A 212,393-nucleotide genomic window follows, 5' to 3' on the forward strand; every position below is an offset into this window, starting at 1 on the left:
CACCATTTCGTCTAATTGGACTATTAAGCTCAAAATAGCTGTACATTTACAATGTAGGTGTTAATTGTGAAAAATGAATGAAAATAAAATGGATATTAGACCAACTGGTAATCAGACAAAATGTTCATAGACGAAATGGTGATGGACAGAATGGCATTAGATTAAATGAAAGTAGACCATGTGGTGAGTGGACGAATTGGCAGTAGACGAATTGGCAATTTACCCATGTAGCATGGTGATACATGTATAGAGGGTTATCAGACGAAATGTTCATAGACGAAATGGTGATGGACGGAATGGCATTAGATTAAATAAAAGTAGACCATGTGGTGAGTGGACGAATTGGCAGTAGACGAATTGGCAATTTACCCATGTAGCATCCCAGAAGGAAAAACCAGTTCCACTGGACCAGTTAGACCAGTAGAATTTTAACTGGTAACTCTGGAAATTGGAACATCGGTTTACTGGTCTAACTGGTCATACTGGTCCAGTTAAAATTTTACTGGTCCAGTTAAAAATTAAACTGGTCTTGAATTACTGGAATTTTATACTGGTCTTGTTTCTGGTGGTTGTTATACTGGTATCACTGGTCTTCGTACTGGTCTTCAAGCTGGTTGTTATACTGGTATCACTGGTCTTCGTACTGGTCTTCAAGCTGGTCTGTTTACTGGTATTTTCTACTGGTCTTACTGGTCCTCGAACTGGTCAAACTGGTCCTCGTACTGGTCTTACTGGATCAATTTATTACATGCATTTGGTTTGTTATATACCATGGTCTGTGAAATGTGATGGAAAAGATGGTTAGTAAATTAATATTTCTGCTGTTATTTTAAATGTGATATATGAAATTACACATTTTCATTGTGAATTAGTTCACACATTTATTTGGAAAGTTTTTAAACAACAATGAGTGCCATTGTAAGGATAATTCCATTCTAAATCCTGATTTTTCTTTTTTAAATAGGAAATATGCAAATGAGGTAAACCACGTGATCAGCATCATCAGAATTACTGGTATTACTGGTCTTGACCAGTTCAATTTCAAACAATGAATTACTTTAGACCAGTTGACTATATCAGAGGAATGTATCTTGCTTTGATCTTAATCATAATTAAAGGAAATAATATTTTAATGATGTTAATACTTGATAATTATGATATTGATAATAATAATTACAATATCGATAAAAATGATAACAGTAATAAGAATGATAACAACAATGATCATAATAATAATAATAATTATGATAATTATAAGAAGAATGATGATAACGATAATAACTTTCTCTGAATTGCAATATTCATTTTCCATAATTTGTCAAATGATCTGACTTGAAATAAAATCATTATTTATTGGGCCAGTAACACCAGTTTGATGAAAAACAATTTAACTGATATTACTACTTTGCTTCAACTGGAATGCAATTGTTTGAACTGGTCTCCAGTTGATTTATACTGGTCCAGTTAAAAATCAACTGGTCCAGTAAACATATACTGGAAACCAGTAAAAATCTACTGGAAACCATTTATTGGACCAGAAACACCAGTTTGATGAAAAACAATTTAACTGGTATTACTAATTGCATCAACTGGAATGCAATTGTTGGAACTGGTCTCCAGTTGATTTTTACTGGTCCAGTTAAAAATCAACTGGCCCAGTAAAAATATACTGGAAACCAGTAAAATTCTACTGGAAATCAGTAAAAAATTCTTACTGGTCTTACTAGTTTTTCCTTCTGGGATGGTGATACATGTATAGACGGTTATCAGACGAACTGTTCATAGACGAAATGGTGATGGACAGAATGGCATTAGATTGAATGAAAGTAGACCATGTGGTGAGTGGACGAATTGGCAGTAGACGAATTGGCAATTCACCCATGTCATGCATGTAGCATGGTGATACATGTATAGAGGGTGGAACGGAAAGACAGGAGCAAGAATACTAGTAGTATAAAAAGAAGCTGCCTTCAATGTAAGGCGTTAGGCGTGTAACTCTTTTTATGTATATTCAGCCAATAAAAAACGTTACGTCATAGTCTCATGTACATGTATTTAGGTCGTCTTCACCCCCCCCCCCTCATATAAAAAATCTCGCGCCGCCCTCGTGTTTCTGAAATTCTGACCTTCGTAAATGCTCATTTGTAAATGTAATTTGACTCCATCGGAACTCGGAAATACGTTAAATACAAATAAGGTTTCTGGGCCGGGTGTATAAGAATGGGTGGACTTTGGTTAATGACATAATCATGTGCAGTACTGTACATGCATAACTATACCCTCCTCCAACATTGATAATAATATGTGATGATGTTTATAATGAAAATGATGAATGATGAAATTTATCATAATTTCATGTGTTCCCAGTGGTAATTATACTATACATGTACATGTAAATATATTACAAGCGTGTAATAAGAAAGTCAAAAGGGGCCTAAGCTTTCGATCCTAGCAGAATCTTCGTCGTAATAAATCATTTAATGTTCTGAGCATTAAATGAATGATGCAATGTTTACAATAAATTGATTTATGGAGGACTTAATATTTATATATTTTAAACAAAAGGAAAACAAAGTAGGCATACACTGCATTTTCATCATGTTCATCAAGAGACAATCATGGTTTAAGAAACCTTTTGCTATGTTTATCAATCCAATCACAGCCACAAGTGGATATTTACAAAGAGTTACTTCTCAAATGCTGTCTTGAAGATTGTGATTTATGATTACATGTCCATGTACTTTTTTTTATAAGTAAGTATTAAGAATATAACATAATCAACTCAAAATTACAAATAAATCAAGAAAATGACGACCGTACAAACTAATGTTTACTCCTATGAAACACAGACTTTGGGTCTTTTTTTTTGTTGAAAAATGAATGTTCGAATATTGTAGTATTGTAATGGCCAATTCATTATGATGTAAAAGGATTAATTAGTTATTCGGTTTTAAAATGAGCTGGTAGGAGCTGAAATAGTTTGCAGGCAAAACATGGCTGAAATTGTTTGAAAAGTAAAAATATAACCAAACAAAACGTTTGAAGGTTGTAGATTGTAGGCCTACATGTTTCTGGGCTACTACTCCCCAGGGAGTTGGGAATGTGTCATATCCAGTACACTTGGTCATTGGTTCAGATGATGTGGTATTGCTGCTAGCATGCAATAGGAAAATAAAAGTTTCAGGATTCGCTGGTGACCGTGATATAGACACAGTTCAGGAAACGTGGCGGATGGATATTTCAGCATTGATTTTCTTCGTGGTAAAAATGTCATGACAAAAGAAAATGATTTAATGCAACATAAACATCAAACTACGTTATTTTTAATAATACATGTACGACCTTAAAAGCACATAAAAATCTGATGTAAAATAAGGAAGTTATTTTAAATGTCCGCTTGCGCTTGCATTTAATTTCACGAAATAATAGGTCTTTAAATTATGATGTCATGCAAGGACGAGGTCACTTTTCAATAAAACTTATATGGGATATGATCATATGACTATTATCATCCCATTAAACTCAATCGCACCACTTTTATATGTAGAAGTTCATATGGGGGGATACATGTACATGCATATATTGTCCCTATTAAATATTCAATGGCAAATGATCTGACCTATATTCACTAACCATTCATACCTCTAATGTACATGTCGTTAATAAGATATACGATGCGATTATCATTAACTAAGTAACGACAAAATACATAGTACCTCAACTCCGTGACCATTATTCATGGGGAAATAATAGATATCCAGTATCTCACTGGCACAGTTTATATCGTGGGGTGCTACTGTATCCTCATTATGGATGATTTCAGAGCTTGACTAGTGTGATAGTTGTAAGGTTTAAATAATTACTTTTGAGCGGATTATATTTCTCATTTCGATACATTTCAGAATCAGAATCGAGTGATTCTTCACCGTGCGTGACGCGGGCGTCAACATTCAACATATGGGGGGGGGGGGCTAGTCGGGCAATTCGCGTAGTGCATATTGCAGAGTCTGAAATAGTGAGACTAGATTCACTATGCACTGTGACTGGCTCTGTTTGACACAGACAGAGAGTTTGGTGTCTAGTCTTCACTCTAGACATGGTATTGGTTAAAGTGTCCAATAGTAGTCTGTGCTTGCAGACCAGGGGAGGGACAGACATCTTTGAATTTGCCCCCCCCCTCCATTATTTACCAGATGTATTCTAGAAAGTACGTTTCCCCCTCTCATTTCCGAAAAATTTATTTCAAGCTAAAAGGACATTTGCGAGCTCGGTCACTTCGTTTCCTCGTTAATGATCACCCCCCCCCCCCCCCACTTGAAGTGGGGCAATCATGTGAGACCCTTTTTTGTCCTTATGGGGGAGGGGTCGAGGCGATCCTCTCCCATGGGGTGCTACACAAAATTCGAAAATATTCTCCTGGGGTCGTCTCCGCACCCTACGACATGATATTAAATCATATAGATTGCAGGGGCCGCGGAACGGTTTTGAAAAAAAAGCGGGGGGGGGGGGGGCTGAGCCAAAGGTGGGGAGGGCGGGGGGCTGACCATGCAAAAAATCACAATCATATGGTCATTTTTACGTTTTTGTACACGGTTTTGAAAAAAAGCCCCCCGCTTCCGCGGCCCCTGCATTGTAGATGTACTCGGATTATATGTACATACTGGATATGTAGTATCTCGAGTAGTTCAATCACCTGTATTACATATTAATCCATTAATGCTTAATGTATTCATGAAGTACAGTAACAGTATGGGGCTGCAGCAGTGGCGTACTAAATGAGCCCAAAAATTTGAGGGGGCCAGATATGGTGTATCGTGCAAAATCTATAAAAAGTTGCGAGCGAGCGAAGCAAAGAATTTGACATGATATTCATTAGTAATATTGTATTTTACCTCTTTCTCTTTCCCTTTGTTTCTTTTTATATAATTTTTTCTTTTTATAATGTTTTCTTGGTCGTCAGTGAATCTGTACCCCACTGGCCGGCCCACTGGGCTGCAGAGATCATGTTCAGGGTAGCAATATCTGTGATGTGAGCTATGTATAATTTATTAATACATGTTATTCCTATTCAATTTCCATGAAATTATTCGCATTGAGATCATGGTCCAGTATTTAGGAGATATTTAATAAAAACTAAAAATGAATACAACTTCTTGTATGATAATTTGGAATAAGACAAACGAACAAACAAAACAAACCAATAAATATATAAATACATGTACCATAGCGGAATCATGATTGCATGTAAATATGGCCTACAATATGGCCTACATGATGCGTGTAAATTTGGCCTACAATATGTATGTAGTAATGTACATCCATCCACACACATTTACATTTCACGCCTACATGTTCATGTCTTCATTGTCATTGGCGTGTAACGTACATAAACAAGCGTGAATGCTTACGTAATGCCTCGCTCTATTATCAAGTACTTGTCACCCATTGTCATGGTAGACCGTTATTGATTCAAGGTCCTTTGGTCGCCGGATAAACCTTTATTTAGACAACACACTTTAGCGCATTGTATACAGTCGCAGACAAAATACAAACACATGAGGCTGATGCAAAAGTACTGGTAGGACAGGTAGGTGCTTCATAAAGCTGGACGTACATGTAAGTACAGTACGACAATACGCCAGACGGTGGCCTGTACTTATAGAGAAGAAGAAGAAGAAGAAGTTTATACGAATGACTTGTCGTACGACTGGTGATCCATTCTTTTGTTATATGATACATAATGTGTATCTGACTTTAGCACCAAAGAATATGTTCCAGTCATGCGTAACTTTACGGACAGCTTTATGAAACACCAAGGAGCTGATAGAAGTTACCATTATATGGTAGCTTTGCCATTCAATTGTAACTTGCTTGGAATCCTTAATTCGGATTTGCGGTTCACCAGCGTTACCATGGTAGTTACCATTGGATGGTAAAGTTACCATGTTATAATAACTTTTATGCAACGGGGTCCAGGTACCATTTTGAAACTGCTCTATTCATTAGTCAGTCTTATAAAGCGTGATTACTTCTTAGAGCAATCTTATCGTGAAGATCAGGTATCATTCTATCGAAAACATACACGTAAATAAATCATTTATTTAATGTATGTAACAAACGATTATCTAAATCGATAGAAAAGCAAATAAAGAAAATGGAAAAATCAAAATACATGGGCCTACATCACATGTATATAATCACTACAGATAATAAACATTCCTTGGCGATTATGCGTCTGTTTAATACTTTCCAGACGGACCAGACCTCGCCGCGGCGCCATGTGCACGAGCCTTTGCGGATACTGCACGCAGTTGGCGCCACTTGCGATACCAAGTTCGCCTACATTTTGGGACCGTGTGATTTCATACTAACTTAGTATAATCTTAAAACGTCAAAGAAAATAAGATAATCAAAATCAACTAAGTGTCCAGTGACTCCAGTCAGTGTCTTGTGATGAGAGGTACATGTTTATTTCAAAAGCTTTTACAAATCGTAATAGGCTCCACTATATATAGTGTCCATGATCAAAATGAATTGAGTGAAATTAAATTTTACCTGCGTAACTACACTGTATACTCATATTGATGTGCGGCTTAAACTTTTAAAAAAAATGTATAGAAACTGGTTATAATGTATTAAGCTTGGTATCTGGTCAACTTCTTTATTGGTCAAATCGGGGGAAAAAAGGATTTTCCCTTACAAATTTGCTGGTCAATTACAAGGACTTGGTTGTATGTAATACATGTACTAGTATATGTATTCAACCATGGCTGACAGGAGCCAAGGTTTATCACTTCCCTTATTTAGTTCTCTTTTCTCCGAAATTATTACGCGATTGTGATGTCGATAGCTACATGTAGTTCTATACAGGACCCGTAAAAAACAAACTGATATCAGAACTTTTATTTTTACGATCTTGTAGTCCGTTGGGCAAAGGTGAAGGAAAGTAGTTGTGGTTGCAAACGATGATTTCATTAGAAAGTCTTTTAAAATCAAGGTTTTTATACATAAGTATGAAATTAAGAAAATAGTCATTTTAAGGGGGGTGGGGGTAGAGTGTATACATATTCTTAATTTCTTATATTCATCTAGTCTCCATCGGTCTCCATGTATAAGCTGTCACATTTTAAAACCATTTCCAGCTTATAATTCAATTTCCCGAGCCTACTTTCACAGACGAATTATGTACCCCATTATTGTTCAGTCGATATGCAACCGAAATCCTCTTCCGGTTTTGAAGACTCATCTTGTCCTAGACAAGTCCCATGTCCCAGCAATGCAATCTCTCAAATATCTATCTCTTTCGCATTTAGGTCTAGGGAACGTGGTATACTCATACTGATTTGTACCCAATTGATCAATAAACCCAAATCAAGAGTAATTTGTGTCTCCGGTACGGATATGGCATTTCCATTTATGTCGGCATTTTGATCTAAATGGCTCGCAATATTATGATGCCCTGAAATTCAAATGGCAGCAAGAAGTAACCTACTGTGTATATCAAAGTACTCGTGTACCTGTATATTGTATAGAATTGATGTACATGTATATGGTACAGCCACAAACCTTCATTAGTCTTCAGGCACAGACCCTGATTGAAAATTTGATCAGCAAGTGTGTCTCCACGCAAAGACTAGCACATACAAAACTTGCTGAGCGAGAGGGCCTTCAGTACACAAGGCATGAGTAGGCTGCACATTCAGACCCCTTAACTCGAGTGAAGGGTTTGCACAGCAGCCTATACCTTCATTATGGCATGATGTTTGTGCACAGTGTGTTTGTGTGCTTGTAATTGTGTGGTCTACACACTGTGGACTTGAGATGCGACAATTCTTGGTTCAACTCCCTGGCGGTGATTCCTCCGGAAACGGCCGGGGCCCAAAACTCCGTGTTGAACTCGAAGAGTTTTGTATAGGGATGCAAATCTTTGATTCTTGTTTCTTTAATATCTCCCCTCAATTTATACACAAGAAAAAATATAGCTGCAAATAAACTTTACGTGTTTGATCATAGTGAGTTTCGAACCCTCAGCAGCACGGGGACAAGGTGACGAGGTGTTCGATATTTCCAAATGACTTTCCTGTTCATGGTGCGAAGTCTTTTGCGGATTTGACACCACCATAGTCATGATAGTACGTTATAAAATATAGACCATGAAGCTGTACACGGACATGAAGGTCAATTTATCAATTTTCTCTTCTTTTATTTACAATTATATTTATACTTTATCGGTTATTTGGTAGGGATAAGTTTAGATCCGAAGGTGTAGTTGTCGTTTATCACACAATCATATTATCAGGTGGCCATCATTAATATCATCAACACCACCACCACCGCGACCATTATCATCACTATCTGTCGTCGTCATCATCATCATCATCATCATCATCATCACCATCATTTTCATTCATCACCATCATCATTGTCAGTATCACTATCACGTCATCACCACCATCTCCACAAGTCACAATCACCAGCACCATTAACTATATTGTACCTACTTCACAATCACCCCTATACCATCATCACCATGATCGCCATCACCACCATCTTCATCATTGCCGCCACCGTCAGCATCACCGTCATCAAAATCGCTTTCATTTATCAAATTTTCATGTATGTTATGATAAAGTGCCCACCAGGCTAGCCTCTTGTCGAGGCTCTGTCGGCTGCTTTCCGAGCGAACATGGCTAAGCAAGGGAGAGAGCGAAGCAGAGCGCCGCGAGACCAGGCCTTATTCGCTTCGCGAATTAGGAAATCCCTCACTTCGCTCGGGAAGCAGCCGCCAGGGCCTCGACAAGAGGCTACCACCAGGCCTGCATTTACATGTATTCCGTATCTTCGGTTTCAAATACGAAGCTTATTAGGACCCACTCCGCAAACCCATTTCGTTCAATCCCCGGATTTCCGTTCGGTTCCCTTGGTATTCGAGTTAAATCAAAGAAAACATGTAGATGACACACACGCGCACAAAAGTTTATTATCCTCCTTGTATCATGTTACAGAATATCCGATATTCCCGCGTCAAGTCTTATTTTTCTTGATCGATGAGCCCATGGATTGACCTAGTAGGTCCATGATGAGACACACGAACGCATGTGCACATACATGGGCGGCTCCACAGGGGGGGGGGGGGGGGGTGCAGGGGGTGACCGCCACATAGGATTTTTCAAGTAGTGAAAAAAGTAGACCAAAAAAAAATTGATAAGGGAAGAGAGAAGAAATTAGAGCATATAAAGAGAGGCATGCATACATGTAGGTCGTTTAACTCCATAACATTGTCACAGAGTTGAGAATATTGGGTCGTCTTGGTCCCCCTATATCACAATGCATTCTGGCACAGCCCCCTACATGTACATGCATAGACGATCAAAATGTGCAGGGCATTGACATGCACGATCATGATCACAACTGTGTAATTGTATCTGATAATACTAAATGCTCAATTGTTCAAACACAGGGTCGGCGCTACAGGGGGCAGGGGCGGCCGTCCATATGTATGTTTTTGTTTGAAGTAGTAAAAAGTAAGGAAAAAAAAGAGAAAACAAAACGAGGGAGGAAAAATGAAGAAAGAATGAAAATACAAAGAGGAGGGGTTTCTCTCGTATACATGTAGCTCTATGATGCACCTGTACAGTGCATGGGGGGGGGGGGGGGCACACACCAGGGCCGTGCCCCACCCCCGTTTGAGAGCTGTAGTCCATATTTTTTTTAATGTAAATATGCCGTTAATGCACATGTGTGCCCCCTTCTGAAAGTCACAGCAAATATGTCGTTCATACAGAAGTGAGGCTCTTATTCTTTGCTTGTCAAATATTGCATGGACAAAATGACCTTTTTTGCTTGTCAAGTTTTCGTAGAGAAAATACCCCCCCCCCTTTGGAAAATCTTGGATCCGCCCCTGCCCCTGTACAATCTTATGAAAAAATATCATGACGTTACATCTTAGACTGTAGGTCGACTTGCCCCCACCCCCTCCTTCCCTTATCAAAATCTCCCGGTGCCGCTCCTGTGCAATTGTGCAATTATGTTGTTTAGCTGACCGTATACTTTTCACCAATTCTATATCAACGAGCATGATTATTCAACAGTAACTACAATACTACATGTACATATATTCAAATTCATTCTAGGTTTCTTTAAGAGGCTCTTAGAAAACCAAACATTATTCTCGTATTCATATATAAAAAGAGGTATTCTGTTGTACAAATAGTTACGATTGATCCGATCAATCGTAACTCTATGGAAATCCATCAGTGTCATAATTTTTTCTACAGGAAATTTGCAAACTGTCCTTTGTAATCAAAGGAGAACACCCCAAATTGTCAAGAAATCAATGAATTTATGGATATGCATTCATATCTAGAATTTTTTTTGAACAAACATGCATTTCGTATGTTGACTTTGCTGGCTTGCCATAGTTACGATTGATCGGATCAATCGTAACTCTTTTTACAACAGGGCCCACTGATATTATATTTCTCCTTGTTATAAATGCAAAATGTCGCTACAACGTGTACTCAGAAAGTAACACAATGTATGTACTTGCTCAGATGAGTTCATGTGGACTAACTGGATATTAATAGGTTTATAATGATGAATGATTAACATTTGTTTCGCCCTGCGTAAAATTTCTCTTTCCATACCCCTTCACACAGAGAAGCCATCTTTGGTTCTCGTTAAAAGTAATTACTCCATTATTCTTAGTGTTACGTAACCCCTGACGTAAAACATAACGAACGACGCCAATTACCAGCAATCGACATCCAAAATGCTAGTAAACTAGAGAGACATGCTGCTGCCTATATTTGGATTGGATTGGATGATATGAATTAATGGCATATTGAAAAAAAATTAATATGAATAGGAACTAAGGAAGGAAGTAGTGTAATCTTCGTCCATGTTCAGACGTAAGTTTTTTTCACTTCCGGTAAATTTTGTAGGCTTTAGGCCTGTATTTTGAATGATGACATTAACATGTACGCCCTATTCCTTTTCTAGATTTGTACAATGTATTACATGTATGACGATGTTAATACACACACAGTATTACATTGGTGGTATCAGGGTATTTTGACAGGGGGGAGACGCTATCAAGGTAATGTCAGCCCCGTCAACTTGAATAAAATGGATATTGTAGCGTTGCACGAATTTAATGGCCTCCGAGTTCTGATCTTCTTTCTTTCTTCCCTTCTCCTTCTCCGCACAATCTCATTTTCACGTACTCCTTGAATGGCCTAGGGGCGGTAGCCCCCTGCCCTCGTACATGTTTGGCCCTTCGTGCTCTTTATCCATAACTGGTACATGTATATATCTGAGAAATTATAGAGGGAATCGATTTAAGAGATTATCAAGAATTTATTGATAATCAATACATTATTATTGATTATTGCAACCTAACGGTAACGTGTACAAGTTCGCTGATGAAGTAGATCGATACCTAATGAAATATATTGCAAGACTGGGGAAGTAATAATATATATATATACATATATATTAATTATATATATATATATATATATATATATATATATATTATCATTAACAAATGAGTATTTCATCATTCATAATGGTGATGACCGTGGAGTGTGGGTGTATAATTATTTCTTAAATCTCAATAAATGGGAGCGTGGGAGTTCAACACCTTTCGTTTCCCAGGTGCATCGGATTCTTTCATAAAAATCGTATTACCTTGATTTATTGAGACACAAAGAGTTTTTATTTTTAGATATGATTACCACACACTCTCGTCGAAACAGAAATCGGGGGTATTCTGGTAATTATTGTACAGTTAATAAGAGATCAGTTGAATGAAACAAACGAAGTGGGTTGGATGGAGTAGAGGTTATATAAACAAATTAAATTACTCTATTGTCAAACTGGTCAAATGGGACACACGTACAAAATAATAGGACATAAACATATTACAGGAGCAAAATACTGTTACCAAAAGTTATGCGTTTCATAAACGTTTACATGTAAATGGAGAAATTTTAAAGGAAAACAAATACATGAAAGTGAGCTTAGTGTATGAATGGGTTTATAAATATTCAATAGTGATTGTGAAACTTTCTCATTAATAATAATAATAGTACCAATGATACATTGTAGGGTTGACTCTCGAATCTGTGTTCTACCTCGGTCACATTTGCTCTACGGCGGCCGTACTGCGAGTCGAAAACAGCCGTTTGATACATTTTTATTCAAACCACCTATATATTATATAGCTGGTACAAAAAAAAATGTTAAAACGGCTGTTTTCGACTAGCAGTACGGCCGCCGTAGAGTAAATGTGGCCGAGGTATTAGCTCCATGCTCCAATAAACCAACGTTTATTTGTTACATTGTACTTTTTGTACTTAATGATTTTTTGTAAATTGACCCTTTCAGCATGTGCTGCTGGTTAAATTTGATGTGTATAAATATGAATATGAATGAATAACTAAAAATAACAACCCTTATCATTTTATAAGCATGAAATATGAACAATCGATGGAATTCTGCTTGTAAAATTCTTCAAATTTCTGATAAATTATCTGTCTGGACACTCAACGTCTGGGTAGATAATCTACCAAAAGGTTGTCATGTTCCCCATGACTTGACGGTGACAATGATGTACATGTAGCCAGATGAGAAATGAGGTAGATACCACACATTGTTTTGATGTGAATAACAGCGAACTAGGTTGTTTTCACACCGCGCGCGATTCTTAACGAATTCAAGATCACAGTAAATGTATTGAAAATTCAAGTCAAATCGCATTGAACAACTGGGAGGTCTTTGTCGAAAATTGGTGAACCGGACCAGCAGTTTCTTCAGAGGAAAAATGCAAATATGTCGTTTTTCCAGAGTCCAGGACGAAGCTGCTGTTTTGATTCACCAATTTTTTGACAAAGGCTTCTCAAGTGGTTGCTCTTTGTCATGATGGGCATTTGACAATACAATAAATTTTCCTTGCTCTTGAAAACGTTCTGCGTCGCAGTACGAACTGCGAAAACTTTCTAAGATATTTCTGAGTAAAAACCTCACAAGTAATGTCCCGTTTTCATTCGGTATACGACATCGTAGGGTGATCATATAAAATGATCGTATTCCTCATGTTGACGATAGTAATCGCTATGTATGTTGATAGTACGATTATCGTACGGATTTGCGATCTCCGTAGCCTTAAAGATTTTGTTTAGCGTAAAGCGTGTACAAATTTTTCACAAATCGTAAGATCGTATACATTCTAAAAACACAGTAAAATTTTACCCAATAATATTATATTGGGTAGAAAGGGGACATGTATGTTCGCTGGGTATTTTTTAACCCCATATTTTTACCCAACCAACATGCATGTTTCCATTTTACAATATTGGGTATACCGTTTTTTTTATAAGAATGTACCCTTTAAACAGATGGGAAGACCAGCGCATATGACCATCGTGAGATGTAGGGGCATCATACGATCTCTGTAAAAATTCTTACTTACTGTATAGAGCAGAAACTGGACAATCTCCTTCCGACTATTTGCGATCTTATTATACAGCATTCTGTAAAATAAGACAGTTTTGATTTTCATTCAGAATTTTGATTTTTTGACGTCATTGTGATTAATGCGCGTAGCTAATGTAGCGGCACAGCTTTGCAAGACGGCCGGTGGCCGCCCACCGTCTTGCGCTGCCCACGTACAAACATGACAAAGAAAGACTGAGTCAAGAAATGACAAGTTCGAACGAAGAGATGAAGTAAAGTTGTACATGATGTGTTTATTTCAAATCAATGGCAAATCAACAAGCTGGTATAGTATCATAAATCGCATCTCTTGCTCTCAAGAATAGAATTCTTGATATCAAGAAATGAATACTCGATATCAAGAAATGATTTTTTGATATCAAGAAATGAATTCTTGATATCAAGAAATCTAATTCTTGATATCAGAAAATGTGAATAAAATTAATGTTAAAACGGCTTGCCATGCGTACGATTAATCGCTTACTTTTGTGTTATGTGACTCTTGAATTAGGTCCGATATGAGACGGAAAGTGCCATATAATGTATCCCAGAAAATGTATAGCTCCATGGTTACACCATGGAGCTTAGAGCTCCATGGTAGCTCCATGGTTACACATACACGTAGGAACTCACTCCGGCTTATCCCCCCCCCCCCCCCGGAACGGAGTGTGGGCCAATTACGAGACCGATTTCCGGATCAACTCTTTAGCGTGCGGATCATGTACGATTAAGTTGGTTGGCTGATTGGTGACTTTCATTTTGATCGATGGTGGATCGGTTTAATTTAAAGTACATGTAATTTGATTGCTTGTATGATTGAATGTACATGTAGGGCCTAACCGTTTTTTATGTTTGCGTTTGAATTTGAAGAAGTAATTCTTGTTGTTATTCTACATGTAGCTTAAGAAATTCAATCAAACGTGTAAGTTCACAAACTGCGAAGATGAGTCTTGACTTAATAATTAGAGGAAACAAGATATCACATTATTCTTAGGGGCACAAATAAATTGATGCGGCAGAGATGGAGACAGCGCGCCTACCACTCATAAAGAAATCACCCCCTCAGTTTCATATTCAGAGAAATTCATTATTATTACTCACACTATGACATTGCTATAGAGTTTTCCCCATCCGTATCTGGGAACAAGCTTCATATATATTTTGATTATAATATGCTCTGTTTCCGTTGATATACGAACATCTTATATGCTTTCAAAATCGTCTTGCGATGACCAACAAGTCAGTTTGACGTCATTGGCAAAGAAAACCCTATTATGAGTCATCCGTTACGTAATCAATCCATGGAATTCCCTCACCTTCACTGTTATACAACGAAGTTGCCCCAACCCCGATTAGGTATACTTTTCCTCTCAACACGAGAAAAAAAGATCGAAATCGGGTCACATCGCCGAGGAAGGCTATCGCCTAGTCAGTAGCCGAAAGCTCCAGCAAACTTTCCAAGATCTTTTCTCTTGTATTGTTAGCAAAAGTTTAGTAACTGATTACAACACTAGTGGTTCATCCTCCTGCCAACGGTCCAACCCCTTCTCCCTCATCACCATCATTACTTCCAGCTCATCCTCCTCTTCCCTCCCCTCCCCTCTGGTCCACTCCTCCCTCCTCTTCCCTCTCCTTCATCTCATTTTCTCCCTTCTCCATCTTCTACCTCTCTGGACCCCTCCATCCTTCCTCCTCATTCTCCACCACATTTTCATGTTCATAACCGCAATATCTCCAACCCTACCTCCACCCCACCTTCATGCTCTCCTACCACTCCTCATCTACCATGGAGCTATATAGCATATACATTGTAGCTCCATGCTCCTTCATTTTCCTCTTTCTTCCTTTGGCCCCCTCTCTCCCTCTGTTCTGCCCCCCTGTCATTCACTATCTATCTTCAATCATTTATACATGTTCATAATCATTAATTCGCTTATGTAAACCAATTGTCAGTAGATCCTTGCATGCGGTTTCTCAATCACGTCACTTTTAGTCATTCAGATACTCATCGAAATTTCCCAGTGCAGTCCGCATTGTCATTTAATTGCTCATCCCAGGAGAGTATATAGACGTCACAATATATGATGATGGTCATTAACATCATCATTAAATCACATGACATGTGTGCATGATGTGTCAGCTGTCTCATATTACCACTACAAAGTCCGTTTATCATGATTGCTTGCTGTGATTCATTTCTCTCTCTCTATATATATACGCTTGGAATGTAAGGTAGATGTCAAGAAACAAACATGAAAGTAAAAAAAACTACTCCGCTTTTTAATGAGAAATTGATATTGGTAGGGGAAGCGAGATACATGATGGTAGTTAGATTCTCAATCGAAATTATATTTTGTTCAAAAGTTTTGAAGTCGCATTATTTTGTTTGCAACTTTTTTTGCAGCGGACATTCAATAGCAATGTGTTTGCATTGACAATTTTGCTCGTCAGGTATGATGGTGAGGTCCTATGCAAGGCTACATATGAATAGAACCAATACATGATTACATGATTATGATATAGGCATACAGGTAAATGGATCAACAATGTTGTGTGTACAAGCATGTATAATCGATATTCAAGGAATTTCATTGATATTAGGCCTATATTCATTTTTATATGATATCAAATACAATGTACATGTGAGCCCAGCGAATGATATCAATGGAATACATGTACATGCGTGTCAACCTGTGCTATCAATCTATTACATTATTTTTCTGTTAAAACGCCCGAATGTCAAAAGTATGGTAAGGAAATCCGACAATATATCGACCTGTTTTTCCGGGCTGTTTTTCCTCCTTTGAGAACGAGACGAGGTATATTCCCAATCCCAGAGAGTACATGGTGGGGGTATTCTAGTAAATCTCTGCATTAATTCAGGTTTACTGTTTTCTCCTCATGCCCAGTTACACCGGCGGGGAACGATCCGATCCGACCAAATCTATTACGGTATTCCCAATGACATATCGTCGGTCGGTTTGGAGTTGATTTCGTCGTTGTGGCTGTAACATCGACCGTCTTTGAAAACATCCATCTCAGAGGAGAGTAATACGTGATTATAGGTCGACCATCATTATTCATTTCTGTCCTCCTACACGTAAGAAACAAGCAAAACTCATCGGTTCCGTGTTGTCGAAGTCTACATTCATATTTTTGGCTTTAATAGACCACGTTCGTACATGTATTTCACTCATTTCATTTATAGATAATAGTGATGAATATACGACAGGAAAATTAGGCCTTTGGCATCTGTTCTTTGCCAACATCGTCCCACACAGGTCAAATTCCGGCTGTAAAATTGCGAATTCACACATAACTCATCCAATGATTTATTCAAATCATCCTGCAGTAAACAAGGAAGTTTAAAAAAATTGAAATTGGTGGTTACATGTAGGCTTACTGTAATCATGGCGATGAACTGACCAACTTTTGGTTTTGAAATATCTTCATGCAATCTTGTTTTTAATCAACAGTTAGTTATTGTGGTTAATGTTTTCATAAATTTTGGTCATGTTGGTCAAGCTCATGGGAATTCTGTGGCTACTCATATCAGTTATGGTATTTTTGTAGGTCAGAAATGACTGTCATATCATATTTGCATTTATTTCCAAATATAAAGCCTACAATGGTATTGAATAAAAATACCATATAGCACGCAATTCGATGCATAAAGCGTTTATGATGTAATCACAAAGAAGAACAGTTTGGCGAACGATAGTTTGATCACCACAATTCAAAGTGAAAACAATTCGTGGAAAGTTCATTTTACGCCCTTGCATGCATTACAGCAACACTCCAATTGCTTTTGACTCTTTTGAGTCAGTGATGACGTCATCATAATCAGTCGGGGAAACAGGCCACCATGACCATTTAGGCGTCGACCTGTCGGATTATATTCATCGGCGGATCCAAATGAGGTCGCCAATAAGGGGGCAGAAAATGTCTCTAATTTCCCCCCGAATATCCCACAAGCAAGAAAAACAGGGCATCACTCTTTGAAAAGGTGTAGTTGGGGGGGGGGGGGGTTCTTTCTCTTGTAAAGTACATGTAAATACATTGACGGGTCTTCAAGACGACGTGGGGGGGGGGGGGTGGCGCCCCTGGATCCGACACTGGATATTATCATAAGAGTATCACTTAAAGGTCAAGTCCACCTCAGAAAAATGTTGTTTTGAATCAATAGAGAAAATCAGACAAGCATTATGCTGAAAAGTTCGTCAAAATCGGATGTAAATTAAGAAAGTTATGACATTTTAAATTTTCGCTTATTTTTCACAAAATAGTTATTCGCACAATTTAGTCACATGCAAATGAGAGAATCCATGATGTCCCTCATTCACTATTTCTTTCGTTTTTTATTGTTTGAATTATACAATATTTCAATTTTTTACAGATTTGACAATTATGGACCAACTTGACTGAACCATAAAATGTTAAACAATGGTAATTCCACATGTTCAGGGAGAAATAAAACTTTGTTTCACAGAACAAGTGGGAGAAAATTTGAATATTTCATATTTCATATAATAAAATACAAAAGTAATAGTGAGTGAGTGATGTCATCATTTCCCTCATTTGCATACCGACCGGGATGTGCATATAACTATTTTGTGAAATTAAGCTAAACTTAAAAATATCATAACTTTCTTATTTTACATCCAATTTTGATGAAATTTTCATTGTTATGCTTGTTGGATTTTTCTCTTTTTATTCAAATCAACTTTTTGTTGGGGGAAGGCTTGTCCTTTTCAAGTTCTCTCCTCCCTTTGACGTACAATATGGTGGTATTTCTGATTGTGCGTTGTATTATGAACACGATGGATATGTGTTTGTTTTTGTCTGCTTGCGTCAGATAAATTGAAACAAATGGTACTTTGACACTGTTTAGTCGTAAATCCTGCGTTTTATTTTTAGAGGTCATGACCCGGATCGGAGGTCAGAGAATCAGCCGCCATTTCAATAACAACGTTTTCACTAACTCGACATACATGTTCATGTGATTTCAAATAGACATGATAGCGTGTTTCTATACTATAGGTACATATACGTCAGGCCTACACTACATGTCACGCATGACAAATGATAAGCCCCACTACATTCCAGTTCACGAGTTATCCTTTGAAGGTTTCCACCATTACCCATCCGCCCCCGTCATGCCAAATGCATCTGCAGAAATCAATACAACGTGTTTAAAAAGTTCTAGGAATCGTACAAGTAGCTTTTGTCGTTTGTCATCTCGTAATTGAGTTTATAAAATGGAAAATAATTATAGTAGTAGTTGTATATTTATTTTGATTTGTTTATTTATTTTATTTTGATTTATTATTAGTATTATGTATTTATTATTATTATTATTATTATTATTTTTTTTTTTTTTGGGGGGGGGGGGCGCTCTGCTCACCCCCTTTAACACCGCCCTTTACACGCATATAATTTTGGCCATGTAGAAACGTCATTCATGTAAGAATCAAATGGGACTGAATCCGCATTTTGTGGCAAATATTATCGGAAATGAAGTGATGTTACCGAGGGCAAAGGAGCAGGAAAAGAGCGGTATGACGTCATCATGTCGCACTAAAGGACAAGTCGACCACATGCAAATAAAATTTAGCTCGAACAAATGAATTACAGGTAGATCTATGTCAACTTGAACTTTTACGGAAATGTATTGTGTTAACAAACTATAATTCAATTCTGGATGGCTTACTTGAAATCTATCTAGGATCCATAAAAGTGTGTATAAAATCGAGTAGGCCTACATAATAAAATCCAATCCATCATTTTACTAGTCATCTTGACATTGTCATTAACAAATTATAGATATTGCTAAGCCATATACGTGCAATGTCAGTCGTGCTGGTAGGCTATTAAAGTTAATGAGATTGTCTATAGCGTGGTTATGAATAGGCTTTCTCAGTATAGGTTTTACGCATGCACTTGAAATTTAAAAATCATCTTCTTGTTTTTTGTTTAAATAACACGACACACAATGCTGCTCATAAGTAGGCATTTTTTTCCTTTTTCTGTGTTTTAGATGCTGTATACATTGACCTATTCATTGCATTGCTTTGAAGAACAAGTATGACAACTGATACTTCTTCCTTCAAGAGGAAAAAAAAAGATTTCTCAGCATAATGAGAATGTGGTCAGTAATTTTCAATGGCGATTAAAGGTCAAGTCCACCCCAGGAAAATACTGACTTGAATAAATAGAGAAAAATCAAACTAGCATAGTGCTGAAAATTTCATCAAAATCGGACGGAAAATAAGAAAGTTATGACATTTTAAAGTTTCGCTTATTTTTCACAAAACAGTGATATGCACAACTAGGTGACTCAGTCGATGATGTCCATCACTCACTATTTCTTTTGTTTTTTATTGTTTGGATTATACAATATTTCATTTTTTATAGATTTGACAATAAGGACCAACTTGACTGAACCATATAGTATTAAACAATGCTAATTCCACATGTTCAGTGGGAATTAATCGTTGTATCACTTGACAATCAAGAGAAAATTCGAATATTTAATATTTCATATAATAAAATACAAAAGAAATAGTGAGTGGATGACGTCATAGTCTCCCCATTTGCATACCAGCCAGGATGTGCATATAACTGTTTTGTGAAATTAAGCGAAATTTTAAAATGTCATAACTTTCTTATTTTACATCCGATTTTGATGAAATTTTCAGTGTTATGCTTGTTGGATTTTTCTCTTTTTATTCAAATCAACTTTTTGTTGGGGTGGACTTGTCCTTTAAGGAGTTTAAAATCTGTATTTTTAAGCTCTTCATAGTCATGATACGTGTAGTTATTCGTGTAATGTTTGCACTGGTATGACAATTATACTTACGTGTCTTCTCCGATTCATTCTCTTGCACATTTCTATTTTGCAGAACTGAACAATTGCATGTAATATCTAGAGCTCAAAATCAAACATATTTGCATAATGAGCATTTGGGGAGTCAAAAATCAAGTCCACTCAAGAATAAATGATGATTTGAATAAATAGAGAGAAGTTAAACAGGCATAATGTTGAAAATGTCATCAAAATTGGATGTAAAATAAAGAAGTTATGATGAGAGTTTAAAGTTTCGCTTCTTTTTCCACAAAACATTTATATGCACAACTCAGTGATATGCAAATGAGAGAGTCGATGATGTCCCTCACTCACAATTTAAGAAAAAAATATAATATATCATTTTTACAGATTTGAAAATAAGGACCAACTTGACTGTACCATAAATTTGTAAAACAATGGTAATTCCACATGTTCAGTGAGGAGAAAACTCTGTTTCACAGGACAATGAGGAGCAAATTAGAATATTTCATACAATAAAATACAAAAGAAAAAGTGAGTGGGTGACGTCATTACTCATTAGTCCTCGCATCATGCTCATTTGCATACCGACCACAATGTGCAAATAACTTTATTTTGAAATTAAACGAAACTTAAAAATGTCATAACTTTCTTATTTTACGTCCGATTTTGATGAAATTTTCAGTGCTATGCTTGTTGGATATTCCTCTAATTTATTTAAAACAACTTTTTGTTGGGGTGGACTTGTCTTTTAAGGTTTACTTCGTAATTCGGAATGGTAACCTCTTCAAAATTTGTACGATTTGTTCCTCTTCTGATTGAATAAATTTATATACATGTTCCATTTTGCCGAACAGAACCGTATACATGACATATTTTCTTTGATTGATTACGTGATATTTGCCAACCAAGATTGAAACTTCGACATGCCCCAGGCGATCATTGATTCATGATTGGTCATTATTTCTATAGAAGGGTCGTATAATAAAATTTATAGTCTGATATTCTCTCAGTAAACACACGTTACTGTTAAGAATCAAAGTGCCTGAGCGTGTAGGCCATATAGCTCCATGATAAAATATAACTATTGCAATATTTAAACTTTACTGATCCAAATGCATTTTTACAAATGTATCTTTAAAAATCCTGATGTAATCACTCTCATTTATATAGTAGTTTTAAATATGAAATTTTTTATTGAAAAACTACAAATATTTGCGAAACTTTGCAACAGTGAGTTGTTATTTCCAGTTTTTGAATTAAAAATGCCATAGGGGAAAGCGGGGCGAGTCCGCCCCTTTTTTCACGCCCTTCTAGAATCGTCATTTTATTTGCAGGAAGGTCGTACTTTAGGACATGTAGGATGTATAAACGTCTAGGTAATATCTACCTAATACCTTATTTTCGGCGAGGACATACGGTTTTCATGGTTTTGGAAAAATGGGCCGAAAAGAAAATTTTCGCTTCAGGGCGAACCTGCCCCATCCTGGGCAAGTACGCCGGTTAGGCAGGGCGAGTTCGCCCATACGGAAAAACAGTGATACATGTATATGAAACAAAATGATGTGTTCAAAGACACCAAACATTTTTTTTTCATATTGGAACAACAACGATTTCTAGCTCGATAATCTATGAAAATGTATTATGATTTAGCACATATACCGACATACTTGCATGTCATGTCATGTTTATAAGGATATTTTTGTAGGCCTATGGGCTTTTTATGTAATTTTCTGGAATTCCGAGCAGATGATGACCTCTCGCCAAGGTATGTAGCCTTGTCGAGGCCCTGTCGGCTGCTTGTCGAGCGAACATGGCGAAGCAAGGGAGAGAGCGAAGCAGAGCTCGCACCAGGCCTAATTCGCTTCTAGGAAATCCCTCGCTTCGCTCGGGAAGCAGCCGCCAGGGCCTCGACAAGAGGCTACTAGGTATGTTGCTACCTTTGGGCAGGTTAACATTACATCATCAACAAATCCTACATCCAGTCACAGCAAAGTAGAAAAAACACGTGGTGGGCGGACTTGCCCCGGGGGCGGATTAGCCCCGCTCTCCCCTATCTTTGACAAATTTTGTTAAAATTTTGAAGTTAAATATTGTTCTCGTTTTTCACATTATAATGAATTCATTGTATGATTGATTTACGTGTCATGTGTCAAAGTAAAAACTAAACATGGGGTTACGGTCAATCTATGAATACGTGCTCCGCAGTTGTTTTCAGCTCTGCTGTTGCCAAATGGGTAATTTGCCCTTTAATAATAGAAACGATGGAATGTAAAATTTGTCACGTTTTTCGGCCTGGTCATTGATCACCATGGTAACTCGATTCCTCGATCACTGTGATGACTGTTTTTCTCTTGGTGCTTATTAAATTCTCCTACGAAAATCCAAAGGTGTTACATCCATAACCTTCTTCATCTATCTTAGTAGGTGTACCCTTTCGCTCATCACCGTGTTTTAGTGTTCAGTTGAATTGAATCTTCAGAAAAATGATAGAAAGACGATACACGAAGAAGGTACAGGAGGTCGCGTAGTACTGAGTATGACTAATAATGAGTTCTATCGGTGAAATAACCCCCCCTTTTTTTTGGGGGGGGGGGGGGCAGACATACATGTAGCATATTAGGAAAAATTCTTACAAAGCTGCAGCGAGCGAGAGAATTGAGCGAACAACTGTTTTGGCCGTTTAAATACAACAATAAGATTTTGTAATAGATTTGACTTAACTGCTTAATATCCAGAAAAGAATGTAATATATTGGCGCCGCTTTTCCGACGGCGGCGGCGGCGTCAACACCAAATCTTAACCGAAGGTCAAGTTTTTATGGACCTAGTTCGTGAAACTTGGACATAAGGTTAATCAAGTTTTACTGAACATCCTGCCTGAGTTTCGAGTCACATGACGAAGGTCAAAGGTAATTTAGGGTCAATGAACTTTGGCCAAATTAAGGGTATCTGTTGAATTACCATTATAACTTTGAAAGTTTATGGATCTGATTAATGAAACTTGGACATAAGAGTCATCAAGTATCACTGAACATCCTGTGCTAGTTTCAGGTCACATGATCAAGGTCAAAGGTCATTTAAGGTCAATGAACTGTGGCCAAGTTAGGGGTATTTGTTGAATTACCATCATAACTTTGAAAGTTTATTGGTCTAGTTCATACAACTTGGACATAAGAGTAATCAAGTATCACTGAACATCCTGTGCGAATTTTAGTGTAAAAGTTGTTCTATAACTGTATTATGTACCTACAACCCATGTTCTGCGCATAGCCCTTTTCACTATTAGGTGGAACATTTATATTTCATCTAAAACTGAATAAATTTTCAGTGTTGTGCTTTTTAGAATTATTATGTAGGCCCTAATACTCGATTTTGCTGTGTCTGCTGTTTACTTTTAGTTCCGGCTCTTAATTCTATTACTTCTCTTTTATTCCATATGTCCAGTGCCAGTGACATGCCAGAGCATAATGGTGACGGTCTACCCAGACACTGTCCAGGTAACTGAGGGATCCAGTGCAACTCTCTATTGTAATTATACCATGCCCTCCATTGTCTCAAGCCTAGACCAGGCTCTAAACCAGGACCTAGACCAGGACCTAGAACCAGAACAGTCTAACCAGGAACAAACGGTCACATGGTTAAAAGATGGCGTCATCCTTAGGTCTTATACCGGTAACCTTGCCATAGTTTCCCAGAGTGGTGGTAGGGTAAGCTTAGTGGCCCCAGCATCGCTGAGGATATCGAGAGTTGTTGATGAGGACAGTGGATCGTACACCTGCAAGATTGAGCAACGAGGTCTGGTGGGGTCGGCATCAGCTACTCTTAATGTTCAAGGTAAATACTTCTAAATTCATGCGGTGTTGGATAGTACACTGTGTCACAAAGTGTATTCACAGTGTAGTGGAGTATGTGAAGATGTGATTCACACGGTTAGAATGTTCAAATTTAATAGTGTGAAGCTAATTCATGCTGTGTTCCGCATGGTGAACACACTGTGGGAGATCTTTTTCCACACTGTGAACACACTCTGGGTCAGTGGGTGTCACAGTGGGATTACACTGGGCGACTGTGTTCCACATTGTGACCACACTGGGGGAGACTGTTTCAAACTTGACAACTGTGTTCCACACTGAATACACTGTGGATCAGTGGGTTTCACAGTGAGATTACACTGGGTGACTGGGTTTCACACTGTGGGTCAGTGGATGTCACAGTGGGATTACACTGGGTGACTGTGTTCCACATTGTGAACACACTGTTGGAGACTGTTCCAAACTGGATGATTGTGTTCCACACTGTGAACACACTATGGGAGACTGTTCCAAACTGGACGACTGTGTTCTACACTGTGAACACACTGTGGGAGACTGTTCCAAACTGGACGACTGTGTTCTACACTGTGAGCACACTGTGGGAGACTGTTCCAAACTGGATGACTGTGTTCTACACTGTGAACACACTGTGGGAGACTGTTCCAAACTGGACGACTGTGTTCTACACTGTGAGCACACTGTGGGAGACTGTTCCAAACTGGACGACTGTGTTCCACACTGTGAACACCTTGTGCATAACAGTGCATCACTGCTCTTTCCAGCAAGGGTAGGGGATGCTAAGCTAAAAGTCCTATTTCATGGGAACTACCAGGAGCCTGTGGTATAAACCCACTGTATTTACTGTGGTAAATTTTGATGGCTGTGTTGTTACAAAGACACCACAAATGTAGTCTTTTGTAATAGGTCCCAGAATATCATCCACAACCCCATTGCATGAAACATTTTTTTTTCTTTTTACATCCAAGAAGGCCTGCAGTATAGGCCTACAAATTTCCTAAGGCTCTTTAGTTCATTTCCCATAGTGTATATGCCATATATGACATGTAGAATTTCTTGTAATTGGTCCATACATAAGACCGGCTTATCTCCCTGACATAGCACCAAGGCCTGCTTCATTCTATACATTCAATATGAGACATAGAAACCTTGCTCATCCATAATTGACCATCACCAGTCTTGACTGCCTTACATGGTATCCCTTGTAAGCTGTGTATGTTTGTACTTTGATGTAAAATGAATTTACATGAAATGAATAGGGACTGGGGCACAAACATAACCAATATAACACAAAAGTGCTATGGTGGTCTTGACATTTAAAAGTTGTAATATTTTGAAATAGGGGAGTTATTTTTGTTGTGCTTATTTATGAGCTGAACTGTCATGTATACCTGCTTTTCATCTGTATTGTTATTATTTAAATACTCTCTTTGTGTATTCATATCCATTATATTCCTTTGCCCTTTAGTAAGTGCATTTCATTATCAATAGTATCAATACTAATCTTTACGTAGTATTCTGTATGTATGTCTCTCTCTCTTTCATCCGTCATGCAGGGGCGGTGCCACCAGGGTGCCAGGGTCTTCGTACTTCATATAGGGGGGGGGGGGTGAGATGACCGGAAATTTATGTTATATTTATTTCTCCGTTGAATAATTTAAGGGTATTGTAGACTTACACTCTCACACCCCTCTCTGTCATATACTTCTTCCTTCCTTCTTTTTCTTTCTTTGTTTTTCCTACTTTTCATGTTTCTTCAAGTTCATTAGTTGAACAATCATAGGGAAATGTGAGGTCACCTCCTGGCCCCTTTTCTGGTACTAGTACCAGTACTGCCCCTGTACACGTGATAATTCTCAAGGGCGTAGGCTAGGGGGTTCACTGGGTGCACGTGCACCCTCCCGCTGAGGCAGAGGAGTTCCGACACTGGCAAGCGAAATGAAATTTGTACCCCTTCTTCTGCTTTCAACAGCTGATTTTCCAAACTTTGGTTCCACCTCCCCAAGATGTGCATCCCCATACCACTTTAATAGTTCCACCTCCCCAGGATGTGCACCTCCTCATGTTCAAACCAGCCTATGCCCTTGATTATGTGCATGTAACTCCATGACTATATGGCTATGATATATGAAATGGTGAAAGGGAAGTCATGCAACATGTATTTAAATGCTTCTTAGTAATTCATATATCATGTGGCTATAATATATATATAAAAAGAGAGAGAGAGAGGAAAGTCTTCCAACGTGTATGTAAATGCTTCTTATTCATTCATATCCCACACACTTTATGGAACAGGGACAGGTAAGATCATCATTGTCTGTATTTTCATTTTCCTTATTAGTGTCTGTTATATATAATTTGCAGGAATAAAAATAACCCCATGCTTTCTAGAAAAAGTTTCTTATCATTTTTGACTGACTTTCACAACATAGTTCTGAAGAAAAAAAACATGTTCTGATTGGCTATGTCTCCATGCATTATCTGTACATTGCATGTAACAACACTGTGAACTTAGCGGAAAAAACACCCAAAACTAGCCTGGCTGTCATAGAATCTAATTAATTTTATATCATAGGAGAAAAGATTAGCCTTTGATTTCACCCAGTTGCAAATCAGTCATGCACAAATGATTATGACTCATTAAATGCGATAATGCATATTTTCAGACCTTTCTGCGATCATTAAAACATAACTCGAAAAGTTGTAACACTTCAGTGATCATGATTTCTTATTTTTATTTTCCGAGAGATGAGATGATATCTCCTTATTTGATACTTCTTCTTTATTTTGACAGGAAATGGGAGATGAGTAGAAATCTGAACCCTGTCAAAAAGTCAATTAAACTCAATGCAGCAATTAGTCAGGCATTCATTCATCCAAAACATTTGCAGAATAAGTAATACCAATTGTAATTCTAAGAATTATATTAAAGGTCAAGTCCACCCCAGAAAAATGTTGATTTGAATAAATAGAGAAAAATCAAACTAGCAAAACGCTGAAAATTTCATCAAAATCGGATGTAAAATAAGAAAGTTTTGACATTTTAAAATTTTGCTTATTTTTCACAAAAGAATGATATGCACAACTCAAATGAGACAATCGATGATGTCCCTCACTCACTTACTTTTTCTTTTGTTTTTTATTGTTTGAATTGTACAATATTTCATTTTTTTTAGATTTGACAATAAGGACCAACTTGACTGAATCACATACTATTAAACAATACTCATTCCTCATGTTCAGGGAGGAATTAATTGTTGTTTCACTCAACAATGAGGAGAAAAATAGAATATTTCTTATTTCATATAATAAAATACAAAATAAATAGTGAGTGGATGACGTCATCAGTCTCCTCATTTGTATATCCACCAGGATGTGCATATAACTATTTTGTGAAATTAAGCAAAACTTTAAAATGTCATAACTTTCTTATTTTACATCCAATTTTGATGAAATTTTCAGTGTTATGCTTGTTGGATTTTTCTCTTTTCATTCAAATCAACTTTTTGTTGGGGTGGACTTGTCCTTTAAATGACAAGATGTATCTTTTCTCCAAAAATAACCCCACTGAAGCATACAGACTCAATTCACTGGCACATGCATTTATATGATAATATCATAGAGCTACGTGTACATGTATGTTGTAAGGTTTTGGAAAGTTTCAGTTGTAATTTTTTTTTCTAGGTTGAGTCCTAGGACTCTTGAATTTAAATCCTTAAAGCATTATAGGTCGTATACTTTCAGTCTAGACACATTTCTAACTGACTAAGGTGTATTCATGTATATTTAAAATGATACAGCAATATTTCATTTTATGCTTTGCCATTTGATTATCTTTTTTTATTTCAATCTATGCTATAATTTTGCCAAAGATTATGTTTGACATTTCTATTTCTTTCTCTCCCTCTCCCATCCTGCATCTTTCTCTCTCATTCTCTCTCCCTCTTTCCCCTTTGTCTATTTTATTCTTTTTCTTTCCCTCTCTCTCTGTCTCTCTCTTTATATCCATCTATCTCTTCCCCTGTTCTCTCTACCTCCTTGTCTCTCTTTTTTCCTGTCTACTGGCCTCTCTCTCTCTCTCTCTCTCTCTCCATCTCTCCCTCCATCTCTCTCTTCGTGATTCTTGTTATTTTCGTTTACTCATTAACTAAACTGGTGATTTTTTTAACACAAATCATCTTCAGTACATGTATATCTATTTTGTGTTTGTGTTGCATTTGAAAGTTTTGAAATATTGTTTTTGTTTGTTTTTTAACAATGTTATTTTTTTAATATCTTTTCTCTGTTGCTTGCATACAGGCAAAAACATCAGAATTTGCACGTCTTTAAATTTTGTTTCGGTACAATTTTTAGGACAAGCTGGGTGTACAGACTTTAATCTGAAGACCCTGTAGATCAATTCTTCTCCAGTTACAATTTGATTTTAATAAATAGAGGAGAATCAAAGAAGTCTGACACTGAAAATGCCATCAAGAAGGGTGGATCATTGCTTGATATTTAAATGTTTTTCACTGAATAATAGGATGATCTCAAAAACTTTACTATTTAGATTTGATTTGAGTGGCCTCATATAATTTGAAAAGAAATGATCCATATCATTACATATGAAATGGTATACTAATATTATTCATGATCACAAACTACTGTGGGACTCTGACAGATATACTTGCACATGTGGGATCTACAAAGTATGCATACTATCTTTTTATGATTAGACATTCCTTGTATTTGAATAGAAGCCCTATTGAAGAAGATTAGAATTATGATTTTATATGAAAGGTGTTATTCTACTTGTGTTGTTTGTCATTGTTTTTAATTTTATGTGTATGTACTTTCAATGAAATGTTGTCCTTTATTTTGTATGGCTGTTGTCGTTGCGTTAATGGTATTTAGTGAACAAAGTTGGTAGCAACAACAAACACTTCACAGAAAATATGTTCCATTTGATATATATTGTGTATATGTATTGGGTGTGTTGTATACAGTATGTTTTACTTACATATCAGATCTTATTTTCTCATACAATTACGTGATTCTGATTTTGACAGGCGAAATTCAATATACATGTTAAATACTTTTTTTTTGGGGGGGGGGGGAGGGTATGTAAATTTCTGACATACCAATTTATGTATTCATATCGTGATATTCTGCCATTGATACATTTTTTTTAATTATTTAACTTTGATTGATTTTAGATTTAGAGAAACTGGAAATGATTGTTGTATCTTATGGATGACATGGACAAATTCAATGGAGAAAATATTTTCTTGAATTTTGTTTGTCAAAACACATTCCAAATTGGGCATGCTGATTAAAATACTTTTGATGTCATATATCATGTCGTCAATCAAAGACCTAAATGAACAAGCCAGGTTCTTCAAAGCCTTGAAATTATGGTCCATTAACCTCAGAGAGGTACATATATGGCAATGGTATTAATTTCCTTGATTGACCATATCTGTCCATGCAAGAAGGAATACAATTTCTAATATTGATGACATGACCGGCCGATATCTTGAATTTGATATATAATTTGGTTGATGTACTCATACCATTGGAGTGAAAGCATTCTGCATGTAACCATATCCTTACAACACCAACTCTGGCGACTTTGAACACAATACAGATTAATTTTAATAAAAGTATGCAATTTTGGCCGGGCAACCCAATTATAACTGGATTTCTACTTCTATTATTCATTGATAATAAGAACAGGTAAATTCCTGTACGTTTTTAGTTTGTATCTTCTTTTCTATGGACTGACATGTACATTTTGATTTCAGGAAATAATTGAAAGAATTGTCTTATCTTTCCCCTGTAGGGAGACTTCCTGTTCTCTTGGGTCACGAAGGCCATTCTGAGGCAAGTTTCCTGGCAGGAGAAACACTACGGTTACAGTGTAAAGGGTCATATCCACTTTACTGGACCTATCATACAGGAATTGATCACAGTAAAATCTCCATCAGGTCTACGCTTACCCCAATACCAGGTACGCCTACTCCTACACCAGGAAAATGTATTCCTGTACTCAGTAAACTTACTTTATATCGAGTAATCTCACTGTTATCACGAGTCTCCTTACACCCACATCAGCTACCTTAAATCCTTTACCATGTGAGCTTATGTGTAATCTTATACCAGGTAAAAGCCCGCTTACCTCGCTCCTTTGCCAGCTAACCTGACACTCCTACTGTATACAAGGTAACAACATACCCATACAAGATAACCTAACCCCCATACTGGGAAATTTGACTCCTATACCAGGTAATCCTACCTCTATACCAAGTAACCCTACTCCTATACCAGGTAATCCTACCCCTATACCAGGCAACCCTACCCCTATACCAGGTAAACCTACCCCTATACCAAGTAATCCTTCCCATATATCCAGTATCCTGCCATATACCACATAACCCTATCTCTATACCAGGTAACCCTACTATTATACCAGGTAATCTTGCCCCTATACCAGGTACTCTTACCCCTATACCAAGTAATATTGACCATATATTAGGTAATCCTACCCCTATACCAGGTAACCCTACCCCTATACCAGGTAATCCTACCCCTTTATCAGGTATACTTACCCCTATACCAGGTAACCATACCCCTATACCAAGTAATCCTTCCCATATATCAGGTAATCCTACCCCTATACCAGGAAACCCTACCCCTATACCAGGTAATCCTATCCATATCCCAGGTAATTGTACCCCTATATCAGTTAATCCTTCCCCTATACCAGGTAATCTTACCCCTATACCACAAAACCCTACACCTACACCAGGTAATCCTACCCCTATCCCAGGTAATTCTAAACCTTGACCAGATAATCCTTCCCCTATGCCACATAACCCTAACCCTATTCCGGAAACCGTACACTATTATCAGGTAACCATACTCCTCTCAGGAAACGTTACTCCTGTATCAGGTAATCCTACCCTTATACCAGGTAGCCCTGCCCCTATATCAGGTAATCCTACCCTTATACCAGGTAACACTGCCCCTATATCAGGTAATCCTACCCTTATATCAGGTAACCCTGCCCCTATATCAGGTAATCCTACCCCTTTATCAGGTATACTTACCCCTATACCAGGTAACCATACCCCTATACCAAGTAATCCTTCCCATATATCAGGTAATCCTACTCCTATACCAGGAAACCCTACCCCTATACCAGGTAATCCTATCCCTATCCCAGGTAATTGTATCCCTATATCAGTTAATCCTTCCCCTATACCAGGTAATCTTACCCCTATACCACAAAACCCTACACCTACACCAGGTAATCCCACCCCTATACCAGGTAATGCTTCCAGGTAATCCTACCCCTATACCAGGTAATTCTACCCTATAGCAGGTTATCATTCCCCCATATCAGGTAATCCTACCCCTATCCCAGGTAATTCTAAACCTTGACCAGATAATCCTTCCCCTATGCCACATAACCCTAACCCTATTCAGGAAACCGTACACTATTATCAGGTAACCATACTCCTCTTAGGAAACATTACTCCTATATCAGGTAATCCTACCCTTATACCAGGTAACCATGCCCCTATATCAGGTAATCCTACCCTTATACCAGGTAACCCTGCCCCTATATCAGGTAATCCTACCCTTATATCAGGTAACCCTGCCCCTATATCAGGTAATCCTACCCCTATACCAAGCATTCCTACCCCTATACCAGGAATCCATACTCCTATACCACGTACCCTACCCCTATACCAGGAATCCCTACTCCTTTATCAGGTAATCTTGTTACTATTCCAGGTACATATAAGCTTGTTCTTACATCTTGCAATACATATGTTAATTATTACAAGCATCAACATGTTTAAATCAGCCTTAATAAATCTCATTAATTGGTCTTAATCAAATTTTCTTCTTGATGGCACAGATACCATTGTTAATGTTAGCATTTGTGTCAATTTTATTCGAAATTTAGATGAAGGTTTGGGAAACAATATTCAAGATACAATCAGTCCAATGCATGGACAGCAGACAGATGGAGACATCTCCTAGACAGTATTCCAAACAGGCCTCCACCTACTAAGTTCCAAATAACCTGTGAATACTTGCTGTTATTACGTGACTTTGGGAGGTAGAATGATATTGCTGGCTCCATTTCATTTGGAAAGTGAGCGTCCTTGGGGAATGACAGCTATTCCCAAATGGCCATCTTAATAATCATAAACAGCAAGAGAGGTTGGATTTATAGCTAGTTATTGCAACTCGTTTCTCTGTAACCTGACCCCCTGCCAACCCTTATTGGGCTTGACACAGCGCTCAACAGCTGACGGTAGCACACAGCATGCTGTTAATGAAAGCGATATGTTGGAGCATTTAATGGATGTGACGGCTGTCCCTTCTGTTAAAAGTTCTGATCTTCCCAACTGCCATTTGTACATGTCTTTCTGAGAAATATGACCGAGTGGGAGCTAGCTAGGTCAAATAGATAAAAACAAGCTTATCCTGTAATGAATTTGTGGAGCGGGGAGGGGTAGCGACACAGAAGGGACAGGGGCTCCCGGGGTGGGGTAACCATACCCTGCAATTTTTCAACTAGTGAAATAAATGGAGACAAAAGGGAAAAAGGAGGGAGGAAAGGAAGAAAGAAGGGATAGGTTTATAAACAGGAGATGTCAGTCTTGACAATTAATGTACATGCAACTCTACAATACACCTATTCAATTCAATTGAGAGATATATGACGTCACCATCGGGCCATCTTCCCCCACCCCATTAAAATATCCTGGCGCCGCCCCTGACTAGTGGACTGATATTAATGTTGTGCATCATTGGTTACAGAATTGGACCTTTGGGATTAGGGGACCTCTTAGATGTGTCATATTTCAATTTCCTCTTTATAATACTCCCTTTTCTCCATGGTTACTTACTCAACGAATTGAGTGAATACTATAAAATAAAATAAAAGGACAGGTTCAGGTGCACATAGCTCTGTTTTCATTAGATGTATGATTTCCGGAATATTCCTTTGGTATCTTTCTTCTTCATTTATAGATCTATATGAAATCACTTTACTCCTGATATGTCTATAGGATATATTTTTATTTTTTCGTTTCACTGTTTCAGCTTTTGATGAGAATGAAAACCTCTGAAACTAGTTGAATTGTGTATTGAAAAGAGAAACATGAAAAACCCCAGATCAATGAAACTTTGAGAAAAAAAAAACAAGTAAGAAATGTATGAGCACTTGAGTAATTAGATCACTAAGGCTATGGAGATCATATCATTGGCAATGTGACCAAGATGTACAATGCCACCCAAAAATGAATCCACATCAGTACTTTTGTACATATTTCACTTCAATTTTTAATTGTAAATCTTTTGCAATATTGTTAATTTTTTATGAGAGGACCTGATTAATAACAGATCACCTCTTCACCAAATCACAATGATGTCAATAATAATGACTACACATGTTTAATGAGGACTCAAACTGTGTCTTTCATCAATTGAATAAAAAAAAATGTAAGCCTAATAAGCAGTATTTCAGATCATCAACATTCTCGTACACTTGTCTTATGCAAATGTTTATGTTATGTGACTTTATAGTTTCTAACCATAAACCCACTGGAAAGAATATAGTGTCATTCAGTGTGTTCACAGTGTAGACTTTGTGAAGATTGTGGTTGACACTAGTTTAAAATGCTCAACAGTATGACATCAATTTTACACTGTCACTGAGTACACTGCTACAGTGTGCTTGTTTATAGTGTAAAGTTGACTATATGAGCATATGATTCACATCATTTAAATTGCTCAAAATTTAAATGTAAAACAAAATAGTTGCATAAAACATTAATTATTTCATGAGAATTTTTTTTAAATCAAGGTTAATTGTCACCATATTATTACATCTTCCAGAGCCATTTGGCACATATGTTTTATTCATAAATACAAACACTTGGGTGGTGATTTTATTGGAATCTGTTTGAACTCATTTTGAGATCGTTGCCACTTTCTGGTATTTATCTTTAACAATAGAAATACATTTTTACACTGTGTACAATGCTACAGTGTGAGTGTTCATAGTATGTGCAATGTGTGGACTATGTGAAGCTGTGATTCACACAGTGAAAACGCTTAAATTCAACAGTTTAAAGTTGATCTCACACTATGGACACCTCCACGTTATGAGTTTTACACTGTGGACTCCTCCACAGTATGAGTTTTCACACTGTGAACTCCTCTACAGTATGAGTTTTCACACTGTGGCCTCCTCTACAGTATGAGTTTTCAAACTGTGGAATCATCTACAGTATGAGTTTTCAAACTGTGGTATCCTCTACAGTATGAGTTTTCACACTGGACATCTCCACAGTAGGAGTTTTCACACTGTTGACACCTCCATAGTATGATTTTTCACACTGTTGACACCTCCACATTATGAATTGAATTTATGAGAACTTCACTGGCAATTGCCAATATTTTGTTCATAACAAGAAGTACAAAATGATACAAGTCAAATATATAATGCAAGGAATATAAGCAAATAAACAAAAACAAAATAGTATTTCGTCAAAAAGAAAAAAAAGATAAAAAAAGAAACAACTTATAAATTATATACAAATATACACAATAAACATAGGAATCATTCGGATAGATATTTTGACAATGAATATGGAGACTGATATCCAAGAAAAGATAAAGAAAAGATAAAGAAAGTGAGAGAGGAAAGGGAAATAAAGAGGAAAGAAGTTCGAAAATGGAGAGAGCAGGAAAGAGAGGAAGAATGAGAAGAATGGCATTACATGTAAACTCATTGTGTAAAAATATTGCGAATATATTACTTCAAAGTGTTTACCGGTTGATATTTTTAGTACTCAGAAATCACCCCTAACAGCAATTATGTTTTGGACAAAAGAACAAAACAATTTAATCAAGGCTTCAGTTTCCAATTTCATGATGTACATAAATTTTTCCTGGCACTCCATTTCAGTAAACCTAATATTGAAGGTAATTATCTTTTCAAAAAAATCTTTACGCATATCTTTATATTTGTTACATTTTATTATAATGTGGAACTCATCCCCGACAAAATTCAAATTACAATCTTCACAAAATCTCAGGTTAGGTGGTATCTTCTCCGGTCTTTTGTACCTCCCTGTTTCTATTGGTAGATTATGAGCGCTCAGTCGGAGCTTGGTTATATTTTTTCTCAAATTGACATTGTGTATTGAATATAAATAATTTTCTTGTCTTATATTGAATTTGAATTGCCTAAAAGTTCTTAGTTTATTTTCTTCCCTAGTGTCCCTGTCGTTAAATAAATCCAATTCAAATCGTTCGTCAAATCTTCTTTCCAAGGATGTTTTGCATATTGTAATAAATTCTTTTTTGGGAAATTGGTATATTTTCTGGATCAAGTATGGGGGTGTCATTTTTCCGACAAATACCTAGTATGTTAAAAATATCCTGAATTGTCTTAAGCCAGCAATTGTTTCCGTTATTCAATAGATTTACATTTTCTACAAAAGCTTTGTAAACCAAACTATCTTCGTCCATATTACGTATTCGAATCCAATATTTAAGTATATTTATGGCAATTTGGATGACTTTTGGATATCTACCGATTTCAGCTGTCGCTGCTAAATTACTGCATTTGCGGTTTACCCCAAGAATGTATTTACAAAATTGAATGTGCACCTTTTCAGATTCGTGTTTAAGATATAGCCCTGTTTTCCCATCCATTAATTGTAGATTTTTTTCCATGTCTATAACATTAGTACCCCAAATTTCAGATCCATAAAGTAATATCGGTTGTATCGTTGCATCGAAAAGATGCAACAAGGTTTTAGTGCTAGGAGTATAGGAACCAAAAGATTTGTACAATTTGAACAATGCTCTTCTCGCTTTATCAGCTAAATCCCTTGCGGCCACTTTAAGCGATTATTATGAGTTTTCACACTGTTGACACCTCTTAAATGTAAATGTTTACACTGTGGACACCTACTGTGTGAGGTTTTACAGTGTATTCACATCACACTGGACTATATGTGAAGAGGAGATGAAATTATCATTTGTTAAATACTGAAATTCAACAGTGTGAAGACAATGTTACACTTCCGACATGCACCTCTACGGTGTAAGTTTCACACTGTGGACACATCTTAAGTGTAAATGTTTACACTGTGGACACCTACAGTGTGAGATTTCACAGTGTATTCACATCACACTGGACTATATGTGAAGAGAGGATGTATTTCTCATTTGTTAAATGCTCAAATTCAACAGTGTGAAGACAATTATGCCCTTGGGACATGCACCTCTACAGTGTGAGCTTTCACACTGTGGACACCTCAAGTGTGCATTTTCACACTGTGGACACCTCTTTCCATCAGGGAACGCTCACTTGAAGATTATATCTTGGGGCAAATTTTTCTCTATCTAATCTGGTCGTTCAAATCTTTCATCCCTCATTTAGAATCATCCTCCTGGAATGAGAGTAGTGTGCTGGTTATCAACAATGCAACAGCCTCGGACTCTGGATATTTCACCTGCTCACATACCCATGACAGTCACGACTTTTCCAGGGAAATATATGTATATATTAATGCCACCGGTAAGTTTGAACTTTAAGCTCTGTCACGCATGGACACATTTTAGCCAGCGCATTTAATGTGTGTCAATCCGTTTTATCAATTATTATTTTATCGTTTACATCAAGCATTCACTTCTATCAAGAATTGCATTTTTTTATCAACACAAAATATCAAGAATTCAACTTCGTTATATGGAGAATATGTTATAACAAAACGCAGTTCTTGATGTCATCAGTGATTTTACGAACCGGCACAAACCTCGGCTGGTCTCCAAAACACAAGATAATCTAGTTCAAAGTTAGGATGTTTTTCAGATGCTCATAATTTTGTGCTTTGAAAGAAACCAGGACAGTAACGGTCGGTATATTTACCCAGGGTAGCCACTTCAGTTCCGAAAACTGTTCTCCCAGCGGGCCCTGCTATTATCATTACCTGGCAAAGCTAGGCTATGGAACAATGTGACAGACCATATTTCCTTGCTTAAACAGAGATGCAACATTTTTAGTTTGCCATATTTTTTTTTCTATCACAGCCAGACCTTTTGCCTATAAGTTAACGCCTTACTTCTGAATATGGGCCTACATGTATGTCACTAAATAATAAATTCAAAGATTTATCTTGAACTCAGACCAGAAGATCCTCTCTCTGGGATCAAGTCCCCATGTAATCAATTTCTAACAAAAACCTACTCTTTGTCGACAGATGCCAATAGTTTATTCTTGCCGAGTGACATCACCAATATTACCCTGTACGCCCTGGACCCGTTTGTTCTGCCATGTCGCGTCTCAATATCCTCATTTGACGTGAATATTATCCTGGCGAATGGTGATGCAGTACCACAGAATGAATTACCTTCTTACAATGATAGGGTAGGGTTTAGCGTGAGTGGTGAGGACGCGGACAAGTATGAAGGCAGCGTGGCCTGCGTAGCCGTATTCGATGGATCGCAAGTGGAGCAGACATACCTCGTGCAGATAATAAGTAAGTTGAAAAACAAGACTCTTCAATGATAGTGGCGTTTCTAGGGAGAGGTAGAGGGGCAAAGTCCCACAGGTGAGAAAAAGGCAAAACTTGAAAAAAAGTATTAGAATGTAATTTAAAAATGTTTAACAAAAGACAAGATAAGAAAGAAAAAGAGGATTTTTAAGAATTTTGATTTGATAAACAACTAAAGAACCAACTAGGCCTAAGTCGAATCTTGGAAGAAAGTGCTCAACTGAGCAAATCTTTTCTCATTTTCAATTTTTTCAAAGGTTTTATGAGAGCTGTGTTGCGTTACATAAAACAATCTGTGACTAATGCAGGAAATTCGTACCAATTTCGTTATTAATGTTTACATTTATATTTTGGGCAATATATTCTCCATAGTTACATTTATGTTGATTAGGCAAGCTTGCATTAGGGGCTCTACTCAATAATTATTGATCACCAATAAAATTTTTCCTTTAATCTGTTTCAATAATAGTTTTTATGCTGTGGAATAATCTACCCCATGAATTTAAACAGTGCAAATCACTTAATATCTTTAAATACAAACTTAAATTCCAACTCCCAAAGAACTATCTGAATTCAATTTAATCACCTATTGGCTTGTTCTAGTTTCTTTTTCTTTTTCTATATTATTTTACTTATTCACATCTTATAGGTTACTGTATATTCTACCACTTCAATTTGCTAAGAATAGGGTCAATCTTTTAACTTCTTTTGACCCACCACATTTTTATATTGTATTTTGTATTCTCTATATTTGTCCTTTGTCTATCCTTTGTACATATATATATATATACTTTATATTTGTTATGATTACATATTTTTGCTTATATTGTAAATTGTTTTTATGTTTTTATGGCAATTTGGAAATAAACTTTGAACTATTTCTTTTAAGCTTTTCCTAGGCAAATCACAACTTGATGGGATTTACATGTTTCATTTGGTGCTAATTAGTGATAGTGGCATGAAAGACTTAATGGACTCAATTGCACTTTAGCAGTATATTCCTGAGTGAATACCATGCGATATGTATTTGCACATGTAATGTGATTATGTTCTTCCTGCCTTCCTCTCCGTAGGAAAACCCATCATTGTGAATTCAACTCAAGATGTCACAATCCCAGAATACACTACACTCACCCTGGTGTGTGAGGGCGCCCTGCCACTTATATGGGTCCACGAGCTCCCTGACATGGAAATTGATATCCTCATCTCCACATTAAGGCGACCAAATGGAGACTTGTATTACAGAAGTATATTGAATATAGAGAGTGCGACTTATGGTAACACAGGGTATTTTTCCTGCTTCTACCTGCGATACATCAATGCAAATGATGTTTCTCTAAGAACATCTGTCTACGTCTTTGTTAGCAGTTATGGTTAGTACTTTTTTATCATCCTTTTCTCTGGGAAGTTAACTCTTACCATGGGCGGAAATCCCAGGGGGGACGTGTTCCCTCCTTAACTACCCAAAATAGTAGGGGGGACACAATATCAAATGTCCCCCCTACTATTTTTACCCTACTTTTTGGGTGATTAACTTTTTTTTTGCTTGTCAAATATATGTTGGTCAAAAAGACCTTATGGTTGGGGAGATCATTTTTGATTGACTCTTACCATGCAAAGGGTGTCTCTTTTCAAGTTTGCTATAAATCGTGAGAAATGCTTGCTTTTTGTAGAATGTTTTGTAAGTGGCTTACTCAGGACCATTATGTAATTATTTGGTCAAGGAATTGCAAAACCTCATCCTTTGTGAAAAGAGCCTTGGTGAATTCTGAGTCTGCCTTGTGGGAATTTACCCCTTTCAATTACCGATGTTCAGGTCAATTTACCAGGCATTTCATAAGAAAGGTCCTTAACATTGGGTTATTTCGTTGGGTTGGGGTGTAGTGAAAGCAGATTTTTTTTCCATGAAAAAGCCCCCCTAAATTTTTGAGAAGGTCAGATGATAAAATCAGACTTGTTAAAATGGTCACGGTGGTCTTTTTCATTAAAAACTAGTTACTTTACGTGAACCTGTGTGAAGAATTTATCTGAAAATGGCAAATGAGCAGGTAACATTTCAAACAAGTTTGATCGATACCATCCAATTCACCTGACCTATTTCAAGAAACAGTCAGTTCATGACCAATAGGGATTTGCCTGATTGTTTAGTCAGGCTTTAAAACATTGTTATAAACAAAATTTGTAGGAAGTCTAATCCCTATCCATCTTTGAGGTCAAAATAGACCTCGTCCACAAAAGTTCCAATCAACCCGAACCAGAATTTTGCTCAGACCATGGAACACGTGTTTAAGTATGGCATTTTATAGTATGGGTTTCTCAAAATTATTACATTATTTGAATATATATTTATTTTTTCACTATTTTAATTCAGTTGTTTTGATGACCTTAGGTTGATCTTTGGGTGGGTAAAAAAAGCCTCAGGTACCATAGCTTGAAATGGGAATTCGCCATCAGTTAAGACTTTTGAAGAATACCCACTGTGACAATCTCTGTCAAAACTATAACTTGTGTTGTCGGAAGTGATCATAGTGTTAATGCCATGTGTCTTGCAATGAAGAGGAATCCGTCGCAAAGTGGAAAGTCATTCAAACACAGAAAGACAAAAATCACCAGTCAAAGTTTGAACAAAGTTGGACAAACATATGGAAAGAGATAAATTTTTAAACGGTGTAATCAATGTTGTGGAAATATCAAATATTCCAGTGGGTCATGCCATTCCAGGTGTATAAGGCAGTGGCAAATCCTAAATTTGACAAAAATAGGTGCATGTAGGACCAAACATCCACTCAATGATCAACATTACCTAAGATTTTCTGATCAGGAACTGCATTGTGCCTCGATCTACCTATATTAGAAGAAAGCAAATCATGTACATCCTCAAAAAAATATACTTGGTAATTAGTAAATACTTTTAAATATGACGAGAATTTTCAGCCAGGATTTGACCAAGATTATGGGTATTCTTTAAAAAAACAAAGTTATCACTTTGCAAAACACTGATGGAGCACATTATAAAAGAGGGGAACTAGGGGCTAAATGAGTGTAGGTATCACCTCCCAACTTAGTGTACTTCTTTTCATTTGTCGCCAATATACATGTATTCTTGAAATGAGGCCTTGAAACATATGGCTTTTCCCCAAATATTTGGAATCCCTCTCTGCTTCCAGATGACCATCTAAAGGGTTTGGGCATAGCTTTATTGCCACAACTTCATATCGATCCTTTATTGTTCTATTCTCTTCCTGTATTTTCATCTTCTGTGAACAGATGCAGATCGCATCTTCCTTCCAAAGTATGCTTTACAGTCTATTGATTACAACAAGGCAACTCCGATGACCGTGCCCTGTCGGATATCCAACCCAAATCTGGATGTAACATTTGAAGTATACTTCAAGGACACCGGCACGGAATTCACAAACTTCTACTGGACGCATACTTACGATAAAAAGGTTGGATTCACACTCACACCGACCATTCAAACCATAGATGGCATAGCTCTCATCTTCACCTGCTATTCAACTGTTGTCAATGGCAATCAATCTGATACCAACAGTGGCATTAACGTGGCATCAATTTCCATGTTCTTGGGCGATAGTAAGTCTTGATGAAAGGGGTCAGGGTCCTGTTTCATAAAGACTTGTTACAACAACAAATAATGCACAGTTTCAGTGACAAGTTGACTATCAGCCAATCAGATTGGAGGATTTCAGTAGCTTGTAACTGTTATTCTAAATTTGGTTTAGGAACAAGTCATTATGAAACAGGTCCCAGGGTGGGTGTTTCATAAAGGTATTTCATAAGTTATGACTGATGATTTTTTTAAAGTTAAATTATGCGCGCCAAATTTTTAATTGTGTGGATTCAGCATATCCAAAAAGTCAGATGAAAGTTATTAACTATTACTTTATTGTCTCTCCCACCAGAGGTGAAGGCGAGACTTAGGGATCCAAATGTCGTCCGTCCGTCACAAACCTTATGACACATAACTCCACAACTGTGAGTCACTTTTCAACCAAATTTGGATGGTAGATGGACTTGGGGGATTTACATGTTAGGCTGCAGTCAGAGGTCACATGGTAAGGTCAAAGGTCATTTTCAGGTCAATGTTTAAGTTTACATGCAAGACTCTCTTATGACACCTAACTCCGCAACCATATGTCACTTTTCAACCAAACTTGGTTGGTAGATGGACTTGGGGGACCTGCATGTTATGCTGCAGTCGGAGGTCACACTGTAAGGTCAAAGGTCATTTTCAGGTCAACGTTAAAGTTTACATGCAAGACTCTCTTATGACACCTAACTCTGCAACCGTAAGTGACTTTTCATTAAAACTTGGATGGTAGATGGACTGGGGGGGGGGGGACCTGCATGTTACGCTGCAGTCAGAGGTCACATGGTAAGGTCGAAGGTCATTTTCAGGTCAATGTAAAAGTTTACATGCAAGACTCTTACGACACCTAACTCCGCAATCGTAAGTCACTTTTCAACCAAACTTGGATGGTATATGGACTTGGGGGACCTTCATGTTAGGCTGCAGTCAGAGGTCACATGGTAAGGTCAAAGCTTATTTTCAGGTCAACGTTAAAATTTACATGCAAGACTCTCTTATGACACCTAACTCCGCAACCGTAAGTAAAGTTTCAACCAAACTTGGATGGTACATGTAGATGTACTTAGGCGACCTGCATGTTAGATATAGATTTATTTATTCCGTTCAAAAAATGATATAATCGAAGTAACAGTGTAAATACATGTTCAAAATAATACATACTCAAAATAATATGTTATGCTGCAGTCTGAGGTCACATGGTAAGGTCGAAGGTCATTTTCAGGTCAATGTAAAAGTTTACATGCAAGACTCTCTTACGACACCTAACTCCGCAATCGTAAGTCACTTTTCAACCAAACTTGGATGGTATATGGACTAGGGAGACCTGCATTTTATGCTGCATTCGGAGGTCACATGGTAAGGTCAATGGTCATTTTCAGGTCAACGGTAATGTTTACATTCAAGACTCTCTTATGACACCTAATTCCGCAACCGTAAGTTACTTTTCAACCAAACTTGGATGGTAGATGGACTTGGGGGACCTTCATGTTAGGCTGCAGTCAGAGGTCACATGGTAAGGTCAAAGCTTATTTTCAGGTCAACGTTAAAATTTACATGCAAGACTCTCTTATGACACCTAACTCCGCAACCGTAAGTCAAGTTTCAACCAAACTTGGATGGTACATGTAGATGTACTTAGGCGACCTGCATGTTAGATATAGATTTATTTATTCCGTTCAAAAAAATGATATAATCGAAGTAACAGTGTAAATACATGTTCAAAATAATACATACTCAAAATAATATGTTATGCTGCAGTCTGAGGTCACATGGTAAGGTCATAGGTCATTTTCAGGTCAACATTAAATTTTACGTGCAAGACTCTAATGACAAGTGTTATTCCATCCTAGTCATTTCACAATGAAGTTTCAATACAATTCTGTTGCATGCCCTCGCAAATCACAATATTTCTGGTTATTTTCATAAGTGTGCGAGATAAATATCGCTTTTGCCTTGTTTTTTCTTATGTGATTTGATGAGGAATGCTACAGATGTAAGGGATATAAAACAAATATATATTTAGAACAAGCTAAAACCATTCACAGTGAAGAATATCAATAGTACCCTTAAAGTGAACAGTATTGGGTCTGTGGATAAATCATTGGAAACTTATTTACTGACCATTTGATCACAGTCATAAGCAGGCAATAATGTATTAAAGTTGCCCTACTCAGATGTCTGATACGGTTGATTATCATTAACTTCATCATCATATATCTTTGTCCTCATAATCATCATGATCATCATCCTCCAAATCATCATTATCTTCATTTTTTTCAATAGTCATTGTTATTATTGTGGTTTTGGTTATTGTTATATATCTGCTTCATTGTTTGATAATATAATCAGTAAAATGCAACTTTTTTGTTTATCATTTATGATATTATCTTCCTTTCCACAGCTGAAAAACCAATATTAAACCTGGAACTGAGACAAGATAAAGAAGAGGTAATTGCCAACAAGGAGGGTTTTGAACTGTCGTGTCGTGCGTTTATACCATTCTCTCTGCTCTTCCTTTCCAACGCTCAGGATTACATACCCAGATTTGCATGGGTGGGACCAGGGGGAACGAGACCAGAGAATGTACTAGAGGTAAAATCTTAAATTTTGCTTTTACTTTTATGACTTATAATTATGCCGAGAGACAAACGTGCTAAGAAGCACACATAAGTAAGAAATTTAATGATAAAATGCCAGTTGTGGTAACAATATCAATTTCTGCACAATCCATTAAAATAACATCATAATTAAGTGTCAATTTATGTATAAATGAAATATATAAATGAGAAAATATGTGCCAAATGATTCTGGAAACAATTGTGTAAAATAATGAAAGACTTATGCCTGAGTGAGAAAGAATGTTATTTGCAACGTACTCTCGAATGCACCCACAGGTCCGGATAATCGGGATAAGGGATTTATCCGGATCTGGGAGACCCAATATCAAATACATGCAGCTGCCTGAGCGAGACGTGTGATGTTATTTTTTCCCCCGATATATAAAAAAAGAGAATGTGATAAAATGGTTGCACTGTGCCCTGATTTACTGGAAAATTATCCTGCCTATAAAGTTCTTTCTGTGATTCGGGTAAGATATCTTCATAAAATATAATGTGGTTGTAGGTAGACTATATTGGAAAATGTATGTACCTGGTAATCAAAGTGAGTTTGCATAGGAATTTTGATTTTAGATTGAGATCTCATTTCCCCACGTATTAGATTTAAAAATAAAATCTCGGCAAGTGTGCGTCCGAATAATAGAAAGATCCGGATAAGGGGAGGCCAGATAAGAGAGATTGGACTGTACTCGTGTTGAATGCTCTGACCAAAATTATATGAGTTTCACATTTATTCGAACGAGAGGACAAGATTATCTTCTATATCCAGTGCTTTACGCTTGATACTACCATTGCTGCCCCTGCCTGGTCGGTAGTTCGGGTACGACGACCATGAGTGATGTCACCAATGGAGACCTCAAATGTCAGAAGAGTCGATTCGACAACTAACTTCATCTAAAAGGACATGATGAAATTTGTATCCAATAGGGACATGGCTTACATTTTTGTGAAATGTACATTCCGTTCTTTTATAAATCTTTCTCCCCATATCTCATTCTTGAGAAAGGGGGAAACAAATACAACTTGTCTCAAAATTTGTGTGAAGAAAGGTGTATTTTCAATAGAACTTCTGCCAAAAAGCAAAATGGAAGGGAGATATTAGGCCTAAAACGCGCCTGGATGAGTTCATTAGATGGGGGTGAATCATGGAAATCAGTGAAAATAAATGTTCTCCTTTCTTCATTCTGAACTCCCTGACTTAATTTTGATCCGTCTCCATCAACTTTTTAAGAAAAAGGGTGCATATTTTCATAGAAATACCATGTGTTATATCAACAGACACCCATGCGTACAAGCAGGAGGAAGCCAAATGTCTCATATTTTTCATAGTATGCTGAGAAATAAGGAAAACAAGCATGACACTTCCTTTTTCCATGCAATAATATTACATTTTCCCACATCTGCCTATCTGTGTTTGCGATTGATTTTGAGTGTGATCTTTTTTTTAGCTTAGATATCCTGATCTCACAAACTGTACCAAATCTAAATCTAACATGATATATGGTGACAATTGACCTTGTTTGTACAGATGTTCTTATGAGATCAGTGTCTACTGCAACTACTATCAGTTATCTTTGAACAGGCAGATTACATTTAAGGATAATACCAGAAAGAAAAAAAAAATTGCACAAAGGAAATGAAATCATTAGCGTTACAGAGTACACAACTTTTATTCACTGTTTAGACCCCATTCTCATTACCACACTAAAACTAGTTTTACATGTAATGAGAATGATCGAAGCGGTCTTGGAAGTGATCTTCCAATTCAGTTCAGAGATATCAAGATGTAGTTTTCAAGATGGATCGCTTTGCCTCGTTAAACCGGTTTTAGCTAAGTGAGGACACAACTGTTAGTGAGGACGCAATCGGGAAGCGATCTTTGCACATTTCAAGTGTTTTACTCCACACACTGTGTGTAGAATGTCTATGCTGTGGTTTGGAATTCCAAGCCAAACACGTCACCTCCACTAAGAGCGTTCCCATAGCAACAAGGCCACTTTACATGAAGTTGTTTTGAAAACCACTTTCTGCTGATCAAATGGGAATGCTAGCAAAGCGGTCTTTCACACTGGTTTCCTGAACTAATTTCCAGTAAACTAGTTTTAGACAGTATATTGAGAACGGTGTCATTGTGTCCTATTGTATTTGATATTTCATGTCAGTAATATTTTTATATTATTTTGATTCCCCACTTCTATCAACAGCTTGAACCTGACCCAAACAGCAATGAAATAGATTATGAAGCTGGATTTACGTATTACAAAACAAAACTTGTTGGGAATGCCTCTGTGGATGACAATGGGATCTACACATGTTATGCAGCAAATATTGGGGCTGAGGCAGAGGAAACCATATCCGTTCAAGTGCATGGTAAGAAGAGATTTAACCCTATCTAGGCCGGGGGAGGGGGGCTTCGAAATTTGTGCGTAAAGCTTACGCCGCAATGTCTCAGGATTTTTTTCCTTCAAGTCTCCTGCATCTCTTAATTTTCGACGCCCTGGTAAGCAGTTTCGAAATCATGCAACATTTTGTAAGTGCATGTCAGGCCAAATATTGCTCAAAAATGTGATTTTGTGTAATAACTCATATTATCATGCCATATATGATGGGCCGGGACATAAAGCTGCGCAATTTGTTTGCAAACGATACAAACTATGCCAATTTTGATATTTTAACAAATATCTTTCACTAACTTGTGATAAATATTCTTGACCAAGAAGAAAATATCACAAGACTCTAATACGAAAACCCTGCCATGTTTTCCGACCACCTCTTGATTTATCCGCCCGATGTAGAAGGGATCCCTAAGCTATGCACTCAAGTTATGATGCAAAGAAAAAGAATTTTGTGTGCCTCGATTTCTAAAATATATTCATATTACAATAGGAAAATATGCAATTAAAGTGAATATAACTCCAAAATTCCAAAGAGTTGCTAGTTTTCTCTGCATTTAGTGATTTATTGCAGCCTCTGTAGAAAAATTTGAATAGGAATCGTTCGTCACACTGCAGTCACAGCTCCACACACAGAGTGCGCACTTTGTTTTAATGGAATGAGACTATGAAAGCTTTCATGTTCTCATTCCATTAAAACAAAGTTCACCTATTCTTATTTGTGTTATGTACTGTTCTTCCAGCGAGAGGATACGCCGACATCAGTCACCGATTTAACGTCTCCGACCCGACCACGAACCTGACGGCCATCGTTAATCACGACAAGTGCATCTCGTTCGATGTTCCCGCTTACCCTCCACCCAAATTCAGGGTTTCTCCTCCGAGGAATTGGGTCCTGACAATGAATGAAAGCTCCAAGGTCCTCACCATGTGCAGTTCAAATGTTTCGGAAGCTCACGAAGGAGACTATACCATGTATGTGTGGAATGATTACCAGAATGCCAGTATTACCTTCTTCTTTACAGTGCAAGGTATGACCAAAACCAAGGACTGATTCATGACGATTGATGATGATGATGCTGATGATGATGATGTTGGTGATGATGATGATGGTGGTGATGGTGGTAGTGGAGTTGGTGATGATAATGATGATAGTGGTGGTGATGATGGTGGTGGTGATGATGATGACGATGATGATGATTATGATGACGATGATAGTGATTGTGATGATGATAATGATGTTGATGATCATGATGATCATTATAGTAATAATGATGGCAATGATGATAATGTAGATAATTTTTGTGATGATTATGATGAATATGATGACGATAATGATAATGGTGATTATTGATACATTGGATTTTAACACATTTCCATCATGCCTTGTCATATATGTAGTACCGCCGAGATCTTCCATAACGATTAATCCTGCACCGGTCACACTGTTCAATTCATCAATAAAAGGCTTTGTCATGGGCATGACATATACCTTGGAGTGCAAATCTACAGGAAAGCCGAAACCAATGTAAGTTGAAGGATATCAAAGTACAACCTAGCATGAAGTTGTTCTAAATAAATAGATAGATAGAGAGAGAAATCAAATAAGCATAATCCTAAACATTTCGTCAAATTTGGATGTGAAAATAGAAAAGCTACAACAATTAAAAATGAATTTTTCACTATGCAATATAAAAAGCACCATAACGTGGAAAGGAGAGAGTTGTTAATGTTAGTCACTCACATAGGTATTTGGCTTCATTTAGTGGCAGGTCAGATCAAAGAAGGGTTCATAAAGCAGAATACTCTAATTATTCCTGTCCCTATGGGCACGTTGGCTGTTGCAGAGATGTCTGACTGACACGACCATAGATCTAGAATGTGTAGCCATATTTCGTTATTATTTTACTTCATATAGTGGCTTTTCAGGGCCCCATCTTACAAATAGTTAGGCTTGATCCAATCAATCGTAACTCTATCAAAATCCATCAGTGTCGTAATTTTTTTCTACAGGAAATTTGCAGAATGTCCATTGTAAACAAAGGCGTACACACCAATTTGTCAAGAAAACAATTAATTTGTGAATATGCATCGTCCTATTTAGAAACCATTTTGAACTATCATACATTTTAGATCTTGATGTTGCTGGCCGTCCATAGTTGTGGTTGATAGGATCGGTCGCAACTCTTTGTAAAATGGAGCCCCAGGTGAATGAAAAAGAGATTATAAAAGCAGAATATTCTTATTACTTTTGTTCCTAGGGTGTATTGGTTGTTTCAAAGATGTCCAACGGACCCAAGTGTAGATCCAGATTGTGTAGCCAGTGATCGCTGGGAGAAAGTACAGGTAGCTACAATGTCAAGTGTGGAGTATTCCAGTGATGACAGCATTGCTACTCTGATCGTTGAGGCTCAGGAGTGGACCTTGTACCGCTGCACAGTGTGGTCTGCGTCGGAGTTCTTTCAAGACGTCCATCAAGACGTCGATTTCAAAATCCTTGGTAGGTCTTAGAATCCATGACCAGGGGGCCGTTTCGTAAAGCTCTTCGTAAGATAAGAGCGACTTTAAGAACGCCTGGTGAACCTTTCTTACGCGCTAAACCATCGCCAATGAATAAACCATTTACCACAAGAAAGGATCACCAGTCGTTCTTAAAGTCGCTCTTAACTTACGAACAGCTTTATGAAACACCCACTTGTATTGTTAACTTTAATTGCAACCCTGGTTTAAATCAACTATAGAGAGCCACTCGTGACAGAAATCTCTAACAGTATAGATCAGCAAATATGGTACTCAATTCATTCATACATGTAGCTCTCTGGGAATAAAAGCTTGATAGCATGAGAAAAGCATTTGGAAATTACAGAGTAAACATACATGTAAGAAACATACAGCAAGCAACATTGTTACATTTTGTGCTTCCCATGATTTTAGTCCAGAGTTTGACAATGACCTAGATTAAATTGGGCCACAGAATATGGGCCAATGACATTAGATCTGCAAGTGGGTCGTAAACAAATCTTAATTGATTGTGAGGTTGATTTTTATGATTTATTACCTTGATCAATTTGTGCAATCAATTTGTAAATCATCAAGTGAGCAATCAATCACTATGTTCTGTGGTTGTGAGACCATGATTTCAATTTACCCCAGTGGAAAATCCGCACATTTTTACCTGAGAGACATGTTTTTCAAAAATGCGTAGTTGTAAAAAGGTTGTCTTGAATCATTAACAAAAAGCATCTACATATTTTTATTAGCAAGCATTATATCCATCATAATGATAATCTGGACAGTTCATTGGTTTAAACCCTTTCATGTGACCAAAGATAGGTCCAACCAATGTGAAGAAATTGAGATAAAAATGGTTATGATATTGGGTATTTAAATTGCACACAGTTTCCACCTTGTTAGGTGCTCACGATGCTCGTAGATCAACTTGGCAGAGCTAGGCTGCTGATTCAGGCGCTCACAGCTTTATTGAGGAATTCCTTCCTTGTGGTGTCCATTTATCACACCTTGGTCAACTGCAGCATTTTGCGGATGAATTTCTCCCTGAAGGAAATAAATGTTGTAGCGGAGATTTGAACCCACAGCACTCTTATTAGCACGTGTCATATATCCTCATTTTTGTAGATTCTGAGACAGGTGTGCGCATATCAACAGACTCCGACCTGGCCTTCATTGGTGACGATCTCACTCTGGAATGCCATGCGACTGCATTCTTCTTCACCGAGATCAAATGGTTCTTCGTCAACCCCAATGGCACTGATCGTTGGTTAAACAGCTCCACGCCAAAGTACAGCTCCTATTCTCTTGTTTCAACTCTGCGTGTAAGCAACATCACGGGTAACGACGCGGGATCGTACGTGTGTGTTGCAATCAGTGGTGATAATCCAGATTGGGAGAAAAACACGACACAGGTCATCGATGTCAGAGGTAGGGTCATGGGTTTTCCTCTAGTTTTTTAAATTAATATTTGGGTTATCAGTACAATTTAACATTTTAGTAATGTTTATTTCTTCATCCTGAGGTAAAATATATTATAATTATTACAATAATTATTATTATTATCGTTGTTTTTATAATTTGTCTTATTATAATTATTATCATATTTTGGAAATAATTTTTTTGGTCATTATGGTTGTAATTACATGCAATATCACTGTTTTGATGATTATTATTATCATTAATATTACTTGATTATCATTATAATTAATATTAATATCATTACTATCGTTATTGTTATCATTATTATTAGTGGTAGTTAGAAATAGTAGTAGTAGTAGTAGTAGCATTGTTATTACTATCATAATCATTATCATTGCCATTATTATTGACACTACTTGTAATGCATTTCTTGGTTTCCCCTGTAGAGGTGAGCGAGCCAGAGATTATCAGATCATCTGATGATCCCATAGCTATCAGCCTGGATCGCATGAAAGAGAACCTCCGCATTCAATGCCTTGCCAGAGGGCTCCCTCGTCCAAGCCTGAGCTTATACTTCACCCAAGCAGACCCCATTCTGCTTGAGGATGCTGTCGTCGGGGGCAACGCATCGGTGGTGTGGCTGAACTATGATGTGGTACGGCCGTCCTTAGCCATGAGTGGGAGTTATGAATGCGTCGCAGTGAGCAGAGGTGGAGAGGTTCGACAGACATATCAGGTGTCTATAACAGGTTAGACTGGCATCAGAGGGGTGGTGGAGGATGCTGTTCGGGAAGGGGGGATGTAATTCAATTAATTTCCATCATGTTATTGTTATTTGAAAAAGATGTGCAAAAATGTGTGGTATATGTGAATGTGTTCAATGTGTTGTGCCCACAATGCTGTGTATGTCCACAGCACTTGTGCGGAGACATTCCTGTGCGTACTCTTATCATATAACAGTACAATTACAATTTTGGTAGAGACATTTGGATCTTTGATCAATTGTAAAGTCATTGCAACTGTTCCCACTGTTTTATATTCACTTAGTTTAAAAGGAGATGGCCTACTTCTCAAAATACCACATGGGCTATACTAATTTGGTCTACTTGCCATTTGGTGTTCATCTTCACTTGGTCAAATGCCCTCTTAGTATAAACCTCATGAAGTCTGATGGACAGTTAGTCTCATCCTCTCTGCCTACATCATACTTTTACTTTGTCCAATGAAACTTTGGTTCATAGACAGCTATCTATTCTTATAGACAAAGTGAGGTTAACCAACTGGATATTAGACGAATTGCATATAGCCTAACTGGAATTAAGACAAAATTGCGAATAGACTCGATGGCAATGAGGCCTAATGGTTAAAAGACAAACTGTTGTACCTATACTAGGAATAGACCATTTTGGATGAGACAGAACGGAAAGTAGACAAAACGGGTGCAGCCCTATGGGCAATTTTCCTTACCTTCCCGACTGACTAAAGAATTTATGGTTCATAATTTCAGAATTTCCTGAATTAAAGATTGGAATACTGAGCTCTGCAGTCAAAGTAGGAGACAATGTCACTATCAGTTGTTTGGTAGTGAGAGGATTCCCTATTCCAATGGTTCAGTTGAAGAAAGAGAATGTTCCAGTATCCCTCTCGCAAGGCATCGGTAATATCTCCTACACGCTCACAGCTCAAGTCAGTGATGGAGGAAAATACTATTGTGAAGCACTTGATGCTAACTCTACATCTGAGTTCATTGAGCTAGTAATCGGTAAGTATACTCATAATAATGATAATAATAAAGGGTAGATATATGACTGTACTGTGCACATTCCTTCCTTGTTAGGTGCTCAAGACACTCGTAATCACTGGCTAATTTTCTCTCCTCTTCATTTTCTTCAATTTCCTTTTCTTCCTCTTCTTTGTGGCTTCTTCTTTCTCCTGTCCTTCCTTTGGTTTCATCTTCCTTAGCATCTTAAACATAAATGGAACGTGGAACTTTACAATTCAAAAATTGTCTAAATTCATTTTTATGCCGATGTTCTGGAAGCCTGTGAGTCACTCTTTTGATTTGCCAAATTTCAGATGAAAATTTGTATTATTTAAAGAATAAGAGCATATCTTAATTTCTTACAAACCGACTCAACCCCCTCCTTGATTTTACAAACTGGCTCTAACCATTCTTTGTGCACTATAAGATCTCTGGAATGGCGCGCACAGGTCAAAGACCTGACCTAGATGCTGCGTATGCAGCACGCATGTGGTTCATGCCTTTAAAAAAACATGTGCATGGTATGAATGATTTTACAAACTGGCTCAAACCGCGGTTTGTGCCGCTAAAAAACAGTGCGCATGGTATCCATGATGATTTTATGAAGTGACTCAAACCCCCTGTTTTTGGAAAAAGTTAGCAGCTTCTAAAATGCATACATGCGCTTCAGTTCAAATATTGAAAGAATGAATACGATTGTGGACAAAATTTTGTATATTATAAAACAATAGAATGTATGCTTTAAATTGGTACAAATAATTGATCTGGTTTCTTCGAAAAGTGCAAAGTTGTGAGTGTCTGAAAAACATCGAAAATTTTGATGCAATTATCTAAAAATCATGTTTTGGAGACCAGTCGAGGATTAAGCCGGTTCATAAAATCATTGACGAAATGTTATTATTATCTAAATACTGCTTATCATTATGATAATATTTAGGCCTATTGTTATTGTGGGCAGGGTCATTGTTGCCATGATAATTGTATTCATTTGTCAAATTTCTGTGTGAGCTCTATATATCGCAATGATGGATGATGCGTTGGGTTCGGGGGATACATGTGCTCGGTCACGCGGGCCGCCGAGCATTTCTAGTTATTATTATCATTATTGTTTTTGTTGTTGTTTTTGTTTTTATTATCATTTTATGTTCATCATAGTAATGATTTTTTTGGTTAAGATCATTTTCCTTTTTGATATTTGTTGCTGTTACAGATAAAGCACCACCAGGCAATTTGCAGAAGATCATGCCTTACCTCCTCTCCTCTTTATGTTTGATAATCCTCATCATACTACTTTACTTCGTATGGAAGGTAAGCAAAACAAAGAATGATATCAGGTTTGACAAACCTTACCTTAGACCTTACTTCATTCCATCCACATGTGAACATTGATCCAGCCGGATAAGACACAATAGTTTTGAGGTGTCAACTATTGAGGAAAAACAATATGGCCTCGAAAATGTAATGTGTCTAATCTGGCTGGACACATGCCTGCATTGATCTGTATAGAGTTCGCCCTTGATGTCGATCCTGGGAGATGAGGACTGCTTCGTTTCATGCGATGCCACGACCTATCAATTCTTCTCCACCATGTTAGAAGTGGGCTCATTCCATTCCTTTGGTCCCAAATTGGGTCTATCTTGACAATGCTGTTTTCTGGCATCCTTACCAAGTAGCCCAGCCATGTCAGCCTTTGTTTTGTAATTATTTGATTGAGCAACTTTTGGTTTATTTCATTCTGTCAATAAAGTAATTTTCAGTTTGATAAACAAAAGGACTTACATGTTAAACTCACTTTATCACCAGGGAGGATGGGATTGAAAGCAGACAGATGATAATGTGGGAGTAAATAATGCTACTACCAATTTCATACTATTCCATTTTCCCAAAATCTGTTATTTTTCAACCAGTTTGCTGTTTTTCTCCAACATATGTTTTATCATTTGTTATATCTATTCGGTTCATTTAATTTTTCACATGTACAATGATGACCTTGTAAGATTGATGCTCTGTTTTACTGTAATACAGTGTCGGCGGAGACCTAAAGTTCGTCGAGCATCGCGCCTACCTCCCATGGAGATGCCACGCCTTGGTAGTAACAGGCGATCGATTTATTCAGTGAGCGATGATCCATATGAGAACATGGCATACAATCAACGATGGGAGTTTCCCAGGGAGAGATTAAAACTTGGTAAGTGTGGGCGAGATGAAGTCACCATTTCCTCCAAATTTTCCCTCAGGGTTGAATGTAGGTGCTTTGTAATGACTTAAGTTAAGGGACTCCTAGTAATTTGCCTTTCAATGTGCAGTCATATGAACTATTTAGAGAAAATAAGTAAAACGATTTCGTATAGAATTTTTAATCAGTATATTTCATAGACAAAAAAATTCTATTTTCTGCTGGTATGGCATTTGTCTAAACAATGACACAGAAGAAATATGGTAGTTGTGATTTTGATGCAGTTTTTGTTGTATCTCTAAGGGTTGGAGGGTATTAAGTAGTATTTTATTAGTGATAATGTAGTGGTAATCAATGCAAGTAGTAGTAGAAGTTGTAGTTGAAGTAATAGTCGTCATTGTAGTAGTAGTCAGGCGCGGTTCCACCTGGATTAGATACAATGATTTTGAGAGGTTGACTATTGTACAAAAACAATATGGCCCCTTAAATGGTATTGTGTTAAACCTGACTAGATCAATTAGTAGTAGAAGAAGTAGTAGAAGTGATAGAGGTAGTAGTGGTAATAGTGGTTGTAGAAGGTGGTAATTACAGTGAAGTAGTAGGCCTTAAGTAGGCCTTCATACTATCCAAAATTTAAGTCATTATCATCACAAACAACCATTATCATCATCACAGTAGTATTATTATTATTTTTCTGTTGATATTGATTTTGTTTTGTCATATTTTTTCACAGGAGGTATTATTGGAAAAGGAGCTTTTGGTCTGGTCATCAAAGCTGTTGCCGTAGGCATCGATGGTACTGAGAAGAACATAACAGTTGCAGTCAAGAGACTCAAAAGTATGTTGAGGCGAAATGTAAATTATCAGTATCAATCCCCTGGTTTGGTCAAAGAAGTTCAGCTGTTCTATAATGATGAAATTATGCTTTAGATTAGATTAAGAAAAAATGAAATTTTATACAATGAAATACAAACAAAATAATGACAGTAAAACGTTGGCATACTGTCAATCACTATTTTTGTAGACTGTTGCTCATAGTTTTGCTAAAAGAAACTGCATCTTTAAGTAAGCTGATTGATAACCAACTGTTTCGGATAATACTTCTTTGATCCTTCTTGGATTATCTTTAAACTCTTGATTTCTTTTATTTTCAGGTGGAGCCTCATCCCAGGAGAAGAAAGCTTTATGGGCAGAACTCAAGATGCTCGGTCACATCGGGAAGCATCTCAACGTGGTTAACTTTCTTGGTGCTTGTACTCAAAATGGTGAGAAATAATAGATTTTACAAATTCTTGACTCTGCTTTCATCTTTACAATGAAATTGAAGCTGAGCACTGGTCTTTCCATAAAATGGCACATTTCATATGCATTTGAAGTTATTATTATGTGGATGAATTTTAGTCACCTTTCTTCTTGCATTTACTGCTCCAAATTCATGTTGATCATGTATCTTTATGAAAGGAGGTGATTCATGATGATTTTCCATGATCGTTTTTCTTACAGGTCCTGTCTTGGCAATTGTAGAATTCTGTTGTCGTGGAAACCTATTGGACTTTGTTCGTTCCAAGAGGAAATACTTCACCGAGACCCCTGAAGGCACAGGTAGTCAGAGTCACACGGGCCATTCTAGCAGTACCGGGACTAGCAGTAACTTCCAGACCTCATCAGGGAGTGAGAGGCGGATGAAAGCTGTCTATGATCAGGTGAGGTACCTTACCGCAGTCATAGCCTCATCTTTCGCCGCAGGAATCATGCGAACATCTTCTTATGGCTAATGCTCATATTTAGTCATAGACAAAAGAATGGGCCTGCACTGCAAGGAAAGGCGTGGCGGAAACTTTTTGCAGGAATCCATTGCAGGAAGCGCCGTTGTCTATACTAAACAGTGTTGAAAGATGCTTACAGGACTCCTGTGGGAAAGATTGTACGCCACTATTTTAAGTCTACTTGATTGTGTTATGTGGACTTTAATTGTAAGCTCATGCTGTTCATCTCCTGATTTCTTGTCGAGTATTTAAATAAAATTGTACAACACCTACTTAGCTTGTTGTACGCCAGCAAATGGGAGGCTGAATGTCAAACAACTGTACTGTTGCACATGCACCGTCCAAAATATACCGTCCGTAATGTGCCATTGGATGGTCAGGAACAAGGTGACGTTACAATAAAAATTAGCATTCAATACATTGCGCTTAGTAAATGCAAGTGCAATATGTGTTGGGCTTACTGGCTAAGTGTGCATTGCTGCTGCAGATGAGGTGTGTATTTGAGGGATTTTGCTTTTCACTTTCAATAATTTCTTATTTTCATAGATTCAAAAGGGTTGTTTTTGTATCCACACTCATTAACATTATTATATAATTGTTGATTGAATTGTTTGTTTTTGTATTGCAGGTGATTCCAGAGGAGCTTGCATCTGCTCTTCAAGATGACCCTATTGATGGCCAAGATCTTCTTTGTTACAGCTTCCAAGTAGCAAGGGGCATGGAGTTCCTAGCTTCGAAAAAAGTAAGATGATTTGGCTGTTGAAAATAGATTTAATAATAATAATATTAATGATAATAATAGGCATTTGTATTAAAAGAAAAAGTTCTTTTCTGAGACACAAGAAAAAGGAAGGAATATTAGAGTTTGGATGAAGTGTCTTAGTGCCAAGAACTGATACTGTTAGAAAAGATAAGATTTCAGTTTAGCTTTGAAAGTCTCTAATGATGATATAACTCTTAAATTTAATGGTAAGTTATTCCAAAGAAAAGATGTTGTAGTAGAGAAAGATTGCTCACCATAGGGTACTTGTGCTTCGGGGGGGGGGGGGGTGTGGGGGTCTTTAGAAGAAGCTGGTGTGATGAGCTCAGGCTACAAGCTGGTGTATGAGGCATGGTAAGGTCTTGTAAATATATTTGTGCCATACCATTTAAAATTTTTCAAGTGAGAAGAAGTGGTTTAAAATGTGTATTACCACACAAAGTAATTGTATTACAAGGTCACAGTCTCTAGAAAGGTCCCATTTTATATAACCTGAATTTTACTTTATTAATCAATAACAAATTTGGCATAAGAAAGGACCTTGTAAGGAGGGGGGGGGGCCTATTGTAAGATTGACCAATGCTTCTACAAGTTAAGGCACTATAAAGGTTTTCTCATTTTCTAGTGCATCATAGTGATTAATATATTAATTTCATCTGTTTATGCATTTCACACTTTGAATATTTGTAATTTATGTCTAGTTAAGCCAATGATATTGTTTTTCCCCATCATGATGCATGGGGAAACTTATCATCATTGATATGTTTCCTGGAATTAATGAATCTTCGAGAACAAAGATTGCAACAAAGTTTCTAATTATTGAAATTGTTTTGCAAAGCACTGGCACAATTTTTATTGAAGTTACTCGCCTAGAGATTACGTATCCTTTCATATCAATGTTCTCAATTTTTAACCATCAATCACCCATCATTTCTATGTATGTATCCTGCAAGATATCACACTTTCGGTTTATAGATATTGGAATTGTCAGAAGTGCTTGACCCGCAATTGGTGAGCTGTTTTCTTATAAAGGAGAAATATATTTGAAAATTGCATTGGCTTTAAAATTTCATGGGACTTTCTTCCATTATGCTGATTTTAAAAAAGTACTATTTAATGGCCCAGGACAGGTACGACGGATGGGGTTATCTTATTCTCTTTCATCCTGTACATGGTACAGGGTTTTTGCATTTATAAGTCAAAAAGATTATATTACGTACTCATCTTTCAATAATTTTTTTTTTTTCTGGAAAGGTAATTCATCGTGATCTGGCAGCCAGGAATGTGCTAGTGACAGAAAACTACACGGCCAAGATATGTGACTTTGGACTCGCCAAACACCTGTATGATGACCCAGACTATGTCGCTAGTGGAAAGGTATCCAGTAACATTATATCTTTAACGTAGTAAGGTTTTATACCTTAATTATGCTAATTTCCTATCTATAATTCATTTCTGATGCTAGGAGTTGTTGGCTGGAAGTCAATTTTATGTCAAATACTAATTTGACATAACTTTTTACAATTGAATTTGGGTGTTTCTCTTACAAAAGGTGTATTGACCTATACTGAAATGAAAATATCAAAGATTGATAATTACAAATTGGTAATTGATATTTTCAATTGATCAATAAGCTAATTTAGCTGGGGTACATGCCAGGAATGGACTTTCCAACTAGCAATAGACATTTCTGTGTTTAAATTCCATATCTGAAATATCTAAAAATGGACAAAAAGAGTAGTAGGGAACATAGAGATATATGGACTCATAAATGTATATCAGCATTTTAAATTTAAAGAGGAGGCGATGGTGATTATATCACCTTTGAATAAATGCACTCATAAATGTATATCAGCATTTGAAATTTATAGAGGGGGTGATGGTGATTATAGTACCTTTAAATAATTCCTCTTGAGAATAAGTTATATATCGTTGTTTGGCAAGTAAAGAGGGAATATGACCATCACTTTCACAAAATATACTAGTTTTTAATCAGTAATCAAGGACATGATCATTATTGCTCTTCCTATAGCCAAACTTGGCATGTAAGGCCAATTTGCCTGTTCTTTATTCTGCAAAATAAAGTGATTTGGGTAATTTTGAAGAAATAACCAGAATGGGCTTTCAATACTTTATCAGAAAATGTGAATTAAAAGGAAAAAGGATTTTGATAATATCGCCAAAATTGCCCTTTCAATTCCCAAATGACAATATGAATGGAATGTAATTATAAGTTAAGTTTCCATATCCTTCTCTCCATTGCAGCAAGGTCGTCTACCAATCAAATGGATGGCTCCAGAATCTATTTTTGATAAAGTATTCACAACATACAGTGATGTGTAAGTTTTCAAATGATAATTCAATGCATATGAAATAATAATCTTTCCACTTACTGTTGATGCATGATAGCCCAGTAAATAGGGCAGTAGTTTAGCAAAATAATGACCTGGGTTTTATTTTCACCTTGGTGCATTCCCTTGTGCCCTTTGGTAAGGCATTTTTCATCAAGCCTTCAGTCCTCAAGTTGCTTGCTCACAAACATTTATGGTTGTCTTTGCGATCAGTTTAAAAAATCGCTATCAAATATTTACTACTTCCAGCATTTTTGCTTGAAGGTTATATAAATTATAATGTTTTCTTCTTTGATGTTTTAACTTTTATGTTATCCTACCTGTACTTTAAAAAATAAGATTTTTGAGTTAGCATTGATGTTTTACATGCATACGCAAAAAGCTACAACAATGTACAGTTCACCTCTGTCTGTACATGTAATGATAATAATATTCACTGGCATTAATTTATAGGAGTTACCAAAATCCCTCAATAGACTGACATTGCCCTCATCACCACCTGAGCTGACATGGGACTTTTTTCTGGATAAATATCTGTTATCTCCTCCAAGGCCAGTCAATAGACTTTTTAATGAAAACTGTTATGAAACTAATTGTTTCCTGTCATTTTCTTATCAGATGGGCATATGCTGTCTTCCTTTGGGAAGTATTTTCTCTTGGTGGTTCGCCCTATCCTGGTATTCAGATCGATGAGCAGTTCTACAATAAGATAAAGAATGGATATCGCATGAACGCACCCGATTATGCACCGACAGGAGTGTGAGTTCATGGGACTAATAGTCATTGAAACAGAATATCCAAGTATATATCCTGCACAAAGTAAATCATGTCTTTGAATGGTTCAAATAGTATCATGTGACCAAACATATTCTATTTATAATATGGAAAAAAACACATGTGAAGGGAAGTTGCTGTGCATGATGTCAATAATGTAATAGTGCACTATTTCATCATCAACGTCACAGACATGCAATCTCTCATACCTACATGTAGCTGATGGTAGCTGCTCTTCAGAGAAACCGTCATGATGTGATGGCACATTTAGACACTAATCAGACCCAATGAGCATGCCAACAGAACGAGTCAGTAGATCATTTGGCGTCTGTAACTTCAATAACTCCGCCAGTGCAGCACTAGATCTAGATTTTGGACTAGATTGGGGATAGATGAACTAGGAATGGATTACTGAGATCTACCATGTTTACATGTACTTCCAACGTTGGATATGAAACATATTTACTAGGCATTTCTGTTGAAAATTTACAGGCAATCATTCTTCCTCACTCAGATTAGTGATATTACTATCTTCCCCCTACAGTATTGTTGTTTTTCTTCTTCTTTTATAGAACTTATTGTTCTCCTTTTTTCTTCTTCTTTTTCTCTTCCTTCACCCCCTCCTCCCTCTTGTTGCTCTTCCCTCTTCTTCTCCCGTTCCCCATTACTTGATTTACTACTAAAGGTCCTTGCATAATTTACGGGGGTGTGAGATGCAACCTAAGAATCTTTAGGCATGTACGTGAAATGTATATATTTTCAAAGTATATGTACCACTAATACATTAACAAAATTTATTTTATGCCATCAACAGCGCTTTGTATCCTCTGGAAAAAGCGCTATATAAATCCATTTATTATTATCTACAAATATGATTCAATTTCAGTTATGACACAATGTTGGAATGTTGGACCCCAGATCCCGAAGCGAGACCATCTTTCAGTATCCTGGCTGTAAGATTAGGGGATATGCTAGAAGCAAATGTAAGATCAGTAAGTATCCAGTTATCAATTAACCCTCAGGCTGTAAATGCAATGATGAAAAAAGTCTACAGAGTTTCACCAGCCCCTTTATTTTGAGTTGCATTTTTCACATGTTAATTTTAGCATGTTGCCATTAAAATTAATCATAACTAATTTTTTTGCTTTTCTCTTGCAATGAGGGCTATTTGACATCATTTGAGTTCATATTCTAATAAGTCTGATAATTGAAATTGTTTTATTTAGAACAATGTATTGATGTTTCAATTTTTTCTCTCTCATTCATTGTCTTTCTAGGAATATATAGAGCTGAATATGCCATATGAAGATGTTAACCACACAGTATCCAATGAGCTTCCGTCTCCACATGAGGACACGCCCCTTTTGGGACCCAATCCGCCTCCCGCTTTCAAACCCACGCCAGTGAACAGCGCCCCCAATACTCCCCCTTCTCCAACCCGCATGGTACGGAGTGACGCAAGTGATTCCTCGCAAGACGTTTCACGTGTCCCCGACCTTTCACCTCCTGTCAGAGGACCCGAGGCTCGGCCATTTTTGCCAAAGGACGATGCTCAGAAGAAAACGACTGTTCAGGAGGTTAATGAACTAGAAGAGGGGAGGAATACCCCGGAAGATGATGTCTTTCTCACCACAGAAGTTACAACTAATGGATTAAAAGGTACAAGTACTGAAGCACATCTACCAGTATGATATTGATATTGGATGCTGCTTATCTGTTTTAGTGCATAATGATATGCAGAGGATATTTAGTTGGCATGTCACATGATTTTGGTAAGGCATTCATGATGATTCTGAATTAAATTCAGATTATAATGCTGCATCTCTGATTTATGATTACAGTATGTTTTAAAGTGCCTAATTATATTTATGTATATTTAGCTGGAAACAAACTTATTTTGATCTTAGTATCATACTATACTAAACCTTTTCTGAAAGTTTTAAAGTTGTCACATGATGTTATGTGAATTTATTCTTTTAAAGTAATAGCATTTGTCATCGATAATCAATCTCGATGGAGCAAACATAGTTTTTAACTAGTATTGTACTTAAGCTCTGATCACGAGTAAATACGTTTTTATCATTGTAAAATTATACTGCATTTATTGATCATCAAGTAATGTAAGTTTGTGATATTTAACTGTTTTCTGTGAGTTTTTATAATTTATTCACTTTTATCATGATTCATTGCAGCCATTCTTGTGTTTTATTTTTTAGGTATGCAAGTTTTGACTTTAAAAAAAATCTGGAGCTCATGAAAATAATTTTTCTCTTTCTTTTATGATTCTGTTTTCTTCCAAAGTGCCTTGTTTACAATGTTTTTAGTTTCATTGATTTCTCTATCGAACCCAAGTTCTTTCCTTTAGAATCTTTATATAAATGCAGTGTACTGTTTCTGGCACAGATGTATACCAGGCATAAGAGTACAGACCATTTGTGTTTCATTATTGAATGAACAATTCTAGGGTTTGTTTGATTTTTTTTTGTTCATTGAAATTGTTGTATAAGTTAATTTGCCTGAAGAAAAAAAAAGATGCAGGGTACAAAACTATTCCAGCTATTCTTATTCTTCCAGGTTCTTGTTAATTTTTAATTTAAGTTTGTGATCATTATTTGTCGGCACAAATGCCAGGGGGGAGTGGTATACAAAGCAAATATCAATGGTTTTCACTGGCTTGTCTGTTCTAAGTCAATCGGATGCAAGAATTTCAGTAGCTTATAACAGTTGTCAGTAAAAACCACTATTTGTTTCATGAAAGGCTCCCCTGTTTTTAATTTTTCTATTCTCTCACTCTAATATTTCTAATATTGTTCTCCTTAAAATACAGGTTTCACTGTAAATGCACAAAACACATGGTTATGACGTATGACCTATCCCCGCTTCGCTTGCACCTCTGTTCTTTTGTTTGCCCTCATCACCACGACCTCACATCCTCTCTATCGCTTTCAACGTTCTCTTCAAAACGTGTCATCTTGTTTTGCTTGTGTGGTGCTTCAAAACCCATCTGGCATTCTTTTGTTTCCGAAAAGCTGTTTTGCATGTGATATTAGCGTTTTGCATCTCATTGTGTTCTTTTGTGCCACTTTTGTAGCTTGTGCTTGCATGTTGAATTCTGTTGTCGATCCCTGAAGATAAATTTCCTTTTGATTTTACACTTTGTTTTACAAAAGAAACTGCTCCCTTTCTGTTACTTCAATCAATGTTAGTATATTTCTACTTTTGTATTGTTATTTATTTCTATGTGCAGTCTGTACCCACTTTCTTCATCTTATTCTAGTATTCATTTAATTTTATTTATTTATATTTTTCTTTAGATCAGACTTAAATCATGAGGGAACAGTATCTCAGAAAAAGTAATACTTTTATTCTTTTCATTCAGATTTAATAGAATACATCCCTGATCTTTTTTCTTCCTGGATTTAAGAAGCTTATCTTGTTTCTTGTTTTATTCTTTTTAGCTAGTCCTTAATTTTTTATTACGGAAATGTTTCTTTTAATAAGGCACAATCATTTGTTATGTTTTTAGATTTTCTTACTGAAATTTTACTTTGTTCTTTTAATGTAGCACAATCATTTGTTACATTGTAAGTTCATCATATCCCCAAATTATTTATTATGTCTTCTTAATGTCGCAATATTCCATGTTTCATTTTTCCGTTTTTATATCATATTTTCTTTTCACCTTGTGATATTTCTTTAGAGAAGGAAGAAATCAATGAATGATAATGTTCTGCTCATCGTACTTACACTAAATTGAGTCAAATTTAGTAAGACTTAAACCTGAAAAATGTCAGGTTTGGTATTTTTAACATGAATAAACTTTTAGAAGTTTGTTTCACTTTAGCTATGTAAGAAAAATGTGCAATAGCTTAGGGGTAAATATAGTATACAAATAATATTTTGTAGGATTTTTACCAGTACATCTTAGTCACTAGTACGATAGTAGCGTAATATTTCTTTTTGATATTTATGTATACATGTAATATACAATGTACATGTGATGATTCAGGGAATTTATATATGTTTTTACCATTTGCCAAAGGGCCATGAAAATATATTCATGTTCAATGCAAACTTGAAGGATAAGTTTGGTCAAGATACTTTCATCTTAAGACATTAATCATTCCTGGAAGAAATGGAGTAAGTATGGGTGCATTTAAGTGTGTGATACACTGGAAAATCATTGGTGTCAAAACTTTGCCACTAGTGCTTAGAGGTCGAAATCCTGCATTTACACTAGGTGTTTAATTAATAGTGTTACATGTTGTTCAACACCCATTTGTGTAAACACATTCTGATTGTTCTATTAACCAGGGGTGTGAGAGTTCTTCTTTTTTTTTAAGCTGATTTCACTTTTTGTTGTTGTTAATTTTCAGCTTTTTGTGTATTTTGTCTGTACAAAAGTATGTGAGCTTTTGCAATTTCAGCTATTTTCAATTTGTGGTTACTTACACCCCTGATTAAAACTATTTGGTGTTATGTTCAAACTATTTGGTACAGTTTTAATGAATGCTCGAGGGTGGAATCATCCCAGAACACTGACTAATGTCCTTCATACCAAAGTTTTTGCAGTGTATGTGTGTATAGGTGTGAATGCAGAGTTGTTTGATTGGTGGATTTTGTATCATTTATGAAAACTATAAGTACTTAGAGGCTGTTGACATTTGTACTGCAACAAGAACAAAGGTTTGGATAAAAAAAAACAGTAATACATGTACCTGCTTGAAGACACTAGGCTGCATACAAAATTTTAGTATGCATCATTAAGAGAATATCAACAGGGCCCCGTCTTACAAAGAGTTACAATTAATCCAATCAATCGTAACTCCATGGAAATCCATCAGTGTCATAATTTTTTCTACAGGAAATTTGCAAAATGTCCTTTGTTAACAAAGAACACACCAATTTGTCAAGAAATCAATGAATTTATGGATATACATTCATATCCAGACTCTTTTTTTAACAAACATGCATTTTATATGTTGACTTTGCAGGCTTTCCATAGTTGCGATTGATCAGATCAATCACAAGCCTTTGTAAGACGGGGCCCTGATCTTTTGACTGTAACCCCAAATAAGCTTAGAAATGTTACCAGTACATGTACATCTCTGAGAAAAATCCTGAAGTATATGCATCTGTTTGTAACATACATATATATTTGATTACAACTGATTATTTTCAAATCAATGTATATTCAAAGATGTTTTTATTTCACATGGAAATCTTTATGAGTACTACATGTAGTATTCCAATAGTATTTTATTGATGAATGATGTGTAAGATTTGGAAACCAGTTTTCATTTGTTGCTATGTGTGGCAAAACTCTGACAAGTCAATGATGACGTAGGATAACTTCCATACTTGCCAGATAGAATTGCCTTAAATGTTCGTGTTTTCAGCAGATTTATTCATCAAGATGGAACTTGGCATTCATTCTTCTTGAACAGTTAAAATATTTGAAGACTGCTCGATCCATTTTTGGGAGTACATTTTTTTTTCCAATTTCTTTATCCTGAAAGCTAGCAATTTATACATGAAATATGATTTGAAAGAGAAGAGAAATATACTTAATAGTAACTAGTAAGGCACATCTTTTGAATGTATAGGTTGCGTGTACAGGTAGTTTAAGAGAAAAATATATGTATATCTTTGAATTTTGAAGTAGTTCATAATTTATTAATCAGTATGTATTGTGTAAATAGTATTATATTTCAAATTAGTATAATGCATTCTTGCCTTGACAAAGACTCACTTGCAGATTTACATGTATTGTATAAATGAGAATAAGATGCTTGAAATAAGTTGAATAATATAAAATAGACAAATCAAAGAATGACATTAATGAAAGTTTGAGAATAATTGAATGAATATTACAAAGTTGTGAGCAGTTATGATTAAGATAAGTAATAGTATAATACTCTGTAGATTCTCCAATCGACAATTTTTACAAGACTAGTGATGTCACACTAGAACAACGTCCCCATGTTTTTTTTTTTATACATGTTGTACTTTCAGGGTTCTAAATATTGGTAGATCATATTTTGATGGGAGGACATTAAATACAGGTTTCACAAAATATGTAATGGACGAAGAAATTGTACCATCATTATAATGAGCAAAATATAATGGTTCTTTGTATTTTTCTCTGTCAAAGTAGCGAGTTGTTAATGTTTTATAACACACATCATCACATTGCAACATTCCAACGCTCATAACTTTCTGCAGTTTGTCTAATATTTATCGAACTTTGATTTTATGCTTTGATTTGTCAGATTGCATACAAGCATAACTTTTTACAAGAATTTCATTCTCCTTTAATAAAAATATAAAATTAGCACATTCAGGTAACAATAGTGTACACATACCTGTGTATAATATTTCCTATATATAGTTCCAATTGCATATGTGTAGAAGAATATACTGTAGATAATTTCAAGGATGGTTATATTTCAGAAATATATTAAGATGGATTATTATGTAATGATCTTTTTCATATCCTGAATACAACATGTATGTCCATATTTGACTCACTTTTGAAGAGCGGCTGATACCTGAATTCTTCCATTTTCCCCATCCTACAAAAGAAAATTAATGCTTAACACATACCGCTCTTTTTGCCCATTAATTGTTAACTTAATACATGAATTTCAAAGTCAGATATTAGTAGATGCTCTGTTTACAGGAAATGCACTATGTATTTTTTTCTGATTTTCATTAGCTCATGTTTTTAAACTCTAATATTTACTTTTAACATATATAGGGACTTTTTAATAGAAGTTTCCATTTGTAAGAAGTTATCTAACTTGTTAGATCAATAAGTACATACTAAATGTATGATTACGGGACACTCATTGCATCACGGTGCTTTTAATCTTGAATATCAAATGAAGTGTAAAATGAATATTTTGTATTTATTTTTAATTGAATGAAGCATTCTTGAATTTATATAACCAGATTGGTCTATTTGCAAGAACAATGTGACGGGGGGGGGGGGGGGGGTGTTTCACAAGTTAAAAAGGAGAATGAAACCCTTGAAACCAGCTGAATCCATATCAAAGAAAAAAATCAAAGAAACATATTGTTGAAAGTTTGAGGAAGATTGAATGAATAATAAGAAAGTTATGAGCATTTGAATATTGAGATCACTAATGCCATGTAGATCCTCACATTGGCAATGCGACCAAGATCTGTGATGTCACACACGTACAACTCTCTCATTACTTTAGTACTTATTTCACTTATATTCTCACTTTTATAGAGTCTATCACAAGGTGAGGTGTTCTCTTTATGAGAGGACAAGTACAGAGTTTTCACAACATTATATCATTGATGAATCGTTTGTCATATGATTAGAATGAGCAAAAAGAGATGTTTTGGGATATATTTTCAGTGTCCAAAAGGGGAGAGTTGTTCATCTGTGACATCATAGATCTTGGTCGCATTGCCAATGGGAGGATCTCCATAGCATTAGTGATCTCGACATTCAAATGCTCATAACTCTTCTATTGCTAGTCCTATTTTACTCAAACTTTTGTTGATCTTATTCTTTGATTTTTCTGCTTTCACAAAAGCTAACTTGCTCCAAGAGTTTCATTCTCCTTTAAGTGTGGCATTAAGTGTGACATGCATTTAATGCAAACGTGCACATGATACATGTATGTAATGTGCAATCTCGTTGATTAATATTGATTCGCTTATTTCGCATCCCTTGACCAATGCGGTGATGCATTTCATACTGCACACAATCGGGAGTTTAAGTGCTACTTCTATTCACACCTAATCTTCATGAAGCATCCCCCAATATTTTAAGGGCTCAGACCGCTCTTCCACAAAAGTTAGGTGTTTATTCATACATGCATCTTGCTGCAGCGGCAATGCGTACATGATATCTGACATCCCAACTGCACGCAATTGGGATTATGCATGGAAGTGCAATTTTAAGACACACTTCAAATCTTTGGGAAACGGTGCCCTGGATCCCATTGCATAAAAGTTAATATTATAGTAACTCTGCCATCCAATGGTAATTACCATGGTAACAATGCTAAGCAGCCAATCAGAATCAAGGATTCCATGAAGAATACCATTGGATAGCAAAGTTAATATAATAGTAACTTTTATGCAACGGGGCCCTGGAGTTTATTATGTACTTGTGAAGTAAGAGCATCTCCTATGTTAAAATGCAGTACAATTGAGGAAAAATGATATTGTTTAACCCTGGAAAAAATTATATACACTGTACAATGTACATGTACACCAAATATACCATTTGGTACATATAATAGGACATTTTGAAATACATCTATGTAGATAGAAAGTTTATGAAGCACCCTCACTGCTTCCTTCTTCGAGATCTAGGTCAGTGTAGGTACAATGTAAAATTTATGAATAACCAAAGTATCTGAAAAAAATAATCTAAATTATTAACTTAATAAATGTTGACCGCCACCTCCCATTGTACTTTGTTTGCTATCCAATCCTAACTTAGAAAATTGTAATCAGATATTTCATTTGAAACAACATTATGAAATGCAATGTTGAATCAGTACATTTGTGTGTTATTTTAATGTATCAGTACATCGTGCGCAGTTGATAACTTTCTCTTTAGATAAAGTGTTAATGATTATTTTATGATTATTTTGTACAGAAAACTAAGGACTACATTCCAAAACTATATTGTACATGTATGTTTGTCTATATTTGAAATCAAAAGGCATAGAATAAAATAAAAATTTATGCACTCTACATTTGTTTGTCTGGCTCTTTCGTTGCAGAAGTCACAAGTACTTTTAGTATTTTATATCCATAGTCAATAAACAGATTATAGAGTGAAAACTGTTCAAAATAGGGAAGAATGGGTTCTTTGACTGTACAGTGCTCCACTCTTTCATCAAATTTTGATTTGTTACTCCAAGTCGAAATAGCACACAATTAGTTGAGATGGTATAGGTAAGTATAGCTGGTTAGTAAATAATATGCTCACTACTGAGCATTTCCATAAAATATGTACGTCCGACCCCCTATAAGTAGGACTTTCATGAAATTTTCTGTCTGATTTCTCGCTCTTTTGAAAGTCTGTAATGTTCTAAAAGGACCATGACTTGGTCAGTTTAAGAAGTGAAGACTTGAGAAAAATGGGTGTCGGGATGTACAAAAAGGTTGATCATTTAATGGAATTGCCCTACTGAGCATTCTGAATAACTGGCAGGAACTGGGAATAAGGATTTACATGTATGCCAATTCCCATTCCCGTTTGTCAGGCAAAAGGGCGTTGCCTTTTGTGTGCACTGCATATCTTGCATAGTGCACACCAGGGGCCCGTTTCATAAAGGACTTGCAACTGTTTTAACTTTGCCATTATGACAACTACCATGGTAACAGGGCTCAGCAGCCAATCACTATCAAGGTTTCCATAGAAGTTGCCATGATGGCAGTTACAACAGTTGCAAGTCCTTTATGAAACGGGCATCAGGACTGCCAGCCTTGTGCTTTCCGCACAGAAATTGAAAATCACCATACATGCGCATCCTTTTTTCACAGTGCATGCTCGTACTCCGTTTATGCCAGTCGTGCAGGAATTGAAAGCTCTCCTGTGCTTCCACTCTTCCTGGATTCCAGGAAGTTTTGCTATTTTCCAGGATCATTCCAGGAAGTGAGAAATTCCAGGAAGTTACCATTTTCGAGAATGATATTATTTTATGAATATTATGCCAAAATCTATCACAAAATTTGATCTTTTTAATTAAAATGTCAAAAATTTTGCTCGCTCGCAACTCTTAATTAAATTTTCCCGTTACGTCATGTTTCACCCCCTCAAAAATTTTAGCTGACTCAATTACGGCACTGGGCCCTATATTTCGTTATAACTTATGGAAGACTGGAGAACATTCAACAAATTCCAGGAACTCTCAGATTAAATTCCAGGAAGTTCCGTTTTGAAAAGTGGGAGCACTGATTCTCCATGCACACTCATCCTTCTGCCATCCCGGTGACAAACTTCTGAAATATGTTACTTTTTTTCATTTCTGGAAAATAGTTTTCACATTTTTGCTGGAAATGCATGTCATGCCTGGGATAAAAACCCACAATCCTCAATTGAAAGACGAGAGCCAGAACCACTAGACCATGACATTCCCATAATGGTATTTGATTTTATTTCCAAGTATACAACTTTATGCTCTTAATTTGTATGTTGCAATGAACAAAAAGTTATTGAAATTTTGCTAATTGCATCAAAATTTAAATCTCTCTGCATATTTTTCATTTTTTCTCTCAAAATAAATCCAATTCCAGCAACGAGCTGTCAAAGTTGGTAATTGCAGCCTATGATCATTTGATACTTTTAACTGGTAAAGTTTTCTTTCTTTGACAACCTTCCAAATTGAACTTGTTGCATTTTTTTTGAAGTATTTGACAAATCAGGACCCCTTTTCAGAAATACTTACAACTATGGTAACTTTGTAATTACCATGGTAACAGGGCTCAAAAGCCAATTACAATCAAGGTTTCTATGGTAATACAATAATTGAAAATGATTGTAAATCTTTTTTTAAGTGGGGCCAGGCAAGTGTAAATAATGGGAAACACAAAAAAATTCATTCAGATTTCAATCTATTTTTTATTAATATTGCAATATAAAAGGAACTTCTCAATAATTTCACATATGTATTTTCATAAATCTTGACTTATCAGCATATTCACAATTTTCCATGGAAATTCAATAAAATATTGAATTATCAAATCCTCTTATCTTGACATCATTGTTCAGATGCAATCTCATTGGCTTACATAATAGGCAACAAACAGTTCTTCGAGTTAACAACATCAGTAGCCTCCACTTGGTCCTATTTCCCAGTTCTACTGGATATTCCACTCACTGCCTTACAGTTTGAAACTGAAGCAAGCTCTGGCCACTAGGTTAATGAAAGAATTGTTTGAATTAGTAGCCTTGACTTGCCACTATTCCCAGTTCTGCTGGAGACTCCTCACGTTTCCTCGAATGTTATAGCAAACTTTGGCAACGAGGACAATGGTCAATTATTTTCATTAATAGCCTTGACTTCGCACCAGTCCAAGTTCTGCAGGAGATTCCATGTAATTCCACACCTTAACTTGAAGTCGAGGAAAGTTTAGCAAGTTAGGCAATGAACGATTCTTAGAATCCGCAACATCAGTGGCACGACTTGGCATAACTCTCCAATCTGCTGTACATTCCACACATACGTAAACTTGAACTTCAGTAAGTTTTCGCATATAGGGCCTTGGACAGTTCTTAGAATTAGCAACATCAGAAGCCTTGACTTGTCACTATTTCCTGTTCTGCTGGAGATTGCTCACGTTTTTCACCTCCACTTGAAATCAAAGCAAGCTTTAGCGAGTAAGGCCAAGAAAAATTCTTCAAATTAGTAGCCTTGACTTGGCTCTATTCCAGTCCTGATGTAGATCCTTCCTGTCCTTTCACCAAAACTTAATTCTCTTTACTTTGATGTTCGCCTCCCTCACCTGGTCTGAAATATCTTCGCCAAGGGGCATCCTAGGATTGAAAACATAAGAAATTGGGAAAACTGTATTTATGGGCTATTCTCTGAAATAATCCAAAAAAAATTCTCACCAGGATATGGCAAAATTGTTATTTTAGGGCCATTTCTTTCAACTCAAGGACTACTTTTTGTGCAACAAGTAGTTACAGGTCTGCAGTAAATTCATAATCTACTGTATGCAGAATACTGGTTTTCTAAATTTTCTGAAATTGTTTGTGGCATATCTTAGAGAATCTCTAAAAAAAGTTGGTTACACGACAGCATTCAATTCATATTTTATGTGTAATTTGGGCTGAGATGAAGGTAAAATTGCTTCAATCCCTCATGTATTTTCTACACTGTATCTTTCTAAATACTTCTTTCTTTTTTTTACTTTGTGAACCATAATAGTTTTAAAGCAATATACCCTTTTTATATGAAACTAGACGTTGAAAGCAGACATTGAAAAAGATTACTCATGAAATAGTCAACTTGTGAAAATCAATATCAATTGATCCATATTTTTTCAGTTTATTAACCATGATAGATTGAAAACAATATACCTTATCAAATGAAACTAGAATTCATAGCAGCCATGGCAAATGTGACTGAGGCATTTCTATTGGTTCTTTCACCATTTTATTCTTGAAGCTTGGATTGGGATGTTTTTCTTGTCACTTACTTTGGTTGGAATCTGACGGACTGAGGATCATCAGCAAAGCCCATGCCTAGTCTTAGTCTTTCTACCCCAGCCCAAGCAATCATGACTCCATTGTCTGTGCACAGGTGTGGTGGAGGGCAGATCAGTTTGTACTTGAAGTGACTGGCGGTGAAGTCTAGGGCCTTGCAAATGTACTTGTTGCTGGCGACTCCTCCTGAAACAACCTGTGAAGGAAAGGTTGTGGGTTATTTGGTGTAAGCTCTGCGGAAAATATCTTAAGCATCTAAATTTATTTGAAATGAAAAAGAGTTGTAATGGATCAAAAGTATGCTTGAGTAAGAGAGACTGACTGCCATCAATTCATTTCATAATATTCAGGAAGACTATAATTTACAAATCTTCTACTGCAAAAGAAAATGACTTTTCTATAGCTGTCTTCATATATTAATATGGTGATAAAAAGGAAGAGGCTGGGCTATCCATTTGTGTGTTATCTGCAGGCATGATATTCCCCTCTGAAAAAAAATCTGAAAAATAGCAAAGGGTCACAAAGTCACTGCCGAAGTCCAAGGCGCCCTGGTCGGGGTTACAAGCTCTTGCATAGTAAAGAAATCAAAAGTGATTTTTCAAGGTGAGCCTGCATGAAAGTTTTATCGTTTGACTTAAAAAGGCATTAAAAAAACAGCATGAGAATGTTATTGTGCAAAGGATTTCACGTAAAAAAATAAAAAAAATAAGATAAAAATCTGAAAAAAATGATAAAAAAATTATAAAATCGGAATTCTGTTTTTAATTGGAAGAATATTATGCCTGTATCTGACTTGTCTCATACATTCCTTTCTGTATAATAACACTATAAAATAAAGTACAATTTACAATGAAGTGTCCAAGTGCCTAAATCTGACTGTACAGACATTAAGGCAGGAATTCACACAGGGTTCCCAGCTTTCCAAGAAAACAAAGTTCCCTGATTTTTCCCTAAGAAGTTAAAAAATTCCCTGATAATAATTTAAACTCATTCCCAGTTTCGCATGTTTTTCTAAGTTGTTGCAGTGAATTACATGTATTTTCAGTATAAAAACAATAATGTAAATCTTATTAGTACTACCATAACCAGTCATTCAATGGATATTGTTTTGATATGCAACAAAATATAACAGAGTCTGACTGACTACCATGCTTTTGACTTTTGGGCTGATCAAAATCCCTGATTTTTCCCTGACTGGAAAAAAGTAAAATAATTTTCCCTGATCTCCCTGATGGGGTGGGAGCCCTGTCACACACGAAAAAAGTTTAAACCATGGACTATGCAGATTTCCTGTATAATCCCATTTGCAAGAATGTATGTAGTCGAGGCCCATAGCTCAGGGTCAAGAGGCCGCTGGAGAACGCCTTCTCCAATAGACTTTGTGCCCTTGACTTGGGCCAAGGGCAGCAAAACGTGCCCTCTAGGCCAGCCTTGACAACATTTCTGTCAATTTAATTCATTGCTCTTTGACAAAATATTAATAATAATAATAATAATAAACAGTTCTTGTATAGCGCATATCATAATTATGAATAATGTCTCTATGCGCTTCCAAAGGACTTGGATATTATTACCCCAGCTGTAGCTTGGCTACCGTGATTACTAAGATTACAGCGCACACGCATTTCAAGGAATAAATTCCTGCCAGGTACCCATTCACCTCACCTGGTTTGAGTGCAGCACAATGTGGATAAATTTCTTGCCGAAGGAAATTACGCCATGGCTGGGATTCGAGCCCACGACCCTCTGTTTCAAAGTCCGGAGACTAATCCACTGGGCCACAACGCTCCAGACCATAAGGTCAGGAACAGTGTACATGTATGCCTAAAATCTGCATAGTCTACGGTTTAGCCCCCCCCCCCCCCCTCCCCACACCCTTCTGGATGAATCCTCCTTTGTGAATTCAGAACGATGAGATCTTTTATGAACCTACCAGTGTCTGGTTCTCTTCTGGGATGAGACCGGTCTGCTGGCAGTAGAGCATGGCCCGAGCGATCCGTATGATCAGGTGCTGGGTTAACTTATGCTGGAAGGATGCTGCTACGTCGTTGACGGTGTCAAGATGATCGTCTTCAGAGACGGACAGACCTTGATGCAGGAGAGAAAGGGAGGGATTCAGTATCATCCCTCACCATCTTCATCATCATCCTCCTCATCATTGTCAATATCATCACCATTATCATTATAATCCTCCTCAGTATCACCATCATCATTATTGTCACCATTATCATCATTATCAGTATCACAATCATCTTTATTGTCACCATCATCATCAATCATAAATTTGTGTGTTTTTAAATTCGCACTCGCCGATATTGCCGCGAAAATGCACCACAAATAATTTCAGAATTTACAGTATTTGCCTATTCAATGGTGATTTATATATCACCCTGGTTATAGCAGCAGCTGCTATGTAAGGCAATCGGTGCATTCAAGAAATTCATCCTGCCGGGTACCGAGATTCATACCCACAGCGCTCAATTTCAAAGGCGAGAGTCAGAACCACACAACCACAATGCTCCACAAGTTATGTAAGACTATAAGGGGGTGTTGCACAAATTTTTTTGCAATCAATTGTAAATAAAGAAAAATAGATTTTTCACTGCCTGATGCAAGGAGACCAGCAAATCAAATACGAATTTGCAATTAATTGCAAGAGCTATGATTGATTTGGGGACCTAAATTTGACTTTCAATTTCTTGCAAGTATCTTGCAATGACCCATTTACTTACCTTGTCTAACCTCATGATGCTGTATAAGCCAGTTTGCCATATTCTTGAGACCGGCAAAGGAGAAGTTACAATTTCTATGATGGCTCATAGGGACCCCTCGTTCCATCAATAGCCTGATGTTGCCGTTCTCGGCCATCTTCTCTATCGCTTGTCCTCCGCTCAATCCTAGGCAGTCTGGGTGGTGCTGAAGCTTCAGGCGTCTAGCAACCTGACAGAAATAAACAGTGAGATAAGCAGAGGCACAAGAAGTGCTTGTCAATGTCATACATGTATATGGAAATATGGAGATCTAAACTTTAAGCTTAATCAGTTTGATGGGGAGTTAATAACAATGAACCTCTTGAATATAATGAGAGATTCATATAATGTCTGAATTTAGGGATTTGGAAGATTTAGAAAAGTCTCTAAAACTAAAACTCAATCCTTACCTTATCAAATGCCTCTCCTGGAGCGTCATCCAGTGTCACACCAAGAACCTTGAAGTCTCCTACTCCTCGAGCTACAGCCAGGATGCAGTTACCACCAGAAACAAGTAGAACCAAAAAGGGAAAGTCTACTCTGGAGATATAATAAAACAAGAAATATATCAGTATGTTAGTATGGTAGGGGGTCCTAAAGCTGCGCGGGTCCTAAAGCTACGCACCACTCATTGCGCATGCAGTTTTTATGGCAAATGCGCACTCTGTGTGTGGAACTGTGACTGCAGAGTGACGAACGATTCCTATTCAATTTTTTCAACAGAGGCTGCAGTAAATCAGTAAACTGTTTGGAATTTTGGAGTTATATTCGCTTTAATTTCATTTTATCCTATAATAATTTGAATATATTTTAGAAATTGAGGCACAGGAACTACTATTTTTTGCATGATAAATCGAGTGCGTAGCTTTAGGACCCCTTCTACATCGGGCGGCGAAATCAAGAGGTGTTCGGAAAATACGGCGGGATTTTCGAATTAGTGAGTTTTGCGATATTTTCTTCTTGGTTAACGATCTTTAGAATGTTTGCCACAAATTAGTGAAAGATAATTTGTTGAAATATTAGAATTGGGATACTTTTTATTGTTTGAAAACAAAGTGCGTAGCTTTAGGTCCCCCCATCATATATATCTATCATTGTTATCCTGATGATCAGTGGCATATGCAGGATTTTTGAAAAAGGGGGGGGGGGGGTTGGGGTTTCAAGCTGAATGAAATGTTGACAACCAAGAAAAAAAAAGTCTTCACCACCAATTTTAGGTTGTTTCATATCCCAAAGAAATTGACAAGCGAAAAAAAAAAGGGTGTTCAAAAAAAATTTAGGGGGGGAGGGTTGAACACCTGTTACCATCCCCCTGCGTACGCCACTGCTGATGATTGATAGCAGTGGTCTAGGAGAATTCACAGTGGTCGTTGCTACTTATCTGACATTAGCAAATCATTGAAAATAAACTAATACTTATCGAAAATAATAATGCTTATTGTAATTTATGCAAATATAAGATTACAGTTCAAAATTAATGCAAACTTGTACAATACTTCTTTGCAATCAAAATTAGTAGCTGAGGGGAGCAGTGCTAGTTCTAACCTCTCTATCATTCTCAGTATAAGAACATGAGCCTCCATATGATTGATGGGAATAAGTGTATGATAAGGAAAGATAAGTATTGCTCTTATCTCTCTATCATTGCCACTGTAAGGGGAAAGGCTTCCATATGATGGATGGAAATAAGTGTAATATAAGAGAAATATAAGTTTAGTTCTCATCTCTCTATCATTCTCACTAGGTAAGGGTATGAGCTTCCATATAATGGATTGGAATAAGTGTATGATAAGGAAAGATAAGTATTGCTCTTATCTCTCTATCATTGTCACTGTAAGGGGATAGGCTTCCATATGATGGATGGAAATAAGTGTAAAATAAGAGAAATATAAGTTTAGTTCTCATCTCTCTATCATTCTCACTAGGTAAGAGTATGAGCTTCCATATAATGGATTGGAATAAGTGTATGATAAGGAAAGATAAGTATTGCTCTTATCTCTCTATCATTGTCACTGTAAGGGGATAGGCTTCCATATGATGGATGGAAATAAGTGGAAGATAAGAGAAAGATAAGTTTAGTTCTCATCTCTCTATCATTCTCACTAGGTAAAGGTATGAGCTTCCATATAATGGATTAGAATAAGTGTATAAAGATAAGAGAAAGATAAGTATAGTTCTCAACTCTCTAGTCTCTATCATTCTCACAAGGGAATGAGCCTGTATAGGATGGATGGAAATAAGTATGAGATAAGAGAAAGATAGGTATAGTTCTCACCTTTCTATCATTCTCACTGTAAGAGCAGGGACCTCCAAATGATTAATAGGAATAAGTGTAAGATAAGAGAAAGATATGCATATATTTTGTCTAATCATTCTCACTGTTAAGGGCATGAGCTTCCATTTGATAATTGGAAATAAGTGTAAGATGAGAGAAATATACGTAGAGGTCTCATCTCTCTATCATTCTCACTGTGAGGGCATGGGCCTCCATATTGATTGGAATAAGTGTAAGATAAGATAAAGATAAGTAGAGGGCTCACCTTTCTATCATTCTCACTGTAAGGGCGTGAGCCTCCATATGATTGATTGGGATAAGTGGAAGATGAGGATGACGAAGCAGCATATCCTTAGTGTACTGTAAACCAACCCACAATGAGAGAGGCATGCCAGGCATGGTACTTAAAGCTACTGCTGACAAGTCCTGAATAGAAAGGTAAATGAATTAGTCAGCATGAACGCTTAATAGTAAATACTTTATTAAGATAATATTAACAAAACAGATGACTTTCCATACATCTGACTATGAATCACGGGATTCTATGATCCTGACAGATTGTTCAATGATAGAGTTTACTAAATGAGATATCTGTCATTAGCTATGGTGTTCTCTTTAACAAGACGGTAATATGGAAAGCCATCTGTTTCTTGAATATTTTATTGATAATTCATTAAATATCTGTGTTGAAGCAGAAAATGACCTGTATTGGTATAATTGTGTATTATGTATTCTAAACAGAAACATACTAACTTCTGCTGCACTCAAATGTGCTCTTAATATGAATAATATCTCAATATTTCTTCAGAATTAAATATAAGTTTACTATTCTATTGCAAGCAAAACATCTAACAATTGAAACTGAGTGACCTGAACGATTCTCAAGCATTTCAATTTTAGTTTCTACAATTTTGGAATATATGAAAGTCATGGAAAGCAGCCTGGTTATCCATTCTGTGCCCATTATATGGCAATTCATGGCATAAAAAACATTGAAAATGGTGGTATAATAAATGATCAAGTAATACTTATCATAATACTCAAAAGTAGCAGAACTTAATAAAGAAAAAAATTTTGACCTTTTACCTTAGCCTCTATCCCAGCATCCTTGATAGTACCTTGAACGACAGGGTCAATGAACTGTCGGTGAAGATCTTGAGCTAGAGGGGGGATGATACCCCCATTCCTATAGAAAGAATAACAAATCAAATTTCTGGATAAAAATGACCTCTATGAAAATGAATATAGATATGAAATAGGAAGATCAAGAAGTAGACTGTAATCATAATGATAAATTGAACATCTGAAGAAAACGAGCATGATGGTTATCTCAAGGGAATTATTTCATAAAAGTCAATTGAACTAGAATTTTCATTATCCAAGGGAATTATTTCATGAAAGCCAACTGAACTAGAAGTTTTCATTATCCAATGAGTGGCCGATGACAATGTAAAATCAAGGCATAGATTTTTTCCTTCTCGAAATAAAATAATCTGTGTATTTTAGGAGACCCAATGTGAACACTTTTTTTCTGCAACCAGCACCTTTTTCTTCAACACTCCATAGACTGTAGCACAAAAATTATGGATCATCATAATTATAGAGCCATGTGTCACGATTGATTGCAATATCTGACTAAATATAATCAATAATATCAATCAAACTTATGATTGATTGTAAATCTCACACAGAACCCACAAATCAATCAAGATGCCTTGCAATTCAATTGCAAATTCACAATCGGTTGCCAATCTGCTTCCTGTAAACGGGAGAGTAATCTGATTTTATCAGTTAAAATTGATCTATGAATTGTAAAGTTGCAACAGAAATCAGCAATTGATTGCAAATATTTTCTTGACTCCCCCTCCCGCTAGTGTTACAGGCTTCATAGCTTACTTGGCATGAATTCTCTTCTGAGTGTGAAGTCTTTCTGCAAGTATCTTGCCCGAATCATCCATGACTGCAGCTCCAGTGTCATCACAAGTCGTCTCAATACCGAGCACTAACCTTCCATAGAACCGTCGATGGTATCTACACAGTGGAGCGGTCACGATGGACAATGGAGTATGACTTCGGAGCAGGTGCATGATGGGAGCTCGGGATGCTGATATGGTTGGTGCCATTTTATTCAATCGTCCACTTCTAAAAACAAAATGACATTAACTTGAAAGCATCACTCATAACTAAATTAATAGTCAGGCAGCATATGTCATCTACTTCGACAAATTGGCTAAGTCTGATTTTTCACTTTTATGTGATTGGTGACATCACAAGGAACAACTTCCAACTTGGTGACAAATTTCTTATGGTCATCTTGACCATGTGAGGGGTCAAAATGGGGTCAATTTTTTAAATTGCCCCGATTGTGTTGTGTCATACATCAAATTGTTTGTCTTGTTATACTGAACAAGAAAGTGTACACAACCATATACTCTTGACCTCCCGTTAATAAAGTTATGACCGGAAATGTCAAAAGGTCAACGAACTTTCGTTAAATGGCATGCAAATTACACTGAAGGAGTTAAGAAGGCTACTTTTTTCTCCTTTTTTTTTATATGTGTGTACTTTTTTAATTTCGATTTTGATAAGTTCATCTTCAGAAGTCCTTATCCAGAAGATATAAATGGTCAAGACAAGGTCAGGGAAAGGTCAAAGGGTTAACAAACTTTCATTGGTAGCCAAAATACACTAAAAACGGTTAGAATCTTAGAAGTTGGTTCTTTATTTTAAAAAGTCTATATCTAAGAAGACATTATCCATTAGATAAAAAAAAGGTCAAACGTGCTCACTTAGGAACAAAATAGATAAACAGAGATAGACGTCGAATACATTCAGTGTGGTATCATAGTATTGAAGGAATACCTTGAAACGACTTGACAAAACCTAATGCCCTTAAAATCGTATCATCTTCATGATGTTATAGGTGCAACGCTCTTTACGAGTTTCTTAATTTAGGAATTCAATTCAAGTCCAATTCATTTTCAATTTACTAGTCTTTGATATTTAAAGAAACATTTCATCCATTTGCTTTGTACAGAATATTTTAATCAACAGAAATTATTGTAATGTATTGGGGTATATGTGTAATACTATGTTAACAGAGTAAATACATCGATAGATCAGTGCTCTCAGCTCCTAAGAAAGATGCCTAACATCTTATTTGGATTAAGTTACGAATACGATGAGGTTAGGATTGAGGATGATATGATAAGTTGGGCTCCAATTGCTCCTTCATTAATTCTAATGTGTGACGGTTATATTATTTCTGACAAAGAGGCAACATCGTGCAGGCATGCTCATTGTAGTCAGTCATGGGTGTCCATCATGCTGATGTGATATATTCTTACCATTACTCGATCTCTGGAGCCAAGAAGGACTACACATTTCTGATGTGCTGCCATTAACACGGCTTGAACTATTTTATCAAGTTTTTTTTTTCCAGAGCATACAACGTGAAACTAAACTTAATACCAGTTCTCATGATAGTGATGTGCATAGATGCAGATTTAGTTTTTGTTCTTTTGTCGTACTTGTTTTGTTCCTACTTGCTGAACTAAAAGTAAACCATGGCCATACCGGGGGGGGGGGGGGGGGCAGCTGCCCCCAGAAATTGTGAAGACTTGCATTTTTACTGAAAAATAAATATAATTGACCAAAAGTATCCTTAAATCCTTAAATTTCACTTTACAAAATGCAAAAGGGCACCAATGATAAGCTCAAAACAGCACATGCAATAGAAATGTGTAGTCTTTCTTGTCATTCTGTACAAAGCAAATGGATGAAATGTTTCTTTACATATCAAAGACCAGTAAATTGAAAATGAATTGGACTTGAATTGAATTCCTAAATCAAGAAACTCGGAAAGAGCTGGTTGCACTTATAACATCATGAAGATGATACAATTTTAAGGGCATTAGGTTTTGTCAAGTCGTTTCAAGGTATTCCTGCAATACTATGATACCACATTGAATGTATTCGACGTCTATCTCTGTTTATCTATTTTGTTCCTAAGTGAGCACATATGACCTTTTTTTATCTAATGGATAATGTCTTCTTAGATAGAGACTTCTAAGATTCTAACTGTTTTTAGTGTATATTGGCTACCAATGAAAGTTTGTTGACCTTTTTACCTTTCCCTGACCTTGTCTTGACCATTTATATCTTCTGGATAAGGACTTCTGAAGATGAACTTATCAAAATCGAAATTAAAAAAGTACACACATATACAAAAAAGAAAAAAAGAAAAAAAAACAGCTGCCTTAACACATTCAGTGTAATTTGCCATTTAACGAAAGTTCGTTAACCTTTTGACATTTCCGGTCATAACTTTTTAACGGGAGGTCAAGAGTATATAGGTGTGTACACTTTCTTGTTCATTGTAACAAGACAAACAATTTGATGTGTCACTCGACAGAATTGGGGCAATTTAAAAAAATCACCCCTATTGACCCCTAACATGGTCAAGATGACCATTACAAATTTGTCACCAAGTTGGAAGTTGTTCCTTGTGATGTCACCAATCACATAAAAGTGAAAAATCAGACTTAGCCAATATTTCGAAGTAGCCGGTAAATCATGACATATGCTGCCTGACTAAAAACTATAGGCCCAGTTCACTGAAGTGTTTTAAGGTAGGGTCACACCGGAACCAAATCAGCTGAGAATTCATCCAAATACACGTATTTGGGTGGTTTTGGGAGTATTCTGTTCTCCCTCCATGAACGCGAGAAAATTCAGGAGGGATTCGGTAACATTCAAATCCACCGAATGCGAAACAATCCAAATCAGGCCGTATTTTGGCAGAATTGGTCCAAATTTATTTGGATTTAGTTTTGGTGTAACCCTATAGCTTTACCTAACAAAATCGTTGACTATGCAGGTTTTTGTTTAAACAAAAAAGTACAATCACAAATATTCCCTTTGCAGGGATGCCACCTAGGCTTAATAAAAAGAGTTCAAATTTCATACAGATTGAACCTTTTCCTACAGGAAAATATGTGTTTTTTATGGACGAAAGCATGATTAAAAAGTCTGAATTCAGAGTTTAGTCTGAAAAGTGGCATGATGCATCCCTGGCTTTGTCAAAGGGTGCTAAATTCATCATGCTTGAATGAAGCGAGATATTACCATGTATGAGGAACCTGCATAGTCCAGTTTTGGCACCATGTCCAGGCATGACCATGGTTTGACTGCATGGCTGGTCGCATTATGTATGGCAGTGAGTCCAAACTTTGCGAATGGTCATACATGTATTTCAAAAAGTATTTAATATCTTTAAAATGTGATATCATCAACACGAAAAGTTTCATTAGTTAATTTTTCATGAAAATATTGACAAAAAATTTGCAAATTTGTTAACGTTAGTGCCCGTCGCGTAACGTTGGGGAAGTACAATAAGAAACAAGATGGCGTAAACATCGGGCAAGTCTCTTCCGTCTTTTCACAATATTTTTTCATTTTTTTTAATGAATGCTTGTTTAAAAATAACAACGAGAGCGTAGAAATGTCGGAAATTAAGTTTTATCCCATACAGATATGATTTAGAGCTAGATCTTTTTTAGAAGGAAAGTAGAAATCTCGGGGGCGAAAGTTTCAGGGTTTTTTGCAGTGCACGCAGATGAATAGGGAGGACTCCCTGGCTTCGTTTAGAGTAAGCCTACGTTAGTAAATGATTTTTACTCTCAAGAAGCCGCCTGGCTAGGCCTAGGCGGAGCGTAACTTAAACTCAAACTTAGAGTTAGACGTAGCGGAAGTGAATTTAGGGCCAGTGTTAGTTGGGTGCCAGTCACTCAGACTCAGTCACTGTGCCAGTGGAGTGCCTCGAGTGGGGCCTGCACTACACTCTACAGACAGTATCTCTCACTCAGTCAGACTCTCACTCAGTCTCAGTACCGGTATATATACGCAGTTGTTGTGTGTCCGGACAGGTTGTGTGTCCGGACGATCAATTTTAGAAAGTCATTTGGAAAAAATTACAACTGTATACTAGTTTTTATTACAAGCGAAGTTTCATCAATTTTTAGTACAAAATGTTAGAAAATATTATAGAGAACAAAATAGAAGATGATTACAACTATTGAATTCATATTTTTAGTGTAATCTTAAGACAAAAAAGTGTCGGACACCCGACCCCCCATCCTACACTACAGAGTATAGTGAGTGATTGTATTACCGACCGGCCTTGTAAGTTGTATTACCGAACGCGCGCATCATACATACGCATCAGAAAATAATTTTACGCTCAAAATTTTGCAACATCCTTCCAAAGAGAACTTCAACTTGAATAGAAAGATGATGAAAAATTGTAAAAACCCATTTTCAAAGTCTTAATATTCTTAAAATAATAAAATATGGTCAAAATAGCTCATCAGCGATTTTGTTGTTTTCTCAACTTTTCCCATAGATAACACACGTTCGGTAATACGATACCTTTTTCAAGTGACCCAAATATTTCACATGCGAAGAGGGGTCCGATTTAGTCTTGAGGACGCAATGATGATGATTTTTAAAATAATGAAATATACTTCTTATGATGAAGAAGTATATTTCATTATTTTAAAAATCATCATCATTGCGTCCTCAAGACTAGGTCCGATTGGAAGCTAATATCGTAAAAAGGAAAAACGATTTCGGCAAAATTTTTACATATTGATATTTTGTAGGTAATTGTGTATTTATGGTGAAAGTTTGGTGAATTTCATGAAAATAATGTGTTTGATATGATTGAATTCATGAAAAGTGTTCGGTAATACGATCCACTACCACTGGCACTACTGTGCCACTAGTACCAGTACCATACAGTCCAGAGTACAGTCAGTCAGTGCACTGCCACTGCACTGGCATGACTGGCGCTGGCCTACTACTACTAGCTACTCACACTTGTTGTCTCCTAATATTATGAGAGGTCGTTTTTTGGTTAGTAGTATCATATATCTAAGTCTCTGACCGTGATCAAGAGTTCCAAAGACCAAAGTCATGGAATTATCTGTTTCGTCATTCATGGACTGCGATTCCCGCTGCGATTATATACCCTCGAGTCCCTCCATGGGCGCATCCATTTTGTTTTTAATAGTCTTATCTTTACAGATCAAGGTGGATTAAATTCGAATTAAAAGTTAGATTCACGCCCTCATAATGTAAAAATAAGACGAAATATGTAATGATTACAAAAACTGAAAAGTGGCAATATACACTGACTTCAGAATATTGATTGATGTTTTCATATTATTGGCATAATACCCGCATAATATTTGGAGAAGTCTAGATTGTAATCTAATAATTGATTGCCGAAATCTGACCTTTCGCCTTGACGCCGTATCAACAACCCCCATCCGAGTTTAATCCCCAAACTATCTGGGAGAGAGTTCTAAGATTTATCAGTTGTTTGAGTGATAATTAGGGCGTTTTAAATGATGTTTCTCACTAATATGGCGAGATGACAGGATTATCAGAGATAACCACAAACATTTGAATGCCAGCAGAGAGAAATTACGGTAAGCTAACGTTAGCGCTCGTGACATGACACTGCTCGATCATTAAACTGGAGATCGGAGACAGAGCGCAGGTGCGACATCGCTGCCTGTGTATCGCGGGTAGGTTTGGGCGGCATCCCATGCCATCTAGCCGTTGATAACCCAGTCGCAATTCTCCGGTCTCTATCGAGCCGGCCCGGTGCATTTGTTGCGCGTATGCGCAAAGCATAGCCATACGTGTGTACGATATTGTATGATATGGTATGATTGACCATACCAATAACATCATTTCAAAGGGATATAACACCTTCTTCTCTCTCACTGGAACTAAGCAAGGAACTCTACGCCTGCTGCCACCAATATGTACGCATCTTTGGAAAATGTTCTGCATACCAAGAATGCTATATGGGATTCAGATTATTCAACTTACCAACTACATGCTGTCCCGTTTGAACAAGGCCCAAACATTTCTTTTTAAAAGAGTGCTTGGTTTGCCAAGGAGTGCGGCGGACGAAATTGTTTATTTATTGCTCGATATCCTCCCAATGGATAAGCGAATCGACTATGAAATTCTTCTCTTACTTGGGCAATATGCAAGCCTTTCAGACGAACGCACTGAGAGAAGAATCCTGTTGAATGGTATAGCATACAATACACCTTTGGTAAGACGCTGGATAAAAATCCTCAATAGTTATGAGCTTCCAAGTCTCCCTAACATCCTTAGAGATCGCATTCCATATAAAGTATGGAAGAAGCTAGCACTGGGAAAAATTTATAAACAACACTATGCTGCCCTTGAAATTGCAATTGCTAAAAAATCTTCTCTAAGTCTATGGTCGGGCATGACCCAACGTGATAAAAAGAATTATTACCCAAAGCAAGTCTCCAGCCCTCTCCTGAGGGAAGCTATGTCCATCAGAGCTCAATTATCCTGCAGTACATACCCAACGAATAGAAGGTTATTCTCTCTGAATCAAAGTACCACAAAGTCCTGCAAGTTCTGCCACTCCGAACTGGAAAGTGTTGTACATTTTGTTGGAGAATGCCCAGCGTTTAGCACACACAGGAAAACCCTTCTAAACTTAATAAAAGAAGACGAGGAACTGCAGTATTTTTCTGTGCATTTCAAAGATCAAGAACCTCAACAATTTACTGCTTCCGTCCTGTTTCTTCCTGACGTCGAATTAGCAGATTCCTCCAGAAACGACCTCAACCTACTTGTCTTAAATTTCTTGCATAAGATTCACCTCTCTCGATCTACCTTACTCTCACGTCAAAATATGTAACGCTAATGTTAATGCAGTATTAAACTGCGGATCTCCGATACAGCGGAGGAAGGATACAGAAGAAGAAGAAGAAGAAGATGGTGGGCCCCAAGTCTGCGCACGCGCACCTAACAATTTGAGTTAAGATTTCACATGAATTTCTTCTTATTTCACAAAATCTTTCAGTTAATAAGGTTCCTTATATTATCATGAGTAAGTGTACCAAATTTCTCATTGAAAAATGAAAGAAAATATAGGATTTTCTTGAAAAAACCTCGGGCAGTCATTTTCAGATTGAAAAAAAAAATGGTAGGATGGGGGGTCAGGTGTCCGGACACTTTATATTTTTGAAGCCTTCTTTTTTGTCTTAAGATTACACTAGAAATATGAATTCAATAGTTGTAATCATCCTCTATTTTGTTCTCTATAATATTTTCTAACATTTTGTACTAAAAATTGATGAAACTTTGCTTGTAATTCTTTCCAAATGACTTTCTAAAATTGATCGTCCGGACACACAACCTGTCCGGACACACAACAACTGGGTATACCCCATGTCTGCGCACTCATTCACTTTGCACACGATTCTGGGATTTTGATGAGAAAGGCTGCATTTTGAGGCCGTCACATGAAATGCCCAAATTTCATTATTTTTCCACCATTTTGAGTCAGATTTTTTTATGAATACCTGTCTGTATTGCATGTGTAAAGTCTGTGTTCGTTGCGTATCTTCTTTTACTAGAATCGCGCAAATACGCGTGTGCGCAGACAAGGGAGACCGCGCAGACTTGGGGGAACTTGCCATACCTTGTAGGCATAACTTAGACAGCCGTCGGCGTCTGTTTTGAGGTTTTTTAAAAACATTTTTATTTATTTTTTTATTTCTCCTCGTACACAGACGGCTTGCTATCGACTCGTGGAGCCACCAATATAGGGGTTAACAATGCAAAATCCCCCCGATGGGGCTAATCGATTTTTGTCTTTATTTCATAAAAATATTATAGGCCTAAAAGGAACTGTAAAGTTAGACATGTGACGGCCTCAAAATGCAGCCTTTCTCATCAAAATCCCGGAATAGTGTGCAAAGTGAATGAGTGCACAGACATGGGGTAGGGCCTACCATTTTTTTTTCAATCTGAAAATGACAGCCCGAGGTTTTTCAAGAAAATCCTATATTTTCATTTTTTTAATGAGAAATTTAGTACACTTACCGGATACTAATAATAATAATATAAGCAACATTATTAACTGAAAGATTTTGTGAAATAAGAAGAAATTCATGTTAAATCTTAACTCAAATTGTTAGGTGCGCAGACTTAATTGGGGCCCACCATCATACCAAAATAAAGATTATTATTTCGTTTTGGCCTGAAATGCACCAAAACGGGGAAAAAACAATGAAAAGGATTCCTGTATGTACAAATTCTGTTCAAATTTGATAAACTGACTTACATGTAACTGAGTCATCCTCCCTTAAGCTATTCAATTCGATGGACAATTGTAAGTTATAACAGTGTTAGATCTCGAGTTCTACAAATATTCACTCATTCAATGAACAAGGTTATGATATAACCTTGTTCTCAGTTATATCTCCAAGTGTGGCAAAATAAGGGTGGCAATGTTTGGCTTATTTTCTCTTTTTTCTTTGGGACAAATGCTTGATTTTTTTACACTGACAGTTTCCATTACACCTATTCGTCATACAACTTGGCCCTTAAGTAAATTTGATTCTTTAAATTATTTTTTTCTTAATTAAAAATAGAGATAAAAAATGAAAATTTTCTTGCCGTATTACTTTCCACCAATAGAGGGCGTACACAAAAATATGCCAAAAATTCAAGTTTTTGAGCGCTCTAGTGAATACAAAAATTATTCCCAAGTTACTAATGAAAAATAAATTGCAACTGTATGGAAATTAGTAATTTTGGTCACAAAAGTGATATTTTAATGATTTTTGAAAGATTGTGCTCTGTACAGCATTGGCATGCCATAGTCCTACCTGTAGATTCCCCACAGGCAGGGTGGTTGCAGTGAACAAGTGCAAATATTGAAATATTAAACATTAAGTGAATAATTAACAGTATCTAAATAATCATTTAACAATTAATGACAAAGAAAAATAAATAGCAATTCAACAAACAATGTCAAAAATTATTTAAACGAATATACAAGCAAGACAAACTGTGATGCGAAACCGTGCGCTGAATCCTGGAAAAAAGATTACCACACTTTAATTTGATTGTAATACATGTAACTTGATTCAGTTGACATGAATATTTTGTTTTCCATCAGTAATACATCAATTAATTTTATCGCATAACATTGATTTCCAATTAATTGAAAGAAAATATATACATGTAGATCTACCATACATAAAAAGTATGTATATTTGTACATGCATGTTCAATACCCATTTATTATTAATATTGAGCATGCATTGATCACCTTAATCGAGCCTGACAACTTTTTGATTAAGAAATAGTAAATAGTAAGGATCCCCCTCATCACTGATGTCAGAAATCCCGGCCGATAAATTATCTCTTTGTTTAAAAAAAAATAGTAAGATGGCAAATACTAAGGACCTCCCTCATCATTGCTCTAAAAAAACCAGGACGATCAACTACTTTCCTTTTTTAATTGGCATAAAACGTTTTAATTCATTTTCAAACGTTTCTTTCTACATGTATATGGTAGGGGGTCCTGAAGTAAAGCTACGTGGGTCCTAAAGCTATGCACCACTAATAGCGCATGCAATTTCAATGGCAAAATGTGCTCTCTGTGTGTGGAACTGTGACTGCAGAGTGAAGAACGATTCAATTTTTCTACAGAGGCTGCAATACAGTGTAAGTCACTAAATGCAGAGAAAACCAGCAACGGAATATTGGAGTTATATTCACTTTAGTTTCATATTTTCCTATAATAAAATGAACATATTTTAGAAATTGAGGCACATGAAATGCTATTTCTTTGCATGATAAATCGAGTGCTTAGCTTTAGGACCCCTTCTCCATCGGGCGACAAAATCAATAGGTGTTCGGAAAAAATGGCGGGTTTTTGTATTAGTAAGTTTTGTGATATTTTCTTTTTAGTTAATGGTATTTACATGTAGAATATTTACCACAAATTAGTAAAAGATGTTTTGTTCAAATATTAAAATTGTCATAGTTTTTAGGCTATTGTTTGTAAACAAATTGCGTAGCTTTAGGTCCCCGGCCCCATCATACAGTATAATTTAAGCATTTGATGTTTTCAATACACTTTTGGAGAAAGTAAGAGATTTTTTACTGAATTTCCAACAGAAAAGTTCATATTTCCCCCCAAATTACTAAATCATGGATATTGAATGCCTACAAAAAGAACACTAGTTGACATGTATTCCTCATACATGTACATGTAGTCCCGGGGTGTTTTGAGTCTTGTCAATTGAGGGGAGGGGGGGGGAGAAGAATTTGCAAAATGGAAGAAAATGACTTAATCTATGGGGTTTCAAAGCTTAATTTCATTAAATCAATATACTTCATTTCATTTGAATAAATTATGCTAATTAATAGTCTGGGAAGCAGACTAACTGCATATTGACTATTGTAAACCACTCACCCTATCGCATGTTATGAAACCACTTTATACTGTAGCTCCCAATGTTTGATATTTTTGTCTTTTCTGAATCTCAGCTAACTATTACGATGTCAGGCAAGGGAGCAGACACCAATCTTCATGCTGGGGAAGTCGACCCCACCCTGGTGGCAAATGCTACAGCCAATCGCATGGCAGCTCAGTTCTTTGAAAAGTATGACCGCTTTGAGGTGCAAGAAATGCTGGCTCAGACTTCATATCACTGGTTCTTATCTCAGGTAAATTCTGCAAAAAAAAGTACCTCTGCCATAACCAAACCGACCCAAGTACAGTCCACAGACAGTTCCATTTCTTTATATGATTTTGAAGAAAAATATGATTAGCCCTGACCTACTCTAATTTTCATTTTATTTACAAAAAAGTCAGTAGAACTGGCAACTCTAAGGGTCTAGATACTAACCCTTGATCTCTATTATGTGTACTGTGCGAACACATCCATGATGTACATGAAAGGAGTTCTCCCTGCATGCACAACTATTTAGACAAAATAGCTTTCATAAAGATTCTAAAATATGTGGAGCTTTGCCTCTGGTTGACAGCTGCGCACTTGTAGATGATCTAGTCAACAATAATGGTCAAACCCGTGATTTGTTGAGAGACATGGTTTTTCCGTAATTAGCCCAAATAATTATTTAAGGCTTGAGGCGTAAATGCTATTTTAGTTTGTGTTCCTCAAATGTTTTGTGATAGGGCAGGAAACCAACTTATGATTTTTTTTCCATTATTGTGAACAGGATGAGCACAAGCTACAAGCAGAGCCACCCGATGGTATCATCATGTCAAGTAAACCCTTCCTTAATAACAACTGCTTGATTCTAATGCCCTTTGACCCAACGGTGGAACCTATCGACTTTCGACTCATTCATCAGATCCTTAGAGAACTTGTTATGGGCATTTACGGCCTTAATCAGGTATGGTAGAAAAATAATTCTACAATTTTTTTGTTTACTTCTTAAACAGTTTTTTCCATGTCACTTGCTTTGTCAGGATATTGGCATCTCTTTCACCTTTCTTTTCCCTTTAAAATGACTTTTTCACTTTTTTGTGAAAAGAAAGCAACAAAGAAGGATAAATCTTTTCTATGTTCAAGCTTTCACATGATATATAAATAGTGTACAATCTATTGTACATTATACTGGATTATATGTACGACAAATATGAAATAGACCTGCACGAGTGATAATTTTGTATTTGGAGTTCATATAATCCGGTAATATTGTATGATAGAACATTCACTATTTATTATAGTAAATTGTACGGCGCGAGCAAATGGGAGGCTGAATGTCAAACATTTGTACCGTTGCACATGTACTATCCAAAATGTACCGTCGATAATGTTAAGTTGCACAAGTAATGAAAATGTGACGTCACTATAAAAATCAAGATTCAACGCATTGCATGCGCTTAGTAAATGCAGACGCGCAGTTCTGACTGGCTAAATGGGCATTGCCATTAATCGATATTCTCCCCATTCATCTCACACTGGTTTTACACCAGGGTAAGAATTAATTATTTTATTTTAGGGGCTACTTTATTTTACATTGGGGCTACCACTGAATATCTTGGGGCTATTTTCTAATTCATGGGGCTACTTTTTTTTTTATCGCATATCAGCAATTACCTTTTGACATTCCGAGACTCACTGTGACGCCTAAAAGCTCAGAACATTTTTAACTGTAATTACTGTATACATGAAAGTTTGCATTTTGGTTGAGGATTTGTTCAAATAGACTCAAAGATCACATATATGATATTGAAGAAAGGTGTTCACCATATATGAATGTCCAGGCTTGTTTATTCTTTAGTTTTGTCTCAACTTTGAATAGTGATATCAGCCCTGAGTGATCAGTGATGAGCAGTTGAATGAGTGGCTATTGAGTAACATATCCAGCTGAGCAGATCAATGATGCTGTTAAGGCACACCCAATCAAGCTGCAGTGCTGCACCAAATTCATAATTCCATTATGATGATTTCCATCAATGCTGCCAATGTTTAACCATCACCAGCTGATCGCATACAATTCTGTGCATGCCTAGTACACATAATATACCGTACGATGCATGTGGTCTCGTTACCAGCTGTGCAGTCTAATCGTGCACGCGTACATGTACATAAGCCATGCGGCAAGTGCGTCAACAATTCTAAAAACCTATGCGTACTCCGCATCCCATATTGCATTGCACTTTTATTTACAATCGCGAAGCTTCCGGTGTTACGGAAGGCTCGGATATTGCATCGACCGTTCAACTTAAAGCTGGCAAGGGCAATATAAAAGATGCGCTTGCTCCGCTGCCGGAGAACGTAATTATGTGAAGTATTTTTTACGTTGTCGATGGTATTTTATTGGGGTGATTCTGAAATAAATAGTCGCCCCAAAGCATTGGGTTTTGATAATTTTTAGGGGCGATTGGGGCTGTCATGGGGGCAAAATCGCCCGTCGCCCCCGTGTAATTCCGACCCTGTTTTACACTCCAAAAATCGAAAGTTATATTGTACATATGAACACTATATCTTTTTGAAGGGAGGTCACATGGTACCAATCTAGCCAATCACAGCTCGTATTTTACTACCACTATTTACTATTATCATATACAGTATATGATATGTTTTGAGGAAGTACTGTATATTAATATTATCTTTATTGTGGTTTTAGCAAACAATCAGTCTCAATTGTGCTTTTACATGCAACTCATAACCTACTTGAACCGAGTGGTCCCTGTGCAAAGCCTGTTAGAATCACACGTGTATTCAACTGGTTAACACCAACACTCGTACTACACTGAACTTGAAATTACCCATTGTTACCTTACCTTACCGCTGTTCCTTCTCTTTAAAGAGGTTGGATGTCATGGTTTTCCATCTGTCTCTGTCCAGTGCTATATTGCAGCATTCATTTATCTTTCTGCCTGTTATCTCTTCAATATTTCCAAGCCAGCTTTTCCTTTACGTCCCCTTCCTCTTTTCCCTCCATGATTTTCTTTGACAAAGATTCATGTCTTCTAATATGGCCATAATATGAGAGTCTGTATTCTTTTATTGATATCAATAGTTCTTTCCGTGTGAGATCCATTAGTTTCAGGGCATCATTACAACTGCCATTTATGGTTTAACCTACATTAAATGCAGGTACCTTCAATAACCCTAGAAGCTAACTTTGATCAGAGTACCTCCTGCCAGTTACCGCCGGCCTACAACGATACGTACGTCGGCCAGCTCCTCACCAACGTGGACTACATGATGAAAGCGTTGTGGCACGGGGCCTACTTCCCCAGAGATAAACGCACCAAGTTTTCCGAGCGCTGGCGCTCAAGCCTCGACGTCAATGCAGAAGGGGTACCGGAATCTAAGAAGATCGTCCTTACCGAGTTTACCTTGGCAGGTGAGTTTGTTGGACCAGGGGAGCGTTTCATGAAAGGATTTTATCCGACAAGTCCTGTTTTATCCGACAATTACCGTAGTAACAGTACCTCTCAGCCAATCAGAATCAAGTAAATTTGTCAGATCTGACAACTTGTCGGACAAAAACGTTGATGAAACGCTCCCCAGGGGCATCGTTACATAAATGTTACCATTATAGTAACTTTGCCATCCAATAGTAACTTCCCTGAAATCCTTAATTCTCATTGGCTGTTGAGCAATGTTACCATGGTAGTTACCATTGGATGGCAAAGTTACCATAATAGTATTGTTATGCAACAGGGTCCAGGTCGGTGTTCCTTGAAGCTGTTTGTAAGTTATGAGCGACTTTACAAATGATCGGTGATCCTTTCTTATAGGCGCTAAAATCAACATCAATGAAAATTTGGTGTATGTCATTTATTACAAGAAAGGATTACCAGTCATCTTGAAAGTCCCTCCCAACTTATGAACAGCTTTATGAAACACCTCCCAGGCCCCATTGCATAAAAGTTACTATCATTGTAACTTTGCCATCCAATGGAAACTAATGGTAATTACCATGGTAACAATTCTCAACAACCAATCAGAATCAAGGGTATCAAGGAAGTTAGCATCAGATGGTAAAGTTATCACAAAAGTGAATTTTATGTAATAGACTCTAGAGATGCCACTGCAGGGGTTACTCCTGAAATATTGTTCTACAGTCATTTGCTTCTCTGGCATGAAACTCTGTTACGCAATTTATCAGCTGCTGTAATGTTTATAGAGGTGTAATTTGATTATATTTTATTATATGCTCACATTGTTCCTTTATGTGTTTGAAAACAAAAACATCCTTACAAACATTATTCTTTATGGCTTTCTGCATCTTCCACCATACTGATTCCAGGTAGCCAGACTGCACACTGCAGAGATCAGGTTTTTGTCTCACCTGCATAGCAGAGTGAGACTATAGGCGCCGCTTTTCCGACGGCGGCGGCGGCGGCGTCAACACCAAATCTTAACCTGAAGTTAAGTTTTTGAAATGACAGCATAACTTAGAAAGTATATGGACCTAGTTCATGAAACTTGGCCATAAGGTTAATCAAGTATTACTGAACATCCTGCCTGAGTTTCATGTCACATGACCAAGGTCAAAGGTCATTTAGGGTCAATGAACTTAGACCATGTTGGGGGAATCAACATCAAAATCTTAACCTAAGGTTAAGTTTTTGAAATGTCATCATAACTTAGAAAATATATGGACCTAGTTCATGAAACTTATACATAAGGTTAATCAAGTATCAATGAACATCCTGCTTGAGTTTCACATCACATGACCAAGGTCAAAGGTCATTTAGGGTCAATGAACTTTGGCCGAATTGGGGGGTATCTGTTGAATTACCATCATAACTTTAGTTTATGGATCTGATTCATGAAACTTGGACATAATAGTAATCAAGTATTACTGAACATCCTGTGCAAGTTTCAGGTCACATGATCAAGGTCAAAGGTCATTTAGGGTCAATGAACTTTGGCCAAATAGGGGTATTTGTTGAATTACAGCCATAAATTTGAAAGTGTGTTGGTCTAGTTCATAAAACTTGGACATAATAGTAATCAAGTATCACTGAACATCCTGTGCAAGTTTCAGGTCACATGATCAAGGTCAAAGGTCATGTTAAGGTCAAAGAACTTTGGCCACGTTGGGGGTATTTGTTGAATGGCCATCATATCTCTATAAGTGTATTGGTCTAGTTCATAAAACGTGGAAATAAGAGTAACCAAGTATCACTGAACATCTTGTGCGAGTTATAGTAGTTTTCAAAATCAGCACTGCTGCTATATTGAATCGCGTGATGCAGGTGAGACGGCCAGAGGCATTCCACTTGTTATACATGTTGCCCCAGTTATCAGAACTGCCAACTAGTACTGATTTTCAGTATTTGGTACTGTTAAAAGAGAAGAATAATACTGATTTCTTAAGTTTCAGTTTTATGTGTCATCCAATGGTAATTGTGTGAAAATACTGATTTGCTCACCAAAATACATGTACTGATTTTCAGCTTTTATAATACTGAAATATTCGTGTTCAAGTTGGTAGCTCTGAGTCATGTGGAATAGACTTCCAATCGCTATTGGGAATGTAAAAAGTCTATTAGACTGTGCAATCAAGAATTACCAATTCTTGAAGGCATGCTAGAAAAGTCATATTTTCCAAATATTTGTTATGTTTATGAATATGATTTTTGTTCATTGTAAAGCACATTTAGTAACGATTTCATATGAAAGTGCGCATCTGAAATACTGATTATTATTATTATTATTATCATTATCTCTCTCTTTCTCTTCAGGAATGATTGATGTCACCAAAGATCCTGACTACGCGACCATCTATGACAACATGAGGCTCTTCCCAATGAGCAAGCATGACGCTAACATTGACAAACGTCTCTTCATGCAGTACGTCAACAACATGTCGGTACAGTTGACGTGGAGACAGAAGACTATCCAGCAGCACAATAACTTGTTTGTGATTGACGCAGCTTATGAGGTTTCCGGAGTCTTGAGGCTTCACGAGGACAGGACTGACCGTGATATATACGAGAGACTGCAGACAAGATTACAGGTATCTATCCACTGGGATTTACTTGGATGTAAAGATATTACTTATCATGTTGGATAGTATTTTATCAGGTGAAAACTCAAGTTGTTGTTTTTTCAGCACCTTCAACAGCCGATTTGAACAAGTTAACATTACATGTGTGTAACGTACTCTGATGGTAAAGCATTCCCAATCTGATGCCTATGAATGAAATAAGGAAATTTGCACTCAGGTGGTTTTTTTTATTTTCATACTATTTCCTCTGGTTCAACCACTAACATGGATCCCATATAAGTAGTACAATATCTTTATCCAATCAAATCCCTTGAAATCAAGTATATATATATATATTCAGATTTACATCTATCCTGGGATCAGTTCATATCTTTGTCTTATAAATGAGAGAGCTTTTTAATATTTCAAGATAAAACAGACACCCGATTAGAGCACCCTATTAATATTATCATTATTGTCTCCCTTCATGATCAGGCCCATGTTGATGTAATCGAGAAACATTTGTGCAACAAGGCAGAGGTACGACGTCAGATGTCTCTCTTAAGAGTGATCAGTTTCCTGGTTCCATTCTTGATGGGACTACGAAGAAAGAACAAAGTCCCAGACATGTCCAGACTTCTACCTCAACTTACAGGTGAGTGCTGTACCAACAGAGGGACTTATGAATTATCTTGTCATTTAAAAGTAAGTTGTAGAATTTCAGTTTCAAAGTCCCAGGCCCCAGCAAAGATAAATGATTCCAAAGAAGTTATTTTCAAGATAGTGTTAAAATAATCATGATAACTTATGATAATATTAGTAATATATAATCCTTTGAACCACAAGGTCCAGGATCCGAATCCCATTGCAGCTCTTGCATCCTTCGCAAGGCATTAACCTTCTTTTGCCACTCCCCACCCAGGTGTTGTAAATGGGTATTCAGTAAGAAGGAATTACTTGATTGCTCAAGTACCTGAATCAGGATAGCCATGCTAAATCCAACTCGTAGGTAATGCTATGCACTGCTTAGAAACATTATTATGAGCATATCATATATGTTTCTTATTGATATCATTACTAATGTTAACTTTTTATAGCCCTTTTCCTTTAAAAAAGCGCAGTACAAAGAAAGAACAAGTAGTAATAATGAAAGGAAATTTTTGTAAAAAAAATTTGAAAACTCACAATGTACAACTGGGGATCATTTTGATGAAACAAATAGAGATTTTTAGTGACTCGAATCTGAGCAATATTGTCAATGAAATTCACTGAATATTTGTTTCATGAAATGCTTCCCTGTCCTGCTTTGTAAACCTATGCTAAAAATTGCAGTCTTCTGTGCCCCGTCTTACAAAGAGTTACAATTGATCCGATCAATAGCAACTATGGACGGCCAGCAACATCAACATCTATTATGCATGTTTGTTCAAAATATTTTCTAGCTATGATGTATATTCATGCATTCATTGTTTTCTGGAAAATTCACTGCGCTTCTCTTTGCATACAAAGGTCATTGTGCATATTTTTCGTAGAAAAAGTAATGACACTGATGGATTTCCATAGAGTTACAATTGATCGGATCAATCGTAACTCTTTGTAAGACGGGGGCCCTGTTATAAATTCTATTTTGGAACTTTTTTCTCATAGCTGATGAATGCAAGACAGAAAGGGAACTCCCACCCTTGATGCTGTCCCCGGAGTTCCGCTGCCCAAACTTTGACTTTGGTAACAAGTATTTCCACCTCCACGGAGGCATCCAGATCGACATCGAAGGCGATGACGTGGTTCTCGACCCCCCTGAGGTCATCCTCAACCACTACAACAAGATCCAGTTGGAGGCCACGGAGAGACTGGCGAAGCTCACGGAACCTGACACGTTCCAGGAGTCTTATCCTATGGTTGTCATTGAGCTTGGAGGAAAGAAGTGAGTGGTGTGTTTTATCATCCCATACCACTTGGAACATCCTTTGAGGATGTACATTAAAGCTAAATGAACATAGTTGCAGTAAAACACTGATTTTGTGAGAAAGTCTGTAAAACCAAGGTAAAGTATTGATATATCATCGTGGATCTAGATCTGGTACAGTTACATAAACTGAACTTTGTGAAATCATAATATCTAGCTAAAAAACGATCACACTGAAGATGGCCAACACAGATAGGCACACGTGGGACAGTGTATTATTATTGCTGGAATAAAGACCCGACGGAAGTGACAGAATCCGCGGTTATTTTGCTTATTTTTACAGCAATTACACAATTTCTTCCAGAATCATTTGGCACATATTTTTTATTCATACAAACAGACACTTTGGAGATCATTATATTAAATTCTGTAAAAAGTCATTTTGAGATCGTTTCAACAGCTGGAATTTATCTTTAAGAGGGGGAAAGGGAGGTATGACGGTAGTTTTGGGGGGATGGGGATGTTCATGATGGAGATGACGATTGTGATGATAGTAATGGTGATGACGATGGCTATGGTGATGATAATTATAGTAATGGTGATGATGATGATGGGTGCAGGGGTGTGAGAGTTCAGATTTTTATCTGATTTCAGATATTTTTGTTTTGATTTTCAGCTTAATTTCAGCTTATTTTTGGCCTTCCTCTGTACAAAAAGTATGGGAGCTCTTTCTATTTCAGACTTTTTCAACACTCTTCAGCTTTTTTCAGATCTTTTTATTTGTGACCACTCACACCCCTGGATGGGTGTGATAATTGTAATGATGATGTTGAAGATTATAACATTGAAGACAACAAGTGTGATGATGATGATGATCTTGGTGATAATGATGATAATGGTTGTGATATAAGGCATTTCGTTATGAAGAGATGATTAAATTTTAATTTACCCATCCATTCTCCCTGTAGATACTACGCATTCTCCATGGACCTTGAGACCTACTACCCTGTGTCTCCGCCACGCCCCCTTTGGTGTCATTCATTCTACGAGAAGATCAAGGATTTAAAACCCAAGCGATTACCCTTGACTGATATCCACATGCACGAACAATTCAAGCGGAGATACGGATACCACCAAGCCATCAAGTTTAAGGTCTGTAAAATACTCTTTGCCTGAATTCACAAAATTTGTTTTACAGAGCTGCCAAAATCACCATTGTTACAAATATATGAGAGGAATACAAAAATGTTTGGGGGTGAAAAGTCGAAAAAAATAGAGGTCGCGAAAGACCTTATGTATGTAGAATTGTAGATTTACATGCAGCAACGTAAGGTCCATTTCAATGAGCGAGTAAGAGATGGAATGCTTGAAATGTGCTATCGTAGAGGTTCATAGAAAACCTCCCTGGGAGTTTAAAAAAATAAAGATGCGTTCTTAATGTTGTGCAGAAGCGATTGGAACTACATGTAGTGCCTCATGCTTGTCCCATGACTGTAAATATCCTTGAATGTAGTTTACTACCATTTGAACACATTAACTTGTGCATTATTTGTTTTATATATTTCTTTTTGACTTTGAATAAACACTTTGCACATTATTGCATGCCCACGTAAGGAAAACGAGTCACTCTTTTAGTTATTTATCTATCATAATTTTGTAAATTTCAGTCCTTACAAGCTGGTCTCAGGCAAGCGGCTATCAGAGGCCTAGTCTCTGTATTCCAGACCCTCGCTCGTAAATGTCCCGCATCTCGTCTTGGCAACCAAGACGAGGATGGCTACTCCCTGGTCCACTACGCTGCCCTTCACAACCGCGCTCAGATCCTTCAACTGCTCATGATACAAGGCCAAGATATCAGTGTAAGAAGGCATCATCTCACTACACAAGTCGGTAAGAAAAACCTGTATTTTAGAAGCAAAGGGCAGTACATGGCAATTACTTGATGTTTACTGGCAGTGAGATTATATTCTTCTTATTCAAAAAGGGTTGTCAATTATGCATTTCCATTTCACTTTATATGTGCCATACAACATTGCTCATTATGTGCCATTTCTATTCATCTCTCAAGCAATCATTTAGTCCCTATCGGTTCATAATGCATAGCTGTTATCAATTTAATTTGAAGCATCATCTTCCCTTATCTTATCTGACATGGGGTGTTTCACAAGCATTTAAAATCCGACTTACAACCGGAGCAAACATTATTGATAAAATAAATGTGTGGGAAAAGAAACATTAAGGCAGTCAGAATAGTGCTAGTTTAATGGATATCAGACAAGGAATAAGAAAGTTATGAATGTTTGAAAAATGAGATTGCTAAGACAACACTCAAGTCATTTCCAATAACAGTTACAATAATTGAAAAGCCACCATTGTTGTGAGTCTCTATGAAACAAGGCCCTGGGGCCCGTTGCAGAAAGAGTTGCGATCAAACGCAACTCAAAAAGTCTTGCGCAACTTGATTGTCAGCCAATGAAGCACCCGTATTCGGGACTTACGTTTATTAAACGCAACTCTTTCTGCAACAGGCCCCTGGTGTAGTATTTGCTGGCACAAGCCTGACACGAAACTCTCTCCATTAGTTCAGCCCGTTTTACATATACTGTAGATGCATATTTTCCAATTCAGCATTTTACCTGTTTTGTCATGTTGTTTTGTACCTGTCATTTCTTCTTTCATGCATTGTATAATTCATCATATTTCATTCTTACATCACATCTGTTCATTTACTATTCAACTGATTTATAGCAAGTATTTGTGGAGGTAAGTCAATTGCGTTGAAGATCCCTGTTACTTGCTAGCTGCTAGCCTCTAATATCGAAACCCAATCATGTTTTCTCTCTCCCAATGACCTATGCTTTTGCAACTTAAAATATTTTGTTGTGGATAGCCGCCTGTAGCCCCCTACCCCTTTCCCTTCCCTTTTGAATGATTTAATTTTTCAAATGACCCCTGCCTTAACCAATTATATATTTTGATGTGGACATTTGTTTTAGCTTTTGGTAGCCCCTTTCCATACCCTTTTGAGTGACTTTTTTTTCTCTCCGAATGATGTCTGCTTTAACAATTTATGAGTATTTAGATGTAATTTGTAGCAGATTTGTAGACGTTTTTTTTTTCAAGTTACACTTTTAGCAACTGAAATATGCTGTCATCAAGTCATGAAAAGCTGTGTCTGTATTTATTAAAGTCCCTCCCAACTCCCCAACGATCCAACTGAATACATCTTTCTCTTTTGACTTTTCTTTTAATCTGGATCTTTCCTCATACTGCCCATGAGAGTTGTAGACTTTAGTCAGTTTTCCTAATCCCTCCCTCCCAATTTATTCCTTTTTAGTAACTTTAAAAAAAAGTAATTGTCTTTACAGAGATTTTTAATTCCAGTCAAATTCTAATGTAGCTTTAACCAATAGATGTACACAGGAAATCTGCTTAAATTCATCCTCAAATTGACAACAATTTTTTTTTTTAAATCAATTTATGAAAAAAAAAAATAAAACATGGATTGGGCATAAGTCAAAAATATGATAATATTAATTGGTAGATTTTAACACATCAATTTATTATTTTTTTTTAGGCAGTGCATCTTTTTGCCATTTTTAGTGTGTGAGGATTAGCCTACTTTAAATTTATATTTTTTAAGTCATTGTCTTTACAGAGCTTTATAATGCTGCAGACAAACCAACAAAACTAACTCCTAATTCATAATCAATATTGTTGTAATGGGGTTGGTTTTGCTGGTAATGATAATGATAATGATGTCATATTTTACCCAGGGTAGCCACTTTAGTTCCGAAAAATGTTCTCCACGCGGGCCCTTGCTTTAAGAATATGAAATTGTTATTATTAACCGGCTTTAGCATGGCTTCCTGATGTGACTTTGGCTTAACTCTCTTGTCAAACTGTATAAATGTAGATATGTAACCTGCAAATTACCAAATCAATCCAGTAGAATATGAAAGCTTATGGAGAATGTTTAGCAATTGAGATTCAAAGTTCCCAGCCAGTCAGGGAATAATTAGGGAATTTGATTTTTTTAAATACCTCAAATCGGGGAAAAATGCCTCAAGTGAGGGAAAAAAACAAGGGAATTTTGATTAACCCAAAATTCGAAAGCACGGTAGTCAGTCAGACTCTGTTATATTTTGTTGCATATCAAAACAACATCCATTGAATGACTGGTTACGGTGGTACTAATTAGTTTTACATTATTGTAAAAGTACATGTAATTCACTGCTACAACTTTGAAAACATGTGAAACTGGGATTGGGTTTAAATTATTATCAGGGAATTTTTCAAACTTTATCAGGGAAAAATCAGGGAATTCTTCTTTCTTGAAAAGCTGGGAACCCTGTGCATGCTTCTAAGAATGTGAAATTGCATTTTGTGCAGGCAAGTCAGACTCTGGTGATATCTCGGTTAGAGACGTTTTGATGTCTCAAGGGCTGTGTAAAAGTGGACTGGATTACTATTAATCACCGTAATCTGTACATCTATGGACTGGATTACTATTAATCACCGTAATCTGTACATCTATGTACATGTAGCATTGAGAGATAATTTTCTGCAGTTTGGGGGATTAAAAATTAAGGTAATTCCCTGAATATGTCTATCTATATTTACAGAAGCACATGTCTTTAAATATTTGCTGAAATTGAAGTGAAATTATATACCCTGTACCGTTAGATGTATTGCGAAAGTCTGTTTTTCCAAATGCATTAATGTTGAATATGTGTTTTTTACATTAATCTTGTTGTACTGTACCGATTATAAACTCTTTGTGTTTATAGTTATGTTATTACAGTTATCAATAACTTCTCATCAATAGATTATGATTACAAGACATTTATTTAACTTGTTTCCATTCCTTTAAAAATGCTCATTATGTGACAGGGAGAAGGCGAATCCGTGGGGGTAAATGATTTGCTTCCATTACTTGGTGAAAGGTTTCTTCTTCATTTGGATTTCCTTTTTTTATGTCAAAGTCCAATATTGTTACACATTGTTTGTCCAGATGTCTCAACAGTGAAAGTCTGTTGATCCCACCAACTATATTGTTTATCCTTTGAATTTTATTTGTGTGCATCCTGTGAATTTTTTTTCTTGTTTGGGTTTTTCTCTCTCTTTCATTTGTGAATTTCTTATCAGGCATCTGATATCTAAAAGTGAAACAGACATAAAAAGGGGAAAATATTGATTTCAATTTTCAAAAAACAAATGGAATTAATTACAACGTGAAGAGTTCTGCTTTTCAATAAAAAACAACAACACAGTTTGTTTGTAGACTGTCGATTTGGGGTCTCTTTCTTAGTCTCTCCTTGGCTTCCTGATCTGTAGCTCCATTGCACCTTGTAGCCCAAATTCACAAAGGTGGATTTAAATATGTGGTTTGAAACAATGGTTTATGCAGATTTCTTGTATTGATTATGCTTAAAGTGTCCAATAATGAATGCATATTTTTGTCATAGTATGCAGAATAGCTTGTTACTTAGGGCTACAGCACAAACGAGCCCACTATTTTGAATTGATGATCCCAATGTTTATATGTCCATCATTTACACAAAACATGAGGCTTATTAATGCAATAACCTTAGTAACAAGCATCAATTTGTCACCTTTTGATATTTATCATTGGATTATTTCTCATTATGTGTATAGAAATAGGTAAATGCAATCTGCATGATTATACATGTATAGACCATGGTTTCAAACAACCGATTCAAAACCACCTAAATGTATGTGAATTTCGGCCTTGGAGTCTTGACTCTACTTTTAAGTGCACCTTATATGATGAAAAAAGAATCCACAATTTGGTGAATGAAAGTTGGTATCTCCTTTTTTATTTTCTTTTGTTATGGTTGATTGACTTTTTGAGGAATTTGAAAGTGTTTGGTTTATTAATAGCTTTCTGAAGGAAGTTTTTAATAGTTGCACAAGGATGTTCTTTTAAAGCTAAATGAACGTAGTTGCAGTAAAACACTGATTTCGTGAGAAAATCTGTAAAACCAAGGTAAAGTATTGATATATCATCGTGGATCTAGATCTGGTATAGTTACATAAATTGAACTTTGTGAAATCATAATATCTAGCTAAAAAACGATCACACTGAAGATCGCCAACACAGATAGGCACACGTGGGACAGTGTATTATTATTGCTGGAATAAAGACCTGACGGAAGTGACAGAATCCGCGCTTATTTTGCTTATTTCTCAGCAATTACACAATTTCTTCCAGAATCCTTTGGCACATATTTTTTATTCATACAAACAGACACTTTGGTGATCATTATATTAAATTCTGTAAAAAGTCATTTTGAGATCGTTCCCACAACTGGAATTTATCTTTAAACTATTGAATAATGTTGAGTTTGTTGTAAGAATTATTTCATATTGAATTTAAAAACAAAACATGTATACAGGGAAACTCTGCTAGTCACATATCTCCCTAGACTACATGTATCTTAATATCTACAGAATGTTCCATCAGTAGGCCTATGCACTTTTTTTATCTATTCAAATGTTGAAAATATGAGTATTTATCTAGTAGGGTGGCCCCATCAGTAATTTTCAAACTGTTTTTTTTTCTTTGAATTTTGACATTGTGTATCCTTACTTTTTCAGGTAAAAAAAAAAAAAACCCAGAATATCTCACTTTCTTCAGATAAAACTTGAAACAAATACTTTTTTGAAACACTTTTTTACAATAGTGTTTTATCAATTTTCTTTCAACAAATAGTTTTTTCAAACACTTTTTTACGTACGCTTTTTTCAGATAAAATTTGAAACAAATACTTTTTTTTTAAATGCTTTTTTACAAAAGTATTGTATCAACTTTCTTTCAACAAATACTTTTTTCAAACACTCTTGTACAAAGGTTTTTTATCAATTTTTGTTTTTATAAGTGAACCTCGATTTGGCAAGTTTATTAGCCGTCCAGCACAATATCCAATCTATCCCCATCCCCATAGGCTTATCCCAGTACACCCTGCTATATTTCATTCAGGGATGAGCTGTGTTTCATAAAGCTGTTTGTAAGTTAGAGTGTACGAATGACTTTCTGCATTACTGATGACCTATCCTTCGGTGCTGATTCACAATCTCAACCATTTTGTTTCTCATCAGCTAATTGAAATCTCAATTTTATATGTAGTAATTCTTGTTGTTGACCAGTATCTTAATGGGCAGTTTCCTATCTGGAAAATTTGATTAGAGTTTAAATATAATATGAATTTGACTACTATTAAAATGGGAGATTGTGAAGTATTGCATCTAGTGCAGGAACAGGTCACCTTTTATGAGCAGCTTTACAAAACGTAGCATAAAAGCTGCTGTCATAATATAACTTTGCCTTTAATTGCACTTTTTGTGAAATCCTTGATTTTTAATAGGCTGTTGAGCATTGTTATAATCATGGTTTTGTGGTTACTATTGACTGCAAAGTTTCCATAATAGTAACTTTATACAACATCAGGGCCCCAGAACCTAGCCCTCTATTTTCCTGCTCTCTGTTTCCCCAGGCACCACTCCCCTTCATCTTGCAGCTAAGAGTGGAAGCTTGGATGCTGCCCTTTTGATGGTGAGTAACCATGGCGATATGGTGAGTGCTGACAATGCTGGCTGGGCAGCGATACACCATGCATCCTTCTACAACCACGCTCCCATCGTTCGGATGTTCATCAGGAAGTTTGAAGATCAGATGGAACTGGAAACGTGGGATAAGTAAGTGAAATTTAGCCCCTTCATGCAGCTTCGACCTAAATATTTTCTGTTGACAGGTTGCAGCGGACCAAATACTCCTAGCTGCCTGCAGTGGGGAGTTCAAAGTGAGTCAAGATCCTGAGATAACTGTGCTAAGATCCTGAAATTTAAATAAGTTCTTCAAGAAATAAATTCCTATTCTTAAAGATCAACCTAGTCCAGATCCTGAGATGATGAAACTAAGGGCCTTAATAATAAAAGATTAACCCCAATATTTCCCCTTGACAGATTGCGGCAGACCCCACTGCTCCTATCCACCACCAGTGGGGCCTTAGACTCAGTCAAGATTCTGATCAAACTTGGTGCAAAGGTCCCGAGATTTAAATAAATGCTTAAAGAAATAAGTTCATATTCTCAAAGATCAACCTACATCTTTCCCCTTGACAGGTTGCGGCAGACCCCTCTGCTCCTAGCTGCCAGCAGCGGGGCCTTAGAGTCAGTCAAGATCCTGATCAAACTTGGTGCAAATGTCCTGAGATTGAAATAAATGCTTAAAGAAATTCATATTCTCAAAGATCAACCTATATCTTTCTCCTTGACAGGTTGCGGCAGACCCCACTGCTCCTAGCTGCCACCAGCAGGGCCTTAGACTCGGTCAAGATTCTGATCAAACTTGGCGCAAAGGTCCTGAGATTGAAATTAATTCTTAAAGAAATTAAGTTCATATTCTCAAAGATTAACCTACATCTTTCCTCTTGACAGGTTGCGGCAGACCCCACTGCTCCTAGCTGTCAGCAGCGGGGCCTTAGACTCGGTCAAGATCCTCATCGAACTTGATGCAAAGGTCCTGAGATCTAAATAAATTCTTAAAGAAATAAGATCATATTCTCAAAGATTAACCTACATCTTTCCCCTTGACAGGTTGCGGCAGACCCCACTGCTCCTAGCTGTCAGCAGCGGGGCCTTAGACTCAGTCAAGATCCTGATCAAACTTGATGCAAAGGTCCTGAGATCTAAATAAATTCTTAAAGAAATAAGATCATATTCTCAAAGATTAACCTACATCTTTCCTCTTGACAGGTTGCGGCAGACCCCACTGCTCCTAGCTGTCAGCAGCGGGGCCTTAGACTCGGTCAAGATCCTCATCGAACTTGATGCAAAGGTCCTGAGATCTAAATAAATTCTTAAAGAAATAAGTTCATATTCTCAAAGATCAACCGACATCTTTCCCCTTGACAGGTTGCGACAGACCCCACTGCTCCTAGCTGCCAGCAGCGGGGCCCTAGAATCGGTCAAGATTCTGATAGAGCTAGGTGCGAAGATCCTTAAGACGGATATGGAGAAGAACAACATGGTCCACCTGGCTGCTCTAAGGTTCCACACCTATGTCCTAGAGTTCTTCATTGAATGGAATCACAAGGATGCACCGGTCTGGAAGACTCTCGTTGGTAAGTGGTCCTTCTTGATAATGTGGGCGTGTCCTGGGTCTCGTAACACAAAGGTTAGCAATTAATTGTACACTTGATTTTTACACTTAATTGTAAATTGTTGTAAGTGCAATCAGTTGTTTAAAAAACTGATTGCTAAGCTTTGTGGTATGGGCCCATGGTCTGGTGGTACTGGTTCTTGTCTTTTCATCTGATGGTCAAGGGATCAAATCCTAGCCATGGCATCTATGTTCAGGGTCTCAAAGGAGTCACATTGTCAATTTTCTTGCATAATACATAAATCATCAGATATTGTTACATGAGCATATCTTGTGTGTAATTTATATCCCAGAATTCCTCCAAAATGAATAAAAAATTGACCGAAATCCTCATTCGATATAGGCAAAATCATTCTGTTTCTTGATTTACTCAATATGGGATATCATGGACTTGGGTTGTCCGTATATTCATATATGCGATTCTTTTTTCTTGTCTCCTATAAAACAGAGATGTTGAATTCAACAGACTTCCGGAAGAAAGACAGTGCTGTTCGATCTCTAGAGGTACTTACAACTTCTGGTAAACATCACTGGAAGGCTATATTGGAAGCTAGTAAGTCAGACGTTTTTAAAGTTGCCAAGCTAACATTGTGGGAAAAATATTGGAATATTTTACCTCTTTAACCCTACATATCAATTTCAATTTGTATTCATTCTCAATCTAAAGGAAAACTTCCTACAAAAGAGACATTATTCAGAAGCATGGGTAAAAACGAAAATTGATTTATAGGAACTTTATAAAAAAAGCTAACAGGCTTTGGCAAACACAGTTCTTACAACATTGATTATGTGGTAAATAAAGGGTATCAGCAAAAAATAGTCTCCATTGGCTGATTGGTCCTCCAGTTGCTATTGTCCATGATTTATGTGTTTGATCAGGAGAGCATTTCATGAAGTATGTTTCTTCTCAATGACTTACCCCTCACCCAATCAAATCCAAGGATTTTAGTAGCTTATAACAATTGTTAATCTTAACAAATTTCTTCTTGAAATACTTCCCAGATGGCATCCCAGCCTTGGTGAAGATCCTTCAGATGAAATCCCCCGAGATGCAGTCCCTTGGAGCTGCAGTCCTGTGCAATATGTCCTGCAACGAACCAATCTGCCATGCCATCGCCAAAGCAGGGGGAATCCCCACCCTCATCAAGCTCCTGGCCTCCAACCGAGACGACATCCAGTCCCGGACGGCCATCATCGTAGCCGACATGGGCGCCTACGACGACCACCAGACGGAGTTCAGTCGGGAGGGCGGCATCCCGCCCCTCATCCATCTCCTGGATTCGGAACTCGAGGACGTCCTCAAGCAAGCAGTCAACGCTGTCAGGGTACTCTGTCTCGATCATCACGAGAATCAGACATTGGTGTCCAAGCATGGTGGAATTGCGCCTTTGGTGGAGTTTCTTACAGTCAATTCTGGTAAGAATCATCTTCGGAACAAACTTCTTTTTTCTGCAACAGTCACACCGACAAAACTGAATAAGGGCATGTCATTGGTAAAGACTTAATAGCTTTTCTCTGTCTGGAGTCAGTATTCCTTGTGTGACTGGGGTATCAAAAGTCATTTTGTACCTTCATTAGTCCCACTATTTTTTTCTCATTGAATAATAATAATTTCCAATCTTTATTTAGCACTTAATTCAATGTTTCTAAGCGCTGCACATTTATAGTACCATATTTACTACACCTGGTGGGTGTTTCATAGAGCTGTTTTTAAGTTATGAGTGACTTTCAGAATGACTGGTTATCCTTTCTTAAGGACTAAATTAACACCTATGAATATCTGGTTTAAACCATTTACGACAATAAGGGTCACCGGTTGTTGGTAAAGTCACTTGTAATACGAACAGCTTTATGAAACAGCTACCTGGCCAGAGAATAGCAGACGTAGGTAATTGCCTAGCCAAAGGACAAGGGTGCTGTAATGGGATTTGAACCCCAGGCCTAGCTTTTTAAAGTCTGGGGACTTACCCACTTAGCAAAAAACACCCATGAATCTAACTTGTGCTTTAATACCTGTCATAAACATCCAATATACTTTTACCTTCTGTATATTCTTGAGTTGTTTCATGCCCATTCATGATCATTCTCATTTATATCCAGTGTTTATTTCCTTCAATCTGGTGCCCATTCTCTTGTTAATATTTATCGTAACATATTCTGTCCAGCTTTTCTAATAATGTCTTTACTTTCTTCTGCCTTTTCAGATGAACTGAAGGAGGCTTCGGCTGCTGCCCTCGCTGCCCTCACTTACGGTCACCATGACAACCAGAATGCGGTCATCGCGGAGGGAGCGGTCGAGCCGCTGGTCAAGCTCATCAAGTGTCATAACATCAAGGTGCAGGTCAAAGCCGCTGCGGCCTTAGAGTCTCTCGGTGAGAGCAATCCCGACTCTCAGAGGGCCATACTTGATCTACACGCTCCAGGAGCTCTCATCAAACTTCTAACGGTGAGTCAGTTTATTATATTGCATTGTCCAGGATGCGGTATCAGGAATATTCCATGAGTTCAGGAATATTGCATGAATCGAGATGGGTGCATTATTGGCTGTAGGGATTAGGCTCGTTCTGGTATCCCATGAAGAAAAGCCATGATCAAATAATATTATGATTGTTTTTAGTGATCATTATTTATTAGACTGTGTGATATGGCACAATATTACATAGCAAGTTTGTGCATAAGCCTTTAGGAAATTTGGCAGATTTCTGTACATCTTGCAATGCACACTGATATTGCACAGGCAAATGATGAAGAGCAAAATATCCTATAGGCCCTGTATTGATGATAATACTATATGTTCATGCAGTTCTTTATTAAATGATGATATTGTTGTGTAATAATGATGATATCATCATGTATAAAACACTTAAAACACTGGCAGGAAGTCATTCCTCAAAAAGCTGTGCACACTAAAATTGGTATTCAAGCTTAGCAAGGGTAATATAGGAGCGCATTGAGCACCTAGCAAGGTGGATACGTGCGCTGTACCAATCCTATATTGATATTTATTACATTATTATTTAATCTTAATCAAATTTTTTTTGTTTTTTGTTTATGCAGTTCTGGGCTTTAGATGTGAAGGAGCAGGCTGCTTGCTCCTTGTGGGCTTTGGCAGGAAGCACAAGGAGACAACAGAAGGAGATAGCTCAATACATTGGTATCAGCGGTATCATCGATCTTATCGTCAAGTCAGAAAGATTGCAATATGTGGGTAAGTGAAATTAAATTGATTGCATACGCTGTAGTAAAACAAGCTTATTAATCATCGTATTCCACTTTTATATAGAACTTATTACTTGGTTCACAATTTCTTATATTCATCTCAATTCAATTCACTTATTTTCAGATGTTACAATGTATAATGAATAAAAGGTAACTTTCTAGAAGTGCTAACTATTTTTTTATCCTGTTGAGCAAGGTGCTCCTTTACAGAAAACAAACTTGTGATTTAACATGTTTAATTCTTGCTTCCCTGCATACGTTTTTGACACAATCTTTGCACTCATCAATATATTTGTAGTATACTACTTGAGCTACCCAATTATCTTGAGATGCCAATTACATTAAAATGATTCAGTAAATCTTTTAACCCCTCCCCCCATACATCAAGTATGTTTAATGGAATATTGAACCAACAAACCTTTTCAAAAGTTGCAACATTTTCAGACTTTATTCATATTTCTCTGCGTATGTCTTTTTTTTATTTCAGCCTGCAAGGCAATGATAGCATTGACGAGAGAAAGTTTTGATAATCAGAACGAAATCAAGAAGGAAAATGGAATTCTGCCCCTGGTTCGTATCTTACGCTCCTCTAAAACGATAGAAAGGGTTCTCATGACGGTCATCAAGGCTCTTGGGACACTCTGTATAGGTAAGACCTAGGTGATCTAAGTTAGATGTAATGGGGCCCTCATTTTGTGTAATGTGATTTTCACTTTTTTCATTGGTATTTTTATTTTTTTATGTAATGGAGTTCTCAAGACAGTAATCAATGCCCTTGGGACAGTCTGTATATAGAAGAACTAGCTAATCTCAATTTCATGTAATGGGTATCTCATTTTATGTAATGGGATTTTAATTTTTGTTTTCAATTGACATTGCAATATTTTGTGTAATGGGACTCGCATGACAGTAATCAATGCTATTGGGAGACTGTGTATAGGTAAGATGTAGGGATGGAATGGGATTTTCATTTTATGGAATGGGGTTCTCAAGACAGTAATCAACGCTCTTGGGACAGTTTATAGATATGAACTAGTTAATCTCAATTTCATGTATTGGGGCTCTCATTTTATGTAAGGGGATCTTTTTCAATTGACATTGCAATATTTTGTGTAATGGGAGTTGCATGATGGTAATCAATGCTATTGGGACACTGTGTATAGGTAAGATGTACGGATGTAATGGGATTGTCACTTTTTTTGCATTGGATTTTCATTTTATGGAATGGGGTTCTCAAGACAGTATCACTGCTCTTGGGACAGTCCATAGATAAGAACTAGTTAATCTCAATTTCATGTATTGGGGCTCTCATTTTATGTAAGGGGATCTTTTTTCAATTTACATTGCAATATTTTGTGTAATGGGAGTCACATGATGGTAAACGATGCTATTGGGACACTGTGTATAGGTAAGATGTAGGGATGTAATGGGATTGTCACTTTTTTGCATTGGGATTTTCATTTTATGGAATGGGGTTTTCATGACTGTCATCAATGCTCTTGGGATACTCTATAGGTTGGGCCTAGGTGATATCAGTTTTATGTAATGGGGCTCTAATTTTACATCATGGGTTTTTTCATTTAAGTAATGGGAATTTCATTTTATGTAATGGGGTTCTCGGGACAGTCATTATTGTAATTATTTTGAACTTCTAGTATTGCAAAAGGGAACAACAAAATATCTCTCCTCTGTAACATTTTTTTTTGTAGTTTCATATCCCATTGACTTTTTAAACAAAATTTTTGGCAATGATGCACAGAGCTCTTTCAATCACACAATACTTTAATTGAGTACTTTGTATGAGTGAGTGTTGGTTTGGGCTTCCTTCAACCAGGTGTGGCCAATCGGAACAACCCTGTCACCCAAAACAAGATCGCTGAGGAGGGGGCCATCGGTACCCTCGTGGGTATCCTGCGCTCCTCCTCAAACCCTCACATCAAGGTGGAGATCGCCGTCACCCTCGGGGCTATCATCCTCGGTAACCGTAGCAACCAGAAGCTTCTCGAAGAGGAACCAATGTTCAGCATCCATCTGCTGCTTCAGCTAATGAATGAAAAGGATGAGGTGAGAAGCTGGGTAAAGCAAACAATGGCGGCGTCTTACAAAGAGCTGCGATTGATCCATCAAGCTCAACTCTAGAAATCCATCATTTTTCATAATTCTGCATATATAGGAAATGTATACAACATTCTTTTGGGAACAAGGAGCACACTTACAGTACTTGTTGACACAATGCTGCATGCTAGAGTACATAACATCATATTTAGAATACACTTTTATTGTTAATATGCATTCTACATGTTGGGGTTTCTTGCCTTCCATAGTTGTGACTCTATTACCCCTTTTTTTTTGGGGGGGGGGGGGATAAATTTCTTCACTTCTCGGTTAGGCACTGGAATTATATCGATATGACATTTTTGGTACACTAAATGTATAATTCATTTTAAAAAAGTACTAACCATATTACATGTATGTTTGTTATGATTAAAAAGTACATTTCTTGAACACTAAATCTATAATTAATGTCATAAAATGATTGTATTTATGTTATTTAAAAAAATATGTATCATTTAAATGAAGTACCGGTAAATGGAGAAGAAAACAATAAAATCCGATCAAATCAAATGGTAATCTCATATACTTAAAAGCCATTTCCCAATGAATGTCACGGCTTCCTTTGAACAGTGTAGCATTCACAGATTTGATTTCTTTTTTTCAATTTTTTTCTCACCAACCCAGAGTGTTCGTCTGAAAGCGGGAACAGCCCTGTCCACCTTTGCCTTCAACAACACCAGCCAGCAGTACAACATACGGGAAGCAGGAGGGATCAGGATGTCAAACTTCCAGAGATTCTTAGAGTCTGAGGATGACAGCCATCAAGCCCATGCTGCCTTTCAGGTCAGTTAGGTCAAAGAGAGGCCATTGAATGGTGTGTGGGTGTGTGTGTGTGTTTGTTGTGTTTTATCAGCTTAATATAAGGGTTCTAATTAACATACGGGAAGCAGGAGGGATCAGGATGTCAAACTTCCAGTGATTCTTGAAGTCAGATTATGACAGCCATCAAGCCCATGCTTCCTTTCAGGTCATTTAGATCAAAGGTCAAAGAGAGGTCTTTAGATGGTGTGTGGGTGTGTGTGTGTGTGTATGCAATTATTGCTATTTATCAGCTAAATATATGGGTCCTATTAATTAACATACTGGAATCAGGAGGGATCGGGTTGTCAAACATCTGATTCTTAGAGTCAGATGATGACAGCCATCAAGCCCATGCTGACTTTCAGGTAGGTCAAAGGTCAAAGAGAGGTCATTAAATTGTGTGGGTGTGTGTGTATGCAATTGTTGCTATTTATAAGCTAAATATATGGGTCCTATTAATTAACATACTGGAATCAGGAGGGATCGGGTTGTCAAACATCTGATTCTTAGAGTCAGAGGATGACAGCCATCAAGCCCATGCTGACTTTCAGGTAGGTCAAAGGTCAAAGAGAGGTCATTAAATTGTGTGGGTGTGTGTGTATGCAATTGTTGCTATTTATCAGCTAAATATATGGGTCCTATTGACTAACATACGGGAAGCAGGAGGGATCAGGATGTCAAACTTCCAGTGATTCTTAGAGTCAGATGATGACAGCCATCAAGCTCATGCTGCCTTTCAGGTCAGTCAGGTCAAATGTCAAAGAGATGTCATTGAATGGTGTGTGTGTTTGTGTTTTATCAGCTAAATATATGGGTGCTAATTAACATACGTGAAGCAGGAGTGATCAGGATGTCAAACATCCAGAGATTCTTAGAGTCTGAGGATGACAGCCATCAAGCTCATGCTGCGTTTCAGGTCAGTCAAGTCAAAGGTCAAAGAGAGGTTATTGAATCATGTGTGGGTGTGTGTGTGTGTGTGTGAGTATCTTGTGTTTTATCAGCTAAGTATATGGGTTTTAATTAACATACGGGAAGCAGGAGGGATCGGATGTCAAACTTCTAGAGATTCTTGGGTCTGAGGATGACAGCCATCAAGCCTGTGCTGCTTTTCAGGTCAGTCAAGTCAAAGAGAGGTCATTGAACCATGTGTGCGTGTGTGTGTGTATGCAATTGTTGCTATTTATGTGCTATAAATATGTGTCCTAATTAACATACTGGAATTGGGAGGGATCGGGATGTCAAGCTTCCAACGATTCTTGGAGTCTGAGGATGACAGCCATCAGGCCCATGCTGCCTTTCAGGTCAGTCAGGTCAAAGATTAAAGAGAGGTCATTGAATTGTATGTGTGGGGGTGTGTGTATGAGTGTGATGCTATTAATCAGCTCAAAATTGGTTCTAATTCACAAAACAGGTCTCAACTTGAAGGGGGTAGAAAAATGGACTATGCAGATTTCTTAGCATGATTTTAGCGCCCTTTGCAGTAAGTGCATTCATTACTGACCTTTCTTCATTTTGTCATCTTCTGATTGTCATTATCACCCTGGCTGTAAACGACTACCTTCTGTGCACACAAACATTTCTATGAATGAATATGCTTGCTGGGTACCCTTGTATCAGAGGTCCTTTTCATGGATTAATGTAAAATTGACTTAAAATCTTTCAGATTGTGGTTCTGGCTCGTGTAATCGTAGACAGGGATCAAGTATCATTGTCAGCTGAAGGAGTAACAAGGCTGGTAGGATTACTAAAGTCTGAGAATCAAAACACTGTTATTCTTGCAGGTAAGATATTCTACTTCTTTAATAGAAAAAAAAATCAATATTGTTCACTTGTTCATGCCAGAGGACCATTCAAATCATGCTGGTTTGTAAAAAAAATTCAGACACTTTAAGATCAACCATGTCATCTTATTCATTTGATGCAAGCCAAGTATTAGATATTTGTATTTGAATTTGTTTTGATTGATTCTTGACCAATCAACTTCAAGAGAAAGTTCATGTAATGTATGCATTGGATTGACAACTGGCTGATAAAGTTATAAAACAGAATTTAAATGTGTGATACACATATATTCCAGATCTTAAAATGATGGAAACATTAAATTTAAATGTGTGGAGTCGAAAATCCACCAAGTCCTTATATTATTTAAACATGTAATACGAGTGAAAACCAGGTGATTTTAAACTGGATATTTTTTTACACTAATTGAGCATTGCAAAACAGTGGCATTTGAATGCAAATCAACTGCCAGATTTCACTTGATTTTTTTTATACTTTTATTTTATTTGGAATTGAAGAATTTCTTGCAACACCCTATAATTTTCCACTGTATGGTCATATCCATCACCGAGCCAAGTCAGCATATTTCCTTTCCTACTGTAACTTTTCTAATTCAGGGAGCCTCCTTGCCAGTCTTGCCCACACCAGGGCAGGTATACCCGATGCCATGATCACATCCGGTGCTGTCGATATCCTCATCTACCACCTCAACTCCGACAACATCGAAGTCCGCAGCTCCTCTGCAGTGGCCCTTGGCTATCTGACCTTCAACAGGACGGCGACACGGCTTCTGTTGATCGCCACCAGAAACACACCAGGTCTCTTCCAGAAGCTGATGGACAACCTGGATAAAGATGGCAAGATCTCAGAAGACTTCACCGAGGAGTTCAGGAGACAACAGGTTGTTGGACTACCAGCTCTAAGGTATGGTGGATAAACATGGATGATGAGGTTTTTGGGGTGATTCTTTGTGCATGTTTTATTAAAGGAAACCAAAACCCAAGAAGAGAAGCAATCTTATTGGAAAGAGTAAAATGAGAGAAACAATTTAAAACAAGTTTCATCAAATCAGTTATGAAATAAGCAAGTTATGGACATTTAAAGGTCTTGTACTTTCTATGGAGATCCTCAAATTGGCAAATATGCTTTAAAATGGCTGATTTTGTGGACAACTCTCCATTTATTTTGTACACAATTTTTCAGATTTTCCCCAATATCTTTCAAATTGCATATTGCCTCATTCTCAGCATGATATTTATCATGAGTAAATACTGATCACACCACATATGTCAAGGTCAGGAGGTATGATGTGAAATGTGTAAAATAAAGGGGAAAATCTGAAAATTTGTGTACAAAACAAATGGAGGGTTGTCCACAAAATCAGCCCTTTTGAAGCATGTTTGCCAATTTGAGGATCCTCAAAGAAAGTAAAACAAGACCTTTTAAACGTCCATAACTTGCTTATTTCCCAACCGATTTTGATGAAACTTGTTTTAAATTGTTCCTCTCATTTTACTCTTTTCAATAAGATTGCTTCTCTTCTTGGGTTTTGGTTTCCTTTAACTGGAGTGTGCACAGTCCATTGATATTTGATCTACACCCGCTTCATCTTCTCTCCGTGGGGCTTCCTCTGGCATAGTCTAATTCTTATTTCATCTACAACCCGTCATCAACTAATCATATGGTCTTCTTGCCGTTTAGACCATTCACCAAAATACTTCCAGTTAAGGCTAGTTAAGCTATACCCATTTCTAATATCCACTCAGTGTAATGCCACTCAGTGTATTTGGTTAGATAAACTTTTTATGATTTAAATTTTTATATGACAAACAATGGCCAGATGTTAAGAATCAACCAATGCTTTGGTATATATGGTACCATCTGGGGTCCGTTTCATAAAACTTGTTACAATAACAAATTGTAAACAAATATTTTTTTATTTATTTGTTTGGCGTCACCTGTGCCTGGGAGGCAAAAAGCGAACTGTATCACTATGACCCGCAGGCCTCTCCTCCCGATATAACTGATTGAGGGGAGTACAGGTGGACCACTACACCGGGGTTTCCCCCACTCTTATACAAATAGTGCAGTGGGTTCTTAACGTGTAAAGGTGGTGACTCTCCTCTACACGGGGCCTCCATTTAACGTCCTATCCGAGGGACAGAGTGTTTTCCATTGTAACATACATGTAGCATGCATCTATGAAAGATGGGAGAGACGTTTACACACAACGCACTGGCTTCAGTCATCTGCCCGGGTTAGACTCGAACCCACGATCTTTGGTTCGACAGGCAGACGCGTTACCGACTGAGCCAACAACGCTCTTCTACAGTTATAGTTGAAAGCTACTGAGATCCTTCAATCTGATTGGCTTCTAGTAAATTTGTTATAGAAATCGTGCATTTGTTATTAAAACAAGTCTTTATGACACGGGACCCTGATTTAAGGGTGGTAGGATTTTTTTTGGAAATAATTCCCCTGAAAAGATGGTTGTTCTTTTTTAGTAACCTGTCATTATACCCTCTATAAATGTTATTCGAAATATATTTCCTGAAATTGCAATTTTTCTGTTGTACCCAGCCCAGGACATTTGGTCACTATGCTACCTCACAAGCATCAATTTTCCTTTGTCAATATTTTTCTGTCTCATGCCTGTGTATTTACTCTCTTATATGATTCTCTTTTTATTATCAGCTTGGAGAAGCATGGAGGACCTTTAGCTGTACCCCCACCAAGACCAAGAGGTAAGCACTACTAAGTGGCTATTGCAAACCCAAACATTATTTAAATACAGCGAAGCCTGCACTTTATATAAAGACCACCCAGGAGACAATAACATCAGTCTTTATGTGTAGTATGCTCCCTGAGATGTGTTATTGGGGAAAATTATTCAAGGGAAACCCTGGTCTTTGGAGATGGGTGGTCCTCCCACATAGGTTGTCATTAAAGATTTGACTGTTATAATATTCCGCTTATAAATGCACTTGCAGTATAATTGTGAGGTTGATGATCACTGTGAAAGAGAAACACCGATTAGTGGATTGTATTGAGGACACTATGGCCAACCAATTTCTCAAAATTAACACATACATGTGAGTGAAGTCACAATAGGAAGGGCTCAACTTCCTTGCATGTGTTACAAAATTCACAAATTATCATGACCTTGAACAAGAAATTCTAATCACCACCCTTGCGTAATCCTTGTATTTGTGTGTTTTCATTATAGGCTCGAGCAGGCAACAGAGTCGACCAAACACAACCATGGGTTTCAACAGCCGTCCCACCACAGCAGCTTCCTCCAAATCGGGTAAACCGCCCCCAAGGTCAACATCAGCACCGGTCCGCTCCCGTCAGGTCCGTACTCCAAAGGTCATCACCCCAAAGGCCATCGCCCAGGGCAACGGACGCAGGGTCAAGATAGAGGAGGGAAACTTGACGCCGGCAAAGTCGACAAATACAAAAGTAGCTTGGGACTAAGTGGAAGGAGAAGAATTCTCCCCTTGTTTCTTGAAGTCATTTGTGTGTCTTCATTTCAATTTGTCTCTAAATCTGCATGTATTGTATTCAATGTATTGAATCCAAAAAGCACATTTGGTAAAACTGGTTAACGATACGTTTTACTATGCATTGTTTATGCAGTGTAATGCCCATTTATACTTGTTTTGCCTTATTGTATTGGTTTTTTTTTGCAATTGCCTTGTGTGTGAACAATTCTTAGTTAATGCCATGTTGAAGCATTAAGAATTAGTGCTCCATGACACACGATGGATGAAAGATCATATAAAATGTACGGTCAAATGCCCTTCATGACAATGAATAACCAAGAAGTCTTTGACGAAAATTTGTGAATTGAAACGGCAGTTTCGTCCTGGACTGTGGACAAATGATATATTTGCAATTTTTTGTCATCTCCAAAACTTAGGACAAAACTGCTGTTCCGGTTCACCAATTTTTGACAGAGACCTCCCAGCTGTTCTTTGTCATTTGATGGGCACTTTAAATACACTTTTACTGTGTTCCTGAATCCATTGTGCATCTCACAGCAATAATTTCCTATTAATTGACATGTGATGTCAGAGAGTATTACAAACTTTTTTTTAAATCCCGCTATAGAGTAGTCTTAAGTATTCAGCCATTGGCTGGCTGGGGGCGTCATGGTCTAGTCTCTCTTTCAATCTGAGGGACGAGTGTTCGATCCCAGCCATGGCGTGTTTTCCTTCAGCAAGAAATTAACCCACATTGTGCTGCACTCAACCCAGGTGAGGTGGATGGGTACCCGGTAGGAAGAATTCCTTGAATGCTCAAACGCCCGATCAAGGTAACCGTGCTAAAGCCGGGAATAAGAACATCCCGGTAATCATGTTAAGCAGGGCCCGCTTGGAGAACAATTTTCGGAACTGAAGTGGCTACCCTGGGTAAAATATGACATTATTATTATTGCTATTATTACTTTTATTATTATTGGTTAGCACATAAAGAAGAGATCCATCCTATTGTGTATTTATATATCTAGGGGAACATCCCGTTTGTGCAATGGAATTTTAAGTATAGTTTAGAATTGTATTAAAGAGGACATATTAATTAGATAAAAATTATATATTATCAAGTAAATGTGATAGAAGAGATGAAAGAAGGAATTATGAATTGAATAGTTTGATGACTGACTAGTTATCATCATTTTTCAGTAGTTTGTTAATTCTACACATAAAGTTTATTGCCATTAGGTTATGATATCTATTAGGCATTTATATTTAGTTTAGAAATAATCTATTCTGAAAGGTGTTGTAAATATGATGCCAGCAAGAATCTTGTAACATTTGGTTGACAGGGTAGCAATTATTGAGCTATATTTTGATATTGATATATTGGCTGGAATTCACAATGTTTATTCCCCACCTTACTCAACCCAGCCATGACTTTATAATTTGAACCATATGTATACATCTTTTCTTTCCGTGCACTCATGGGGTCATGCATTTATTTTGCATTCGGGTCCTTACTCACAAGTGCTTTGTTGCTGTACAGTAATTGCATTGGTTTGTGCCTTATATTTGTTATTTTTGCATGCAGGATTAGGTACATGTATGTATTTTGATTTTGATATGAGTCACATTTATCTTTTACCATTCTTCAACTAAATGTAGCCATTGTTATACTGAAAACATGAAGTGTCTGATCAGAGGTTCTGACCAGGGCCCTGCAATACGAAGCCTAGCGATTGATCTTAGGCCTTAATTTTATGATTGATTGCATAATTGTTTATGATCAATCAGAAGAATTAGTTCTATGATGAACCTCTAAGCTTTACATTACCTTGAACCTTAAAGAGTAATCCCTTTCAGCAGCTTCAAAGCTATCCCGGGATAAAAACATTCTGTTTATCAGTGCGAGGTGCCATGGTGAAGTAATTTGAAATTTCACTTTATACATTAAAAGTGAATGTGCACCGTGCAAGTAAAAACTGCCTCTCGATTTACAGCATAAGAGACCCAACAGGAGGCTGCATCGCGCGGATGTATGGCAGTGCGGCCTCTCTAAATACAGCTGGGTTTGTTCCTATTACAACAGGTCCTGGTAGGTGATTCCAAATTTTGACAGTACGTGAGAAGAGAACTTGTATGCATCAGTGGTTGCTTTCGGTATAGCATATTTAAGCATATATTTTATAGCATATTACAGGGACATTGATGTGCTTTTGTAGGGACATTGATGTGCTTTGTAGCATTCAGCTGAATCTGAATGGTCAGGTCAGCAACATGTCGTTGATGGACACATCTGCGCGAACTTATTGAAGAGAATAGCGCACTGTGTGTGGAACGACTTTATTGAAGCTGTTTTAGTAATTGATTTAAATGTCTGCAGGGAAGGGCTGGTTATAATTGAGGAGGGGAAGTTATTCCAGTCTTTTACAGTGTTAACAAAGAAAGAATGTTGAAAAACTCTGGCCTTGTGGCGAACCTGGTGGAATTTCTGGTAATTCCCTCTAGTAGATTTTGTATTCCGTTGAACGAACTCATTTATTTGGATATTGACCTGACGGTTATTCATCTTATACAGCATGCAGCTATCTCTTTGTGTTTCAATTTAAATCTTGATCATTTTGATCATTTGCGTGTGTTAATTATACGTATAAGGGGCGATGACCTTATATGTCACATCTAATGGAAAATCGGAACACAGGTGTAGTGATTCACTAACCCAGTGATTCGTTAGACCATATCTGTACACTACAAATATCGCCAAGCTTTGACACAGAGCTTACACGGTGTATTTGACAGATTGAAAATGAGATCATTTGGGGTTGTGTCAAGAAACTCGCTATTGATTGCAAATAAATTTTAGCTCTCAAATCTAACAAGCTTAGTTTGCAATTAGTTGGAAGTTTGCCATTGATAGCTGGTCTGCTTGTTGTGATAGACTGCATAAAAGGAATTTGTGTGTGTACATGTTGTCATCATTAATCTATATCAGTTGTAAGCTACTTTTTACAACACCCCCCCTCCTAGCAACGGGTCATTTTAGTATAAGGTTAGTAAGTTTTTTATGAGAGATTTAATTTGTTATCAAGTTATGACTTTCATGTCGTTAAATACATGTATGTAATATTATTATGTAATGTTATCAAAATGTAATATTTCCATTCAAGCTATTGAATTACAATTACTTTGAACTGTCACACCTTGATAAACTCCCAACTTTCAGGGGACTAATTTTTTATTCAAGTATCCGTCCAATGGTTTAATATAAATGGAAGCAGCTTATACGAAATGTACTCATGTATAATATGATGATGAAATCTTTGATGTCATAACTATGAATTATGTTTGATACAATTTGTGCATTCCGTAATACACATGCTCCCAAGGTTTGTGTTCATGAGAGGTTTTCTTTTCCTTGGGGTTCAACAATCATTCCTACATAGCACGTGTTGTGAGTCAGAATATAAAAAAAGAGGAATATTTTACTGAACAATGAATTCTAAATTCAGGGAATATTACAAATTAATAAGTAGAACTACAAGCAACATCCCAGGAAAATTTAAGTGTTTAAATAAGGTTTGTTATTACTTTAAAAGAGACAGACTTTCATTAATACATGTATATGGTGTTGAGTACACTTTGAGTACAAGGGGCGATGTTACAATATGAATGCAAAATGTGCACAAGTATCATGAAATGCACAAATTGCATATGATTGTAATATAATGCATATGCGTGAAGATATATTTGCCTTTACTGCCATTAAATAGATTTTATAATTAATGAATATCATCTAATTACTGTCTTGTATTAATGCTGTATCATAGTTCTATCAGAAATTCACTACAATACAAAGAAAATGTGTAAATATATCTGCCTGCAAAGCAAGTATTTCATTTTTTAAACATATTGATGGACATAATGTAAGTTTTTTTTTATAAATATATTTGTATATTACGGAATATGGATTTTTTTTCTATCACAGATGAAAATAAAACTTGAATAAGCAACATGGAAGTGATTTCTGTTTCTTTTTTATTGATCAATGTCATTGTTGTAGAGTACATTGCAAAATGAATGATACATGTTTATTGCATTTTTTTTTTAACATTGAAATATAAAAACAAAAGCCATAAAAAAATGACCATCATTAAAAAGATGCATTCAATGTATTTTAATCTATTTATTTCTAGCAACTCATACAGCTTCCTGTATTTACACTATGACAACTACTTGTAGTTATTCTACAACTACTACTACTACTACTGCTAATACTTCAAGTTTATTTACAAATAAGATATTTACAGTAAACATGACAACAGATTGTGAATTTGATGACAGATAATCTGGTTATCAATTATTAATTATCAATAGTCCTACTTAAAACGAAGTGTGGACAATTTTATTCGAACAAAGATAATATGCATTGTACATTATCCATACTGCATGATGGGGCATACATGTACATTTGCTTTGAAATACAGGGAAAGTAATTTACATCCTAATGTCTAGTTCATTTTGAATATGAAGAGAAATGACGAGACAAACATAACAGTGAATAAGATATTACCTGTCCTCAAATCATTAATTTGACCAAAGTGTGGACAACTTCAAACATTGTACAACAAAGATACAATTTACCTGTTGAATGCACAATAGGGTAAACATTTGCTTGAAATGCTTCTTTAAGAGGAAAATTTCTGGATTATACAAGTCACATTGAGAGATCTTTTATTGAAAAATAATAGATGTATGCTAGCCACTAAGTGAAAGTAATATATTATATCCTGATGTCTGATTAATTTTGAATATGAGCAGAAATATGACACAAACACAATAGTGAAGACTTGACAGAAATCGATCAAATAATAACAAGAGTTGTGTATCTGTCAAATATGTGACACCACACATCCACATGTCATGTGACATAATCATTTTCAAATGCCATTTTCACTAAAAAAATGAAAATATCTTGCTAGTGCATCATTCATGAGACACATTGATTCCTACATACAAGTACATGCTTCTTTTAAGAGGAAAATTTCTGGATTATACAAGTCACATTGTGAAATCTTTTATTGAAAAATAAAATGCTAGCCACTGCTCTTTAGACATGAACTGAACCAATACCAGTTCCATTCCCTTACAAACAGTTGGTTTGTTTATTGTAAATTGACCTTTGTAAGCCAATGGGGATCCTCTGCGACTTCCATAGATTATCATTCCCTAGTCATTTCCTGTTCTTTTGTCTGCTCTTACGACTATGAACTTAATTTCCGGTCGATAGATTGCTATTTCTTAATTTGTGCAAGCACCCCGCTCGTATGCCAGACTTGAAGACTGTGTCCATTCCAATGCTGATGTGTAGCTCTTCACTTGAGGATAGGCGCAAGCCTTACAAACCAATGTTCATGTGTTTGATCCGTGACCTCACCTTTAAAATTTCATTTAAAAAGTATGTTGTATTGTAAAACAACAACACCGGTAGATTGCTTCCCCTTATTACTCCTGCATTGTGCATTCTTTGATATACTTTGCACCTTCGGTACCATGCCGCCGTCTTGTATCTTACAGTCCGACCGTGCAATGTTTCTGTTTTCTGAATGGTTGGTATGAACCCGGTGGACAAGGTAAGCACGGTTGATATCCTGATGGCGAATAATGACCCGATGGACATGGCTCTGGAATATGAAACAAACTGTTATTAGATCAAGAGGAAACATTTCTCCATTTCCCTTTTTGATAATAAAGTCAGACCTGGGGAGCGTTTCATGAAAGGACTCGTCAGACGTTTTATCCAACAAGTCATATTTTATCCAACATTTACCACAGTAATCCAAGAATTTCCCTGTAATTCTCAGAGCTGATAATAGACACTTTTCACACCACCACAGAGAACACTTTCAAGAACATAGAAAATGTATTGTCAAATGCCTTCATGGCAATGAACTACAAAGATGTCGGTCGAAAATTGGTGAATCAAAACTGTACTTTCGTCCTGGACTCTGGGGAAATGACATATTTGCAATTATTTGCCAGCTCCGAGACTTGGGACGAACTGCTGTTCCGGTTCACTAAATTTTGACGAAGACCCCTCAGCTGTTTATTGTCATTTGACGGGTATTTTCAATACATTTACTGCACTCTAGAATTCATTATGCACGGCTGTGTGAAAACGTGCTATTTTAGTGAGTGCTGACAACTTTCATGAAACACCCTCTATAATAATAATAATATGTCCATATAGCGCAGCTACTATGTGCATATACTCGACTGCGCTTTGATACTTGGTATCATATTACCCTCTAGAAAGACAACAAGTGGAATGCCTCTGGCCGTCTCACCTGCATCACGCGATTCAATATAGCAGCAGTGCTGATTTTGAAAACTACTATAACTCGCACAAGATGTTCAGTGATACTTGGTTACCCTTATTTCCACGTTTTATGAACTAGACCAATACACTTATAGAGATATGATGGCAATTCAACAAATACCCCCAACGTGGCCAAAGTTCTTTGACCTTACATGACCTTTGACCTTGATCATGTGACCTGAAACTCGCACAGGATGTTCAGTGATACTTGATTACTATTATGTCCAAGTTTTATGAACTAGACCAACACACTTTCAAATTTATGGCTGTAATTCAACAAATACCCCAATTTGGCCAAAGTTCATTGACCCTAAATGACCTTTGACCTTGATCATGTGACCTGAAACTTGCACAGGATGTTCAGTAATACTTGATTACTATTATGTCCAAGTTTCATGAATCAGATCCATAAACTTTCAAAGTTATGATGGTAATTCAACAGATACCCCCAATTCGGCCAAAGTTCATTGACCCTAAATGACCTTTGACCTTGGTCATGTGATGTGAAACTCATGCAGGATGTTCAGTGATACTTGATTAACCTTATGTATAAGTTTCATGAACTAGGTCCATATATTTTCTAAGTTATGATGACATTTCAAAAACTTAACCTTAGGTTAAGATTTTGATGTTGATTCCCCCAACATGGTCTAAGTTCATTGACCCTAAATGACCTTTGACCTTCGTCATGTGACATGAAACTCAGGCAGGATGTTCAGTAATACTTGATTAACCTTATGGCCAAGTTTCATGAACTAGGTCCATATACTTTCTAAGTTATGCTGTCATTTCAAAAACTTAACCTCAGGTTAAGATTTGGTGTTGACGCCGCCGCCGCCGCCGTCGCAAAAGCGGCGCCTATAGTCTCACTCTGCTATGCAGGTGAGACAAAAACGTACCTTGACAATCCTGAAGTGATGTTGATCCACTAGGAGATGACAGTCCATTTGGACAGTGAAAGCATTCCGAGTGACCTCTCAGGGGTAAGAACCGATCTTCTTCACAAGGGATGCAGGGAGAAAAACCAGATGAGGAATAGTAACCAGGCTGACATTGCACTGTCAAAGCAGAAGAAAATTAGAATGAGTTACAATGTCCTGCACTCAACCCAGGTGAGATGATTGGGTATCTGGTAGGATTAGTGACTTAAATGCACTGAGCACTGCTGATGAAGGGATGGCTCGAGCTAAAGCCGGGGTAATAGTAGTTGCGCTTTGTATCCTCTGGCAAAAAACTATATAATAAATCCAGATATCATTACTCAGGTTATATCAATGCTCAACGCCTACAAAGGATAGCCCGAGCTAAAGCCGGGTTAATAGTAGTTGCTCTTGTATCCTATAGAAAAAACTAAATAATAAATCCAGATATCATTACTCAGGTAATACCAATGCTCCAAGCCTACAAAAGAAATCGGATGAAATTACAGAATGTTTTCTCATTACTAAAACACTAATTTTTTATCATTGTTATTTCAGAGATTAGGAAATAAAGGTATCTGCTTATTCTTGCTAGAATTGAAGGATATAATTTTATTCATTCAGGTAGGCATTCTGGATATGAAGATGGAGCCACGTTCAAAATATATAGTGATACTGAGCAGATGAAGAACAAGGTTGCAATGTCAAAATATGTCTTGTTATTCATCCCATTATCACTGTTTTGTTCCAGATCCTGTTTGATGTTGCCTGCCTCATTTTCCTAATCCCTCTTGGCTTGAGGTCTTTTACTGGCCTTACTTACACTAACTTCCCTTTGTGTCTGCCTACTCCTTTTCTTTCATCCCCTTCACTATAACCTGATTGGTCTTCTCTACTCACTAATGCCCCTTTTGTCTCCTTGTTTCTAGTGTTGCTGTAGCTTAATTGTGGTCTACATTATGGTTGTTCCACTTTATATGTTTGTCATTTTGCCTCCGACGAAGATTCTGCTAGGATCGAAAGCTTATGCCCCTTTTTGACTTTCTAATTTACTCCATTGGCTCTCTTTTATTAGATAAGCAGTTTTCAGCAGCTTCTTTTTGCCATCGATCTCCTTTTCTGCTGTTGTATCACTCCCATGTGATCCTCCTTATCTAATTTGTCTTGTTTTATCCATATATGTTTGATTTTCTGTATTTGTATGTTAGTGTTTTCTTGTTTACTTTCCTTCCACAGTTAAACTTGCATAACTTTGTTTTTTGTTTTTTCTGGTATCTTTGTCTGGTCGATTTTACTTTTCAGCTTGATTTAATTAACTTTGTGTATTCTTATCATCATTCTGTTTTGGGTCCAGTTCAAATCTACTCGACTTTTCTCATTCTTTATATTTGATTTGTTTTGAATTTCCATTTTCATTGTTTTCCACTTTTTTTTTTTTATTCTAGGTCTCTTTCAGCTTGATTTAATTAACTTTGTGTATTCTTATTATCATTCTGTTTTAGGTCCAGTTCAAATCTACTCGACTTTTCTCCTTCTTTATATTTTGATTTGTTATGAATATCCATTTTCTTTGTTTTACACTTTTTTTTATTCTAGGTCTCTTTTCTACCATGACTAACCATCTATCTTTATTTCACCAGCTCAGGAAGATCAAGCTGAAGGCCCTCAAGACCTCTTTTCACCAGGACAATTACAGATTTTATTCCCTCAATCGCATTATACCCACAGGCCTCCAACTTCATTGCACTCCCAGTCTCGGTACGCTCACACCTGAACTTCGCAAACGATGGAACCAGACCTTACATGGAGCTTCAGTTCGACTAATTAACATCCTCTCTGAACAGTGTATTGCTTCTCTTGATTCTTTTTCAGCTGACATCAGTAGCCTGGAAGACGAACTACGTTCTTGCTGTACCCAAACCCAATGGCTTCAGTATAATGATGAAATTGAATCTGATCTCTCTAAACACAGGTCTCTCCTCACTGAACGCAGGAACAAGAAAATAGGCAATCTCACAAAGAAGCGACAACGGTCAAACAGATTTAGACGACATACCAACAACAATGATGCATCCCCCCATTTGGTTGTTAATCTCTCATCCTCCCCTCTCTCCCAAGCAGAAACCTCTCTTCTCTCTAAAGGTCTCAAGTTTTGCCACCAGAAGTTGAACAGATAGCTCTCAGCCAAGACCTCTCTACATTCTATCGCAGGATACGTCTCAAAGAGTTCTTTTTAGATGCACCCCCTTCTGATCCCGAGCCCTTCTACAAGAAAAGCACATGGATTCCACCTAAGAATAGAGTTCCTTCCCTTGAAACTTATATCCAAGCTGTCTCATCCCAAGTTCGCTCCACAGATACCCTCGACACCAGAGCACATGACAACCTTCCTCGAGAAGAACGCCAGGCTCTCTCATCACTCAAAAACAGGTCCGACATCATCATCAAGCCTGCAGACAAAGGATCAGCCGTTGTTGTTATGGACCGCCAGCAGTACATCGATGAAGCCATGAAACATCTCAATAATCGATCTCACTATGCACTCCTCGATTCTGACCCTACTTGTAATTTCTCCCTACAGATCCAATCGACACTGAATGACATGAAAGAACACAAGCATCTCTCTGAGAAGGCCCACAAATTTCTCTCCCCTACTAATGCTAAACCTGCCCGCTTCTATCTCCTCCCGAAGATCCACAAACCTGGCAACCCCGGTCGACCCATCCTCTCAGGAAATGGTTCCTCAACAGAGAACATCTCCCTTTTTGTTGATTACCACATTAAGCCCCTTGTCTCACGTGCACCCTCTTACATCCACGACACTCCAGACTTTCTCAGGAAACTAAATGACATCAAGGACCAGATACCCGAGACTGCGATCATCGGCACTTTCGATGTTTCTTCACTGTACACCAATATTCCCCACGACGAAGGTATCCAAGCATCATGTGAAGCCTTGGCCGCCAGTGGCCATTCCAGTCCCCCCATATCCGATATCAAATCTCTCATGTCTCATGTACTAACAAAAAACAACTTCACATTCATGGGCAAGCACTACCTACAGATATTCGGTACAGCAATGGGCACCCGGATGGCTCCTTCATTCGCCTGTCTCTTCATGACCAAGCTGGAACAGCAGATGTTAGATTCAGCCCCCTGTCGCCCATGGATTTGGTGGCGTTACATAGACGACATTTTCTTCATCTGGACCAGGGATGAAGACAGCCTCCATACATTCATTGACCACATCAATTCCTTCCACAGGACCATCAAATTCACTTCTGATTTCTCCCAACAGGAAACCCACTTCCTTGATGTTACAGTCCAGAAAAAGTCTAATGGTATCACCACTACCCTATACTCTAAACCCACAGATACCCACCAGTACCTCCACTCATCCAGCTGCCACCCCCGTCACTGCAAAACCGGCATCGCTTACAGTCAAGCCCTCAGACTTCGCCGTATCTGCTCCGAGGACCCTGATTTTTCCTTCCATGCCAGGAATTTGCAGAAACATCTCTGTGCCAGGGGCCACGGCAGTCCAACTGGCAATTAACAAAGTTCGTTCTCTCCCCAGATCTGAAGTTCTCAAACGAAAAAGTGACAAGGAGACCACCGACAGAATACCGCTTGTGACCACCTTCCATCCCAATCTACCCCCTCTCCGCAAAATCCTGTGTGATAACCACCACATTTTACACACTTCTGATCGTCTCCAACAGGCCGTTCCCGATACTCCCGTTCTAGCATACCGACGCCCACCGAATCTCAGGTACCTCATTGTTCGTGCTGAAGTGCCCTCCCTCACTAACCATTCTTCTCCCATACAGCATGGCACCTTCAAATGCACCAGCAACAGGTGCATCATATGTGAAATACACCTTTACGAGGGCGATACTTTCACCAGCAACTCTACCAGCCTGTCTCACCAAATCAAGGGCAACATCACATGCACTACCACTAATGTTGTATATCTCATCACTTGCAGAGTTTGTAGGGTACAATACATAGGGGAAACCAAGACCACACTCAAGAAACGATTCTACGGGCACAGATCCACCGTCAACACAGCAAAGCTGGACACTCCAGTTGGCCGCCATTTTAACCTCCCCAACCACTCCATCACTGACATGATGCTACAGGGCATCGAATCTTTAGGTACCCGTCCTGACTCAGTCCGTACTAGCAGGGAGAAGCTCTGGATGAGACGACTACGCACCATCCAACCTCATGGCCTGAACATCCAAGAGGGGAACGACTGATTATTCTTTCCTATCCACTTTCAATTTATATATACGGTACATATAATTTTTCCCCTCAGCTCTTTTGAATAGTTACATTATAGTTTCTTCCTCTACTTTCCTCCCATATCTCATACAAGCTTAGCTCCAATTTTTCCTTCCTTATTCAGGCGATATAATAATTATTATATATATATATATATATATATTTGTTTTTTCTCCACTCACCTCTTTTAGATTTACCACATTTGCTTATTTACATGTATACTATGGTTTCTTCATAATACACCCCCCTCTCTTCTATATTTGCTTTTACCTTTTTAGGCAATTTGCTTCCTCTTTTTCACATATACAGGTTTTTTTTTTTTTTTTTTTTTTTTTTCCCCTACTATATAGTCTTATGTTTTTTTCCCGTCACACCTAGCGGATTACAATATCAGTTACACCATATGGGTATTTATATTTTTTCATATACATTTCTTTTTTGGATATATTTATATACATATCACTTATAGATACATATTTACACTTACCTTCTTCTCTTAGTTTGTTTAATGCTTTATCATATATACTTATATGTCTTTTGCACATTATCAGTTGTTCCCCATTCTTTTCCTTTTTTCCCCCACTCTTATGCACCAGTTTATTATGCCTTTCTTTGTAACCTGTTTGACCCACCTCTCACTAATTCTCTTGTTATTCATCCCATTATCACTGTTTTGTTCCAGATCCTGTTTGATGTTGCCTGCCTCATTTTCCTAATCCCTCTTGGCTTGAGGTCTTTTACTGGCCTTACTTACACTAACTTCCCTTTGTGTCTGCCTACTCCTTTTCTTTCATCCCCTTCACTATAACCTGATTGGTCTTCTCTACTCACTAATGCCCCTTTTGTCTCCTTGTTTCTAGTGTTGATGTAGCTTAATTGTGGTCTACATTATGATTGTTCCACTTTATACGTTTGTCATTTTGCCTCCGACGAAGATTCTGCTAGGATCGAAAGCTTAGGCCCCTTTTTGACTTTCAAAATAGAAGAGTCAGATTAAAAAAATATATATAGAAAGTTACTCTGGGATTTATCATGTATTTTAATAACTGAGAACCACAAAGATTAAACAAAAAATTCTAAAATGGTAAAAAGTTTTCAATCTTTTAATCTATATTTTCATTACTCTTTCCAAATTAAAGTTTACAGAAAAATGTTATTAAAAAAATTCAAGCATGTGTTGAACTAGTCCTACACATGACTTATCTAGTCATTTTGAGTCACATCTGGGTCCCATAATACAAAGGTTAGTGATTAATCGTACACTTGATTTTCACAATTGATTGTGTATTGTATTCAATGGAATCAATCGTAGAAAAGTGTTTCTACGATCATTGCTAAGCTTTGTGTTACGGGCACCAATTTGTTCTACTTTGTTCCACATGCCCAAAGAAAGCTAATGAAAACTACATGTACATACTTTTTGTCTGGAGTATCTGTAAAATGCTAAGTAACACAGTTCCAATATACTAAACACTATGTAAAGCAGAATAGTAATATTATTAATATTATCTGATCTAATATTGCAGAACATGCAGAAAGGGGGAGGGGGGGCATTGCACAGGGTTAATTCAATTCAATTCAATTCAATTCATTTATTTGACATCCTTTAAAAACATATGTACAAGTATACAACAACAAAGGAGTACAATAATTTAAATCACAGTATAAGCGATACAAAATTGTCAAAATATAAAAGAAATGAAAATAAAATGTAGCGGATGTAGGAAGTCAGAAAGGCCATTGACCTGTCAAAGCCGACTCCCTTGATTACTACATTATGGTACGATTAAAAACACAAATAGAATAGTGGCCAAAAAAACAAACAAACAAAACAGACACGAACACATCGAAATCAACACCCCCCCCCCCCCTCAGATAGGTAGTTGGAATTATTAACTATAAGTAGACAGTTGGTTTTGTTTCAATCTACGTTTCAATGATGAGAATGTAACAGATAATTTTAAAGTATCGGGTAAATTATTCCACAAGTTTGGTCCTTTATAACGAATTGTAGATTTAGAAAGCGTATAACGAAAGAACGGTATATATAATTTGTTTGAATTTCTCGTTACATAATTATTTATACTGCTATTAAATATAAAATAAGTATTAAAACAAGATGGAAAAATAGAATTTAAATTGAAATATTTGTACATAAATAAAATAATTTGCGAATCATAAAGTTCATTTAGCTTTAAAAGTTTTAGCTTAAAAAATAAAATCTGTGTATGAGCTCTAAAAAAGGAATTTGTTATTACCCTTATTGCACGTTTTTGAATCACATATATCCTTTGGAATAAATATGATGCACAGCCACCCCAGATAATCAGACAATAGTTCAAATGTGGCAAGATCAAGGTATTATATATATTTACAAGGATGCGTAATGGTAAAACTTTTTTGACTCTGTTCAATACTCCAATTACTCTAGAAATCTTTTTACAAATGTAATCTATATGATATTTCCATGTCATATTTTCATCAAGAATTACTCCTAAGAATTTTACTTGATTAACCTGCTTTATTGCTTTATTGGCAATTGTTATTCGTATTGCACTGTTATCAATATGTTTATTATGTGTTTTAAAAATAACATAATTTGTTTTTTCGAAATTAATAAAAAGTTTATTGGCAAGAAACCATCGTTGAATTTTGGCTATTTCAGTATTTAATATAAAATTCATATTAAAAGGATCATTACCAGATAAAAATAGTGTTGTGTCGTCAGCAAAGAGAATAAATGATAAAATACTGCTAACACTTGGCAAGTCATTTATATACAATAAAAATAATAATGGGCCTAGATTAGATCCCTGAGGTACACCCATTTGTATATTGCTATATGCTGATGTATTATTGCCAATGCTCACATATTGCTTACGATTTAATAAATAACTTTTCAATAATAACAATGGAGTCCCTCTAATTCCATAAAAATACAATTTATGGAATAAAATATTAAAATCAATACAATCAAAAGCTTTTGATAGATCTAAAAATATACTGATTAAAAATTCATTGCACTCAAAAGCCTGAGATATGCTATCGACGAATTTTAAAAGTGCATGGCAAGTAGTATGGTTTTTTCTAAAACCAAATTGCTTTTCGAATAAAATGTTATTATTTTCAATAAAAACAATCAACTTATTATATATAATTTTTTCAAAGATCTTACTGAAAATTGATAATACTGATATAGGTCTATAATTATTTAGTGAAGAGGTATTACCACTTTTAAAAACCGGAGTTACTCGGGCGATTTTGAGTGCATCAGGAAATATACCACGTTCTATGGCCAAATTAATTATATTACAAAGAGAAGTCAAGACTACATGAATAGATTTCTTCAAGACTTTGGGGTGAATGTAATCATACCCTGGACCTTTACTTACATCAAGTTTCAGGACAACGTTTAAAATATCCCTCTCCGTAGCAGGATGTAAAAACAACGACTTTTCAAAATGACCAGTCATACACTCTCTAAATGAATTTTCTGTGCTATTACTGTTGATGTTTTCTCTTAGCTTCACACCGACTGAAGTGAAATGGTCATTGAACTCATTGACTATTTCCTGTTGATCAGTTACTGTACTACCATTTATTTCTAACCCTCTTACAATTGTTTTCGATATATTTCTATTTAAAGTCTGGTTTATAACATTCCATGTCCCTTTCATATTACCTTGTAGTTTCGCAAATTTCGTGTGAAAATACTCGCGTTTCTTTTCTCTTATCAAGTTACCGAGATCATTACGGCACCTTTTATAGGCGTTTTCACATGTATCAGATTTACTCTTCAGGTATTTTTGGTACAAAGCATGTTTTCGTTTACTTAGGTTTATGATATCTTTAGTTATCCATGGTTTTCTTTTTGTGTTTACTTTCTTTTTCTTTATCTTTGCACTAAAATATCGATTATAAACATCTCTATACAGTTTCAGAAAACAATCATACCTTATGTTTACATTGTCAATTGCGTTCAAAACATCCCAATTTACTTTGCTTAGTTCACTACAAAATAGGTATAAAAAAATAGGTATCAAATGATATCAAAAGATTTAAACCAATTTGAAAATAATCCAATATAATAACAAAAACTCTTGATTTGATTTATTCAGATATATTTTAGATCAAACTTTCACAATCAGCAGAATTTGTTGCTATAAGACTTAGGTAATGTACATGTACCTGGTTAAAGTTCCGTCCACACATGGTTGCACTGACACTGATATCAAAAGATATAAACCACGTTGAAAATAATCCAATATGATAATAACAAATTTTGATTTGTATTATTTCAGAAGTATTTCTAAACAAACCTTCACAATCAGTAGCACTCCTTGCTCCTGGCTCACTGGTAAAGGTTCCCTCCGCACATGGCTTGCATTGACTTTGAGCTTGATCATCTTGATAAAAGCCCCTTTCACATCGAACACATTCTCCAGATGAGTGAAGGAAGTAGTGCCCAGTGGGACAGGCAACTGGTAGAAGATAAATAAGAATAATCTATAAGTCATGACTCTATGAAAAAGAACCTGCATGGCAAGTTATAAAGAGCTAAGAGAGTAGATATTTTAAAGAAAATTATTTCAGACAGGTTTTATTGATTCTGTATTCTTTTTTTCAGCACAGCAATTGAGGATGACACAGGAAATTCTGCTAAAGGCTGCAATGAAATCAAGCTCCAATTTGTGCTCAGAGGCATTGTCTTTATACACACCACTCTCCACAGGAAATAATACTGACATAGAAATTCATACAAATGACATGGAGATTCAACAAAAGACTACAAATTTACATAACTACTAAGAAAGATGTAGGGCTTTTCAGTCAGAAGCAATTACCGAAAACAGGAAGATTTTATTTTTTTATTTTTTTAATTCATCTGCAAACTTACTGCATGAGTGATGACGATGATCTGGAATGTATCCAGGATCACATTCAGAGGTGATCTCATCAAGCCACAGATCAAGGTCTCTGTCTGCAGACACCAGTGAGTTCCTTCTAATCCCACTCCTGACACCGTAAATAGGACCAGCTTGAGTCTCCTCATCTGAAATCCCACTCCTGACACCATATAATGGACCAGCTTGAGTCTCTGCATTCGAAATCCCACTCCTGACACCATATGATGGATCAGCTTGAAGCCCTTCATCTGAAATCCCACTCCTGACACCATACAATGGACCAGTTTGAGTATCTTCATCTGAAACCCCACCGCTGCCACCAAATATAGCTTCCTGGGTGTGTTCATGGATGTGCCGTGCTAATTGGTACATGAACTCTGTCTCGTTTTGCTTATTCTCAGATAGATCTTCATCCAACACCATACTCAGAACCTTGAGAATGAAAAAGATGATGGCACAGCTAGGAGTGAGTCAACATGATAATCTTCGGGTCAGCATTGCTGACATTGAGAGTTTGAAGTGAGAGCCTTAGCATTTGTAAGGGGGTATGGATACAAATATCTGGACTTAAAACAAGAAGGATGGGGGTTTGCATCCCAGCGCAGCACTAAACTTTCTTTGACAAGCTATTAATCAACATTTGCCACTCTTCAACCACATGAAATGAATGGGTGGCCTGTATGAAGAAATCTCATTGATCAGGTGACATTTTACATTAGTTGTGCTACTGCGATGGTCAACTATAAGTAGTAAATATATTCCTTTGTATTAAGGGCTATACAATGTAATCCTATCAAGAGGATATATTACATATACATATTTAGCACCTTTTTCTAGTAGTTAAAATGTGCTGCATAAACCACTCTGTAAAATGTTGCATGTTATCAACTATAAACTATTACTATTCATTAACTAATCATTATCATCATCGTTATCAGCATCATCATTATCATCATTAATATCATTCTTATTATCATTATTATTCTTCTTCTTATTATTATTGTTGTTAATACCTTTGTTAATATTATCATTGTTATCACCATCATTAACATTGTTATCATTATCGTTAATAATTATTTTTCGATTTAGCTATTTTCTGCATTTCATCGAAAGGAAATGACATTTGGACTGGACGACCCACATATCACATCATACATGGCTTTTAGTGCAGTTATGATCATATCTTGAACAATATTTCCAAGCTACATATAATACCATTGATACAGCAGCAATGCCAGACGCCTCTCCCAACTTCTCTGCACTGGCATCACGTTTCCGACGATCGTTCCCTCGTCCGCATGTGACCCTGACATGGTCCACCTTGCAAAGCCGGTTCAGGGTGCAGATCTCTGCAAAGTCCGTATGGGTGATGATGCTCACAAACTTCTCTGATATGGTATTCACTGACTGGTTGTCACCACTGTCGCATAATCCTTCGAAGTACATCATGCTCAGTGGAAGGTTCATTCGCCTTGGGTTACGTCGTCCTGAAAAACAATATCAATTTCTCTGAAATCTATCATAAGATATCTATATAGAGGGCTTTAGCGATCAATTACACATGCGTATTTTCGTCTGCATCAATTGCCTGTTCACATGCTCTAATCATAGTTTATCTACAACCAGTAAGTTTAATAACAATTTGGTCTAATTACCATTTAGCCCATTAACCATTTTGTCTAATTTCCAGTTAGGATATATCCATTTTGTCTAATAGCCACTTGGTGTAAATGATTAAATGACTTGTTCATGAAACAAGTTTTCATTTAAGAAAAAATAGATTAGATAGAGTGGACATTGAATCATTTGGAAAATTGACTAAATGACAGTTTAAAAAAGGGAGTATTACCAGGTAACTCTTCAAATGTGCAATTCACTGTAATCAGCGAGTGCCACTTTTTTTCAAAGAGTCTATATTTAAATGTTTTATTTATTAAAAAAAGAGAATCACTCATGAGACAATAATGTTAAACCTCTTGACCATATGCTGAACTGAACAATGGAATCACTCATGCCTGCAATGCACTCCTCAAAATGCAATAGGCATAACAATAGCTGTATGACCATTGCACGAAAATGTGTTCGTGGCAGTCCAGTGGATGCACAGATATGTGTTCATGGCACGTTAAGGGTTAAGAAATTATGTGTGGACTGAATGGAAATTAGACTAAACTGATAAGTGGTTATAGCCACGACCATGTTTAGATGATCTGAGAAATGGACATCACACACAAGGGGATAAAACCTTTGTAATGTCAACTTACTTGAGCAATCTGGTACGTAAGAGTGAGGGGACCAAACGCCGGAGGAGCCACAAATGAAGAGTGTCTGGGGCGAATCGGAGGACCTCAGACGAGGGATGTCATAGCCCTTGTTACAAACCATTGTACAGTAACGTCCGTACGCAAAGCCATCATCGCAGGCCAACGCACCGTTTGCAGGGATGTGGAGATCATGACAAGGTACAGCTAGTATAAAGAAATTTATTAATATAATCTTAATACCACTGCATGAGATGAATTTGCGAACTTGACACTTTTTTTCTATTTTGCGCTCAATAATGCATGTAATATGAATAAACAAAATGTGTAATAACAGACTTCAAAATACCTATTTCTACTCATTCTGCACTTGAACATTAAATCTAATGAATGAATGAATGAATGAATTAATAATTTAGCCAGCGTATGCTGACTTATATGTGAACAGCATTTTAAAGGGGAATGCAAGTCCAGAACCATGGGGGATATTGAATCATACGCAATATGCAAAAGGCTTACATTTACTTATAATGATCTGTCCTTTATTTGCCCGCGATAAAAACTTTGCACAGTACAAATTCAACCGAAAGCAGTTTTAATAGCTTCCTTTACTGCAGGTTTTTTTTTTAAATATCAATAAGCCCAAGTCCCAGACTTTTACCAGGTCTCATGATTCTTATACCAACACCAACACCTTGCATCATGATTTATATTTCAAAGTAACTTCTGGTTCCTTAGTCTATACCAATTTCCCTCACTTCCTTCTCTCAGACATTCTGGCACCGATTACGTAACACACTCCAGGTCTGCTAGCATTACTTGTATACATTTTTCTATATGATAAACTGCTTGACTGATTTCTCATCATGCACAGATTAAGCAATAAGTCATGGCACTTAGCACGATATTATTCTTGCAGGAAACCCAAGCTGAGCAAGTTCCAAACTATGACTACGAACCTTCCCCCAATAGCTTTGTCAATTAAGTGCCGCTTTGACATTTAAACACATTAACTATCAGTAAATTATATCAGTCTTGATATTAGAATGAAAAATGCAATCTTATATTAAGAATTCATTTCTTGAAGTCAACAGAACCAATTTTTAGTCACTATTTCTCTTTTCAAAGTGAATATAAACCTTTATTATCAATGTAAACACTACAGACTTCCTAGGATCTCACTTTCACTACTACTGCTTGATCCTTATTTATCCTTGCTTATTGGATTCATTGTTCAGTTGAAAACTTTTTTTTTCTATTCTCATTGCTATCTAGGAAACAGTGGTCAACCTAAATGAAAATTTAAAGTAAGCCTTTTATGGATTTATTTTATAGAATTGAAAATACTTCTTCTCACTTGGAAAGTGTTAAATGGTTTGGCACCAACATATCTACAAGACCTTGTCATGCCTTATACACCAGCTCGTAGCCTAAGATCATCACACCAGCAACTTCTTAAGACTCCCAAGACACGTGTAGCATATGGTGCGTGAGCTTTCTCTGCCTCAGCACCTTCTCTCTGGAATAATTTGCCGTTAAATTTAAGAATTATACCATCACTGGAGACCTTCAAATCAAAACTGAAGTCTTATCTTTTCTAACAGTATTAGTTATTGGCACTTTGACACTCATCTAAACTTTCTCATTCTTTCTTTTTTTGTGCGCCTCGGAATAGAATATTTTTAGATAGATGGCGCTATATAAATGCCTATTATTATTATTGTTCAGTTGAAATTTTTTTTTTCAATTCTCATTGCTATCTATGAAACAGTGGTCAACCTAAATGAAAATTATGGTAAGCCTCTGAATACATGTATGGATGTTGGCAGCAAATGTATGATGAAATGCATGGAGTTGTGAGTGCATATGATCGGATCCAATACTTACGTTCAATGTCCAGGTTGATACGACATTCTGCCTTCAATCCATTCATGCCGTCACTGGCCTGATATAAGATAGCATGGTGACCCCACGGAAGCAGAGCAGAGTTGCTGCCATGGTTACAGTTCTCAATGATGTCAATCCCCGGAGGAGCTAGGAACACAGGATCGTCCCACTTAACCGCTGTCATCTTCGTCAAAGTTGTGATGTTCTGGTCTGGTGGGCAAAATTGCACGACTGGGCGAACATTATCTGAAATTGGAAAATGATATGGGACATGGTCTCATTCTGTCAAAATCTTATATACAGGTTGTATAAACAAATTGATACAACGGGTTTAAGGATGTAACCAATTGTGAGGGCATATGCAAATCACATACATTGTAGTAATGCTTTAACTCTATGCAACCATCTTGGCATGCATTTTCGACAGCTTCTGGTGCAGAAGAAGACATAGACAGGGAGTCGGCATATTTGAAAAGAGTACTAAGCAATAGACATTGGAAATGTAACAGAAACGGTGAGATGCATATCATCACTCAGGCATGTATTTAACTAGTTTGTGATAACAATTCAGAAAGCAGATGTGGCCTCTTCATCTGTGCGATATGTGGCAATTAGGAGGGCTTTAAAATTTCCCACTACGAAGTCATATTGCCAGCCCATTTTATAAAACAAATAATGCAGAGGTTTCATATGTGATGTTAGTGTTGATAAAGGCATCATGTATTCACTTTGTAATGCGAAGGCACAAAATGCTTAAACTGCATTAGTCTACCACGAACCCATTCACAACTGCACATTCTTTGGATATTATTTCAGATTTCCACGGAACCGCCATGAGCATTAGTTACAGGGGCGGATCCAGGATTTTCGAAAGGGAGGGGGGCACATTTTCCAGAGGTAAAATTTGACAAGCCAAAAAAAAAAAAAAAAAAAAAAAAAAAAAAAAAAAAGAGCTTCACTTTCAAAAGGGGGCACACTTTTGTTTCAACGGCATTTTTACATTACAAATTTCAGTTGTGCCTCTCATAAGAAAATGGGGGGGGGGGGGCCTGGGCCGTCTGGACGTGCCCCCCCCCCCTTGGATCCGCCAGTGATTAGTTATATACACACACCTACAGTACATTATAATTGCTTCTCTATAGATTACAATTATTAAATATATTTGAAGTTATTCTTATCTTAGAAATCAGAATAATAAAATAGAATACCGAGAGATCACAATGGACAAGTGACCACTAAAGAACCTTTGATTGGTGATATAATTTGACTCATTTACTTACTGGTCACGTAAACTTGGAAGACACAGGTAGCTGTATTGTTTGAATGGTCACTAAAGGAGAAACTACATTTGGTGTCGGTCGTGAAGTTATACGGCGACGTTAGGTCAATGGGATCTGTTATCATTGTAAGATCACTGTCGATGTTGTCTGCTGCATTAGGGAGGTCAAAGGTCACTTCCACTCCCCAGAATTCAGTGCGCATTGCCGTGATAGGTTCAACGGGACAGGATGTGAGTGTTGGAGCTGTGAGATCTGTAATCCATTAGAAAAAAAACCATTGACTTATAAATAGTCTATTACTTCCTTAAAGATAACGTCTACCCCAACAAAACGTTGATTTTAATAGAAAGCAAAAGATTAATCGTATCTAACATTAAAATCAAATTTATATGAAAAATTAGGGTGTTATCATTTGCTCATTATTTCAACAAATCAGTGATATGCATATCATTAGAAGTGTGTAAATGATTATGAATGAATGAATGAATCTTTATTTCGTTTCAATTCCGATATCAAACAACAACAATAACAACAGTAAATTATTGGGATACAAGTAAATGGCAAAGAACAAAAGTAAATAATTACACGATAATATACATAATACATGCACTACTTTTTATGGAACATTAGTAACACCCATGAGAACAGATGGAAATGAAACGTGGTGACCTACTAAGAAGCTTAGCTTGTGGGCCATAGGCCACCAGAATGTCATTTTAAAACATCATAGAACAAGCAAACAAAAAATTGGAGTAAATAACCAAAGTACAGATATACATATTTACAAAAGATACACTAAAAAGTAACAAAAAGGTGAAATGCAGAATGCAAACATTCTATTAGACCTAAAGTATAAGAATCTGAAATTCGAAAAGAAGAAAGAAAAGAGGAAAATATAAAGAAAATAGGCAGAGCTCTATTTTTGCATAGATAATTGTGGGAAGAATACAATTTATAAAGTTAGACGAGATATAACAAGCAGGCATTCGTTTACTGATTTAAGTATTTCTTCAGTAAATCGGTCTTTAATTTGTTTCTAAAAACACTACTTAAGGCTAACTGATTGCTTCAATGAAGAAGGAAGGGAGTTCCATAATTTTGGCCCTGTATAAACAAATGTATTTAGCCGAAAACTAGTTTTGACCAATGGCAAGTGGAGAAAAGAAACTTGTCTTGTATAGTAAGAATGGATTTGGTCATTTCTAACACATAATGAATCAAGGGCAAGTGGAAGTTCTCTTTTATTTAATTGATACATAATGCAACCAAGGTTGAGATCAAATATGTCATGTAAATTAAGGAACTTGTTTTCATAAAACAAAATATTTGTGTGAGATCGTGAACTTACTCCACATACTAGTCTAAATTCCCTTTTCTGGACTTATTGCTACAACTACAACAAAAATTATTGGAAAAATGACATTATATAAGGATTTTAAAGTTTTTTTTATATAATGTTTTACTCACAATGTGTTTTTTTTATATAAGGTTTTTATTTGCTATGGCTTTCATAAAAAGTTTTTATGCTAGGTTTTTACTCACTATAATGGCTTTTATATATATTTTTACTCGCTAGGCTATTATATCAGGTTTTTACTCCATATGGCTTTTATTGGCTTAGGAAGAGCCGTGGCGTAGTGGTTCTGACTCTCGCCTTGAAAACAGAGGGTCGTGTGTTCAAATCCCAACGCGGTCTACCGTCCTTTGGCAAGGTGTTAATCAACATTTTGCCACTCTCGACCCAGGTGCTAAATGGGTACCCAGTAGGATGCGAAAGCCTATGTAGTATGCCTAGCAATGGAGTCTTTGCACTGAAATGCTCCCCAGGGAGTGGAGAAGGTGCATACATTGTATGCTAGCATGCAAGGATCCGATGACAGGGGTAATAATATGCTGTAAAGCGCTTTGGGCCATTATGGGAAAAGCGCTATATAAAAAAATATTTTTATTTTACTAAGACCTTAATATCAGGTTTTCACTGCAGCTTTTAAACAAAGTTTTTACTCACTATGGCTTCTATATCAGGTATTTACTCATTATGGCTTTCATATAAGGTTTTACTCACTAAGCTGTTATATCAGGTTTATACTCACCAAGGCTTTTATAAAAGTTTTTTACCCATTATGGCTTTCATACAAGGTTTTACTCACTAAAGCTTTTACATGTATATCAGGTTTTTACTCACTATGGCTTTTATATGTTTTTACTCACTATAATGGTTTTTATAAGTTGTTTTTACTATGGCTTTTATATCTGGTTTTTACTCATTATGGCTTTCATATAAGGTTTCACTCACTAAAGCTTTTATATCAGGTTTTAACCCACTAGATATTCAAATAAGGATTTTACTCACCAAGACATCTTAGTTGACCGATAGTACCCAAATCAGAGCTCCAGTGACCAGATTCTAAGCAGGTCACAGATTCAAGACCCCCATCAAGTGTGAGGTCAAGATCACAATGAAGTGTGCAAGTTGTCCCAGAATGCACTTTGTCTGATGTTATACATGATGAGGGAGAAGCAGAAACGCTGGAATCTACAACCAAGTGGTCACATCCAATAACTGAAATAAAAAATAAAAGATACTGTTTTATGAATTGATTGGAATACATAATATAGCAATGGATTTCCTAATGCACTTTACATAGCTACACAATGATGGTGTTGATTTTTAGTTTTTAAGTTAATGAGAGTTTGCTGGAATCGCTGGAAATACTGGAATCTACAACCATGGGGTCCCATCCAACAAGTAAACGTGAATAGACAAGATAATGCATTGGGATACACAAAACATGTAACGGTAAAACATATGAGTGGATTTTCCAAGGCACTTTTCCCTTAATAGTGACATAGTAAAGTTAATTTTCAGTTTATACAAAAATGTAAATTTTGAAGTCATGGGTCACTTTACGAACAGCTTTAACAGCTTTATAAAACACCCACCAGGGGCCTGTTGCATATAACTTTTTACCTGAGAAAACTCAGGTTGTTTTTACCAGAGTTTTTGCCCTGTGTTAAAGTCAATGGCAGAAATCAGATTAACCTTAGTTTTCAGTTTTTACCAGAGTTTTCTCAGGTAATAAGTTTTATGCAACAGGCCCCAGGTGTGTGATTTTCTATAATTACCTTGACAGAATGGATCTTCCTCGGTGTTCCAGTACATGTCTGTTCCATTAAATTCACAGCTTGCTTCAGATGAACCAACCAATGAATAACCAATCAGACAGGTCAGGTGACACACAGAACCATGTGACCTGTCACATGACCCAACCAGGGTTCCAAACAAAGGAGGCTCATATGCTTCTTGACACTTACGTACTAAAGAAAGAAAGAGAGAAAGAAAGAAAGATGGATAGATAGAAAGAAAGACATAAAGTAGGAAAAAAGAAAGAGAGAAAATAAATAAATGAAAGAAAGCAAGCAAGCAATCCTATAAAATCATCAGATGTAGACATGTAGACTAGACATTTATGCTTTCACTAGCAGATCTGGAGAGAGAGGTATAGGAAGTTTAATTTGAACTTAATTTGAATTGATTGCATATATTTTATCATAGAAGACAAGGATACAATAAGATGCAATACAAAATAAAGCAAAATACCATCCAGGTTAACTCACCATACACAGAAAGTAAAAAATATTCACTGTAATCTGGAAAATATACTAGAAAGAGTGTACTTGTCAATAAGGAGACAACAAGAACGATAAAGCCTTGTGAGTTAGTACTGCACCATTAACAGAACTGCAAACAAACAAAATGTTAATAAGATAATGTACGATTCACTTTACCAGTCTTGAACAATGAACACAAAATATAACAATCTAAACAACAAGAATGAACGATAATGAGGATTTAAAAGTTTAAAAAGACTGAGGTTGATTCAAAATAAACATTAAAACAGAGTTCAAATCAGAATATAAAAAAAAGGAGTGAACTCAGTTTATGGATATGTGTACCAACGCCAGAGTACTCACCAATGACATCTATTGAAAACCTGCAGATGTTTTCATTCCCGGTCTCATCTCTTGCTATACAGGTGACTGCATACATGCCCGCGGTCATGACCCCAGAATAGAGGTCACAGGTCACTTGAGGGTCACTACCACTGTTATCTGATGCTTCGACAGACCACCGGACATTGGTCTCATTCATACTCCTCTCAGTGTAAACTGCAATGTCAGTCGGGCATTCATCAAAAGTAGGGGCCTCCACATCTGGATGGAAAGAAAACCAACAATGGTCGATTCAAAATAATTTTCTTGACTAAATTAATTCTATGATTCATGTAGACTTTACATAAGAACTAAAGGTTCAATTATAGAAAGAGATGGATGAGAGCTATTCTTAATTTGAGTAAAGGAGGTAAAGTTGAACAGACAGAAGTACTGAGCCTACCAAAGACTTACATTTTTTTAACCCATGAAAAACAAAAGATATTCATTCTGCTCACAAAACTTTGTGAGCAGGGACTTCGATAGTTGGATTATTCTTGTCTTAATGTTTTCTCCCCTACATGTCTTGAAACTCCTAGTTATCATTGATATGGTGGCAGAGGGGATATAACCCCATATAACTACTTATTATCATTGATATGGTGGCAGCAGTGGTACATAACCACATACAACTACCTTTTATCATTGATATGGTGGCAGCAGTGGGATATAACCCCATACAACTACCTTTTATCATTGATATGGTGGCAGCAGTGGGATATAACCCCATTGAACTCCTTATTATCATTGATATGGTGGCAGCAGTGGGATATAACCCCATACAACTACTTATTATCATTGATATGGTGGCAGCAGTGGGACATAACCCCATACAGCTACTACTTATTATCATTGATATGGTGGCAGCAGTTGGATATAACCCAATGCAACTAATTATTATCATTGATATGGTGGCAGCAGTGGGACATAACCACATACAACTACTTATCATCATTGATTTGGTGGCAGCAATAACCCCATACAACAACTGACTTTTATCATTGATAAAATGGCAGCAGTGGGATATAACCCCATGCAACTACTTATTACCATTTTTAATTGATATGATGGCAGCAGTGGGACATAACCCCATACACCTACCTATTATCATTGATTTGGTGGCAGCAGAGTGGGATATAACCCCATACAACAACTACTCATTGATTTGGTGGCAGCTGTGGGATATAACCCCATGCAACTATGGGGTATAACCACATACAACTACTTATCATCATTGATATGGTGGCAGCAGTGGGATATACCCAACACGCTAACTACTTATTAAAATTGATATGGTGGCAGCATTGTCCAATACAACTACTTATTACGATCAATATGGTGGCAGCAATGGGGCATATTATAACCCCACTCTACTTATTATCATTGATATAGTGGCAGCAGTTTTACAGTTACAAGTAAAAGGTCACAATTATAATGCTCGCCCCACAAAAAGTACATCAAGGCCTAAAAGAATACTGAGAGAATTTTTAAAGCATTAAGATGGTTTATTTATATCAAATAAACCATTTATCTATCTATCTTTTACCTATCTATCTATTCATCTATCTAGAGTGATGGATATTCATATCATAAAATGCATTGTATGTAGGTGCAGCATACATATTTACTCCCACAGCCATATACTAATATTACAAACGAGTTGACCCAAGATATGCCAGGGGCGGGGGGACACCACCCTCATGAAAAGCAGATGCTGTGGTGTTTCACAATTTTTTCCCTGTCATTACTGCATATTTCCTGATACAAAATTTGCAACATTTAAGTATGTGGTTCTAAATTATGCAACATTTCATATGCACCAAATTGCTCAAAGGTGCAAACAAAATTATATAGCCAATCAATATATATGCATATTTTTTTTTACTTTGAATGATTAAAATCAACCAATTTTATGCTGGTTATGATCAAAGTAGTGTCACTAACAGATTTTTATTGAATAAACAATTTTTGAGAAAGTTGTAAGAAATTCATAAGAAACTACCATACACCAAATTCCTTTTTTGACAAATTCCATTAGAATGCCAAAATACCTACAGAAAAAATAGTAATTTGGGGCTTTATTTAATGACGTTAGAGCCCCCTTAATTTATCTGCATAAATATGTAATAGTGAAAGAGGCACATTATTCAAAAGATAAACAATATTTATGATTCCATACATGACAAGCATGAATTTATACTCATTCTTTTTTTTTCTTTTTTTTCTGGGGGGGGGGGGGCAATTAACTAAAATGTCAGATTAAATAATAGATGATATGGGTGACAATATGGGAACAATATGATGGATCCTCCCCCCCCCCCCCCCCCAAGCTGTGGTAAGCCAAGGGTCCAAAACCCCAGCTCTAGCAGGGCTAAATAAAGAAAAACATTAATACAGAATATTTTTTTTTCAATTCTATTTTTGTTGAGTTTCAACAAACTGAAATATAAAAACAGCATTTATAGCCATATTTAACATTTCTAAATAAATTAAATAAGGCACAAAGACAACACAAGACAATACAAAACACCACAATTACATTTGTAAGAGAGAATGAGATCTGGGTTAAATGGTTTGTGAAATGGGATAGGAAGATTGAGAGGGGGAAAAGAGATTGAGATAGGGAGAGAGATTATTGATTTCTTTACTTGTCGTTATATTTTAACAGGGTAGCCCTTTCAGTTACAAGAACTGCTCGACCAAGGGGCCCTGTATCAACAGAAATTAAAAATATATCAAAACAATATCACATAAACATAGTCAACAAAAGGAACATAATAATCAATGAGAAAGACAAATTTAATACAAAAAGTTAAGAAAAAAAATCCCTAATAAACTTATAACAACAGAAAGTAACAGAAAGTATTCATGGAAATCTTAAAAACATATTTGTGTGAGGGAAATCGATTTACATTGTTTTTAAAAGAATTAAGTGAATTTGCTAAACGGAGAGAGGGGGATAACGTATTCCATATTTTAGAGCCATGATAACAAAATGATCTTTTATAATATTCGGTTTGAGGTTTTTCAATAAAAAGAGGACAGTTAATTGAATATCTAGTTTGGAATTTATTGTTCTATGACGCACTATATCCTAAATTTGGGGGTTTTATTGTGCATCACTTTATACATGCATATTTTAAATTGGTAATCAACTCTATCTGTGACGGATTGCCATCCTAAAGATGACAATAATGTAATTCGAGGATTTAAATAATGTGTGTTAAAGATAAATTCCAGTTTTGGTAACGATCTAAAAATGACTTTTTACAGAATCTAATATAATGACCACCTAAGTGTCTGTTTGTATGAATAAAAAATATGTGCCAAAGGATTCTGGAAGAAATTGTGTGATTGCTGAGAAATAAGCAAAATAAGCGCGGATTCGGTCACTTCCGTCGGGTCTTTATTTTAGCAATAATAATACACTGTCCCACGTGTGCCTATCTGTGTTGGTGATCTTCAGTGTGAACATTTTTCTGCGTAGATTTCAAGATTTCACAAAGTTCAGTTTATGTAACTGTACCAGATCTAGATCCTCGATGATATACTGACAATTAGGCCTTGTTTTACAGACTTTCTCATGAAATCAGTGTTTACTGCAAATACTGGAATTTCTCTTTAAGTATCAGACGAGCGTAGCGGTTTTGAAGCTTTTGTAATTTATCCAGATGGAACTTTGCTGAACAGCCCCATAAAATTATACCATAATCAATAATATCAAACTATCATATAGCAATTTTAAAATTCTTTTTGGTAAATAAAATCTAATGCGTTTTATACATGATATAGTTAAAGAGAGATGAATATAATTAGTCAAGGGAAAAGTCTTTTTTAATTGCGACACAATACCAAAATACACCCCCCAAAAAAAAAAATTGAATAGACTACATCAATTGGAACTTAGTTCTGAACAAAAATTGTAAGATAGTAAAAATTCTTATATTAATTAAGGGAACAGATATTAAAGAGTAATATATGAACAAATATATCAGAGAATACTACAAGTTATATGCAAAAATGAATTTAGTAACATATACACATGAAAATTTCTAAGAAACCAAATATATAAGCAATGCATTGTGTAAACAGAAAGCTGGGGTGATATAAATAAAGTATATATCATATGTACATAAAAGCACAAAATACTGAAATGTGTTAGACTCCTTAATGGAAATAAAGCAACACAAACAATGAAGAAAAAAGAAAAAGTGGAAGAAAGCTAAAAATTATCCATCTATATATATATATATATATATATATACATTTGTTCTCAAAGACATGCTATATACTAATATATGATTACAATAAACTTAAAATAATATGAAAAGGCATAAAAAACATAAGAATCCAAAACATTGTAGAAAACAGGCTCAAATATTTCACTATGATATGTTTCCTTCATTTGTTCAGATAAAATTAGGGCGCATTATATATTCCTGTCACTTTTCTAAATCACAAATATCGTTCTTTTTATCCTATTGTAGACCCTAATAATATCAAGTCTCCCATATCAATGATATGATACAGTGGCATCAGCTGATAACCCAACATTAGCCGTACACTGTAACAGTGAAATCCATTTCAATATATCCTTCCCTTTAAAACTCACAGTCTCCCAATGACCTTTTGTAGTAAGGCCACCTGTCTGTCTAGGGCCATTATTAAACATCTATTCATAGCAGCTACATTAGCCATACACACTCAAGGACTACTTGCACACCAGATCAGATACAATACCTACCACCCTAGGCCACACACACACATTCACACATCACACACACAAGAAAGAAACAAAACTGGTTGAGCACATACACACACAACTAACACACGCAAACCACACACAGAGAAGTAAACACACTGCGTCCAAACCATACACACAGCTACAGGCAAGGTCTTTATGCAGAGGGGATTTGTATGCATACATATATATCCCAGTATACAGATCTGAATAGAGCATGCCATTCTGTGTACTGGCTGTACATATACTCCAAGCTGTCTGGCAGAGTTTTGTGGTTTTTCTTTTAGCAATATCCATTGAGGCATTTTAGAACTTAATGTGTCATTTTAGCTGCCAAAACATTTTGTATACTTTTTATCTGACATCATTTGACCAGGCAATTATATCTTCATGAATGCAATTTACTAAGTTTTGATCAAGGGCGATTGTAGTTCTACAAAATGTATATTGCTTTATACTCAGACATAATTGAGACACTGCGACAAGCAAGGATATTACTTTGGGATTAGTATCTCAACCACCAGCAACCATCGATCATAGCATATTGGTAATACCTGCAACTTCGCCAACACTACTATAGCAACATGCACCTACAACCACCAGGTTGCTAACAAACTTACAGTCTACCCCTGCAGGCAACAACACCAGTATCATCTTGCATCGTGTATCATTAGCATCACTGACAACAACTAGGTAGCACTTCAGCAACATTGCCTACCACTTCCCAACTGCAGTTGCATACCACTCCTACAACACGCAAGCAGACTCATCATCGGCTGATAAAAAGTCAGACGCGATTCATTCATGTGGAAATGAGCCATCACAACTCTCTACCACACCTACAACATCAGCAATGGCAGTAAAGACCACATCAGCAATACCATCAACTGCATCATCTGACCATGAAAGTCATATCATTCAATCAAAATCAAGCTTTGCAGAGGTATTGAATCTACAAAACACAAGCACACTGACGGCATCATCCTGCAATGAGCAAACAACCAGTTTCGGTACCATGCAACCTACAACCCCTGTTGGCAACACAGACAACTCATTCCCAAAGATTCCACTTTCTCAAGCAGTGGTTAATGCAAAGAGGAGTTGCCAACAAAATGGGCAAACTCCTGAACATGCAACATCTCTGACAACACCAACCACACCTGACAGTCAAGCAGCCACACCTACCACTACCAACAGTCAAACAGGAACTTGTTCAGAGCAGAAGTATGCAAGCGGATCGGTGTCGTGTTCAGAACCTTATTCATCAACAATCTCGACTTCAGCAACTGCAACAACAACTCTACCATCAAACCGAATACGACCTGCTTCTTCATCCCAACCCAATGTGTCACAGCCATTTCACCCAGGAAAGCTTTCTCGCAACCAGTTACCCCTTGATATGAAGATTGAAGCTATACGTCTGAGGGAGGAGGAGGGGCTAAGTGCGCGGAGCATCATGGAGATCATGAATATGCATGGGTTTAAATGTGGAAAGACACAAGTGCAAAACATCTTGAAGCGTAAAGATGAATGGATTGAGCAATATGCACAAAATGTACCGCTTTCTCGCAAACGGAAGCTGCGTAAGACAGGCAATGAGGAGATTAACCACAAGGTTTACGAGTGGTTTGAAGGCGCTATAGACCGTATGATACCGGTGAATGGACCAATGTTGCAACAGAAAGCGGTGGAGATAGCGAGGGAGCTTGGTATAGCGGAGTTCAAGGGATCAAACGGATGGTTGGAATCGTTCCGAAGGCGGCATAGTATCTCCTTCGGGAAAGCAAAGGGATTGGAAGGAGAAAGCCCAGCCAGTGCCTTAATGATTCCAAAGAAATCTTCAATATTCGAAAAAGGTTCCCTTGGAAGCAATGGAGAAACTTTGTCAAAAGAGCTCCCACAAATGATAGTTGGGGAATACATGAAGAAGGATACGTCTAAAAGTTCTCTGCAAACAGGGGCGATAGACGCAAATGGTAGCCCTAAACTTTTGGCGATGTTACTGAAGAAGAAGGGAAATGATTGGTGTAAAATCAAACAGGAAGACACTGCCAGGCCAGAGAAAGGTCAGAATGAGAAGGATGAAGGAGAGAAGAAAGACAAGGAGGAGACGAAAGACAAGGAGGAAAAGGAGACTTCGAGCAATCTTAAGTTTAAGTCCATCCATCACGTTGCTGAAGCACTGAGGGAAATGAAAATCTTTTTTGCTACCAACAACTATTCTCATCTTCTCGATAGCTGTTTGGATCTTGAGGAGCAGGTTACACTGGAAAGCATTGCAAGGAAAGAGGCAGAGGAGAAGGCTACGGTCCTTGATCACCTGCACCCCTTGGACACCCGACCCTCATCTAACATGGATCCCACTTAACTTTAGAGCTACATGTACATGCAGGGGCTGTTGAACGGTTTTGAAAGTCGGATGGGGGGTTGAGTATGCAAAGAATTACAATTAGATAGTCATTTTTAGGTTTATGTACATGGTTTTTATGAACACTTGGGGGGCAAAATTTCCCCCCCCCCGTTCCGCAGCCCCTGATATGTACGTGCATGCAGACAGATATTGACACTCAACCTTCAATATATTCTTAATTTCAGCTGAAAAACTGATGTATAACTGTCAAAGGGAAAGTTCACCCTGACGTCGAGTTGGTTAAAATTGATACAAGTTGAAAACAAAAGAAATAAATTAGTGAGATTTGGTGACAATCCATTAAAGAACATAGTGATTAATTTTTTCATAGTTCTTACTTTGTGATGTCACATGCAAGCAGCTCCCCATGTGTCATTTTCTAAGAAATTGAAAATGATTATTATATCATCAGACCTATATATCATCTCTTATCTGCTTCAAAAGATGAACTAGTTGGTTATCATAATCCATTAAAAAATGGGAATTCATGGAATTCAACAGCTGCTTGCAGATGGTGCCACTAATTCAAAATTAAGAAAAATCATAACTATCTGTTTTCATTTATTGATTTTCCTCACACCTTCACTAGCATTTTTCACAATTTTGTCAACTTTTTGTTAAAACACCTGTATTGTCAGAGTGAACTTCCCCTAGTAATCTTTGGTTAGCATTTCAAACAATTATCTTTGCGCGTATATTTAATGTATTTTACTTATATATATACAGGAGGGGCACTACCATATATGTTTTTGACTTTAATAATTGGATAATTCTGATTAATTATCAAAGTAAACAGCTTGCCATACACCATAAAAGAGCCTTAACAGTTACATATAATTTTATGTTAAACACTTATACCAAGTTTCCAGAAGAAGCAAAATTATGGATGTTAAACCTTTTGCCTTAAAGGGGGAGTTCACCCAAAAAAAGTTTATTTGTAAAAATACCATACAAATAATAAAAAGATATTGATGAAGGTTTGAGAAGAATTCATCAATATGAGATAAAGAAATTTATTAGTATTTTAAGTTTTTGATTTGTGACGTCATATATGAGCAGCTGCCCCATATGTTATGTAATATATAACATGCCTAAGTTTCAATTTGTTATGGTTCACGATGACTTTTTTTCTTTCAAGAGTGGGTGTGAGAAAATTTGTTCATATACTGAAGGTAAAATAAAAACAATTTTCATTTTTTTGAGACAATTACATTTGATTGTTCTTTATAATACACGATATATGGGGAAGCTGCTCGCATATGACATCACAAATAAAAAAAATAGAATTCTAAAGACCTTTTAAATCTTTGATGGATTTTCCTTAACTCTTCAATAAAATTTTTAAATATATTTTTCTGCTAATTGTCTGCTATTTACAATAAAATGTTTGTCAGGGTGAACTTTCCCTTAAACAAAATGTCAAATTATTTGTTTGCATTGTTAGTGTAATGAGGCAACTTGTTAAAAAAAAAGAATGATACCGAGATCTTTAAACTTGATAGAGGGGTTTATATATGGTTCATTTCATAAAAATCCATTCAAACTTGAGCAACAGATGAGAATAGAATTGTGTTGAGAATGTTCCTCCATACATGCTGTTTGGGCATAAGTACCCTGATGTAAATGCAAAACAGTGAAAACAGATGGGCTTTCCTAAAAAATCATTTGTGGCCATATGAAAGGCCAGTTTCAGCAAAAAAAATTTGCGAAGTGCGAATTTTCAAAATGAATAGATTCAGCGATCTTGTTGTTATCCTCATCAATCAACACTTTAACAAATACTGCAATAAATCGTCAAATTTTAACCAGTGATTGCATTAAACATCAAAATTTAACCAATGGTGTTGTAAAATAACAATTTAATATCCATCATTTTTAACACCAGTTACATTTTATTGGGCATAAGAAACCTAGAATTATTCAACACATGTTAAATACAATAATACCATAGTAATTTCTCTAAATTCGTTGGGAAATAATGCTTGTAAATACTACTTCACAACAGTTCAACTGATATATTATTCATAGGATGGGTTTGTTGTTCCAATCCAACTGTTTCATTAAAGGGATGGTCCAGGCTGGAGATATTTTTATCTCAATAAATAGAGTAAAATTCAGAGCAAAATGCTGAAAATTTGATCAAAATTGGATAACAAATAACGAAGTTATTGAATTTTAAAGTTTTGCATTATTCCCGGTGAAACAGTTCTAGGCATGTCTTTATGAATATTAGGTGGGCTGATGACGTCATATCCCCACTTGTTCTTTTGTATTTTATTACATAAAATCAGGTTTATTCAACATTTTTCTACCAAGAACTAAAACAATTAGATTGACAACTGATTGAGTGCATTTGTTATTTACTGCCGCAACTTATTTCATGATAATGGAGACAAATCATTTATGCATGTATGAAAAAATGAAACATGTATGATTTCATGTACATAACATAAAAAAAGGAAAGTGGGGATGTTACATCATCAGCCCACCTAATGAATTAATATTCAAGACGATTTGCATATATAACTGTTTTCACAATATATTGATAAACTTTGAAATTCAATAACTTTGTTACTTGTTACTCCAATTTTGATGAAATCTTCAGCATTTTGCTCTGTGAATTTTACTCTATTTATTTAGATATAAAACTTTCATCCCGGACCATCCCTTTAAGTTGTTTATTACAGTTATGCATCTCTCTTTAAAGAATATCACATGAGTCCACACTTTTTCCTAAGATTGGAAGTAGGCCTACTGGGTGATGAAGATGTACCACAAATTGCACTAAAATGTGAAGACCAACCATAGAATGGACAATGTCATTATTACAATTTAAAAAAAGAACAAGATTATAGAGAAGTCGTGCAGGGATTTGTTTTAATACACACAGTGGTTTATACATGCAAAAGCCAAGTCACATTAAAATGACAGAGCTGATGATGTCATAGTTTATAATATGAATAATAAAATACTTCGATTTTTGCAGATTAGACAATGAGGACCCTCTTGACATGATCACAACAACTTGCAACACTGGCAATTTGAAATGTTTAGGAGGAAACAAATAATAAGCTTATATTATGAGGAAAAACAAAATATTTCAAATTTCATACATTAAAGTAAATGCAAAAGAATAGCAATACTGTGAATTCATCAGTTCACTTGTTGCATATTATCCTCTTGTGCATATAAATTATGTTTTGTGAAAATGCATGAAAGCAAAAACTGAAAATGTCACATTTTTCTTACTTCACATCCAATTTTTTCATGTACAATTTCAGTAATATCAAATGCTTGTTTGATTTTTTTATTCAACTTTTTATCTACTTAAAAATGACTGAGAATACTGGCTAGCACATGCTACATGTACCAAGTCATTTGTAATGTTGATTGTTGCTGTGAGAGGAGGCTAATGAAAAATCTTCTTGAAGCTCAAGATGGAGCAATAAAGAGGGAGAAAGAAAATAGGGCAAGGGAAATATGGCAAGTGGAGGGATATGTAATAGAATAAAGGAGGGGAAGAGAATAGATGGTAAGAAAAATCCAGATTGAAGGAGTGATGTGGAAGAAGGGAAAAGGAGTGAAAAGGCATAATATAAGAGAAAAGGAGGTAGAGGGGTGTATAGGGCATGGTAGACCAGGGGGAGAGAAGCAAGGGAAGGAAAGAAAATAGAGGACAAAGAAAGGTAGGGATGAAAATGAGCGAGGCGTAAGAAGAAAAATTTTGGAAAAGAGCATAAAGAGAAGTAGAGAAAAAAAAATGTAGCTCTAGGGAAGGTAAAGGTATGTAAACCTATACAGAGAGTGGAAGAAGTATGAAGAGGGAATAGTGAAAAGGAAAAAAAGAAATTTGGAGGGAGAGAAGGGAAAAGAAAGGTATTAGAATAGTCTTATAGAGCATAAAGGTAAAGATAGAAAGGTGTGCAGAAAGGGAAGGGATGAAAAGCACTAATTGAAAGGAAAGGAATCGGAGAGTTTGAAGAAAAAGGAATATAAGGAGAGATGGGGAGGGGAGGAGTCAAGGGAAAGAGCAAAGGGATAAGGAGATAAAAGGAAAGGTAAGGAGTAGGGATAGGAATGAAGAAGGAAAGAGAAGGAGGGAAGATTAAGACTATCAAAAGTACAGGGATAAAAGACTCTTGGGGTAAAGATGGAAGTATGACAGACATAAGGGGTAGAGGAAGAAGGGAGAAGAGGGATGCAAGCTGGAACAAAGAAAAATCCCAAAGAATGTATAGGGTGAAAAAGAGAAATAAAGATACAGACAACCTGAAGAGCAGAACGATAAGATCACCCATATACATGTAATTTTTGGTTGTTGATATTAGTTATATTCTTGCTTACTCTACTTACTTCTTTCTATTAATAAAACAGTGACACAACATTTGCTCCTGCGACATTTGCTCCGGCCTTAAAGGACAAGTCCACCCCAACAAAAAGTTGATTTGAATAAAAAGAGGAAAATCCAACAAACTTAACACTGAAAATTTCATCAAAATCAGATGTAAAATAAGAAAGTTATGACATTTTAAAGTTTTGCTTAATTTCACATCTTGGTGGGTATGCAAATGAGGAGACTGATGACGTCATCCACTCACTATTTCTTTTGTATTTTATTACAAGAAATAGGGAATATTCTATTTTTCTCCTCATTGTCAAATGAACATTAATTATTCCCTGAACATGTGGAATGAGCATTGTTTAACACTATATGATTCAGTCAAGTTTGTCCTCATTGTCAAATCTATAAAAAAAAATGAAATATTGTATAATTCAAACAATAAAAAACGAAATAAATAGTGAGTGAGGGACATCATTGACTTTCTCATTTGAGTTGTTCATATCACTGTTTTGTGGAAAATAAGCAAAACTTTAAAGTATCATAACTTTCTTATTTATCATCCGATTTTGATGAAATTTTCAGCGTTATGCAAGTTTGATTTTTCTCTATTTATTCATATCAACATTTTTATGGGGTGGACTTGACCTTTAATATCTCAGAAGGCGTAGGGTTAGAGTTAGGATTGTGATATAGTTTTTATTTCAGATTAGGGTTTATTTAGTTTTTAGATTTTTAGATTTTATGTTAGACTTAACGTGCAGATTTTCTATCTGAGCAATTGTCGCCGGAGCAAATGTCATGGAACCAATAAAACTCTCTCTCTCCTCCACATCCCTTCTTTGCAATACTCCTTTTTTTCTTGTTCTCTCTCTGTCAGCATATCTCTCCCCCCCCCCTCTCACTGTCTCTCCTTTTCTATCTCTCCCTTCATCTCTGCAATGAATTCACTTCCAACACTATCTCTATTCTCTCTTTTCCCAGTGCTTTAAGTTCATATCTTCCCTCTCTTTCCCGCTTCTTGCCCTATGAATCTCATGACGTCCTTTTCTCTTTTGAAGTAGGAGGCTAAAGGCCACCGCACACCTTACGACTGGTCTGTGTTCTAAATCATCATTCGAATACCTACTTCAAATCTATGACTATGTGCTATCATCCTTGAGAAAAAAAGAGCAGATTTAATGTCTAGTCGTAATGATGTCATAGCAATCGTACCATTGGCTACGCTTTGATATTAATTTGACCTTTACTCTGAAACAAAGGCTTGCAATCATCCAATTGTTATCAGAATTGTTATATTACTATTCATACAGTTAATCTGAACCTAAAATAAAAACTAGCACATCAATGATGTGGAGCTCATCCGGCATCTCGCAACGAAATTTAACACAATTTTAATTTCAGCCCAGTTGACACTGTAGTGATTTATATTGGTGACATAAATTGAGGATATAGAATTGAAATTGATTAAGAATTGACAAAGCATTTTTTTGTGATCTATGGATAAATTTCATATAAATTAAGCATAAATAATTTTCTCGTCAAAATGTCTTAACTCTGTGTAGTACCTTGGTGAACCTCATGTAGCTCTCAGATGGAACAAAAATAATCAAAATCAATCAACAAATAAATAAGTATTTTTTGTGAATTTTGAAAATATAGGAATAAATTAGCATATTTAATGAGTTTCAAAATTCTGTGTTGAAATTTTGTATCACCACCTCGAGCTATCATATAAAGCAAACAAAATTGAAATTGATCAACAAATGAAAAAGAAAAAACATTTTTTGTGATTTATGAATAAATTTTGCATAAATTAGCATAAATAATTTTCTAGACAAATTTTCAAAATTATGTGAACAAGTTTGGTGAACCTAATGCAGCTCTACCAGACTGAAGAAAAAAAATCAAAATCAGTCAACAAATAAAGAAGAAGAGGCGTTTTCTGTGATTTATGAATAAATTTCGCATAAATTAGCATAATTAATTTTCTACTGAAAATTTCTAAATTCTGTGTAGAAGTTTGGTGAACCTCATGAAGTTCAACCGGATGGAAGAAAAAAAATCAAAATTGGTCAACAATTAAAATGAAGAAGCATTTTATGTGAATTTTTAAAAATACCCATAAATTAGCATATTTAATGAGTTTCAAAATTCTGTGTAGAAGTTTTGAATCCCCCACCTAATGCTATCATATAAAGCAAACAGAACTGAAATCAGACTTGAAATGACGAAGAAGCATTTTGAAATTCAGTCAACAAATAAAGAAGAGGCATTTTCTGTGATGTATGAATTTTCTACTCCAAATTAAAAAATTCTGTGTAGAAGTTTGGTGAACCTCATGAAGCTCTACCAGATGCAAGAAAAAAAATCAAAATCGGTCAACATATAAAGAAGAAGAAGCATTTTATGTGAATTTTTAAAAATATGCATGAATTAATTTTGCATAAATTAGCATACAAATTGTTCTAGTCAAAATTCTGTGTAGAAGTTTGGTGAACCTCATGAAGCTTTACCAGATGGAAGCAAAAAATTTGAAATCGGTCCACAAATAAAGAAGCATTTTTTGTGAATTTTGAAAATGCCCATAAATTAGCATATTTAATGAATTTCAAAATTCTGTGTAGAAGTTTTGAATCCCCCAGCTACATGTAGTGCTATCATATAAAGCAAACAGAATTGAAATTGAACTTGAAAGGGCGAAAAAGAAGCATTTTGAAATTGTGGACGGACGAAGGACGCCACGCCACGGCATACTAAGCTCATCTGGCCCCAGGGGCGTCGATCCATTTTTCAGATTCGGGGGGCAAAATCATGAATCGTTCTAAAGGCGCTCGATCACACCAAACAAACTCACACACACACACAGGCCTAATTATATATATATATATGAGAAAGAGACTCGGACACATATCTCACCAACAAATTAATGCGAGCGCGAAGCGCGAGCTGAAATTTTTTAGAATGCTGACCTGAAAACAGGAATGGTACCTGTTTAGGACTGTTTGTAGCAGTAACTCATGTGGAGGATACATATCTCACTACACAGATAATGCGAGTACCGAGAGCGAGCTGAAATTTCTTTATATTCTGACCTGAAAGATTCATTTTTGGTACTAATGATTAGGATGGGTATCTAAAATACATGTAACAATAGATGCGAGCGCAAAGCGCGAGCTGAAAATTTTGATATTTCAATCTGAAAAAATTGACAGGTTAATGGACGTTTTTAATAAAGAACAAGATATGTATTCAACAAAAGATTATTGCAAATCGGAGCGGGAGTTCTTTTTAGGTTTAGGCCTGAGAACGGGACATTCTGTTCACCTAATTAATCATGAAAAGTATGGGTTTTGGTACATAAATGATGCGAGCCCGAAGCGTGAGCTGAAAATTTTTATATTCCAATCTAAAAAACTGACATTTTGAGCACGATTTTAAATAAAGAACGAGTTGTGTATCTCAATCTCCCTTGCTGATTTCTGTGTAACACTGCAATCTTATTTTATTTTTGCACATGCATGCAGAATTATTGTGGGGGCAAAACAATATGTTTGCCCCCCAATATTTTCATTGGTGGGGCGATCGCCCCCCCTGCCCCCCCCCCCCCCCCAGGATTGACGCCTCTGTTTGGCCCATCGGGCCGGATGAGCTAAAAAAGGTGCTTTTCATTCACATTTTCAGAAGATGAACAAAATGCGATTTGCTCCAAAATCCAATCATGGAGCAGCCGTAAGGTGAGTAGTGGCCTTAAAGCTCATCCCCTTCTCTCTCTCCTCAACACCAATCCCTAACCTTCACCTGTCTTCTTGAATGTGATTTGATTTCAATTGTTTAATTAAGATATTTTTAAAACATGTGGAAGCTAAAAAACTAATAGAATTTACTTCACCTAATATCATACTTAATAAAGTATTACAAAAAGATGTAATGATAATGTGCAAAGTTACATCACACACATTGACATAGAATCCAAAGAGTGATTGCAAATTATCATAGAGATGAAATTTTAAAGAAAGAGAATAACCTGACAGGAAGAAAAGACATGGAGTGATTGGAAGTACAGCACCAGGAAAAAAAAGAATGAAATATATTGTAGGAAGAATAAAGACTGAGTAAAACAGTAAAAGAATAAGGAAATAGTAGGATAAGACAGTGAGAAAAGCATGGCATAGGTATAATCAAATACATTATTAAAGCAATTTAATCTCAAATAAAATATGGTTAATTCAAACAACATTTAAACATCATTCTTGGACATGGAATTAGAATAGCTGACATATACAAAGAGAAAAATATTGTACACTAATTTACTGAATGAACAAGTCCATTCTTTTCAACTCAATAAGAAATAGTAGGCTGGGGAAATACATATAGTACATACCACATAATTTATTAGCTTTTTCATGTACATTGCTCTATAAAAGAAATTTTACACCTGCTCAAACAATCACAATATTAGGTAGGTTAGTATGAGGCTTTGACACCTAAGTTAGTTTTAACAAAACAAGTGTTTACCGACATAATGTACGCATGGCCAGCCGTTTTCTACTTTAATTTCATTTCTTCATAATCAAGTACACCATTCTGGATTTCAAGAATTGAACTTTATCAACACAAAAAATCAAAAATTCAAATTCTTACATGAAGAATCATCTGTGTTGTATCAAAAGGCAATTCTCGATATGAAGAAATTGGATCAAGAAAATGGTTTACCATAGCCTATGTATGCTCGCTAATGCTGCTATTCCACGGTTTTGGGTTCCCGCATTGCCACAATTTTATCTTGCCAGTGGGTGACAACGTGGGGCACGAAATGCGCCAATGGTGTGTGCCATAGTACCGACTAGTCCATGACATGTTCACGACAAGTTTACGCATTGGCAGGACATGTTCACACAGTATTTATGAATAGTTCGCGCACTGTCACCATACAGTTGCTTATCCAGCATCAGATCCTATGAAAGCATTTCATGGCCATTGCTTTTCTCTTTAATAGAGAGTCTTGATAGTGCTCAACCTAATTTGAAAAGGTTTCTCTCATAGATGTCCTGGAAAAGTTTATATTTACTTGGTCGACTAACAGTAAGTCTACTTCTCAGATAGTCTTATACTACATGGACTAATCCCATTGGCCCGTATTCTGAAGTCAGGTTTAACTTAGACCGTGGTCTAAGTCTGTGCTAAAATTATGGGAAGCCAGAAGTGTCAAAATTTTTATTAAGTTGTATGTTTCTTACGTTTACTGTGCTCTTTCCTGATTCATCGATGGTGAAGACGATCATCTATTTATACTTCGTAGACAATTATGAATGATGTGAGAGCCAAATGAGGTGAAATATGATATCTCTACCGTTGTGATTTATGAAACAATTGGCTATCCATACTTAAACCACAACTTTAAACCTGAGTTTAAGTTAAACCTGATTGGTCTACACTACACATGGTTTAATACCCACTTAGTATAATTGTCATTGGTTTTCATTCTTTGTCAAATGAAAATTTTCGTTTGTCAATAGCTTATGAAATTGACGAAGTGGTGTTAAGCCCGGCACACACTATGCGATTCGTTTGTGATCAAAATTTCAAGGAAATTGCAATAACATTTGATATGAACATTCCAACCAATAAAATCTTAGCGATCAGAGTTCGGAATTGTGATAGGACTACTGAAATCCGAATTCAGTCAAGTTCGAGCCTCCCTGAAGTTATAAAAGCAAATTCAATTCCAAATCACTATGACGTCATCACGCCTGTGACTTGAAGCCGATTTGAACTTTACTCCGAACACAGGGCTTGCCGCAAGGCAAAATTATGATTTTATTATTCCCAATTATGCCCAACTTCAAATTAAATAATTTTGCTTCTTGGAAATGTCACATTTAATGCAAAATTCGATTTATTAAAAAATCGGGCCGCATTGGATCGCATAGTGTGCGCTGGGCTTAAGTCTAGAGATATTAGACAAAATGGGTATAGCCTTACTGGTAACTAGACAAAACGGCAAATGGGATAAATGGTAATTAGACTAAATGGTAAGTAGACATACTGGCTGTAGACAAACTAGGATTACACCAAATAGAAATACGAAAATTGGGTGAAGATCAACCAGCTGGCAATTCTCCCTTTAGAGGGGATACTTTCCATGTGCTTGGTCCAAGTGCTTTTTAATATCTTTGTTGGTTCCTCAAGGTTCTCTACTGTCACCATCTTGTGTATTGATAATGATGTCATGATTTACATCAATTTTGTATTCATTAGCACAAAATTATGATTAATAAAATTCAAATTTTTCTGATTTTAACTATACATTTTTGTTATATTTCAACAAGATCCATTTCACAAGGGTTGCATACATAAACAATATGAATTAATATACTTGTACATGTTCATACCACACATTCCATATTGACAACAAATATCATAAAAAGCACATCTTCAAGGTACACTTCTTATCATCATCATTTTTCAAGATCAAAACAGTGGATTGACTACTGAATTCTTCAATTGCATTAGGCTTTTCTGAGGGACCTCCTGGTTTTAGTAAGCAATGGATTAAGTGTAAAAAAGCAATGTCTTACCTATACACTGGGCCTGGCCTACGTCTTTAGTCCAGGTCTTGTTCCCAGAGCACATGGTCTCTCTGAGACTGGAAGGCCTAATCTCAAACCCTGTAGTCCTGCATGCAAGGTTACACGTATCCTCAAAGCGTGGGTCTGATAGACAAGATTCAAGTTCGATCGATATCTTTGACGTCTCCACAAGAGCTGGACAGGATTTACCTTCAATAAACAGGTAACATGGAAGAGTAAGTGTGTATCATTCAGGATTACGTACATATGTAACAGCGTTATAAATTCTTATGAGTCAACCATGTAATACATGTATCATTATCAATACAATAACCATTATCAACACCCTCATCATCAACACTTCTTGATTAGTAGAGAAAGGGAAAATATAATACTAGACCCACACTCATCCATATAGACTGACTGAATTCAAGACTTAGACATCCATCCAATACTAGTTTAACTTCAGAATCTTAATCTTATACTTCGATATTATCATATTCATCATCTCCTGTTTTATCTGAATCTTCATGTACTTCGAATTGTAAACTGTAACTGATTATTGATGATTAAATACCCTGTGATTTGAACTGTATAACTTTCTCTAAAATTTCTTCATTACGCTTCCCTTCTGAATTATAATTACCGATCCCAACACGACATTACGACTGTGTGTGAAAGAGAGAAAGATATTAGAGAGAGACTGAGGTAGAAACACACTCAGAGACAAAGAGCAGCAGAAAGAAAGAGAGGGGGAGATAGAAAGTGAAAGATATGAACAGAGAAAGATACAGATAGAAAGATAGAGAGAGGACTTACGACTGCAGGTAAAATCAGTGCTACTCCATGTTCTATCGGCCTGACACCTCTTCTCCCTATCCCCTTCCCCATCGTAACCAAATGGACAGTGGAATGTACACACTGACCCATAAGGTACAATCTCCTCTGGTTGACCACACCCGGTCAGCGTGGCCGGATCATCAATGACCAGTGCTGGACATGTCCGTACTTGAAATGGAAAAAATGAAGAAAAAATATAAATATTTCATCCAAATATTTTCCCACGAATTGGAAGGCAAATTTTATCTCTAAAACAAAAACCCAAAGAACTTGGAAATGTCTTTCACATGCAAAAACTTCATAGTAATTGAAGTTACTACTGAAATTCAGTTATGACAGAAAATAAAATATTGTGGCGTACCAGTCTGCGACAAGTTGATAGCTCAGTTGGTAGAGCAGGGGTTTCACAATCTTGTGACACAAGTAAAATTCCCACTTAGTGCACTAATGTCCTCTGGTAGGGCATTTATCCTCACTGCTCGGTCACTGCCAGGGGAGATCTCAAGCATTTGGTCCTCTGATTGCTTGCTTACAAGCATTTTTGCTTTAATAATTGTTAGCAATCAGGTGTAAAATCATTACCACTACCACAAAGAAAAACCTTCAACTCAACTACAAAATATCTATGGTAAGAAATACATGTACCACACTGGAATAAGAAAAAATTGGGAAAATAGCCCAATTATAACCTTCTCCCTACAATCTGTATGAATCTAGATCTCAATTCAATCACAACAAAATGCAAGGTTCTAATTTCACCATTTTCACTGATCATGAAGATGCATGTATGATACTCAGCGATACTCACTCTGACAAACTGGTCCGTCATGACTCCACACTGGGAAAGTGTCAGGTGACAGATCACATGACAGAGTATCTTGCCCAATCAAGTCATAACCTACGTCGCAGGAGAAATGACATTCCAAGCCATGGAAAGGATCGGGACATCCTGCTACACTCCCATGGAGAGGAGGTTGTTGAGGGGCACATCTGTAAACTGAAAGGAGGACAAAATTTAGCTTATATTGTGAAAATTCTATTTAAAGCAAGCATGATTTCATGAGAAAGTTGTTGAGATTAGGGTTAATTGTCACCATATCACCAAAGATCCATTTCTTGTTCATCTACATCTACATAAACCTGACTGTGTGGAACCATGCCGTCTTAAGCTGAAAAATGACCACACTAAAGATCACAAATACGGATCTGGCACATGTAAGAGATTGTATTCATTGCTTAGAAAAAGACCTGACACTGTAATGCCCTGCTTATTTTGTCATATTCCCAGCAATTACACATTTCCTACCAGATCATATGGCACGTATTTTCCATTTAGGCAAAAAAACTACTTGGGTGGCCATTTTATTGGATTCACTTTGTGCTTATTTTCAGATTGTTGTTACCACAACTGGCATTTATGCTTAAATTCTAAACTTAAATTTCAACTGATACTCATTCTGTAGCAACTATTTAGAAGAATATATTCAGTCATCATAAACCACTAAAAAAATTGAAATTTATTAATTTTATATAATTGCAGGACCTACATGTATGGCACAGCTGTACATGTATATGACAAAGTAAAGTCTTAAAAAGTAATAAAAGTAATATCTCTCTTCTTCTTTGATGGATTCTCATCAAATCTTACCATTTTAAAAAAAAACTTATATTTTTATTGAAACACTTATATCACCAGGGTGAACTTCCCCTTATAACTTTGAAAAGTGATAAACTGACTGACCTTGGACTGTTATGACTACATCACACCTGGACGTTAATCCACTGGAGTCTGTTGCTAGGTAACCAATAGTTGTACCACCTTCATCAAAGGTGCTCCCTGGGCCATGATTAGGAGCTAGCCTGTCAGACGAAAGGAATATCGATTCCAAACATTAAATGTCTCGAGAAGGGTGGAATGAGTTCAAGGTGGCAACCGAAGAAGACGTGGAGGAAGCAAGTGGTGGAGGAGAGTAGGAGGGTTGGGTTGAGGTAGGAGGATGCATGGAATAGTAAACAAATATATCAGGCTTTGAGAAAGTGGAATTATTTATCCGAGGTTAGTCTGGAAATATAGTAGTTTTGCCAGTCCAACCGAGGATTAATAATTTCCACTATGCTTTCGAATAAAACGCCTGATATATTTGTTTTATATCCTACTTTTAATAATTTATAACCAAAATCTATGCGCTGAGCTTAAGTCCGGTTACTTGCGTTGAATTACCTACTTTCCTTCGAACCACCGTGCTCAGTGGAACGCAGATTAGTGCCTGCGCCGACGCATCACGGGACTTGCCCGGGAGAGAGAGCTCGCAGGCCAGTGCGCCCGAGAGTTTAGCTAAATATCCAGTTTTCTGAAATAATGACGTCAGAATATTGGTATAGCGAAAAATATATCGAGGTCTGACGTCATGCAACATCATAGTTGAAATATATTTGGTCACATGATGCTATTTGAACCAATCACTATACAGGCTTCAATCTAGGTAGGATATGAAGTAAAATGGAAGGAGTGGTGAGGGTGATCTCTGTTGGTTCCATGACAATTGCTCCGGCGACAATTGCTCCAATGGAAAATCTGCATGTTAAACCCGTTAAAATCTAATCTACAAAATTAAATAAACCGTTAGAGTCTTATCTTTACATTATTCCAAACCAAGAACTCTAGTACAATCTGAGATATTAAGTCCGGAGCAAATGTCGTGTCACCTCTCTGTGAGGGTGAGGTGAATTTCTTTGTTTACTAAGGAGATGCAAAGTCCTATAGAAAAAATTATGGTATGGATGGATTTCCACACAGTTGAGATTGATTGGATCAATAGTACATGTAACTCTTTGTAAGACGGGGCCCTGATTTACGTCAATTCACAACTTGTACAGGAAAACTGCAAAGAAATGCACTGAAGACTTAACACTTCAAAATGGGTTCACGGTCGAATCGACCCAAGGCCACCCAAGGCCAAGTCCTCCGATACCCTCAGAATGACCCTGAAGCCCTTCCAAATATTTATAGATTTTAGGCTAAAATAAGTGGCCGTTTTGTCTGAGGTCTTGGTGCCCTAAGTTAATCCAGTGCATATGTGTCCCATAGAAAGCAGTTTTCTGTTGATGCCCTTTTTAATGGCCTTGGATACCCTTAAAGTGAGCATCAACTTCCCTTTGCTTTAAATGCCCTATTAAAAACGGCCTTGCCCTGGTAAAAAAAAAATGGCTGTGCCTCTTTGAATTCTTAATTCAAGCCCCTGCCAGGGTAGTATTACCTTGTGAGATTGACTTGGCCGGAATTATCGAATGGAATTGGTTCCTCAAAGTCTACCATAGCCTCCAGAGTCCCTTGTTGAGCAGGTAGTGTGACCTCATGAGGGCAAGGTCCCCTGAACGATGGGGGCTGGATGTCTAATGAATGCAACAAAAACAATATGTTGTAATTTAGAAAGTTCAGGAGGATGTGCATGTGCGTGTGTGTTGGCGATTTAATCAGACAAAGCTCCCAGGGGGCCGTTTCATAAAGCTGTTCGTAAGTTAAGAGCGACTTTAAGAGCGACTGGTGATCCTTTCTTACGCGCTAACACATCGCCAATGAACATTTTGGTGTATACCATTTACCAAAAGAAATGATCACCAGTCGTTCTTAAAGTCGCTTTTATTAAACTTACGAACAGCTTTACGAAACACCCACCTGGTCTCTTTCAAGGCTATGGACCCCTACAAGAAACAGCATTAAATTTGTTGATGGGGTGTTCGGTCCCAAGAATGGTAAATAAATAAATACAATTTAAAAAGATAAGTTAATAAATACTGTACATGTACTTGTAAGTAAAACATGGTATTCTGACCTGCTTGTTGAAGTAATTTTTTTCATGCAATAAAAAATACATGCTCCCAAATGTGCTTATCTGCATAGAAGCTCTTTCATGCTGTAGCTAGAAGAAGGAGAATAACAAAAACAAGTAGAAGACAACATCAAAGAAGATGAATACGAAATGAAAAAGAAGAACAAGAAAATTAGAAGAAGTCAAAGTCAAAGGAGAAGGAGGAGAAGAAGGAGGAGAAGAAGAAGAAGACGAAGAAGGAGGAGAAGAAGAAGGAGAAGAAGAAGACGAAGAAGAAGAAGAAGAAGGAGAAGAAAAAGAAGAAGAAGAAGAAGAAGAAAAAGAAAAAGAAGAAGAAGGATAAAAAAAAAGAAGTCAAAGTCAAAGAAGGGGGAGGAGAAGGAGAAGAAGAAAAAGAAGAAAAGAAAAAGAAAACAATGATGAAGACGAAGAAGAGACTGAGACTATGAGAACTTACCTTTGCAGTATGGTATGACATCATGATTCCACACCCCATCAGTGCTGCAGGCAAGAGCACTCGGTCCCTGTATCTGGTAACCCGCATCACAGGCGAATTCACACCTGGTATTAAATCGTACAGTATCCGATGACTCGCACTCAGCTGGGTTCACACTCCCGTGGTCCATATCAAATGATGCAGGACAGGTCTTTGTAACTGCATTTTCAACAAATATGAACGAGGCCTGGAGTTTCTTCGATCACATACATAATCACCATGTCATTTTTTTTTATTCTGTGATATTGCAGGCCAAATCAGGCAAATAATCATTTATGTCATTTCGGGGTGTGGGGGGCTACTTTCCACAACATACAGCCTAAATCCAGACCTGCCAACCTCTGGGAATGAAAAATTGTATTCTGTGATTAAAAAAAAATTATTTTTCCCCAAAAAAGTGTATTTCATAATAATATGTGTGGCGCACTCGCTTATCGCGGCGCTCAAGCTGCATGCAAGCTAAAATGCGCACTGCTCTTGCAGATGAAAAAAAAAACATTGAAACATGTGTTTATCTCACCCTGGTTTTAACAAAATGATTGAAGAAAAAAAAGAAGTTACCTGAAATTACATTGATCTAATAACCATATTACGATTTTAGTAACATATTTTTTAAAGATAAAACGTACTGCCGTATTTTGGTTGCAAAAACATACTAAATACGCCAAAAACGTACTGGTTGGAGGGTCTGTAAATCTGCTTCATTGGATAAGCTCTAACATTGCAGTGAATGCGTATTCCCAACAGCTCTTTCTTATTATTTCCAGGGCTCTCTCTGGCATTTCAGGGAGAAAATTGCCCCGAGTCCCCACATATCCTTTTTTCCCTTGGGCCTTATGCAAAAGATAGTCTTGACTTCATTCCTACATATTCTGAAGTTGTGTTTGGCCCAGGCCATGATGAAAATATGTGTTAAGATTATGGGAAGCTGGAAATGTTATAATTTGGTTTACAGTGTATGTTTCTGATGCTTATTGTGCCTGTTTCGACTCTTACCATATGGTCTAACAGGGTATAGAGAACAATGAGAGCAACATAAGAGGGGAAGTAGTGTGTTTCAGAGATACATGTAATTTCACAAATCTTAATTTGCTTGTTGATGATCTTAGGTACATGAATAAAAACGATGTATCTATCACGCAGAAATCCTAAAAGGGTTTTATCGCAGAGCCTCACATTTATCACAGGCAATCAAACAGTGGATAACTGTAAAAGCAGGAAAAGTACTACTGACAGACACATTGCGTGTAGTGCTAAAAAGGCACTACAAAGCCACTGTGAATCGTGAATGGCGCAATAAAGGAGCTAGCGCATCCTACACACTGGCTTTCCTCCCTGCAGGAGTTTGATTAATGTGGCTTCACCAACCTGTACATTGAAGATCTTGTCCACTCCATGTCTCGTCAGTCTGGCAAGTCCGAGTGACAGACTCGACTCCAGAGGGCGTGCTATACCCAGGTTGACAGTGAAATTGACAGGTTGTTTGATAAGAGACCTTAGGCCTCGAACAGTCTTCAGTAAATCCATTGATGACGGCAGGAACAGTGCAGTTCTTCACTGTGAAAATGATCATTCAGGCAAAACTGCTACTTTTACATAACACAGATCAATACAAACACATATTTCTATGTCTGGTTTACACTTAAAGGACAAGTACACCCCAACAAAAAGTTGATTTGAATAAAAAGAGAAAAATCCAATAAGCATAATACTGAAAATTTCATCAAAATCGGATATAAAATAAGAAAGTTATGACATTTTAAAGTTTCGCTTAATTTCACATAACAGTTATATGCACACCCTGGTTGGTAAGCAAATGAGGAGACTATGAAGTCATCCACTCACTATTTTATTTTGTATTTTATTATATGAAATATGAAATATTCTAATTTTCTCCTCATTGTCAAGTGATACAATGATTAATTCCTCCCTGAACATCTGGAATTAGCATTGTTTAATACTATATGGTTCAGTCAAGTTGGTCCTTATTGTCAAATCTATCAAAAAAATAAAATATTTTATAATTCAAAAAATAAACAAGTGGAATGCCTCTGGCCGTCTCACCTGCATCACGCGATTCAATATAGCAGCAGTGCTGATTTTGAAAACTACTATAACTCGCACAAGATGTTCAGTGATACTTGGTTACTCTGATTTCCACGTGTTATGAACTAGACCAATACACTTATAGAGATATGATGGCAATTCAACAAATACCCCCAACGTGGCCAAAGTTCTTTGACCTTACATGACCTTTGACCTTGATCATGTGACCTGAAACTCGCACAGGATGTTCAGTGATACTTGATTAGTCTTATGTCCAAGTTTCAAGAGTCAGATCCATCAACTTTCAAAGTTATGATGGTAATTCAACAGATACCCCCATTATGGCCAAAGTTCATTGACCTTTGACCTTGGTCATGTGACCTAAAATGTGCACAGGATATTCAGTGATACTTGATTACTCTTATGTCCAAGTTTTATGAACTAGACCAACACACTTTCAAATTTATGGCTGTAATTCAACAAATACCCCAATTTGGCCAAAGTTCATTGACCCTAAATGACCTTTGACCTTGATCATGTGACCTGAAACTTGCACAGGATGTTCAGTAATACTTGATTACTATTATGTCCAAGTTTCATGAATCAGATCCATAAACTTTCAAAGTTATGATGGTAATTCAACAGATACCCCCAATTCGGCCAAAGTTCATTGACCCTAAATGACCTTTGACCTTGGACATGTGAAGTCAAACTCATGCAGGATGTTCAGTGATACTTGATTAACCTTATGTATAAGTTTCATGAACTAGGTCCATATATTTTCTAAGTTATGATGACATTTCAAAAACTTAACCTTAGGTTAAGATTTTGATGTTGATTCCCCCAACATGGTCTAAGTTCATTGACTCTAAATGACCTTTGACCTTGGTAATGTGACATGAAACTCAGGCAGGATATTCAGTAATACTTGATTAACTTTATGGCCAAGTTTCATGAACTAGGTCCATATACTTTCTAAGTTATGCTGTCATTTCAAAAACTTAACCTCAGGTTAAGATTTGGTGTTGACGCCGCCGCCGCCGTCGGAAAAGCGGTGCCTATAGTCTCACTCTGCTATGCAGGTGAGACAAAAACAAAAGAAATAGTGAGTGATAGACATCATCGACTGACTCACCTAGTTGTGCATATCACTGTTTTGTGAAAAATAAGCGAAACATTAAAATGTCATAACTTTCTTATTTTACATCCGATTTTGATGAAAATTTATTCAGTCAGCATTTTCCTGGGGTGGACTTTACCTTTAAAGGGAAAGTCATCATTTAAGTTTGTAGTTTATGTGTAACTCAATCAGCAGCAGATCTCCAGCAGTGGTCATTTGACAGGGATATTTGGCATTCAAAGGCTTCTGAACGTATGGCTTGATGGTAAGAGAGATATGATATTTTTATAGGCCATGAAATAGAAGTAAAGAACTCTAAACATACTGTAAGAAGTATGAAAAATGATAATTGTTTATGACATGATTGTTGATGCTAGTGTCGAAACCATTTTGAGCCTAACTGAAATGTTTTTTCACCAATGTACTATGAAAGACTTTGCGGCTATGTATCAGTAAATGAGTAAAGGTGAAAAGAAAATAATAATGCTGTACAATAACTAGCCTCACCATTGCATATCTCATTCTGCCCTGTCCAGTAGCCAATCGGTGATATGTCAGTGAGCCTCTGGCAAACTCGGTCAATGTGATCTGTGTCTGATGAGAGTCGGTAACCTGCCTCACACGACACGCGGCAGTCTGCTCCAAAGATGGGTCCATCTTCACATCGACCATTCCCGGAGAGGAGAGCTACTGAACCATGCTCAGGGAGCGGAACGGGTGCGCATCTTGACACTGGTTAACAGAGCAGGAAGATGAGGGTATGTCTTTGATTTAGAAAACACCTATATACAGCAGGATCACACCACACAGCTGTTTGACAAAGTTGTTCGTAAATTAAGGAAGACCTTATGCATGACCAGAGACTCGTTCTGGTGCTTTCAAGTTTTTAGTTTATTTTGTAGATTTATATACGCATGTCTTTATGGTTTATGCTTTTTCATGCATATAAAGTGGTGCTAAAAAGTTGTGAACCCCACCAGAACATGCACTCCTTCATGCCGAGTGTTATATGGAAAAACAACAACACTACAATGTCCGGCGAGCCCAGAGAAACAAACCGTATTGAATGCAATATTTCATCCCCTGACTTCACAATTAAATATCTAAAACTTGAACACTTTAATAAAATATGTTCATTTTCTGGTGGGGTTCACTAACTTTTCAGCACCATTGTACAAGAGAACTGTTGCTGGGAAAGCACCAAGAACATCTTTCTGTATTATCATTTATGTTTATGGTCTAAATTTTCATTGGTGTAATTTTAGTTGTTCCCAAGAAAGGGCCTCCAGTCGTCGTAGCATCACGAGCAACTTACAAACAGCCTATTAACACACACACACCAGTGCTTTAAACTTGAAACTTGATAATGTTGATACTAAAAAGGCCTTAAATTTCAATTTTTTTTTTTTTTTGGGGGGGGGGGCATTCTTCTTTAGAGCACATTTCTTATTACATCACAAATAGATGAAAAAAAATCATGAATTGAATAAAAATGGAGAAAAATGGGGATCAGCTGCAAAACAAAGATTTTCATGGGATTACCAAAGTGCAATTGTTATGCTTACCTAGTCTCAGGTTTTCAGCCCATTTTCTATTCCAATCCCATTCTTCTTAATGATAATAATAACAAAATAGGGTATTTTGTATAACCAACACATGTGATCACAGCTTTTAGAGGAATTACTTCCTGCCAGTAACCAATGAACTCACCTGGGTTGATTTCAGCACATTGTGGATCAATATCCTGCTGGATGAAATGACGCCATGGCTGGAATTCAATCCAACGACCCTGTTTCAAAGTCCGGAGACTAATCCACTGAGCCATAACGCTCCACATTGTCATCAACAGTTCGTCTACGAAACCATTTTCGTGTGAATGACAGTTAGCCCTCATTCCCCGGCCCCACCCCTTCACCGATTCCATATCTCACCTGCTATTTCAATGTCAAAGGAGCATATAGCAGAGTGTCCCGCAAGGTCCGTCCCTCTGTATGTAACTCTATGAGTTCCTTCCACGAGGACGTTTGGTTTGGAAGATCCGACCTCTATCGAGTCTATCGCGTATAGGGTAGCATGTAAAGAGGCGCCTCGATCAGTACCCTGGATAGGATTATAGAAATCGGAACCCAGCTTACATGGTGAATTACTGAACGGTATACAACTACTGAGACAAAAAAAAGCATTTGGACCAATTGCATGTGAAATAGCCCCTCTTAAGGGGTAGATTGCAAGTTGGTCTACCCCGCTTCTTCTACTTTCCGTTTGGTCTTATCCCACAAGGTCTAATCGCACATGTACTTCATCTACAAGCAGCTTGTCTACTAACCAGATGAGTTAATGGACAATGAGTAGCCGCGTGCCGAAACTGGATCCCAGCTGACACAATCCTGAATACATGCATTCATCAGAAAGAATCAATAAAACGGTTGGAGATTCCGTTTGGTCTAGCTTATCCCACACAGTCTAATCCCACATGTACTTCATCTACAAGCAGCTTGTCTACTAACCAGATGAGTTAATTGACAATGAGTAGCCGCTAGCCAAAGTTGGATCCCAGCTGATACAAGCCTGAATACATGCATTCATCAGAAAGAATCAATAAAAAGGTTGGAAATTTGCCTGCCGGTTAATTGAACTCGGTCTCGCCTAACTGTTGGCCCCGCCTCCGTGGTCTAGTGGTTAAGGCATTGGTGTTCCATTACGAAAACCTCCATTTGAGACCACTATACCCCAGTTTCCCTTCTCATCAATTCTCTTCTCCAAGTACGACAAACCTTAACTGCCCCAAGCAAGCAATTTAAGTATCAAAACACCTTTTTCTTGACGTCGGTCCGAAGATAACACAACAGCCCGGCATATACAGTCACAGCAGGGGGCCACACACCATGGGATGCATGCGCAGCGCTGAGCGCGGTCCCTGCAAAGCATGCCGTCATTTTTATTCGCTTACTTTCCTTATTTCGAGGCTGATTTTCTTCGTTCAAAATTGAAAATGGACTAACATTGGATTACTGAATACAATATGCCTTTGAAAACGTGATTAAATATCGAATACAACAATTTCATTCCGAAGGTCCTACTACAGGCAGAGAAGTCTTATGTAATAGCACAGCTGTTGTTTATCTTTTCGTCCTTTGCTCAACGCTCATATACTGACCTGTGGAGGTGAAATTGAGACAGCGGGGATTACCCCGGGATTACCTGGCCAAGCACGGTTGATAAGGGCTTGGAAATAATTTTTGGGAGATCCAAATGGAAAATGGGGTATAATACCGCAGTTTGCAATCTGAACTGCGGTCCTTCTCCAAAAGGGGGTTTGACGTAATGCAGAGCCAATGACCCGGGTTCGATTCCCGGCGGAGGCATTTTTTCAACCTTTGATTCAGAATGGATGACAGCTCTGAGGGACCTTCTCATATTGTTGTAACAAAGTGAGTTATGTCTTTCTGTTTGTGACATTCAAAATACTCTTACCATGACTGGTTCCCATTCATTCCAAGGTATTGGAGCAGTAGTACTGTCTTCCCCGGCAAACAGACGCTTGTTGGATGGACACACAAAAACAGGTGGTGTGGTGTCTGAGGATTGGAAAAACATATATTGATAGTAAGAGATTATCTAATCAAACGTCTAAAGGCCACCGCACACCTTAGGACCCGAATGGTCTACGACTGGCTTGCGACTGAGTGAGGGGAGATGTGACGTCACAGCTCTTGTCAGCTTGAGAATCGCAGACTGGTCAGAGACAAGTCGCAAGGAAAATCATAAGGATTTGACATGTCCAATCCTTATGATCCTACTTCCAGCCAATCAGACAGCAGAGTTGCACGACGCGTATATGATATACAACGCGTATACGCTGTAGTAAGCGCCATTTTCTCAGTTGCTATGGCAAAAAGCTAAAAGCGCATGCATGAGTCGCAGACAGCATGGTAGTTGGATCGCAAGGTGTGCGGTGTTGAAGCTTATGACTACCTTGCGATTCATCTCTACTCACTCAGTCGCAAGCCAGTCATAGACCAATCGGGTCCTAAGGTGTGCGGTGGCCTTAATATTACATAACGAGGACATGATGATGATGCAGATAATGACATGATGGTGGTGATAGGGCTTGTTGATGATGATGACGATGACGATCTTGGTGATGATGATGATGTCTGTCTATGGTATTTACAAAAGAAACAAAATAAAAAGAAATATAGTCACCTTGACAAAGGATCTGTTGACCATCCCACTGTCCATCTGCCTGACAGACCGTGGTAGATGACCCTCCGGTCTGACTGAAGCCTTGAGAACATACCATGCTACAGGTTGAACTGTACTTCTGTCTTTCGTCTACTCCCTGCGATGAACCCTGGTACAGGCATCCAGTCACTCGACCGTTGCTGGGTGTGGTAGGGGCGGGGCAGGTCACAACTGAAATGATGATATGATTTTCGTAATTTTTTTTTCTGAGGGGTCTTGGGTACGGTGGGAATATGGTTCATGATATTGTACGGGCATAGAAGTATTGTAGTGAGAGGTACAAAGGCAAGACATTAACATTGTCATTGTTACAATAACTGTCATTACCACCATTACCATCATATTTGGTATTATCATGCATCATTATTATGAATATTGCCCTCATCAATTCTATAGTTTTCATAATCATCCAACGATTGGCTTATCATCATTTTTATCACTATCAATCACTCACTTGTGCATGTGAGATCGGGTCCCGTCCAGACACCATACCCATCACCGTTACCGTCGTCTGAACAGGTTCTTTGAACGGGCGTGGCTGGTAAGTACCCTATACTGCAGGCCAGGGTGCATACTGTTCCATAATTCTCCCGGGAGGAGGAGCATCCTCGCTTTTCACCGTTGACTGGAGGAGAGAGATCACTCCCGGCACAGGTAATCACTGGTAAAAATGAGATATTAAAGATGAATGATTTTGATTAATAACTTTCAAGAATTTCCCTATCTGTCATACCATTTCCCTCTTCTATTTTCCTTTTCTTTTTAAAAATAAATCTGCATAATGATTTAATCCTGAGAAGCTATTCTCAATAATCCTTTTATCTTTTATTAATTGTAGCTCCTCCAGTCTCTTTGATACAATGTTGGAATTTATGTAACTTGGTGTATTTCATGTAATTTAAGCTGTCATTGTTTCATTTATGTAATACATTCTCTATTGTGTTAATAAGATTATTTATTGATTGTGTATTGTATTATGAATTGAACTTTATGTATTATTGTCATGTTGCACATACAAGCACATTTATATGCTGTATATTTTTATGAGTGGAAAAGAAACTGAAAACTTGAATACTAGTTTTGGTATTCATCACACAAGGAAACAGAATCCAACCAAGCATTGGTACAAGTATGTACCTAGAGATAATATGCAGCGATGGAAACGTACACCTGAAGCATGACTTCAAGACAGCTACATGTAACATCAAGTGTCCTTGATATTTTCGTACTTTCGATAATTTTTGATCCAAACAGATTAATGCATGCATGCTGCGTATTCCATACAAATAGCCCGCTTGTAATGTAATTTGCATGGCTAAAGTGTAAAAAAAGAATTCTGTCAATTTCTAACTCACAATCTGTATTCTGCATTATATCAGTGAAAATAAATAAGAAAAAAATTGCCATTAGGGACCAGCAGTCTTGGAGTACGTACAGTGACAGGTTGGTGCGGCTTGACTCCAGGTTCGATCATGTTGACAAGCGAGGGCAGCATTTCCTGAAAGATAGTACCCTTCACTGCAGGAGAACCGACACTGATTACCAGATGGGACCTGATCGCCAGTGGGGCAGGCCTGGCTGGTTATGATCTGAAGAGCGGTGGTAAGCACTGGCTTCCTGCAGTATATTCCTTGATGAACGAATCAATAAAGTTTTAAATAAGTCACACATTTTACTAAAAAAATTAGCATTAAAATGCCTATTTCTATTTAATAAGTAGGTTTGCTACAAACATCTAATAATAATAAATAATCATGATAACTGGATTATATTGTGCTTTTTGCCTGAGGACACAAAGCCCTTGCTATTATTACCCTGGCTTTAGCTCGAGCTACCATCACCGGCGCTCAGTGCATGCAAGGAATGAATCCTGCTGGATACCCATTCACCTCGCCTGGGTCGAGTGCAGCAGTGTGGATAAATTTCTTTCTGAAGGAAAACAAACCATGGCCAGGATTCGAACCCACGACCCTCTATTTGAAAGGCGAGAGTCAGAACCACTAGACCACAGCTAGACCACAACACGCCCACATATTTGTGTTTTATAGATGATTGAATTGGGTCATATAATAAAAGTTTTTACATAATGCATATCACACTCCTTTTACACTCCTTTTACACTCCTTTTATTTATACATTATACATGTAATATTTCTATGGTTCATAATACACAAAACCTCTAAATACTCATTATGTTGTTTCAATGCCTTTCATAGTGTATATTGATCAGAATTCATCTGAAGTAGTAAAGGATCTGGGAGGGAAGCGGCAAATATAATACTGATAATAGTATTAATATTTTCATAAAACTAATTTAATTTTTCTAAAGCAGCAAAGGAAAGAAATGCCATTCCATAACAGACACACCTCTCGTCATTAAATGAAGCAGTACCATCAACGACCAGATCAAAATACAATGAACCTATCTAATATGACCAATGCGCTGAAGCATAGTTACCCCCCCCCCCCCCACTCCCCGTTACTTTATGAAAGTAACCTGTTAAATTATTTCATAACATAAATCATTATTTACCTGAAAGAGGAAAAATAACAAAATTATCAGAATACTCACTTGTGCAGGTGGGCCTTGAGCCTACCCAGAATGCATCAGTACTTCCTGCTTGGGCACTGCACTGTTGAGCACCATTGCTAATCTCGTAGCCGATGTCACACGCAACGTTGCACCTGGAGCCATAGTTCCTTGAGCAATCTCCTATAATTTGTCCATGACTAGGTGCAACCAAGGTAGGGCATTGAAGAACTAGGAAGAGAGATAGAATGAAACGTTTCATAGAAATGTACAACCTTGTGGGCCATCTCCTACAATTCTACCATGACTAGGTGCAACCAAGCTAGGACATTGAAGGACTACGAAGTGAAATAGAATATGGATGTTTGTGGGCAATGTCCTGCCATGACTAGGTGCAACCAAGGTAGGGCGTTGAAGAACTAGGAAGAGAGATAGAATGAAACGTTTCATATAGATGTACAACCTTGTGGGCCATCTCCTACAATTCTACCATGACTAGGTGAAACCAAGCTAGGACATTTTAAGAGCTAGGAAGGTAGAAAGAAATAAAGGTATCAAAGGATGTTAATCCTGTTGGGCAATCTACGACCCTACCATGTCTAGAAGCAGCCAAGCTAGGGAATTGAAGAGCTAGGAAGTGAAATAAAATGAAACGTGTCATATGGATGTTAGACCTAGAGCAATCTCTTACAATCCTAACCATGACAAGGTTCAACCAAGCTTAGGCACTGAAGGACTAGGAAGCAAAGAAAGAGTAAAATGCGTCATGGATGTAACACTTCGAAGAATCTAGGAAGAAAAATAGAATGAGGAGAGACAAAAGGATTCTCTTATCTCACAAGCCAGCTGTACCAAATCTTGTGCTTTATGTTGACAGTAGTCTGTACGGGTAGTTCTGTAACGTACATGTAGAATATACCACCACTACAATAGGTATTCCAACATCTCAATTACACTCTGTTAATTTTTGAAGGTTTTTTTTTAATGATCATCCAAATAGTAAATTAGGCATTCATCCCAAGTCTTACCAAGTATTGTGATGATGCTGTTAAGTAATTGATCAATATGATATACTTTAGTCCATAAAACCTGCTCTAGCAACATCCTGAATGGAAGGATTCACCTGTCTATAAAGACCATAAGTTTGGACTCCCTCAAATAATTTTCCAAATTCAAACATGTGTTAGGGTACTAAGACCACCTGCTCTGACACGAATGCCATTTTTCTAATCTCCCACGGGTTATCTTCATATATAAGTCACTGTACTATTAAATAATATATAAGAGGTGCAAGTGAATTTCAACCTCCTACTGAAAACCGAATCCTCCCTACACAAAGTCTATAGTAAATACAGAATTCAGTCCTCAATGGGTTGAGCAAAAATAACACATACTCTGGCAGGTAGGCGAGGGCTGGTCCCATGATCCCGCTGACCCCCTCTTCTGACATTCCGTTGACCTTTGACCCTGAAGTCTGTATCCCACACTGCATTCAAAAGTACAGACCGAGCCTCGTATTGCTCCATTCGGGCAGGTCACTTGGAGTGGGGCAGACGCAGAGAGACTGCTGCAGTGTATGACTAGAAAATAAAAGAGAATAGGGGAACATATTACAACATCAAGATTGATTATTAAAGACCCATTTTCGTATTACAATTGTCCATATTTTCATTATTATATAAAACTTTGATAAGAGGTTAATAATTTACATTTCTGTTTGTGGTAACTCCCGTAGGAACTAGGCAGGACAGCATTTTTGCTGGTAAATGCCAAGCTGGTATACCAATTACCTAGGAAACATTTTACGTCTAGGTTAATCAGTCATAGAGGCTGACGTTATAGACGACAGATATCACTCTCGGGCCTTTTTAACAAAGTGAAGCAATGGCAGAGTTGAGATTCGAACTCACAACCTTGCGATTATGAGTCCAATGCTGTAACCACTGGACCACACGACCCATGTGGTCCATTCATTACAAAAATGTAGTCAGCTATTGATTTTTTTAAATGTTTGATTCTTTGAGATGGTTTGATATTGGATTAATAAATGATCTAGCACCCTCTCTTGATGTTTCCTTGTGAATGGTACTCTTTAATTCATATAATGACAAAACTTATGGTCATCTACTGACCTGTAACAGTAACCGAGAACCGACAAGTGGCTTCATTTCCAGAGCTATCTGCAGCACTGTAAGTTACAGAATACGTGCCTGCAGCATAAGAACTTCCAGATCTGATTGAGCTACTTGACAGGCTCGGGGTAATAGATTCCCCGGAGTTGTCGGAAACCGAAGGTGATGCCCAGCTGACCGTAGCGCGGGAGGAGAGCGACGGAGCGTAGACGGTCTGAGATGAAGGGCAGCGGGTGAAGGCTGGTGCAGCAGTATCTGAATTCAAACCAACAATAGATTTTTCATTTTTATTTAATTTTTTTCATATTTCTAATTTAACATTTGATTCGTACTGAAATAAAAGCAGCAACAATAATGCATAACTATGAAATTAAAGACAACTGAGAAGTAAAAACATAACATAATGACACAATCAGTCAAGTTATAAGGTTAAAGCATCATTTAAGTCAAAGAAATATGATTAGACCTACATAAACGCATCAACATCAACCAATAAACTGTTGCAAATCATCAACATCAACAAATTAACTATTGCAACACCCAGTCTACTTACCTTCTCATATTTGCTATATGTATCATTTTATTATATTGCTATATGATTTATATTTAATTACCACATCAAGTTGTATGCTGTAAGTGCTGCCCCTTAAATAGTATTTTGTATCATACATTAGCGATAAGTTCTTAGTGTTCTTAATATTGAGCTTCCATTTACTCTGTTTATTATTATGTTTTCTATACTTACCATTTAAGTTATAAAGCACTCAGAAATATTATTGTATTAAAGCTAGAGAAAAGCCTCATTATCATTATTGTTTATGAAAGCAGTCTCAATTAGAGTTGCAAACTTGCATTTCAGAATTTCTAGTGGTTGAATTCAAAGTCATTTTTGGTTGGTTTTTAATTTTCATCAGCACCTATGATTATGAGGCTACGAGGTATTGGGAGTCAAATTAGCCTATAATCTAGTCAAAGGCTACTGCTAAATCTTTGCTATTACGCCAAATGTAAGCAATACGTGTGATGCAGCAGCACTACAATGAGTGTAAAGGAGCAACCGCCTATACCATTTCATCTTGCTTTAGTCGTTATTTTCTTTACATCAACTACGATTTGGTGCAGATTCTTTGTATGGAAAAAGGATAAGGAAACAACTACATGTAGTGCGAGTCGGGAGGTTATAGGCGGTGCCTGCTTGGCAACCACTGTTTGTAGTCTCGCTGCATCAGACGTATCACTTACATTATCTATTTCATTTATTTATTTTATTTCCAGGCAAAAGACAACAAGAATATATACAAGAGGAAGAAATTACCACCAACTAGTACCTGAGGATGACTAAATTAAAACAAACAAGTTTCTGTTATGAAGCTCTCCTCACTAGTCGGGGCTTACAATATACAAAAATAAAATCGGTATAAAAGGGCAATATTTATTTAGATGCATTATTTATTAAAACAAAGAACCTAATAATAAAGAGTGTTTGTTTCCATGCGCAATTATAATATCCAGTCAATATGAAATGTTCATGTATTTAGATAAACAGCGTTATGCTATTATCAGATAGTAATTAAAGTTAATATCGCGTAACAATGTCATGCTGACTCATAAAAGAAAAGACAATAGCTGCAATTAACCCAAGGCTAGATCACAGGCCAGGCTTGGATTGGATTGGATCAGATCAGATAGTGTTCCTATATACCTGCACAGGACGGGACCGCAGCTGACCAACTTCCAGACTGTCCACACACGAGGGAAGAGCTGCCTTGCAATGTATATCCATTGTTGCAAGATATGCTGCATCGACTGCTGTAGTAACTGCCATCAGAACAGGTGAGTTGGCCACTGGATGGACTGGAGAGGGCGCTACACGTTACACCTAATAAATAGATTATGAAAAGTTTGCTTACATTAAAAAAGCCAAAACAATAAAGAACAAGTATAGTTAGAAGTACAAAACTTTTACATCTATTCCAAATCAAATTGAAAACAGTGGTTAGAAGTACTCTTTAAAAAGGGTTGTTTGTTGGTTCCAGTAATTTGAATAATGATAATATGGTAAAGTTATATAGCGCAGCTACGATAATTGCATATACTCTACTGCGCTTGATACTCGGTATCATATTATTACATCAGCTGTAGCTGAGCCACCATATAGGGGCTAAAGCATTCAAGGGATAAATCATACCTGGTATCCATTCACCTCACCTGGGTCGAGTGCAGCACAATGTGGGTGAATTTCTTGCTGAAGGAAAAAACAACATGGCTGGGATTCGAAACCACATCCCGCTGATTGAAGACAAGAGTTGTAACCACTATCACAATTTATCAACATTTTAATTAGGATAAATTAGATTCAGTGCCATTATTTTAATGTTGTTAATTGGGTTTTCCTTGTATAATTCTTTAAAAATCTAGTTAAAAGGATACTATTACTAGTATTTCGTTTCAGTACATTAAGCATTTGAATATAATGAATCTTTATTTCACATTATATCTGCCAACTTTATCTTTAGTACTCCTTCTCCCTCTCTGCAGTTATACCAACTTTGCCTTTGCTCTTTCCCTCTCTGCTCATTGGCTAATTCTTTCCCACCTTTTTAGGAGTAGCAGTAATGCCAATTCATGTACCCCCTTTAGGGATGCTTTTGTATTTTGATGTGCACCATTGCACTTTTATTGTTAGCTAGGGAGAGAGTCCAGTGACTCATGACACTGGCAGTAGCAAGGGCATTCCTACTGTTTGTTGTTGGATGAGGACACTTGTTCCTGCAGAAGAAAGTTTGATTTAGAAGTATAGAAGTAAGTTGATTTATATGTATACTCTTATTTCAGTAAATTGAATGTTTATTTCATTGATATGTTATACTATTTATATATATATATATATATGTATATATTTATATAGTAATTGAGTAATTACAATAACATGCATATATATATATATATATATATATACATATATATATATATATCTTGTCTTGTCTTGTCTTTCCGTTAATGCCCACAATCATTACAATGATTATTATGGCATATGAACGTCAAGATTGACTTGACCTGAATTTTGCCGGGATCGGCAGGTGCAATACACCGGGTGAACACTCTACTCTTTGACGAATAGTGTATTGGTTTTAACGTGCATAGGTTGTGACTCTCCTATACACGGGACCAACATTTGCGTCCTTTCCGATGGACGGAGTGTTTTCCAACTGCATTCACACCTGCCCTGAATACAGTGGTGAGGCACGCTAACACACAACGTTATAGCATCAGATTTTTTTGTCAGACGCGTTTCGGCATGAGCGGGACTCGAACCCCTCACGTTGAGATCTACGATCTTATCCGAAACATGCGCTCTAACCAACTGAGCTACGCTGCCTCCCTTATATATATTATATATTATATATTATATATTATATATTATTATATATTATATATATATATGTATGCATGTTATTGTAATTACTCAATTTTGGAATGATATTTGACTGGACAGAAAGATCACTTGATAGTGATGTTATGTGCCTGACTTTACTTTGATTGTTTTATTCTGTATTTACATTGGAATAAGCAATTGCTACATGTATAATGTTCATTTTGATATGATGATTTTAATTTATTTGTGTAATTCTTGCACAACCTTTAATAAAAGAAATGAATAAAGAGTCAGTGTCGATAGACCAAATAGTAAATCTTATGTTCCCATAGTTATGTATCGCTTAATATGGTCGTGTATATTTGTAAGTGACATGCATCAATGTTTCTGTTATAGGACTTCTGCAAGGACTTCCCTTCATGAACTTAGGCTGAAGATGTTGAAGCAAATGCAGAATTAGTGTTCTGACCGGTAAGTGCATGGTCTAGGGAAAGTTGCTTAATTTATATCATATGTATATTATTGTGGTTTTCTGAATACAAAAATATTGTCGATACGATTTTATTTCGAATAATGAAAGAGATATAATTCTTGATTTACTTCGTCTTTGTTAATGAAGAAAATGTAGTTTATTGCCTTGATTGATAATATAAATTTGTTATGTTATGTTTAGATTTAAATTTGTTATTTGTTATGTTAAAATTGTATTACTGTTGATACCACTATTGTATTATGTAATGTCTGGTAATTATATTCATCATGTGCTTGTTTATATTTTGTTATCATACAGAGGCTGTTTTTCGGTTGGTCAATAAAAGAACTCAAGAAACCTCAGCCCTCGTGTCTGTGTTAATAAATTAATTAATAAAATGTCAGAGAAGTCATTTGGGGCATCTCTATTCATCTCAAGAAAATATTCCAGTCAAACATAACTTTACAAATGTCAGCTCATAAAACAGCTTGAACCCCCCCCCCTCCCCCACCCAACTTACGGATGCATTCCAATCCAGATCCAGTCCATTGGCCTGAATTCCCTGAACGTGAACAAGATCTTACTACCGATCCGCCTGATAGCTTATAGCCAGTAGTACAGGAATAGGTACAGCTGGATCCAACATTGATGGAGTTCGTACAGGAGACGGCGCCATGGGCAGGGCTACTCAGCGAAGAACATCTAATAACTGCGTTGGGAAGAAGGAATGTATAAAGAGATGTTTAGAGGCTTCACCTTGGACATATTGGCCCGAATTCACAAAGGTGGTTTCATTTAAACCCATGTTTTTTTAAACCACTTATGTGGATCGCATAATTAGTAAAACCCACGGTTTAAACCATGGTTTTTGCAAAAACCACCTTTGTGAATTTGGGCCATTGTGTTTACCTGAATTAAATTTAATTTAAATTCAAGGTCATTTCCATCAATCCTGGATCCTGAGGGGCACTTCCATTGACGAGTGGATACCATGCGTGACCATGGGGTTTCGAAAAGCACCCTAAACAAGCATTTTCCATGTTCTGAAAATGCAAACCCTTAACAAGTATTGGCGTGTGAAACCCTACCCTTAACAAGTATTGGAAACAGAACGGTACCCTTGACAAGTGTTCCCTGAATTGACTCCCTAAACAATAAGTACAACGATATCTTGTTTGTTATGTCACAGACTTTACCGTCACTTCCATTGGATTTAATACCACTCCACACACCTCGCTCAAATCGGACCCTAAACACGTAGTGTTGGGGAAAAAAGTACATCCTTTATAAAGTATATAAGTCTTTTTATACCCTCCCAAATTGGACCGTAAACACATAGTTTTCCTATAAGTGAAAGATATACCCTTTTTCATTATCTTAGTGTTTTTGACACCCTTATTACGTTACGTAAGTGCCCTATCTTAAAAAATATATCCTTTTTACATGTGTCTCGGTCACGCATGGTATCCACTCGTCAATGGAAGTGGTCCCCGGGTCCTGGATGTAGCATACAATACCAGTCAGTGATCTTTAACTCGATATTACCTGTAAAGCCAGAGAACAATCCACTGAATCTATTGCTCTCTGGTTTTACAGGTAGGCCTAATAGTGAGTTAAAGATAGATGTTAGTGTAGAAACATCATATCTGCCCCTACTTACTGCCTTACCTTTTTTTAGCCTCCCCATAATATCAACTAAAAATCAATTTCCAATGCCTAAATTTGGGGGTAGGCCCAGTCCCTCAATATTCTGGTAATATTTCGTAACCATATTTTTTTTTATCTGAAAACATTTTTCAGACTCGAGTTTGGGTCACCTGATCTGACCTTGTTTCCCATCCGTTCAAAATTACCGACAGTGACCCAACCAGACCCAGCAATGGACCATGGCATATGGCAGCCACTCAAGTTCTGCCCCCCCCTGCTCCATTCTAACATTAGCAGGTGGATTCAATTCATGCTCTTATCTCGACACATTTTTTTTAAAATCAACTCACATATCTACGTGACGTCATAGTCATGACTGTATCAGTCGAGGCCTAAACAATTTAATATTGCACATCTAGTCAGTGCTGCCCCCCCCCCCCGGGGGGGGGGGGTACTTGAATTATACTTATGTGTCACACTAAAGTCAAATAGGGGGCTCTGGAACTATATCTTGGTCTTAAAACAGGGGTCTCCGGAACTCATTAGATCGTCGGCGTAGCATGGTAGCGGCTATGTAAAAATGCGCACATCTTGCTAGATTCATATCAGGCCAGCGCTAGCTAGCTCCGGGCAGTTTGGACTTTGGAGCTTCAGCGCGGCCCAGCTTATGGCTCCGTGCCGATCGAGCTCGCTGCTCTGACTGGCCAAGTAATCCATTATGGGCACACACTGGAACAAGAAACCACAAATTTGATTTTGAGGGTCTCCAGCTCTAGAATGGGGAAAAATAGGATTTTCTATGACTGCTGCCACCCATGTGAAGAAATCTTATTCTTTATTTTGTTTTATCCCTTTTTCAAACCTAAAAACCAATTTTTCTTTAAAATTTTGAAAAACATACAAAAAATCATCATTCTTGAAGTTTTTGAAACTGAAATAGTATCAAACTCCCGACACCAAGTTCCAGTAATCACAGTATTAATAATTTAGGTCTAACATGAACTGGTACTGTCTGAAGACGTGTCAAGGTCCCCGGGGCAAACATCAGACTTAACGTTAGACATCAAATGATCAATACTATAGATCTTGGCCTGGGGGAAAATCATGAAAATCGTATAACTTTTTTACTTTTTAGTGACGTGTCACTAAGTAGTAATCCCCTTAAAAAATACTAGGATGAACCCTATATTGGCAGCCCGTCTAGTACCTAAATATAAAAAGGGTTGATTGTAAAAATTGACCAAGGCAACAGCATTTCGCCATCAATTCTCAAGCTTCATGCAGCTGGAACAGCAGCAAGAACGTACCGCGCCAACTCAGGTAGCTCCGCCGCGCCGCTGACGAGGCCCGAGCCCGGCTCTGCAGCTCTGTCTGGTCAGTTGCCAGTTGGAGTCTGGAGAGAGTGCTGCGTGCGCGAAGTGACAAGTAATCAAGATTGAATGATGGATAATCAGATTAGTTAGAGACTAAAGAGTCTAGAGCTGTGAGAAAACACTAGGATATAATTTTCGTAAATCCCTAGTAATCTCTCAATTCCTTACCAAGAAGAAAACAGTAAATAACAATCCGCTTTTTTATCGGGTGGCGTTTCCAAAGGCAATGCAATGTGTGGTCATCAAATGCAATTCACACTATCACAGATTATAAATTGGTCTCTTTTTCAGTTTTAATGTATTAACATTTCTCTAATAAAAATACGTTTTTCAAATAAACTTTCACGATTCTTGTATTGTCAATCTAATCTGTCGAAAATAATGTGCATCCAAAAACAAGATATTAATTTGGTGATATCTAATGATGAAGTAACGATTTAAATACGATTTCAAGGTTTCATTTTGCTTTTCGTCAAGACTATTAGGGAATTTCCCTAATAAAAGGTCGTGGCACTGGGTGGGTGATGACATTATGGAGGTAGGGTTATTGATCAGATTATATTCTGGTACCTAATTACTGATGAGCCGTCTGCAAAGTAACATTTCCAACATTTTTTCGTTAAATTAAACTGGATGCAATTGTTGTTATGCTCATGCATCTGATAACGCCCTCTTTCATAAATCTTGAAGGTGACAATGTCAGCACTAGCGTACCTAAGGGGGGGCAGACCCCCTGACGAGTCACAAGCAAAAAAAAGGAAAGAAAAGAAATAAAAAAGAAAAGAGGAAAAAATTAAGAGAGGTAAAAAAGGGGGAACGGGAAATAGAAGAAAGAGTTTAAGAGAAAGGAGAAAGCAAAAACTGGACTGCAGACTGTCGGAAAAATGATAAAGTTTCGGGCACACGGGGCTAGCTGTTCCAACTGATTCGGTTTTTCAGTTCCACCATCTTGGCCGGTAAATGTCAATTAAACTATACAATTTGATCGGTAAATTGTTATTTTTACGCAATGCGACTTTTAGAGCTCTCTGTACCGATAGTGAGGAAGGACTGGAATGACCAGGGACAGGAAAAAGGTAGAGAACAACTTTAAGGTAATATAATTATAACAATATAAATTTCGCTCGCGCTACGCGCTCGCATCAATTTTCCAGTTGGATATTTAAAATAAATGTTTTGTTTTCAGGTTGAAATATCAAAAATTTTCAGCTCGCACTTCGAGCTCGCGTCAATTTATTAGTTAGAAACCCGATTTGTTCACGGTTACAAAAAGTGCTTATAATATCAAGTTCTTAGGTCGGAATATCAAACATTTCAGCTCGAGCTTCGCACTCGCATTAGAATGTAAAGTTTTTAGGTCGAAATATAAAAAAATTTCAGCTCGCGCTTCGCGCTCACACCAATTAACTGTTTTTAACTACCATCTTGTTCAAAGTTTAAAAAAGTGCTTAGAATGTCCGCTTTTCAGGGGGGAATATCTCAAATTTTCAGCTCGCTCTTCGCGCCCGCATCAATTAATATTCAGTAAGAAACTAAATTGTTCATGGTTACTAAAAGTGCTTAGAATATCCAGTTCTTAAGTCGGAATATCAAAAGTTTTAGCTCGCGCTTTGCGCTCGCACGACAGTTTAGATACCCATCCTGTAAAAGTGCTTAGAATGTCTAGTGTCCAGTTAGGAATATCAAATTTTTTAGCTCGCGCTTCGCGCTCGCATACTTTATTAAGGAAGATACCCATCCTTTTCATAATTAAGTGCACAAAATTTATTATTTCAGGTCTAAAATTTTTAGAAAAAATTCAGCTCGCGCTTCGCGCTCGCAATTATTATTTAAGTGTAAATTGTTAGGCACGTGAAAAAGAAAGTGAAGACTTTTTGGTGGGTGGGGCTTGTCAAATTTTTTGTAAACAAAAATGTCCCCCTTGAAAATCCTGGATCTGCCCCTGGGTTGGATATAGATGAGTGTCGGACGTCGGTAATCGGTACTGATATCTGTCAGTAATTAAGGACCTCCACCTCCACCATCTGCTTATTACCATCCCCCTTTCTATCCTATGTATCCGCTTATCTATCTTTCCCCAATTTCAATTCCCTCAACCTTCTGACATTCCTGCCAGTGAGTGATTTTCCCCCATATCTAGTGATATATCATATATTTTCACGTTCATATTTATTTTTTACGAGTGAATGGATGCATTTATTTTTGTTTTAACTGTGTATATGGAAATAAAACAAATGCAAATCAATACAATGCAACTGATTTCAATGTCAAATACCTCTTTTATATATACCCAGGAATTGGGAACATATTGGGAACATAAAACACCTTTAAAGAGGGATAAAAGAATTATTTTCATATATAAACATTGCAATACCACTTGATTAGAAATATATCGATCACGATCCAATACATTTCATTTGTGGAATGATATACAAAAGATAGTAAATATCAGTAGTAGCAAGATCCCAACTGTTTTATTGGACAAGCCCTAGGTAACCTTTCCCACCTTCATTGCCACTTCCAGACCTACACATCCAAGCGTGTAGGGCCTATGGGGGGATGGGCTGCAAAATGCATGGCAACGAGGTCTGCGAGGTGCCCGAATATCCTCGTGTATTGGTAATTTTATGACCGAATGTATAATTTCTGCACGTTTCACATCATGTAAAAGGCTATGATAATAATTGAAAAAAATGTTCATTCGCTTCGCTCGCTCGAAAATTAAAAACTGTGAAGTTGATATTTGGGCAATGATTATCAGCCCCCTTGAAAAGATTGTGCCTATACGTCCATGCCTACTACCCCCCCCCCCCCAACTTGCTCATCCTTGTCGCTTGCCCCCCCCCCCTGACGAAATATGCCAGGTACGCCACTGACTGCCAGGGAGCCCTCGGGTGTGTGTGTGTGTGTGTGTGTATTTGAGTTTTGTCAGACGCGTATCAATCAGATATGATTATTTTTGTCTGGTACCCACCTTTAACGTCAACATCCGAAAGACGTGACCGACGCTTGAACCTCTGCATCAATTTGTAACTTCCCCACACAGCTTGGATTACAGGCGCACGCCACAACGCCCAGTTCTTTGCAGACTCTGAATGGCTCGTAAGGTGGGATCTCACCGCGCGAAGCGCGCTGCTGAAGTGAGCAACAGTAGACCTAGTCTGCAATGCGGGTCTACATTTGACTAGTCTTAGAGGGCATAAGGTTAGTGTTAGGATTGTAATTGAGTTTTTGGTTCAGAACAATGTTAATATAAGGATTAGGGTTTATTTAGTTTTGTAGGATAGCTTTTTTGTTTGTCTTAATGACTGTGCAGGTTTTCCATCGGAGCAAATGTCATGGAACCAGCTTGGAATAATAATATAGGGGTATTTATATTGCGCACATATCCACCTTGTTAGGTGCTCAAGGCGCTCCTATATTACCCGGCTAAGCTAGGCGTTCATAGCGCACACAGCTTTTTAATGAATTACTTCTTACCGGTACCCATTTACCTCACCTGGGTTGAGTGCAGCACATTGTAGATTGCCATCTTGCCAATGACATCAACAATTATATTGGTTTATATGTTCTTACCTTTATCTAGAGTGTGTTTAGTCCAAATGAATACCATTTTTATTAACACAAAATTGTTTTGTGGAAATTACTTTATTCATAGACAAGAAAAATCACATTGAAAACTTTTGATGGATTACATTCTCAAAAGGGTAGGCATATAATCATTTTTTTTTTAAAGCAGAACAAGAAATCGATGAGAAATTAAAAATCTAAGTTCAACAAGTCAAATAATGAATGACTGTATGCTAGATCGCACTGGCGTAAATCCCGGGGGGGGGGATGGGGGGATATATCCACCCACTTTTCGAGGAGTGGGGGATGGCCTGTACAAACATCCCCCCCACTTTTTACGAAAGAAATGAAAAAAAAATCACAAGAGATATTTGTTTTATTGGTGAAAATTCTTCCTGAAATACCGCTTAACAAATAAAACAATATTATTGAATTATAAAATGCAAATAAAGAGCCAGTTCACCATTTCCAAACGAAATACTTATGTCCTTATTATAACATTGAAGACAAACCCCCGTTTCTTCCAATTCATCAATGTTAGGGTCTTTGGGAAGGGATTAAGATGGAATGTCAAAAAAATATGAATGTAATCTCTATTAAAACCATTAAACCATCATGGGGTAAAAAAGATAATAATATTGGAGGGGTATTTGCCATATGGACATACAGTGGCGTAACTACGGGGGGCATGGGAGGCACATCCCCCCCATCGGCTGACCAAAAAAAAAAAAACCGGGGAAAGGGGGGAAAGAGGGAGAAAGGAAGAAAAACATAGTGAAAGAAGAAAATATTATTCATTATAATATTATATTATATTATAATTATGTTATGTTACATTACATAAGAAGCATTTTTATCATAACTTTATGATTTGCCCAGGGCCTACGTCTTCATTGTTCCTGGTGCTCGCACTGTCTGTTTAACGAGGTATATAATCCTGTTGTACTAAAACATCCCGTTTTCAAGTCAATACAAACCAAATATATTTCCTAGCACTTGAGTTATCATTGTTTTATGTAGTGACATATATGCTTCTTTTTCATGTCTCAAAAAGTGATTGCGCCATGTTAAGGTCTTCGTATATATGAAACATTTCCTGTCCGTGATTACGTTCGCATTAGTGGATTGGTGAGATATGTCTGCTCTTCATGAATTCCCAAAATCAGTCCTTAAAATGTCCCTTCTTCTGATCTGAATATCAAAAATGTTCAGCTCGCGCTTTGCGCTCGCATTACTTGGTTAATGAAATACGTATGGTCCTAGTTAATTCCTACAAAGAAACCTTAGAATGCCCCACTTCAGGTCTGAATTATCTAAATTTTCAGCTCGCGCTTCGCGCTCGCATTGTTTAGCGAGACAGGTACCTATCATAATTACACAAATTTGATCATAATGTCCCTTTTTAGGTGTGAATATAAAAAATTTCAGCTCGCGCTTCGCGCTCGCATTATTTGATCAGTGAGATACATATCCGTTTAATGACATTGTCTCTATTAGGTCAGTATAACTGGCAACTGAGCGCGCTCAATAGCGCACTCACTCAGTGATTCAAAAATTTTGCTGGTGCCCCCCCCCCCCAATGCCGTGACCCACGGTACGCCACTGTGGACATCAAAGACAATTCCTTGCATATCTAAAAACATGATTGCAAAAAAATGCCAAAATGTTTCAGTCATCCCCCCCCCCCCACCCATCAACACGGATTTACGCCAGTGCTAGATCGTCGCACATAACAGTGGAGTTTTCCTGATATTTCTTTAAGGTTTCTTAATGAAGAGTAATAAAGCTAAGCAAAGTGCATAGCAAGGTCGCGGGTTCATAACCCCTTTAGGGACTACAGTGCGTATAAAAAAAACGGGACAGTTTTGAAAAGTCTATAAAAAATTGTTTCAAAATATTATATCTATATTTTGATGTTAATAGATGCTCTGAAATCTTATCTTTGAAATGCCATTAAAAAAAAAAAAAATTTGTTCATGCTTGAGCAAACACGGGACGTTTTTGTCGGGGGTTCAAAAAGAGGCTTGCGCCAAGATGGCAGAAATTAGAAATTTGATGATTAGACTTTTGGCTTATCAGCAGACTTCCTCTTAATCTTTTCATAATCTTTGCCATACTTTTCGAATTATGCTGTCAAATTTTATTTACAAATTTATATATTTACCTGAATTATTTTGTTTTTCATTTAAACTTCTTTTACCTTTGAATTTTCCTTCAGAAGTAAGAAAAGAAGACCTTTTTTTCAACCCAAGTAACAAGATTTGCATTATTTAATGGGAGAATTTGTAATTATTCAAATCCTTTTATTACTGGTATGTGAAACAAAATTATGTTATGGTACCTATAAAAGAAATTTTCAAGGGGTTATTGAATCCTTCACCAAATTTAATTATGTGCTTGACAGGACAAACAGGAAAGGATCCATGTCTTTCAATGGCAATGGTGTATTGAGTCAATTTTAAAGGAACAAGATATGGCAGATCGGGTAAAATGTATTAAAAAGTTGAGAAGCGAGCAAGCAAAAATTTCCACTTTTTTAATAAAACATCAAATTTTGTGATTTTGACATAATATTCAGTATATGATATCATATTTCAATTTCTATGTTTTCTGTTATTTTCCTTTCCACTTTTTTTTTCTTGGGGTCATAATCTTTTTTTGGGGGGATCACCCCGAGCCCCCGCCCATCAGTATGCCACTGTACAAACGCACCATAACCTTTGTAGCACACAATGAAAGGAATTGAAAAAAAACACGCTCTCCCATACTTCTCTTTAAAAAAAAATTTTCGTGCCTAAAGAAGGAATATCCCAAGCTAAAAGAAAATATATTAAAACGGAACAACATATCTATTCATGCATATAAGAAGATTTGGAAATGAATTTTGACTGCAGAATTTGAAAATTATGGCAGAGATAATGGCAAGGTTAAGAGTAAGTCTTGGCGCAAGTCTCTTTTTTAACCCCAGACAAAAAAACATTCCGTGTTCGCTCAAGCATGAACGAAACTATATTACTTTAATGGCATTTGAAGGATAAGACTTCAGAGCACCTATTGACACCTAAATATAGAGATCATAATTTGAAACACAAATTTTATAGACTTTTCAAATCTGTCCCGTTTTTTTTTATACGCACTGTATAGCTTGCAGTTTATTTTACTCTCTGTTTCAAACTCAACCTTCTTTAGATGATATTTTCAGAACTTCCGGGAAAAACACCCATGATCCCAAATAAATAAGTGGCATAGGCCAGAATAGAGGAAAAGGAACAAATCTTACACCTTTCTTTTCTGTATGAAAACAAACAAGCTAAGTGAATTAAAAAAAAATGATTTCAAATCCTTCGATTTTCATTTTCTGTTCAATCAATTTCACTTTATCGGCGAAAGCAATCGATTTATTCAATTCCTGTTCCTCTTTTTATTGTTCCGATCCTAGGCCTATACCTCTCGTGAGGCGTCTAGGAGCTCTGTTTATGTTCCTGAAACTTTAAGCTATGTTTCCGGAGCAGAGATTTCCGAATGCTTCAGTTTGGGGATTTTTTCCAACAATTGTACAATATCAGTACACAACGAAAGTTTAGTTGACAGGTTGATAGTGTCTTTTTACAGTTAATGGAATATGATATACTCGTTGTGGTATCGGAGAAATCGAATGAGGAGAGGCGGAACACACCAACCACCCCCTCCTTGATTTTAAAGCGATGAAGATAAAGGGAAGGAAAAGAAAAAGGAAGAATATGGTTTGATTAATTTGGAAGAGAGACAGATTGGTTGTGTCTGTATAACAAATACCTTTATTACAAATATTATCAGCATCACTTGCGACATCTCACCCTCTCCCCCACCAACCCCCCTCCAAAAAAAAAAATATATATATATGAATAAAAATGAATAAATGTAGCGCAACCCTTACGTGGAATGTCATGAAGACGGGAAAAAATATTTATAAACATTTGCTAACCTTCCCCACTCCTCATTTTGGTAAGGCTGCAACGAAACAAGATTTCACTACACTCTAAAATCAGTTTACCCAATATTCTGTTTAGAGTGTATATTAAACAGATGCAAAGTTACGTGCCCTCCTTCAACCGATTTACCAAGATGGGTTTGCCCCTCTATCAGCGATGTGATGAAATAATGACATGACATTTTTTGCATTCTTTCACATTCTTTACAATCTCTCGTTGTTTTAGCAAATAAAAATTTGTTGATATTACAAGCTTCGGCATCGCTGATTTCCAATCTTGTTTTTTCCGGTAATTTTAGCAAATACGTGAGGAGCGGGAGACTGAAGGATATATAGAGATGTGTCAGGGTGTTCAACTTGACGAGATCGAAGACAGATTTGAATAGGTGAAAATAGATATAATTGAAGTAGAAAAATGAAATGAGGCCAAAACCAAAATGGATTTTTTTTTTTTTTTCCCCCATTCATTCATTATTTCTTTTCTTTCTTTCTCTTTTTTTTCTCTCTCTCTCTCTCACTCTCTTTCTTTCGTTCTTTCTTTCTATAATTTCATTCTTTCCCTCTCTATTTATCTTCTTTTTTTGTTTCTCTATTTATCTTTAATTTTTTCTCTTTTTTTTCTTCCATGTTATTTCTTAATTTCCCCATTTTTTTTAATCGTTTGTTTGTGTCTTTCTTTCATTCTTCCCGTCTGTCTCTATTTCTTTCTTCCTTTCATTCTTTCTTGCTTGCTTGCATTCACTCTCTGTGATCTGCATTTGGTAAGCATAGGCAAATTCCCAGGTTATCAAGTCTGTTATTTTGATATAAAAACTTCCTATAAAAAAAGAAAACCACCTCGACCTTTTCCTGTGAAATTCCCCATGATCTTTAAGCATCATTAGATCTTGAAGGGAAAAAAACGCAAAAAAAAAAAACGATCACACCAAGAAGAAAACAGTATAGGATAATGAAATCGAACAAAATGGAACAGAATGGTGATGACGATGATGATGGTGGTGGCGGTGCTGGTTATGGTTATGACGATGGTGATGATGATCATCATCATCATCATCATCATCATACTGATGGTGATGGCTATTAGGAAGATAATTACGATGAAAATGATTTTGATGATTATGATGACATTGATGATATTATGAATTCATAATGACAACAATAATAAAAACAATAACATCTATTAATTCAATATCACAGTATCCCCCTGCCCCTCCCCCTCTCTCTCTCCACCCCCTTTCTTTTTCCCTCTGTATACCAATCGATCCTTAAAAGTCAAGTCCACCCCAGAAAACTGTAGGTTTGAGTAAATAAAGAAAAAATCAAACAAGCACAACAATGAAAATTTCATCAGAATCGGATGTAAAATAAGAAAGTTATGACATTTCAAAGTTCGCTTATTTTTCAAAAAATAGTTATATGCACATCTCAGTGATATGCAAATGAGAGAGTCGATGATCTTTTGTTTTGTATTGTTTGAATTATACAATATTTCATTTTTTACAGATTTGACAATAGTGACCAACTAGACTGAAACACAAAATGTTAAACTTTATCAATTCCACATGTTCAGGGAGGACTTTATTTCACATGACAATAAGGAGAAAATTAAATATCTTATATTTCGTATTATAAAATACAAAAGAAATAGTGAGTGAGTGATGTCATCAGTCCCCTCATTTGTATAAAGACCAGGATGTGCATACAACTGTTTTATAAATTTAAGCGAAACTTTAAAGTGTCATAATTTTACATCCGATTTCAATGAAATTTTCAGTGCTTTGCTTGTTGGATTTTTCTATTTTTATTCAAATAAACTTTTTGTTGGGGTACGGTGGACTTGTCCTTTAAATCCATTCTTACCAATGACCGTAAAGCTGACGGTACAAGTTGCTTGATTCCCGGCACTGTCCCTGGCTGTATATCGTATCGAATGAGAACCAGCTGTGAAGGTAGATCCAGGACCAGAGCCAGATGTTAGTCTACAGAAAGACAACATTTATTTGTTTCGTGAACTTCAAGAAAACTTGGGGAATAAACAAAAACAAAATCACCTAGTTTATAAATATTGTGATGACAACACATCCATGGCAATGAACAGAGGTGTGATGAGCCAAACATTTCTAAGGGGCCCAGACATCAATTTAATTTTTCAGTGGCATATGGGGGTAAAACTTATTTTTAAAACCCCCAAATTTGATATTTTTTTAAATAAAAAATCTCATTTTGTGATAGATTTTGACATATTCAGAAATTAATTCAATATTTCACCCTTTTTACTTTATTCATTTTCCTTCTTTTCCCCTTGATCGTGTTGTTTTGGTTTGTTTTCCTTTTTTTTGTTGTTGCGAGAGGATCCATGTCCACTAAGAGCCCCCATCTGTGCGGCAGTGGCGTTCTTCTTTTTAACACTGTACCAAAATCCTGATTGACTTGTTTATTGATTTTTATTTCAAAAGGTTACAAATTATAAAACAAAAGATCTAATAGATCGAATTGAAAAATGTTTTCTGACAACATTTTTTATAAATTATTGTAATTAATGTCCATTTAAATTATACACATATTCATTATGTTCATACTAAAACTCTTATACCCCCGATTGGGGATCGATAGAATTTGATCATTTTCTTTTTAATTCAAAGTAAATATTTTTGGAAAACGGTGCCTATACTTACGATACAGAGGCATAACCTCTATTATCAGTCGCCGTAGGCGTTCTCCACGAGACGGTCGTCGATGTCGTTGTGGTATACTGATTGCCGAGACCATTCGGACAATAGGTGAATGTCGGAGCTGTTCGATCTGTTAACAAATTAGCAAAAGCGATTTTGTGTCTCGCCACTTATGAAAATAACCAGAAATATCGTGATTTGCGAGGGCACGCAACAGAATTGTATCGAAACTTCATTGTGAAATGACTGGGATGGAATATCACTTGTCATAAGAGTCTTGCATGGAAACTTTAACCTTGACCTGAAAATAACCTTTGACCTTACCATGTGACCTCCGACTGCAGCATAATATGCAGGCCCCCCAAGTCCATCTACCATCCAAGTTTGGTTGAAAGTGACATACGGTTGCGGAGTTAGGTGTCATAAGAGAGTCTTGCATGTCAACGTTAACGTTGACCTGAAAATGACCTTTGACCTTACCATGTGACCTCCGACTGCAGCATAACATGCAGGTCTCCCAAGTCCATCTACCATCCAAGTTTGGTTGAAAAGTGACTTACGGTTGCGGAGTTAGGTGCCATAAGAGAGTCTTGCATGTCAACTTTAACGTTGACCTGAAAATGACCTTTGAGCTTACCATGTGACCTCCGACTGCAGCATAACATGCAGGTCCCCCAAGTCCATTTACCATCCAAGTTTGGTTGAAAAGTGACTTTCGGTTGTGGAGTTAGGTGTCATGAGAGAGTCTTGCATGTAAACTTTAACGTTGACCTGAATATGACCTTTGACCTTACCATGTGACCTCCAACTGCAGCATAACATGCAGGTCTCCCAAGTCCATCTACCATCCAAGTTTGGTTGAAAAGTGACTTACGGTTGTGGAGTTATGTGTCATTAGGTTTGTGACGGACGGACGACATTTGGATCCCTAATTCTCGCCTTCACCTCTGGTGGGCGAGACAAAAAGTAGTGGAAATGGCGGTTAAATCATGCTCAAAGTGGGAATACTCTGTACGCATAAAAAGATGTGCCCGTTGTTATGGTGTGTGGGGGGGGGGGGTGAGGGAGTGTGTGTATGAATGAGAAATTTTGTGGAAACTGGCGAATTTATTGGGGGGTTTATTGTTCGAAAGGAATGCAATATTAATTCAGTGATATCGGCTCAGAATAATTAACGTTGACAAGTTTGGCGTAAAATGACACAACGCTTGCGTAATTCATGGGGGATAATGGAATTATTATTGTCTTTACGTTATTCTCTGGTAATTAGGGCATTTTAACAATCACTTCGCAAACGCTTTCTATAATGCAGAGAATCTTTTGTCAAATGCCCTCCATAACAAAGCGGTCTTTGTCGAAAATCGGCGAATCAAAACAGCCGTGTCGTCCTGGGGCCCGTTGCAGAAAGAGTTGCAATCAATCGCAACTCTAAAAATCATGCGCAACTTGATTTTCAACCAATCAACAGCGCGCATTTGGGACTTGCGTTTGATTTGTTGGCTTGCGTTTAAACGCAACTCTTTCTGCAACGGGCCCCTGGACTCTGGAGGACATATTTGCAATTGTGCTTTCCCGGTCAACCAACTTTCGACAATGACCTCTAATCTGTCCATTGTGATTGGACGGGCATTATCAATAGATTCTGAATGTTGGAGAAAGCGTCTGCGAAGTGGATACTAAAATACGCTATTGAACGAAAAATGAACTACGCCGTCATCAAGATCGAGACTTGGTTTTTTTTTTTGGGGGGGGGGGTGTTACATTTCAGCCATTTCTAGATTTGCACTGGCACAAATTAAGTAAGGCAAATAGAGTTGCAATCGTTCTGGCACTTTGAGAATAGAAGTGCATTGACATGGACCATAAAAAAATTACCCGGAACAAGTAATTTACTTTGATTTCGCCAAGGAGTTACCAGCACTCACAACACCCTAAAAAGTATTTTGTCATGCTTTCCCTATCTTAAATGACACGTGAAATAGTTAATTTCATGCATGCATGGCAGGCTTGAAATGAAATTAGATACATTTTCACTGGATATGTTTACATCACCGGATCATGAATAATACTTTTTGTACGTGCGTTTATAAACGAGCATGTTGTACAATGGCAGTGGGGGCGCCCCCTCCCCCCCCCCCCCGCGCTTGCGGCCGTATAAAGCCCCCATCACACTTATTCGGAATCAGCAGGAATCAAGCAGAAGCTGGAACGAAGAAAAATATTTTTAAAATCTCGACATTTTTGGGAGGAACTTACGAATTCACCAAACTGGAGTTGAAATTCAGTAAATTGACCAGGGGGTGAATCATCATACACTAGTCAAAATGAACCACAATGGAGTCAGATGGATAATTCGTGCTACATTCTTGGATATTCTAGCGCATTCTTAATATTCTGACTGCATTCTGAGTGCATTCGAAATATTTTTGTCATTTCTTTCCGCCGTCCCGAAGGTTTTGGCCATGTCAAAACATTCGAGGGGTATTTTTGAACGGTGTTCGAAGTAGATTTAAATGACCTACTGGTGGTCGAACAGTATACTTTCATTCCGGCCAATTCTGCTTGATTCAGAATAAGTGTGTTGGGGGCTTAAACGACGGTTGCCACCCATTTCAATAGAAGAAAATATAGAAAACTACATACTTACCAGGAGGTGGTGGAGGAGGGGGTGGCGGAGGAGCACGTCGTCTTCTTCTTCTCCTCCAGGCATCTGAAGAAAAAAAGAAAGAAAGTGAAAAGGAAAGAAAGAAAGTGAAAAAGAAAGAAAGAAAGATAAAGAAAATAGAAAGTAACATAAGAAAGGAACAAAAGGGAAGAAAGAAACAAACACAAAAATAAAGGAATGGAGAAATGAAGGAAGAAAGAAAGAAAGAAAGAAAAAGAAAACGTGTTTATTGTATCTGAAAAAGAGGAGTTATATTTAACGTAACGCAGTGTAACGCTATATTTAACGTAACATCGTCCAGTTTCAATATAGAGCTGCACTTACAGGTGTTGAACTATTCACTGTGATCATGTTCGAGAGTAATGACCTATACGTACATGCGCAGTAAAGCACTTTTGGTGTTAATTTGGCACCGCATCTGATTTGATTGATTTGATTTCTGAATTCAAGATAAATATGCAACATGTCATACACAAAGGCGATACATTTAAGTTTTACAAAACGATAATACAATAGTCATATTATAAGCAATGAAAAATAAGTATTAACAAGATGCATAATTCACTTGAAAGAAAATATCATAGTTTAAAAGAATGCAGGAGACCACCATTGTAGGCGATTGAGCTTGCCTTTTTTGATGGCAATGACACCAGTGTTAACTCTGTTGATTTGACATTGTATATGTATAGACAATGGCCTGGGCCCGTTTCATAAAGATCAGTGACAACTGTAATTTTGCCATAATGACAACCAACATGGTAACAAGGCGCAACGACCAAATAAAAATCAAGGTTACCATGGTAACTGCTCATGCTGCCATAATGGCTAAGTTACAATAGATGTATATGAAACGGGTCCCTGGTGCTTCTATTGAATAGCACACTGTGGTGTATAGGCCCTATGCAATGACAATATTTTATATCTTTAAGCCTTTCAAGTGTGCATAGCTTAACGGTTTTTCTATTAGTTGTTCCTTTAAATCAAGAATTCAACATTCATAAATAACCCCCTAAAAAGTATTGATTTTGAAGCGATACCCATGGGCGTCGCTTTGAAACTGAAATTGACACCAGCTTTTGGGTGTATAGTTTAAAACACCAGACTTTCTACCTTGTAGCAAGGGGTATAGCACACCTCCCCATTTATTTGATTTGATTTGATTTGATTTGAATTTATTTTTCCACTTTCGTTTACAATAACAAATCATATATGACAATAATACATATCAATCAAGAAATAGTTACACAAAATCGAAAAATTAACAATAATTTGTCAAAAAAGATAACAAAAGTGGGGGAACCTAAATTAAAAGCAAAGCTTGTATTGCTTAGGACCCAGTGAAATAACATTTTTTATTTATACAACATTAACAAAAAAATAAAAATAAAAACAAATTTGTTGGTTGGAAAATACTTGATTTTGTAAGAAAAGAAAGAAAAAAAAATAATGATAACGGTGACAATATTTATAATAGCAATTATTATGCTATAGTAACTATAATCCTGCGAAGACGGACATGTAAAATAGAATATGGGACAGACAAAATTACAAAACATAAACATATAACAAGAACAAAAAATTATAGCACAAAACTTAAACGAAAATTAAATATTTCATACCCTGAAGAATTACTGTCGAAACTAAATTGTCATAGCATCAGATAAAACATTTTAAAATTTAAATATTTAAATAAGGTAACACTGCGCGTATGGAATAAATAATAAAAGAAAGCAAGAGTGATAATGCAAAAACATTCAGATGATTTATTACATGGTGCACAAAGGGAAAGAAAAGAGAGCTGGCTGGGGGAGAAATGGTGAAGGGAAATCTTTAGAAACGTTTTTCAAGCAAATGCTTTTTTGAACAATAATTTCATCAATGAGAGGTTTTCTGTCTTTCAAATTTGACTTCTGTAACCGAATTTTATAATGAAAGGAACTTTGAACTTATAGTTTCGACCGGCCTTCAGCGTAGGGGAAATAAAAATGCTAACGAATGCACAAAGGCACAAATAACACGAAGCCGTGGCAGTATAAACTGTACGGACAAAACCTGATATCATAAGTATCTTACCAAAATCATCCCCTGCTCTAACGCTTCAGACGACCTTATATAGGGAACATGCGAAGTGCTCTAAATACGTTATTTTTAAAAGGGTATTTTTCTTGGTATACCCTACCCCCCCCCCCCCATGATGCGGTACGTACGCTACTGGTCGACTTCCCGTCTTGCATTATAACTTTCTATTCCTTGAACATATTCAAGTTTTGAAGAGTGACTCTCTTCATAGTCTAAACATTCAGCCCGTTAAAGCACGTTTCAGCAAAGTAGAAGGGCGTTTCATGATCGAAGCACCGAGTACAATGACAGCTCTGACCTCTGACAATTACTTTATTAACATTCAGTGATCAATGCTTCTCAGCGTTTCAAAGTGCTGATAACTTCATTCAAATGGCACGGATGAATAATATTTGTGAACAATAGTCACAGAAATATCCATGTTGCAAAACAAAACAAATTGGCATCAGTCCAATCGTTTCCCCATGACCCCCTAGCCTCATTTGCAACATTGAATTTGGTTGTTTAGCGTGGGTATGGCGAAGGAATTATTTTAAAACATGGAAGAACATTTACTTTATAGGGCAATATTCAGGGGATTATCAGCGTTTCTTTTGTGTAATTTCATCTACTATATCATCAGCAGTCGACGCCATGTTCGCCACCCACCAGGACCAATCGTGTTACCTTTTCTTGGGAGTGTATTTGCTCTTAATTTCACGAAGAAGCGACAATATGAGTTCCACATAATTTATACATTACATATTTTCGGGAATGTACCTTAATTGCATGGCTACATTTTATCTGTACAATATTGTTATGTCGCGAAATTTGGTAATTGACGCAAACTTCCGGCGCAAACCCGACGCATGTATATCAAGGACCTATAAGATTATATGCTTTTACAGCAAGGAGCGTAAATAGTTGGTATGCCCTGCCACATTAGAAGTCGTTAACTCCTACCCTAACAGACTCCTACCCTGACACATGCGCCGGGTTTGAAGCCCACTCCGATCGAAGCCGGCTTTAATTTTTGGAGCCGCCTTCACGCCCGCAATTTGAAGCCGCATCGAGATCAATATATACCCCCTGTTGCACATGGTCCGAGGCTACACTTAAGCCGGCTTCACGTCGCCTATTCACGCGACACGACTAACCTGACTTTTCATGTAATCATTTTTATTGTTATTGCTAGCTATAACAGTTGTTCGCTATTTCTAGTTCAGTGGTCAAGCGGGCCTGAGACCGCTTGGGAATGTTACGCATACCAATTGCAGGACTGAAGCTGGCGTGAAGCATGCTTCAAACTAAATAGGTGTCCAATAATGGTGGACTCAGTCCAAGCAAGTGTAAATTAGGCGTTTGAAAAATAAGGGGTGTTACAATTAGTCGAGCAGCCTCCGACGCCGGCCTCAGTCCACTTTCGACGAAGGCCCCGGCGTAGGCCTATGCGTGTGTATCACCGCCCTTTAGCACCCCCGCTTCCCAGGTCCATGGGTACAACTTATTTGTACTTCTCTTGAAGGTACAAATAAGAACCTTTGGGGTGCAATTCTGCACCTTATATGTGCAACTTTGCACCAGAGAGGTGGAAAGTTGCACCTTTCCCAAAAGGTTCAAAGTTGCACCTTAAAGGTGCTCACAGTGTGACATCGTACACAATTGAATCTATGTTTCTTAGTGTGTATCTAATATCATCCATCATGTGTTATTTGTCTAAATTTGTACATTTTTCATATCAGATGCTATTTGTAAATTTCCTATGTTTTTAAGGTATAATTTGTCTAACTTCATATTTTTCATGTGCTATTTGTCCAATTTGGTATTTGTTCATACACTATTTGTCTAATTTGTTTGTTCAAAGTTGTTTTTTATATTTATTTCCATATAAAAATAATAGGATATATACATGTTCAAATTTAACAATTCGTATACATCATATAAAATATGGAAGATGGCCCATTTCAGCGGTAAGTTAACAAAATACCACTGTTCTTCCATGGGGTCCTTTTCATATTTTCATATATTATTTGTCTACAATTTTTTTTCTCCATGAATTGTTTAATTAAATTTCCTCAGGTGATTAACGACAGGACCAAAAAGTATGGTTCTGTGTTTTCCTTCAAACTTTTGAACACCCGGGTCTACATCGTAAGTGATTTCCGCATGGCACGGGATATCCTAGCAAGCACCCACGTGACCGCAAAGTTGACATTTCGAGTGCTAAAGACTCTTCATGGAACGCACAACGCTGGTAAACCTGAAGCCCTGAAACAACTACACTGAAAAAATTGCCGCTGTAACCAGTCCGGTATCTGTATATAAGAAAACACAAGAGAGGAGTTGAAACAACACCACTTCAGCTTTAGGCTAACACAAGATATGCATTGAAACGACACTTATCAATCTGTCAGTGTTCAACCAATATCGGTTGGAAAGTTAACCGGTGTTGTTCCAACACTTCCCTGGTGTTTTCCGATGTAGATACCGTGCTGGCGCTTAATTAACACCAGTGTTTTTGCAGTATAGTCGAAATTCTGGCCTGTTTATATTTGAAATTTACCAAACTTCTTCGTCAAACCATCAACAAGCAATATTGTTCTCCTTTAAAGTATATATCAAAAGATCTTATCGTTAGGATGAACTTTCCTTTTAATGTCATCATTCATTCCGTGCACAAGGGCATTTCTCAACCAAGTGATTGATGATGATGTGGTGATGCAGAGGAATAATAATGATGATAATGATGATGATGATAAGAAGAAGAAAAAACAGAAGATGAAGAAGAAAAAGAAGATGATGAAAAAGAAGAAGAAGAAGAGAGGAAGGAGGAGAAGAAGATATTGTTTTACTTAGGGCCATGTACATAAAACAAAACACACTATAAGCACAAAGGGGAAAATGCATAAGATCATTTCCAGGAGTTCATTTTTTTTTTTTTTTTGGGGGGGGCGTCCATATGTTTTATTTGTTAACGTGCAGAAATTATTCGTAAACTATATATAACTACCAACACTTTTTAAAACTCTCATTCCTTGAATAGGCATAGCGTTCGGTAGCGGAGAAGTATGGCAGGAACAGCGTCGTTTATTTGTATCTTTCCTCAAGAATGCTACTTTAGGCGGGGTCAGGTATGATTTTCTTTTCTTTCTTAAAGGTCAGGTCCACCCCGCCCCTCAAAAAAGTAGTTTGAGATAAATTTACAGAAGGGAAAATCAAACTAGCATAATAGTCCCATTTCACATATAGCTAAGGTGATATTGGTACGTGCCGACAGTGACACTGTGTCTTAAACTGTTTATTAGTTCCACAAACTCAACGCTTTAAACTGACAAAAAATTGTAAAATGAAAAATAAGAAAGTTATGAAAATACGTTTCACTTATTTTCACAAAACTGTGATATGCACATAATTATGCCCTAATGTCCGTTTGACACGCTCTACTGCAGGTGTCCTACAAAGTCATGGTCCCTAAGTCGAACACCTCTCTTCATCAATCAACGTATATACCAAGGACGGCTCGGCGATTGAGTTCACTTCCTGCCAACACATTCCCTTTAGCTCTCAACATGGACAGATATAAGAATAGTATTGATTCATATTTAATAAGCATGGTGTAAAACTTTGTACTAGTGATTTAATTATGGTTTAATATGTGGCAGTTATGGGGCACTTTTCATCATTTTATGATGGCAACATCAGGCCCAAAGAGAGCATTTAAAAAAAATTGACAGTTTGTGAATTGGGAAGTCGATTTAACGCACCCACTGTGTGTGTGTTATTTTTCACCATTTGATATATGAAAAGATTGCATCATAGGCTCCATTCATATTGAACCTATAGTTTTATAGTTTGATTCTTTATAAAAACACAATGAATCTATGAATCAGTTAAGACCGTCAATGTCACCAGAGGTGTAGAAATTGGAAATTAAATATAATAAATACAAAAAAGGGATAGTGATTGGATGACATCATCGGTTCACTCGCCTGTATTCTGATTTCAGGCCAGAATCCATAACCTTCTCCATTGCTTTGTCATGTTCCTTTCCTCTTTCAATGAAGCTGTCAAATGTGGAGGGCTATGCAGGGACAGCGGAATGGTTTTGAAAGTAGGCGAGGACCATGACCATGTCAAAATTAACACAAAATGGCCATTGATTACCCAATACCAAATGTATTTTTTCGTGATTGTAACGGTATTCATCTCTACCACTAAAACCTCCCAAATATGACGATGTCTGTAAATAGTTTTACTGACCTTGTTTTCACTTCCTGTCAATGCTGTCAACCTGCTTTAATCGCATTGATCTCATGAATTATTTCCTTCACATATCTGGTTGAATCATGGAGGAATTGATCCGATAATTTCCCAGCTGGGTGTTTCGCTGCAGCTCTAAGATTACGCGCATCTACTCACGACTGGTGAATCTTTCTTGTACGAAATAAAAATTAATTACTTGTATTTCAATGTGCTACAGGTGAAATCCGATCTTTTACGATTAAAACTGTTAGTGTTAGCAAGCCTTTGAATGCAGGGTTTGCTATTTGTCAAGATTTAATAAGAATCATAGAAAGTTTAACCTTACTGTGTTAAAACAAAGCAAATTCGGTCTTATTTAGCAAAAGAGCGTGTCATCGTGCGTCATAAAGCCAATCGTAACTTACGAACAGCTTTATGAAATGCCCCGCCCCCTGTTTTCTTTATCTTCATAGGTTTGAAAAACTCGTTGAGGAGCAAGCACAACGCGTTCTTTTTTAAATGGAGAAGGCGGACAAGAAGAGCTTTGATCCCAGATACATGATCCATGCTGCGCTAAACAACGTGGTCTTAAGGATCATGATTGGCGTGAATTATGATTATGGGGATCCTGAATTCATCCTATTCATGAAACTCTCATCACGCCTCTTAAATTTGTTAGGTCCGGGAGGATTGCTAGCAGTGCTCCCGGTACTCGCAGCTGGCCCTTCTATTAAAACGGGACGAGATTTGACAGAAACATGGAAAGACATCCTGATCTTCCTCAAGAAACGGATTGCAGAGCACAGAATAAATTTCGATCCGAATCAGGAGACTACTGATTTTATACACCTGCATCTTCAAGAAATGGCAAGAAGAAATTCGAAGGTATATAGGATATTTTTGCTTCAATGAAAATTGGAATGGTGAAATATGATTTCTTTACCTTTTAAATTGTTTCTATAAAACAAACCCACCTGTCCATAGCTGTTATCCCTGAAGCGAGAAATGCATTTTGCTTAACATATTTCGAAAAGCAAGATGTACGCCGAAGGCCCTAGCCCCACTTTCTGATTGTTCACAGGATTGACCGAAAATAGACGAAGAATGGTAAGATTGTTTAATAATGGTACTTATGGCAGGCCTTATTTGTCAATGCTTTGGACTTTTTTTGTGTGTGTTCTGAATTGAAAAAAAATATCATCTAGGAGTGTTCAAAATTATATTGTAAACCTATTTTAAAGGGATAGCATCATGCCGAATACAGATTGTAATGAGCCTGTTCAACTTGCTTTTACTATCCAGAATGATCAGCAATCTTTCAATGACACCAACATGCTGGCGAACACCTTTGATGGGGTTGTAGGTGGAACAGACCCAACAATCCTAAATATGGATCTTGCATACATTTGCTTGTTATCCTGAGGCCCAACGCCGAGTTCGTCGAGAAATATCCGAGGTTATCGGCAAGGACAACTTTCCAATATTCTCTGATCGACTACGAATGCCTTTGACAATGTCAACGATCACAGAATGTCGCCGTTTCCGACCAGTGGTTGATATTCTTATTCCCCACGTGGCCACAAATGATTGCAAGATTGGCGAGTATGACGTCACAAAGGGAAGTGTGGTTACGGTCAATTTATTTCACTTTTCAAAAAGTCCTGATCTTTGGGACAAGCCTGAGAAATTCCAGCCAGACCGATTCCTGACAGAAACCAGGGAGTTTGATAAGAAGAAAGAGACCCACTTCTTTGGAATAGGTAGGTGGAACAGTACTAGATGACCGTAAATATTCCATTAGAACATACAGACGTTCATTTCTTTTACAATACCATAAGTAGTTCTCGTATATAAAACATGATTGCAAGATATTGAGCAATACGTCTAGGTTTGTTAGCGTGTTTTCCAACCTGAATAACCTGAATGCGGTTGTTTATTAACAATTTTTGAATGCCATAGACCCTGGGCCTACTTTATCAATAGTTAATAAGAAAGAATTGGCCAGATCATGATACTGTCAAGAAAAGAGCCCAGTTGCGTAATTAACACCAGCCACTTCAAGGAGTCCCCTGCAACCATAGTGCAAGCGGCATTGTTTACTTTCATCGTACTATTGACATGTACATACTTTTTATTAAGAGTTCTTGCTACAAATGTAATTTTTTTCTACAAAAGGGACCCTTGGTGTGGAGATCTCATGATATTCTTTCAGTAACGTATTCAACAAAACTGACTCCAAAACGACGAATGATATGTCATGGGAAGTAACATAAAAGCTGTGTATCGTGGATCGGTTTGCCGAGTGGCCTATAAGGCGCCAAAATAAACGTTTGCAAGTCTAGGGTTCGACTCCCGGCGAAGGCACCTATCATGCCTATGCCCACGAGCAAGACATTTAATCGACAGTGCTCTTTTATCCTGCATTCAAATAAATGGAAATGCTTGGTAACAATGTGTGACTTAAAAAAAGAAGAAGCTTTTCGTTGTTTAGAGTCGAATATGCCTGCGTGAATGTATACCATATAAGGTAACGAAACACCCTGGATAAAATCTCTTACAAACTGAGTTTATCTCCTTTAAGCGCGATAGAATGCTGACCATGAACTTCTTTACATATTGCGTTCTCTTTTATGTGGGTCGGAGAGTTTGCCTGGGAGAACAACTGTTGCGGATGAACATCTTTATTCTCATCACTCACATCCTGCAGAGATTTGCCATCAGTCTTCCAGGAGGTGCCCCGATGGCCCTACCTGCTCTCCACGGTTTAACTACCACTCCGGATCCTTTCCATATTCATGCTGTAAAGATTGATGACGACTAGATCGAAGGACGGAGGGGGCCGTCACCTGACACCTGGGGGCGTTTCATGACAGGACTTGTCGGACGTTTTATCCTGGCTAGTCCTGTTCTATTGTACAGTTACCACATTAAATTGTCTCTCAGCCAGTCAAAATCCAGGAAAGTTGGCAGATCTGACAACTTGTCGGACAAAAATGTTGAAACGCTTCCCAGTTGTCACCATTCTACCTAAGATGCAATGTTTCTGAAAAAAAATCAGTAGACAGGTCCATAATCGCAGTATATATTACGATTTTACGGGGGAGTTTAGCCTCTGCGTCGTTCATAAATGACATACAATACGTTAATAAGTTGGTTGAATCGTCTTCTATCAGCTACAAGGCCCCACCATCGCCCCAAGGAAATATAAGTTTCTGTTCTTAACTCGTTGTACTCCACACAGTCGAGCTTATTGTAGCACATTAATTGCTCATTTGCATATTAATCAGTCACACTGTCGTGGTAAAACAACAGTCAAACGGATGAAATGCCACCATAAGCTCCCAAATAGCTGATATCGCCCTCTCCTGGGGTATTTTATCAACGGAGCTGTATAATTCTGGGCTCCGTAACACAAAGGTTTGCAATCAATCGCTAACTACCAGTGACCAATCAAGATGATCGTTGCATGCGCACTGTGTATAAAATACTGACCGGGAACCAATCAGTGCGGTTCTTTCATTTTTGCAATTCATCGTAACTTTTGTGTAACGGAGCCCTGGTACTAATGTAATAAAATGGACGACTGTCAACAATCATTTTTTTCCAGGACAACAGTCGTCTTGGATGCATGCCTCTTAAATCTGGGGTACCTCAAGGATTAGTGATCGGCCCACCTTATTTTTCCTTTACTCTATATCTATGACATCCAGTCCAAGATGCATCACTTTACCGATAACTGGTGTGATGTATGTAGATATCAACATAAAATATGTTGTTTCATATTACATGACGACCTCCAAACCTTTACGGATCGGTCATGTTTTCTGTGGCACTTATGACGAAGAAGCTTCCCCCGTGATAGGAAGTGAGCCCCTTTACAGCACAGCTACGCATTTTCAAAGGAGCCAATATCGAAGGTCGATGCAAGTACCTCGGATATTTACCACATCAAAAGATCTCGGATAGAATACGAACTGTCAACTTGTTGTCAGCATGGCCAGCAACAATCTTCAGTTGCTGGGGAGAACTCATTCACCTCAGTCATGGGCGTCAATCGGTGGGGGACGGGGGGGACGTGTCCCCCCCATGATTTTTTCAGGGGGGGGGGACACAATATCAAATGTCCCCCCATGTTTTTGTCATAAAAGAAGTGTGACCATCTGGGGGGGGGGGAATATGTGCATACCTTCTCGAGGAAATGAGAGTTGATTCCCCTTAAAAAATATAAAGAAAAAAAACAACTGCCATGTAACTTTTCGATGCAATTAACGGTGGGTAAATTCGCATTCAAAAGCAGCGCAGCTAGCCGTCTATGAGCCGTTCCTGTACGTACGACGCCGGGGTACACGCGAGCACCCACATGGAGACCCGCACGTGCGTGGTGGGTTTTTTTCATGTGGGTATGCACGGCATGACAGCATAGGCGGATCCAGGGGGGCCGCCCCCCCCCCCCCTATTGGAGGAGCAAAAAAAAGAAAACAAAGGGAAAGAAAGAAAAAAAGAGAAGAAGAAGGGAAAAGAGAGGAGACAAAAAAGGGAAACATAAAAGGAGGAAGACGAGTGAATAAGATAAGGGGAAGACTTGGAAAGTAATAATAAAAAATCTTTCATGCCGGGATATAAAAATTTTGCTCGCGCTTCGCGCTCGCATCGCCTTTTAGGTGATTTACATATCTTGCTCAATATGAATCTTGAAGTCAATACACAAAACATATTTCAGCTCGAAAATTTAACTTTCATTATTTTGTTTGATTTGCAAATTTGATTTTTAAAAAGTGTTCTGTAAAAAATTTTGTTTTATGGTCTGAATATTAACATTTTCTGCTTGCGCTGCGCGCTCGCAAAATTTGATTTGTCAGGTACCTATTATTTTCCTGTATTCCATAAAGTTATCAAAATATCCCTATTCAGGTCAGATTGTGAAAACGTATCAGCTATAGCACTGCATGCTCGCATTTTGATTGGTGAGTTATGTTTATCTCAATATTAATTCTAAAACAAACTACTTAAAATCCTCATTTGATCACATGCAGTTTATCAGAAATTTCGGTTCGCGATTTCCGCTCGCATTGATTGTTGAAATATATCAACTCATGCATCTTATTCATAATTACAAAAGTGCTTTAAATGTCCAGTTTTCAGGCCATAATATTAAGAGATTTCGCGCTCTCATGCTTAGGAAGAGAAATAGGAAGATATAGTCATCATTTTCATATGATGACATAATGTCCCGGTCCGCTATGTCAAAACTCAAAGTAATAATAATGAAACTTATCAGCTCTTTTTAACTGTGATCCATATCCACCTCACAATTTTCCCACAAAGTGCTTGAAAAACAGAGCTTAAATTTACCCTTTTCAGAGCGGAATATCATATATTTTAGCTCGCGCTTTGCGCTCGCTTTCTTGATTTTCATGATAAGAAATGTATTTAAATTACCCTAATTCTACATGTTCTAGGTCGAAATCTGAAACACGCGTTTATTTAGATACGCAGCTTGTTCTCTATTTAAATCATTATCCAGTTTCAGATCACAATATAAAAAATTGTCTGCTCGCGCTTTGCGCTCGCATTAATAATGTAGGAAAATGTCCAATTACTCATTTTCATGATTTACAAATCATGAATAGAGTGTCCAGAATTTTTCCGCTCGCGCTTCGCGCTCGCATCAATTGTTTAGTTATATACTTATCCTTTTCACGATTACAAAAAGTGCTTAGAATTTCCATTCTTGAGGTAGAAATGTCAAAATTTCCAGCTCACGCTTCGCGCTCGCATTATTTGGTAGTTAAAATATGTAACGTCATCATGGCTAACACGCAGCCGTTAACAGATCAGATCAAAGCGTATATCAAAAATAAATAAAACAATTTGTGCTCGCGCTCTGCGCTCGCATTATTTATGTAGGAAGCCGATTTCCAATTACTCATCATTTTCATGATTTACAAAATATGAATAGAGTGTCCAATTTTTAGGTTTGAATCTCGAATTTTTCAGCTCGCGCTTCGCATTATTTGATAGTCGAAATATGTAACGTCTTCATAGCTAACAAGCTGCCGGTAACAGATCCTTTTTTATCAGATGAAAACGTATATTAAAAATTTCTGCTCGCGCTTCGCGCTCGCAGCAATTATTTAGTTAGATACACATCTCGTTTAGGATCATAAACATTGCCCAAAATGTTTGAATTTTAAAACAAAATACATAAAATAAACAAGAAGCTCGCACTTTTTAAATAAGGCTTATGATATTATATATAAATATATTACCCCTTCAAAGAAACAAACAAAAATTAACTTCGAGCGGCCGATCGGGGAAAATGTGGGTGAAAAAAAATTCCGGCCCCCCCCCCCCTATTGGCGAAGGCTGGATCCGCCCCTGTGACATACGGTACATGTAGCGGTGGAGTGTGACGAAAGTGTAATGGATCTGGAAAGTATACCTATAAAAGTGACATGCTTGCATGTTGCTATTGTGTCCCCCTCATGCTCAAGTTTGGATTGACGCCCATGACATCAGTGTTCTTAAATAGAACTGCACATAAAGCCCTGTTTTGACTACAGCTTTAATATGGTGCTCATTCAGAATACCTAAAGGGATTACTTTTTTTAGGTTATCCCTCTTTGTGGCCTCCTTGGGAAAATATGAAAATATACGATGCAAAAATTCATTTACTATGTAATATGTTTTATGTGTTTCTTTGATTTTCAACTTTTGAACTCTCATTGTTTTACATGAAAGTTTTATTGCTACATTTATGGAATCATATTGAGCTTGCAGTTAATCAAGTGGAAAAAATTCTTTGTTATCTAATTTTTTTAATATGTGTGATTATCATTTATATCAATTATAAGTCAATTATACATGTATGATATTAACAAATTTTATAAGTTTCTGCGTCGTTGGAAATCAATCAAATTTTATATTTTTTGTAATATTAATTGCACCAATCACACTCATTTGGAAGACAATTTGGAAGACTATTTTCGCTTAAGGACTTGTTGGATGTTTCATGTGAGGTTCGTTGGTCACCATCAGCGCTTCTTAACCAATCAAAATCGAGGAAAGTTCTCAGAAACCCTTCCCTGACGTCCGTTTCGTGAAGATATACAAATACACTCTTAAAATGTTGGGCAACAATTGTTTGAATATCCAACTATGGGTTGTTTTCAACCAATACTGTGTAGTTCTCACCTAAAGCACACA

The 212,393-nt window shown here is 37.0% G+C and overlaps 7 protein-coding genes and 1 long non-coding RNA gene across 16 annotated transcripts; 3 read left to right on the forward strand and 5 right to left on the reverse strand.

Annotated features, from left to right (window-relative positions):
* The first annotated feature begins 23,774 nt into the window (after positions 1 to 23,774).
* Positions 23,775 to 64,560, forward strand: LOC129274065 (vascular endothelial growth factor receptor 1-like). Its single transcript, XM_064108707.1, has 26 exons — positions 23,775 to 24,159; positions 29,977 to 30,144; positions 36,613 to 36,750; positions 37,433 to 37,711; positions 38,800 to 39,099; positions 40,994 to 41,320; positions 43,738 to 43,928; positions 46,159 to 46,324; positions 47,091 to 47,378; positions 47,749 to 47,875; positions 48,609 to 48,847; positions 49,984 to 50,286; positions 50,724 to 51,026; positions 51,785 to 52,039; positions 53,250 to 53,347; positions 54,065 to 54,227; positions 54,949 to 55,053; positions 55,370 to 55,480; positions 55,719 to 55,918; positions 56,610 to 56,723; positions 57,996 to 58,118; positions 59,007 to 59,080; positions 59,711 to 59,851; positions 60,753 to 60,858; positions 61,144 to 61,525; positions 62,694 to 64,560. Exons 1-26 carry the CDS (start codon positions 23,793 to 23,795, stop codon positions 62,726 to 62,728), a joined length of 5,103 nt encoding a protein of 1,700 aa, XP_063964777.1. The 5' UTR covers positions 23,775 to 23,792; the 3' UTR covers positions 62,729 to 64,560.
* Positions 64,561 to 68,538: 3,978 nt separating this feature from the next.
* Positions 68,539 to 85,055, reverse strand: LOC129275050 (tRNA N6-adenosine threonylcarbamoyltransferase, mitochondrial-like). Of its 5 annotated transcripts, none has more exons than XM_064108714.1 (9): positions 83,977 to 84,181; positions 78,996 to 79,241; positions 78,186 to 78,285; positions 77,365 to 77,525; positions 75,235 to 75,364; positions 74,807 to 75,014; positions 74,008 to 74,162; positions 72,068 to 72,270; positions 68,539 to 71,399 (listed from the first exon to the last, which is right to left on the reverse strand). In XM_064108714.1, the coding sequence occupies exons 2-9, from the start codon at positions 79,220 to 79,222 to the stop codon at positions 71,324 to 71,326; spliced, it is 1,260 nt and encodes a 419-aa protein (XP_063964784.1). In that variant the 5' UTR covers positions 79,223 to 79,241; positions 83,977 to 84,181; the 3' UTR covers positions 68,539 to 71,323. The 5 variants fall into 5 exon arrangements, with proteins under 5 accessions (XP_063964784.1, XP_063964785.1, XP_063964786.1 ...); XM_064108715.1 differs by having other exon boundaries at positions 70,004 to 71,399; positions 84,046 to 84,185; XM_064108716.1 differs by having other exon boundaries at positions 70,270 to 71,399; positions 78,996 to 79,238; positions 83,977 to 84,188.
* Positions 84,399 to 121,940, forward strand: LOC129275051 (ankyrin and armadillo repeat-containing protein-like). Of its 5 annotated transcripts, none has more exons than XM_064108712.1 (23): positions 84,408 to 84,592; positions 89,508 to 89,687; positions 90,204 to 90,380; positions 92,597 to 92,849; positions 95,203 to 95,477; positions 95,943 to 96,102; positions 97,095 to 97,371; positions 98,322 to 98,505; positions 99,021 to 99,243; positions 102,247 to 102,267; positions 104,871 to 105,072; positions 106,291 to 106,499; positions 106,986 to 107,090; positions 107,540 to 107,953; positions 108,742 to 108,983; positions 109,595 to 109,745; positions 110,244 to 110,405; positions 111,591 to 111,820; positions 112,496 to 112,654; positions 114,336 to 114,453; positions 115,069 to 115,375; positions 117,146 to 117,195; positions 117,678 to 121,940. In XM_064108712.1, the coding sequence occupies exons 2-23, from the start codon at positions 89,520 to 89,522 to the stop codon at positions 117,926 to 117,928; spliced, it is 4,338 nt and encodes a 1,445-aa protein (XP_063964782.1). In that variant the 5' UTR covers positions 84,408 to 84,592; positions 89,508 to 89,519; the 3' UTR covers positions 117,929 to 121,940. The 5 variants fall into 5 exon arrangements, with proteins under 5 accessions (XP_063964783.1, XP_063964782.1, XP_063964780.1 ...); XM_064108710.1 differs by lacking the exons at positions 84,408 to 84,592; positions 102,247 to 102,267 and adding exons at positions 88,567 to 88,679; positions 100,102 to 100,116; XM_064108709.1 differs by lacking the exon at positions 84,408 to 84,592 and adding an exon at positions 88,567 to 88,679.
* A 4-nt stretch (positions 121,941 to 121,944) lies between these two features.
* On the reverse strand, positions 121,945 to 144,059 carry LOC129275052 (sushi, von Willebrand factor type A, EGF and pentraxin domain-containing protein 1-like). Its single transcript, XM_054911826.2, has 11 exons — positions 143,824 to 144,059; positions 142,975 to 143,166; positions 142,202 to 142,411; positions 139,849 to 140,100; positions 138,569 to 138,814; positions 136,685 to 136,888; positions 135,636 to 135,907; positions 134,411 to 134,852; positions 133,833 to 133,994; positions 125,206 to 125,364; positions 121,945 to 123,611 (listed from the first exon to the last, which is right to left on the reverse strand). The coding sequence occupies exons 1-11, from the start codon at positions 143,999 to 144,001 to the stop codon at positions 123,499 to 123,501; spliced, it is 2,430 nt and encodes an 809-aa protein (XP_054767801.2). The 5' UTR covers positions 144,002 to 144,059; the 3' UTR covers positions 121,945 to 123,498.
* A 4,620-nt stretch (positions 144,060 to 148,679) lies between these two features.
* LOC129275054 (uncharacterized) lies at positions 148,680 to 155,432 on the forward strand. Its single transcript, XM_054911827.2, has one exon. The coding sequence runs from the start codon at positions 149,436 to 149,438 to the stop codon at positions 150,948 to 150,950; it is 1,515 nt and encodes a 504-aa protein (XP_054767802.2). The 5' UTR covers positions 148,680 to 149,435; the 3' UTR covers positions 150,951 to 155,432.
* Positions 155,433 to 161,359: 5,927 nt separating this feature from the next.
* LOC129274066 (P-selectin-like) lies at positions 161,360 to 186,287 on the reverse strand. Its single transcript, XM_064108947.1, has 20 exons — positions 186,179 to 186,287; positions 183,511 to 183,699; positions 180,845 to 181,021; positions 179,143 to 179,397; positions 178,405 to 178,590; positions 177,053 to 177,241; positions 175,916 to 176,110; positions 174,935 to 175,141; positions 174,442 to 174,651; positions 173,710 to 173,813; positions 172,167 to 172,335; positions 170,743 to 170,967; positions 168,438 to 168,626; positions 167,031 to 167,228; positions 166,001 to 166,136; positions 164,485 to 164,603; positions 163,552 to 163,740; positions 162,723 to 162,911; positions 161,913 to 162,113; positions 161,360 to 161,394 (listed from the first exon to the last, which is right to left on the reverse strand). Exons 9-20 carry the CDS (start codon positions 174,536 to 174,538, stop codon positions 161,360 to 161,362), a joined length of 1,851 nt encoding a protein of 616 aa, XP_063965017.1. The 5' UTR covers positions 174,539 to 174,651; positions 174,935 to 175,141; positions 175,916 to 176,110; positions 177,053 to 177,241; positions 178,405 to 178,590; positions 179,143 to 179,397; positions 180,845 to 181,021; positions 183,511 to 183,699; positions 186,179 to 186,287.
* LOC135156445 (P-selectin-like) lies at positions 174,927 to 185,354 on the reverse strand. The gene is made up of 9 exons (XM_064108948.1): positions 185,249 to 185,354; positions 184,536 to 184,592; positions 183,511 to 183,699; positions 180,845 to 181,021; positions 179,143 to 179,397; positions 178,405 to 178,590; positions 177,053 to 177,241; positions 175,916 to 176,110; positions 174,927 to 175,141 (listed from the first exon to the last, which is right to left on the reverse strand). The coding sequence occupies exons 1-9, from the start codon at positions 185,352 to 185,354 to the stop codon at positions 174,927 to 174,929; spliced, it is 1,569 nt and encodes a 522-aa protein (XP_063965018.1).
* A 7,764-nt stretch (positions 186,288 to 194,051) lies between the features above and the next one.
* On the reverse strand, positions 194,052 to 198,933 carry LOC135156454 (uncharacterized). The gene is made up of 3 exons (XR_010295572.1): positions 198,870 to 198,933; positions 196,226 to 196,352; positions 194,052 to 195,529 (listed from the first exon to the last, which is right to left on the reverse strand). It is a non-coding gene; the product is annotated as an uncharacterized LOC135156454 (long non-coding RNA).
* Positions 198,934 to 212,393: the final 13,460 nt, after the last annotated feature.

Source organism: Lytechinus pictus, chromosome 13 (genome assembly GCF_037042905.1).
Source record: "Lytechinus pictus isolate F3 Inbred chromosome 13, Lp3.0, whole genome shotgun sequence".
NCBI lineage: Eukaryota > Metazoa > Echinodermata > Echinoidea > Temnopleuroida > Toxopneustidae > Lytechinus > Lytechinus pictus.

What these genes read in the sequence shown, in the direction of transcription:
- LOC129275051 (XM_064108709.1), top strand. Translation starts at nt 88,596, where the DNA reads ATGGCAAAATGTGCTCTCTGTGTGTGGAACTGTGACTGCAGAGTGAAG. An exon ending in AAGCCCATGCTGCCTTTCAG is followed by an intron (nt 112,655 to 114,335) that starts GTCAGTTAGGTC and finishes AAAATCTTTCAG; the next exon opens with ATTGTGGTTCTGGCTCGTGT. An exon ending in AAACACTGTTATTCTTGCAG is followed by an intron (nt 114,454 to 115,068) that starts GTAAGATATTCT and finishes TTTCTAATTCAG; the next exon opens with GGAGCCTCCTTGCCAGTCTT.
- LOC129275054 (XM_054911827.2), top strand. Translation starts at nt 149,436, where the DNA reads ATGGCAGTAAAGACCACATCAGCAATACCATCAACTGCATCATCTGAC.
- LOC135156445 (XM_064108948.1), bottom strand. Translation starts at nt 185,354, where the DNA reads ATGGATTACTTGGCCAGTCAGAGCAGCGAGCTCGATCGGCACGGAGCC. An exon ending in GCCCTCGCCTACCTGCCAGA is followed by an intron (nt 177,242 to 178,404) that starts GTATGTGTTATT and finishes CTCTCTTCCTAG; the next exon opens with TTCTTCAATGCCCTACCTTG. An exon ending in CTCAAGGCCCACCTGCACAA is followed by an intron (nt 176,111 to 177,052) that starts GTGAGTATTCTG and finishes TCGTTCATCAAG; the next exon opens with GAATATACTGCAGGAAGCCA.
- LOC129274065 (XM_064108707.1), top strand. Translation starts at nt 23,793, where the DNA reads ATGGTGACGGTCTACCCAGACACTGTCCAGGTAACTGAGGGATCCAGT. An exon ending in CGTCTTTGTTAGCAGTTATG is followed by an intron (nt 39,100 to 40,993) that starts GTTAGTACTTTT and finishes TTCTGTGAACAG; the next exon opens with ATGCAGATCGCATCTTCCTT. An exon ending in CGTCGATTTCAAAATCCTTG is followed by an intron (nt 48,848 to 49,983) that starts GTAGGTCTTAGA and finishes TCATTTTTGTAG; the next exon opens with ATTCTGAGACAGGTGTGCGC.
- LOC129274066 (XM_064108947.1), bottom strand. Translation starts at nt 174,538, where the DNA reads ATGGTATGTTCTCAAGGCTTCAGTCAGACCGGAGGGTCATCTACCACG. An exon ending in ACAAGATCTTCAATGTACAG is followed by an intron (nt 167,229 to 168,437) that starts GTTGGTGAAGCC and finishes TTGAAAATGCAG; the next exon opens with TTACAAAGACCTGTCCTGCA. An exon ending in GGCCAAGTCAATCTCACAAG is followed by an intron (nt 164,604 to 166,000) that starts GTAATACTACCC and finishes TTCGTCTGACAG; the next exon opens with GCTAGCTCCTAATCATGGCC.
- LOC129275052 (XM_054911826.2), bottom strand. Translation starts at nt 144,001, where the DNA reads ATGAATGAGACCAATGTCCGGTGGTCTGTCGAAGCATCAGATAACAGT. An exon ending in GTTTTCAATAGATGTCATTG is followed by an intron (nt 143,167 to 143,823) that starts GTGAGTACTCTG and finishes TTCTTTCTTTAG; the next exon opens with TACGTAAGTGTCAAGAAGCA. An exon ending in TTACGTACCAGATTGCTCAA is followed by an intron (nt 135,908 to 136,684) that starts GTAAGTTGACAT and finishes ATTGTTTTTCAG; the next exon opens with GACGACGTAACCCAAGGCGA.
- LOC129275050 (XM_064108714.1), bottom strand. Translation starts at nt 79,222, where the DNA reads ATGGCACCAACCATATCAGCATCCCGAGCTCCCATCATGCACCTGCTC. An exon ending in ACAGTGAGAATGATAGAAAG is followed by an intron (nt 75,365 to 77,364) that starts GTGAGCCCTCTA and finishes TTATATCTCCAG; the next exon opens with AGTAGACTTTCCCTTTTTGG. An exon ending in GCATCATGAGGTTAGACAAG is followed by an intron (nt 74,163 to 74,806) that starts GTAAGTAAATGG and finishes TCCTGCATCAAG; the next exon opens with GTCTGTCCGTCTCTGAAGAC.